The sequence below is a fragment of the Oryctolagus cuniculus genome, chromosome 19, assembly GCF_964237555.1.
Source record: "Oryctolagus cuniculus chromosome 19, mOryCun1.1, whole genome shotgun sequence".
NCBI classification, from domain to species: Eukaryota; Metazoa; Chordata; class Mammalia; order Lagomorpha; family Leporidae; genus Oryctolagus; species Oryctolagus cuniculus.
In genome coordinates this window covers 59427485-59715842 of record NC_091450.1, presented here as the reverse complement: position 1 = coordinate 59715842, position 288358 = coordinate 59427485, and the positions used below count along the sequence as shown (strand labels likewise).

The window sequence follows — 288358 nt, the reverse complement described above, 5'->3', positions numbered from 1 at the left end:
CCTCTGGGTGTATGGGAAGTGAGGTGGCTGGTGGGCCTCAATTTCTCTGTGTGTTAGAAGCAGGTACTCTTGGGCCAGTGCCGTGGCTCACTTGGTTAATCCTCTGCCTGGGGCACCAGCATCCTATATGGGCACTGGTTCTAGCACAGGTTGCTCTTCTTCCAGTCCAGCTCTCTGCAGTGGCCTGAGAGTGCAGTGGAGGATGGCCCAAGTGCTTGGGCCCCTGCACCTGTATGGGAGACCAGGAGGAAGCACCTGGCTCCTGGCTTCAGATCGGTGTAGCTCCAGCCATAGTGACCATTTGGGGAGTGAACCAATGGAAGGAAGAGCTTTTTCTCTGTCTGTCTCTCTCACTGTCTAACTCTATCTGTCACATAAAAAATTTTTAAAAAAGAAGCAGGTACTCTTACCTCTGGGTCACCAAGCTGGTGTCCCAGCCTGGCTTGGAGCCCCTGACAGTTCCCCACTTTTGTGACCATAGAACCAGTGCTGTGAGACACACGGCACTGAAGACTGGGACCTCAATGTCTACTTCAACTGCAGCAGCACCAGCTATAGCCAGATGTGTGGGGTGCCCTTCTCCTGCTGTGTGCCAGACCCAGTGGTGAGTTGCCTGTGCCATGTGCAGCGAGGGATGTCCCTCCTGCCGAAAGTCCTGGGCTGCAAGGCTGCCCCCTCCCCTGTGTGGATTCTCTCCATACCCTGCCCCTGGGGTCCTGAGCTCCAGGACAGGTCCTGCTTGACCCATGCATGCCCTAATGTTCTGGGCAAGGCAGAGAAGACCATATTGTCCCTTCCTCGGGGGCTGTCACTAGGGCTGCTGGATGAGATGTGGTGAATGTAGTGAGTCCCGCTGTGCCTTCTTCACAGCCTTGCTCTGGAGGAAGTACCCTCTGCTCAGCGGCACCTGGGGCCATGGGAGTGCACCTCATTCTCCAGGGGGCACAGCCTCAGCAGTAGGGAGTTACTGTCTGTTCTTCACCTGCTTTCATTCCCAGTTCAAGGCCCAGGTTCCTGAGTTTCAGAAACTTCGCTTTGGGGGCTGACTTGTGAAGGGGACCTGAGTTCTGCCTGAGCAAGCTCTTGGTGCAGTTATGTCATGCACTCCTGCCTGTGACTGGGCAAGCCTGGAGCAGGCAGGGCTGCCACCCCCTAATGGCTAGCCTTGCTCACACTGCGCAGGTGGTGACTGGGACACAAACCAGCTTAGTATGTGTTGCTTTCAGCAAGTGTAGCTGTCACCTCCCAGTGCTGGGGCTGGTAGACCATACATGGCCTAGGGGACAAATGTGGTTTGCTGTGTCTGTGTGACCCGTGAGCCACGAATGCCTTCAGCTACTTTGAAGAGATGCAGAACAGATCAAAACAAGTATTATATTTTGTGACAGTGAAAGTTAAATGAAATTCAAATTTCCATGTCTACTAGGTTTTGCAATTCAGCCCTGCTCATTTGTTTACATGCTACCCAGTTGCTCTAGTGGTTGCCCCTGAGAACACATGTGAGATATTTCCCATCTAGCCCTTCCTGTCCTAGCCTGGGAGGGGGCCGGCAGTGTGGCTGAGGGACGAGAGCTGGTGTTGAGTTGTGAAATTCCTAGAGCTGCCTACCAAGGGAACCAAGGTGACTCATGTTTTGTGTTTTCCTTACAGCAAAAAGTTGTGAACACGCAGTGTGGATATGATGTCAGGATTCCGATGAGAGCCCCAATGCATACAACTTGAAGGGTTCTCAAGATTAACAGTCCTTTCTGTCCCATTCCCTATGATCTTTCAGCTTTAGAGCAAGTTCAAACTGGGCTGGTGGACTAGCGAGGAAATGAAGCCCCAGGTGCAGTCTGAGCTGGGGGCGAGCTGGGCAGGGCCAGGGCACCAGGCACACCTGCTTCCTGAGCTGGCTGTGAGGCCCCCAGGACCAGTGAGGGGGTGGGGATGTCAAGCCCTGTGAGCCGCAGTCACTGGGTGAAGAATCTCGGGTGGAAGTTTTAGGGAATAAAGACAGCATCTTTAAAAGTCTCCCTGGAGTGTCAGAAGGTGGTCTATGAGATAAGGGGGTTTGGGGTGAAGCTAACTGCAGGAGTGTGTAGCCTGTTCCAGCCTTAATGTGAAGATGGTGGTAACTGGAGAGAGATGGCCCGGGGAGAGGCAAACACGCAGGGAACACATGCTTCCACCTGAAGACAGGAAGACCTGAAGACACAGCCTCCATCATATCCATCCATGGCGGGTTCAGTTAGCCACGCCGACACGCCCTGCTAACCAGAAAGTGCAGGTAAGCCGATAGCCCGCCCAGGGCACCCCACACGCATCCTGCCCCTGCCCACGTCCCTAGCCACTGCAGGCAAAGCGATGGCCCCGCCCTGGGCACGCAAGACGAGTCTCCGCCCCTCCCGCCCAGGTCCCCAGCCCCAGCAGGCAAGCGAGAACCCCGCCCTGGGCACCCCAGAGGCTGCCCCACAACGCTCCCGGGTTCCAAGCCCCAGCATTCTTGGCAAGAGCCCCGCACTGGTCACCCCAGACGTAACCCCAACCCCTGCCGGGATCCGCACCACTAAAGGCACAACAAGGGCACCACAGGCACAGTGAGGGACAAGCCCTGGCACCACTGATGTGAACATGCCTCCACCCGGATCCCCAGACCCTGCAGGCATGGCGAGAGCCCCGCCCTGGGCACCACACACGTGGCGCTGCCCCTGCCCCTGCCCCTGCCAAGGATCCTAGCCCCCGCAGGCACAGCGAGAACATTTCCTTGGCAACACACACACGGCCCTGCCCCTGCGCACCACCTAGCCACAGCAGGCAAAGCAATGGCCCCGCCCTGGGCACCCCAGACGTGACTCTGCCCCTCACGCCCAGGTCCCCAGCCCCTGCAGCACAGCGGGGGCACCGCCCTGGACACCCCAGACGCATCCACGCCCTCCCGCCCGGATCCCCTGCCCCTGCAGGCATGGCGAGAACCCCGCCCTGGGACCCCACACGTGGCCCTGCCCCTGCCACTGCCCCTGCCGCTGCCCCTGCCCAGGAGCCTAGCCCCTGCAGGCACAGCGAGAACATTCCCTGGGCACCCCAGACCGGATCCCGCCCCTCACCCGGGTCCCAAGCCCCTGCAGGAATGGCGAGAGTCCCGCCCTGGCCACCCCAGAAAGGACCCCGCCTCCTGCCCTGGTCCCCACCCCTGCTGGTAGGCGAGGGCCCTCAGGCAGAGATAGGGACTCGCCCTAGGCATGGCAGATGCCATAAGGCCGCCCGCCTGGATGCCCAGCCCCTGCAGGCAAGGCGAGAACCACGCCCTGGGCACCCCACACACGGCCCTGCCCCTGCCCACCTACCCATCCACAGCAGGCAAAGCGATGGCCCCGCCCTGGGCACCCCAGACGTGACTCTGCCCCTCACGCCCAGGTCCCCAGCCCCTGCAGCACAGCGAGGGCACCGCCCTGGACACCCCAGACGCATCCACGCCCTCCTGCCTGGGTCCCCTGCCCCTGCAGGCATGGCGAGAGCCCCGCCCTGGGCACCCCAGACGTGGCCCCACACCTGCCCAGGTGCCTAGCCCCTGTAGGCACAGCAAGGGCCCCGCACTGGGCACCCAGGATGCGACCCCGCCCCCGCCCCGACCCCAGCCCCTGCAGGCACGGCGAGAGCCCACCCTGGGCACCCCAGTCGGGACCCCGCCCCACGCCCGGGTCCACAGCCCTGCAGGCATGGTGAGGGCCCTGTCCTGGGCACCCCAAATGCGACCCCGCCCCCGCCCGAATACCCAGCCCCGCCAGGCAAGAGGAGAGCCCTCCCTGGCCACCCTAGACGGGACCCCGCCCCTCGCCCCGGTCCAAAGCCCCTACAGGAACCGCGCGAGTCCAGTCCTGGCCACCCTAAACGGGACCCCGCCTCCTACCCGGGTCCCCACCCCTGCACGCGGGGAGAGGGCCCTCAGGCAGAGATAGGGACCCGCCCTAGGCATCGCAGATGGGGCCACGCCCACCGCCAGGTTCCCCAGCCCCTGCAGGCACAGCGAGAGCCCTCCCTGGCCACCCCAGACGGGACCCCGCCCCACGCCCGGGTCCCCAGCACTGCAGGCACGCTGAGGGCCCTGTCCTTGGCACCCCAAACACGACCCCGCCCCCGCCTGAATCTCCAGCCCCTGCAGGCAGGGCGAGGGCCCTGCCCTGGGCACCCCAGAGGCGACCCACCCTGCCCAGGTCCCAAGCCCCTGCATGCTCGGCGAGAGCCCCGCCCTGGGCACCCCACACGTGGCCCTGCCCCTGCCCCTGCCCCGGAGCCTAGCCCCTGCAGGCACAGCGAGAACATTCCCTGGGAACCCCAGACCGGATCCCGCCCCTCACCCAGGTCCCAAGCCCCTGCAGGAATGGCGAGAGTACCGCCCTGGCCACCCCAGAAAGGACCCCGCCTCCTGCCCTGGTCCCCACCCCTGCTGGTAGGCGAGGGCCCTCAGGCAGAGATAGGGACTCGCCCTAGGCATGGCAGATGCCACAAGGCCGCCTGCCTGGATGCCCAGCCCCTGCAGGCAAGGCGAGAACCAAGCCCTGGGCACCCCACACACGGCCCTGCCCCTGCCCACCTCCCCAGCCACAGCAGGCAAAGCGATGGCCCCGCCCTGGGCACCCCAAATGTGGCCCCACCCCTGCCCAGGTCCCCAGCCCCTGCAGGCACAGCAAGGGCCCCACACTGGACACCCAAGATGCACTCCGCCCCCGCCCCAACCCCAGCCCCTGCAGCTACGGCGAGAGCTCACCCTGGGCACCCCAGTTGGGTCCCTGCCCCACGCCCGGGTCCCCAGCACTGCAGGCATGGTGAGAGCCCTGTCCTGGGCACCCCAAATGCGACCCCGCCCCTGCCCGAATACCCAGCCCTGCCAGGCAAGGGGAGAGCCCTTCCCTGGTCACCCCGGACGCTGCCCCGCCCCTCTGCCTGGTCACAAGCCCCAGCCTGCTAGGCGAGAGCCCCGCCCTGGGACCCGAGACGTGACCCCACCCCCTGCCAGGGTCCGCACCACTAAAGGCACGGCAAGGGCGCCACAGGCACAGTGAGGGACCCGCCCTGGCACCCCCGACGTGACCACGCCCTCCGCCCGGATCCCCAGCCCCTGCAGGCACAGCGAGAACCCTCCCTGGCCACCCTAGACGGGACCCCGCCCCTCTCCCAGGTCCAAAGCCCCTACAGGAACCGCGCGAGTCCTGCCCTGGCCACCCTAAACGGGACCCCGCCTCCTACCCCGGTCCCCACCCCTGCAGGCAGGGCGAGGGCCCTACCCTGGGCACCCCAGAGGCGACCCACCCTGCCCAGGTCCCAAGGCCCTCATGCTCGGCGAGAGCCCCGCCCTGGGCACCCCAGACGTGACCCCACCCCCTGCCCGGGACCCCACCACTGCAGGCACGGCAAAGGCCCCGCAGGCACAGCGAGGGCAGCCCCAGAGGGTCCCCTACCTGGGCACCCAAGATGCGACCATGCCTCGCCTGCCTGGGTCCCCAGCCCCTGTGGCACAGTTTCGGCCCCGCCCTGGGCACCCAGGGCGCCACCACGCAGCCCGCCCGGAACCCCTGCCCCTGCAGCCAAGGTGAGAGCCCCGCCCTGGGCACCCCACACGCAGCCTGCCCCTGCCCACGTCCCTAGCCACTGCAGGCAAAGCGATGGCCCCGCCCTGGGCACGCAAGACGCGACTCTGCCCATCCTGCCCGGGTCCCCAGCCCCTGCAGGCAAGCGAGAACCCCGCCCTGGTCACCCCAGACGCTGCCCCACCCCGCTCCCGGGTTCCAAGCCCCAGCATTCTTGGCGAGAGCCCCGCACTGGGCACCCCAGACGTAACCCCACCCCTGCCAGGGTCCGCACCACTAAAGGCACGGCAAGGGCGCCGCAGGCACAGTGAGGGACCCGCCCTGGCACCCCCGACGTGACCACGCCCTCCGCCCGGATCCCCAGCCCCTGCAGGCACAGCGAGAGCCCTCCCTGGCCACCCTAGACGGGACCCCGCCCCTCGCCCCAGTCAAAAGCCCCTACGGGAACCGCGCGAGTCCAGTCCTGGCCACCCCAAACGGGACCCCGCTTCCTACCCGGGTCCCCACCCCTGCACGCGGGGAGAGGGCCCTCAGGCAGAGATAGGGACCCGCCCTAGGCATCGCAGATGGGGCCACGCCCACCGCCAGGTTCCCCAGCCCCTGCAGGCACAGCGAGAGCCCTCCCTGGCCACCCCAGACGGGACCCCGCCCCACGCCCGGGTCCCCAGCACTGCAGGCACGCTGAGGGCCCTGTCCTTGGCACCCCAAACACGACCCCGCCCCCGCCCGAATCTCCAGCCCCTGCAGGCAGGGCGAGGGCCCTGCCCTGGGCACCCCAGAGGCGACCCACCCTGCCCAGGTCCCAAGCCCCTGCATGCTCGGCGAGAGCCCCGCCCTGGGCACCCCAGACGTGACCCCGCCCCCTGCCATTGTCCCCACCACTGTAGGCAGGGCGAGGGGCCCGCAGGCACAGCAAGGCGGGTGCAGCGGTGTCCCCGCCCTGGGCACCCGAGACGCGACCCCATCCCGCCCGCACCGGTCCCAAGCCCTAGCGGCACAGCGAGGGCCCCACAGGCACAGCGAGGGCCCCGCCCTGGGCACCCCAGACGCGACCCCGCCCACAGCCCTGGTTCCCAGCCGCTGCAGGCACAGCGAGGGACCCGCAGGCACAAGGAGAGCCCTCCCTGGGTACCCATGACGCGACCACGCCCCCACCCGCGTCCGCAGCCCCTTTAGCACAGCGAGGGCATCACCCTGAGCAACCCACATGCGTCCACGCCCTCCCGCCCGGATCCCCTGCCCCTGCAGGCAAGGCGAGAGCCCCGCCCTGGGCACCCCACACGTGGCCCTGCCCCTGCCCCTGCCCCTGCCCCTGCCCCTGCCCCGGAGCCTAGCCCCTGCAGGCACAGCGAGAACATTCCCTGGGCACCCCAGACCGGATCCCGCCCCTCACCCGGGTCCCAAGCCCCTGCAGGAATGGCGAGAGTCCCGCCCTGGCCACCCCAGAAAGGACCCCGCCTCCTGCCCTGGTCCCCACCCCTGCTGGTAGGCGAGGGCCCTCAGGCAGAGGATAGGGACTCGCCCTAGGCATGGCAGATGCCACAAGGCCGCCCGCCTGGATGCCCAGCCTCTGCAGGCAGGGCGAGGGCCCTGCCCTGGGCACCCCAGAGGCGACCCACCCTGCCCAGGTCCCAAGCCCCTGCATGCTCGGCGAGAGCCCCGCCCTGGGCACCGCACACGTGGCCCTGCCCCTGCCCCTGCCCCTGCCCCAGAGCCTAGCCCCTGCAGGCACAGCGAGAACATTCCCTGGGCACCCCAGACCGGATCCCGCCCCTCACCCGGGTCCCAAGCCCCTGCAGGAATGGCGAGAGTCCCGCCCTGGCCACCCCAGAAAGGACCCCGCCTCCTGCCCTGGTCCCCACCCCTGCTGGTAGGCGAGGGCCCTCAGGCAGAGATAGGGACTCGCCTTGGCATGGCAGATGCCACAAGGCCGCCCGCCTGGATGCCCAGCCCCTGCAGGCAAGGCGAGAACCAAGCCCTGGGCACCCCACACACGGCCCTGCCCCTGCCCACCTCCCCAGCCACAGCAGGCAAAGCGATGGCCCCGCCCTGGGCACCCCAAACGTGGCCCCACCCCTGCCCAGGTCCCCAGCCCCTGCAGGCACAGCAAGGGCCCCACACTGGACACCCAAGATGCACTCCGCCCCCGCCCCAACCCCAGCCCCTGCAGCTACGGCGAGAGCTCACCCTGGGCACCCCAGTTGGGTCCCTGCCCCACGCCCGGGTCCCCAGCACTGCAGGCATGGTGAGAGCCCTGTCCTGGGCACCCCAAATGCGACCCCGCCCCTGCCCGAATACCCAGCCCCGCCAGGCAAGGGGAGAGCCCTTCCCTGGTCACCCCGGACGCTGCCCCGCCCCTCTGCCTGGTCACAAGCCCCAGCCTGCTAGGCGAGAGCCCCGCCCTGGGACCCGAGACCTGACCCCACCCCCTGCCAGGGTCCGCACCACTAAAGGCACGGCAAGGGCGCCACAGGCACAGTGAGGGACCCGCCCTGGCACCCCCGACGTGACCACGCCCTCCACCCGGATCCCCAGCCCCTGCAGGCACAGCGAGAACCCTCCCTGGCCACCCTAGACGGGACCCCGCCCCTCTCCCAGGTCCAAAGCCCCTACAGGAACCGCGCGAGTCCTGCCCTGGCCACCCTAAACGGGACCCCGCCTCCTACCCCGGTCCCCACCCCTGCAGGCAGGGCGAGGGCCCTGCCCTGGGCACCCCAGAGGCGACCCACCCTGCCCAGGTCCCAAGGCCCTCATGCTCGGCGAGAGCCCCGCCCTGGGCACCCCAGACATGACCCCACCCCCTGCCCGGGACCCCACCACTGCAGGCACGGCAAAGGCCCCGCAGGCACAGCGAGGGCAGCCCCAGAGGGTCCCCTACCTGGGCACCCAAGATGCGACCATGCCTCGCCTGCCTGGGTCCCCAGCCCCTGTGGCACAGTTTCGGCCCCGCCCTGGGCACCCCAGGCGCCACGACGCAGCCCGCCCGGAACCCCTGCCCCTGCAGCCAAGGTGAGAGCCCCGCCCTGGGCACCCCACACGCAGCCTGCCCCTGCCCACGTCCCTAGCCACTGCAGGCAAAGCGATGGCCCCGCCCTGGGCACGCAAGACGCGACTCTGCCCATCCCGCCCGGGTCCCCAGCCCCTGCAGGCAAGCGAGAACCCCGCCCTGGTCACCCCAGACGCTGCCCCACCCCGCTCCCGGGTTCCAAGCCCCAGCATTCTTGGCGAGAGCCCCGCACTGGGCACCCCAGACGTAACCCCACCCCCTGCCAGGGTCCGCACCACTAAAGGCACGGCAAGGGCGCCGCAGGCACAGTGAGGGACCCGCCCTGGCACCCCCGACGTGACCACGCCCTCCGCCCAGATCCCCAGCCCCTGCAGGCACAGCGAGAGCCCTCCCTGGCCACCCTAGACGGGACCCCGCCCCTCGCCCCGGTCCAAAGCCCCTACAGGAACCGCGCGAGTCCCGCCCTGGCCACCCTCAAACGGGACCCCGCCTCCTACCCGGGTCCCCACACCTGCACGCGGGGAGAGGGCCCTCAGGCAGAGATAGGGACCCGCCCTAGGCATCGCAGATGGGGCCACGCCCACCGCCAGGTTCCCCAGCCCCTGCAGGCACAGCGAGAGCCCTCCCTGGCCACCCCAGACGGGACCCCGCCCCACGCCCGGGTCCCCAGCACTGCAGGCACGCTGAGGGCCCTGTCCTTGGCACCCCAAACACGACCCCGCCCCCGCCTGAATCTCCAGCCCCTGCAGGCAGGGCGAGGGCCCTGCCCTGGGCACCCCAGAGGCGACCCACCCTGCCCAGGTCCCAAGCCCCTGCATGCTCGGCGAGAGCCCCGCCCTGGGCACCCCACACGTGGCCCTGCCCCTGCCCCTGCCCCGGAGCCTAGCCCCTGCAGGCACAGCGAGAACATTCCCTGGGAACCCCAGACCGGATCCCGCCCCTCACCCAGGTCCCAAGCCCCTGCAGGAATGGCGAGAGTACCGCCCTGGCCACCCCAGAAAGGACCCCGCCTCCTGCCCTGGTCCCCACCCCTGCTGGTAGGCGAGGGCCCTCAGGCAGAGATAGGGACTCGCCCTAGGCATGGCAGATGCCACAAGGCCGCCCGCCTGGATGCCCAGCCCCTGCAGGCAAGGCGAGAACCAAGCCCTGGGCACCCCACACACGGCCCTGCCCCTGCCCACCTCCCCAGCCACAGCAGGCAAAGCGATGGCCCCGCCCTGGGCACCCCAAATGTGGCCCCACCCCTGCCCAGGTCCCCAGCCCCTGCAGGCACAGCAAGGGCCCCACACTGGACACCCAAGATGCACTCCGCCCCCGCCCCAACCCCAGCCCCTGCAGCTACGGCGAGAGCTCACCCTGGGCACCCCAGTTGGGTCCCTGCCCCACGCCCGGGTCCCCAGCACTGCAGGCATGGTGAGAGCCCTGTCCTGGGCACCCCAAATGCGACCCCGCCCCTGCCCGAATACCCAGCCCCGCCAGGCAAGGGGAGAGCCCTTCCCTGGTCACCCCGGACGCTGCCCCGCCCCTCTGCCTGGTCACAAGCCCCAGCCTGCTAGGCGAGAGCCCCGCCCTGGGACCCGAGACCTGACCCCACCCCCTGCCAGGGTCCGCACCACTAAAGGCACGGCAAGGGCGCCACAGGCACAGTGAGGGACCCGCCCTGGCACCCCCGACGTGACCACGCCCTCCACCCGGATCCCCAGCCCATGCAGGCACAGCGAGAACCCTCCCTGGCCACCCTAGACGGGACCCCGCCCCTCTCCCAGGTCCAAAGCCCCTACAGGAACCGCGCGAGTCCTGCCCTGGCCACCCTAAACGGGACCCCGCCTCCTACCCCGGTCCCCACCCCTGCAGGCAGGGCGAGGGCCCTGCCCTGGGCACCCCAGAGGCGACCCACCCTGCCCAGGTCCCAAGGCCCTCATGCTCGGCGAGAGCCCCGCCCTGGGCACCCCAGACGTGACCCCACCCCCTGCCCGGGACCCCACCACTGCAGGCACGGCAAAGGCCCCGCAGGCACAGCGAGGGCAGCCCCAGAGGGTCCCCTACCAGGGCACCCAAGATGCGACCATGCCTCGCCTGCCTGGGTCCCCAGCCCCTGTGGCACAGTTTCGGCCCCGCCCTGGGCACCCAGGGCGCCACCACGCAGCCCGCCCGGAACCCCTGCCCCTGCAGCCAAGGTGAGAGCCCCGCCCTGGGCACCCCACACGCAGCCTGCCCCTGCCCACGTCCCTAGCCACTGCAGGCAAAGCAATGGCCCCGCCCTGGGCACGCAAGACGCGACTCTGCCCATCCCGCCCGGGTCCCCAGCCCCTGCAGGCAAGCGAGAACCCCGCCCTGGTCACCCCAGACGCTGCCCCACCCCGCTCCCGGGTTCCAAGCCCCAGCATTCTTGGCGAGAGCCCCGCACTGGGCACCCCAGACGTAACCCCACCCCCTGCCAGGGTCCGCACCACTAAAGGCACGGCAAGGGCGCCGCAGGCACAGTGAGGGACCCGCCCTGGCACCCCCGACGTGACCACGCCCTCCGCCCAGATCCCCAGCCCCTGCAGGCACAGCGAGAGCCCTCCCTGGCCACCCTAGACGGGACCCCGCCCCTCGCCCCGGTCCAAAGCCCCTACAGGAACCGCGCGAGTCCAGTCCTGGCCACCCTAAACGGGACCCCGCCTCCTACCCGGGTCCCCACCCCTGCACGCGGGGAGAGGGCCCTCAGGCAGAGATAGGGACCCGCCCTAGGCATCGCAGATGGGGCCACGCCCACCGCCAGGTTCCCCAGCCCCTGCAGGCACAGCGAGAGCCCTCCCTGGCCACCCCAGACGGGACCCCGCCCCACGCCCGGGTCCCCAGCACTGCAGGCACGCTGAGGGCCCTGTCCTTGGCACCCCAAACACGACCCCGCCCCCGCCTGAATCTCCAGCCCCTGCAGGCAGGGCGAGGGCCCTGCCCTGGGCACCCCAGAGGCGACCCACCCTGCCCAGGTCCCAAGCCCCTGCATGCTCGGCGAGAGCCCCGCCCTGGGCACCCCACACGTGGCCCTGCCCCTGCCCCTGCCCCGGAGCCTAGCCCCTGCAGGCACAGCGAGAACATTCCCTGGGAACCCCAGACCGGATCCCGCCCCTCACCCAGGTCCCAAGCCCCTGCAGGAATGGCGAGAGTACCGCCCTGGCCACCCCAGAAAGGACCCCGCCTCCTGCCCTGGTCCCCACCCCTGCTGGTAGGCGAGGGCCCTCAGGCAGAGATAGGGACTCGCCCTAGGCATGGCAGATGCCACAAGGCCGCCTGCCTGGATGCCCAGCCCCTGCAGGCAAGGCGAGAACCAAGCCCTGGGCACCCCACACACGGCCCTGCCCCTGCCCACCTCCCCAGCCACAGCAGGCAAAGCGATGGCCCCGCCCTGGGCACCCCAAATGTGGCCCCACCCCTGCCCAGGTCCCCAGCCCCTGCAGGCACAGCAAGGGCCCCACACTGGACACCCAAGATGCACTCCGCCCCCGCCCCAACCCCAGCCCCTGCAGCTACGGCGAGAGCTCACCCTGGGCACCCCAGTTGGGTCCCTGCCCCACGCCCGGGTCCCCAGCACTGCAGGCATGGTGAGAGCCCTGTCCTGGGCACCCCAAATGCGACCCCGCCCCTGCCCGAATACCCAGCCCTGCCAGGCAAGGGGAGAGCCCTTCCCTGGTCACCCCGGACGCTGCCCCGCCCCTCTGCCTGGTCACAAGCCCCAGCCTGCTAGGCGAGAGCCCCGCCCTGGGACCCGAGACGTGACCCCACCCCCTGCCAGGGTCCGCACCACTAAAGGCACGGCAAGGGCGCCACAGGCACAGTGAGGGACCCGCCCTGGCACCCCCGACGTGACCACGCCCTCCGCCCGGATCCCCAGCCCCTGCAGGCACAGCGAGAACCCTCCCTGGCCACCCTAGACGGGACCCCGCCCCTCTCCCAGGTCCAAAGCCCCTACAGGAACCGCGCGAGTCCTGCCCTGGCCACCCTAAACGGGACCCCGCCTCCTACCCCGGTCCCCACCCCTGCAGGCAGGGCGAGGGCCCTACCCTGGGCACCCCAGAGGCGACCCACCCTGCCCAGGTCCCAAGGCCCTCATGCTCGGCGAGAGCCCCGCCCTGGGCACCCCAGACGTGACCCCACCCCCTGCCCGGGACCCCACCACTGCAGGCACGGCAAAGGCCCCGCAGGCACAGCGAGGGCAGCCCCAGAGGGTCCCCTACCTGGGCACCCAAGATGCGACCATGCCTCGCCTGCCTGGGTCCCCAGCCCCTGTGGCACAGTTTCGGCCCCGCCCTGGGCACCCAGGGCGCCACCACGCAGCCCGCCCGGAACCCCTGCCCCTGCAGCCAAGGTGAGAGCCCCGCCCTGGGCACCCCACACGCAGCCTGCCCCTGCCCACGTCCCTAGCCACTGCAGGCAAAGCGATGGCCCCGCCCTGGGCACGCAAGACGCGACTCTGCCCATCCTGCCCGGGTCCCCAGCCCCTGCAGGCAAGCGAGAACCCCGCCCTGGTCACCCCAGACGCTGCCCCACCCCGCTCCCGGGTTCCAAGCCCCAGCATTCTTGGCGAGAGCCCCGCACTGGGCACCCCAGACGTAACCCCACCCCTGCCAGGGTCCGCACCACTAAAGGCACGGCAAGGGCGCCGCAGGCACAGTGAGGGACCCGCCCTGGCACCCCCGACGTGACCACGCCCTCCGCCCGGATCCCCAGCCCCTGCAGGCACAGCGAGAGCCCTCCCTGGCCACCCTAGACGGGACCCCGCCCCTCGCCCCAGTCAAAAGCCCCTACGGGAACCGCGCGAGTCCAGTCCTGGCCACCCCAAACGGGACCCCGCTTCCTACCCGGGTCCCCACCCCTGCACGCGGGGAGAGGGCCCTCAGGCAGAGATAGGGACCCGCCCTAGGCATCGCAGATGGGGCCACGCCCACCGCCAGGTTCCCCAGCCCCTGCAGGCACAGCGAGAGCCCTCCCTGGCCACCCCAGACGGGACCCCGCCCCACGCCCGGGTCCCCAGCACTGCAGGCACGCTGAGGGCCCTGTCCTTGGCACCCCAAACACGACCCCGCCCCCGCCCGAATCTCCAGCCCCTGCAGGCAGGGCGAGGGCCCTGCCCTGGGCACCCCAGAGGCGACCCACCCTGCCCAGGTCCCAAGCCCCTGCATGCTCGGCGAGAGCCCCGCCCTGGGCACCCCAGACGTGACCCCGCCCCCTGCCATTGTCCCCACCACTGTAGGCAGGGCGAGGGGCCCGCAGGCACAGCAAGGCGGGTGCAGCGGTGTCCCCGCCCTGGGCACCCGAGACGCGACCCCATCCCGCCCGCACCGGTCCCAAGCCCTAGCGGCACAGCGAGGGCCCCACAGGCACAGCGAGGGCCCCGCCCTGGGCACCCCAGACGCGACCCCGCCCACAGCCCTGGTTCCCAGCCGCTGCAGGCACAGCGAGGGACCCGCAGGCACAAGGAGAGCCCTCCCTGGGTACCCATGACGCGACCACGCCCCCACCCGCGTCCGCAGCCCCTTTAGCACAGCGAGGGCATCACCCTGAGCAACCCACATGCGTCCACGCCCTCCCGCCCGGATCCCCTGCCCCTGCAGGCAAGGCGAGAGCCCCGCCCTGGGCACCCCACACGTGGCCCTGCCCCTGCCCCTGCCCCTGCCCCTGCCCCGGAGCCTAGCCCCTGCAGGCACAGCGAGAACATTCCCTGGGCACCCCAGACCGGATCCCGCCCCTCACCCGGGTCCCAAGCCCCTGCAGGAATGGCGAGAGTCCCGCCCTGGCCACCCCAGAAAGGACCCCGCCTCCTGCCCTGGTCCCCACCCCTGCTGGTAGGCGAGGGCCCTCAGGCAGAGGATAGGGACTCGCCCTAGGCATGGCAGATGCCACAAGGCCGCCCGCCTGGATGCCCAGCCCCTGCAGGCAGGGCGAGGGCCCTGCCCTGGGCACCCCAGAGGCGACCCACCCTGCCCAGGTCCCAAGCCCCTGCATGCTCGGCGAGAGCCCCGCCCTGGGCACCGCACACGTGGCCCTGCCCCTGCCCCTGCCCCTGCCCCAGAGCCTAGCCCCTGCAGGCACAGCGAGAACATTCCCTGGGCACCCCAGACCGGATCCCGCCCCTCACCCGGGTCCCAAGCCCCTGCAGGAATGGCGAGAGTCCCGCCCTGGCCACCCCAGAAAGGACCCCGCCTCCTGCCCTGGTCCCCACCCCTGCTGGTAGGCGAGGGCCCTCAGGCAGAGATAGGGACTCGCCTTGGCATGGCAGATGCCACAAGGCCGCCTGCCTGGATGCCCAGCCCCTGCAGGCAAGGCGAGAACCAAGCCCTGGGCACCCGACACACGGCCCTGCCCCTGCCCACCTCCCCAGCCACAGCAGGCAAAGCGATGGCCCCGCCCTGGGCACCCCAAACGTGGCCCCACCCCTGCCCAGGTCCCCAGCCCCTGCAGGCACAGCAAGGGCCCCACACTGGACACCCAAGATGCACTCCGCCCCCGCCCCAACCCCAGCCCCTGCAGCTACGGCGAGAGCTCACCCTGGGCACCCCAGTTGGGTCCCTGCCCCACGCCCGGGTCCCCAGCACTGCAGGCATGGTGAGAGCCCTGTCCTGGGCACCCCAAATGCGACCCCGCCCCTGCCCGAATACCCAGCCCCGCCAGGCAAGGGGAGAGCCCTTCCCTGGTCACCCCGGACGCTGCCCCGCCCCTCTGCCTGGTCACAAGCCCCAGCCTGCTAGGCGAGAGCCCCACCCTGGGACCCGAGACCTGACCCCACCCCCTGCCAGGGTCCGCACCACTAAAGGCACGGCAAGGGCGCCACAGGCACAGTGAGGGACCCGCCCTGGCACCCCCGACGTGACCACGCCCTCCGCCCGGATCCCCAGCCCCTGCAGGCACAGCGAGAACCCTCCCTGGCCACCCTAGACGGGACCCCGCCCCTCTCCCAGGTCCAAAGCCCCTACAGGAACCGCGCGAGTCCTGCCCTGGCCACCCTAAACGGGACCCCGCCTCCTACCCCGGTCCCCACCCCTGCAGGCAGGGCGAGGGCCCTGCCCTGGGCACCCCAGAGGCGACCCACCCTGCCCAGGTCCCAAGGCCCTCATGCTCGGCGAGAGCCCCGCCCTGGGCACCCCAGACGTGACCCCACCCCCTGCCCGGGACCCCACCACTGCAGGCACGGCAAAGGCCCCGCAGGCACAGCGAGGGCAGCCCCAGAGGGTCCCCTACCAGGGCACCCAAGATGCGACCATGCCTCGCCTGCCTGGGTCCCCAGCCCCTGTGGCACAGTTTCGGCCCCGCCCTGGGCACCCAGGGCGCCACCACGCAGCCCGCCCGGAACCCCTGCCCCTGCAGCCAAGGTGAGAGCCCCGCCCTGGGCACCCCACACGCAGCCTGCCCCTGCCCACGTCCCTAGCCACTGCAGGCAAAGCGATGGCCCCGCCCTGGGCACGCAAGACGCGACTCTGCCCATCCCGCCCGGGTCCCCAGCCCCTGCAGGCAAGCGAGAACCCCGCCCTGGTCACCCCAGACGCTGCCCCACCCCGCTCCCGGGTTCCAAGCCCCAGCATTCTTGGCGAGAGCCCCGCACTCGGCACCCCAGACGTAACCCCACCCCCTGCCAGGGTCCGCACCACTAAAGGCACGGCAAGGGCGCCGCAGGCACAGTGAGGGACCCGCCCTGGCACCCCCGACGTGACCACGCCCTCCGCCCAGATCCCCAGCCCCTGCAGGCACAGCGAGAGCCCTCCCTGGCCACCCTAGACGGGACCCCGCCCCTCGCCCCGGTCCAAAGCCCCTACAGGAACCGCGCGAGTCCAGTCCTGGCCACCCTAAACGGGACCCCGCCTCCTACCCGGGTCCCCACCCCTGCACGCGGGGAGAGGGCCCTCAGGCAGAGATAGGGACCCGCCCTAGGCATCGCAGATGGGGCCACGCCCACCGCCAGGTTCCCCAGCCCCTGCAGGCACAGCGAGAGCCCTCCCTGGCCACCCCAGACGGGACCCCGCCCCACGCCCGGGTCCCCAGCACTGCAGGCACGCTGAGGGCCCTGTCCTTGGCACCCCAAACACGACCCCGCCCCCGCCTGAATCTCCAGCCCCTGCAGGCAGGGCGAGGGCCCTGCCCTGGGCACCCCAGAGGCGACCCACCCTGCCCAGGTCCCAAGCCCCTGCATGCTCGGCGAGAGCCCCGCCCTGGGCACCCCACACGTGGCCCTGCCCCTGCCCCTGCCCCGGAGCCTAGCCCCTGCAGGCACAGCGAGAACATTCCCTGGGAACCCCAGACCGGATCCCGCCCCTCACCCAGGTCCCAAGCCCCTGCAGGAATGGCGAGAGTACCGCCCTGGCCACCCCAGAAAGGACCCCGCCTCCTGCCCTGGTCCCCACCCCTGCTGGTAGGCGAGGGCCCTCAGGCAGAGATAGGGACTCGCCCTAGGCATGGCAGATGCCACAAGGCCGCCTGCCTGGATGCCCAGCCCCTGCAGGCAAGGCGAGAACCAAGCCCTGGGCACCCCACACACGGCCCTGCCCCTGCCCACCTCCCCAGCCACAGCAGGCAAAGCGATGGCCCCGCCCTGGGCACCCCAAATGTGGCCCCACCCCTGCCCAGGTCCCCAGCCCCTGCAGGCACAGCAAGGGCCCCACACTGGACACCCAAGATGCACTCCGCCCCCGCCCCAACCCCAGCCCCTGCAGCTACGGCGAGAGCTCACCCTGGGCACCCCAGTTGGGTCCCTGCCCCACGCCCGGGTCCCCAGCACTGCAGGCATGGTGAGAGCCCTGTCCTGGGCACCCCAAATGCGACCCCGCCCCTGCCCGAATACCCAGCCCTGCCAGGCAAGGGGAGAGCCCTTCCCTGGTCACCCCGGACGCTGCCCCGCCCCTCTGCCTGGTCACAAGCCCCAGCCTGCTAGGCGAGAGCCCCGCCCTGGGACCCGAGACGTGACCCCACCCCCTGCCAGGGTCCGCACCACTAAAGGCACGGCAAGGGCGCCACAGGCACAGTGAGGGACCCGCCCTGGCACCCCCGACGTGACCACGCCCTCCGCCCGGATCCCCAGCCCCTGCAGGCACAGCGAGAACCCTCCCTGGCCACCCTAGACGGGACCCCGCCCCTCTCCCAGGTCCAAAGCCCCTACAGGAACCGCGCGAGTCCTGCCCTGGCCACCCTAAACGGGACCCCGCCTCCTACCCCGGTCCCCACCCCTGCAGGCAGGGCGAGGGCCCTACCCTGGGCACCCCAGAGGCGACCCACCCTGCCCAGGTCCCAAGGCCCTCATGCTCGGCGAGAGCCCCGCCCTGGGCACCCCAGACGTGACCCCACCCCCTGCCCGGGACCCCACCACTGCAGGCACGGCAAAGGCCCCGCAGGCACAGCGAGGGCAGCCCCAGAGGGTCCCCTACCAGGGCACCCAAGATGCGACCATGCCTCGCCTGCCTGGGTCCCCAGCCCCTGTGGCACAGTTTCGGCCCCGCCCTGGGCACCCAGGGCGCCACCACGCAGCCCGCCCGGAACCCCTGCCCCTGCAGCCAAGGTGAGAGCCCCGCCCTGGGCACCCCACACGCAGCCTGCCCCTGCCCACGTCCCTAGCCACTGCAGGCAAAGCGATGGCCCCGCCCTGGGCACGCAAGACGCGACTCTGCCCATCCTGCCCGGGTCCCCAGCCCCTGCAGGCAAGCGAGAACCCCGCCCTGGTCACCCCAGACGCTGCCCCACCCCGCTCCCGGGTTCCAAGCCCCAGCATTCTTGGCGAGAGCCCCGCACTGGGCACCCCAGACGTAACCCCACCCCTGCCAGGGTCCGCACCACTAAAGGCACGGCAAGGGCGCCGCAGGCACAGTGAGGGACCCGCCCTGGCACCCCCGACGTGACCACGCCCTCCGCCCGGATCCCCAGCCCCTGCAGGCACAGCGAGAGCCCTCCCTGGCCACCCTAGACGGGACCCCGCCCCTCGCCCCAGTCAAAAGCCCCTACGGGAACCGCGCGAGTCCAGTCCTGGCCACCCCAAACGGGACCCCGCTTCCTACCCGGGTCCCCACCCCTGCACGCGGGGAGAGGGCCCTCAGGCAGAGATAGGGACCCGCCCTAGGCATCGCAGATGGGGCCACGCCCACCGCCAGGTTCCCCAGCCCCTGCAGGCACAGCGAGAGCCCTCCCTGGCCACCCCAGACGGGACCCCGCCCCACGCCCGGGTCCCCAGCACTGCAGGCACGCTGAGGGCCCTGTCCTTGGCACCCCAAACACGACCCCGCCCCCGCCCGAATCTCCAGCCCCTGCAGGCAGGGCGAGGGCCCTGCCCTGGGCACCCCAGATGCCACCCACCCTGCCCAGGTCCCAAGCCCCTGCATGCTCGGCGAGAGCCCCGCCCTGGGCACCCCAGACGTGACCCCGCCCCCTGCCATTGTCCCCACCACTGTAGGCAGGGCGAGGGGCCCGCAGGCACAGCAAGGCGGGTGCAGCGGTGTCCCCGCCCTGGGCACCCGAGACGCGACCCCATCCCGCCCGCACCGGTCCCAAGCCCTAGCGGCACAGCGAGGGCCCCACAGGCACAGCGAGGGCCCCGCCCTGGGCACCCCAGACGCGACCCCGCCCACAGCCCTGGTTCCCAGCCGCTGCAGGCACAGCGAGGGACCCGCAGGCACAAGGAGAGCCCTCCCTGGGTACCCATGACGCGACCACGCCCCCACCCGCGTCCGCAGCCCCTTTAGCACAGCGAGGGCATCACCCTGAGCAACCCACATGCGTCCACGCCCTCCCGCCCGGATCCCCTGCCCCTGCAGGCAAGGCGAGAGCCCCGCCCTGGGCACCCCACACGTGGCCCTGCCCCTGCCCCTGCCCCTGCCCCTGCCCCTGCCCCGGAGCCTAGCCCCTGCAGGCACAGCGAGAACATTCCCTGGGCACCCCAGACCGGATCCCGCCCCTCACCCGGGTCCCAAGCCCCTGCAGGAATGGCGAGAGTCCCGCCCTGGCCACCCCAGAAAGGACCCCGCCTCCTGCCCTGGTCCCCACCCCTGCTGGTAGGCGAGGGCCCTCAGGCAGAGGATAGGGACTCGCCCTAGGCATGGCAGATGCCACAAGGCCGCCCGCCTGGATGCCCAGCCCCTGCAGGCAGGGCGAGGGCCCTGCCCTGGGCACCCCAGAGGCGACCCACCCTGCCCAGGTCCCAAGCCCCTGCATGCTCGGCGAGAGCCCCGCCCTGGGCACCGCACACGTGGCCCTGCCCCTGCCCCTGCCCCTGCCCCAGAGCCTAGCCCCTGCAGGCACAGCGAGAACATTCCCTGGGCACCCCAGACCGGATCCCGCCCCTCACCCGGGTCCCAAGCCCCTGCAGGAATGGCGAGTCCCGCCCTGGCCACCCCAGAAAGGACCCCGCCTCCTGCCCTGGTCCCCACCCCTGCTGGTAGGCGAGGGCCCTCAGGCAGAGATAGGGACTCGCCTTGGCATGGCAGATGCCACAAGGCCGCCCGCCTGGATGCCCAGCCCCTGCAGGCAAGGCGAGAACCAAGCCCTGGGCACCCGACACACGGCCCTGCCCCTGCCCACCTACCCAGCCACAGCAGGCAAAGCGATGGCCCCGCCCTGGGCACCCCAAACGTGGCCCCACCCCTGCCCAGGTCCCCAGCCCCTGCAGGCACAGCAAGGGCCCCACACTGGACACCCAAGATGCACTCCGCCCCCGCCCCAACCCCAGCCCCTGCAGCTACGGCGAGAGCTCACCCTGGGCACCCCAGTTGGGTCCCTGCCCCACGCCCGGGTCCCCAGCACTGCAGGCATGGTGAGAGCCCTGTCCTGGGCACCCCAAATGCGACCCCGCCCCTGCCCGAATACCCAGCCCCGCCAGGCAAGGGGAGAGCCCTTCCCTGGTCACCCCGGACGCTGCCCCGCCCCTCTGCCTGGTCACAAGCCCCAGCCTGCTAGGCGAGAGCCCCACCCTGGGACCCGAGACCTGACCCCACCCCCTGCCAGGGTCCGCACCACTAAAGGCACGGCAAGGGCGCCACAGGCACAGTGAGGGACCCGCCCTGGCACCCCCGACGTGACCACGCCCTCCGCCCGGATCCCCAGCCCATGCAGGCACAGCGAGAACCCTCCCTGGCCACCCTAGACGGGACCCCGCCCCTCTCCCAGGTCCAAAGCCCCTACAGGAACCGCGCGAGTCCTGCCCTGGCCACCCTAAACGGGACCCCGCCTCCTACCCCGGTCCCCACCCCTGCAGGCAGGGCGAGGGCCCTGCCCTGGGCACCCCAGAGGCGACCCACCCTGCCCAGGTCCCAAGGCCCTCATGCTCGGCGAGAGCCCCGCCCTGGGCACCCCAGACGTGACCCCACCCCCTGCCCGGGACCCCACCACTGCAGGCACGGCAAAGGCCCCGCAGGCACAGCGAGGGCAGCCCCAGAGGGTCCCCTACCAGGGCACCCAAGATGCGACCATGCCTCGCCTGCCTGGGTCCCCAGCCCCTGTGGCACAGTTTCGGCCCCGCCCTGGGCACCCCAGGCGCCACGACGCAGCCCGCCCGGAACCCCTGCCCCTGCAGCCAAGGTGAGAGCCCCGCCCTGGGCACCCCACACGCAGCCTGCCCCTGCCCACGTCCCTAGCCACTGCAGGCAAAGCGATGGCCCCGCCCTGGGCACGCAAGACGCGACTCTGCCCATCCCGCCCGGGTCCCCAGCCCCTGCAGGCAAGCGAGAACCCCGCCCTGGTCACCCCAGACGCTGCCCCACCCCGCTCCCGGGTTCCAAGCCCCAGCATTCTTGGCGAGAGCCCCGCACTGGGCACCCCAGACGTAACCCCACCCCCTGCCAGGGTCCGCACCACTAAAGGCACGGCAAGGGCGCCGCAGGCACAGTGAGGGACCCGCCCTGGCACCCCCGACGTGACCACGCCCTCCGCCCAGATCCCCAGCCCCTGCAGGCACAGCGAGAGCCCTCCCTGGCCACCCTAGACGGGACCCCGCCCCTCGCCCCGGTCCAAAGCCCCTACAGGAACCGCGCGAGTCCCGCCCTGGCCACCCTCAAACGGGACCCCGCCTCCTACCCGGGTCCCCACACCTGCACGCGGGGAGAGGGCCCTCAGGCAGAGATAGGGACCCGCCCTAGGCATCGCAGATGGGGCCACGCCCACCGCCAGGTTCCCCAGCCCCTGCAGGCACAGCGAGAGCCCTCCCTGGCCACCCCAGACGGGACCCCGCCCCACGCCCGGGTCCCCAGCACTGCAGGCACGCTGAGGGCCCTGTCCTTGGCACCCCAAACACGACCCCGCCCCCGCCTGAATCTCCAGCCCCTGCAGGCAGGGCGAGGGCCCTGCCCTGGGCACCCCAGAGGCGACCCACCCTGCCCAGGTCCCAAGCCCCTGCATGCTCGGCGAGAGCCCCGCCCTGGGCACCCCACACGTGGCCCTGCCCCTGCCCCTGCCCCGGAGCCTAGCCCCTGCAGGCACAGCGAGAACATTCCCTGGGAACCCCAGACCGGATCCCGCCCCTCACCCAGGTCCCAAGCCCCTGCAGGAATGGCGAGAGTACCGCCCTGGCCACCCCAGAAAGGACCCCGCCTCCTGCCCTGGTCCCCACCCCTGCTGGTAGGCGAGGGCCCTCAGGCAGAGATAGGGACTCGCCCTAGGCATGGCAGATGCCACAAGGCCGCCCGCCTGGATGCCCAGCCCCTGCAGGCAAGGCGAGAACCAAGCCCTGGGCACCCCACACACGGCCCTGCCCCTGCCCACCTCCCCAGCCACAGCAGGCAAAGCGATGGCCCCGCCCTGGGCACCCCAAATGTGGCCCCACCCCTGCCCAGGTCCCCAGCCCCTGCAGGCACAGCAAGGGCCCCACACTGGACACCCAAGATGCACTCCGCCCCCGCCCCAACCCCAGCCCCTGCAGCTACGGCGAGAGCTCACCCTGGGCACCCCAGTTGGGTCCCTGCCCCACGCCCGGGTCCCCAGCACTGCAGGCATGGTGAGAGCCCTGTCCTGGGCACCCCAAATGCGACCCCGCCCCTGCCCGAATACCCAGCCCCGCCAGGCAAGGGGAGAGCCCTTCCCTGGTCACCCCGGACGCTGCCCCGCCCCTCTGCCTGGTCACAAGCCCCAGCCTGCTAGGCGAGAGCCCCGCCCTGGGACCCGAGACCTGACCCCACCCCCTGCCAGGGTCCGCACCACTAAAGGCACGGCAAGGGCGCCACAGGCACAGTGAGGGACCCGCCCTGGCACCCCCGACGTGACCACGCCCTCCACCCGGATCCCCAGCCCATGCAGGCACAGCGAGAACCCTCCCTGGCCACCCTAGACGGGACCCCGCCCCTCTCCCAGGTCCAAAGCCCCTACAGGAACCGCGCGAGTCCTGCCCTGGCCACCCTAAACGGGACCCCGCCTCCTACCCCGGTCCCCACCCCTGCAGGCAGGGCGAGGGCCCTGCCCTGGGCACCCCAGAGGCGACCCACCCTGCCCAGGTCCCAAGGCCCTCATGCTCGGCGAGAGCCCCGCCCTGGGCACCCCAGACGTGACCCCACCCCCTGCCCGGGACCCCACCACTGCAGGCACGGCAAAGGCCCCGCAGGCACAGCGAGGGCAGCCCCAGAGGGTCCCCTACCAGGGCACCCAAGATGCGACCATGCCTCGCCTGCCTGGGTCCCCAGCCCCTGTGGCACAGTTTCGGCCCCGCCCTGGGCACCCAGGGCGCCACCACGCAGCCCGCCCGGAACCCCTGCCCCTGCAGCCAAGGTGAGAGCCCCGCCCTGGGCACCCCACACGCAGCCTGCCCCTGCCCACGTCCCTAGCCACTGCAGGCAAAGCAATGGCCCCGCCCTGGGCACGCAAGACGCGACTCTGCCCATCCCGCCCGGGTCCCCAGCCCCTGCAGGCAAGCGAGAACCCCGCCCTGGTCACCCCAGACGCTGCCCCACCCCGCTCCCGGGTTCCAAGCCCCAGCATTCTTGGCGAGAGCCCCGCACTCGGCACCCCAGACGTAACCCCACCCCCTGCCAGGGTCCGCACCACTAAAGGCACGGCAAGGGCGCCGCAGGCACAGTGAGGGACCCGCCCTGGCACCCCCGACGTGACCACGCCCTCCGCCCAGATCCCCAGCCCCTGCAGGCACAGCGAGAGCCCTCCCTGGCCACCCTAGACGGGACCCCGCCCCTCGCCCCGGTCCAAAGCCCCTACAGGAACCGCGCGAGTCCAGTCCTGGCCACCCTAAACGGGACCCCGCCTCCTACCCGGGTCCCCACCCCTGCACGCGGGGAGAGGGCCCTCAGGCAGAGATAGGGACCCGCCCTAGGCATCGCAGATGGGGCCACGCCCACCGCCAGGTTCCCCAGCCCCTGCAGGCACAGCGAGAGCCCTCCCTGGCCACCCCAGACGGGACCCCGCCCCACGCCCGGGTCCCCAGCACTGCAGGCACGCTGAGGGCCCTGTCCTTGGCACCCCAAACACGACCCCGCCCCCGCCTGAATCTCCAGCCCCTGCAGGCAGGGCGAGGGCCCTGCCCTGGGCACCCCAGAGGCGACCCACCCTGCCCAGGTCCCAAGCCCCTGCATGCTCGGCGAGAGCCCCGCCTTGGGCACCCCAGACGTGACTCTGCACCTCACGCCCAGGTCCCCAGCCCCTGAAGCACAGCGAGGGCACCGCCCTGGACACCCCAGACGCATCCACGCCCTCCCTCCTGGGTCCCCTGCCCCTGCAGGCATGGCGAGAGCCCCGCCCTGGGCACCGGAGACGTGGCCACACCCCTGCCCAGGTGCCTAGCCCCTGCAGGCACAGCGAGGGACCCGCAGGCACAAGGAGAGCCCTCCCTGGGTACCCGTGAGGCGACCACGCCCCCGCCCGGGTCCGCAGCCCCTGCAGCACAGCGAGGGCACCAACCTGAGCAACCCACATGCGTCCACAACTTCCCACCGGGATCCCCTGCCTGCAGGCAAGGCGAGAGCCCCGCCCTGGGCACCCCACACGTGGCCCTGCCCCTGCCCCTGCCCCTGCCCCTGCCCCTGCCCCGGAGCCTAGCCCCTGCAGGCACAGCGAGAACATTCCCTGGGCACCCCAGACCGGATCCCGCCCCTCACCCGGGTCCCAAGCTCCTGCAGGAATGGCGAGAGTCCCGCCCTGGCCACCCCAGAAAGGACCCCGCCTCCTGCCCTGGTCCCCACCCCTGCTGGTAGGCGAGGGCCCTCAGGCAGAGGATAGGGACTCGCCCTAGGCATGGCAGATGCCACAAGGCCGCCCGCCTGGATGCCCAGCCCCAGCAGGCAAGGCGAGAACCACGCCCCGGGCACCCCACACACGGCCCTGCCCCTGCCCACCTCCCCAGCCACAGCAGGCAAAGCGATGGCCCCGCCCTGGGCACCCCAGACGAGACTCTGCCCCTCACGCCCAGGTCCCCAGCCCCTGCAGCACAGCGAGGGCACCGCCCTGGACACCCCAGACGCATCCACGCCCTCCCGCCTGGGTCCCCTGCCCCTGCAGGCATGGCGAGAGCCCCGCCCTGGGCACCCCAGACGTGGCCCCACCCCTGCCCAGGTGCCTAGCCCCCGCAAGCACAGCAAGGGCTCCGCACTGGGCACCCAGGATGCGACCCCGCCCCCGCCCCGACCCAGCCCCTGCAGGCACGGCGAGAGCACACCCTGGGCACCCCAGTCGGTACCCCGCCCCACGCCCGGGTCCGCAGCCCTGCAGGCATGGTGAGGGCCCTATCCTGGGCACCCTAAATGCGACCCCACCCCCGCCCGAATACCCAGCCCCGCCAGGCAAGGGGAGAGCCCTTCCCTGGTCACCCCGGACGCTGCCCCGCCCCTCTGCCGGGTCACAAGCCTCAGCCTGCTCAGCGAGAGCCCCGCCCTGGGACCTGAGACGTGACCCCACCCCCTGCCAGGGACCCCACCACTGCAGGCACGGCAAAGGCCCCGCAGGCACAGCGAGGGCAGCCCCAGAGGGTCCCCTACCTGGGCACCCAAGATGCGACCATGCCTCGCCTGCCTGGGTCCCCAGCCCCTGTGGCACAGTTTCGGCCCCGCCCTGGGCACCCCAGGCGCCACGACGCAGCCCGCCCGGAACCCCTGCCCCTGCAGCCAAGGTGAGAGCCCCGCCCTGGGCACCCCACATGCAGCCTGCCCCTGCCCACGTCCCTAGCCACTGCAGGCAAAGCGATGGCCCCGCCCTGGGCACGCAAGACGAGTCTCCGCCCCTCCCGCCCTTGTCTGCAGTCCCTGCAGCACAGCGAGGGCACCACCCTGGATACCACAGACGCTGCCCCACCCCGCTCCCGGGTTCTAAGTCCCAGCATTCTTGGCGAGAGCCCCGCACTGGGCACCCCAGACGTAACCCCACCCCCTGCCAGGGTCCGCACCACTAAAGGCACAGTAAGGGCACCGCAGGCACAGTAAGGGACCCGCCCTGGCACCCCCGATGTGACCACGCCCTCCGCCCGGATCCCCAGCCCCTGCAGGCACAGCGAGAGCCCTCCCTGGCCACCCCAGACGGGACCCCGCCTCACGCCCGGGTCCCCAGCACTGCAGGCACGCTGAGGGCCCTGTCCTTGGCACCCCAAACACGACCCCGCCCCCGCCCGAATCTCCAGCCCCTGCAGGCAGGGCGAGGGCCCTGCCCTGGGCACCCCAGAGGCGACCCACCCTGCCCAGGTCCCAAGGCCCTCATGCTCGGCGAGAGCCCCGCCCTGGGCACCCCAGACGTGACCCCACCCCCTGCCCGGGACCCCACCACTGCAGGCACGGCAAAGGCCCCGCAGGCACAGCGAGGGCAGCCCCAGAGGGTCCCCTACCAGGGCACCCAAGATGCGACCATGCCTCGCCTGCCTGGGTCCCCAGCCCCTGTGGCACAGTTTCGGCCCCGCCCTGGGCACCCCAGGCGCCACGACGCAGCCCGCCCGGAACCCCTGCCCCTGCAGCCAAGGTGAGAGCCCCGCCCTGGGCACCCCACACGCAGCCTGCCCCTGCCCACGTCCCTAGCCACTGCAGGCAAAGCGATGGCCCCGCCCTGGGCACGCAAGACGCGACTCTGCCCATCCCGCCCGGGTCCCCAGCCCCTGCAGGCAAGCGAGAACCCCGCCCTGGTCACCCCAGACGCTGCCCCACCCCGCTCCCGGGTTCCAAGCCCCAGCATTCTTGGCGAGAGCCCCGCACTGGGCACCCCAGACGTAACCCCACCCCCTGCCAGGGTCCGCACCACTAAAGGCACGGCAAGGGCGCCGCAGGCACAGTGAGGGACCCGCCCTGGCACCCCCGACGTGACCACGCCCTCCGCCCAGATCCCCAGCCCCTGCAGGCACAGCGAGAGCCCTCCCTGGCCACCCTAGACGGGACCCCGCCCCTCGCCCCGGTCCAAAGCCCCTACAGGAACCGCGCGAGTCCCGCCCTGGCCACCCTCAAACGGGACCCCGCCTCCTACCCGGGTCCCCACACCTGCACGCGGGGAGAGGGCCCTCAGGCAGAGATAGGGACCCGCCCTAGGCATCGCAGATGGGGCCACGCCCACCGCCAGGTTCCCCAGCCCCTGCAGGCACAGCGAGAGCCCTCCCTGGCCACCCCAGACGGGACCCCGCCCCACGCCCGGGTCCCCAGCACTGCAGGCACGCTGAGGGCCCTGTCCTTGGCACCCCAAACACGACCCCGCCCCCGCCTGAATCTCCAGCCCCTGCAGGCAGGGCGAGGGCCCTGCCCTGGGCACCCCAGAGGCGACCCACCCTGCCCAGGTCCCAAGCCCCTGCATGCTCGGCGAGAGCCCCGCCCTGGGCACCCCACACGTGGCCCTGCCCCTGCCCCTGCCCCGGAGCCTAGCCCCTGCAGGCACAGCGAGAACATTCCCTGGGAACCCCAGACCGGATCCCGCCCCTCACCCAGGTCCCAAGCCCCTGCAGGAATGGCGAGAGTACCGCCCTGGCCACCCCAGAAAGGACCCCGCCTCCTGCCCTGGTCCCCACCCCTGCTGGTAGGCGAGGGCCCTCAGGCAGAGATAGGGACTCGCCCTAGGCATGGCAGATGCCACAAGGCCGCCCGCCTGGATGCCCAGCCCCTGCAGGCAAGGCGAGAACCAAGCCCTGGGCACCCCACACACGGCCCTGCCCCTGCCCACCTCCCCAGCCACAGCAGGCAAAGCGATGGCCCCGCCCTGGGCACCCCAAATGTGGCCCCACCCCTGCCCAGGTCCCCAGCCCCTGCAGGCACAGCAAGGGCCCCACACTGGACACCCAAGATGCACTCCGCCCCCGCCCCAACCCCAGCCCCTGCAGCTACGGCGAGAGCTCACCCTGGGCACCCCAGTTGGGTCCCTGCCCCACGCCCGGGTCCCCAGCACTGCAGGCATGGTGAGAGCCCTGTCCTGGGCACCCCAAATGCGACCCCGCCCCTGCCCGAATACCCAGCCCCGCCAGGCAAGGGGAGAGCCCTTCCCTGGTCACCCCGGACGCTGCCCCGCCCCTCTGCCTGGTCACAAGCCCCAGCCTGCTAGGCGAGAGCCCCGCCCTGGGACCCGAGACCTGACCCCACCCCCTGCCAGGGTCCGCACCACTAAAGGCACGGCAAGGGCGCCACAGGCACAGTGAGGGACCCGCCCTGGCACCCCCGACGTGACCACGCCCTCCACCCGGATCCCCAGCCCATGCAGGCACAGCGAGAACCCTCCCTGGCCACCCTAGACGGGACCCCGCCCCTCTCCCAGGTCCAAAGCCCCTACAGGAACCGCGCGAGTCCTGCCCTGGCCACCCTAAACGGGACCCCGCCTCCTACCCCGGTCCCCACCCCTGCAGGCAGGGCGAGGGCCCTGCCCTGGGCACCCCAGAGGCGACCCACCCTGCCCAGGTCCCAAGGCCCTCATGCTCGGCGAGAGCCCCGCCCTGGGCACCCCAGACGTGACCCCACCCCCTGCCCGGGACCCCACCACTGCAGGCACGGCAAAGGCCCCGCAGGCACAGCGAGGGCAGCCCCAGAGGGTCCCCTACCAGGGCACCCAAGATGCGACCATGCCTCGCCTGCCTGGGTCCCCAGCCCCTGTGGCACAGTTTCGGCCCCGCCCTGGGCACCCAGGGCGCCACCACGCAGCCCGCCCGGAACCCCTGCCCCTGCAGCCAAGGTGAGAGCCCCGCCCTGGGCACCCCACACGCAGCCTGCCCCTGCCCACGTCCCTAGCCACTGCAGGCAAAGCAATGGCCCCGCCCTGGGCACGCAAGACGCGACTCTGCCCATCCCGCCCGGGTCCCCAGCCCCTGCAGGCAAGCGAGAACCCCGCCCTGGTCACCCCAGACGCTGCCCCACCCCGCTCCCGGGTTCCAAGCCCCAGCATTCTTGGCGAGAGCCCCGCACTCGGCACCCCAGACGTAACCCCACCCCCTGCCAGGGTCCGCACCACTAAAGGCACGGCAAGGGCGCCGCAGGCACAGTGAGGGACCCGCCCTGGCACCCCCGACGTGACCACGCCCTCCGCCCAGATCCCCAGCCCCTGCAGGCACAGCGAGAGCCCTCCCTGGCCACCCTAGACGGGACCCCGCCCCTCGCCCCGGTCCAAAGCCCCTACAGGAACCGCGCGAGTCCAGTCCTGGCCACCCTAAACGGGACCCCGCCTCCTACCCGGGTCCCCACCCCTGCACGCGGGGAGAGGGCCCTCAGGCAGAGATAGGGACCCGCCCTAGGCATCGCAGATGGGGCCACGCCCACCGCCAGGTTCCCCAGCCCCTGCAGGCACAGCGAGAGCCCTCCCTGGCCACCCCAGACGGGACCCCGCCCCACGCCCGGGTCCCCAGCACTGCAGGCACGCTGAGGGCCCTGTCCTTGGCACCCCAAACACGACCCCGCCCCCGCCTGAATCTCCAGCCCCTGCAGGCAGGGCGAGGGCCCTGCCCTGGGCACCCCAGAGGCGACCCACCCTGCCCAGGTCCCAAGCCCCTGCATGCTCGGCGAGAGCCCCGCCTTGGGCACCCCAGACGTGACTCTGCACCTCACGCCCAGGTCCCCAGCCCCTGAAGCACAGCGAGGGCACCGCCCTGGACACCCCAGACGCATCCACGCCCTCCCTCCTGGGTCCCCTGCCCCTGCAGGCATGGCGAGAGCCCCGCCCTGGGCACCGGAGACGTGGCCACACCCCTGCCCAGGTGCCTAGCCCCTGCAGGCACAGCGAGGGACCCGCAGGCACAAGGAGAGCCCTCCCTGGGTACCCGTGAGGCGACCACGCCCCCGCCCGGGTCCGCAGCCCCTGCAGCACAGCGAGGGCACCAACCTGAGCAACCCACATGCGTCCACAACTTCCCACCGGGATCCCCTGCCTGCAGGCAAGGCGAGAGCCCCGCCCTGGGCACCCCACACGTGGCCCTGCCCCTGCCCCTGCCCCTGCCCCTGCCCCTGCCCCGGAGCCTAGCCCCTGCAGGCACAGCGAGAACATTCCCTGGGCACCCCAGACCGGATCCCGCCCCTCACCCGGGTCCCAAGCTCCTGCAGGAATGGCGAGAGTCCCGCCCTGGCCACCCCAGAAAGGACCCCGCCTCCTGCCCTGGTCCCCACCCCTGCTGGTAGGCGAGGGCCCTCAGGCAGAGGATAGGGACTCGCCCTAGGCATGGCAGATGCCACAAGGCCGCCCGCCTGGATGCCCAGCCCCAGCAGGCAAGGCGAGAACCACGCCCCGGGCACCCCACACACGGCCCTGCCCCTGCCCACCTCCCCAGCCACAGCAGGCAAAGCGATGGCCCCGCCCTGGGCACCCCAGACGAGACTCTGCCCCTCACGCCCAGGTCCCCAGCCCCTGCAGCACAGCGAGGGCACCGCCCTGGACACCCCAGACGCATCCACGCCCTCCCGCCTGGGTCCCCTGCCCCTGCAGGCATGGCGAGAGCCCCGCCCTGGGCACCCCAGACGTGGCCCCACCCCTGCCCAGGTGCCTAGCCCCCGCAAGCACAGCAAGGGCTCCGCACTGGGCACCCAGGATGCGACCCCGCCCCCGCCCCGACCCAGCCCCTGCAGGCACGGCGAGAGCACACCCTGGGCACCCCAGTCGGTACCCCGCCCCACGCCCGGGTCCGCAGCCCTGCAGGCATGGTGAGGGCCCTATCCTGGGCACCCTAAATGCGACCCCACCCCCGCCCGAATACCCAGCCCCGCCAGGCAAGGGGAGAGCCCTTCCCTGGTCACCCCGGACGCTGCCCCGCCCCTCTGCCGGGTCACAAGCCTCAGCCTGCTCAGCGAGAGCCCCGCCCTGGGACCTGAGACGTGACCCCACCCCCTGCCAGGGACCCCACCACTGCAGGCACGGCAAAGGCCCCGCAGGCACAGCGAGGGCAGCCCCAGAGGGTCCCCTACCTGGGCACCCAAGATGCGACCATGCCTCGCCTGCCTGGGTCCCCAGCCCCTGTGGCACAGTTTCGGCCCCGCCCTGGGCACCCAGGGCGCCACCACGCAGCCCGCCCGGAACCCCTGCCCCTGCAGCCAAGGTGAGAGCCCCGCCCTGGGCACCCCACATGCAGCCTGCCCCTGCCCACGTCCCTAGCCACTGCAGGCAAAGCGATGGCCCCGCCCTGGGCACGCAAGACGAGTCTCCGCCCCTCCCGCCCTTGTCTGCAGTCCCTGCAGCACAGCGAGGGCACCACCCTGGATACCACAGACGCTGCCCCACCCCGCTCCCGGGTTCTAAGTCCCAGCATTCTTGGCGAGAGCCCCGCACTGGGCACCCCAGACGTAACCCCACCCCCTGCCAGGGTCCGCACCACTAAAGGCACAGTAAGGGCACCGCAGGCACAGTAAGGGACCCGCCCTGGCACCCCCGATGTGACCACGCCCTCCGCCCGGATCCCCAGCCCCTGCAGGCACAGCGAGAGCCCTCCCTGGCCACCCCAGACGGGACCCCGCCTCACGCCCGGGTCCCCAGCACTGCAGGCACGCTGAGGGCCCTGTCCTTGGCACCCCAAACACGACCCCGCCCCCGCCCGAATCTCCAGCCCCTGCAGGCAGGGCGAGGGCCCTGCCCTGGGCACCCCAGAGGCGACCCACCCTGCCCAGGTCCCAAGGCCCTCATGCTCGGCGAGAGCCCCGCCCTGGGCACCCCAGACGTGACCCCACCCCCTGCCCGGGACCCCACCACTGCAGGCACGGCAAAGGCCCCGCAGGCACAGCGAGGGCAGCCCCAGAGGGTCCCCTACCAGGGCACCCAAGATGCGACCATGCCTCGCCTGCCTGGGTCCCCAGCCCCTGTGGCACAGTTTCGGCCCCGCCCTGGGCACCCCAGGCGCCACGACGCAGCCCGCCCGGAACCCCTGCCCCTGCAGCCAAGGTGAGAGCCCCGCCCTGGGCACCCCACACGCAGCCTGCCCCTGCCCACGTCCCTAGCCACTGCAGGCAAAGCGATGGCCCCGCCCTGGGCACGCAAGACGCGACTCTGCCCATCCCGCCCGGGTCCCCAGCCCCTGCAGGCAAGCGAGAACCCCGCCCTGGTCACCCCAGACGCTGCCCCACCCCGCTCCCGGGTTCCAAGCCCCAGCATTCTTGGCGAGAGCCCCGCACTGGGCACCCCAGACGTAACCCCACCCCCTGCCAGGGTCCGCACCACTAAAGGCACGGCAAGGGCGCCGCAGGCACAGTGAGGGACCCGCCCTGGCACCCCCGACGTGACCACGCCCTCCGCCCAGATCCCCAGCCCCTGCAGGCACAGCGAGAGCCCTCCCTGGCCACCCTAGACGGGACCCCGCCCCTCGCCCCGGTCCAAAGCCCCTACAGGAACCGCGCGAGTCCCGCCCTGGCCACCCTCAAACGGGACCCCGCCTCCTACCCGGGTCCCCACACCTGCACGCGGGGAGAGGGCCCTCAGGCAGAGATAGGGACCCGCCCTAGGCATCGCAGATGGGGCCACGCCCACCGCCAGGTTCCCCAGCCCCTGCAGGCACAGCGAGAGCCCTCCCTGGCCACCCCAGACGGGACCCCGCCCCACGCCCGGGTCCCCAGCACTGCAGGCACGCTGAGGGCCCTGTCCTTGGCACCCCAAACACGACCCCGCCCCCGCCTGAATCTCCAGCCCCTGCAGGCAGGGCGAGGGCCCTGCCCTGGGCACCCCAGAGGCGACCCACCCTGCCCAGGTCCCAAGCCCCTGCATGCTCGGCGAGAGCCCCGCCCTGGGCACCCCACACGTGGCCCTGCCCCTGCCCCTGCCCCGGAGCCTAGCCCCTGCAGGCACAGCGAGAACATTCCCTGGGAACCCCAGACCGGATCCCGCCCCTCACCCAGGTCCCAAGCCCCTGCAGGAATGGCGAGAGTACCGCCCTGGCCACCCCAGAAAGGACCCCGCCTCCTGCCCTGGTCCCCACCCCTGCTGGTAGGCGAGGGCCCTCAGGCAGAGATAGGGACTCGCCCTAGGCATGGCAGATGCCACAAGGCCGCCCGCCTGGATGCCCAGCCCCTGCAGGCAAGGCGAGAACCAAGCCCTGGGCACCCCACACACGGCCCTGCCCCTGCCCACCTCCCCAGCCACAGCAGGCAAAGCGATGGCCCCGCCCTGGGCACCCCAAATGTGGCCCCACCCCTGCCCAGGTCCCCAGCCCCTGCAGGCACAGCAAGGGCCCCACACTGGACACCCAAGATGCACTCCGCCCCCGCCCCAACCCCAGCCCCTGCAGCTACGGCGAGAGCTCACCCTGGGCACCCCAGTTGGGTCCCTGCCCCACGCCCGGGTCCCCAGCACTGCAGGCATGGTGAGAGCCCTGTCCTGGGCACCCCAAATGCGACCCCGCCCCTGCCCGAATACCCAGCCCCGCCAGGCAAGGGGAGAGCCCTTCCCTGGTCACCCCGGACGCTGCCCCGCCCCTCTGCCTGGTCACAAGCCCCAGCCTGCTAGGCGAGAGCCCCGCCCTGGGACCCGAGACCTGACCCCACCCCCTGCCAGGGTCCGCACCACTAAAGGCACGGCAAGGGCGCCACAGGCACAGTGAGGGACCCGCCCTGGCACCCCCGACGTGACCACGCCCTCCACCCGGATCCCCAGCCCATGCAGGCACAGCGAGAACCCTCCCTGGCCACCCTAGACGGGACCCCGCCCCTCTCCCAGGTCCAAAGCCCCTACAGGAACCGCGCGAGTCCTGCCCTGGCCACCCTAAACGGGACCCCGCCTCCTACCCCGGTCCCCACCCCTGCAGGCAGGGCGAGGGCCCTGCCCTGGGCACCCCAGAGGCGACCCACCCTGCCCAGGTCCCAAGGCCCTCATGCTCGGCGAGAGCCCCGCCCTGGGCACCCCAGACGTGACCCCACCCCCTGCCCGGGACCCCACCACTGCAGGCACGGCAAAGGCCCCGCAGGCACAGCGAGGGCAGCCCCAGAGGGTCCCCTACCAGGGCACCCAAGATGCGACCATGCCTCGCCTGCCTGGGTCCCCAGCCCCTGTGGCACAGTTTCGGCCCCGCCCTGGGCACCCAGGGCGCCACCACGCAGCCCGCCCGGAACCCCTGCCCCTGCAGGCAAGGTGAGAGCCCCGCCCTGGGCACCCCACACGCAGCCTGCCCCTGCCCACGTCCCTAGCCACTGCAGGCAAAGCAATGGCCCCGCCCTGGGCACGCAAGACGCGACTCTGCCCATCCCGCCCGGGTCCCCAGCCCCTGCAGGCAAGCGAGAACCCCGCCCTGGTCACCCCAGACGCTGCCCCACCCCGCTCCCGGGTTCCAAGCCCCAGCATTCTTGGCGAGAGCCCCGCACTCGGCACCCCAGACGTAACCCCACCCCCTGCCAGGGTCCGCACCACTAAAGGCACGGCAAGGGCGCCGCAGGCACAGTGAGGGACCCGCCCTGGCACCCCCGACGTGACCACGCCCTCCGCCCAGATCCCCAGCCCCTGCAGGCACAGCGAGAGCCCTCCCTGGCCACCCTAGACGGGACCCCGCCCCTCGCCCCGGTCCAAAGCCCCTACAGGAACCGCGCGAGTCCAGTCCTGGCCACCCTAAACGGGACCCCGCCTCCTACCCGGGTCCCCACCCCTGCACGCGGGGAGAGGGCCCTCAGGCAGAGATAGGGACCCGCCCTAGGCATCGCAGATGGGGCCACGCCCACCGCCAGGTTCCCCAGCCCCTGCAGGCACAGCGAGAGCCCTCCCTGGCCACCCCAGACGGGACCCCGCCCCACGCCCGGGTCCCCAGCACTGCAGGCACGCTGAGGGCCCTGTCCTTGGCACCCCAAACACGACCCCGCCCCCGCCTGAATCTCCAGCCCCTGCAGGCAGGGCGAGGGCCCTGCCCTGGGCACCCCAGAGGCGACCCACCCTGCCCAGGTCCCAAGCCCCTGCATGCTCGGCGAGAGCCCCGCCTTGGGCACCCCAGACGTGACTCTGCACCTCACGCCCAGGTCCCCAGCCCCTGAAGCACAGCGAGGGCACCGCCCTGGACACCCCAGACGCATCCACGCCCTCCCTCCTGGGTCCCCTGCCCCTGCAGGCATGGCGAGAGCCCCGCCCTGGGCACCGGAGACGTGGCCACACCCCTGCCCAGGTGCCTAGCCCCTGCAGGCACAGCGAGGGACCCGCAGGCACAAGGAGAGCCCTCCCTGGGTACCCGTGAGGCGACCACGCCCCCGCCCGGGTCCGCAGCCCCTGCAGCACAGCGAGGGCACCAACCTGAGCAACCCACATGCGTCCACAACCTCCCACCGGGATCCCCTGCCTGCAGGCAAGGCGAGAGCCCCGCCCTGGGCACCCCACACGTGGCCCTGCCCCTGCCCCTGCCCCTGCCCCTGCCCCTGCCCCTGCCCCTGCCCCTGCCCCTGCCCCGGAGCCTAGCCCCTGCAGGCACAGCGAGAACATTCCCTGGGCACCCCAGACCGGATCCCGCCCCTCACCCGGGTCCCAAGCTCCTGCAGGAATGGCGAGAGTCCCGCCCTGGCCACCCCAGAAAGGACCCCGCCTCCTGCCCTGGTCCCCACCCCTGCTGGTAGGCGAGGGCCCTCAGGCAGAGGATAGGGACTCGCCCTAGGCATGGCAGATGCCACAAGGCCGCCCGCCTGGATGCCCAGCCCCAGCAGGCAAGGCGAGAACCACGCCCCGGGCACCCCACACACGGCCCTGCCCCTGCCCACCTCCCCAGCCACAGCAGGCAAAGCGATGGCCCCGCCCTGGGCACCCCAGACGAGACTCTGCCCCTCACGCCCAGGTCCCCAGCCCCTGCAGCACAGCGAGGGCACCGCCCTGGACACCCCAGACGCATCCACGCCCTCCCGCCTGGGTCCCCTGCCCCTGCAGGCATGGCGAGAGCCCCGCCCTGGGCACCCCAGACGTGGCCCCACCCCTGCCCAGGTGCCTAGCCCCCGCAAGCACAGCAAGGGCCCCGCACTGGGCACCCAGGATGCGACCCCGCCCCCGCCCCGACCCAGCCCCTGCAGGCACGGCGAGAGCCCACCCTGGGCACCCCAGTCGGTACCCCGCCCCACGCCCGGGTCCGCAGCCCTGCAGGCATGGTGAGGGCCCTATCCTGGGCACCCTAAATGCGACCCCACCCCCGCCCGAATACCCAGCCCCGCCAGGCAAGGGGAGAGCCCTTCCCTGGTCACCCCGGACGCTGCCCCGCCCCTCTGCCGGGTCACAAGCCTCAGCCTGCTCGGCGAGAGCCCCGCCCTGGGACCTGAGACGTGACCCCACCCCCTGCCAGGGACCCCACCACTGCAGGCAAGGCAAAGGCCCCGCAGGCACAGCGAGGGCAGCCCCAGAGGGTCCCCTACCTGGGCACCCAAGATGCGACCATGCCTCGCCTGCCTGGGTCCCCAGCCCCTGTGGCACAGTTTCGGCCCCGCCCTGGGCACCCCAGGCGCCACGACGCAGCCCGCCCGGAACCCCTGCCCCTGCAGCCAAGGTGAGAGCCCCGCCCTGGGCACCCCACATGCAGCCTGCCCCTGCCCACGTCCCTAGCCACTGCAGGCAAAGCGATGGCCCCGCCCTGGGCACGCAAGACGAGTCTCCGCCCCTCCCGCCCTTGTCTGCAGTCCCTGCAGCACAGCGAGGGCACCACCCTGGATACCACAGACGCTGCCCCACCCCGCTCCCGGGTTCTAAGTCCCAGCATTCTTGGCGAGAGCCCCGCACTGGGCACCCCAGACGTAACCCCACCCCCTGCCAGGGTCCGCACCACTAAAGGCACAGTAAGGGCACCGCAGGCACAGTAAGGGACCCGCCCTGGCACCCCCGATGTGACCACGCCCTCCGCCCGGATCCCCAGCCCCTGCAGGCACAGCGAGAGCCCTCCCTGGCCACCCCAGACGGGACCCCGCCTCACGCCCGGGTCCCCAGCACTGCAGGCACGCTGAGGGCCCTGTCCTTGGCACCCCAAACACGACCCCGCCCCCGCCCGAATCTCCAGCCCCTGCAGGCAGGGCGAGGGCCCTGCCCTGGGCACCCCAGAGGCGACCCACCCTGCCCAGGTCCCAAGGCCCTGCATGCTCGGCGAGAGCCCCGCCCTGGGCACCCAAGATGTGACCCCACCCCCTGCTCGGGACTCCACCACTGCAGGCACGGCAAAGGCCCCGCAGGCACAGCGAGGGCAGCCCCAGAGTGTCCCCTACCTGGGCACCCAAGATGCGACCATGCCTCGCCTGCCTGGGTCCCCAGCCCCTGTTGCACAGTTTCGGCCCCGCCCTGGGCACCCAGGGCGCCACGACGCAGCCCGCCCGGAACCCCTGCCCCTGCAGGCAAGGTGAGAGCCCCGCCCTGGGCACCCCACACGCAGCCTGCCCCTGCCCACGTCCCTAGCCACTGCAGGCAAAGCGATGGCCCCGCCCTGGGCACGCAAGACGAGTCTCCGCCCCTCCCGCCCTTGTCCCCAGCCCCTGCAGGCAAGCGAGAACCCCGCCCTGGACACCCCAGTCGCTGCCCCACCCCGCTCCCGGGTTCCAAGTCCCAGCATTCTTGGCGAGAGCCCTGCACTGGGCACCCCAGACGTAACCCCACCCCCTGCCAGGGTCCGCACCACTAAAGGCACGGCAAGGGCGCCACAGGCACAGTGAGGGACCCGCCCTGGCATCCCCGACGTGACCACGCTCTCCGCCCGGATCCCCAGCCCCTGCAGGCACAGCGAGAGCCCTCCCTGGCCACCCTAGACGGGACCCCGCCCCTCGCCCTGGTCCAAAGCCCCTACAGGAAACGCGCGAGTCCCGCCCTGGCCACCCCCAAACGGAACCCCGCCTCCTACCCGGGTCCCCACCCCTGCACGCGGGAGAGGGCCCTCAGGCAGAGATAGGGACCCGCCCTAGGCATGGCAGATTGGGCCACGCCCACCGCCAGGTTCCCCAGCCCCTGCAGGCACAGCAAGCGCCCTCCCTGGCCACCGCAGACGTGACCCTGCCCCCTGCCATCATCACCACCACTGTAGGCAGGGCGAGGGGCCCGCAGGCACAGCAAGGGCGGGTATAGCGGTGTCCCCGCCCTGGGCACCCCAGACGCGATCCTGCCCCCCGCCCGGGTTCCCAGCCGCTGCAGGCACAGCGAGGGACCCGCAGGCACAAGGAGAGCCCTCCCTAGGTACCCGTGACGAGATGACGCCCCCGCCCGGGTCCGCAGCCCCTGCAGCACAGCGAGGGCACCACCCTGAGCAACCCACATGCGTCCACGCCCTCCCGCCCAGATCCCCTGCCCCTGCAGGCAAGGCGAGAGCCCCGCCCTGGGCACCCCACACGTGGCCGAGGCCCTGCCCCTGTCCCTGCCCCTGCCCCTGCCCCTGCCCCTGCCCCGGAGCCTAGCCCCTGCAGGCACAGCGAGAACATTCCCTGGGCTCCCCAGACCGGATCCCGCCCCTCACCCGGGTCCCAAGCCCCTGCAGGAATGGCGAGAGTCCCGCCCTGGCCACCCCAGAAAGGACCCTGCCTCCTGCCCTGGTCCCCACCCCTGCTGGTAGGCGAGGGCCCTCAGGCAGAGATAGGGACTCGCCCTAGGCATGGCAGATGCCACAAGGCCGCCAGCCTGGATGCCCAGCTCCTGCAGGCAAGGCGAGAACCACGCCCTGGGCACCCCACACACGGCCCTGCCCCTGCCCACCTCCCCAGCCACAGCAGGCAAAGCGATGGCCCCGCCCTGGGCACCCCAAACGTGGTCCACCCCTGCCCAGGTCCCCAGCCCCTGCAGGCACAGCATGGGCCCCACACTGGGCACCCAAGGTGCACCCCTCCCCCGCCCCGACCCCAGCCCCTGCAGGCACGGCGAGAGCCCACCCTGGGCACCCCAGTCGGGACCCCGCCCCACGCCCGGGTCCACAGCCCTGCAGGCATGGTGAGAGCCCAGTCCTGGGCACCCCAAATGCGACCCCGCCCCCGCCCGAATACCCAGCCCCGCCAGGCAAGGGGAGAGCCCTTCCCTGGTCACCCTGGACGCTGCCCCGCCCCTCTGCCGGGTCACAAGCCCCAGCCTTCTTGGCGAGAGCCCCGCCCTGGGACCCGAGACGTGACCCCATCCCGTGCCTGGGTCCCCACCACTGCAGGCACGGCAAAGGCCCCGCAGGCACAGCGAGGGCAGCCCCAGAGGGTCCCCTACCTGGGCACCCAAGATGCGACCATGCCTCGCCTGCCTGGGTCCCCAGCCCCTGTGGCACAGTTTCGGCCCCGCCCTGGGCACCCCAGGAGCCACCACGCAGCGCGCCTGGAACCCCAGCCCCTGCAGGCAAGGCGAGAGCCCCGCCCTGGGCACCCCACACGCAGCCTGCGCCTGCCCACGTCCCTAGCCACTGCAGGCAAAGCGATGGCCCCGCCCTGGGCACGCAAGACGAGTCTCCGCCCCTCCCGCCCTTGTCCCCAGCCCCTGCAGGCAAGCGAGAACCCCGCCCTGGACACCCCAGACGCTGCCCCACCCCGCTCCCGGGTTCCAAGCCCCAGCATTCTTGGCGAGAGCCCCGCACTGGGCACCCCAGACGTAACCCCACCCCCTGCCAGGGTCCGCACAACTAAAGGCACGGCAAGGGCGCCACAGGCACAGTGAGGGACCCGCCCTGGCACCCCCGACGTGACCACGCCCTCCGCCCGGATCCCCAGCCCCTGCAGGCACAGCGAGAGCCCTCCCTGGCCACCCTAGACGGGACCCCGCCCCTAGCCCTGGTCCAAAGCCCCTACAGGAACCGCGTGAGTCCCGCCCTGGCCACCCCAAACGGGACCCTGCCTCCTACCCCGGCCCCACCCCTGCAGGCAGGGGATGGCCCTGCCCTGGGCACCCCAGAGACGACCCATCCTGCCCAGGTCCCAAGCCCCTGCATGCTCGGCGAGAGCCCCGCCCTGGGCACCCCAGACGTGGCCCCACACCTGCCCAGGTGCCTAGCCCCTGTAGGCACAGCAAGGGCCCCGCACTGGGCACCCAGGTTGCGACCCCGCCCCCGCCCCGACCCCAGCCCCTGCAGGCACGGCGAGAGCCCACCCTGGGCACCCCAGTCGGACCCCGCCCCACGCCCGGGTCCGCAGCCCTGCAGGCATGGTGAGGGCCCTGTCCTGGGCACCCCAAATGCGACCCCGCCCCCGCCCGAATACCCAGCCCCGCCAGGCAAGGGGAGAGCCCTTCCCTGGTCACCCCGGACGCTGCCCCGGCCCTCTGCCGGGTCACAAGCCCCAGCCTGCTTGGCGAGAGCCCCGCCCTGGGACCTGAGACGTGACCCCACCCCCTGCCCGGGTCCCCACCACTGCAGGCACGGCAAAGGCCCCGCAGGCACAGCGAGGGCAGCCCCAGAGGGTCCCCTACCTGGGCACCCAAGATGCGACCATGCCTCGCCTGCCTGGGTCCCCAGCCCCTGTGGCACAGTTTCGGCCCCGCCCTGGGCACCCAGGGCGCCACCACGCAGCCTGCCCGGAACCCCTGCCCCTGTAGGCAAGGTGAGAGCCCCGCCCTGGGCACCCCACACGCAGCCTGCCCCTGCCCACGTCCCTAGCCACTGCAGGCAAAGCGATGGCCCCGCCCTGGGCACGCAAGAAGAGTCTCTGCCCCTCCCGCCCTTGTCCCTAGCCCCTGCAGGCAAGCGAGAACCCCGCCCTGGTCACCCCAGATGCTGCCCCACCCCGCTCCCGGGTTCCAAGTCCCAGCATTCTTGGCGAGAGCCCCGCACTGGGCACCCCAGACGTAACCCCACCCCCTGCCAGGGTCTGCACCACTAAAGGCACGGCAAGGGCGCCGCAGGCACAGTGAGGGACCCGCCCTGGCACCCCCGACGTGACCACGCCCTACGCCCAGATCCCCAGCCCCTGCAGGCACAGCGAGAGCCCTCCCTGGCCACCCTAGACGGGACCCCGCCCCTCGCCCCAGTCAAAAGCCCCTACGGGAACCGCGCGAGTCCAGTCCTGGCCACCCCAAACGGGACCCCGCTTCCTACCCGGGTCCCCACCCCTGCACGCGGGGAGAGGGCCCTCAGGCAGAGATAGGGACCCGCCCTAGGCATCGCAGATGGGGCCACGCCCACCGCCAGGTTCCCCAGCCCCTGCAGGCACAGCGAGAGCCCTCCCTGGCCACCCCAGACGGGACCCCGCCCCACGCCCGGGTCCCCAGCACTGCAGGCACGCTGAGGGCCCTGTCCTTGGCACCCCAAACACGACCCCGCCCCCGCCCGAATCTCCAGCCCCTGCAGGCAGGGCGAGGGCCCTGCCCTGGGCACCCCAGAGGCGACCCACCCTGCCCAGGTCCCAAGCCCCTGCATGCTCGGCGAGAGCCCCGCCCTGGGCACCCCAGACGTGACCCCCCCCCTGCCATTGTCCCCACCACTGTAGGCAGGGCGAGGGGCCCGCAGGCACAGCAAGGGCGGGTGCAGTGGTGTCCCCGCCCTGGGCACCCCAGACGCGACCCCGCCCCCCGCCCGGGTTCCCAGCTGCTGCAGGCACAGCGAGGGACCCGCAGGCACAAGGAGAGCCCTCCCTGGGTACCCGTGACGCGACCACGCCCCCGCCCGGGTCCGCAGCCCCTGCAGCACAGCGAGGGCACCACCCTGAGCAACCCACATGCGTCCACGCCCTCCCACCCGGATCCCCTGCCCCAGCAGGCAAGGCGAGAGCCCTGTCCTAGGCACCCCACACGTGGCCCTGCCCCTGCCCCTGCCCCTGCCCAGGAGCTTAGCTGCCCCTGCCTCTTTGGGCCCCAGCACTGCTGGCTCCTTCCTCAAGTACCCTGGCTGCCACGCCTCATTGGGTCCCCATGGGGACCCCAGCAGAGGATACCTCCTTCTTTTGACACCCCTTCTGCCCCCTCATCTTTGGGACTCCACGCAGACCCCAGCACCTGCCTCATTCTTCCTTGGCCACCTCCGCAGCTGCCGCATTTTAGCACCCCCCGCCATGTGTCCCCAGCAGCTACTAAGTCATTGGTGTTCCCGTGCGGTCCCTAGTAGCCACAGCCTCTGTCTCCAAGCACCCCTGCTGTCACTGCATCATTGGGCTTGCCGGGCGATCCCTAGCAGCAGCCACCTCATGGCCCCCCTTGGCTGCTTTCTTCTCCTTCCTTGGTCACTCCCCACGCAGCCATGTCTTTGTGCCCCAGTGCAGCCACCAGGAGCCACCTGTCATTGGGCCTCCTGCCCAGTCCCCTGCAGCTGCCGCCTCCTTACTCTGGCACTCCCACTGCCGCCTCATCATTAGGCCCCCACGCAGACCCAAGCAGCCGCCATCTCCTTCCTAGAGCACCCCCGCTGCCACTGCACCATTGGGCCCCCTCTCAGTCCTCAGTGGTTGCCATCTCCTTGGTCAACCTCCACTGCTGCCTCTTTTTTGGGGCCCCTGCATGGCCCCCAGCAGGCGCTGGCCCCTTCCTCAGATGCCCCCATTGCTGCCGTGACATCGAATCCCCAGGCGCACCGCAGAGGCTGCCACCTCCTTCCTCAGCCACCCCGGCAGCTGCTGCGTCTTAGGGACCCCCACCCCTTGTGGACTCCAGCAGCCACCTCATTGGCATCCCCACAAGGTCCCTAGCAGCCACCACCACTGTCCTCAGGCACCCCTGCTGCCTTTGCATCATTGGGCACCCCGAGCAGTCCCTATGATTGCCCGAGGATGCTTCCTACTTCTTGGGCTCCACTGCTGCCACTGGTTATTTGGGCCCTTTGTGCAGCCCCCAGGACCCACCAGCTCCTTTCTCGGGCACTCCCGCTGTCACCACATCATTAGGTGACCACGGGGAACCCAGCAGATGCCACCTCTTGCCTTGGGCACCTCTGGTGCCTTTGCATTATTAGGCCATCACATAGTCCCCAGTGGCCTCTTAACTCGGGCAGCCCCACTACCACAGCATCATTGGGCCCCCAATGGACATGAGCGGCTTCCACCTCTTCCTTCCAGCATGCCTACTGCCTACCCATCTTTAAGTCCTTGCTCTGCTCTCAAAGCCGCCGGCCCCTTCCTCAGGCACCTCCGCTGCCACTGAGTCTTTGGGCCCCCATGTGGACCCCAGCAGCTGTCAAGTCATTGGGCCCCTGGCGTGGTCCTTAGCAGCCGCTGTGTCACTGCCCACAGTTGCTGCATCCTTCTCCTTCCTAGGGCACAGCCAGTCTGGCCAAGTCCTTGTGCCCCAGTGCAATCCCCCACAGCAACCTGTCATTGGGCCCCCCCAGCATGGTCCCCAGCACCCCCGCCTCATTGCTCGGGCACCTCTGCTGCTCCCGCATCATTGGGCCACCACATGGACTCCAGCAGCCGCCACCTCTTTCCTCGGGAACCCCTACTGCCGAAGCTTCTTTGGGGCCCCTGCACGGCCCCCAACAGCCGCTGGCAGAGATTTGTTCCTATGCCGCAGGTCTTCAAACAACCCTCGGGGTACCAGGGCTCCCCAAAGAGTCACCCTCCCTATCAGGCTTCTCATCTACCACCCACAAAATCCAGGCCATTCTATTTTCAGTCTGTCAGCATGTTTCCAGAGATACCCTATGCGGACACTGTGGCTAGGCTCCTCTCCACAACCCTATCTCACAGAGTCAGAAGTTGGCTGTCTACTCCAAAATTGCCGCCAGTTCTCATATCCCCCACTCATCTACAACTGTGTCTCCTCCAAATTATCCACTGGGCTCTGGAAGGCTTGCTCTTCCCCTCATCAAGCTGTGATCCCCACAGAGGACTCCACTCACAACTGAGGATTAAGACTGGAAGCCGAGCCGGCGCCGTGGCTCAATAGGCTAATCCTCCACCTTGCGGCGCCGGCACACCGGGTTCTAGTCCCGGTCGGGGCGCCGGATTCTGTCCCGGTTGCCCCTCTTCCAGGCCAGCTCTCTGCTATGGCCAGGGAGTGCAGTGGAGGATGGCCCAGGTGCTTGGGCCCTGCACCCCATGGGAGACCAGGAAAAGCACCTGGCTCCTGGCTCCTGCCATCGGATCAGCGCGGTGCGCCGGCTGCAGCGGCGGCCATTGGAGGGTGAACCAACGGCAAAGGAAGACCTTTCTCTCTCTGTCTCTCTCTCTCACTGTCCACTCTGCCTGTCAAAAAAAAAAAAAAAAAAAAGACTGGAAGCTGAGTTCTGTTAGGTAGCGCCAGGGCTCCAGCCATCATGGGGTGCCCTGGAGTTTCAATATGAGCATAGAACCCAAGCCTGTGTGATGCCCCACATATGCAGGTCTGGAACCAAGGGTCAGAGATCAGACTTACACTGAACACCATAAACCACTCTGGGTACTTGAGTTTGCTCTTAAGCAAGCCAAATGCCCATTCACTGCCTGGCACTGTCCATACCAGCTCTGTCATCAGAACATGGGAGGTCCATCCATAGTATTGCCCCTGATCCCAGCATGAATATTCCAATTCTGAGCTCTGGGCTGCTCTATAAGACCCTGGACCATCCACTCACATGCTTAAACCTTCCAGTACCCATTTTGTCCTGTAGAATTTCAGAGCTGAGTCCCATTAAGCTGCAATTCCCTAAGGCAGAACCAGGCCCAGATTCAGTTCTCCCAGCTTGTGTTTTTTTTTTCTTTTTTAAAGCTTTATTGATTTATTTATTTGAAAGAGTAACACAGAGAAAAGTAGAGGAGGGGGTCTTCCATCCACTGGTTCACTCCCCAATTGGAACAGCTAGAGCTGACCCAAAGCCAGGAGCCAGGAGCTTCTTCCAGGTCTCCCACAGTGGTGCAGGGGCCCAAGGACTTAGGCAACCTTCTACTGCCTTCCCAGGCCATAGCAGAGAGCTGGATTGGAAGTGGAGTAGCCGGGACTTGAACTGGCACCATATGGGATGCCAGCACTGCAGGCCGCAACTTTACCCACTACACCACAGAGCCGGCCCCCCAGCTTGTGTTTTTTCAACATTGTGCTTGTCCATGGACATGCCCATGCTGCATGAATGCCAGTTGAAAACATGGCTTAAAATCATCTCCTAATTGGTTCTAAAGCACTTAGCAAAAACAATGCATTACATCAAATGTCTATATACATAAACTCCATAATTTTACTTGGGAAACAACTCAACAATTAAAACACAAAAAAGTAGATAGGAAAAACTGAAAAACATAAAATAAAATTTTAATAGGGTAGAACCAAGAAAATATTAGAATCATAAATAAATCCAAAAGTCAGTTCTTAAAAAATTAATATAGATAACCTAATTTTAAAAGAAGGGGAGGACAAATTGTTAATACACAGTATTACAAATTCTAGGGGCTGGCACTGTTGCGCAGCAAGTAAAGCAGTGGCTTGCAGTGCTGACATCCCATATGGACACCAGTTTGAGTCCCAGCTGCTCCACTTCCGATCCATCTCTCTGCTATGGCCTGAGAAAGCAGTAGAAGATGGCTCAAGACTATGGGCCCCTGCACCCACATAGGAGACCCAGAAGAAGCTCCTGGCTCCTGGCTTCAGATCAGCACAGCTCCAGCCATTGTGACCATTTGGTGAGTGAACCAGCAGATGGAAAACATCTCTCTCTCTCTCTCTCTCTCTCTCTCTCTCTCTGCCTCTCTCTAACTCTGCCTTTCAAATAAATATTTACAAAAAAGAAATTGTAAGGAAAAAATAACCATACAAAACAGAAAATTGAATGATAAGTTCAAATGAAACTATTTTACTGATCTTTACAAAGATTCTTGAAAATCCAATAAATGGATCATTTAATAGAAAAACTAACTGTAGTGAAAACTGAAAGCCAATGAATAGATAAGAAATAGTGAATATGGCCGGCGCCGCAGCTCAATAGGCTAATCCTCCGCCTTGCGGCACCAGCACACCGGGTTCTAGTCCCGGTCGGGGTGCCGGATTCTGTCCCGGTTGCCCCTCTTCCAGGCTCTCTCTCTGCTGTGGCCCGGGAGTGCAGTGGAGGATGGCCCAAGCGCTTGGGCCCTGCACCTGCATGGGAGACCAGGATAAGCACCTGGCTCCTGCCATTGGATCAGCGCGGTGCGTGGGCCGCAGCGCACCGGCTGCGGTGGCCATTGGAGGGTGAACCAATGGCAAAGGAAGACCTTTCTCTCCATCTCTCTCTCTCACTGTCCACTCTATCTGTCAAAAAAAAAAAAGAGTGAATATAACTGAAGATTTCTTCTATATTAAAACTCTGGGTACTTACATTTTCCAAGGAGAAATAAACCAAATCCATCAAGAGTAGAGGATATCAAACTATCTACATCAGAGAAAAGGAAGAACATACATTTTGATTATTTTTATAAAGCAAGTATGACTTTAATCTAAAGATATCAGATAGATTTTACCAAAAAAGATTTATTAAACTCAGTCTAATTTGTAATTATTATAAAATATTACAATGACTGTTGTAAACTATTAAGTAACTAACCATTTTAAACTGGGGAAAATAAACTATTTATGAATGATAATCAAGCATAAAAAGGTTTGAGACACTCACAAATCCATTCAATTATACTAGAATGATTAAGTGGAAAATTATATATTGTTATTTCCATAGTGATTATCTGTCACAGTACAACAATGACAAACTTGGATGCTAAAACATTATCCATTTTTGTCTCTCACAATTATGTTTGTTAGAAATGGTGGTTGGGCTTTGTTGGGAAATGTGTCTGTATTTCCTGACATTGGCTGGGACTACTCAAAGATATTCACCTTGGACATGGGCTGCTCTAGAGAAGATTCATCATAATTTCACATAAACGGCTGATGTTTTGCCACAGAGAAAATGGGAACACTGTGAATCAGCTCAGTATCCTTGACTCCCTAGACTTGTGAAGGCTTTCTGTCAAGGAGAGTAATTCTGCTTCCTTCATTGTCACCTATACTTGTGACTCCGCATGAAGTCTAAGCCTAAAAGGCGGCAAAGAATGCTTTCTGTTGTGATCCTAGGTCGAAGAATTCACATAGTATCTAAGCCTCAAACAGAGCGAATTCAGATAAATATCAGATAATCTAGAGCCAAATTTAATTTCTTATATAGGCATATTAGGCATTTAAAATTTACATAAATTTAGTAAGAGTTTTGAAACATAACTAATAAAAGTTAAGAAGCAAATATACAAGCCTCTGCCTTCCCTATTGTTGGATTATGTGCCAGTTCAAAGAAATAGTGAAGAGAAAGCAAGTAGAGACATAATAATTAGGTAATAAAAAGTGATATTTACTTCAAAATTATGTGACAAAAGGTGAGAATTTTAAAGAATCTTGGTAACACTAATGTTAGCAAGATAAATTCATGGATTAGAATTTATAAAATGAATATATGAAGATCAATTTTAAAAAACCCATTGGTAAATATAATGGAAGAGATGATGCCATGTAAAATGTAAAATGTGAAGCATATACATAAATTCTAAAGCTCGGCGGAGCCAAGATGGCGGAATAGTGAGGGCGCGCACCGATAGTCCAGGAAAATTTAGTTTAATAAAAGGGGAGTTACGGTAGCCGCAGAGAATAGAACCAAAAAAAATTGCAGGGGAAACCCTTCTGGATGGAGCAGCCGTGAATCGGAGGACCTACTGGGAGAACAAGGTCACCCACCGCACAGAAGCCAAGTCGCAGGACCAAGCCACAGAAGCCCCAGGGTCTGCGCGCCAGTGCTCCAAGGGGAGTGCATGCCACACAGACAACAGCGGGAAGACTTGGGACGCTCAGGGCTCCGAGTCCACACATCGGCGCTGGAAGGGGAGGTGAGCTCAATAACCCGAGACATTGGTGGGGAAACGGGGGTCAGAATCTAGAGGGGGGCCGGAAAGTGCAGCAAACTCAATACCGGAAAGAAGGAAAAAAAAAAAAAAAGCTTTGGGGTTTCTCTTCCCCCTAACCTTGCAAAGGTTACAAGGCTGCAAGGCTTGAAGAATTCCCAAGAGACAAAGAGCAGGCCTCCTCTCTGGATTTACATATCAATGAATGAGAGCTAAGGAACTGAGTCACTACAATTCAGTAGCCTAGGCAACCCAGTGGGAGTCCAGAGGAGCCAAAGACTGGAAGCTAAATACCATCAATTCTGCACAGCCTTGTCCTGCAGTGTTACTTACCCCCTGAATAAATAAATAAAATAAATAAATAAATAAAAAGAGAGAGATTTACCACGCATAACCTGAGGGTGTCACCTTTGCACACCCTTAACCAGGAAGAACCAGGCAGAGCTCTCAGGCCGCACCCATCTCAAGCCTCCAAGGCTCCTCCAACAGCAGGCAGTCCACTTAACACAGACACAGTATAAAAAAAAAAAGAAAAAAAAAACACACAGTGACGCAAGAAGAATTAACTATGCCGAGTAACAAACACAGAAATAGAGGGAGCAAGATCAACGATGACACTATGATGCCTCCAAATAAGCAAAACACCCCAAGCCAAGAGTATGAAGATGATGAGATAGAAGAAATGCAAGATACGGATTTCAAAAAATTTATGATAAGAACATTTAGAAGTTTTCAAAAGCAAATCCTTGAACTACAGAAATCCTTAATGGACAAGATTGAAAATCTCTCTCATGAAAATGAAATTTTAAGGAAGAGTCAAAATGAAACTCAGAAACTAGTAGAACAGGAAAGTGTGATAGTGAAGAGAAATCAAAATGAAATGAAGAGCTCAATAGATCAAATGACAAACACATTAGAAAGCCTTAAAAACAGAATGGGTGAAGCAGAAGAGAGAATATCGAACTCAGAAGATAGAGCACAGGAAAACATACAGTCAAACCAAAGAAAAGAAGAGGAAATTAGAAACCTAAAAAATATTGTTGGGAATCTACAGGATACTATTAAAAAAACCAACATTCGAGTTCTAGGAGTTCCTGAAGGCATGGAGAGAGAGAAAGGATTGGAAGGCCTTTTTAGTGAGATACTAGCAGAGAACTTTCCAGGTTTGGAGAAGGACAGAGATATCCTAGTACAGGAAGCTCATAGAACCCCCAATAAACATGACCAAAAGAGATCCTCACCACGACACGTGGTAATTAAACTTACCACAGTGAAACATAAAGAAAAGATCCTAAAATGTGCAAGAGAGAAACGTCAGATTACTCTCAGAGGATCTCCAATCAGCCTCACAGCTGACTTCTCATCAGAAACCCTACAAGCTAGGAGGGAATGGCGAGACATAGCACAGGTGCTAAGAGAGAAAAATTGCCAGCCCAGAATATTATATCCTGCCAAGCTCTCATTTGTGAATGAAGGTGAAATAAAGACCTTTCATAGCAAACAGAAATTGAAAGACTTTGTGGCCACTCGTCCGGCCCTGCAAAAGATACTTAAAGATGTGCTACACTCAGAAACACAGAAACACGGCCATCAATATGAAAGAAGGGAAAGGAAGAACACCTACCAGTAAAAGAGCATGGGAAGCTCAAAGCATATACTAGAAAATATCTCCGGGAAAATGGCAGGGCAAAGTCACTACGTATCAATAGTCACATTGAACATTAATGGTCTGAATTCTTCAGTTAAAAGACACCGTTTGGCTGACTGGCTCACAGAACACAACCCAACTATTTGTTGCCTACAAGAAACACATCTCTCTAACAAAGAGGCATGCAGACTGAAAGTGAAAGGCTGGAAAAAGATATTCCATGCCAACAGAAACCAAAAAAAAGCAAGTGTAGCCATATTAATATCAGACAAAATAAACTTTAATACAAAAACTGTTAAGAGAGACAAAGAGGGACACTATATAATGATTAAGGGTTCAATTCAACAGGAAGATGTAACTATTATAAATGTATATGCACCTAATTACAGGGCACCGGTCTATTTAAAAGATATGTTAACAGACTTAAAGGGAGATTTAGATTCCAATACAATAGTACTGGGGGACTTCAATACTCCACTCTCAGAAATAGACAGATCATCCGGACAGAAGATCAACAAGGAAACAGCAGATTTAATTGACACTATTGCCCAAATGGATCTAACAGATATCTACAGAACTTTCAACCCTACATCTACAGACTTCACATTCTTCTCAGCAGCGCATGGAACCTTCTCTAGGATTGATCACATACTAGGCCATAAAGCAAGTCTCAGCAAATTTAAAAGAATTAGAATCATACCATGCAGCTTCTCAGACCACAGCGGGATGAAGCTGGAAATTAGCAACTCAGGAAACCCCAGAAAGTATGCAAACACATGGAGACTGAACAACATGCTCCTGAATGAACACTGGGTCATTCAAGAAATCAAAAGAGAAATCAAAAACTTTCTGGAAGTAAATGAAGACAACAACACAACATATCAAAACTTATGGGATACAGCAAAAGCAGTATTGAGAGGCAAATTTATAGCAATAGGTGCCTATATCAAGAAATTGGAAAGGTACCAAATAAATGAGCTTTCAGCGCACCTCAAGGACCTAGAAAAACTGCAGCAAACCAAACCCAAATCTAGTAGGAGAAGAGAAATAATTAAAACCAGAGAAGAAATTAACAGGATTGAATCCAAAAAAACATTACAAAAAATCAGCCAAGCGAGAAACTGGTTTTTTGAAAAAATAAACAAAATTGACACCCCATTGGCCCAACTAACTAAAAAAAGAAGAGAAAAGACCCAAATCAATAAAATCAGAGATGAAAAAGGAAACGTAACAACAGACACCACAGAAATAAAAAGAATCATCAGAAATTACTACAAGGACCTGTATGCCAGCAAACAGGAAAACCTATCAGAAATGGATAGATTCCTGGACACATGCAATCTACCAAAATTGAACCATGAAGACATCGAAAACCTAAATAGACCCATAACTGAAACAGAAATTGAAACAGTAATAAAGGCCCTCCCAACAAAGAAAAGCCCAGGACCAGATGGATTCACTGCTGAATTCTACCAGACATTTAAAGAAGAACTAATCCCATTTCTTCTCAAACTATTCAGAACAATTGAAAAATAGGGAATGCTCCCAAATTCTTTCTATGAAGCCAGCATCACCTTAATCCCTAAGCCAGAGAAAGATGCAGCACTGAAAGAAAATTACAGACCAATATCCCTGATGAACACAGACGCAAAAATCCTCAATAAAATTCTGGCCAATAGAATACAACAACACATCAGGAAAATCATCCACCCAGACCAAGTGGGATTCATCCCTGGTATGCAGGGATGGTTCAACATTCGCAAATCAATGTGATTCACCACATTAACAGACTGCAGAAGAAAAACCATATGATTATCTCAATTGATGCAGAGAAAGCATTTGATAAAATTCAACACCCTTTCATGATGAAAACTCTAAGCAAATTGGGTATAGAAGGAACATTCCTCAATATAATCAAAGCAATTTATAAAAAACCCACAGCCAGCATCCTATTGAATGGGGAAAAGTTGGAAGCATTTCCACTGAAATCTGGCACCAGGCAGGGATGCCCACTCTCACCACTGCTATTTAACATAGTTCTGGAAGTTTTAGCCAGAGCCATCAGACAAGAAAAAGAAATCAAAGGAATACAAATCAAGAAGGAAGAAGTCAAACTATCCCTCTTTGCAGACGATATGATTCTGTACTTAGAGGATCCAAAGAACTCTACTAAGAGACTATTGGAACTCATAGAGGAGTTTGGCAAAGTGGCAGGATATAAAATCAATGCACAAAAATCAACAGCCTTTGTATATACAAGCAATGCCATGACTGAGAAAGAACTGCTAAGATCAATCCCATTCACAATAGCTACAAAAACAATCAAATACCTTGGAATAAACTTAACCAAGGACGTTAAAGATCTCTACGATGAAAATTACAAAACCTTAAAGAAAGAAATAGAAGAGGATACCAAAAAATGGAAAAATCTTCCATGCTCATGGATTGGAAGAATCAACATCATCAAAATGTCCATTCTCCCAAAAGCAATTTATAGATTCAATGCAATCCCAATCAAGATACCAAAGACATTCTTCGCACATCTAGAAAAAATGATGCTGAAATTTATATGGAGGCACAAGAGACCTCGAATAGCTAAAGCAATCTTGTACAACAAAAACAAAGCCGGAGGCATCACAATACCAGATTTCAGGACATACTACAGGGCAGTTGTAATCAAAGCAGCATGGTACTGGTACAGAAACAGATGGATAGACCAATGGAACAGAACTGAAACACCAGAAATCAATCCAAACATCTACAGCCAACTTATATTTGATCAAGGATCTAAAATTAATTCCTGGAGCAAGGACAGTCTATTCAATAAATGGTGCTGGGAAAACTGGATTTCCACGTGCAGAATCATGAAGCAAGACCCCTACCTTACACCTTACACAAAAATCCACTCAACGTGGATTAACGACCTAAATCTATGTCCTGACACCATTAAGTTATTAGAGAACATTGGAGAAACCCTTCAAGATATTGGCACAGGCAAAGAATTTCTGGAAAAGACCCGGGAGGCACAGGCAGTCAAAGCCAAAATCAACTATTGGGATTGCATCAAATTGAGAAGTTTCTGTACTGCAAAAGAAACAGTCAGGAGAGTGAAGAGACAACCAACAGAATGGGAAAAAATATTTGCAAACTATACAACAGATAAAGGGTTAATAACCAGAATCTACAAAGAGATCAAGAAACTCCACAAAAACAAAACCAACAACCCACTTAAGAGATGGGCCAAGGACTTCAATAGACATTTTTCAAAAGAGGAAATCCAAATGGCCAACAGGCACATGAAAAAATGTTCAAGGTCACTAGCAATCAGGGAAATGCAAATCAAAAGCACAATGAGGTTTCACCTCACCCCGGTTAGAATGGCTCACATACACAAATCTACCAACAACAGATGCTGGCGAGGATGTGGGGAAAAAGGGACACTAACCCACTGTTGGTGGGAATGCAAACTGGTCAAGCCACTATGGAAGTCAGTCTGGAGATTCCTCCGAAACCTGAAGATAACCCTACCGTTCGACGCAGCCATCCCACTCCTTGGAATTTACCCAAAGGAGTTTAAATTGATAAACAAAAAAGCGGTCTGCACCCTAATGTTTATTGCAGCACAATTCACAATAGCCAAGACCTGGAACCAACCTAAATGCCCATCAATGGTAGACTGGATAAAGAAATTATGGGATATGTATTCTTTAGAATACTATACCGCAGTAAGAAACAACGAAATCCAGTCATTTGCAACAAAATGGAGGAATCTGGAACACATCATGCTGAGTGAAGTAAGCCAGTCCCAAAGGGACAAATACCATATGTTCTCCCTGATCGGTGACAACTGACTGAACACCAAAAAGGAAACCTCCTGACGTGAAATGGACACTATGCGAAATGGTGTCTTGATCAGCATAGCCCTGACTGCTAATGGACAACTTTATACATTATCCCTCATAGTATTTTTTTTGTCTGTTCTACTTAGTATGACTGGTTTAATTCTATAATTATCACACAGTTATTCTTAAGTGTTGAAAATTAACTGAAATGTGATCCCTGTTAAACATAAGAGTGGGAATAAGAGAGGGAAGAGATGTATAATTTGGGGCATGCTCGGGCTGACTTGCCCCAATTGGTAGAGTTGGAAACATACCAGGGGATTCCAATTCAATCCCATCAAGGTGGCATGTGCCAATGCCATCTCACTATTCCAAGTGATCAATTTCAGTTCACAATTGATCATAATGAAAGGACTAAGAGTCAAAGGGAGCACATAAACAAGTCTAGTATCTGCTAACACTAACCAATAGAATAAATAAAGGGGAGAGTGATCCAACATGGGAAGTGAGATACTCAGCAGACTCATAGAATGGCGGATGTCCTAAATAGCACTCTGGCCTCAGAATCAGCCCTAAAGGCACTCGGATCTGGCTGAAAAGCCCATGAGAGTATTTCAGGCATGGAAAGCCAAGACACTCTGGCAAAAAGATCTCTGTGAGTGAGATCCCAGTGGAAAGAACAGGTCTTCAAAGAGGGAGGTGCCTTTCTCTGAAGGGAGGAGAGAACCTCCACTTTGACTATGACCGTGTCTAAAGAAGAGAAGAGTCGGAGAACTCAAGGGGCTTCCATAGCCTTGGAAACTCATGACTAGAGCATAGGGAGATTACTGATGCCATAGACAGGAGTGTCAATTGGTAAAGTCAACAACAGGAGTCACTGTGCACTTACTCCTCATGTAGGATCTCTGTCTTTAATGTGCTGTACACTGAGGCTTAATGCTATAACGAGTACTCAAACAATATATTTCACTTTGTGTTTCTATGGGGGTGCAAACTGTTGAAATCTTTACTTAATGCATACTAAACTGATCCTCTGTAAAAAAAAAAAAAAGAAAAAGAAATTATCAATTCCCAACTTGACTCTCACTGGGATTAAACATGACAATAGGTCTGATCTGATTTCATCATCATTTAAAAAAATCATCTACTATTTTTCACTTTATGTTTCTGTGTGGGAGCAAACTGTTGAAATCCTTATTTAAGGTATATTAAGCTGATCTTCTGTATATTAAGATAATCGAAAATGAATCTTGATGTGAATGGAAGGGGAGAGGGAGTGGGAAAGGGGAGGGTTGTGGGTGGGAGGGACGGTATGGGGGGGGGAAGCCATTGTAACCCATGAGTCGTACTTTGGAAATTTATATTCATTAAATAAAAGATAAAAAAAAAATTCTAAAGCTCATGTGAAACAACATAAAAACTGCTGAATCACCAAAAACTATATTTTATAAAATATAAAAGTAAACTGAAGCATTATAAATGAAGAATATAATATGCCAAACAAAAATACAGTGGAAAGGCTTAACAATAGACTTAGTGAGGCAGAAGAAAGAATATCTGAGCTAGAACATAGATCTGTGGAAATTTTTCAATCAAGCCACAAAAGAGAAGAATAAATGGGAAAAACTAAAAAACAGTGTTGGAAATTTATGGGATAGAATCAAAGGATGCAACATATGGGTCTAGGGAGTTCCTGAAGGTATGAAAAGAGACAATGGATTAGAAGACATATTCAACGAAATAATTACAGAAAACTTCCCTAATTTGGAGAAAGAAAGGGGAGTCTAAGTGAAAAAGGCACATAGAACTCTCTCTCTCTCTCTCTCTATCAGAGATTAAAAAGAAAATGCAACAACAGATACCACAGAAATAAAAAGAATCATCAGGAATTACTACAAAGAGCTATCTGCCAACAAATCTAGAAGAAATGAGTAGATTCTCTGACAAACACAATTTACCAAAATTGAGTCATGAAGACATAGAAAACTGAAAGAGACCAATAACCAATCTGTAATACTCTCCCAACAAAGAGGAGCTGAGGAAAGCAGGACAGGATGGTTTCACTGCTGAATTCTACCAGTCATTTAAAGAAGAACTAATTCCACTTCTTCCCAAGCTATTCTAAACTATTGAAAGGGAAGGGAGATTTCCAAGATTATTCTATGAAGCAAGAATCACTCTAATTCCTAAATCAGAAAAAGAAATAAAAGATAAAGAGAACGATAGACCAATACCCTTGATGAACATAAATGCAAAAGTCCTCAACAAAATACTAGCTAATCGGATGCAACATCTCATCAAGAAGTTCAGTCAGATCAAGTGGGATTTATCCCTGGTATGCACTGATGGTGCAATATTCACAAATTAGTAAATGTGGTACATCACATTAACAAAATGAACAACAAAACCTTATGATTATTTCATTAGATGCAGAGAAAACATTTGATATAACTAAACATCCTTTCATGTGGAACACCTTAAACAAATTGCATGTGGAAATAATATTCCTCAACTCAATCAAGGCAATTTATGACAAACCCACAGTTATCATCTTATTCAATGGGGAAAAGTTGGAAGCATTCCCACCAAAATCTGGAACCAGACAAGAATGCCTGGTTCCATTGCTGTCACCACTGCTATTCAATAATCCTGGATGTTTTAGCCAGAACCATTATGCAAGAAAAAGAAACCAAAGTATACTAATTGGAAAGGAGAAGACAAATTATCCATATTTGAAGATGACATAATTCTACATAAAGGAGAAACAAATACTCCAGTAAGAGACTATTGGAAATCATAAATATGTTGGATAAAGTGACAGGTATAAAACTAAAACACAAGAAATCAGTAGCCTTTGAATACACAGAAAAATATCCTGGCACAAAAAGAACTTTTAAGAACAATCCCACTCACTATAGATACCAAAAAAATAAATACCATGGAATAAAATTAACCAATGAAGTCAAAGGCCAAAGATCTTTGAGATGAAAATTACAAAACATTAAAAAAGACACAAAAAATGGAAAAATCTTCCATGTTCGTGGATTGGATGAATTAATATCATCAAAATGTCCATATTACCCATGTGCACCCAATCAAAATACCAGTGGCATTCTTCTGAGATCTTTAAAAAATGATGGTAATGGGGCTGGCACTGTGGCATAGCAGGTAAAGCCACCACTTGCAGTGCTGGCATCCCATATGGGTGCCAGTTTGAGTCCTGGCTGCTCCACTTCCGATCCAGCTCTCTGCTATGGCCTGGGAAAGCAGTCGAAGATGGCCCAAGTCCTTGGGCCTCTACACCTATGTGGGAAACCTGGAAGAAGCCCCCAGTTTCTGGCTTCAGATCGGCACAGCTCCAGCCATTATGGTCATTAGGGGGAGTGAACCAGTGGATGGAAGACCTTCATATTTCTCTCTCTTTCTATCTCTCCCTCTGCCTCTCCTCTCTAACTCTGATTTTCAAATAAATAAATTTTTTAAACAATAAAAAATAAAGATAAAAAGTGTGAATGGAAAGGTCTGCCTTTGAATGTTTGACAACAGAAACTGAATAGAGCACCTTTTTCTAGGCACTGAAAAATGACAACAGAAGCCAACAAAAAAGCATAACAAACAAGTGCTAGGTAGCCACAGGCCAAGTTCTTTTAAGTTTCATTTAATTATCTGCTGAATTATATGAAAAAATTCAGGTTAGTTTTACCATTAATAGAGTGCTGATAAGCAAGCTTGGCAAAGAACATGGAGAGGAGCCAGTACTGTAGCATATATGGGTCCCGGTACAAGTCCCAACTGATCCAATTCTATTCCAGCTCCACGCTAATGTGCCTGGGAAAGCAGTGGAGGATGGCCCAAGTAACCATGACCCCTGCACCCACATGGGAACCTGGACTAAGGTCCTGGCTCGTGGCTTTGGATAGGCTCATCTCTAGACATTTGGGTAGTGAACCAGAGGATGACTGACCTCTCTACCTCTCTCTGTAACTCTGTCTTTAAAATAGCAAAACAGGGGCTGGTGCCATGGTGCGCTTGGTTAATCTTCTGCCTCCAGTGCCAGCATCCCATATGGGCACCGGGTTCTAGCCCCAGTTGCTCCTCTTCCAGTCCAGCTCTCTGCTGTGGCCCGGGAGGGCAGTGGAGGATGGCCCAAGTGCTTGGGCCCCTTCACCCACCCGTGTGAGAGACCAGGAATAAGCACCTGGCTCCTGGCTTCAGATCGGCGCAGCGCCGGCCATAGCAGCCATTTGGGGAGTGAACCAATGGAAGGAAGACCTTTCTCTCTGTCTGTCTCTCTCTCACTGTCTTTAACTCTACCTGTCAAATAAATTAAAAAAAAATAAAATAGTAAAGTAAATCTTTAAAAGATAAAAAAAGAATGTGGAAAGAATTAAACTCAGGTGAATAATCATGCCATCACTAGCTTAGTGTTTTTTAAAAAAGAAATGTCTATGTGTAGTAATTATTCTCTGCACTGAGTGCTATCATTTCAAAGATATGAGCAAATATCAAATGAAATTCAACTAATAATAAATAAGCACTTTCTATAAATTAATTTAAAATATAGATTATTAGGGTGTTTCAAATGAAGAAATATTTTTTACAAAAATTCTCATGCATGTGCCAAAAATACCATGTAACATATTTTATTCACATGTGCAGTGCTGATATTTGTGCTTTTTGGGCAAATATTATCTTTAAAAAATTTAATATACAAAGGATTAATGCAGGAAAATAACAAAAATTCTTAAAATGGCAAATCAGCTTGGAAGGAACAAGTTACAACTTCTAAGATATGAGAGTGAATCCAGAGAATGAGCCAGAGAAGCAGTCAACCAAGAAGCCAATGCCCCATCCAGATAGGGGTGACAAAAAGATATCAAACCCATGTGCCTTGTACAACATTGCCACAGGTAAGTGAAATAAACAATAGAAATGAAGTGACTGAAAATCGCAGTTTTGACATACCGATGCATCAGATGTATATATACACACACACACACACACACATACAGTTTAGTTTTCACTCAGGAAATAAGGTTCCAGAATTTGGGCCTTTAAAAGTTTCCACTCACATAACTCTACATATAGGAGTTATCCTTAAAATATTTAAGTCCATACAGTGAGAAAATAGGAAACCAAAATAATGTGGAAAGAACAAGTTGCAAGATTGTAAACTATGTATAGAAAAGTACTGACGAGAAAGTGAAGAAGTGAAAATATTATGACTAAAGTAAATATATAACATGGGTGAGAACTGCACAGGGATGTTAAGAGGGCTGGTGAGCAAGCATATTGCGAACATTGAATCCAGTTAAATACAGTGCTCAGATACAAAGCCATAGCAAATAAGTGCACAGTTACAAAAGCATGAAGGTTAGCAAGAAGAGGATTGAAATATCCAATTGTTTCCCTAGATTATTAGAAAAACACACAAAGGCAATTATCAAACCTGGATGATTTAAAAGACTCTATTTAAAAGACTCTTACAAACTCTTGAATTACAAAATGCAGTGTGTCAAAAAGACACAAAAGTATACATAATCACACTTCATAACATCATGGGAGAAAAAAATTAGAAACAGTAAGAGGAAAACAGAGATCATTCACAGAGGTGACTAAATTAATCCTTTTAACAACTGGTATGGTGCTGTAAAACAGACATAAAATTAATCATGCCGAAAGCAACTATTTGAGCTAAAGTTGGATCCTTAGGTAAAATCTAGTTAATGGACCAAGATGAATAACACATAATCAAAAATAAACACAGAGATTTGATTACCAATAGGAGCTTTCTAAACCTACATGTCAAGAAGAAATGTTTTTCTACAAAAGAGAAAATGAAATAAGATGATACATGATACGCATCAAACTATGATTTACATTCAAGTAAAGAATTGATAATCCTTGAGGCATCAAATTTAAAAACTATTAAGATATTATCAAATAATTGCACTTCATTTTAATCTGATAAAGTGTCATTTTGCTCTTAAAACTGTACATATGAAATAAGGAATGTTCCTCTTACAGAAACAAAAAAATAATCTTATGCTACTGAACAATTTAATTGCATTAGAACATATTTTTCAAGAAAAATATCCCATCACAATATTAGTAAACATTAATGGCTCTTGCATTGTGTGCTTTTCAGAATATTGATTATTCTTTTATGAGAACTGAGCAGCACCACAGGACTAACTGTAGCACAAGCATTAAATACTAACTTCCAGATACTCAGACTTTGTTGTATGTCCACCACACATGGACTGAGATGGACAGGATGATGAGGTTAAGGTGGTAGGTGACCACAAAGGCACTCACCAGCAGCAGGATGGTCTGGGTGGCCTTTTACTCTGGGAAGGCTGCTGCGCAGAAGCGGCTCATGCTGCCCAGGTGCTGGGACCTCCTCTGAAGTCTAGACAAAAGAATCACCATGTGCATACTTGAAAACAGCATGACTCCTACAAGTAAGACATCCTTGGACGTGGATACTGTCATATTGGAATATAACCTCCTAATCATTTAATATATAATATTAAAGTACAGCTTAATTTCTCTCTATAAGAACAAGCATGTTATATCCAGGGACAAAGAACTGGTTTTCAGGCTTGAGCTATGAATACAAGATAGCATGCATTGCTTACACAAATTTGTGGTACATGTACATAATGCAAGTCATCCTACCCTCTTGGCACTGCTCATCAAGTTAATAGCAATTCTGACCTTCGGGCTCATACTATCTACCACACAAAAAGTTAAAAGTCTTCACTCTCCTTGTGGGAGCCAGTTAAGACCTAAAACACCTCCAGTGGCACCTTTCTCATGAATTCGACCTTAAGAATCATATGAAAGTACGTACCCATTTAACAATTTTTTTTCTTTTAATATCTAAATATTGCTCAATTACTCAGAAAGGTTTTCTCCTTTGAGACAAACTTTTGGTTTGCATAAGTGAAACCTTATAGAAAGTATATTTTAGAATTTCTGAGTGGGAAACATATTGAGAATGAAGTTTAAACTGCCATGCTGATCTTCAAGCAAGCCTCTAAAATCTCCACCCACTGTTTCGGCATCAGCTATACTTTTTTTAGTGTAAGTACCACCATTCAAGATTAATGTAATAAAACAAAGTAGGTATCATTGTTTTCTACTGAAAACTGCATGATATATTAATTCAAATAATACTTCATGAAAAGTTTACATATAAACATATATCCTCAGTCATAAACTAACCAGTTTTTCTTTATCCACTACCATTTCCACCTGTGAGATGGGCAATTCCTCCTCAGAGATGTAGAAATATTAAATTGTTGCTCTAAATTTTGTGGAGGAAGGATCAAATAGGAAGTTAAAAATGCAGTAACACAAAAGCATCTCATGGTCACACACAGAACAGTCACACACAAAAAGTCAAGACTAGTATAAAGGGGGAAAGCCAAATTATTATTACTTTAAAATTTATTTATAACCGATTTTGTTGGCATTAAAATTAGAGGCATCTTAAATTTGAATAATGCATATGTACCAAAAACAAGAAACTAAATTTGGTAGAAATAGGGAGAGGAGTTTTTCCAGTAATTATAGATTGGAAGGTAGAAATCAATTTAAATAAAGACAGACTCCATTGTTTACAATGATTGTGCCACAGATTTAATCTTCAGTAGTGCATTAGTAAACTAGTCACGTTTAGATCTCCACCTTGAGATTTGACAGCTGTTTACTGGCAAACTCTCAGTACCTTGAGCAAATAAACTGGTCTTCCATGTGCTTTAGCACCCTTAAAATTTTTCCATTATCTATAGAAAATATATAACATATAATATTATATATATGTATATATATACACAAATCACCTGCCATGTGGTCAGGGCAAAATACATACTTTCGTAACAAAACTATAATGTACCTCTCAAGTATGAACAATATACACATAATACATGGTACACAGTATTTACAAAATACAAAATATAATGCAAGCTGTTTATATATAGCTTTTTAAACTCATCTTTTGTACTCTTACACAGCAACAAGGCAGCTTTCCAAATCTGTACCAACTTCCAAGAGTCCAGGGAGTTGGGAAAAAACTATGTTTTACATATGTATTGAAATCTGAAATCTTAAGTTTGAATTTCAGCAGTGTTTTTTTTTTTTTTTTTTTTTTTTGGACAGGCAGAGTGGACAGTGAGAGAGAGACAGAGAGAAAGGTCTTCCTTTGCCGTTGGTTCACCCTCCAATGGCTGTCGCAGCCGGCGCGCTGCGGCCGGTGCACCACGCTGATCCGATGGCAGGAGCCAGGAGCCAGGAGCCAGGTGCTTTTCCTGGTCTCCCATGGGGTGCAGGGCCCAAGCACTTGGGCCATCCTCCACTGCACTCCCTGGCCACAGCAGAGAGCTGGCCTGGAAGAGGGGCAACCGGGACAGAATCCGGCGCCCCAACCGGGACTAGAACCTGGTGTGCCGGCGCCGCTAGGTGGACGATTAGCCTAGTGAGCCGCGGTGCCGGCCTCAGCAGTGTTTTCAAGTGCACAGCCATTAGCTCCCCATTTTGGTTGGAATTTTCAACAGGGCTTCCCATCCAGTGACTAGGAGGCTCTGGAAGAACAGCAGGAGATGGTGGGTTACTAAATTTCATGCCAGCATAATTTTACTTTTGGCTCACGTCAGTTAGAAATGCTGATTTCTTCAAATGCATGTTTTTAATATTCGCTGTATTTTTAAAAGGCTTTTTTTTTTCCTGCTTCTGAATTCTATCAGATGAAACAGAGTCCTGCCATAAGTTACTTTCATTTCTTTTTTTGTAGGAGTCATCTTGGTTACTGGCAACTTAGGTTTGCTTTTCTGTTTATTTTTGGTTGTTCACTCACGTGTATACCATTAACAAGCTAGCCGTGGGAAAGGGTAACTTTCTCTGATTTTCCTATCTTTGATTTTAAAACCTCTTATCTGAGCGGGAGTTGGCCAGGTGCTGCGGGTCACAGCAGCCCAGGGACCAGGTTCACTCCCTCAGTTGGCTTGCCATCCCAGGAGCCAGGCATGAGACAGCGGCCTGGCCTGGGGCCTCCTGCGCCCTGCTCTGTCGTGCCACCCAGCTGGGTTGCCCTCCAGCCTCTGTTGGTGCTGTGATACTGGTGGAAGCGGCCAGACAGCTGACCAGCAGGCTGACCCATACCTTGTTTCACCACTTCTTCTGTACGGCCTGAAGGGTGCCTCCCCCATCACGGGGTGAAGGTGCCTTCCCCATCGCAGGGCTGCAGTTAGGCAGAGCTACTGGAGCGCGAGGTTGGGAGAATCACACAGGAGCTGTCTCCCCCTAGGAAGTGAGGGAGGAAGAGGGTCGGGGTCAGCACCCGGGAGTCCAGGATCCAGGGTAAAGGCGGCGGAGCTGTGGTCACCATCAGGAGGGTCCTGGAGTAACCGCTAGCAGAAAAGCCAAGCGGCGCAACCAGGCCATCCAGGATGAAGGGCTCCCGCTGCTGGACAGAGACAAAGGTCTGAGTGCTAGGAAGCAAGTGGCTCAGCAAGAAGAGGAAGAAGAGGGGGAGGAAGTGAAGCCAGTGTGATTCCAGGGCGGCGGTGGTGGCTTCTGCTGCGAGAGCCAGAAAGAAGTGCAGACCACGGGGACGGTGGCAGAGCAGCAACAGTGATTCATGTCTGACCACAAATGAATAAGATTCTTCTGTTTGGATAATTCCACAAAAACATGGCCCGTAACCAACACACTGTGAAATGAACAACAGATCATTGAAGAAACCAGAAGTTAAGTCTAAAACTATCTTGAAATAAACAAACAATATTGGAGACACAAAATCTCAAATCTTGGGAACACAGCAAAAGCAATAATAACAAATTTATAGTAAGAAGCAACTAGATTTTTAAAAGCAAAATTTTCAAATAAACAACCTAACAAAGCATCTCAAAAACCCTGAAAAGAACAAAACAAAAATTAGTAAAATAATAGAAATATCCATGATAGAAAAATAACACATGAAATAGAGTCTAAAAAATACAAATTTCCAGTGAAATGAAGAATTGTTTTCTTGAAAATATCAAGAAACACAACAAACTTGTGGCTGGAATGACCAAGATAAGAAAAGAAGAATGCAGGCCAGTGCGGGTCTGGGGTGTCTGGGACTGTGGGCCTGGTGGAGATGAACCCTGCAGCATGGGGTGGGGTCTGGGCCTGCTCGGTGCCAGGCTGCGCCCCCGCCTTCCTGACCCACTCTGACACCTTCTCTGAGCCTCATCCAACCCACGAATGGGGCCTGCCAGCGGGAGAGAGAGGACAAGACCCAGGCGAGGGCTCCCCAGCAGGACGAGGAGGAAGCGGCTGGGTATGGGTCCCTTCATTCCTTCATTTGATCATTCATCCGTCCTTTCCTGGAGCTCCCTGGGGTCAGTCACCAAGGCCATCACAGCCCCTGCCTTCATGGGTCAGACGCCAAGCGCTGAGGGGGAGGCTGGGATGGGGGAGGGGGAGGGGGGACATGACTCCCAGCAGACTGAGGTGGGTACGGAGGAGCTGGGCTGGGAGGGCCGTTCCTGGGGTCTGGTGACCAGGTGAGGGGGCGGCTGCTGAGAGCTGGGAGTCGGGGTGGGGGCGGCTGTTGAGAGCTGCTAGTTGAGGTGGCGGTGGTGTCCGACGCCTACTTTAGGGAGCTCTTTCTGGACACTAGAAGTCGAGGTGGAGGTGGGAAGCCACGTCAGTCACGGCACGGTGGCTCATGGCTTGTGCTGCGGCCAGGCTGGTGGCCGGCGTGGCCAGGGTCCAGGGATGACTCTGTGTAGCTGAGGCTGGGGTGTGTTGAGGGGGGAGCAGCTGCCTCTGCTATGGGCCCCACTCTTTCCAGGCCCTGCCCTGGAGGGGGCACCCATCACCTGGCCACATGTGGTGCAGATACTCGGCTGCCCAGAGGCCCTTGGTCTCAAACCAGGAGAGCAGACAGCTGGCCGGGTGTGGCCTCACCCTGTGCCCTGCTGGAGGAAATCAGAGACGAGTGCAGCCCCCACCCCAGCTCCTCTTGGCCAGAGCCCAGGGACAGCAAGGGCAGGGGGCAGGGGAATGACTGTGGCTCTGAGGCCTCGGGACTTCTCCCATGGGGCCTGGATGGGGTGAGGGTTTACAGGTCTGGATGAACCCTGAGGAAGCTGTGAAATCAGTGGCCTTGGCAGAGATGGAGGCAGGGAGACCAGGACTGAGGATGTGCCTGGCTGGGCCCAGCCAATCCCTCCTGGAAAGGCCCAGGAACTCAGCCACAGTGAGGGAGCAGAGACCTGGCCGTTGGGGGACTGAGGAATGTTCTTGGCTTCCTCTGGGCCTGTTGCACTGTGTCTTGTTTTCTGGGAAACAAATGCAGGGTTCCAAGCCCCTTCCCGCATGCACGGAGGCTGGTGTGTGTCAGCAGGCCCTCAAGGCCACAGAGCCCCCTGTGGCAACCCCAGCCCCTGGTGCCCCCACAAGTGCCCTTGACCGTGACCTAGGCCTGGTGCTGCCCTGCCCTGTGGCTCCTCCTGCTGCTGGCTCGGGCCCGGTGGGAGGTGGAGGTGGTAGCTGCCACTCCCGGGTCCTGGACTGATGGAGCCCCCGGTCCTGCCCCCTGAGTGGCCTCTCAGGAGTTCTTCATGCCCATGGCCCAAGGGTCCTACCCAGGATCCTCTGGGCTTCCTGGTCTGCCACTGTCTCTGCCTTACTTTCCCTGGACTTCTGACCCCTACCCAGCCTTGGGTCTCCCAGCTGGGCTTGAAGCCCCTCGTGACCCCTTCACCCCAGCCCCACCCTGCACCAGCTCGGCTCCAAGCTGGAAGCCCTTCCCTCCATGAGCATGCCTGCCTCTGCCCCGTGGCCATGCCTGCCTCTCCTCGGACATGGTCTCTCCTGCCCCGTGGTCTTTGCCCTCCCTAGCACCACCTGCCCAGGCCGCTTGGAGCTTCTTTCTAGCCGGGGGCTGCCTCTGTGCCTGCCTAGGGGACAGAGGGCCCAAGTGTTGACGCCACCTCCAGGAACTCCTGGGCCCTCAATGGGGTGGCTGAGCACAGGAGAGCCTGGGGTGAGGGAGAAACAGCACAGCACAGCCCGAGACCACCGCTCACTCATGGCTGACCAGTGGCCAGTTGCTCCTATGGCCACCACGGTGGGAGGGCCTGATCAAGGGTGGCCCTGGAAACCCAGAGCAGGTGAGGCTCCCCTGGCCCTCTCCTGGTGACCTGCTCTGCACTGGAGACCCCAGCTGGGAGTGGGCTGTTGGTGCCCAGTCTTCCCAAAGCCTGGGGGTCTCCTGGCCTCCATGAGTGTTAACAGCTCAGCCCCATGAATGCCTATGGCTCCAGGGGCTCCCGGCTGCCTGGCATCCTTGGAAGGCAGCGACTCTGAGGCTGATGGGGTGGGGCGGTGGGCCGAGGGCAGAGGGCTACTGCAGCGTGTGATGCCACAGGGTGACCACACATGGTTTTCGTCCGGGCCCACAGAACACCCAGCGCCAGGGCGACCTGTGTGCCCCCAGGACTGCCCCACTGCCCGATGCTGGCACAGAGGAGGAAGAGACACAAGGAGCGCTCTTTCTGTTCGGTTTTTCCATAGACCCCCAGGCTGTGCTAAAATAAATCCCTTCTCTGAAAAAAAAAGAAGAATGCAAAAAAATAATGTCAGAGATACAAAAGAATCTTGCAAAACTGATACCATAGAAAAACAAAGGACTATTAGGAACTATCATAAATAACTATAGAACATGGAAAACCTAAGATAAATAAATATATTTATTGACACATATAATATATCAAAATTGTACCATGAACAAATGGAATACTGGAGTGCACCAATGACTAGTAATAAAATTGAATCAGTAAATCAAACTTCCCAATGAATAAAAACCTAGGACTAGATGGTTTTGCTGCTGAATTCCACTAAAATTTTAGTGAATCGTCTTCTCAAACTTTTCCAAAAAGCAAGAATCCCCCTAAATCTATCTGAAGAGGTAATGTTACCCTAATACCAAAACCAGATAGGGAAACAACAACCAAAAAGGAAACTATAAACCAATGTGCAGAAATCTAAACAAGATATTAGCACATAGAGTATAACAGCACATTAAATTCTCATCCACCATGATCATGGAAATTTTTTCCAAGAAATGCAAGGATTACTCAACATATAAAATTCAGTAAGTGTAATGCATCAGAATAAAAGAATGAAAGATGAAAATCTTTTATAATCATTTCAATGGATGCAGAAAAAGCATCTGATAGTATTCTACCCCATTCATTATCCAAATCTCAAAGAAATTAAGTATGAGAGGATCATAGATCAATATAATAAATGCTAAACAAGTCTTGACATACCACAATAATATCATGCTAAATTGGAAAACACTGAAAATATTTTTTAACTATCTAGCACAAAAGAAGAATATATACTCTCATTGTTCTTAAAAATGTAGTGGAAATCTTAGCCAGAGAAATTAGGAAAAAATAAAAAAAGAGTTAAAAGACTGTATAAGTAGCAAAGAAATAACTCAAAATTTCCCTGTTTGCAGAAGATATGTTTCTGTCTATAGAAAGACCTACAAACTCCACCAAGAGACTATAAGACTTGACAAGAAATACAATAAAGTTACATGACACAAATTCAAGATACAAAAAGTAGTAGCATTTTATATACCAATAACAAACTTGTTGATAAAGAAATCATAGAAGTAGTATCATCCATAATAGCTGCTACAAAACAAAATGTTTAGTAATCAATTTAACCAAAGTTATGAATAAACTCTACAGGGAAAATTTCAAAATGTTGATGAAAAAAATCAAAGAAAAAAGAGATATGTCTCCCATGTTCAAGAATTGGAGAGTTTATATTATTAAAATGTTAACACCACCTAGAGTTGACATACACATTCAATCCCATCTCTGTCAAAATAACAATAGACTTCTTTACATAATGAGAAGAAGCACTTCCTAAAATTCATATGTAAACTCACAGGAACCTTAATAGACAAAACAATCTTGAGGAAAAAGAAAACCTCTGGCTGCATCCCTAATTTCCTAATGCATAACTTCAAAAAATACACACAAACACTTGCATATGTTTCTGCAGAACTACGTTTTTTATTACATGTACTCATTATTTAGTAGAGCATTAAGCCTTTGATTATAATGTAAATTTAAAATGTGAACTCAAAAATGCACATAGCTATCATGATGAAAACAGCATGTTTCTGGCATAAAAAGCAAACACATATAACAATGGAATGGGATAGAGATCTGAGAAATAAATACCCAAGTCTATAGCCAAGTAATAAATAGCAGGACTCCCATTAGCAAACACATACTTAGCATTTATTTGGCACCTACTACAGTCCTATTGTCTGCATTTTACAGGGCAGAAAACGGAGGCCCATAGAGGGGAGGAAACACTCTCAGAATTGTTTGCCACTCAGCCTGATGACAAAGCTGTCAATCAGGCTCTCTGCCTAGGCCGGCAATGGGGAAAGGAGATAACTAATTGGAAGGAACTCTTGTCCCAGCATTGCCACCTGTGACTTCAGGCACTCTCCCCTGCTCTATCTGAGCATCTGGTTTCTGTTTTTTCAAAAAGATATATTTAGTTTATTAAGGCAGAATAACAGAGGGGGCGGGGGCACAGACAGAGAGATCCTCCATTGGCTGCTTTATTCCCCAGTTGCCTGCAGCAGCTGGGGCTTGGGCAGGCTGAAGCCAGGAGCCTAGAACTCCACTGGATCTTCCATTGGATGCAAACACTTGGGCCATCATCCACTGCTTTCTGAGGTGCATTAGCAGGGAGCTGGACCAGAAGTGAAGACACCAGGACCAGAACCAGATGATCATGTGCTGTCTATACAAGGGGAGCACAGCACTGCTTACCCCTGAGGTCATGGTGAGACTCTGAAGACAATTTAACAGCACAGAGTTCAGTACAAGCAACCACTGCTATCTACTCCACCTGCTATATGCATGCAAAGCCTAACATGACTGGAGCTGTTCCCTCCAAAGGTCTTGTAAGTACTTAGAGCCCTGGAGAAGGAGGACATTGCCAGGGGAGAGGGATGGGGAAGCCGCTTTCACTTGGTGGGAGGTGCCACGGATAGACCAGCAGGGTGAAGAGGGGCCCTGGGGCTTCCTGGGAGGCCTCTGACTTCCAGCAGAGAGCAGAGTGAGGGGGTGGCAGCCCTTCTTACCAAACACTGGAGAGAGAAATTCTGTTCAGTTCCAGAGATGCCCTGAAAGGGGTCTGAGATGCCCTGAAAGGGTTCATGGGCAAACAGGCATCACTAGAATCATCCACACATTCACCCACCCACACATCTATTCATCACCCATCCAACTAACACCTATGCATCCATTCATCCATCCACCCATCCTTTCATCCACACACCCAGCCTTCTTTTCACCCATCCCTCCATCTATCCATCCATTCACACACATATCCATCTATCCTTCCATCCACATGCTCAACACAGACACTTGTTTGTCCATCTCGTAGATTCATTTCCTAGGCCTGTATGTCCCAGAAGTAGGTTGTGAAATCTAGTTAGGGGGTTGATCAGTATTTTTTAACAATATATACTTAAGCCTCAGGCACAGTGACAGAGAAAGGCAGAGAGAGAGAAATCTTCCATCCTTTGTTTACCCCTCCAAACGCTCCCAACAGCCTGGGCCAGGTTGAAAACAATCCAGCTGGGTCTCCCATAGGCATCCAGGGCTCTCCTATGGGTGCAGGAGCCCAAGCACTTAGGGTCATCTTACATTGCTTCCCAGGCACTTCAGCAGTAAGCGGGAGAGGAAGTGGAACTGGCCCTCACATAGGAGATGCTAAAGATGCAAAAAGCAGCTTAAACCCACGCTGTGCCACAAATGCCAGCCCCAGCAATTTTATTTAAAAATCAAACATACCAGAAGAGAAAACACCAGAAGCCAGCAGACACAGCAGATATGTATTTCTCCAACTTTTGATTCTGTTTTAGAAATAAGCAGTGTGAACAGTACTGTGACACAAACATGCTTCTTCCTAGAGGCCATGGACAGGACCACGGCCAAGGCTGCTGGATCTAAAGGCCAGTGGGAGAACAAGCATTGTGGAGCAAGGAGGGGGACAGTGGAGGATGGTCACAGTGTGAGACCTCCCTGGACACACTCGTGAGAATTCTGGGTTCAGGGCTGCACAGTCCCCAGAATGGCCCAGCCCATGTCTGTGCGTCACTGAAAGGCCACTTCCCCTTGTTCCCAGGGCCCACAAACACGCTCTCAGCGGTGGACGGGAGAGCAGTCAGACATTAGAGACCTCCTTTCCAGCTTCCAGACCTGAGCCCAGGAGATGACTTGAAACACAGCTGCAGGGTTTGTTAAGAAGGGCCCCACTCAGTCTGTGGTGAGCACTGACCCCCACCCACCCATCCAAGGTGAGCTTGACCCTGAGGTGCACTGGATAACAGAGTTGGTGGTGGCAGGACAAGGAGCAGAGCAGCCCCTCCTTCCCTGGCATGGATGCCTCCACATCAGAGCCCTTAACCCATCCTGGCCTCCTCTCCCTCCCTTGGCAGCAAACAAAAACAACTGAGACAATAAAAATGAAGGAAGAATGTTTCTCTAGCCTCTGTGCACCCATGCCACCATTGTTCCCAGCCCTCAGCATAAGGCCTCAGGCAGCCTTGGGTCCTATGCTGACATGGCAGCCGCCATGCCTGGTCATTGATGGGGATCAGGCATGGTGACTCACGCCAGAAAGAGGTGTGCCGCAGTGCCCCCCTCTCCCGCCAGCACTCCACCACAGCCTGCTCAGCTCACTTCTCACCCTCGCTGCTCAACTCACCTCTCATAGCCCATCTGCAGGAGGGGGCAAGGCGGGGACCGGACACTGGACTTGTACCTACAGGAACTGTCTGGTGTCTGCAGGTGCCAAGAGGAAATGCAAGAGAACAAGTTGCTGAGCAGGCCTCCTGGCTTTGCTGGCTAGAAGCCCTGAACACTGGGCAGACTATGTGTTCCCCGACAGCACCCCTCCCTGGCAGTCTGCATGCTACCACGCACCCCTTGCAAGCAGGTTGGCCCAAGGAGGAGGCCAGGGCCATGGAATCCCAAGGCCATCTTGGAGGACTCTCCCATTCCATCTTAGTCCCTGAGGCATAAGTTAGAGATGAGGGTTGGCTCCTTGGGCAGAGGACTTATAAGTTCTGGTGGCCTGCTCTGGGGCCTGGTGCATAAAGCTACAGCCTACCATCTAGCATCCATATGGGCGACAGTTCAAGTCCCAGCTGCTACATTTTGGATTCAGCTTTCTGCTGTAGTCTGGGAAAGCAAGAGTGATGGCCCAAATCCTTGGACCCCTGCACTCCTGTGGAAGATCTGAAAAAATCTCCTGGCTCTGAGCTTCAGATTGACCCAGCTGTGGCCACTGAGGCCATTTGCGGAGTGAACCAATGGATGGAAGACCCCTCTCTCTCTCTCTCTCTCTTTCTCTCTCTCTCACTGTCTACAACTCTACCTGTCAACATAAAAAAAAATAAATTAAAAAAAAAAATGTAAGTATCATTGTTACAGAGATCACCTGATAGCAAAACACTTTTAATTAATAAAATCAACCCACTGGTCTCAAACTGTTTTTCTTGTGTGAGAAAAACAAAGATCATCTGTTTTGCCACAAGTTGTAAAAAAATAAAAAACACCACTAGACAATGAATAAAAAACACTTTTAAATTACTTAAAAACGGCATGCAATCATTTTCATTCAATGGATGTTTTTCAAAACTTCATTCCTTTTAATATTTAAGGGAAAAAATTTCCCCTTAATTTCAAGTTCGTTCATACAGGTAATGAGAATTCACACCACATAAACATCTGCCATGTACAGATGGACACATAGATGAGAAATAGATTTTTAAAAATTCAGGTTATAACCTTTCCTAATTTGATAAGTCAAGTGTACTCCATGGAACCCTGCTGTGCATTGTAGGAGTAAAGATCACAAAACTTCCCTCACTGTATGCAGACACAGGTCCCTACCCCCACTAGTCAGATGCGACCTCCAGTAGTAACTCCCTATCCTAAGTGACAATAAAACCCTAAAGATTTATGAGTAAGTGTTCCTATTAAGACATGACTTTGATGCTACAAGCACATTATTAAGTCCATCTAATCCAAATTGCCACAGAGGTCTTTTAAAGCAATCACAATAATCTGGAAATATTCAACAACAAGAGTTATTCTTTTTCTCCAAGAAAAGGTTAAAGCATTAGTCATCTCTACTTTTCAAGCTACCTGAAATGGAATAATAAACATTTAAAAAATCATAATAAAAAGGAAAACTCCCTCCAATATGGATCTGCAAGAGGTAGAAATTTAAAGCAGTATACACTGTTTAAGTTCCATCAACCAGGGAACAAAATGGTGTTAATCCGAAATTACATTAATGTCTGCTGCTTACAATATTGAAGACACAGACCATGGGTAGTAACTTAGCCCTAAATTTCATATTCAAAATTTCCATATATTAATATCATTATGATAGTTTTCACTACTATATAATTGTTTTAACAAAAAAGTACTTGTTTTCATAATCCCAATAATCTAAAGACATTATTGGAAAAACCACACTGACAAACTCTATATCCACTTAGCTTATAATTATACATTTTAAATGGGCAGATTTTATTCTTATTTCCTCAGGTTCATAATATTACCTTTAAAAAAGCTTCTGTGCCTCACTTACAATATTGAGATCTCATACATTCCAAAGTGTTCCATTATGAGTATGTGTTCATCAAGTGTTCAGTTTAGTGTGTCTCAAAGTCTTAATTTCTCAGTTACCTGAATGCATCTTACTGAACTGTAATGCTATTAAATTTAGCATCATCTCATGTTACTTAGAGGTTAAGGAGTGAGAGTGACTGCAAATGGACACAAGTCTTCTTTATAGGGAATGAAAAAGTTCAAATAAGACTGTAATGAGAACTGTACAACCACAGATTTACAAAAAGGTCATTGAATTATACACTTAAAAACGATGAATTTTATGATATACAAATTACATCTCAAAAAGTTTCTCCTCAAAAGCATAATTCAATTATCTAACAGGGAGAATTCTTGGCATAAAATAATATTCTGATTAGTGTATATAAATAAAGTTTGGAATTCTCTAGAACAAAAAATAACAATCATTATCTGGCAATTATATATATGTATATTATAGAATATTTTACTTGTTGTTTAAATGTTTTATATACTTTCTGCACTGAATGTGTGACATTCGTAAAACAAAAACGGTATTTTAATTAAAATAATGAGTGATTCATTAAATAACCCTGCAGTATGTGATGTGGGAAAAGTCAGGTAGACAGTTCATGAGCTGGAGGCCACACCTCCCCCACACCCATGCAGCACTGTCAACACACCTGTCAATCCAATGACCCCACCCCAGGATGTACCTTCTCTTACCTAGGATCTGGGGGTAGTACTATGTAACCACTCCTCTTTTCAAAACTCATAAAAAAACCTTATAAATGGAGGGGGCTCTCTCTCCCTCTCTCTCTCTGTCCCTTCATGGCCCATGGCAAGCAGGGTATGGAAGTCCCTCTTTACGATTCCTGGCCCACTCTCCCTAAACAAAGCCCTCATACCCTTGTGTATTCATCTCACTCCACAGATAAACCTTATCACACTGCACACAGTGTCTGTGCCTGTACTTAAAATTCTTCTCTAAGTAAAAGGCAAGATGCTGGAAGAGGAAATTTAGCCCTATCCTAGTCCACAAAACATGGAAGGCCTTTTAAAATAAGACAGACAAAATGCAAGTCTAAAGCACCCTGCTAAGTTTTCCATATAAAATATGTTGTGTCCTTTTCCAATTAGGATTGGTGATAACCCAGGCTGTTGACCTAAGCCAGGACTGGCCCTCACATTTTCACTTTCACCTGAATATTATTTAGAAACAGGTTTGAGCCAAATTTGAGAAATCAAGGTAAGTACTATTTTAATAGCTTAACTTTTATTTCCTTTAGCACACAGCCACAAACAATATCAGACCCCCATGAGAACCACGAACAAGAACTGAGAGAGGCTGCCTGTCATGGATAGAGTCTGTCCCATTCCCTTTGGGGCTATTCTGACTTCAAGCCCTGCTGTATCTTCTGATACTTCAATTTCATACCTAGGAGAGTCCAGTTCTGGGGTGCTTCTTCCATACAAAAACACTTAACTAGAATCCAACACCACTGTGTTGTCAACACTGTTGTGTTTTGTTGCTTACTATTTATGCTGAAGTATTCTTTTGTGGAAATATTATTTTCCTTTTGTAATAGTGATAAAATGCATCCTAATTAGAAAAAAAGCCCTGTGTGATTTCACTGGTTTCAAACTTGCTTTCAGTCTTGTTTCATACATAGAAATGCTAAATTTTTATGATTGTACTGTACGTGCTTAAAAGTCACCTTTCTTACTACTACAAACTATGGAATATGTAGTTAAAATGGTCTGCTATACAAATCATCTGTGTCCTTACTGACACTTCATCTGAACATTATATTCACTCTTGAGCAGAATGTAAAAATTTCCCATTCTGCTTGTGTACTGTTTTCCTCACCAACTTTTGTCATTTTTTCTTTGTATATTTTGCAGCCAATAATATGAGATACATACATTTTACATTTTTAGGTACATTGTTACATCAAGGATTTAGCTTCTCCAAAACTGATTTTATTTTTCTGAATTGAGCTGAGATAAAATGGAGTCCTATGGTGATGTAATCATGCCACAGGGAAGGCATGAGCTTCTGTTTGGCAGATGATTGAGGATATACGAATTCTGTGAACTCGAAATCCAGTATACATTTGAGATTACCTACCAAAATCTCAATCTCAAGGAAAGCCAGGATATTTCTTGTCCAGCACTGTTTTATGGGTACCTCTTAGAATTCCAATCAGATCCTACAGGTTTTACTAGGAATCAACCCTACTGGGAGATACTGCACTCACTTGGTTTTTTTGCAATGCCAAATACTTCTCTTATTTTAAACATTTATTAATTATTTTTAGTTGAAAGTCAGATTTACATAGAGAGAGAAGGAGAGAGGTCTTCCATCCGCAGGTTCACTTCCCAATTGGCTGCAACAGCCAGAGTTGTGCCAAATAAAGCCAGGAGCCAAGCACAAACTCTGGGTTTCCCACGCAGGTGCAGGGACCCAAGGACTTGGACCATCTTCTACTGCTTTCCCAGGCCATATCAGAGAGCTGGACAGGAAAGTGGAGCAGCTCGGTCTTGAACTGGCACCCATGTGTGATGCCAGCACTGCAGGTGGTGGTGGCTTAACCCACTACACCACAGCACCAGCCCGCAAATATTTCTCAATCTACTTACTGAGTTTATGTTTTCAAGGCAAAGGCAAAAATGGAAAAACAAGCTTCACGTCTTTCTCCAAAGTGAGGTACTTTACAATTTGTGTGGGTGAGTATGTGACACCGTGGTTAAGCTGCTACTATGAATGTCTATCTCCTATATCGCAGTGCTGGTTCATATCCCAGATACTCTGTTTCTGACCCAGCTTCACACTAACTGCAAGCCCTGGAAGGTTGTGGTCCTGACACAAGACTCACATACTTGTGTTCTGCCATCTCCGTGGGAAACTCCAGGCTCCTGGCCTTGTCCTCTATCAGCCCAGTTATTGCAGGCATCTTGGCAGTGAACCATCAGATGGAGGAGCTCTCTCTTTCTCTCTCTTTTCTTTAAAGTATGCACATGTGCTCTGCAGATCACATAAGTAAAAATAAGCACTAAAATGTTTTCATAATCATAATAAAGATCTCACAAATGTATGGATATCAAAATTTTCTGAACCAAATTAAAGCTATTTCTTAATTACATCTTTCACATACTACTGAAATACATTCAAGCAACAGGCACAACCTTAGATTCTCAGGATCTTATATTCAATCGCTCTTTAATATTTTGATTTACATGTCGCATATTTTAATAAAAAATTATGGCTGGAATCAGTCATTCCACATCCCTATGCCCATTTTAATGGAAAGAAGATGTCAAGCATCTTTTGACCAATTTTGATATTTTTCAAGATTGATTTCCTTATTTGAAAGGCAGAGAAACAGAGAGAAAGAGGCAGAGAGAAAAAGCGAGAGAGAGAGAGAAAGCGAGCGAGTGAGAGAGAGAGAGAAAAAAAAAGTTTTCCATCTGCTGGTTCACTCCCAGACAGCCGCCATGAGCCAGGAGCCAGGAGCTTCTTCCAGGTATCCCACATGGGTTCAGGTGCCAAAGTACTCTGTCCATCTTCTACTGCTTTCCTGGGCCACAGCAGAGAACTGGATTGGGTGTGCAGCAGCCAGGACTCGGACTGGTATCTATATGGTATGCCAGCACTGCAGGCAGCAGCTTTACCTGCTAAGCCACAGTGCTGGCCCCCAATTTTGATATTTTGATTTATATAAACCTGAAGATAGTTTGCACTACAAGAACCAGACTGGGTGACTAGGGCATAATATGCAGTATCACTCTTGCATTCTCTGTGGGAAATGCAGGTGTCCCTTCTGTGTCCTGCACCTCTAGGACTGTGCCTTTTGGTGCTAGAATTCCTGGAGAAACTCATACGCACTGGTGGGATCTGAAGGCCCCAGTGTGAATTCCTCCAATTCAGGCCAGCACCTGCCAGTCCACAATCTCTAACATAACTCATAATCTCTTGTGAGACCTACATAAAAACTCTTGGGCATTCTGTAGCACTCTGACTGGGACTTTTGGTTTCTTAAGTTCCAGCAATACCTGTTATCCCCCATAATGCCTAGAGAAGGACCTAACAGCATGACACTAATCCAGGCCTGGATCTTCTAGGGCACAAAACCTAGTATAACTTGAAACCACAATGTGGGAGCTGCATAAGTAGCCCTCTGATTCCTGTAGTTCTGGTACTGTGCGGTGTTAGTTATAGTCCCAGACTGACATGAGTCCCACCTCAAGGAATCTGGTGAGAATCTTGCAACTCAGAGTCTGTGACTGTCCCATAAGTCTCAGGGACAAGTGTACTTGTCTCCCATGGCCTGGGAAAGGTTCTATCTGCTAATCCATGCTGCTAATTCTGGCTCGTACCTGCTAGTACATATTGAGACTTGAGTAGGGTAACATTGAATCTTACAGTCTTACATTGAGCCATATTCCAGAGTCACCTGTGTCCATCTGGTGAAAACTGGAGAAGATACCACCTGCATTCAAGTGTTCTACATCCATACTTGCCAGTGCTCATAATCCAGCATAACCTGTGCATGAAAGATGAGACCTGGGGAAGAACAGTACTGCATCCTGAAAGATTGGGACTGAAACTCTTGGTTCTAAAGGTCTCAGAACACAAGTGTCTTCCCTATGGGATTGGGGAAGATCCTTTGTGCCTTCCGGTAGTTCAGGTTCATGGGTGCCCATGCAGAAATCTCAGCACTATGTTGTGGGACCTAGTAAAATAAACAACTCTTGCTTCCCTTCAGGTCCAGAACTGTGATAATTTGTACTCTATCCCCCAGAGTTAGTTACCTGAAACTGTCATCTGAGACCAAGAAAAGACCCTACTACTTGCCTTCTAATGTTCCAGACACCTACCTCTCAGAGCACAATCACCAATAGAACTGTATTTACTCTGTGAGGATTGGGAAATTTCTCCTTCATATTCCCTAGTGCTGGCACTAGGATTTTTGTGCTACGAACATGAGCATCAACAATGCCCATACAAAAGAAACTGTGGATGGTCATAGGGACATACACAGAATGAGGTAACAAGTACTGGTGCCAAAAGCCCCAGCAGCACTCAGGCCTGCCCAAAAGGAAAAAAAGGACAACCTCCTCTCCGCCCACAGTACCAGGAATGTGGCTACTTCCATCCCATACCCCAAAGTGACTGACATCAACTCCCCACGATCTGCAGAAATTCACCATTGGAAACACACATACACTTCAAAGTTATATTACTACCTCCATGAACTTCTGCAGGCTAGACAATTATGGCATTCATAGACACTGCTGATATTCAAAACAACGTAAGAAATCATTCAGAGGTTTCATTTCTGAGCTCACTAGAAACAAGGCCAAAGCAACAACCAAATTACACCTGCATTCAATCTAAACAAAATTATTTTCCAATGAGAGTTACTCCACAAAGATCAAGTGTTATATAAGATGCACAGATAGCAACATGAGGACAGAGGAAATACTGAATGGACAAGGAAGCATGAAACCTCCAATGGAGCACACAATAGTTTTCCAGAAAGAGATCATGATTTTAAGAGAATCTATGAAATACCTGAAAAACAATTCAAAACAGTGATCCTAAGGAAACTCAATGAGATGCAAGAGCACATTGACAGTTAAAATAAATGAGAAAAACAATGCACACCGTCAATAAGAAAAACAACACAAATCAAGAAATCACTGGGGGCTGGCACTGTGGCAGAGTGAGTAAGTTGTTGCCTGTAATGCTGGAATCACATGTGGGTGCAAGTTTGATTCCCAGCAGCCCTACTTCCTATCCAGAAAACTAGTAATTAAGCAAATACTCATGTTACAGTAATACCCGAAGGAAAAGTAGGAAAGGGGCACCCATCTGGGTGCCAGCTCGAGTTCTGGCTGCTCCACTTCCAATCCAGCTCTCTGCTATGGCCTGGGAAAGCACTAGAAGATGGACCCCTGCATCCACGGAGGAAGCTCCTGGCTTCTGGGTTGGAGGGGCCCAGCCTTGGCTGTTTTTGGAGAGTGAACCAAGAGATTAAAGGTGACACACACCTCTCCCCCCTCCCTTTGCCTCTGCCTCTCTGTAACTCTGCCATTCAAATACATACATAAAGGGCTGATGCCATGGCTCACTTGGTTAATCCTCCACCTGTGGTGCTAGTATCCCATATGGGCACCAGGTTCTAGTCCCAGTTTCTCCTCTTCCAGTCCAGCTCTCTGCCGTGGCCTGGGAAGGCAGTGGAGGATGGCTCAGGTGCTTGGGCCCCTGAACCCACATGTGAGACCAGGAGGACGCACCTGGCTCCTAGCTTTAGATTGGCGTACCACCATCCATGGTGGCCATTTGGGGGGTGAACCAACGGAAGGAAGACTTTCTTTCTGTCTCTCTCTCTCACTTGTCTAACTCTATCTGTCAAATAACTAACTTAACTAACTAAAAACAAATACATACATAAATCTTTAAAAAAAACTGTTGAGAAATATATTATGATAAAATTGTCAACTTAAGGATAAGGAGAATATCCATAAGACAGAGAAAAGTCTCAAGTTACACACACAAGAAAACAACTGGACACACAGCAGATGTCTCAGCAGATGTCATAGAGACCAGAAGAGAAAAAGATGAAAAAAAATCAAATACTTGAAAGAAAATATTTCCAACCAGGTCTATTACATCCAGTGAAACAATGCTTTGGAAGTGAAAGAGAAAGTTTTTCCCAGAGGAGAAAACCCTTAAAAAATTCACCACTGGACCAGTACTACAAGAAATCCTAAATGGACTCCTACATTAGAAATAACCATCATGAAAACATACAAGAGAACTAAATTCACTAATAGATATACAAAATAAGAAAAAGAGGATTCAACCTTATAAAACAAGACTACCAATATACTAAATAATAAAAATAATAGAGGCAGAAATTGAGAAATAAAGCAATCACTAATCAATTGAAAAAATGGCAGGACTTTCTTTTTTAAACTTTTTTTTTGGACAGGCAGAGTGGACAGTGAGAGAGAGAGATAGAGAGAAAGGTCTTCCTTTGCCATTGGTTTACCCCCCAGTGGCCGCTGCGGCCGGCGCGCTGTGGCCAGTGCACCGCGCTGATCCAAAGCCAGGAGCCAGGTGCCTCTCCTGGTCTCCCATGCGGGTACAGGGCCCAAGCACCTAGACCATCCTCCACTGCACTCCCGGGCCACAGCAGAGAGCTGTCCTGGAAGAGGGGCAAACGGGACAGAATCCAGTGCCCCGACCGGGACTAGAACCCGGTATGACGGCGTCGCAGGCGGAGGATTAGCCTATTGAGCTGCTGCGCTGGCCAGGACTTACTTTTTATCTATCAATATTTAGCTTGAATATTAATGATTTAAATTCTACAGTAAAAAGAAAAAGTTTGGTCAAGTAACTTTTTAAAAAGTATGACCCAACTTTATATTCCTACAAGAAACTTACTTCACAGGTAAAGTTACACAAAGACAGAAACTGACTAATGAGAAAAAGATTTACGATACAAGTAGAAAACACAAACTGTAACAGTATACTCATATCATAGTATACTCATATCAGACAAAGGACTTTACATCAATATCTGTAAAACAGATACAAAGGACATTATATATTGACAAGAGACCCAATTCAGCAAGAAGACACAACAGTCTTAAAAATGCATACACCTAACACAGTAACATCCAAATATATCAAGCAAATATTATTTTAACAAAAGAAACAGACTCCACTACAGCACAGTGGGGGACTTTAATTGTTAACAATGGACAGAATATCTCGGCAGAACATCAATGAAGATCCAAAAGAGTTAAAACATACCATACAGCCAAGATCCTAATGATCCTATTAAATTGTTGCACATTCTTCTCACCAAATCATGGAACACTTTCCAGGACAGACCATATATTAGACAAATCTAGTATCAATAAAGTTTAAAAACTGAAATCATACCATGACTGTTCTCTAACAAGGCAGGAAAAAAACTGGAAATCAACAAAAATGAAAGAAAATATACAAATATATGGAAATTGAACAACATACTCCTAAATGTCCCACGGGTCACTGAAGAAATTCAAAAGCAAATCCAAAGGACAAGAGCAGAAGTAAATCAAATTGAAACTTTTTTTTTTGACAGGCAGAGTGGACAGTGAGAGAGAGAGACAGAGAGAAAGGTCTGCCTTTGCCGTTGGTTCACCCTCCAATGGCCGCCGCGGCCAGCGCACTGCGGCCGGCGCACCGCGCTGATCCAAAGCCAGGAGCCAGGAGCCAGGTGCTTTTCCTGGTCTCCCATGGGGTGCAGGGCCCAAGCACCTGGGCCATCCTCCACTGCACTCCCTGGCCACAGCAGAGAGCTGGCCTGGAAGAGGGGCAACCGGGACAGAATCCGGCGCCCCGACCAGGACTAGAACCCGGTGTGCCGGCGCCGCAAGGCGGAGGATTAGCCTAGTGAGCCGCGGCACCGGCCCAAATTGAAACTTTTTAAAAATATAAAATAAACAAGAAAATAAAAAATTGTTTTAAAAATTAAATAAGAAAACTTTAAAATTGACAACGCAAAAGGGAGAAAAAATACAATGGATGCCACAGGAATACAAATGTTGGCAAGGAAGTGAACTGTCCAAGTATATTGTAACAAATTAGAAATCTTGAAGAAATGCATAAACTGGATTCACACTCCCTATCAAGAATAAATCAAGCCGGCGCCGCGGCTCACTAGGCTAATCCTCTGCCTTGCGGCACTGGTACACTGGGTTCTAATCCCATTTGGGGTGCCGGATTCTGTCCCGGTTGCCCCTCTTCCAGGTCAGCTCTCTGCTGTGGCCAGGGAGTGCAGTGGAGGATGGCCCAAATGCTTGGGCCCTGCACCCCAGTGGAGACCAGGAGTACCTGGCTCCTGCCATCAGATCAGCGCGGTGCGCCGGCCGCAGTGCGCCGGTCGCAGTGGCCACTGGAGGGTGAACCAACGGCAAAGGAAGACCTTTCTCTCTGTCTCTCTCTCTCTCACTCTCCACTCTGCCTACTAAAAAAAATAAATAAATCAAATACACAGTATACCTAAACAGACCAACAACAAGTAATGATTTTCAAGCAGTAATTAAAATCCTCCCATCAAATAAAAGTCTAGGACTTGATGGCTTTACAAATGAATTACACAAAACATTTAATGAGGAACCAATTCCATCAAACACAGAATCTTCTGTACAGCAAAGAAAACCTAATAGAGTGCAGAGACAACCAATAGAGAGGGAAAAAACATTTGCAAGCTACTAACCCAACAAAGGATTAAAATTCAGATTATATCAGGAACTCAACAAACTCAACAGCAAGCATCCAATCCAGTTAAAAAATGGGCAAGGAACCATAAAAGACGGGTCTCAAAAGAAAAAAAATGCAAAATGACATATATATGACCCTATTAGTAGTCATCAGAGAAATGCAATCTGAGAGAACTGGATAGAGTTCTTGTCTTCCAACTTTGGCCTAGCCCTTCCATAATGTTTGCAGGCTCTGGGGGTGAGGCCAACAGATGAAAACATCTTTCTCTATCTCACACTGCCATTCTAATAAATTAGAATTTAAAGGCATCAATACATTGTATTTGGCATGGCAATTAAAGACATCATTTTGGTGCCAGCATCCAGTTACAGAGTATCTAGGATCAATACCTGGGCATGAATTCAAATCCAGGTTCCTGCTTATGCATACCCTGGGAAACAACAGAGGATGGCTCAGATATTTGGGCCTTTGCCACTCAAGTGGAGTGATCCAGCCAATGGGAAATTTGTTTTCTTGTCATTCAAAGAAACATAATGAACAATGCTCAAGTAAGTGAATAAATAATTCCACTGGGGCCAAGGTAGCTTGTTTGGGACTGTGCTGGGGCAGCTTTGACATTCGGGGTGCTGGCTGCACATACTCAGGGAGGAATGCCTCTCAGCCTCAGTAGCTCTTTTTATTCTTAATTGTACACCATCCATTGAAATAAAGAGGCTCCTGCTGCAGTGTGGTGTTTGACATGCTCTGGACGCCCACTGCAGTAGAAAAAGGGACAGTTTATATTCACCCTCTGTGCAAACATGGAGCCATCTGTTTGTACTTTCCAGACAAATTTGACAGGATCTTGAAGCAGTTCGGTGACAGCTGCCAGCTGCCAACTCTGTTGCCCAGTGATTTGTAGACTACTTCCTGTCAGGAACACAGCAAGGTTGCCCTTCTCAATGTGTCCCTGTCCAGGCTTTGAGCAGGCTCTGTGACTCCATCCTCAGCAAGGTGTGTACCTCTGTGTGGACTTCCCCGGTGTCTGAGATACGGCACTTCACCATCTGAGACAGGTGCAGAGGAGCAGGTACTTTCTTAACCATGTCCTGGTGGTGCCTGGCAGCAAGTGAGGGGCAGCCAGCATCATCTGGTGCATCCAGACTCACCATCCCACAACACACAAGACTCTGCATCACCCAGGTGGAGGTACAAATGTCTGAAATGATCCCATGAGACCATGTTACTTTTATGCTGCTGCCAGCAACACTCAGCACACAACCTTGAGTACAGGCCTTCCCTTAAGAAGCCTCACGGTCTCACTGGGAGTCTGTTGGGGGACACAGAAAGCAGTGATAAACCAATGGGTGAACCCACGCACTCCATTAGCAATGGCAGTCCACAAGTCTACCAGGGACTACTCTAATTCCCATACAGCAAACAACAGAGAAATTTTCCACAGGTAAACTTTAAGCCTTTTTGACATGCTCGTACATTTATAACATGAAATATACCTCAACACGTCTACTAACAGTAACTGAATTCAACAACATTGTAGAATACATGATATTGTGCATGGAAAAATCTACACACGCCACCAAAAAATGGTTCAAGATGAAAAACCAATTCAGTAAAGTTACAGGTTATGAAATTGATATACAAAAACAGTAGCTTTTTTATATTCTAATAACCAATTTGCCAAAAATGAAATCTAAAAATGAATCCCATACACAATAGGGACAAAAATAAAACATTTAGGAATAAATGTAACCAATTAAGTGAAAGATATCTACAATGAAAATTCTAAAATGTTAAGAAATAAATCATCAAGGAAGCCCAAAATGGAAAAATGTAACTTGCTCACGGATTGGAAGAATTAGTATAATTAAAATACCTGTAAAGCAACCTACAAATTGCATGAAATTACTATCAAACACCAATGACATGTTTTACAGAATGAGAAGATAATCCTAAATTCCATAAGAAATCACAAAATATCAAGAATAGCCAAAATGATCCTGAGCAAAATAAAAAAATCAACTTGGAGGCGTCAGAATACCTGACTTCAAAGCTTACTACAAAGCTATAGCAATCAAAGCAGCATGATAGTGGAAATTAATTAATTAATTAATTAATCCAAACAGGTAAAGCCAATTGATTTTTCATGAAACTGCTTAGACTATACACTGAAAAAAAGTATAATCTATTCAATCAGTGGTGCTGCCAAAATTGGATTCACATATGCAGAACTGAGTATTACAGAACTATAAAAAATGAAATCCTGTTATTATCATCAATATCATTGCAACTGGAGGATTTCATGCTCAGTGAAATTACCCTGACACTGAAAGACGAATATTAGATGTTCTCCTTTATACATGGGAGCTAAAATTTTCTTTTAAAAAAATCAGACAACAACAAAAGAAAAACAGAAAAGAAATTAATGCCTGGGTGTATCAGTATTGCTGCAAATATACTTTTGTCAAACTTTCTTTTATATCATTGTCAAATTGTTAAGAATTATATGCTACTATAATTTTAATAATTCATGATCATTTTAAAATTTACTGTATTATGACTGTAGTAGACATTTTTATAGAAACCTGTGATTTACTAAATATAAATCTCGTGTGTACAACTTTTGGATTATAGCAGTTCTTCCCCCCATACCTGCCCTCAAACCCACAAACCATCCCAACTCCTATTCCTTCTTCCAACCCATTCTTCATTAAGATTCAGTTTTAATTATCTTTATATACAGAATATCAACTCTCTACTAAGTAAAGATTTCAACAGACTGCACCCACACAGACACACAAAGTTTACAGTACTGTTTGAAGACTAGTTTTACCGTTAATTCTCATAGTACAACACATTAAGCACAGAGGTCCTACATGGGGAGCAAGTGCACAGTGATACCTGTTGTTGATTTAACAACTGACGCTCTTATATTTGATGTCAGTGATCACCCTAGGCTCTGGGTCATGAGCTGCCAAGCTATGGAAGCCTCTGGAGTCCACAAATTCCAACATTATTTAGACAAGGCCATAATCAAAGTGGAAGTTATCTCCTCCTTTCAGAGAAAAGGTACTGACCTCTTTGATGGCCCTTTCTTTCCCCCTGGGATCTCATTCTCAGAGATCTTTTATGTGAGAGATTTTTTTGCCATAGTTTCTTGGCTTTTCATGCCTAAAATGCTCTCATTGGCTTTTTAGCCAGATCCGAATGCCTTAAGGGCTGGTTTCGAGGCTAGAGTGCTGTTTAGGGTATTTGTCATTCTATGAGTCTGCTGTGTGGCCTGCTTCCCATGTTGGATCATTCTCTCCTTTTTAATTCTATCTATTGTTTTTAGCAGACACTTGGTCTTATTTATGTGATCCCTTTGACACTTAATGCCATCTAACTAAAGTGATCAGTTTAAGTTCATAACTGATCATAAAGATAGGACTTTTTTTGTTTGATTATTCTTATTGCCCTTGCCTATATTCTTCCTTACTAGCCGAACTCTTTATTGAGTGGACTATAAAGCTCTTATGAGGTAAATTAAAAAATACACTATTTCAAAAATAATAAAAGATTTAAAAAGAATGACAAACCCTCAATTTTTAAATTTTTCATTTGTTAAAAATAGTGTACAAATTGAAATGTCTCTGTAGTGATTCTCAAAAACCAATAAAATCTCAAATATGAAAAAATCTTATCTTGTATTCATTGTATTGCTCTGATGCAAAACAACTGCATTCAACTGCAATACAATTACTATTCAATTTCACATACACATGAGAACATACTACCATTTTTCTTAATTAAAGGAAACAATCTAAAATAAATATCTGTCACCAACTTAAAACACAACATAGTAGCCTTTCGACTGAACATGACAAGAAAGAACAGTTCAGGTTATGTTTTTGCTTGTATTAATTAACCATTTTCAAATACCATAATATTAGTTGTGACATTAATCATTTAAAACACCTTAACTTTATACACCAAGTAACATGTTGGTATTTTTACTTAAATGCTATCAACAAGAGTTGTACATATTTATGGGCTAGTGTGACATTTCAAAACTCATATAAAATTTGTACTGAGCAAGTCTACATTTATCTTTTGCATTATTTTATGGACAGAGCCTTGAGCTCCTTTATTTCATTTTCTTTTTTTTTTACATTTTTTTAACTTTTATTTAATGAATATAAATTTCCAAAGTACGACTTATGGATTACAATGGCTTCCCCCACATACCGTCCCTCCCACCCACAACCCTCCCCTTTCCCACTCCCTCTCCCCTACCATTCACATCAAGATTCATTTTCGATTATCTTAATATACAGAAGATCAGCTTAGTATACATTAAGTAAGGATTTCAACAGTTTGCTCCCACACAGAAACATAAAGTGAAAAATAATAGATGATTTTTTTTAAATGATGATGAAGTCATATCAGACCTATTGTCATGTTTAATCCCAGTGAGAGTCAAGTTGGGAATTGATAATTTCTTTTTTTTTTTTTACAGAAGATCAGTTTAGTATGCATTAAGTAAAGATTTCAACAGTTTGCACCCCCATAGAAACACAAAGTGAAATATATTGTTTGAGTACTCGTTATAGCATTAAATCTCAATGCACAGCACATTAAGAACAGAGATCCTACATGAGAAGTGCACAGTGACTCCTGTTGTTGACTTTACCAATTGACACTCCTGTCTATGGCATCAGTAATCTCCCTATGCTCCAGTCATGAGTTTCCAAGGCTATGGAAGCCCTCTGAGTTCTCTGACTCTTATCTTGTTTAGACAAGGTCATAGTCAAAGTGGAGGTTCTCTCCTCCCTTCAGAGAAAGGTACCTCCTTCTTTGAAGACCTGTTCTTTCCACTGGGATCTCACTCACAGAGATCTTTTGCCAGAGTGTCTTGGCTTTCCATGCCTGAAATACTCTCATGGGCTTTTCAGCCAGATCCGAATGCCTTTAGGGCTGATTCTGAGGCCAGAGTGCTATTTAGGACATCCGCCATTCTATGAGTCTGCTGAGTATCTCACTTCCCATGTTGGATCACTCTCCCCTTTATTTATTCTATCGGTTAGTGTTAGCAGGTACTAGACTTGTTTATGTGCTCCCTTTGACTCTTAGTCCTTTCATTATAATCAATTGTGAACTGAAATTGATCACTTGGACTAGTGAGATGGCATTGGTACATGCCACCTTGATGGGATTGAATTGGAATCCCCTGGTATGTTTCTAACTCCACCATTTGGGGCAAGTCAGCTTGAGCATGTCCCAAATTATACATCTCTTCCCTCTCTTATTCCCACTCTTATGTTTAACAGGGATCACATTTCAGTTAATTTTCAACACTTAAGAATAACTGTGTACTAATTACAGAATTAAACCAGTCATATTAAGTAGAACAGACAAAAAAACTACTAAGAGGGATAATGTATTAAGTTGTTCATTAACAGTCAGGGCTATGCTGATCAAGGCACCATTTCCCATAGTGTCCATTTCACTTCAGGAGGTTTCCTTTTTGGTGTTGAGTCAGTTGTCACCGATTAGGGAGAACATATGGTATTTGTCCCTTTGGGACTGGCTTATTTCACTCAGCATGATGTGTTCCAGATTCCTCCATTTTGTTGCAAATGACTGGATTTCGTTGTTTCTTACTGCGGTATAGTATTCTAAAGAGTACATATCCCATAATTTCTTTATCCAGTCTACCGTTGATGGGCATTTAGGTCGGTTCCAGGTCCTAGCTATTGTGAATTGTGCTGCAATAAACATTAGGGTACAGACCGCTTTTTTGTTTGCCAATTTAAATTCCTTTGGGTAAATTCCAAGGAGTGGAATGGCTGGGTCGAACGGTAGGGTTATCTTCAGGTTTCGGAGGAATCTCCAGACTGACTTCCATAGTGGCTTGACCAGTTTACATTCCCACCAACAGTGGGTTAGTGTCCCTTTTTCCCCACATCCTCGCCAGCATCTGTTGTTGGTAGTTACGGAATTGTAGCGTCTCTGGAGAGTACTCACGTGAATTCCGTGAGTTCTCTCCCCCACCGTCTCTTTTTTCACAGTCTCAGTTCAGTAGCACCACAAATTTACTAGGTCCTAATCTCCTGTTAATTCACCCTGCCCAGAGTCAGGTTTTTCTGCTAGGCTCAGGGCCGGTGCAGACCTGAGGTCGCTCTGCTTATGACGTATGTCCAAGATGGCGCCTGCTCTTTGTCTTGCTCGCCCTTGAGAGGTGAGCGGAGAGAGAGAAACCCATGTCCGTACCAGTCACCTTTTTTTTTTCTCTCTCTCTCTCTCTCTTCCAGTTAGCCTGGTGAACTTTCCCCCCCTGGGGGTCGTTCCCTCTAGTCTCCTCTCTCCGCTTGCCTGCCAGTGTCTCGGGCTATTGAGGTTCGGCTCACCTCGCGTTCCAGCACTGGTGTGTTGAGTCTGCCGCTGGTGTCCCAAACTGTGGGCTCCCACGCTCTCCACGCAGGTCCGCTGTGAATCACGCGTTCCAGAAGAGTTTCTTCTGCTGTTTCCTCCCCTACTCTTCCTTGAACCTGCAGTATCTCCACTTTTATTAAACTATCTCTCCCCGGACTATCAGTGTGCTCCCTTCCTATTCCGCCATCTTGCCTCCTCTCCCCCTTTATTTCATTTTCTAATAACAGATATAACAGATCATTGTAAGCTACACACATCCCATTGTGTGATTCTAGGAAATTACTCAGTAATCTACTGCTCCTGGGATAATCATCCGTATCCATTTTTTTTTTTTTGACAGGCAGAGTGGAGAGTGAGAGAAAGAAACAGAGAGAAAGGTCTTCCTTTGCCGTTGGTTCACCCTCCAATGGCCGCCATGGCCAGTGCGCTGTGGCCGGCGCACCGTGCTGATCCGATGGCAGGAGCCAGGTAGTTATCCTGGTCTCCCATGGGGTACAGGGCCCAAGCACCTGGGCCATCCTCCACTGCACTCCCGGGCCACAGCAGAGAGCTGGCCTGGAAGAGGGGCAACCGGGACAGAATCCGGCACCCTGACTGGGACTAGAACCCTGTGTGCCGGCGCCGCAAGGCAGAGGATTAGCCTAGTGAGCCGCGGCGCCGGCCCGTATCCACTTTTACACCTAGTTTTAATATTGCAGTTGGTTTCAAAAGCAAAACACAGAGAATCAAAAAGGGGGAGGGAGGAAGAGAGAGAGAGCGAGCAAGAGAGAGAGAACGACACCACCCATCTAGTAGTTCATTACCCAAATGCCCACAATACTCAGGGCTGATCTGATCCAGGCTGAAGCTGGGAGTTGGTCTCCAATGTGATAGCAAGAATCCAACTACTTAAGCCATCACTGGCTGCCACTGGTATCCTGAGCATTGTCTTTCCCACTATGCCAAATGTCTACCCTTCAAAAAACTTTCTGACATACCCTCATATAGCCCTGGCTTCCAGAGGAGGAGGACAGTCCCCTGTCTTGACTCCATCACTACATGGTTTCCTACTCCCAAATCACCACACATGCCAAGCTCCTGCTCAACTCCAGCCACAGCATCTGGTTTAATGAATCTAACTGAAGATACTGGGAACCCTGGCCCACCAGGGTTACCAAACATGCAGTCACTGGACATAAAGGCCCACATCTGAGGCAGAAGCAACCTGGATAACCACATGTCCAAAACTGAAACTGCATCATTGTTACACCACATATTAAAATCAACTCAAAATGAATAAAAGTACACACAGAAGATCTGAACACTTACAACTTATAAAATAGAAAATTCCTTGACATTAGCCTCAAGAGTGGTTGCTTATGCATTAACAACTAAAGCACAGAGAGCAAAAGCAAATATAAGGAAATGAAACTACAACAAAAAGCAGTAAAGCAAAGATCAATGAAATGAAAAGGCAAACCAAAGAATAGGAGAAATTATTAGCAAACCAGATGTGTGATCAAGGGAGTAATACAAGAATACCACTAAGAAACAAAGAATACAATTAAAAAACGACAAAGGACTGAATCAATATTTTCCAACAAAGACATACACTGTACCCAGTGCGTATGTGAAAAAGTTATGAACATTGCTATCATCAGCAAAATGAAAATCAGGATGACAATGGTTATTATCTCACATCTGTTAAATGGCTACTATTAAAAAGTTAAAAGATAACAAGCATTGGGCAAAATGTAGATAAAACAGAACACACAGTATTGGAGGGAATGTAAATTGCACCATTCACTATGAAAAGCAATATGGAAGTTCCTCAAATGAAATTAAAAAAGGAATAACCTTTATTGGCCATGAATCCAAAAGAAAATCACCATCTCAAAGAACTGTCTCTACCCCCCCCCATTCACTTCAGCATCATTCACAATTCCACGATATGGAAATAACCCAAATGTTTGCTGATGGATGCATAAGGAAAAATGGGATACACACACAGTGGCATCCTCACCAAACCTTCAAAAGAAAGAAAACACTACTACTTGTCACAAGATGGATCCAAAAGTATGGAACTATAGGACATTACAGTGAGTGAAACAAGACACAGAAATAAGAAATACTACATGAGCACACTTACATGTGGAATATACAAAAGTCAAACTAACACAGTCAGAGAGCAGGATGGTGTTTGTGATGCACTGGGAGCATGAAAATGAAGAGATGTTAGGCAAATGATACAAATATATGGTTATGGTGCTGGAGCTGGGGTGTAAAAGCTTGGGCCTCCACCTGGACTGCCAGCATCCCATATGGGAAACCGACTGAGTCCCAGCTGCTGCAGTTCCCATTCACCTCCCTGCTAATGTGCCTGGGAAAGCACTAGAAGATGACCCCACAACTTGGGCCCCTGTGCCAAAGTGGGAGACCTGGGGCCCAGGCCTGCCACTGAGGACATTTGAGGAGTGAAATAATGCATGAGATGAGATATCCCTCATCCTCTCTCTCACTTTCTCTGTCTCTGTCTTACTCTCCTTCTCTCTTTCTTGCCTTTCTATTTTGTTATTTGACAGGTAGAGTTATAGACAGTGAGAAAGAGAGACAGAGAGAAAGGTCTTCCTTCCATTGGTTCACTCCCCAAATGGCCCCTACAGCAGGCGACACACCGATCCAAAGCCAGGAGCCAGGTGCTTCCTCCTGGTCTCCCATGCAGGTGTAGGGGCCCAAGCACTTGGGCCATCCTCCACTGCCCTCCCAGGCCACAGCAGAGAGCTGGAACCAAAGAGGATCAACCGGGACTAGAACCCTGCACTTATATGGGATGCCGGCATCCCGGGCAGAGGATTAACCAAGTGAGCCATGGTGCCAGCCCCTGCCTTTCAAATAAATCATAAAAAAATCAAATTTACAATTATGAGGTGAGGTTCTGAAAATCTAATATATACCCCGGGTAACCAGTTCACCCTATATTCTGTACTTGTAATTTCCTAGGTCAGTATTCTTAAAAAACACTATAAAATGATAGGAGTATAAGTGAGAGGGCAAGTGCAGTAGGAAGGATTATTATGCTGCTAAAGATGTATTTATGGAATGCATAAAATATGTGCACCTTAAATAAAAGCTTTCTGGGAAAATACATAAATAAAATGAGATAAGTTTAAAAAACACTATAAGAGTGATAAATTTGTTAAGTAGCTTCATTGTACTAATCCTTTCTTAGTATACTGTAAGTAGCAGGAGAGTCCAAAGGTTTGTGTGAAAATGCAATATAAAGATCAGACTCATATAGAAACACATATTGCATGCCTTGAATATATACAATTTTTGTTTCTTAGTTGTACTGTAATAAGGCTGGAAAAATAAAACATGCAAAAAAGGTTCCTATACTTAAATGCAAATAAAAATTAAGGAACTTAGGTTAATATTGTGGGGTTTTGGTAGGCTTCATGGGACAGAAATGATTTTTAAAACATTCATGGTTGGGGCTGGCACTGTGGCATAGCAGGCAAAGCCACCAAATGCAGTGCTGGCATCCCATATGGGCACCGGTTCAAGTCTCAGCTGTTCCACTTATGATCCAGCTCTCTTCTATGGCTTGAGAAAGCAGTAAAGGTTGGCCCAAGTCCTTGGGCCCCTGCACCTGTGTGGGAGACCTGGAAGAAGCTCCTGGATCCTGGCTTCGGATCACCACAGTTCTGGTCATTGTGGCCAACTGGGGAGTGACCCAGCAGATGAAAGACCTCTTTCTCTCTCTGCCTCTCCTTCTCTCTCTGTGTAACTTGACTTTCAAATAAATAAATCTTAAGAAAAACATTCATGAACTTTACCAAACTAAATTTCCAGCAGTTTATATCTTGAAAATAAAGATTTGGGAATTCTGTCAAGAGAATATTCAAGACAACATCCAAGTAACACATTACACTGTCATCTCACCTCCCTCAAACTGAAAATTCAGAAATAGAAAATGAAGGGAAGTGTATCTGAAGGAGACCAGGAAAGTGAAAAGAGAAATGAGAATTATAAATTCCTACATGCTATTCTCCTACTGATGGGTGTACATCCCTATGTGCATATAACATAGTCACATATTACAGGCAGGTTGAGAATTTGCCCAATTACGCTATGGAACTGAAAATGCAGGGCCTGCTTCATCAGTATGTGACCAGTGACACTGCAACCGGACCCAACTCAAGAGAGTACACTCCCTGCTGTCCAAATTCCTACTGGATTTCACTTGAATGTGTGCTTCGTAAATGAAGTCTGATAGGAAGATGGGGCAAGTGCTGGGGCTTGGAGCCAGAGGGCACACGCACAGTGTGATCTTTCACTGACTCACTGGGACAGGTCTTGGTCACAGTCCTCAGGTTCACTGCCCTAAAAAGCCTTGCATTTCCCATCATTGGTGACCACTATGGCCCTTGGTTCAAAGCAATAGTTGGATATGGGCACATTATGTTTAGAGAGCACACATTTGGGGAGGCACCATGGTGGATTCTCACCTAAACTCAATCTAAATTCCTAGGCTTTCCATATTTAAATGCATGACAATTTTTAAACAACAAAATCTGCATTTTCAGTTCCTACTAGGAGCTACATATTGTTTAGTTAGTTCTGTCAAGGTTAGAATTACACTTTCTTACAATTTTCACAATGACATTCTTTCAGTCTATTTTATAATCACAAGAAAGGAAGGAGGAAGGAGGGCAGGATGCTGGGGGGAGGGGGAGAAAGGTTAGAAGTATCACTACACTCCTCAATCTGTGTATATGAAACACATGATATCTGTTCACCTTTACATAAATAAAAATTATTTTAAAAAGGAATTTAGCTGTGAAAACTGCAAGATGAAATATACAAACCAAATGGAGATACCATGTGTTTAAGTTGAAGAATAAATCAAAACATGACAATACTAAAATATTAAACCAGGATGCTCACAGCAGTATGGTAGGGCCTTCCCTGTGGAATGAGCTGCAGCACAGGTCTACAGCATCTTAGTCACCAGGGGTGGAGCCTCTGCCAGGGTCAGAGGTGCTCCCTCTGGACTCGCTTCACTGGATCAATAGGTGGTGATGTCTTCATTAATCAGGTTGCTTTAGAACCCATTTTCATAAATGGCAGGACCCCAGTAGATAGATATCATGAAGTGTTTCTCTGGAAAACTGTGGGTCCCAAAACATTTATCATGGTATCCCTATGTACCTCGAAAATTTAGGGGTCTGCCAAGATTTACTCAAATTCTACCTACACAGAGCAGAGGGCTATACCCATGAACATTAGTCTACCACAAGAATATTCCTTGGGGACAGCACTGTGGCATAGCAGGAAAAGCTTCTGCTTGCAGTGCTGGCATCTCATAACAGTGTGGTTTGAGTCCCCACTGCTCCACTTCTGATCCAGCTCTGTGATGTGGCCTAGGAAAGTGGAAGATGGCCCAAGTGCTTGGGTCCCTGCACCCATGTGAGAGACCCAGAAGAAGCTCTGGGCTCCTGGCTACATATCAGCTCAGCTCCGGCCATCGTGGCCCTATGGGGAGTGAACCAGCAGATAGAAGACCTCTCTCTTTCTCTCTCTCTGCCCCTGCCTCTCTGTATCTCTGCCTTTCAAATAGTTAAATAAATCTTTAAAAAAATCTTTCTTTCCCCATTTGACACTCACATGTCATCTTCCAAAGTAATCAGGTTGGAAAATCAAGCAAGGTATTCATTAGTATAGGAGGGGTTACCAATCACATAGAGCTCAGTGTTTGTTGAAGCAGCAATTTTAAATTTAACATCATATGTAAGAAAATGTTTACAAAGTTTAAATGTCTTTGAAAGCAGCACTCTGGAAACTACACATATACCAGTTCACTGAAGGATTTCCTGGACTCCATGCCTGTTCTCTCACCACAGCACTTCAGTAGAAAACTTTACAATATTTGCAATATGGAATTGCAAGTCACAGTTTTAGTTTTCCCATTCATAATTACTGAGGCCTACATAACTCACAAACAAAATTTTATAAAGGTGAAACAAAGACATTGTTTGTAGCAAACTCTCCATCTAGTTTTCCCCCATAGATCTGACTTTAGTTAAACAGAGGGAAAGCATCTTACGATGTTTGGCATAAACCACTCTAATTTTGGAATCTCCCCAGAAAGTTTCTATATTTGAACTTCTTATTAGTAGTACACTAGAAATTGCTAGCCTAGGATTTTTGTGGGAGATGCTCAAGTTTTATGGTGGTCACAGGAGCAGAGGTGTGGAAAATGTGACAGAATTCAGACATAAAAGCAAAAAGCAAATAATCACATGTTCATGTGGCTTTGAGAAGGGTGTAGGGACCAGCCAGCCTTTGAGATGCCTGGTGATTGTTATCAGAGAACATCTGTGGATTGGGAGCATGAGAAAACAACAGAACAGGCCGGCGCCGTGGCTCAATAGGCTAATCCTCCACCTTGCGGCGCCGGCACACCGGGTTCTAGTCCCAGTCAGGGCGCCGGATTCTGTCCCGGTTGCCCCTCTTCCAGGCCAGCTCTCTGCTATGGCCAGGGAGTGCAGTGGAGGATGGCCCAGGTGCTTGGGCCCTGCACCCCATGGGAGACCAGGAAAAGCACCTGGCTCCTGGCTCCTGCCATCGGATCAGCGCGGTGCGCCGGCTGCAGCGGCGGCCATTGGAGGGTGAACCAACGGCAAAGGAAGACCTTTCTCTCTCTGTCTCTCTCTCTCACTGTCCACTCTGCCTGTCAAAAAAATAAAAAAAAATAAAAAAAATAAAAATAAAAAAAATAAAAAAAAAAGAAAGAAAACAACAGAACAGATTTTTCTTGGCTTGTTGTGTGTGAGGGAAAAGAATTATGGAATCACCGAACCAAGCTCTAAAATAGCCAAAACGAGAAAACCATGGGCAATATAAACAGGTCTAGCTAATGAGGCGAGAAAAATCCAAGACCTTCCTGAAACACGGTATAGAGATAAGGCTGTCTAGGATGGGAAAACCAGTGAGAACAAACACCTGGACTTAATATGGGTTCATTTCAACTTCTGGATTTGAACAATCAGCACTAACAGGAACAGCAAGAGTGGATGACGAGGAAACTGGAACATCCTTGAGGACGTGCACCAAAGGGCTGTTTCTGAGTAGTCACTGGTCAGCATCTCATAAGATGAGGATCAAGGAACGATCCTTGGGTGTCAACACTAGGAACTGCTAACCAGAAGGAAGGGAGACTCGATTCACCACATACTGTAAGAACTAAACCATAAAACACAATACCTACGGATTTTGAAATTTTGTGTTGTTTGAAACACAGGGACAAATAGAGATTTCAATTCATCAACCGATGTTTTAGAACCAATTATATGGCAACCATTGTGGATACTGTGCAGAAACAATGCCCCTGCCCTCTCAGACCTAAATATGGTCTAAAAATATCATAATCCAAATGATTTCAATATTTCAAAATCTAATTTAGAAGTAAAAAGAACCTGTATTGAGTTATTCAGAACATTATAGTTTTATAACTGAAACAAATATACTTAGGAAGTAATGCTTCCCTCTCAAAATTTCGGTGCCATCCTCGGATCTAGGTGCCTCTGATGATAAACAGAGTCCCCATATGCTTAGTTAATGCAATAATATGACTGGACTATGTACATTTTACATGATATGTTTCCTCTTATAACTGCATTCATTACAATATAACAATATATTCCTCAGGAACTTTTTCATAAAATTAGGGAAACACTGGATATCACAGAGACAGGATTAGAATTCAGTGGGGAACTGTTGGTGGGAAGGCAAACTGGTCAAGCCACTATGGAAGTCAGTCTGGAGATCCCTCAGAAACCTGAAGATAACCCTACCGTTCGACCCAGCCATCCCACTCCTTGGAATTTACCCAAAGGAATTTAAATTGGCAAACAAAAAAGCGGTCTGTACCCTAATGTTTATTGCAGCTCAATTCACAATAGCTAAGACCTGGAACCAACCTAAATGCCCATCAACGGTAGACTGGATAAAGAAATTATGGGATATGTACTCTTTAGAATACTATACCGCAGTAAGAAACAACGAAATCCAGTCATTTGCAACAAAATGGAGGAATCTGGAACACATCATGCTGAGTGAAATAAGCCAGTCCCAAAGGGACAAATACCATATGTTCTCCCTGATCGGTGACAACTGACTGAACACCAAAAAGGAAACCTGTTGAAGTGAAATGGACACTATGGGAAACGGTGACTTGATCAGCATAGCCCTGACTGTTAATGAACAACTTAATACATTATCCCTCTTAGTAGTTTTTTTTTGTCTGTTCTACTTAATATGACTGGTTTAATTCTGTAATTAATACACAGTTATTCTTAAGTGTTGAAATTTAACTGAAATGTGATCCCTGTTAAACATAAGAGTAGGAATAAGAGAGGGAAGAGATATATAATTTGGGACATGCTCAAGCTGACTTGCCCCAAATGGTAGAGTTAGAAACATACCAGGGGACTCCAATTTAATCCCATCAAGGTGGCATGTACCAATGCCATCTCACTAGTCCAAGTGATCAATTTCAGTTCACAATTGATCATAATGAAAGGACTAAGAGTCAAAGGGAGCACATAAGCAAGTCTAGTACCTGCTAACACTAACCAATAGAATAAATAAAGGGGAGAGTGATCCAACATGGGAAGTGAGATACTCAGCAGACTCATAGAATGGCGGATGTCCTAAATAGCACTCTGGCCTCAGAATCAGCCCTAAAGGCATTCGGATCTGGCTGAAAAGCCCATGAGAGTATTTCAGGCATGGAAAGCCAAGACACTCTGGCAAAAGATCTCTGTGAGTGAGATCCCAGTGGAAAGAACAGGTCTTCAAAGAAGGAGGTACCTTTCTCTGAAGGGAGGAGAGAACCTCCACTTTGACTATGACCTTGTCTAAACAAGATAAGAATCGGAGAACTCAGAGGGCTTCCATAGCCTTGGAAACTCATGACTGGAGCATAGGGAGATTACTGATGCCATAGACAGGAGTGTCAATTGGTAAAGTCAACAACAGGAGTCACTGTGCACTTACTCCTCATGTAGGATCTCTGTCCTTAATGTGCTGTGCATTGAGATTTAATGCTATAATGAGTACTCAAACAATATATTTCACTTTGTGTTTCTATGGGGGTGCAAACTGTTGAAATCTTTACTTAATGCATACTAAACTGATCCTCTGTAAAAAAAAAAAAAAAAGAAAGAAAGAAAAGAAAGTATCAACTCCCAACTTGACTCTCACTGGGATTAAACATGACAATAGGTCTGATCTGATTTCATCATCATTAAAAAAAATCATCTATTATTTTTCACTTTATGTTTCTGTGTGGGAGAAAACTGTTGAAATCCTTACTTAATGTATACTAAGCTGATCTTCTGTATATTAAGATAATCGAAAATGAATCTTGATGTGAATGGAAGGGGAGAGGGAGTGGGAAAGGGGAGGGTTGTGGGTGGGAGGGACGGTATGGGGGGAAGCCATAGTAATCCATCATTCGTACTTTGGAAACTTATATTCATTAAATAAAAGTTAAAAAAAAAAAGAAAAAAAAAAGAAAAAAAAAGAATTCAGTGGGGGAAGGACACCTATTAAGCCATTGTTTTGGGTTTACCAATCAATGCTATCACTGCTGTGTTGGAGAACCCTCAATGCAAACTGAGATAAACAATCTTAGTAAATTAGGAAAAACAGGAAGCAAAGCCTGTGAGCAGGAACCTCCTTGCTGGATGACCAGATCCATTTTCTCAGCTCCTATCCACTAAGTAAAACTATAAATCCAGAAAATGAAACAAGAGACCTGGAAATTAACACAGTCGCTGGGCATCTAAATCACCCACCCAAAAGAAGGTGACTCACCTGCTGCTGGTTCACCCACCCTGGCATCAGAATTCAGCCAGGTAGGCTCACACCTCCTGGAACTGTATATGATATCCCGAGCACATATACGTTTTACAATATACAATTTGCAATCTATTTAGAACATGTGATATTAAATTTATAATATATAAATATATGAATGATACACACAAGCATTTCAAGACTCACCAGGCAAGGATGGACAAACCTGAGGGTCCTGTTGAATCCACTGCCACTCCTCCGACACCAGCATCCCGGCCCTCCCTGCAGGTATTGCTCCTGGCTGCTCACCTCCTTGTTCTTAGGGCCTGGGCTTAGCACATGTTCCAATGAAGAACTCCACGATGCTGGACACCAAGAAGAGAAAAGGGAAACAGCAGCACTGAGTACCCTTTTTATAAACTCAGTATTCAATGGCATACATCAAGTCTGATTGGATTACCTCCAGGCTCCAACCAATCAGAAAACAAAGACCAAGCCTGTGTAGGCTTGCACAGGGGGTGTGGCTCCAGGCTTCTGAGCTCCTGCTGTCTGTCCCAAGTAGGCAGGGAGGCCAGGGTCCAGTGCAGTGGGGCCACAAGTCGATTGTTTGTTTCACTTTTGTCATGGAATTTATTCCACCGTTTGATCTAAAATTTGACAGTACATACTCATCTGCTTTTTCTCCTTAGAGTGTTTAAATAAAGTGAAATTGCTTTTATACAACTCATGTATTGGGAGTGGTGGCTGTTTTTCAACTACTGGATTACAGAAAGAAAACAAGTATGGGATGTTGGCATTACAGGTGGTGGCTTAACCCACTGCACCACAACACTAGCCCCTAACCACAGAATTTTAGAAGCCCAATGAGTCAGAAAATAGATTGTCTCATATGTGGAAGGAATGAAAATGTATAGTTTCAGTAATCTGAATTATTTTTATTGCAGCAAACACATAGATATTTCAACTAGGTGATGAGGTGTCAGATATCACACAAATGACTCATTCAGTGTCATCGTTACCATGGCTGTGTCTTTTCCTCTAACAACTTGTTTAGATGCTTGCTTTAAATGTGTGGCCAGCCTTGGAAAGCTGGAAATCTTGATGTCAAGCAGCTGTGAGATGAAATTTAAAACAGAGCTATGCCAGCTAGAACCACAGCCTAGACCTAATTCTAGTGTTTACCTCTTGGAGATAGTTGGAAATCAGAAACTATAGAAGTAAGAAAACACCATCTCCACCTCCAGACTCCACATTAAGCACCATGTGCACTGACCAACAATGCTTTACTCCCTCCTCCTTAACAAAAAAAAGAAGAATAAAAATAAGTCTATGATTGCTGCACTATGCTTATAAGATACCTCTGCTTAAAGATCCACCATTAAATACAAAATGTCAAGGTTGTATAATAACTCTAAGAGGTTTATAACTCAGAGAAAGTTCCAGGAGGCAGGTTTAGGCCTGTCCTTGTCTCTGGAAAAGTGGGCAACCCCTCAGGGCCGCAATTGTTAGTGAGCAATACTGAAAAGTCACAAGTTGAGGGACTGTGTACTAATGGAACCCTACCAACCATCTAAATGAAGAGAGAACCATCATGCACACATTGTGCGCATACCACACCACCTGTGGGTAAGACTTCCCAGGTGTGCACAGCACTAGCCCTGGAAGTGCCAGTCACAGAGTGTAATGGTGCCCACGGGAGCTGTGCAGTGTGACCACTTTGCAGTAATAACATCTCTACCCAACAGCTCTTGAGTAGCTCAGGGGTATAACAGGTACATCATGTAAAAACTAGCAGATTGATTTTTACACAGTTTCAAGAATATCAATCAGCTCATTTCACACAAGTCAGTATGTGTCACTTCTGAAGAACACTATCAGCAAACTTCAACAAAAATTTCAGTCAAGGTTTTAGGTCAGTTTATACTGTGGTTCTGCAAGATTCTTTTTCTTTCTACTTGAGGCTTTCTTTGAATGGATAAAGGTTCTTTTAAACATTGCATTTATTTTAAAGGCAGAGTTACATAAAGAGAGGGAGAGACAGAGAAAGAGAAAGAGAGAGGTCTTCCATACACTAGTTCATTCCCCAAATGGCCACAACAGCCAGGACTGTGCCAGAACAAAGCCAGGAGACAGGAGCGTGGGTGCAGGAGCCCAAGCACTTGGGTATCTTGTGCTGCCCTCCCAAGTGCATTAGCAGACAGCTGGATTGGAAGTGTAGCTAAGACTCTGAATCAGTGTCCATGTGGGATGCTGGTACCACAGGCGGCGGCTTTACCAGCTAAGCCACAACGGTGGCAACAAATGTTCTTATTTTTTACTTTAAAGATTTACAAAACCCCTTAGAAAGCTAAAATTTTATAACATAGCCAATAACTCTGAAAGGCCTAGAGTTAATAATGGGTGGAGTAGGGCATTTGGCACAGTGGTTAAGGAGAAACTACCTGGCCTGGTGACTGGACAGTGCTGTCTGTGACTGTCCACCAACCTACTTTGCTTTCAGCTGTGAGCACCAGAGCTTTGAAAGCACATTTAATAATGTACAACACAAAAAGGCAGAATGAAGGGCAGTTAGGCACAAGAGTGTACTGCTCTAGTCTTTTCCACACTGAAGGTGCGGAGGTCTGTTCAACTCCTGTGTATATTTCAACAAAGTCATCCTTCTGGTAGTGAAAGAGCTGGCATGGAATGCCACTTCATTATGCAGAATGCTGACAGAGACTTGCTGTCTAGTGGTTAAGATGCTGCATTCTAGTGGTTCAAGGGCTATGGTACATGAACAGCTTCACTCCTTCAAAGATACACACATGTGGTTCAAGGTTTCATTCGTCTGAACACAGCATTCAACAAAGAAAGTAAGTAGCTCAATTATCTTCCTCTAGCAAACCAAAAGTCAGTGCATCTCTGGGGTTTCTTCTGGAACCTGCCTGACTGGCTCTTTTCTCAGGCCTTCTGTGCTTGCTATTGCCAGCTCCAGCAGGATGGGGCCTTCTGCAGGTAATCAGTGGGGCTCAGACTTCACTGCACGTGGGTCTCTATTCACGAGTCCCATCAGCAGAGAACCTTCCAAGACCATCCTAATGGCATCCTCTCCTGCACCTGGTCTCCCCATACACACCTCCTCCCTTGTCCTTTTCTCTGCTTTATTTTTCATTTGAAGTCTTCACCACACTTGACATTATATTCTACTGGAAGTGCTCAAGGCTGACCCAGTCTAAAATGCAAGCTCGTGAAGGCAGAGCATGGTCTTGTTTATCATGCTATTCCCAGGGTCCCTGGCCAGTAACAGCCTTCCATAACCATTATCTAAATTAATAAAAAGGAATGGAAGCCAAACACCTCTGTTTCTAGCTTAACAGATGCTCACCTCCCTGTTAGCTTTAATGGACTCCTCTACACCGCCTGCCCTTGGTGTGCCAACAGGGAATGATGGAAGGGCAGCTCTTCCCTTCCAAATGTCTTGTGTTGAAGCAGAGATGCTTCACTGAAAGGAATGTGAATTATAAAAACCTGGTGTTGATGGAAAGCACAGGAGATTTACCTCACTGTTTGTGGAAGTCTAGACGGATGCAATCCTGGAGGATAATTCAGAAGGACCTAGCAACATTTTAAACAGGAATGTACTTGACCTAGTGATTCTCAAATAATGCAGGTCATCAAAACAGTTCCAGGGATGCTCAGGTATGGATATTCCAGGTTTCTCACTCCAGCATTATTTTAATGGTAAAAAGTCAGAATTATCACACAAAATAGCAACCACTTGTGTTGGAATAAAATGTAATCTTATACAGTCACTGAAGAGAATCAGATCTGTATGTTTATAATGATACAAAAATTACTCTACTGTCAAGTATAAAAAGGAAGATGGAAAACCATCCTATTAAGAACACAGTTCTGCACAAAGTCATTTCTATGTGCATGTGAGCACAGTACACACACAAATACACCCCCACACCCCCCCCCCCCCCACTTTTATTAAGTTGGGGAAAGCACCTGTAAGAGGATACACCAAATTGTCACAAGTGCTTCGGACATCTCCAAACAGAACTGAGGGCTAACTTCCATTTTCTTTTTTTCTACTTCCACTTTCTAAATCATAAATTGTGTAATGTGCACACTTTAGGGACAAGTAAATCACATTCAGAATAACAAAAAGTAAAGATGCTGAACTTTTAAACTCTGGAGCCAAAAATCTTCAATATTTATGAAACTAAAATTCTGGGCTCTGGTATCAAGTTCCAGATGAACAAATGCAACCACTACTTGAGGCTTTATTTATTCCTGACCCATAGAATGAGGCTGGGAACACTTGTCCTATCCTCTGCTCAGGGTTCCCAGGTAGCTAAATTAAAGTCATAGGAAGAATTAAAAGTGAAACTTACGGCCTGGGAAAGCAGCAGAAGATAGCCTAATTCTTGGGCCCCTGAAACCATGCAGGGGACCTCGAAGAAGCTCCTGACTCCAGCTTTTGAATCGGTTCAGCTCTGGCCATTGCAACCATTTACGGAGTGAACCAGTGGATGGAAGACCTCTCTCTCTCTCTCTGTAACTCTACCTCACAAATAAATAAATAAATCTAAAAAATTTGCTCTATCTCCCACTGCTTTTCAGAGAGAAGGTGGATAAAAAGGTGCTGTGGTCTCTAAATCCATTTGACAAAAAGGACTAAGATTATGATCAGGAGCAGTAGTAAGCAGGTTTTCAACCATAAAATGGAATAAAAACTATGTTTCTTATCACACCAAGTGTTGGTCCATTGCTATTCAAAAGCAAAGCATTTCACCCTTGTAATTATGCTCACACAACATGCTTTTATATACCCTAGTGGTTTGGAAAATTTCTTCAGAATACTCAAGGTTTATTTTTAAAGAAGAGAAAATGCCAGCTTTGATAAAACGAACATGCCTGCACTTGAAGGGAAAATTAAACCTTCAGAAAAAAAAGCAGTGAAACCACCAGATTGTGAAAAGGATACTTTATCCACCAGGAAGTTTCTGAAAGCTGTTTTTCTGTCATATACAAACAAGGTGTCCAAACTCAGGACTGAACAACACTTTCTACCATCGACACACAGCCGTAATCCTAAATTATGGTTCTTGCCAAGGCTTCAAGTAGAGGGTACATTTCTAATTATGCTGGGTAAGCTCCGACTCCCTCGGTTTTGAGCAAGCAGCAAATTGTAGTCTAATGCTGCAAAGTTCTATCAAGTTCCTAGTACCACAGGTTCAGTAAGTTATAACACACTTAAGATGGTGAATTTACTGATAACAAAAGATGGCCAAAAAGACTTTCCAGATACATTTCCTCAGGTTTTTAAACAAAAGGCATTTTAAAGTTGCTACAGCAATATAAAAGGAAAGTAAAGACCGCCACTGTTAAGGTCAGAGATGCTGTCTCATCTGCATTCCTTGTAGGTTGAGTCCTATTAGTGAGTCTCAAACACCATTCTGCAGAACTTCATAGTGTTTTTCATTTCACAAGGCTGTAGTGATTGTTTCTGGTGCCCAATACAGACAACTTAGTGCTGTACTGCTCAAAAAATCCAAGCAAACCTTGTGGTTCGTTCAATTCTAGAAGTCTCTTCTGCCTTCTAATTTATTGCTAATTATATTTCTCTGCTTTTTTACGACTTTTCCACATGGAGAATTCTCTAAAATACCTTCAGGCCAGACTTTAGTCCCTGGATCCTCAAGAGTGCAATAATGTACAGTCTGCAGGGTACTGTAAGAGGTCAGCGAGAAGTCCCCTGGTGTTAACAGCTTGAGTAATACTGTTTTCTCCTTTACACCACATCATTAAATTGCTTTCATTATCCATAAAGTAATTCTTTATTTCACAGCAAATGAGATCTGACACTAATTCAAATAGGCTAATTTCAACCTAACAAAATAATTTATTCCTAATAACTAAAGAAACAAGACAATGACAAAAAAATTTGCAAAGACTTGTTATGATAAATGAGGGATCTGCAAACATTATATAGAAAATATGTGTTACAAGAAATATGCGTGAGTTTAAAAAATTTTACACCAAAATAAAGTTATCTTTTGATTCCATTTTCCATTAACTTTCTGAAGTATTCTCATGAAGAAGAGAAAAAACACGGCTTTAAAGACGGATCCTGGGGCCAGCGCTGTGGCTTACTTGGCTGATTCTCCGCCTGTGGCACCGGCATCCTGTATGGGTGCCGAGCTCTAGTCCCGGCTGCTCCTCTTTGGTTCCAGCTCTCTGCCGTGGCCCGGGAAGGCAGTGGAGGATGGCCCAAGTAATTGGGCGCCTGCACCCGCATGGGAGACCTGGAGGAAGCACCTGGCTTCTGGCTTTGGACTGGCATAGCTCCAGCCATGGTGGCCATTTGGGGGGTGAACCAACAGAAGGAAGACCTTTCTCTTTCTCTCCCCCTGTCTAACTCTATCTGTCAAATAAATTTTAAAAATATGGATCCTACCAGAGCAAAGAATGATGCTACCTGATAATTTACAAGGGAGAGGCCAGCAGAGAAGAAGCAAGAAGCCTAAAGATTCTCCAAATGCACCAAAATGCTGCCCTTCCTGAATTGCAAGCTGACTTGAAGCAGAGGAATGAAATTTCCTTTCCAAGTTAGAAGAAATGCACCCATTAGCATTAAGTTATTTTTTAAAGATTTATTTTATTTGAAAAAGTTAGAGGTAGAGCCAGAAAGAGATAGAGAGCCAGAGATAGAGAGCCAGAGAGAGAGAGAAAGAGAGATCTTCCAACAGCTGGTTCACTCCCCCATGACTGCAATGGCCAGTGCTGAGATGATCCAAAGCCAGGAGCCAGAATCTTCTTCTGGGTCTCCCAAATGGGTACAGTGCCCCAAGGACTCGGGCCATCTTCTACTGCTTTCCCAGGACTTAGCAGAGAGCTGGCTCAGAAGTCGAGCAGCTGGGACATGAAGCGGCACCCATATGGGATGCCAGTACTGTAGGCCAAGACTTTAACCTGCTGTGCCACAGCGCCAGCCCCAGCATCAATTTCTTATAGGACCATCCCCTTGTCCTTCTGAGACTCTGCTCCATACTAGTGAAAAGACACATTTTTACCTTCTAAGTTACACACAGATTCAGCGAGAGCCTCCAGAGCACCATGGGTTGCTGTGCCACCCTGGCATCCCAGGAAGATCACACAGTCCCAGCAGGAAGCACTCAGCTCCACCCTGAGGCAGCACTCATAAATCCACCATGCATGTCTGCGATCACAGTTGGATATCCAAGTGGTCACACAGATCCAAGGAACTCTGTTACATATTTTCTGGCCTCTGGACACTCAGAAGTCAACTCAGCACAACATTTCCAGAGGCCAGAGCCTCTACACCTAGGAACAAGCAGCTCAGAACATGTCCTGGGGGTTGGGGCAGTAAACTTCCCAAGGCAGGAAAGGTTCAAGTTGCACATAAAGTCCTGACCTCATGTCCAAGATCCATTTGTGGAGCTCTTAAGGTGACCTTAATTATAAGGGGGCTGTTTTGGATGCAACCTTTTTTTTTTTTTTGGCAGGCAGAGTTAGACAGAGAGAGAGAGAGACAGACAGACAGACAGGTCTTCCTTTTCTGTTGGTTCATCCCCCAAATGGCCGCTATGGCAGGTGCACTGTGCTGATCTGAAGCCAGGAGCCAGGTGCTTCCTCCTGATCTCCCATGTGGGTACAGGGCCCAAGCACCTGGGCCATCCTCCACTGCCTTCCCGGGCCACAGCAGAGAGCTAGACTGGAAGAGCAGCAACCAGGACAGAATCCAGTGCCCCAACCAGGACTAGAACCCGGGGTGCCAGCACCACAGGTGGAGGATTAGCCAAGTGAGCCACAGCACTGGCCTGGATGCAACATTTCTATCATCGGCCTTGTGTGAAACTTGATTGCCAGGCTCAGAGCAGGAATACAGCAGGAACAGACTGTCCCCTGACTCATTTGTGAACACAGTTCTGACAGTGTGGTACCATAGAAGCACTAAGCGGAGTCGTGGGGACTCAGAATGCTGAGAGAACCTGCAGGAGGTCTCTGCCACACAGCAGCATTCCAGTTCCTCTCAGTGCTCAAGGCCAGGAATGAGGAGCCTTACACCAGAAAAAGATACCAGCCCTAGCTGGAAAAGGAAAATCAAGGAGTTTGATCACAAGACAGTATGACTAACTAGTCCACACAACCCTCAGGGAGCTGACTTAGTAAGACATTAAGTCTGCCCAGGTGCCCTGGAGTGTCATACAATTAGACCTGGATGGGTTAAAGCCAATGGGTTATACTCAGTAGCCAGGGATAACCTCATGGGCATGCAGCCTACATAGTCACATAGGAACAGTCACACAGGGCTGGCACTCAGAAGGGCCTGCACTGGGTTTAAACCTCTGCTGGTGGTGTCTTAAAAAGCCTCAAAATTTTATCTCTGAACTTGTGTTTTGTAAGCAAGTCAAAAGAACATGAGTCTGAGCCAAGGAGATACATGGAAGAAAGGAAAGAGCTTTATGTTTTAGTATCTTTAGTGGCACTTTACCACTGCCTTTGGAACAAGGTGCTCACAAAATTGTGCAGCAGGCCCAGTTAGCAGTGGTGAGGTAAACCCCTCACAAGTAGCCAGCCACACTTTGAAGGAAGAACTAATCAGGGATGGGCTTTTGGTATAGCAGCTAAGCCACTACTGGAATCCCCACAGCCCATGAGAGTGCCCAGGATCAAGTCCTGGCTGAAGTCCTGATTCCAGCTTCCTACTACTCCAACCTGGGAGGCAGCAGGTGACGGCTCAAGTTTTTACATTCCTGCTATTCACATAGGAGACTTGGATTGAGTTCCCAGACCCTGGCTTTACATACCTTTCCAGCTTTTGTGGGCATTAGGGAAGTAAACTAACGCATGAAATATTTCTTTCTTCTTTTGAAATAAATAATAAAAGAATAATAAAAAAAAGTCTAATCACCAGGGACCTTGAGGATTCCTCAAACCCTCTGGTCCTAACCCTACCAGCAAATCTCCTTTCATACCTCAGGGTCCCTCTTAAAATTCAGTTCCAGTCCCAGGGTGGCAAGCTGCCCTCCTCAGACTCTCCCAACAGCTCAAGACTCCCCACTGGTGTGTACCAGGACACAAGACCTATACTAACAAATCACGGCATGAGGCCATTGCATTAGGAAGAAGGGTCCTTAGTGACACAGCTCAAGTCCCTGTAGTTATGTTGCACACAAAGACAAGCCCAAAGACTAGGAGCACTGGTTTTCACCAGCTACCACCTCTCTGATACCCCAACTCTGGAACTGCTGGAAGCGGAGGTTCCAACCCCAGGAGGGACACAACTCTGGGGCAAGCACAGCATGATTTAAACTGGAACTTCATTGATCTCTATATATGGCCTAGGGCTGGTTCCCACTTCCTTTAACTCATATTTCTTTTTTTTGGCAGGCAGAGTGGACAGTGAGAGAAAGGTCTTCCTTTTGCCGTTGGTTCACCCTACAATGGCCGCCACGGCTGGCGCACCGCGCTGATTTGAAAGCAGGAGCCAGGTGCTTATCCTGGTCTCCCATGGGGTGCAGGGCCCAAGAACTTGGGCCATCCTCCACTGCACTCCCGGGCCACAGCAGAGAGCTGGCCTGGAAGAGGGGCAACAGGGACAGAATACGGTGCCTTGACCAGGACTAGAACCTGGTGTGCCAGCGCTGCAAGGCAGAGGATTAGCCTACTGAACCGCGGCACTGGCCCTTAACTCATATTTAAAAGGGTATCAGTGGTGCCTTTCTCACAGAGCTTTGAAGAGGATTAGACAGGACAATGTTGTATAATTAAATAAAGCTCTTGCTTCCCCTCCTTGTGTTGTTATTTAGAAATGAGACAATGGTACATTAAGAAGCCTGACCACTGAAAGTGCTTCATTAATGCTGATTCTCTTAAACATCCCTTCTTGGCCCTCCTACCTTTATTGCTGTAAACAGACCTTTCTATAACCAACAGTTCCTGTCCCAAGATCCAACAGTGAGTGCATTGTTAGTTCTGCATAAGCTGAATTCCAACTGTGTACCAGGGACTACAGGAATGAAAGCAGAGAGACAAAGTCCTGCCCTGGACAAGCTCACAGTTTTATACAGGATATAGGTATTTAGCAAATAAATGGTGATGAAATGGGTAAGCAATTTACATGTATGGGTAGTGTGTTACAGAAGCTCTGGATACTTAGTTTTGCTGGGGGGAATGAGAGAAAAGTATCATAGAGAAGGAAGACACCCATATGGGATGCTGGTACTACAGGCGGCAGCTTCATCCACTATGCCACTGTTCTGTCGGCCACCCCACCCCCACCCGCAGGCTGTTCCCACTTGTGATCCAGATGTATGCTGAAATGCCTAGGAAAGCAGAGGATACACCCCAAGAACTTGGGCCCCTGAACCCACTCTGGAGTACTGGATAAAGTACCTGGCTTCTGCTCCCGCCTGGCCCAGCCCTGGTAATGTAGTCACCTGGGGGGTGAACCCATACACGAAGATCTCTCCCACACCTCCTCATCTATAATTCTGCCTTTCAAACCAGTATTTAAATAGAAAAAAATATCTAGTACTTACTATGAGGTGTCAGAATCTTGGGACAGCCTGGAACACAGCACAGAGGGATTCTTGGCATTTCTCTAAGCTTCTGCTTTCTCCTTCGTGTGTGCAGCCTGTGAAAATTCACCAGATTATGTGCCAATTAATTAGAGCGTCCCCGTGCCCCCGTTTTCCTGCACACACACCTTATGCTTCCTAACAACCTGGAGAAGAGAGGCTGTGAGTCAAGTCCCCCTCTCAAGGACGTGGCAAAGGCTACTTCTGGCCAGGGATAGAAAAGCCCCAAGACAGAACCAGGCCTGTGGGAAAAGTTCTACCTCTCCCAATCCCCACCACCACACATGCCCACCAGCACTCCTGTCACTCTCCCCCTCCCTTTCCTCTCCCCCACATGGGTTTCTGCCCCTCCCTACCTTGCCTCCCCACCTTCATGCCACCTTTTCATTCTCCCCCCTTCCTCTCTCCTCCAGCCTCCTCTTGACACCCACTCTTCTCCACCTTCTATCTCAGCTACCCCTCACACACACCCTCCCCACTCACTGTCCCCCGGGCCCCTCCTACCCAGTGACAGGAAGGCCACCATGCCAAACTCTCCACAGAAAGAGCCTTTCTGTTCCTCTGACACAGGAATCCAGACCTGAGGTGTAGTCTTTCAGAGGGGCCAAAGAAGAGGACTGTGCCTAGAAAGTTCCAGAAGCACAAGATAACTGAGTGGCTGCCTCACCACAGTTTCACCTAATCCTGGCTTGACCCTGCGGGGGTGGGGAGAGGCACTGGATCTCCTCAGGCTCAGCCACCAGCATCGAAATCAGCAACTCAGGGCTTGCACAAGCTCTGAGCTGGGGCAGACATGATGCTGACTCCCACCGGAGCACCATGCAGAAGAAACAGATGCACCTGCGGGTGCACTTCTGGGTCACAGTGCTGGGCACAGGCACACTCCTCACCGGTGACCGACAGGGCACCAAGGGATGCAGCTATGCCCTGATGCCCCAGGACCACTTCCATTCCTGCCTCATCAGGCTGTGACCCAGGGAGGCAGCCACTGAAAGCCCAGGCACTCTGGACCCAGCCACCCTGTCTAGTGGGAGTCCTGAATGGAGCTCCTGCCTCCTGGCTTCTGCCTGGACCAGCGCTGCCCCTTGCTGCTGCTTGGGGAGAGCAGCAGTGCAAGCAGCATCATGAGCACTCTTTCTCACTCTGAGTGATCATCCATCTGGGGGGTTACCCCCCAGGTGGCTAAAAAGGCCAGGGCTTGGCCAGGCCAAAGCAGAAGCCAGGGACTTTATCCGGTGCCCAATTCTGGGTTCAGGGTCCTAAGACCTTGGGCCTTCTCCCTCTGCTTTCCCAGCAATGTTCGCAGACAGCAGCATTCCATGGGCAATGGCTTCCGGAGGACCTGGCATTGTGGGGTAGTGGCTATAGCCACCACCCACATCGCACATCCCATCTAGGCGCCAGTTCGAGTCCTGGATGCTGCACTTCTGATGTGGCTCTCTGCCGTGGTTTGGGAAGGCAGTAGAAGATGGCCCAACTCCTTGTGCCCTTGTACCCATGAAGGAGACCACGGGGAGGTTCCGGGCTCCTGCTTTTAGATCTCCTCTGCTCTGGCCATTGCAGCCGAATAGGAAGTGGAACAGCAGATGGAAAACCTATGTATCTGTCTCTCTCTTTCTCTCTCTCGCTCTCTCTGCCTCCCATCCTCTCTGTGTATATGTCTGAATTTCAAATAAATAAATATTTAAGAAAAAGTAAAAATTAAAAAAGGAAGACATAGCTGTAAATAAAATACAGGCCAACTACTAGAGTTTATTTACAAACTGATACTACAGGTATTGCATACCAAATAGACACAGAATTTGAAAAAGAATTTAAATCAGTCTTAGAAAAGATTCTAGTACCCATTCATTCTCTTCTTCCTTACAAACATTCTGTGTGGCATTATCTCTGACTTAAGCATGAGGAAATCTTTGTAATTTATTTATTCAGACACTTATGTACCCACTCACACAAGGACTTGAAACACCTGTGATCTACAGAGTTCTCCATGGAACACAGATCTACTTCCCAGACACCACCCTGTACAGTCTAGCCCTGCATTTAAAGTACGGATCATGTTGGAAACAGGCCAAATCACATGTCCCACAAAGCAAGAGAGAATACAGAAAGGTAGTATCTGAGGTCACTATTCACATTTTCTACATGCACACGATCATGTTGGTACTTCTTCTCTAATTTCTCATTGTAGATACAAATTGGGAGGGAGGAAGTCCAACTATCCGTATTCGCAGATGACACAATTCTATATATAGAAGATCCAAAAGACTCCACTAAGAGACTATTGAAATTCAGAGTAGAGTTAGGTAATGAGCCAGGAAAAAAAATCAAGTCTTTGTATACACAGACAATGTCATGGCTGAGAAAGGAATTCTAAGATCAATCCCGTTCACATAGCTACAAAGAAAATAAAAAGCTTGGAATAATTTAACCAAGGATGTTCAACATCTGGGAATCACAAAAGATTAAAGAGAGAGATACAAGAGGACACCAAAAAAAAAAATGGAGAAGCTTCTGCCCTGCAAAAGAAAACACTCAGCCAAGTAAAGAGGCAACTAACGGAATGGGAGAAATTATATGCAAAGTATGCAACTGATAAAGGATAAACTAAACCACAAGAAACTTTCAAAAAATTCAACTACAGCAAAACAAACCACCCACTCAGGAAATGGGCAAGGGGCTTCCACAGGCATATTTCAAGAAAGGAAATCTAGGAGAAACAGTGACTTGATCAGCTCTTGTCCTGACTGTTGACGTACAATGTAATACTTTATCCATTTTAGTATTTTTTTTGTTTTGTTCTAGTACTATTGGTTGAACTCTGTAATTAACACACAATTATTCTTAGGTGTTTAAATTTTAACTGAAAAGTGATCCCTGTTAAATATAAGAGTGGGAATAAGAGAGGGAGGAGATGTACAATTTGGGACATGCTCAAGCTGACTTGCCCCAAATGGTAGAGTTAGTAAAGTGCAAGGGGATTCCAATTCAATCCCAACAAGGTGGCATGTACCACTGCCATCTCACTAGTCCAAGTGATCAATTTCACTTCACAACTGATCACACTGATAGGTCGAAGAGTGAAAGGGATCACACAGACAAGACTAGTGTCTGCTAATACTAACTGACAGAATCAAAAAGGGAGAGAAGGATCCATCATGGGAAGCAGGATACACAGCAGACTCATAGAATGGCAGATGTTCTAAACAGCACTCTGGCCTCAGAATCAGCCCTTAAGACATTCGGATATGGCTGAAGAGCCCATGAGAATATTTTAGGCATGGAAAGCCAAGACACTCTGGAAAAAAAAAAAAAGAAGACCTAAATGAAAGATCTCTGCGAGTGACCCCAGTGGAAAAAACGGGTCATCAAAGAAGGACGTACCTTTCACTGAAGGGAGGAGAAAACTTCCACTTTGACTATGACCCTGTCGGAATAAGATCGAAGTCGGCAAACTCAAAAGGCTTCCAGAGCCTTGGCAACTCATGACTAGAGACTAGGGAGATAACTGACACCATAAACAAGAGCGTCAAACTGTTAAGTCAACAACAGGAGTCACTGTGTCCTTACTTCTCATGTGGGGTCTGTCCTTAATGTGTTGTCCAATGTGAAATAATGCTATAAGTAGTACTCAAACAGTATTTTACACTTGTGTTTCTGTGTGGGTGCAAACTGATGAAATCTTTATTTAATGTATACTGAATCAATCTTCTGTATATAAATATAATTGAAAATGAATCTTGATGTGAATGGAATGGGAGAGGGAGCGGGAGATGGGGGGGGTGTAAATGGAAGGGAAATTATGTGTGTGGGGGGAGCCATTGTAATCCATAAACTGTACTTTGGAAATTTATATTTACTAAATAAAAAAAAAGAAAAAGAAAAAAGAAAAAAAAGAAAGGAAATCTAAATGTCCAACAAACATATGTAGAAATGCTAAGTATCACTAGCCATCAGGGAAATGCAAATCGATATTACAATTACCTTGAATATGTGAGGGAAAAGGCACCCTAATCCACTGCTGGTGGGAATGTAAACTGGTATCACCACTATGGAAGACAGTATGGAGATAAGTCAGAAATCTGGATACAGACGTAGCATATGAGCCAGCCACTCCAGCTCTGGGAATGCACCCAAGGGGAATGAAATCAGCATACAAAAAAAGAGTTCTCTCTGCCCCCATATTTACCACAGCTCAATTCACAAGAGCAAACATATGCCATCAGCCAAAATGCCGATCACCTCAAGACTGAATAAAGACATTACGGGCTATGGACATCATATATGCGTCTGCAGACTGAATAGCCTGGCTATTGTGCATCCTACTGCAATAAGCATAGGCCTGCGAAAGCCTCTCTGTCTATACAATGATTTCGTTTCCTTCAATATGTTCCCAGTAGTGGGTACACCCATACAGTTTTCCATGTTGACAGGACCAATTTCACATGAGAAACTGTATTGCTCTACAGGTATATATTACAGAATACAGACATCAGATCCATAAACCCAATTTTACCTACAAACACTAGAACAGCAAAGTAAATCTTAAGAAACCGGAAGGAGGAAAACGATTCAAAGGGAAATCAATCCAACAGCATAGAAAAATCACTAAAGACATTCACTGAGACCAAAATACAGTTCTGGAAAACTCAGTGAAACTGACAAAAGAGGAAACAGGGGGGGAAAGGAGAACAGACTCAAGTGACTTGACAACAGAAATGACAGAGAGGACATCACTACCAACCTTGCCAAAATAATAAACCAAAAATACTAGGGAAAAACCAGGCACGGGGATTTGGTCAACCTAGATAGAGTGGCTTGATTCTCAGAAAGATGCCAACCACTAAACCTGAATACAGTAAAACAAGAAATTCTGAATACACTTATAATTTGAAAAGAGACTGTAGCTGCAGGGAAACAGAAACAAACGAAAAAGACAAGAAGGAAAGTCCAGTGAGAACTCCACTTGAAAGATAATTAAAATCCGTGATTCACACACCATCCCAAAAAGGGGATGAAGAGGAAAAGCCTTCCATTTCATTCCATCAGACCAGCATTATCCCAACATCCCAAACAAGCACACCACAAAGAAAATGGCACACAAATATCCGTCGTGAATGTGTCACAGGCCTCAACAAAATATGATCAGATGCCATCCAGAAGCACAACCAAAGCTTAGCACACTGGGCGCAACTGAGTTTCTCCAGAAATGCAAGGATGCATTTCTACCATACAAAATCAATCTATCACAGAACAGAACACACATGGGGAAAGCCCACAAAGTATCCCGACAGACACAGAAAACCTATTCCACAAAAACTCTCGTGACTTGTGCAATACTAAAAACCAAATCATCAAATTAGGAACAGAAGGTACACCTCGGCCTGACAAGGCTCTTTCATTAAAAACCCACAGAGCGCTAATATCACACCCAATGCCAGGAACCCGAAACTGTCCTCCTAGACCAGGACACAGACACGCACTTTCGCTCTCATTCCTCCTGACAATAGTCTCAGAGGTCTAGAGCAGGGAGGCTGGGCCCTCGAAAAGCAAACAGACAAGAACACAAGGCCGTTCCGGGAGGAGACCCAGCCACCTCTGCTCTTGCACAGCTGCACGCACCCTGGGGACCCTTCCAGACTATCCGCACTGCACGACAGCGACTCCACCCGCGCCTTCAGGACCCAAGAGCAACAGGCACGCCTGCAGCCAAGACCCCCAGTGGGACACCGCAACAGCCACGTGTCACTCACCTCCGGGGGGCAGTCTGCCGGCGGGACAGAGGTCCGCGAAGGCCGTTGCTTCCCAAAGGGGCCAAAGAATAGAAACGCGCCTGGGAAATGGCGCGGAAGCCTCCGACCCGCACCCTCTCCTGATCCTGGCCTGACCCTGGGGCCGCTGGGTCTCCCTCAGGCTCTGTCAGCAGCATCAAGTAGAGCTCCTCTCCCCACCTCTTGCATGGGCTCTCGGGCAGGAGCAGACGCGGCGCTGACTCCCAGCGGAGCAGCGCGGGGCAGTTGAGGCCAGGCGTGTGGGTGCACTTCCGGGTCACAGCGCCAGGCCCAGGCGCAGGCGCACTCCCAACAGGCCGTCACCATGGCACCCCAGGACACATCTGCACACTGCTGCATCCACGCGGTGACCCAGGGACGCAGACGCTGATAGCCCACGTTCTCTGGAGCCCACCCTCATTGTAATCCATAAGCTGTACTTTGGAAATTATATTCATTAAATAAAAGTTAAAAAAATTTTAAAGAATAACAATACTCACTTTTCACTTGCTTCCCAGGTAGGACCTCTGTCCCTATTGAATAGTAATATGAGAATTGACTGCAAATTCTCTCCCCAAACTGTACTCTATATGTTGTATGTTGGCATGGGTGCAAATTGCTGAAGTCTATGATTAGCATAGAATTGGTTTTCTATATATACAGTCATACTAAAAATGATCCATAATGAAGAATGAGATGGGAGAGAGAATGGGAGCTGGGATGGGGGTTGGAGGGATATGGGGAAAGAACCACTATAGTCCTAAAGTTGTATCTATGTAAAAATGTATTCATTAAATAAAAATTAAAATTAAAATAAAAAAAATGCTCAGGATCACTAGACATCAGGGAAATGGAAATCAATTCTACAATGGCCTTGAGCATGTGAGGGAAAAGGAACCCTAATCCACTGCTGGTGGGAATGTAAACTGGTATCACCACTATGGAAGACAGTATGGAGATAAGTCAGAAATCTGGATACAGACGTAGCATATGAGCCAGCCACTCCAGCTCTGGGAATGCACCCAAGGGGAATGAAATCAGCATACAAAAAAAAAGAGTTCTCTCTGCCCCCATATTTACCACAGCTCAATTCACAAGAGCAAACATATGCCATCAGCCAAAATGCCGATCACCTCAAGACTGAATAAAGACATTACGGGCTATGGACACCATACATGCGTCTGCAGACTGCATAGCCTGGCTATTGTGCATCCTACTGCAATAAGCATAGGCCTGCGAAAGCCTCTCTGTCTATACAATGATTTCGTTTCCTTCAATATGTTCCCAGTAGTGGGTACATCCATATAGTTTTCCATGTTGACAGGACCAATTTCACATGAGAAATTGTATTGCTCTACAGGTATATATTACAGAATACAGACATCGGATCCATAAACCCAATTTTACCTTCAAACACTAGAACAGCAAAGTAAATCTTATGAAACTGGAAGCAGGAAAATGATTCAAACGGAAATAAAGTCAACGGCATAGAAAATATCACAACAAAAATTCAGTGAGACCAAAATACAGTTCTTGAAAACTCAGTGAAACTGACACTACGTTTATACACATGAAACAAGCAAAAAAGAGAACAGACTAAAATGACTTAACAAGAGAAATGACAGAGAGGACATTACTAACAACCTTACTAAAATAATAATCAAAAACACTATGGGAAAACGAAGGCACAAGAATTTGGTCAATGTGGATACAGTGGATTGATTCTCAGAAAGAAATAAACCCCAAAACTGATTGTAGTCAAACTAGAAACTGTGAATATACTTTTAAATTGAAATGAGACTGTATTAGCAGGGAAACCAAAAACCAAACACAAAAAATGAATATAATTCCAGGACCACAAGGCTTCACCAGTGAGAACTCCCAGTTACAGGGTAATTAAAATCCATGATTCACAAATCCTTCCAAAAAGGAGATTAAGAGGGAAAACATCCAATTTTCTTCCATCACACCAGCATTATCCCAACATCGAAAACAAACACATAATAAAGAAAGTGGCATATAAATATCTGTCATGAATCTGTCATAATCCTGAACAAATTGCCAAATGTGATCCAGAAGCACAACTAAAGCTTAGCTCACAGTGCGCAACTGAGAGTTACTCCAGGAATTCAAGGATGGCTACCATACAAAATCAATATATCCCAGAACAGAATCAACAAGAGAAAAGGCCACACGTTATCCCTACAGACACAGAAAAACTATTTCACAAAAACTTCCATTACTTTCTCCGATATTAAAAAAAAAAATCATCAAATTAGGAACGGAAGGTACACCTCGGCCTGACAAGGCTCTTTCATGAAAAACCCACAGAGCGCTAATATCACACCCAATGTCAGGAACCCAAAACTGTCCTGACCAGGACACAGACATGCATTTTTGCTCTCGTTCCATCAACAGTCTCAGAGGTCTAGAGCAGGGAGGCTGGGTCCTCAAAAAGCGAACAGAAGGGAACACATGGCCCTTCAGGGAGGAGACCCAGACACCTCTGCTCTCACACAGCTGCTCGCACACTGGGGACCCTTCCAGACTGTCCACACAGCACAACCGACCGCGACTCCACCCGCGCCTTCGGGACGCACGAGCAACAGGCACGCCTGCAGCCAAGACCACCAGCGGGAAACCGCAACAGCCGCACGTCACTCACCTCCAAGGGGGCCTGGTCTGCTGGCGGGACAGCCATTGCTTCCAGAAGGGGCTGAAGAAGAAAAATACCACATTTCTGTTGGCTGCAGACCAGTGCAGGGAGCTGCCCCACGGGGCTGTGCCCTCTACATTCCCTCCTTCTCACCATTAAACAGCCCAGTGAAGCAGGCTGGGAAAATTGTAGGATACCTGGTGCCACTTAGTATAGCCACTAATGCCATCAGGTGACCTTGACAGACAACAAATTACAAGGACTTCTTGGCTCCATGTGGGGGGCCTCTGCATCCAGGCAGAGCCTTGTAGCAGAAGCACTTTGGGAACACATGTGCAATGCACACAGAGGAACACGGGAGGGTACGGTAGGAATGAATGAATAAGGGCCTCTGGCTTCTTGCTTCCATAAGTCAGTGTGGCCCTGTGGTGACAGATAAAGAAAGAACGGCTGTGGTTCCCTGGCAGTAAGATTCTCAGCAAGAGGACCACCCGTGTTCAAGGCCAGTATCTCCCTCCAGACCCTCCCCTTGCCCACCGCCTTAACACAGGTCAAGCTGCATGGCTGGAAGAAATCCCAAGCAAAGACGTGAGCCAACACTCTGGCCTGTCTGTCCTGGTGGATGCTCAGTCAGGGAAGAGTTATCCTTTCCCTAAATCCTTCCCTTCACAGCTCAAGCTGCAGATCCTCTCTGTTAAAGTCTGTCCCCCTAGAGAGAACCAAACCACACTCAGACCTGACCAGAGTAGCTACAGATCCCAGGGGAGCTCATGCTCAGGGCAGCTGAGGACATGAAGACCACCACACAGACCATGGATCCCACCAAAGGTGTCCTGCAAGTCTGAACCACAGGGGGTGTGAGCAGTGCGATGACAGTGCGAGCCACTGCTCAGAGGGAACCAATTTAAGACCCAGCCCTGGCACAGCCACCAGATGCCAGTGACACGGCTGTCATAACAGCTCATCTTCTCTCCTAGGCCAAGCAAGGATGCACCCCAGAGCTTCTCGCCGCTGCCACAGCAGGAGCCCTGCTCTTCCTGGTGTGAAACAGTACGCAGGGACTGCACTGGCCTGCAGCCAACAGAAATGTGGTATGCATCACTCCTCTCCTGGATGCCATTCCCAGCCTTGGGACCACAGTTCAACTGTGGCCAGACACGAGGTGGTAGTGGCAACAGGGAGCACACACTTTATCTGCACCTGTCACTGCATGGGCTGCCCTATCCTCCTCTGGCCAGGCAACTGCTTGGGAGCTGCAGCCAAGGGACTGCAGCAGGAGTGACAGCTGCTCTGAATAGGCCTTGTCATTCTCTCCCTAGCATGTCACCCACTAATAATATTTTTACTGTTAGGCCTCAGCTAAGGGATATTATCAGAACAAATAAGTGAAGGCATAGAAAGACAGTTGACAAGAAGGCCCTTTTACTGAAGTAATTACAGACAACTTGTTTAATTTGAGGAAAGGAACAGTGGAGCACAGGAAGCACATGGAAGTCCTAATACACACGACCTGAAAGATCTTCACTGTGACCCACCGCAGTCAAATTCTGCACACTCCAACATGCAGAAGGACTCTAAAATCATACAAGAGAAACACCAGACCCTTTTCAGAAGATCTCTGATTAGAATCACATCTGACTTCTCATCAGACACCCTATATGGGCTAGGAGAAAGTGGGGAGATGTATGCCAAGTCTTAAAAAAAATAGAGCTGTTAACCAAAAATAAAGTACTTTGCAAATCTCTCACTTATGAAACAAGATGAAATAAAAAATTAGAGCCTGGTGAGGACATTTCGTCTGGCCTCTTGACACACACCTCTTCTGCTCCACAATAAACTTTCCACTTCAGCTTCCTGTGACTTTCTGAAGTATCCACCTGTATCTACTCAAGACATTGAATCCAGTTATAAATCCTCCAACAACGAAAATGATAAGCCCTCCTATCTAATACCAATTCACTAGGCCATAAAGCAAGTCTCAGCAAATTCAAAAGAATTAGAATCATACCATGCAGCTTCTCAGACCACAGTGGAATGAAGGTGGAAATTAGCAACTCAGGAATCCCTGGAGCATATGCAAACACATGGAGATTGAACAACATGCTCCTGAATGAACACTGTGTCTTAGGAGAAATCAAAAACTTTCTGGAAGTAAATGAGGATAACAGCCCAACATATCAAAACTTATGGGATACAGCAAAAGCAGTGTTAAGAGGAAAGTTTATAGTAATAGGTGCCTACATAAAGAAATTGGAAAGGCACCAAATAAATGAGCTTTTGATTCATCTCAAGGATCTAGAAAAACTGCAGAAAACCAGACCCAAATCTAGTAAGAGAAGAGAAATAATTAAAATCAGAGAAGAAATCAATAGGATTGACTCCAAAAAAAATTTACAAAAAAATCAGCAAAACGAGGAGCTGGTTTTTGGAAAAAATAAACAAAATAGTCACCCCATTGACACAACTAAATAAAAAAAGAAAAGACTCAAATCAATAAAATCAGAGATGGAGGAGAGAACCTCCACTTTGACTATGACTTTGTCTAAACAAGATAAGAGTCGGAGAACTCAAGGGGCTTCCATAGCCTTGGAAACTCATGACTGGAGCATTGGGAGATTACTGAGGCCATAAACAAGAGTGTCAATTTGTAAAGTCAACAACAGGAGTCACTGTGCACTTACTCCTCATGTAGGATCTCTGTCCTTAATGTGCTGTACATTGAGACTTAATGCTATAACGAATACTCAAACAGTGTATTTCACTTTGTGTTTCTATGGGGGTGCACACTGTTGAAAGCTTTACTTAATGTATACTAAACTGATCTTCTGTAAAGAAAAAAAAGAAGAAATTATCAATTCCCAACTTGACTCTCACTGGGATTAAACATGACAATAGGTCTGATCTGATTTCATCATCATTTAAAAAATCATCTATTATTTTTCACTTTATGTTTCTGTGTGGGAGCAAACTGTTGAAATCTTTACTTAATGTATGCTAAACTGATCTTCTGTATATAAAGAGAATCGAAAATGAATCTTGATGTGAATGGAAGGGGAGAGGGAATGGGAGAGGGGAGGGTTGCGGGTGGGAGGGACGTTATGGGGGGGAAAGCCATTGTAACCCATGAGACGTACTTTGGAAATTTATATTCATTAAATAAAAGTTAAAAAAATAAAAAAAATAAAATCAGTGATGAAAAAGGAGGCATAACAACAGACACCACAGAAATAAAAAGAATCATCAGAAAGTACTACAAGGATGTGTATGCCAGCAAACAGGGAAATCTACCAGAAATAAACAGTAATAAAGGTCCTCCCAACAAAGAAAAGCCCAGGACCAGATGGATTCACTGCTGAATTCTACCAGACATTTAAAGAACTAACTCTAATTCTTCTCAAACTATTCAGAACAATCAAAAAAAAAAAAGGGGGAATCCTCCCAAATTCTTTCTATGAAGCCAGCATCACCTTAATTCCTAAGCCGGAAAAAGATGCAGCATTGAAAGAAAATTACAGACCAAAATCCCTGATGAACATAGATGCAAAAATCCTCAATAAAATTCTCACCAATACAATGCAACAACACATCAGAAAGATCATCCACCCAGACCAAGTGGGATTTATCCCTGGTATGCAGGGATGGTTAAATGTGCGCAAATCAGTGTGATACACCACATTAAAAAGCTGCAGAAGAAAAACCATATTATTATATCAATAGACGTAGAGAAAGCATTTGATAAAACACAACACCCATTCATGATGAAAACCCTAAGCAAACTGAGTATAGAAGAAACATTCCTCAATACAATCAAAGCAATCTATGAAAAACCCACGGCCAGCATCCTATTGAATGGGGAAAGTTGGAAGTATTTCCACTGAGATCTGGTACCAGACAGGGATACCCACTCTCACCACTGCTATTCAACATAGTTCTGGAGGTTTTAGCCAGAGCTGTTAGGGAAGAAAAAGAAATTAAAGGGATACAAATTGGGAAGGAAGAACTCAAATTATCCCTCTTTGCAGATGATATGATTCTTCATTTAGGGGACCCAAAGAACTCTACTAAGAGACTATTGGGACTCATAGAAGAGTTTGGCAAAGTAGCAGGGTATAAAATCAATGCACAAAAATCAACAGCCTTTGTATACACAGGCAATGCCATGGCTGAGGAAGAACTTCTAAGATCAATCCCATTCACAATAGCTACAAAAACAATCAAATACCTTGGAATCAACTTAACCAAGGATGTTAAAGATCTCTACGATGAAAATTACAAAACCTTAAAGAAAGAAATAGAAGAGGATACCGAGAAATGGAAAAATCTTCCATGCTCATGGATTGCAAGAATCAACATAATCAAAATGTCCATTCTCCCAAAAGCAATTTATAGATTCAATGCAAGACCAATCAAAATACCAAAGACATTCTTCTCAGATCTAGAAAAAATGATGCTGAAATTCATATGGAGGCACAAGAGACCTCAAATAGCTAAAGCAATCTTGTGCAACAAAAACAAAGCCGGAGGCATCACAATACCAGATTTCAGGACATAATACAGGGCAGCTGTAATCAAAACAGCATGGTACTGGTACAGAAATAGATGGATAGACCAATGGAACAGAATAGAAACACCAGAAATCAATCCAAATATCTACAGCCAACTTATTTTTGATCAAGGATCCAAAACCAATCCCTGGAGTAAGGACAGTCTATTCAATAAATGGTGCTGGGGAAATTGGATTTCCACGTGCAGAATCATGAAGCAAGATCCTTATCTTTCACCATACACAAAATCCACTCAACATGGATTAAAGACCTAAATCTATGACCCGACACCATCAAATTATTAGAGAACATTGGAGAAACCCTGCAAGATATAGGCACAGGCAAAGACTTCTTGGAAAAGATCCAAGAAGCACAGGCAACCAAAATCAAAGTTAACATTTGGGATTGCATCAAACTGAGAAGTTTCTGTACTGCAAGGCAAACAGTGAGGAAAGTTAAGAGGCAACCAACAGAATGGGAAAAATATTTGCAAACTATGCAACAGATAAAGGGTTAATAACCAGAATCTACAAAGAGATCAAGAAACTCCACAAAAACAAAACCAACAACCCACTTAAGAGATGGGCCAAGGACCTCAATAGACATTTTTCAAAAGAGGAAATCCAAATGGCCAACAGGCACATGAAAAAATGTTCATGATCACTAGCAATCAGGGTAATGCAAATCGAAACCACAATGAGGTTTCACCTCACCCTGGTGAGAATGGCTCACCTTCAGAAATCTACCAACAACAGATGCAGGCGAGGATGTGGGGAAAAAGGGACACTAACCCACTGTTGGTGGGAATGCAAACTGGTTAAGCCACTATGAAAGTAAGTCTGGAGATTTCTCAGAAACCTGAATAGAACCCTACCATTCAACCCAGCCATCCCACTCCTTGGAATTTACCCAAAGGAAATTACACTGGCAAACAAAAAGGCTGTCTGCACCTTAATGTTTATTGCAGCTCAATTCACAATAGCTAAGACCTGGAATCAACCTAAATGCCCATCAACAGTAGACTGGATAAAGAAATTATGGGACATGCACTCTATAGAATACTATACAGCAGTCAAAAACAATAAAATCCGGTCATTTGCAACAAAATGGTGGAATCTGGAACACATCATGCTGAGTGAATCAAGCAAATCCCAAAGGGAGAAATATCATATGTTCTCCCTGATAGGTGACAACTAACCGAGCACCAAAAAGGAAACCTGGTGAAGTGAAATGGAAACTACGAGAAACAGTTACGTGATCAGCCCTTGTCCGGACTGCTGATGTACAATTTCATACTTTACCCCTCTTAGTATTTTTTTGTTCTACTTAATACTATTGGTTGAACTCTGTAATTAACACACAATTATTCTTAGGGGTTTAAAGTTAACTGAAATGTGATCCCTGTTAAATATAAGAGTGGGAATAAGAGAGGGAGGAGATGTACAATTTGGGACATGCTCAAGCTGACTTGCCCCAAATGCTGGAGTTAGAAATGTGCCAGGGCATTCTAACACAATCCCATCAAGTTGGCATGTACCAATGCCATCTCACTAGTCCAAGTGAACAATTTCAGGTCACAATAGATCATAATGATAAGTCTAAGAGTCAAAGGGATCACACAAACAAGACTAGTGTCTGATAATACTAACTGATAGAATCAAAAAAGGAGAGAACAATCCAACATGGGAAGCGGGATACACAGCAGACTCATAGAATGGCAGATGTCCTATACAGCACTCTGGCCTCAGAATTAGCCCTTAAGGCATTTGGATCTGGCTGAAGAGCCCATGAGAGTATTTTAGGCATGGAAAGCCAAGACACTCAGGCAAAAAACAAAAACAAAAACAAAAACCTAAAGGAAAGATCTCTGTGAGTGAGATCCCAGTAGAAAGAACCGGCCATCAAAGAAGGAGGTCCCTTTCTCTGAAGAGAGGACAAAACTTGCACTTTGACTATGACCTTGTCGAAATAAGATCGAAGTCAGCGAACTCAAAAGGTTTCCATAGCCTTGGCAACTCATGACTAGAGTCTAGGGAGATTACTGACACCTTAAACTAGAGTGTCAATTTGTTAAGTCAACAACAGGAGTCACTGTGCACTTACTCCTCATGTAGGATCTCTGTCCTTAATGTGTTGTTCAATGTGAATTAATGCTATAAGTAGTACTCAAACAGTATTTTACACTTTATGTTCTGTGTGGGTGAAACTGATGAAATCCTTACTTAATATATACTAAATTGATCTTCTGTATATAAAGATAATTGAAAATGAATCTTCATGTGAATGGAATGGGAGAGGGAGCAGGAGATGGGAGGGTTGTGGGTGGGAGGGAAGTTCTGGGGGGAAGCCATTGTAATCCATAAACTGTACTTTGGAAATTTATATTTACTAAATAAAAGTTAAAAAAATCAATTGTATTGTACCATCATCAACAGGTAGACACTGATTTGAAATTTAAAATAGCCTACTGAAATGAAAACTCGTAAACTCTATCAATAAAATACACAGTATGTTGGCTGAAGATTAAAATGCTGATGAAGGAAACTAAAGAAGATCTAAGTAAATACGCTGTGTATTGGACTGGAAGACTGAATATTATTAATATAACATTTCTTCTAAAATGGTTCTAGGTTCAACACCATTTAAATAAAAAACAAAACAAAACAAAAAAACAACCAACCAAAAAAACCTCCAGCAACAGGTTTTTGAGAAAAAAAAAAAACAAACATGAATATAGTTAGGAAAACTCAAGACAATTGACTATCAACTTCACCATGAAAAACAAGGAACTGGGTGAAATGACAACTGTCTTTCCAGACTTTCAATAAACCTACAATAACCAAGACCTTGCTTTGGGATTCCTGAAACAACAGAAGAAACACGTTTCAACAGAGTAGGATAGTGAATCCAAAAGTAAACCTCATCCCAAAATACATAAGCAACCATAGTTAAAACTACAAAGAGAAATAAACAAAGGCACTATTACACTCACAGATGCCAAGACATCTCTTTCGTTACCAGATCAGCAGTCAGACCATCAGTAAGGATGTAGCTGAAAAGAACAGCACCTGAATCAACCAAGTGTTGAACGGATCCTTCGAGGATGCTCTGTCCACAGCAACACAACACGACACTCTTCTCAGACCCACACAGCACATCCACTCTGACCACGTTCGCTGCTGTACAACAGACCTCAACTCCTAAGGAAGAGTCACCACACAATGTAAGGTCTCAGATCACAATGCAACCTCTCTACTCAGAGGTCAGTACGAAAAGGCTGGAAAATCCGGCCGGCGCCGCGGGTCAATAGGCTAATCCTCCACCTAGTGGCACTGGCACACCGGGTTCTAGTCCCAGTCACGGTGCCGGATTCTGTCCTGGTTGCCCCTCTTCCAGGCCAGCTGTCTGCTATGGCCCAGGAGTGCAGTGGAGGATGGCCCAAGTCCTTGGGCCCTGCACCCTATGGGAGACCAGGATAAGTACCTGGCTCTTGCCTTTGGATCAGCGTGGTGCACTGGCTGCAGCGGCCACTGGAGGGTGAACCAACGGCAAAGGAAGACCTTCTCTATGTCTCTCTCTCTCTCACTGTCCACTCTGCCTGTCAAAAAAAAAAAAAAAAGAAAGAAAAAAAAGGCTGGAAAATCCCAAATACTTGCGAGAAGAACAATCAACCAACCTCAAAATAACACATTTATAAATCTCAAATAAAAAATCATTCAAACTAAATGGAAACTGTATCCTGCCCATTTATAGTAATGGATGCATATTTTAGAAAAGAACCACCAAGATCCATGAGCTACACTTTCACCCTAGGAGATCAGAGGAAGAACAGCAACTTAAACACTTAAAGCAAGGTGAGGAAAATGAAATCAATCATGGAGAGATACAAGTACAAGTCGATGGGACTGAAAAAAGCTCAATCACAGAAAAACGATGACAAAACTAACACTTGGTTCTTTGAACACAAAATTCGTGAACTTCTCAGCACCAACCAAAAAAAAAACTGGTGCAAGTTAATGAGTTGGTTAATGAAACGGTGCCACCATGACTGCATGGACAAGATAACTCTAAAGGAATAGTATGAACAACTCTGTGACCAAAAATTATATAAGATAAATGAACTGCGTGAATGCCTTTGAAACGCAGAATATGCCAAAATCCACCCAAAGGGAAAATGGGAATGCTTCCATAATTACTAAGGAAGTTATAATTTATAACTAGAGTAACACATAATTATAAAGTATCAGAAAATGTATTAGATATAGGTTACTGTATTCACATACCCTGTTTCTGCTCAGCTAAAAAGAAACCGTGGGCAGAAAAGTACTTAAGATACCTGCCTTGTGGCACAGCAGGTTACAACACAGCCTGGAACAATGTCATTCCATATAGACTCCAACTGGATTCCTGCTTGTTATGCTTTTTTTAAAAGCTTTATTTATTCATTTCAAAAGTAGAATTACAGAGAGTCAGAGGGAGAGAGAAAGAGAGAAGGTCTTCCATCCATGTGTTACTCCTCAGATGGACGCGACAGCTGGAGCTGAGTGGATTTGAAGCCAGGAGCCAGGAGCAGTTCCTCCAGGACTCCCACTCAGGTGCAGGGGCCCAAGGACTTGGGCCCTCTTCTATTGCTTTGCCAGGCCACAGCAGAGAGCTGGATCAGATGTGGAGCTGCTGGGACTCGAACCAACACCCATGTGGGATGCTGGTACATGCAGGGGCGGCTTCATCCACTATGCCACGGCTGCTCCCACCCCACCCCTCAACCCCCATCAACCCAGGCTATTCCAACTTGAGATCCAGCTGCCTGCTCAAATGCCTAGGAAAGCAGAGGAAGCACCCCCAAGGACTTGGGCCACCTTAACTTGCACTGCAGTACTGGATAAAGTACCTGGCCTCTGCTCCCACCTGGCCCAGCGCCGGCCATTGTAGCCACCTGGGGTGTGAATCCATACCCTGAAGATCTCTCCTGCACCGCCTCATCTAGAACTCTGCCTTGCAAACCAATTATTCCATAGGAAAAAAAAATACCTAGTACTTACTCTGAGGTGTCAGAATTTTGGACAGGCTGAGCACAGGGGGATTCTTAGCATTTCTCTAAGCTTCTGCTTTCTCCTCCATGTATGCAGTCTGAAAATTCACCGGATTACATTCCAATTAATTCGAGCACCCGTGCCCCCGTGTTCCTGCACACACAACCTTACACTGCTGAACAACCTGGAGCAGAGAGGCCGTGAGTCAAGGCCTCTTCTAAGGACGCCAAGGCTACATCTGGCCTGGCACAGAAAACCCCCCAAACCGACCTAGCTCCCAACCCCCCTCCCACACACCCCCCGGGGGCTCCCGTCACTCTCTCCCTCCTTTCCTCTCCCCCACACGCCTTTCTTCCCCTCCCTTCCTCGCTTCCCCACCTTCATTCTCTCCACTTCCTCTCTTCTCCCGCCTCACCTTTGTCCTCCCTCTCCTCCACCTTCTACCCAGTGACACCCCACACACACCCCCTCCCCGCACTCTGCACCTCGAGCCACGCCTACCCCGTGACGGGAAGTTCACCGTGCCGAATCCCCTCACAAAGAGCATTTCTGTTCCTCAGGAACAGGAACCAAGTCCTGAGGTGTAGTCTTCGGGAAGGGGCCGAAGCAGAGGACCGCGCCTGGAAGTTTCCAGAAGCCCGAGGAACTGATGCGGCCGCCTCGGGCCGCAGCCTCACCTGATCCTGGCCTGAGCCTGGGGGGCCCTGGGCTCCTCAGGTTTGGCCACCAGCGTTAAAGATGGCTCCTCAAGGCTCGCTCAAGCCGTGGGCAGGAGTGGGCACGGTGCTGACTCCCACCCCTGCACCGAGGGCAGAAGTGGCCACGCCAGTGGGTGCACTTCCGGGTCAAACCGCTGGGCGCAGGCGCACTCCTCACTGGCCATCGCCATGGCGCCACAGGACGCATCTGTGCGCTGCTGCATCCAGCGCCCGAAACTTCAGGCCCGCTTCAGTCAGCTGCTCTTGCTCCAGGTTGTGATCCAGGGAGGCAGCCGCTGAGGCCTGGGTACTCTTCCCTGGCTCGCTGCCTCCCTGCCTCCCTGCCTCCCTCGTGGGAGTCCTGAATGGAGCTCCTGCCTCCTGACTTCTGCCTGATCCAGTGCTGGCTGTCAAAGCCGTTTGGGGAAGAGAAGCACTGCAGGGGGCTTTGCCAGCACTCTTTCTCTCTCTCTCAGTGATCGTCCATCTGCGGGTTCACCCCTCAGGTGGCTACAGAGGCCAGGGCTGGGACAGGCCAAAGAAGAAGCCAAGGACTTTTTTCTGGTGCTCCATTCTGGGTTCAGGGGCTTAAGTCCTTGGGCCGTCTCCCTCTGCTTTCCCAGGCGTGTTAGCAGACAGCTGGATCCCACCGTGAACGGTTTCCGGGAGGGGCCGGCGCTGGGGGGTAGCGGGTCAAGCCACCACCTGCAGTGCCAGTATCTCATATGAAGCCGGTTTGAGTCCCAGCTGGTCCACTTCTGATGCAGTTCTCTGCTATGGTCTGGGAAGGCAGTCGAAGATGGTCCAAGTCCTGGGGACCTGTTCCCATGCAGGAGACCCCAGGGAGGCTCCTGGCTCCTCACCCTGGATCCTCTCAGCGCCAGCCATTGCAGCCAACTGTGAAGTGGACCAGCACATGGATAACCTCTCCCCCTCTCTCTCTCTGACACTCTGCCTCTGCCTCTCATCCTCTCTGTGTGTAACTCTGAATTTCAAATAAATAAATAAGACTTTTTAAAAAAGTAAAACCTAGCTCATTGTAAAGAAAATACTACATCAAGGCCAACTACTAGAGTTTATCTAGAATTTGATTCTATATGCATTACATACCCCATTAACACAGAATACAGAAAGGTAGCCTCTGAGGTCACTGTTGACATTTTCTATTCTCCTGTATATAGAAGATCCAAAAGACTCCACTAAAAGAATATCAAAACTCAGAGTAGAGTTTGGTACAGCGGCAGGATAGAAAATCAACAGCTTTTGTATACACAGACAAGGTCATGATTGAGAAAGGATTTCGAAGACTAATCCCGTTCACATATCTACAAAGAAAATAAAATAGGTTGGAATAAATTTAACCAAGGATGTCCAATATCTGAGAACTATAAAAGATTAATGAAGAGGACACCAAAAAAAAAAAAAAAAACTCCACAAAGTGAAGCGGCAACTAACAGAATGGTAGAACTTAATCTGCAATGTATGCAGCTGATAAAGGGTTTACTACCAGATATTTTCAAGAAACTCAGCAACAGAAAAACAAACCACCCACTCAAGAAATGGGAAAATGGCTTCAACAGGCATATTTCAATGAACCAAAATGCTGATCAACTGAAAAGTGAATTAAGAAGTTATGGTCTATGTATACCATACATACATATACACACTGCATAGCCTGGCTATTGTGCATCTTGCTGCAATAAGCGTAGGCTTGTGCATCCCTCTGTTACATAATGATTTAATTTCCTTCAGTATGTTCCCAGTAGTGGCGACATCCTTAGAGTTTTCCATGTTAACAGGCCTAATTTCACATGAGGAATTTTATTGCTATACAGGTATACATTAAGGAATACAGATATCAGATCAGTAAACCAAATTTTACCTTAAAACACTAGAACAGCAAAGTAAATCTTAAGATGACCATTAGTGTGAACCAGGACACAGGACCTATGTTAACAAATCACAGCACGAGGCCACAGAGTTACTATGAAGTGTCCTTAGTGACACAGGACAAGTCCTTGTGGTGATGCACCCAATGAAGGTAAGCCCAAAGAAAAGGACCACCGGTTTTCACCAGCTACCCCTCTCTCATACCCCACATCTCTAACTGCTAGAACCTAGGGTTCCAACCCCAGGAGGAACAAGGCTCTGGGGCAAACAGAGCAGGTTTTGAACTGGGGCTTTATTGTTCTTGATATATGGCCTAGTGCAGGTTCCCACCTCATACAGTTTCGTATTTAAAAGGGGATCAGCAGTGCCTTCCTCACAGAGCTTTGAAGAGGATTAGACAGTATGTGGTGTAATTAAATAAAACTCTTGCTTTCCCTCTTTGTGTTCTTATTTAGAAATGAGACATGGTACATTAAGAAGCCTGACTATTGAAAGGGCTAAAAGGAAACCTGTTGAAGTGAAACCGACACTATGAAAAACAATGACTTGATCAGCCCTTGCCTGACTTTCAAGGAACAACTTACTATTTCATTACTTTTAGTATTTTTTGTCCTACTTAATATCATTGGTTGAACTCTTTAATTAACACACAATTATTCTTAGGCATTTAAAATTAACTCAAAAGTGATCCCTGTTAAATATGAGAGTGGGAATAAGAGAAGGAGGAGATGTACAGTTCGGCACCTGCTCACTCAGACTTACCCCTAATGGTAGAGCTATAAACGTGCTGGGGGATTCCAATTCAATCCCATCAAGGTGTCATGAACCAATGCCATCTCACTAGTCAAAGTGATCAGTTTCAGTTCATAATTGATCATAATGATAGGATTAAATGTCAAAGGCATCACATAAACAAGACTAGTGTCTGCTAACAATAACTGATAGACTTAAAAAGGAGGAGAATGCTTCAACATGGGAAGCAGGATACACAGCAGACTCATAGAATGACAAATACCCTAAACAGCACTTTGGCCTCAGAATCAGTCCTTAAGGCATTCAGATCTGGCTAAAAAGCCCATGAGAATGATTTAGGCATGGAAAGCCAAGACATTCTAGAAAAAAAAGAGGAACTAAATAAAAGATCTCTGTGAAAGAGATCCCAGCAGAATGAACAGGCCATCAAAGAAGGATGTACCTTTCTCTGAAGGGAGGAGAGAACTTCCACTTTGACTATGGCCTTGTCTAAATAAGATTGGATCCGGTGAACTCAAGAGGCTTCCATAGCCTTGGCAGCTCAAGACAAGTGCCTCACGTGATTACTGACATTATAAATAAGAGTGCCAATTGTTAAATCAACAACGGGAGTTACTGTGCACCTACTCCCCATGTAGGATCTCTCTGTCCTTAATGTGTTGTACCATGTGAATTAACGGTAAAACTACTACTCAAACAATACTCTACACTTTGTGTGTCTGTGTGGGTGCAGTCTGTTGAAATCTTTACTTAGTATATACTGAGTTGATATTCTGTATATAAATATAATTGAAAATGAATCTTGATGAAGAATGGGATGGGAGAGGGATTGGGAGATGGGACGGTTGCGGGTGGGAGGGAGGTTACAGAGGGAAGAACTGCTATAATCCAAAAGTTGTACTTCGGAAATTTATTTATTTTTTATAGACTTTATTTATTTACTTATTTGAGAGGTAGAGTTACAGACAGTGAGAGAGAGAAACAGAGAGAAAAGTCTTCCTTCCATTGGTTCGCCCCCCAAATGGCCACTACAGCTGGTGCACTGCACCAGTCTGAAGCCAGGTTCCAGGTGCTTCCTCCTGGTGTCCCACGCGGGTGCGGGTGCCCAAGCACCTGGGTCTTCCTCCACTGCACTCCTGGGCCCAGCAGAGAGCCAGACTGGAAGAGGAGCAGCCAGGACTAGAACCTGGTGCCCATATGAGATGCTGGTGCCACAGATGGAGGATTAGCCAAGTGAGCCACAGCACCAGCCCCCGAAAATTTATAATTATTAAATAAAAGTTGGAAAAAAAGAAAGGGTTTCATGAATGCCACTCTGGTACAATCTCCTTCCTTGTCCCTCTTACCTTTGTTCTTGTGACCAGACCCTTCATTAACCATCACTTCCTGTCCCAAGGCCCACCAGTGAGTGTGTTGTTAGTTCTGCATATCTGAACACCAGCTGTGTACCAGGGACTACAGGAATGAAAGCAGAGAGACAAAGTCTTGTCCTGGACAAGCTCACAGTCTTATACGAGATATGGGTATTTAGCAAAAAAAGGTGATAAAATGGGTTAAGTATGTTATGTATATAGGTAGTGTGTTACAGAAGCTCTGGATACTTAGCTCTGCCTGGGGGAATGAGAGAAAAGTATTAAAGAGAAGGAAGACCCTTGAGTTGGATATCTTGAAACATGGCTAGGAGTTTCTCAAGCTGAAAACATTGAGGAACATCAAGTAGTGACTGCCTATATGCAGAACCATGACAAGTCTGGCATGACAGAAGCAGGGGCTGTTTGGGAGGAGGGCGGCTTGGAATGGGAAGTTGTGAACAGACCTGAGAATGAGGCCTTGGAATCCCCTCTAAGGGATTAGGGCTTTTGCAAGTATGCAAGAGATGAGAAAAGATCAGACAGAGTCACCTGTGCTTTCTAGGAAAATGCAGGTGGTGTGCAGGCCTGAAGCAGAAAAATCCTGGAAGAAAGAATCCAGACAGAAGTAATAGTTATCAGCAGATGTTCAGCTTTGGTCTGAGTGCTTGTGTAGGTCCTGAGACACCACTGGCATTGATTTGGTGACTACTAGGAGACAGATGGTTGGAAAGAGGGTGCTGCCAAGCTTTCCAACTTGGAAGGCAAGTCAGATGGAGCCACCAATGCAGAGATCCAGTGCAATGTGTGGAGCAGGTTTAAAGGGAAGAGGAAGTTTGTGGTACCCACAGGACACTCAAGCGTGTGTCTCTAACAGGCAGGTGGCAATGGAGATTTGGATCTCATGGTGAAGGCTGATGATGGAGACACTACTTTGGAAGGTAGTCTCATAGAAACATTGGTTGAAGCCACAAAAGTAAGATCACCTCAAGAGAAATGGGGCGCCCAAAAGGAGCAAAGCATTTCAGATGTGGTCTGAAATGATAGGTAATGCACAAGTAAGAGAGAAGGAAGAGAAGTACAAAGAATCCATCAAGGATAGCACAAAGTAGGCAGCCACACACAAGGAGTAAAGTCACAGGGTTATATTTGTAGAACAAACCAGTGGATGGAGAATCTCCCTCTCTACCTATCCCCTCTTCCCTCCTCCCTCCCCTTTTCCCTCTCCCTACTTCCCTCTCCCCTCCCCTCTGTCCTCTGTCCTCCATCCTCTCTCCTCTCTCCCTCCTATCCATTCCCAACCAGCTCCCTCCCTTTCAAACAATTTAAAAAATATATTTGTACAGAAAGATTTCTTTGGATGCTGAGTGGAAAACATATTACAGAGGAAAAGATTACTGATAGAAGAAATCAGCTCAGAGGTCACTGAATTCAGTCAAGAGAATTATGGTGGGCTGGGCTACAGTTGGGGTTATAACCAGGCATTTGGGGCATCCAGGGTACAGAATTTATGTAGGCACCTGCTCTATGAGCCATGCAAGAACAGAGTTCAGCTTTGCCTTGGCATAGAGTGGTGGCAGATATAGGCAGGTTGAAGATACATTTTGGTGGTGAAATCAAATTTATTGTGCAGATTCTTGGGTTCCTAAGTAACAGTTTTGAAAAACTATTAATGTTGGACGGCACCGCAGCTCACTTGGCTAATCCTCCACCTGCGGCACCGGCAATCTAGTCCTAGATGGGGCAGCGGATTCTGTCCCAGTTGCTCCTCTTCCAGAACAGCTCTCTGCTGTGGCCCGGGAGTGCAGTGGAGGATGGCCCAAGTGCTTGGGCCCTGCACCCGCATGGGAGACCAGGAGGAAGTACCTGGCTGCTGGTTTCACATCAGCGCAGTGCGCCAGCCATAGCAGCCATTTGCGGGGTGAACCAATGTAAAGGAAGACTTTTCTCTCTGTCTCTTTCTTTCACTGTCTAACTCTGCCTGTCAAAAAAAGACTATTAATGCAACATATTATGGAGGATCTTAAATATCAAAGGTCTGATGTTTCACTTCCTCCCATAGCCTATCTAAATCAATACTCAAATGATATAAATCATAAGAAATACTCTCTTGTACTACTCCCAGACCATTTTCAATGTTTTACAAAATGTTCACATAGCAAATATGAAAACCTTCAACACATTCTTCTTTTGTAATTTCTGCTGCAATAAATACATGAACAACATACAGATTTCTTCTGTACCCATCTTAAAAGTGGAGTCACTGAAGTATATACTAATTTATGTTACTCATACATATTTTACTCTTATTTTTAATGAGATCATTGCCAGTACACACATTGTTTGCTTAACTTTATTTTTACATTAAGCCAATGTCTGTCATGCAGCAATCAAAAAACTGACAGCAAATTATACGGGTTTGTAGTCCAATTTAGACTCTAGCTTCTTAGAATAACCCACTTTTTTTGACAGGCAGAGTGGACAGTGAGAGAGAGACAGAGAAAAAGGTCTTCCTTTTTCCTTTGGTTCACCCCCCAATGGCTGCTGCGGCCTCAAACACCACGTTGATCCAAAGGCAGGAGCCAGGTGCTTCTCCTGGTCTCCCATGCGGGTGCAGGGCCCAAGCACTTGGGCCATCTTCCACTGCACTCCCGGGCCACAGCAGAGAGCTGGACTGGAAAAGGAGCAACCGGGCCAGAATCCGGTGCCCCAACTGGGACTAGAACCTGGGGTGCCAGTGCCGCAGGCGGAGGATTAGCCTAATGAACCATGGTGCCAACCAGAATAACCCACTTTTCTGATGGCTTTCATGAAATCTTCCTGTACTACAAAATTATGATCAGCACGAATTGCAAACATACCAGCTTCAGTACAAACACTTCAGGTTTGCTCCAATAAAGCCATCTAAAAGGTTCATGCTTGCTTCATAATCTATTTCATAATGTTTTGTAATGGGAGCTGTGTGGATTTTCAATATATCTAACCTGGCTTGTTCATGTGGTAAATCAATATGTATTTTTCTGTCCAATCTTCCCAGACGTAGCAAAACAGGGTCCAGTGTATCTGGTCTGTTTGTAGCCATGGTCATTTTAACTCTATGCAGAGTATCAAACCCATCCATTTGATTTAGCAACTCTATTAAAGTTCTCTTAATCTGTCAGCTGATGTACCCTCAGGAAACCGATGACCACCAATCACATCTATTTCATCCATAAAAATGATGCATGTTTGATGGTCGGTCTCTGGCATAATAAAACATTTCTCTGATCAAACAGGCACTTTCACCAATCTATTTGTCTACAATAGAACTTGATACAACCTTTAAGAAGTTACAATCCAGCTGAGTAGCAACAGTTCTCACCAAAAGCATTCTTCCTGTGCCTGGAGTTCCATATAACAAACAGCCTTTTGGAGGTATTACTCCTACATGCTGGGATAATTCTAGGTTTTTAAGAGGTAATTCTATTCCCTGGGTTCCCATGAGGCATATTGTAAACCAGTGAATCCATCACTCCTGGCAAATCTCTCATGATACTTAGTGTAGTCATATCCAAAGAAGCTCTTGTTCCTGGATTCAGCTTACTTTTGTCAAGTTGTCTATGACAGCTGACGTAGCTTGGGGGGGTGAGGAGTGAGAAGAAAGTTCTGGAATCAGATGCCAGTGCTGGCTGCACAACTCTGCACATGTGCTGCTAGTGAATGTTCACCTTAAAATGGTATAAAGGAACCAAGGTATACACCAAAGAGAACTGCTAATGAGTAATATGAGTTAGCATTCATTCTGATCTAGTTCTCATGACTCCCCTTGCCCCAGCCCAAAGAAATAAGAGGTTGGGCTTAAGTTATGGGGATTACTGCTCCTCCGCAGGAAGCTGGAAAACCCAACGAGCACAGCCAGCCTTGCATGCGTGCACATGGGACTTTGAGACTGTGTCACTCTGTGGCTTCCTGGCTACAGTGCTGTGTGTGCATTTGTTCCTCTGTGCATGTGGTTTTTTGAAAACTGACAGTTAACATGCTGTCATGTTTCAAATAGGTTTTGATGGACATACATAAAAAACTGTCATGGGGCTGGTATTGTGTCCCAACAGGTTAAGCCTCTGCCTGTGGCATCCCATTTGGGTGCTGGTTTGAGACCCACTGGCTAATTCACTTTCAAATCCAGATCTCTGCTAATGCACCTGGGAAAGCAGCAGAGGATGGCCCCAGTGCTTGGGCCCCAGCATCCACATGGGAGACCCAGAGGAAGCTCCTGGCTTTATCATGGCCCAATCTCGGGGATTGGGGTCATTTGGGGAGTGAACCAGCAGTTGGATGATCTCTGTGTGTCTCTCCTCCTCTCTCTGTTAACTCTGCCATTCAAAGAAATAAGAAAACTTTTTAAAAAAGGATGGTCATATCTTTTAATATTTTCACCTTTCTTCATTCATTGAAGACACAAACAGACCTGTTCTATCAAACAGCTTATAAAACAGACCCTTAAACTGCATCTGATTTCAATGAGAGAGTCTGTATGCATTTTGTCAGACTTAGAAATAAGGTAAGCATCATTTTAAACTAAAACAAAGCTCCAAACTTTTGAGTTCTAAAGATAACAAATGAATAAATAAGAACAGTTTGCTAAAATGATCAATTTCATTAGTTGTTGAGATGGTTGGATGCCAGATGGTTGGATGCCAACGTCCTCAGATGACACGAGGTCCAAACATCTCAAAACACCAGAGCCAAGAGAACCTCATCTCACGTACACAACCCTCACTGGGAGGGTCTTCATGCTGGACTTTTTAGAAAGGCTAGTTTGTTTAAAAATGCTTGGTGTGAACAGAGCCAAGCCTGTATGCTTCTAACTGTATCACTCCTTGTTAAGAAAGAGGGAAACATCATTAATCAGGCACACACAACCACCCCAATCAGTTCCAAGGTCTCAGAGGAAGCAGGGTTCACAACCACTGATACACAGTATTCACTGGATAAACGCCAACAAGCCTCCTTCAGCAAGACAAAATGTTCATGCGCTCATGAAGTACCATGCATGGAACCGCCCAACTGGTAAAGAAGGGATTGCCTGTGACATTCACCAAAGTGGAACCCAGAGAGGTAGACCTGCTCTTCATTTCCAAAGTGAATTCCAAGATGACCATGTCATGGGGAGGTGGGGGGAGGCGATTCACAAAGAAGAGTAACAAACCAAAGGAAACAGTGAGCAAAAATTAGTGAAAAATTGACGTACAAATGCTTTTCAGGGACTTTTAATGATTACCTTAATAAGACCAAACTGTTTCCTAGATTCACAGCCACTCCTCTAATTACATGCTTGAGAAAATTCTAAGCCATTCGGGGTAGCTGTAACTCAGGGACAGAAAGCAATAAAGTAACACAGCGATGAACAAAGAGCACTTCTGCCTGAAGGTGCTGTGGGGGTTGGCCGGGGACTCCTCACTAACCCAGCACAGCCGCCAGCCTGAGGCTAGTTAGCAATCACTATGTTCTCCTATCTTTAGATGCCTGTGCATGGTTCCCACTGATCCCTCAGGGGCATGCCATCATACCACACGTGGAACTGGGAAGCTGAGAAATGCCACTTCCCTGGGGTCTGCAAAGAACCCACTTTACTAATCACTGCAACCGCCACAAGATCAAGTGTGGCAGAGGCACCTGTGCTAGCAAGCACAGCCCAGGCCCCCACTGCACCTGCCTGTGGGGCAGGGACTCACAGGGCCCTCAGCCTCATTTTAGCTACTTTTTTGCTCAGAGAAGTAAGGCGGGAACTGGCAAGACCCACCACACTCCTGCCCTCAGAATCTCAACTCCAGACAGCCCAAGCTGAAATCCAGGCAACCCTGAAAGGTCAAGGCTTTTGGCCCTGCAGAGACACTCCCAGCAGGCAAGTCGCACCACACCTCCAGGACCCTCCCTGCACTCCTCACACACTCACCTCTCACATTAGCCCACACCCTGCAGCCCAGGAGGGGCAAGCACAGCAGGATTTAAACTGGAACTTCACTGATCTCAATATATGGCCTAGGGCTGGTTCCCACTTCCTATAACTCATATTTAAAAGGGTATCAGTGGTGCCTTTCTCACAGAGTTTTGAAGAGGATTAGACAGGACAATGTGGTATAATTAAATAAAACTCTTGCTTCCCCTCCTTGTGTTGTTATTTAGAAATGAGACAATGGTACATTAAGAAGCCTGACCACTGAAAGTGCTTCATTAATGCTGATTCTCTTAAACATCCCTTCTTGTCCCTCCTACCTTTATTGCTGTAAACAGACCTTTCTATAACCAACAGTTCCTGTCCCAAGATCCAACAGTGAGTGCATTGTTAGTTCTGCATAAGCTGAATTCCAACTGTGTACCAGGGACTACAGGAATGAAAGCAGAGACAAAGCCCTGCCCTGGACAAACTCACAGTCTTATACGTGATATTGGTATTTAGCAAATAAATGGTGATAAAAGGGGTAAGCACTTTACATATACAGGTAGTGTGTTACACAAACTCAAGTTGCCCGAGGACGTCGGTTCCTGAACCCACACTGGAGTACTAGATAAAGTACATGGCTTTAGCTTCGGCATGGCCCACCACCAGCCATTGTAGCCACCTGCAGCATGAACCCATACCCTGAAGATCTCTCCCGCCCCGCCTCATCTAGAACTCTGCTTTGCAAACCATTCTTTAAATAGAATAAAATATCTAGTACTTACTGTGAGGTGTCAGAATCTTGGGGCAGGCTGGAACAGGGCACTGAGGGATTCTTGGCATTTCTCTAAGCTTCTGCTTTCTCCTCTGTGTGTGCAGTCTGTGAAAATTCACCAGATTACGTGCCAATTAATTGAGTGCCCCGTGTCCCCGTGTTCCTGCACACACACCTTATGCTGCTGAACAACCCGGAGCAGAGAGGCTGTCAGTCAAAGCCTCTTCGACAGATGCAGCTAGCCAAGGCTACTTCTGGCCAGGCACAGAAAACCCCTCAAATGGACCCAGAGCTCTGGGGAAAGTTCTTCCTCTCGCAATCCCCCTCCCACACACAAGCTCTGGGACTCCTGTCACTCTCCCCTTCCTTTCCTCTCCCCCACATGTGTTTCTCCCCCTCCCTCCCTCGCCTCTCCACTTTCATTCTCCCCACTTCCTCTCTCTTCCTGCCTCCCCTTTGACCCTCTCCTCTCCTCCACCTTTTATCCCAGCTACACCCTACACACACCCCTCCCCCCGCTCTGCACCCCAGGCCATGACTACCCCTTCACAGGAAGGCCACCGCGCCAAACTCCCCACACAAAGAGCATTTCTGTTCCTCAGGAACAGGAACTGAGTCCCAAAGTGTAGTCTTCAGGTAGGGGTCGAAGCAGAGGACCACGCCTGGAAGTTTCCAGAAGCCCAAGGAAACTGATGTGGCCGCCTCCGGCTGTAGCCTCACCTGATCCCAGCCTGAGTCTGCAGGGCCCTGGGTCTCCTCAGGTTCAGCCACCAGCGTTGAAGGCAGCTCCTCAAGGCTCTGGGCAGGAGCGGACACAGCGCTGACTCCCACCAGTGCATCGAGGGCAGAAGTGGCGGCGCCTGCGGGTGCACTTCTGGGTCAAAGCACCAGGCACAGGCGCACTCCTCACTGGCCACAGGACACACATTGGCATGGAGCTGGATGAGAGATGGAGTAGACAGGACTTGAACTGACTCCCCTGTGGGATACCACAGCACCGGCACACCTGTTCTTACTTCTTAAACTTCTTATTAGCCTTATTACTGTAATATAAATATAAAATATATTATCTGAAACTGGAAGGAAGGAAAAGGAAGGAAATGAGGAAAGAAAGAAGGAGGGAAGGATGGAAGGGGACTCTGGGAGAGTCAGTGTTAGAAGGAGAGCAGAGAAAAGGGAATGTGGTTTATTTTTAAATCAGTCTATAAATTATATTGAAGAATTTTTTGACCCTAAACATATACACGCATCCATTGGACACAATATCAATGTTTAATGGAAACTTATAGAAAAAAAAAGTACTCACACTACAGAGAAAACGAGACACACTGTGCACATTAGTAACATTGTGTATGTGGAAAATTCTAGGACTTTTATGAAAATATAAGTATGAAAATGTTTCTGTAGAAATACTCTAAAAGTAAGAGTAAGCTACAGAGGCCGGCGCAGTAGGTTAAAGTCATGGCCTAAAGCACTGGCATTCCATATGTGCACTGCTTCTAGTCCCAGCTGCTCCTCTTCCAATCCAGCTCTCTGCTATGGCCTGGGAAAGCAGTAGAAGATGGCCCAACTCCTTGGGCCCCTGCATGCATGTGGGAGATCTGGAAGAAGCTCCTGGCTCCTGGCTTCAGATTGGCCCAGCTCCGGCCGTTGCAGCCATCTGTGGAGTGAACTAGCAGATGCAAGACCTCTCTCTGTCTCTACCTCTCTCTGTAATTCTTTCAAATAAATAAAATAAATATTTAAAAAAAAGAGTAAGCTTATAATTCTGAACATATATTACTCAAAAGTACCAAATAACACTGCATTGTAAAGAATGACACATCATTTAAGTAACACTTAAGGAAGAATGCGCCTTCCTAATAAATGTCACAGTCTGACACAGAGACACAGTTTAGGGACTCTAAAAGCAACTGGAAATATCTGAGCTGGCAAAAAAAAAAAAGCAGTTGTAGAATAGGAAGTATCACTAAGTTTGAATTCCAACAAATTGGGAAGCTATTCCAAGAGCTCATACCGTATTCTTTCTGTTTAAATCCTTTAGGACTCAAGCCATCCCTAGCACCCCAAAATAATAAGAACAAAAACATCATGAAAGCAGGAGCTTTCACGCAGAGCTGCCTAGAAAGATATGAAAAACACCCATCACGACAAACATCCTCTTTCCACAAACTTTCTCAAGGATGTTCAAGAAGCATTCAGTATTAGATAAATAACAAGAATGAATGTGAGCGAATAACAGACACATTCAAAAGCCAAGAAGCACACGTTTATCAAGAGAGAGTCCTCTGCCCGAATTCTGACGTCTACAAGTGGACTACAAGCCACAAACTTCATTCCCAGCCTAAGACAAGGTCTTCATGTTCCCTAGTCCCTTAACAACCCAGTTTTCTTTCAGATAACATCTTCTCCATCTCTTGGTATTCTGCAGATGTTATCTGAATTTCCTGATTAATTCAGCATCCATTCCCCATCCCTTCTGAAAGTTCCCTCTACCAGTCCACCCATTTCCCTTCCCTCACTTTTCCTAAGGTTGCTCCCCAGACCCTCTCCCAGGTCTAACACTCTGATACTCCACTAGTTCTTATAAGTTGACCTAACACCTCCTTCATGTTACAATTCTGTTGAAAGTCACCTGACTTCCTCTATATAATCCTTCCATTTTCCCTATCTATCAAAAGATGATGACATAAAGAAATTACCTCATTTCAGCTCCCAACTCCCAAGTGCCTTGCATGTCCCAAGTTCTTCTGTGGCATTTACCCTTATCAGCCCCCCCCAGCAGAGATTCCTTGCAATCTTGTCATCCTTAACCATGAATTCTAAAACCCAAACTTTTATTTCCATATCCCTCAAAAACAGACTTTTTGTGTTTTGTACTCTGAGGCAACAGCACACACTTCTCCTCCCAGGTCTCCCTCTCATTGCCTGGATGCCCCAATATTCCCCCTCTTACCACATTCTTTGACACCTGATTCACTGCAAAACTTGGGGGAACGCATTCTCCAACATCCAAGTGCCCTCATCCTCATTGCACCTAACTCTCCTCTACCCCGTTGGCCCCCACATTTCTTTTACCCCAACCTCTGGGGCTACTCCATTTGACCCTCCCTGTCACGGGATGAAAGTCAACTTCACTGTCCACATGGCCCACCCAGCCGCAGGGAACCTGGTATCCCTTCCCTACTCTTTCCCTTGGGCTCCAAGGCTGCCACGTACATGAGGTGGTCACATCTGCTCACCAGTTGCTCCTCTCCAGGAAGAAGTCCCAGCTGTGTTTAGCAGGAAGTCGAGCAGTCCCCAGAAATGGAAGATTACCCAGCAGATGAACTTCAACTGCATCCAGTTTCATATCCATGAAAATGTCTACAATGAAAATTAATAAATATTAAAGAAATGGAAGAAGACACTCAAAACAGAAATATCTTCCATGGTCATTCATTGGCACAATCGACATAATGAAAATTTCCATTCTACTATAAGCAATTTACAGATACAATGGGATCGCAATCAAAGGTCAAATAACATTTTGCCCAGATGGAGAGAAAACCATGCTAAAATTCTTATGAAAACACAGAACATCTGAATAGTGAAAGCAATCTTATACAACATAAACAAAACTCGAAGCATCGCAAAAACAGATTGCAAAACACAGAACAGGGCAGTTACAATCAAAACAACTGGTTTAGTAAAAATATTGACATATAGAACAATGGAACAGAAAAAGAACTCCAGAAATCAATCCACACATCTACAATCAATTTATCTTGGAAGAAGGCGCTAAAGATTAATCTCAGGTGCAAAGGACAGTTTCTTCAAAAATGTTCCTGAGTAAACTGGACCTCCATATGCAGAACTATGAAAGAAGACCCATGCCTTACACCTTATAGAAAAACCAACTGAAAATAGTTCAAGGAACAAAATCTAAAACCCAATCTCATCAAATTACTAGAGAACACTGGGGAAACCTGAAAGACACTGGCATAGGCAAAGATTTCTGGGAAAAGACAGCAGAAGCACAAGCAAAAGCAGCAGAAGCAGAAACAGAGAAACGTGATTCCATCAAACTGAGAAGCTTCTGCGCTGCAAAAGAAACACTCAGCAAAGTGAGGAGACAACAGAATGAATGGGAGATAACTGTCTGCAAACAAGAAACTGATAAAAGATTAGTATCTACAATCGACAAAGAGCTCAACAATAAAAAATATATAGTTAAGAAATGGGCGTAGAACTTGAACAGGCATGTTTCAAGAAAGGAAATCCATATGGCCAACAGACACATGAAAAAATGCTCAGGATCACTAGCCATCAAGGAAATGCAAATCAAAATGGCAATGAGGTTTCACCGCACCACAGTCAGAATGGCTCTCATACAGAAATCAACAACGATAAATGCTGCTGAGGAAGTGGGGAATACAGTACTCTGATCCACTCACTTTTGGTGGGAATGTAGACTGGTAAAGCCATTGCAGAAGACAGTATGGAGATACCTCAGAAAGCTGAAAATAAATCTACCGTTTACTATGAAATTTATCGGCAATCCCTGTTCTGGTGATTTACCCCTAGGAAATTATATCAGTAGATTTGAAAGAGTTATCTGTACCTTCATGTTCACTGCAGCTCAGTGCATAATAGCTGGGTTGTGGAATTAAACCTGATGTCCATGAACTGATGACTGGATAAGGAAATTATGGCATATATACACTATGGAATACCACCCATTGGGGAACACGGAAATGTTGTCTTTAGCAACAAAATGGATGTAACTTTAACCCAGTATATTCAGTGAAATAAGCCAGTCCCAAAAGGACAAAATAACGTATTTTTTCCCTGATTTGTGGTAACTAATAAAGTACCTAAATGTAATGTGTGGGAGAGAAAATGAAATTCTGAGATAAAATTGTTTCTTATAGTTCTAGTCTCACTTTCAAGAACAGTGTTTTGTTCTTCATACTCCATGTTGAACACTGTTACTTAATCATATGAATATATAGTTAACTGAAAACAGATAATTCGAAGAATTAAGGGTGGGAACAAGAGAAGGAGGAAGAAAAAGGCTGGTGTGTAGGCTTGAGAGATGCTAGCATGGGAAGAAGTATCAGTATGTTTTGAATCTATATATAAGAAATACATGATATTTACATACCTGATATAAAATGTTAAAAAGTAGATAATTTTCTAACCAGACTAACAAAAAAGATAAAAACACCAGTCAATAAAATTACAGACAAAAAACAGACATTATAAACAACATCACTGAAACTCAAGGTTTCAAAGAAATTGCTATTCAGTACTGTATATTAATAAACTGGAAAACTAGGAGGAAATGGAGAAATCCCTGGATAACAAATACACATAACCTACTAAGATTAATTCCAGAAGACACAGACATCCTAAAAAGACTCATAAAAATCAATGAAAACTAAAACACCCACCAGAAATACTGCTAGAACTGATGAAATAACTAAGTTACAGGTTACAAATAAACATACCTTGTAACCCGCAGTCCTGTCCTCCAGCGCAAGCCCAGCCACCCGCTTCTCCGCTTCCCACAGCCGAGCCGCCGCCCGCCCCCACGGCCACTCAGCCTGTGGATCTGAGTGTCTACATTGCTCCGAGGCGCCACAACCCCCCCCACCTCCCGAGGTCCCAGGCCTCTCACTGTTTTTTAAGAAAAACTCACCTTCGCTCCCGCACTCTCCAGGCCAGTACCACTGCCGAAAACGCCGCCGGAAGCCGACAACTCTAGCAGCCGACAACATGCTGCCACCGTCGGCTCTATATCCACCAGACTGACTGCACAAGCGCTATCCATCTAGGACCCGCCTCTTCCTCCCAGCGGCACCGGAAGTGGCCAGGCAGTGTCAAAAAAGTGGGTGACAGCTGTCTTGGCTCCAGGCTTGGATACAGGGCCAGTGTTGATCTCCGGTATGCTGCAGGTAAGAAAGCTTTTCCTATACAAAAAAAAAAAAAAAAAAAAGACTGGATGCAACTGTAAAACGTTACATTTTGTGAAATAAGCCTTTCCAAAAAGATAAATATGTATATTCTCCCTGATCTGTGGTAACAGAGTACCTAAAATGTGATCCTTAGAAGTTATATTGACACTCTGACATACAATGATTTTAAACAACTCTTGCAGATATAATGATGATTTTAAACAAACCATGTCTTGCCTCTTCAGGAACGTTTTTATTTTTTTTTAATTCTTTCAAACTGTTGAATTCTTTACTTAGTGTAGTCTTTATATTGTGAGTATAAAATAATTGAAAATAGATTTTTGCATAAAGTAAGAATGGGAAGAGTGGATGGAGATTAAAGAGGGATGGGAGCTGTGGCGCAGTGGGATCACGCCCTGGCCTGGAACACCGGCATCCCATATGGGCGCCAGTTCGAGACCCAGCTTTTCCTCTTGTGATCCAGCTCTCTGCTATGGCCTGGGAAAGCAGTGGAAGATGTCCCATGTCCTTGTGCCCCTGCACCCGTGCGGGGGACGCAAATGAAGCTCCTGGCTCCTGGCTTCGGATCGGCACGGCTCTGATGTTGTGGCCAATTGGGGAGTGAACCATAAGATGGAAGACCTCTCTCACTCTCTCTGCCTCTTCTCTCTGTAACTCTGACTTTCAAATAAATAAATCTTTAAAAAAAATGAAGAGGGATGGGAGCATGTTTGGGTGGGTGAGTGTGAGGGAGGGAGGGAGGGTAGGGTGGGAATAATTAGTGTTTCTAAATTTGTATATATGAAATACATCAAGTTTGAATATTTTAAATCAAGTTTCCAGGTAAAAAGAGAGATAAAATTTTTAATAATTTATTATGAGTGAGATAGCAAGAGATAGTTCTCATCTACTAAGTCACTCCCCAAATGCCCACATATGGGACTAAAGCTGAGAAGTGGGATCTGGATCCATGTCTCCCACATGGTTGACAGGAACTAATGCCTTGAGCCACTCTCCAGGATATACAATATGGTAGGCCATAAGTCTCAGCAAATTCAACAAATATCGAAATCATACCATGCATATTCCATGACCACATGGAATGAAGGGGCAAATGACCACACCAAGAACCTCAAGAACATATACAACCACATGGAGACTGAACATGCTCCTGAATGAACCGTGAGTCATACAAAAAATAAAAAAAATTATGGAAACGAATAAAGATGACAGTATAACATATCAAAACTTATGGGAAACTGCGAAAGAGTATTAAATGGAAAGTTTAGAGAAATTGATCCCTAGACCAAGAAATTGGAAAGGCATCAAATAAGAGCCACCAATGTAGTGCCCTTGAAAAACAAATGAAACCAAACACAAAATTAGGAAGAGGAAAGAGATAATTAAAATTAGAGAATAAACAAAATTGAAAACAAAAAAGAATATAAAAATCAGTGAAATGAAGAACTTGCTTAAAATATTTATACACTCTTGGGCCAACTATCCTTAAAAAAAAAAAAAAAAGAAGAAGACCCCGATCAGTAAAGTCAGAGATCAAAAATGAAAGGTAACAATAGCTACCACAGATGATAAAAAGATTTATCTATCAAGAGTTAATACAAAGGACTGTATGCCAACCAATTAAAAGTCTGTCTCTCCTATTCTGTCTATAATTCTGCCGCTCAAATAATAAAACTTTCAAATAAACCATAGGTTTATTTCAATAGATGCAGGGAAAGCATCTGACAAAATACAACATCCTTTCATAATGAAAACCTTAAGCAAACTGAGTATAGTAAGAACATTCCTCACCACCGTCAAGGCAATTTATGACAAACCTATAGACAGCATCTTATGAATGGGGAAATGTTGGAAGCATTCCCATGAAGAGCTGGAATCAGACAAGGATGCCAACTTGTGCCCTTGCTATTCAATATAGACCTGGAAGTTTCAGTCAGAGCTATTAGGCAAGAAAAAGAAACCAAAGGATACAAACTGGTAAGGAGGAAGTCAAATTACCCCTACTTGCAGATGACAGGATTCTATACAGAGGGGAAATAAAAGTCTCCACTAAGAGACTACTGGAATTCATAAAAGAGTTTGGTGAAGTGGCAGGATATAAAATTAACAAAAGAAATCAACAGTCTATATATAAAAAGCCATGGCTGGGAAAGAGCTTCTAAGAGCAATCCAATTCACAATTGTTACAAAAAAATTAAATACCATGGAATAAATTTAACCAAGAATTCCAAAGATGTCTATAATGAAAATTATAAAATATTAGTGAAAGAAACAGAAGACACAGAAATTGGAAAAAATCTTTAATGTTCAAGGATTAAAATAATCAATATAATCAAAATGTCAGTAGTACCAAAAGCAATTTACTGATTCATGTGATCCCAATCAAAATGCCAGTTACATTCTTCTCAGATCTAGGGAAAAAAAGATGCTAAAATTCAAATGGAAACACAAGAGACCCAGAATAGCTAATGGAATCTTGTATGTGAAAAGCAAAGCCAGAAGCATCACAATACCAGAATTCAAGACATATTTCAGAACAGTTACAATCAAAACAGCCTGATACTGGCAAAAACTACACATGTAGACCAATGGAACACAACAGAAACTCCAAAACTCAATCCACACTTTTACTAATAATTTATCTTTGACAAAGGATCTAAAATCTAACCCTGTGACAAGGTGAATCTCTTCAAAAAATGGTGCACAAAAAGAAAATAGAAACCTACCTTATTCTAATACAAAAATAAACTCAAAAAGGATCAAGGACCTAAATGTACAACCTAAGACCTTCAAATTCTTAGAGAACATTGTGGAAATGATGCAAGACATTGCCATGTTCAGACTTCTTAGAACCCAGAAGCACAGGCAATAAAAGCAAAAACATACAAATGGGATTACATCAAGCTGAGAAGCATTTGCACTGTAAACAAAAACTCAGAAAAGTTCACTTTGCAACCGACAGAATGGGAGAAAATCTTTGCAAACTATGTAACTGATAAAGTATTAATATCCAGGATGTATAAAGTGCTCAAAAAACTCAACAACAACAAAACAAACAATGCAGTTAAGAATGGGCAACAGACTTGAACAGACATTCTTCAAGAAAGGAAATTCAAATGGACAACAGACACATGAAAAAATGCTCAGGATCACTAGCCATTAGGGAAATGCAAAGCGAAACCACAATGAAGTTTCACCTCACCACAGACAGAATGGTTTGCATACAGAAATCAACAAACAACAAATGCTGGAAAGGATGTGGCAAAACAGTACCTAGGGGCCAGTGCCATGGTGCACCAGGTGAATCCTCCTCCTGCGGTGCTGGCTTCCCATATGGGCACCAGGTTCTAGCCCTCGTTGCTCCTCTCCCAGTCCAGCTCTCTGCTGTGGCCCAGAAAAGCAGTGAAGGATGGCCCAAATGCTTGGGACCCTGCACCTGTATGGGAGACCAGGAAGATGCACCTGGCTCCTGGCTTTGGATCAGTGTAGCTCCAGCCATTGTGGCCATTTGGGGGTGAACCCCTGGATGGAACACTTTTCTCTGTCTGTAACACTTCCTGTCAACTATTAATATAATTATAATATATTAATAATATTAATAATAATATTATTATAAAACAGTACCCTAATCCACTGGGAATGTAATCTGGTGAAGTAATTGTGGAAGACAGTATGGAGACACCTCAAAGAGCTGAAAATAGATGAACCATAGGAACCAGCAGTGCCACTCATGGGAATTTACCTAAAAAAATTGAAATCAGCAGATGAAAGAGTTATCTGTGACCACATGTTTATGGCAGCCCAATTCACAACATCCTCGATATGGAATTCACCTAGATGTCTATCAAATGATAACTAGATAAAGAAATTATGGAGACCGGCACTGTGGCAAGGTGGAATAATCTCCTACCTGCTGCACCAGCATCCCATAGTGGAGCCAGTTCAAAGCCTGGCTGTTCCTGACGAAGGCCTAGGAAAACAGTGGAAGATGGCCCAGGTCCTTCAGCCCCTGCACAGTGTGGGAGACCCAGAAGAAGATCCTGGCTCCTGGCTTCACATCAACCCAGATATAGCCATTGCATCCATTTAGGGAGTGAACCAGAACGAAGACCTCTTATTCTCTGTCTCTCCTTCTCTCAACTCTGCCTCTCAAATAAATAATTCTGGAAAAAAAGTAATGGTGGTATATATACATTATGGAATACTATTCAGCAAGAAAAAATGGAATGCTGTCTTTTGCAATAAAATGGATACAACTGAAAACAACCATTATACTTAGTGAAATAAGCCAGTCGCAAAAAGACAAATATCATATGTTGTCCCTGATCTGTGGTAACTAATATAGTACTTAACATGTAATAATGTGTAGGAGTAAAATGAGTATTTTGAGATATGATGCTTTTTTTACAAGCCTTGTCTCATGTTGAGGAACAATTTATTTTCTTCATACTATTTGTTGAACTTTCTACTTAATGAACAGTGAATATTATGAGTATAAAGTTACCTGAAAATATTTTTCTATTAGAATTAACAGTGAAAACAGGAGAGGGAAGAGGAAGAAGTATGGGCTAGAGGAAGTGTTGGGTGCGAGGAATCAATATGTTCCTGAATATGTATATGGCAAGTACATGAAAATTGTTTACCTCACATAAAATTTTTAAAAAATAGATAAGTCTCTGGGCAAGTGCTGTGGCTCATTATTCTAATCCTCTGCCTGTGGTGCCAGCACACCGGGTTCTAGTCCCAGTCGGGGTGGCGGATTCTGTCCAAGTTGCTCCTCTTCCAGTCCAGCTCTCTGCTGTGGCCCGGGAAGGCAGTGGAGGATGGCCCAAGTACTTGGGCCCTGCACTGGCATGGGAGACCAGGAGAAGCACCTGGCTCCTGGCTTTGGATCAGCGTGGTGCGCTGGCCGCAGCGGCCATTGGGGGTTGAACCAATGGAAAAGGACGACCTTTCTCCCTCCTCTCTCTCTCTCTCTGTCCACTCTGCCTGTCAAAAAAATAGATAATCCTCTAACAAGACTGACAAAGAAAAAGAGAGAAAAAACTCAAAAAATAAGATTAGATGAAAAAGCAGACATTATAACCAACACTACTGAAACACAAGGCTTCAAAAGAAACTGCCATTCAATATTATATGCAAATAAACTGGAAAACCTCAGAAAAATGGAGAAGTTTGTCAATACAAATAAGTTACCAAATTTAATCCAGAAAATAAAGACAATCTAACAGACTCATAAAAATAGTGGGATTGTAGCAGTAAGCAAAATTCTTCCATCAATGTAACATCCAGGACTTGATGTCTTTATTATCCAATTCTACAAAACTTTAAAGACAAACTCCAACAATATTCAAACTATTTGAAAACACTGCCAAACACTTTTTAGGAGGCCAACGTCATTTTGATGCCAAAAACGAACAAAGAAACAAAATGGAAAGACTACAGGCCTATTTCCTTGAAGAACATAGATGCAAAGATTCTCAACAAAGTACTGTTGTGGAGTTTCTTGATCTCTTTGTAAATTCTGGGTATGAATCCTTTATCTGTAGCATAGCTTGCAAATATTTTTTCCCATTCTGTCAGTTGCCTCTTCACTCTCCTGACTGTTGCTTTTGCAGTACAGAAACTTCTCAATTTGATGCAATCCCAATTGTTAATTTTGGCTTCGACTGCCTGCACCTCCAGGGTCTTTTCAAGAAAGTCCTTGCCGGTGCCAAAATCTTGTGGGGTTTCTCCAATGTTCTCTAATAATTTGATGGTGTCGGGTCATAGATTTAGGTCTTTAATCCATGTTGAGTGGATATTGTGTAAGGTGTAAGGTAGGAGTCTTGCTTCATGATTCTGCATGTGGAAATCCAGTTTTCCTAGCACTATTTATTGAATAGACTGTCCTTGATCCAGGAATTGGTTTTAGATCCTTGATCAAATATAAGCTGGCTGTAGATGTTTGGTTTGATTTCTGGTGTTTCTATTCTGTTCCATTGGTCTATCCATCTATTTCTGTACCAGTACCATGCTGTTTTGATTACAGCTGCCCTGCAATATGTCCTGAAATCTGGTACTGTGATGCCTCCAGCTTTGTTTCTTATTTATTTATTTATTTATTTATATATTTTTTGACAGGCAGAGTGGAGAGTGAGAGAGGGAGACAGAGAGAAAGGTCTTCCTTTGCCATTGGATCACCCTCCAATGGCCGCCGCGGCGGACTCTCTGCAGCCGGTGCACCACGCTGATCCGATGGCAGTAGCCAGGTGCTTATCCTGGTCTCCCATGGGGTGCAGGGCCCAAGCACTTGGGCCATCCTCCACTGCACTCCCGGGCCACAGCAGAGAGCTATCCTGGAAGAGGGGCAACCAGGAAAGAATCCAGCACCCCGACCAGGACTAGAACCCGGTGTGCCGGCGCCACAAGGCGGAGGATTAGCCTGTTGAGCCACAGCGCCAGCCCCAGCTCTGTTTTCATTGTACAAAATTGCTTTAGCTATTCGAGTTCTCCTGCGTATCCATATGAATTTCAGCATAATTTTTCTAGATCTGAGAAGAATGTCCTTGGTATCTTGATACAAACAACCCACTTAAGAGATGGGCCAAGGACCTCAATAGACATTTTTCAAAAGAGGAAATCCAAATGGCCAACAGGCACATGAAAAAATGTTCACAATCACTAGCAATTAGGGAAATGCAAATCAAAACCACAATGAGGTTTCACTTCACCCTGGTGAGAATGGCTCAGCTTCAGAAATCTACCAACAACAGATGCTGGCGAGGATGTGGGGAAAAAGGGACACTAACCCACTGTTGGTGGGAATGCAAACTGGTCAGGCACTATGGAAGCCACTCTGGAGATTTCTCAGAAACCTGAATAGAACCCTACCATTCAACCCAGCCATCCCACTCCTTGGAATTTACCCAAAGGAAATTACACTGGCAAACAAAAAGGCTGTCTGCACCTTAATGTTTATTGCAGCTCAATTCACAATAGCTAAGACCTGGAATCAACCTAAATGCCCATCAACAGTAGACTGGATAAAGAAATTATAGGATATGTACTCTGTAGAACACTATGCAGCAGTAAAAAAAAAAAAAAAAAAAAAAAAAAAAAAAAAAAAAAAAAACAATGAAATCCGGTCATTTGCAACAAAATGGTGGAATCTGGAACACATCATGCTGAGTGAATCAAGCCAGTCCCAAAGGGAGAAATATCATATGTTCTCCCTGATCAGTGACAAGTAACCGAGCACCAAAAAGGAAACCTGTTGAAGTGAAATGGATACTATGAGAAACGGTGACTTGGTCAGCCCTTGCCCTGACTGTTGATGAACAACTTAATACTTTACCCCTCTTAGTATTTTTTTGTTCTACTTAATACTATTGGTTGAATTCTGTAATTAATACACAGTTTTTCTTAAGTGTTGAAACTTAACTGAAAAGTGATGGCTGTTAAATATAATAGTGGGAATAAGAGAGGGAAGAGATGTGCAATTCTGGACATGCTCAAGCTGACTTGCCCCAAATGGTAGAGTTAGAGACATACCAGGGGATTCCAATTCAATCCCATCAAGGTGGCATATACCAATGCATGTCACTAGTCCAAGTGATCAATTTCTGTTCACAGTTGATCATAAGGATAGGATTGAGAGTCAAAGGGATCACATAAACAGGACTAGTGTCTGAAAATACTAATCAATAGAATAAAAAAGGGAGAGAACAATCCAACATGGGAAGCGGGATACACAGCAGACTCATAGAATGGCGGATGTCCTAAACAGCATTCTGGCCTCAGAATCAGCCCTTAAGGCATTCAGATCCAGCTGAAAAGCACGTGAGAGTATTTCAGGCATGGAAATCCAAGACACTCTGTCAAAAAAAAAAAATGACCTAAAGGAAAGATCTCTGTGAGTGAGATCCCAGTGGAAAGAACAGGTCATCAAAGAAGGAGGTACCTTTCTCTGAAGGGAGGAGAGAATTTCTACTTTGACTATGAACTTGTCTCAATATGATCAGAGGCGGGAAACTCAAAAGGCTTCTATAGCCTTGGCAACTCATGATAAGAGCCTAGGGTGATTACTGATGCCATAAACGAGAGTGTCAATTTGTTAAGTCAGTAACGGGAGTCACTGTGCACTTACTTCTCATGTAGGATCTCTGTCCTTAATGTGCTGTACATAGTGATTTAATGCTATAACTAGTATTCGAACAGTATTTTTCAGTTGGGGTTTCTATGTGGGTGCAAACTGTTGCAATCTTTACTTAATATATACTATATATATATATATATATATATATATAAAGAGAAATGAAAATGAATATAGATGTGAATGGAAGGGGAAAGGGAGCAGGAAAGGGGAGGGTTGCAGGTGGGAGGGAAGTTATGGGGGGAAAGCCATTGTAATCCATAAACTGTACTTTGGAAATTTATATTCATTAAATAAAAGTTTAAAGAGTACTAAATAAACAATTCAAAGCCTCAAAAAGCTCATACATATGCCGGCGCCGCGGCTCACTAGGCTAATCCTCCACCTAGCGGCGACAGCACACCGGGTTCTAGTCCCGGTCGGGGTGCTGGATTCTGTCCTGGTTGCCCCTCTTCTAGGCCAGCTCTCTGCTGTGGCCAGGGAGTGCAGTGAAGGATGGCCCAGGTGCTTGGGCCCTGCACCCCATGGGAGACCAGGAAAAGCACCTGGCTCCTGGCTCCTGCCATCGGATCAGCGTGGTGCGCTGGCCGCAGCGCGCCGGCCGCAGCGGCCATTGGAGGGTGAACCAATGGCAAAGGAAGACCTTTCTCTCTGTGTCTCTCTCTCACTGTCCACTCTGCCTGTCAAAAAAAAAAAAAAAGCTCATACATAACTATCAATCGGAATTGATCCCAGAAATGCCATGCTGGTTCCATTTTGCAAAACAATCAACATCATAAATTAATCAACATAATGAAAGAATAGAAACCATACTCAAATTAGATGCAGAGAAAGCATTTGGTATGATTTATTACCCTTTTATGGTACAAAAAAAATCCCTCCACAAATTAGGCATAGCAGGAACATGCCTCAAAATCATAAAGGTGATATTTGACAAACCAACTGCCAATATTATGCTGAATGAGGAAAAGATGAAAGCATTTTGTCAAAATCTGTGACAACACAAGGATGTCCACTTTCACCACTCTGATCGAATAAAGTACTGTAAATTTTCACAAGAGCAATTAGAGAGGAGAACAAAATAAAAGGCACTAAAATTGGAAAAGAGCAAGTCAAATAATTAATGTTTGCAGGTGACATGATGTTGCTCCTGGAAGAACACAAACATTACATTAAAATGCTGCTTGAACTGATAAACCAATTCAGCAAAGTTTAAAGGTAGAAATAAACATACCAAAAAAGCTGCTTTTTTACATATTAATGATGGCCTCACTGACAGAGAAATCAACAAAAAATCCAATTTACAATAACCACAAAAATTAGTATATTGAGGAATAAATTTAATGAAATGAGTGAAAGATCTCTATAATGAAAATTCTCAAACACCGACCAAAGAAACCATCAAGGACACAAAAAATGGAAAGGTACTCCTGCTTGTGGATTGGAAGAATCTATATCTTTTAAAAAAACTATTTCACGTAAATAAATCTACAGAATACCAATGACATTCTTTACAGAATTAGAGAAACAACCCTCAAATTCATAAGGAACCACAGAAGATCCAGAATCTCTAAGGTGATCCTGAGGAAATAAAAATCAAGCTGGAGACATCACAATACCTGACTTCACAACATATTAAAAAGCTACACTAATTAAAACATCATGTGACTGGCAATAAAAAAACCGAGACACAGACCAGTGGAGCAAAACAGAGAATCCCAAAGTTAATCTAAATACTTACTGCCACCTGATTTTTGACAAAAGGGTTCAGACCATTCATTGGTGTAACGATAATCTCTTCAACAAATGGTGCTGGCAAAGCTTGATGTATTTACATAGAAGAACGGAATTGTATCCATATCTCTCATCATTATAAAAATCAAGTCAGATGCTTCAGCCATGCACTTCTCAGAAGACGGTTCTTACAAGTATGGTCAAAAACAGTGAGGTCAGGTGCCAGTGCTGTGGTGTAGTGTGTAGGGCAGCCAGCAGCACTGGAATCCATTGTGGGGACCAGTGCCTGCCCTGGATGCTCCACTTCTGATCCAGCTCCCTTTTAGAGGCCTGGGGAACGGCTGTTGAGGATGGGTTGATTGTTTGGGCCTCTGTCACCCTGTGGGGAGACAAGGTGGGGCCACTGGCTCTTGGCTTCTTATAACCAGTATAGATAAAAGATTTCTTTCTCTCCCTCCCTCTCTGTAACTCTGACTTTCAAATAAACAAATAAATCCCCCAAACAAACCAAAAAATCTGTAGTGGTTTCTCATTAAGGGCAGTCCACCTGGGGTAGATTAACCATTCAATCAGATGTGTGTGAGATTCCCCATTCCCCAGTTTGCAATGAACATTTTCTCTTGGACTGCTGCTGAGCTGTCCTAGGTTTTCCAGGGCATGGCAGGCAAATTATTTCCTTGAGAACCCCCCAATGTTGTTACCCTGTTATCTTTCCTCCTAGCTTGGACATTTTCTCCAGGGAATTCTCATCTGATTTTTTTGCCTGGAGAGTCGAAGTCTGACTATTCAAATTCTTAAAATCTGAGAGAAAATAACGTCCCAGTATTCAGTGAATAATTTTCACTGGATCTCTTTTCAGCACAGGATCTTTTTCTCAACTCTACCTATAGGACCCTCTGAAGGGAATGAAACCTGGGCTACAGCCTGGATGGGCAGGGCAGAGGCTACCCAGTGCACTGTGAGGACGCTCATTAAACACTCTTTTACCCTCAACTTCATGCCCACCTCAGCAGCCTGAGGCTTGGGGGGTTTGCATTGCGTTACTGAGGCCATTTCTCAACTTTCCCCACTGCAGGCTCACAGCTTATGTCTATGTTTTCACCTGCTCATCTGCTTTCTTCTTTCCAGAGTTTTGCTGCTGTTGTTTTCTCTCTCATTCTTTGTGCTCCTGAGTGTTCAAGCCTTCTTCAAAATGATTATAACTGATAAACAGCATTTAGGATGGAGCAGAGATGTTTGTGCATTTGTTCAGAATTTAAGATTTTAACTGAAATTCTGTTTTATCCTTTATATTTCAACCTTTAGTCCATTTGGAAATATGAATTCATACTATGAAGAAAACTGTCTTAATTTTCAAAGGTTAGATATTCTCCCCCAGTGCCTTCTATCGGATAACTTACTTTTACCTACAGATTATTAATATATTTATATAATCTTTAATATTATAGACTATGTTTTCTTTGGCCCCTAATTCTCTGCAGAGCCCCAGGAAACTCATCCCCCAACATCCTATCCATCCCTGTCTCCACTGTCTCCAACTCTACTGAAGCCCACCAGGACCCTACATTTCTCCGCATGCCTGTGGGGCTACCCACATGACCCTCTCTGCCATGGTTATGAAGTTCACATCTCTGCCTGGGCTGCCCAACCCTAGGGAATGGGGTGTCCCTTCCCCTCCCCTTGGGCACCCAGGCCATGGCCACCACTGGGGCAGCCACAACTGCTCACCAGTTTCTCCTCTCCAGGAAGAAGGCCCAGCTGGGGTTGAGCAGGAAGCCGTGCAGTCTCCAGAAATAAATAACCTGTAGTCTATGCAGATGATGGAATATTGCTCTGTGTTAAGAGATGAGTGATCATACCATGAAAAGCTTGCATAGGAGAACCAGGAATGTATATTCCTAAGTAAAAGAAACCTATTTTTGTGATTTCAACTATAGGACAGTCTAGAACAGACTTAACTATGGAGACAGTAAAAGGATCAGTGGTTGCCTAGGACAAGAATTTTAAGGCAGAGAAAATAACTCTGCATTAAATTATGATTGATATGTGTTGTTGTACATTTTTCAAAGCCTGTAGGATATATCACACCAAGAGTGAATCTGAGTAAACTGTGGACTACGGGTCATAGTGATGTGTCAATGTAGGCTAATTAATGAGAATAAACATACCGTCCAGTGGGGGATGTTGATATAGGTGAAATGGGGGGGGCAGAAGAGGAAAATCTCTGTATCTCCACTTAATATTTTTCTGTAAACCTAAAACTGTTCCAAAAATAAAGTTTATTTTTTAAAATGAAACATTCACAGAAGCATAAAAAATCAAACACCTAGAAATAAATCTGATAAAAGTCCAAGATCCCTTTGTGAAAATCATGAAGCATTACTGAGAGAAATAAAACATGAATTATTTAAGTAGAAAGATATAACATGATTATTGATTGTATACTTTATGTTATAATGATCTCAATTCTCTTTCAGCTACTGTTCTATAGCAAAGATGTGATTCTAAATTTTATATGGAAACCCAAAAGCTTAAGAATGGCCAAAGTAAACTTTTGAAGAAGAAGATGAGAGGACTTGCTCCCCAGGACATACAGACACATTAGTTCTGGTAATTAGGACAATCTGATAATGGGCAAGTTAAACAGTGGAAGGGAACTGATGATTCCAAAGCTAACTCACACAGAATGGGTTTGATGTATTGTAAGGATGGTACTTTAAAATAAGAGAAAGAGGACTGTCTTTCCCATAAGCAGAAGTGGGGCAAGTGGGACTCATGTGCAAAAAAATATTAAAACTTGACTGCTACGTTTAGTTTCACAAGATTCAGAACTAAATGCAAAAGGCAAAACACTAAAAAAGGGAAGGCAACATAAGGTGATATCTTCTTGTTCTCAGGGTAAGGAAATATCCTTAAATTATGACACACAAAATACAAATCATGTCCTAAACAGCACTCTGGCCTCAGAATCAGCCCTTAAGGCATTCGGATCTGGCTAAAAAGCCCATGAGAGTATTTTTGGTATGGAAAGGCAAGACAGTCTTGCAAAAAAAAATGACCAAATGAAAGATCTCTGTGAGTGAGATCCCAGTGGAAAGAATGGGCCATCAAAGAAGGAGGTACCTTTCTCTGAAGGGAGACTAGAACTTCCACTTTGACTGTGGCCTTGTGTAAATCAGATTGGAGTTGGCGAACTCAAGAGGCTTCCATAGCCTTGGCAACTCATGACTAGAGCCTCAGGTGATAACGGATGCCATAAATAAGAGTGTCAATTGTTAGATCAACAACAGGAGTCACTGTGCACTTACTCCCCATGTAGGATCTATGTCCTTAATGTGTTGTACTCTGTGTGTGAATTAATGGTATAACTAGTACTCAAACAGTACTTTATACTTTGTGTTTCTGTGTGGGTGCAAACTGTTGAAATCTTTACTTAGTATATACTAGATTGATCTTCTGTATATAAAGATAATTCAATGAATCTTGATGCGAATGGGATGGGAGAAGGAGCAGGAGATGGGATGGTTGCGGGTGGGAGGGAGGTTATGTGGGGGAAAAGCCGCTATAATCCAAAAGTTGTACTTTGGAAATTTATATTAATTACATAAAAGTTAAAAAAATACAAATCATAAAAGAAAACATTTAAAAGTTGGGCCCTATCAAAAGTAAGAGCCTCTGCTCATCTGGAGACAGCATGAAGAGAATGAAAAGGCAGTCTCTTCATTAGTATATAGAAAGAACCAGTATAAATGAGAAAAAGGCAGAGCTTCACCAAGTGGCCAATAGTTTTGATGAAGCAGGTAATTCACAAAGGAGAATATCCAAATAGCCATGAGTACATGGAAATATACTGACTTCATTAATAACTAGGAAAATGCAAGTTGAAGCACCAGGAGCTATCATTACTATAGCCATCAGGATGACAAAAATGAAACTGACTGACAATATCAAGCTTGGCAGGTGATCAGGAGCTAAGGGACTTCTCAGGGATTGTTGAAGGCACACTGGGGTGCCCTCGTTGGAAAAGAGTTTGTCCTGATGCACAGAAGTTCAAAGACACATGAGCTCTATGAGCCACCACTTACAAACAGAGGCACAAATGCCCTCAAAGTCACAGGACCTGGTTGGTGTGCTTCCCCGGATTCCTCTGGAGATCACCAAGGCCCTAGACCTTGATTTAATAGTAATGAATGAGGACGTACGGAGTGCTGGGGTCTGCTCTCCTAAGAGGAGACATTTGGGCTCAGTCTGGGAGGAACAAGACCTGAAGATGACTCCATCTTCCTTCTGTCCTCTGGTCTGTCAGCCCATGGTGAGGTCCGCCCTGCACTTTGTGCTAAAATCCCACCGCTCTGGCTTTTTCAGACATTCTTCCTTGATGCAAAACAAAGTGTACTAGTCTGAGACCTGCCCTTCAGAAGGGAGTTAGTGGTTCAGGAGGCCTTCGGTCTGGTTTTGTTAGAATGTTAAATGGAGCTCCTTCTTTTTCCCTTCCTGCACTCCCGCCAGCAGCATGGCAGTGTGGGCTCAGTGGTTTCTGAGTGCCCTTAGCTGGTGTCCTTGCACTGCCAGCAGGACAAGGATGTCATCGTCCACCAACCACGAATTAAATCGAGGTGTCTCTCCTTGGGGCAGGGCAGAATGCATATCTCCCCAAGGACAGTGAGGGGGCTTCTGGAGGCCTCCCATTAGCATTATTCCTGGCCTCTAGGCAGTGATATAGAATGATTTCAAACCACGGTTCACTGCTTTTACCTTAGCAACCAGACTGAAGCAGAATCCATGAATGCCCTCCGCAGTGACAAGCTTGATTTATCCTCCTGGGTAGCAACTATTTCCCCATACAAAGAAGGGCTCCATATACATTTATTATCCATTGACATATACTGTGACATCACTGTGGGCCCAAGACAGAGGATTTGTGGAGGAAATAATAAATAAGTAAATGAGGACACGATCAGTCTGCAGCCCAGCTGTACTGAGGCCCCTCTGAGACAGTGGAGTGGACCTCCACTCACCGCAGGAGGTTGTAAATTCCTGGCAGAAGGAAGTCTTGGCTTCCGTGTTCTGCGTTTGTTTCCAGGCAAAGAAATGGCCCATATTTCACTTTGTTTTCTCATTTATTTATGTGCTCAGTTATTTACTGTCTGCCATTCCACTAGACTGAGTTTCCAGGCATCATGTGTATTGCATACAGGTATTGTCCCCATGCCCTAGTATAGCCATGGACACGTGGAGGGCCAGGGGATTTTTGTTGAGTGGATCTACAATTTTAAGCTCTGTCTGGAGCAGGATCACTACATGCTACTCCTATTCTACTCTCATGGAACTCCATCCCATCCTTGGGTGGCCCTGCAAAACTTCCCACAAGAAGGTGTCTTGAGTGTGCAAATCTCCATGGAAAATTTGGGACAAAACAGAAGAATGCCATGCAAGTTGATCGGATAGTTTAGGCAGCCAGAGAGTTAGTGTTTCATGGATACAACAGTCTCCTTGCCTCCCCCTCATCCCAGAGATTATCCCTAACACCCCCACCCCATTAGAACCTCTGGCAACTCCAGATCTTGCTGTCACTTTTCCCTTTCCATCTCTCCTCCTTTTCTCAACTCTTCTTTATGCTTTTAGGAAGAATAACTCAACTCTTTTAAGTTCAAGTTCCTACCTGAACTCAAAAGCTCACCCTTGCCCACTCAAACACCATCAGTGCATCAGCCAAATTAAAGAACTCTGTCTCTTAGCAAACCCAGAAGGTCAGAGACAGATCAGTGTTCTCTTCTGGCAGTACTCCCCTTATTCACAACCAAGAATTTCACCTGCTTCTCAGTCTGTTATTTTACCTCTCTGCTTTTCCACGAAGTTAAAACAAACACCAAGTATCCCTCCTGTTCTCCAACATGTTCCTTTCCTTTCTTCCATTCTTTTCTTCCTTTCTGTCTTGTCTTCTTCTCCTTCCTTCCTTCTTTTCTTCCACCTTTCTTAATTAATTCCTCCCTTCCCTCCTTCCTTCCTTTTTACCTGAGAGGGGGAGGGGAGGCAGTAGGGGAGGAAGTGAGGGAAGGAGGAAGGGAGGGAGGGAGAGTGAGAGAAAGAGGGAGGGAGGGAGGGAGGGAGGTAGGGAGGGAGGGAGAGAAACTTGCTCATCTGCTGAATCACTCCCTAAATGCCAGCAATGGCCAGATTTGATCAGAGGCCAATGCTGGGAACATGGAATACATTCCACATCTCCTATGCAAGTGGCAGCAACCCAATTACTTGAGCCATCCTTTATTACCTCTCAGGGTCTCCAACAGCAGGAAGCTGGAGTCAGCTGGAGCCAGGAACCAAACCCAGGAACTCCAGCACGGGATGCAGACATCTTAACTGGCTTCTTTTTTTTTTATATTTAGTAAGCCTACTTTATTTACATAATACATATTTTTGCCATGCAGCTTAATAAATTACACTCAATGTAATGACAGACAAACACTACCTGGCTATTTGAAAATGGCTTTATATAGAAAGATAACTGTACTTAAATGAGTTAATTACAACCCTATAAATTACTGTAGACAATATAAAACAGGCATAGTAATTTTAAAACATAAAGTCTGTAGGTAAAGAACTTTTACAGTTTACACATAGGTAAAATTAACACCAGTTGTTTTTGAGCACTGAAGCTGGATAGCATACTTTTAATCTTATTTTGATAACTATAAAAACAAAATAAATATACAAGGCTCAGATTTGTATGCAAGTTTTAAATGTTCTTTAATGTTAACAATATCGTAAAAATTTTAACAGTAGTGCTGTGCACACAGTAGGTGGTCAATAAAGGTGGATATACAGAAGTGCTTATAGTTTGACAGCAATCGACTCCTTCATTCCCTACTTTATAATAAATATAACATAGAAAAGATAAAAATGAGAGAAGGCCCTCTTCCAAATTCTAGCCTTTTCATAAACAGTTGAAATGTTTACATGGCATAATTCTCTCTACGGTGAGACAGTATATCTTTTAATCAAAGAAAGGTGTTAAAAATACAGTATATGCATTAATTCATATGGCAAGCATTAAATCAATACACTAAAACAAAAATATGAATTTAAAATTGAAAAAATTAATTTCTTTTTAATTTGGAGAAGATTTTATAATAAAAAATGGTTCCATACATAAAATAACTGGACTTCCACTTTATTTTTAACTTGATTGTTAACTACTCAGTGTATTCTGTTTGACCAAAATGACAAAAATATTAATTTAAAAGTAGGCCAACAAAGCATGCTTTAAAGGAAATATCGCCTACTCTTGTACCACTTAACATATACATCGAATTTGTGGCCTTATGAGGTAAGAGAGCCATTTTCAGAGTAGCATTCTGTCATAAAAAATGGGTATGACAGAAAATGCCCTGACTGAACCTAGCTAGGAAATGCTCCTTGCTGAGCATTGCGGGTGGGGTGGAGGTGAGGGTATGGAATTTGTATTTCAAAAGCACTACACTGGAAAGAAACACAACATTTTACAGATGCATAAACTGAGGTACATTAAAGCAGCTTTCCTAGTATCCGATGTACACAAGGCATTTTGGGAATGAACTTCACCAGGATCAACTTTTTTTTCTGATATTCAATAATTGTGTTCTGAAAGCAGTTCATGCTCATGAAGAAACTTGGATAATATTTTATATTCCAAAAAAAGATGTACATTTTTGTGAATCTGCTTTAAGGGATTTAATTAACGCAGATGAAAATACTACAATACAAGGGGGCAGGGAGCCCTAGTGAGTACATACAAAACAGAGTACGTTTAACACTTCAGGTCCAAGTATCAGTGTTTCTCGGCACTTTGTCAGGGCAATGCATAAAACATGCAGAAGCAGGACCAGAGCACAGGTGAATAGCCACATCACCCAACTGGGCATCGGCATGACTTGTTCTAAGGCCTAAAAGTGCACTTCCAGGTCAAGACGGCCATCTGGGTCCTATGGCCTTGAAATTATTCGCGGCCATATAGCTGGGAACCCCCATCATCAGGAAATTTAGGAATACAAATTCAGAAAAGCAAAAGTTTTTCTGGAATTTCGGAGTCAAATTTTCTGTCTTGCAATTAAATTATTACTGGGAATTAAATAGTATCTGGAATTAAAACTTTTGGTGGCTAAAGACTTCTGTGGTTTTACACCATAGAATCTGTTGCCTAATCACATAGTTACTATCTAATGTGATTCTTATCTGATAGAAAATAACAATGCAAGTTTCTTTTCCTTTTCTCAATACCCCTCTCAACTTGAGAAGAAGTTGCAAGTTTTTGTTCTGGCAAAGTAAAAAAATCCAGTGTTGCTAGAGAGTAGAGAATGTATAACTAAAGGAAATACTATCTTAAGTGCCAGTATCAAACAAAATATGTATTTAATGGCTAGTGATTATGCAAAATCACTGTCCTAACTTACATGAATACTAAGCACAGGCCGTATCAATCTTGCCTTGATTAGGCACTTAAATTTGACAATTTACTGAAAGTATCTTCTATTAAAGTAATCACACAGGATGACTCCATTTTCTAATGGAGATGAGCCCTTCCTAAGGAAACGAAGCTGGTGGTAAGTAAAATAAAATCCTATTTCTGCACTAGTGCCACATTCATTGTTCAGATGTTTCTTATGATTGCCAGCGAAACTTCACTTTCTGTATAAGCAGAAGATTAGTAGTTTTAAGGGTCCATAAAGCAGTTGTTACTACACAGATACCCAAGTTTATTTTTCCAATTTTAAAAAGCATTACTCATGATATATTAAACAAGAGGAAAAAGAAAAACTAATGAGAACCTTAAAAACAGTGGGGTATACAACTCCCCATTATATATTGCTTAACAACTGAATTCACCAGGTGGCCATACCTGAATTCACAAATGTGAAATATAGTCAGGACAAGGCTTGCTATGTCTATACTGCATGACATACACTGTTGACTGATGCCACCAATATAACATCACTACTGCAAGGATATGCCATATTTGGTGGCTTGATCCGAGGTAGTTTAGTTGTCCTGGAAAGTACCGTTCTGGCACTTTGGAAATGTAGAAGAGGAAAGCAAGAAGAGCAATCATATACATCACAAGTACACGGGGTGCAAAGTCCTGTACAATAGGAGCACCGATTCCACCATTGAGCCAAACCCATTGAAGAGTGGGGATCACTCCATATCCCGAAACAGAACAGAAGATGATAGAACGGAGCCTCTGCCATTGCTGTTTGAGGTAATTGGGATGAATCTGCGCAAAGAACACTGCCAGGATCATGGCCAGCACTGTGATCAAGTACACTTGGCGCCAATAATTATTACAATAAAATGCATAAAATACTCCTGAGACATAGCAGCCCAGTACTCCAATAGAAATTCCTGCATAATCTAATGCCATCCATCTTCGACATGTTTTTTCTGATTAATGGCAAGAAAAAGGGTGATAGCCCACAGAGCAAAGCATACAGACCTGGAAGCAGAAAAGACAAATAGAACAAATTACAAAATCTTCTCTGGATGCACTTGCCGAGGGTAACACAGATGTCATATCATAAATTCCCAGGGTGAAGAAGAGAAAGAAACCCAGCAAATGACTCCAGATGTTAACCGTCTCATTAGATAAAATAAACAAACTTTTGATACACAGCCTGGAGGGCAGGTAGGCCCGGTAGCCGTCGGTGATGTAAGGGTTGTCCTTGAGGGACACGGGGATCTGCTCGTAGGTGTAAAGGCGGATGCCGCGGGGCACCAGGACCGGCCAGTACTGGTAGCTGCCCAGCTCGATGTAGTGCGCGCTCTTCAGCAGCTTCTGATGCATCGTCCCGGCTGCCGCCGCTCCAGGCTCCGGAGCTCGCCCAGGCCCCGCCTCCCCAGGGAGGGGGCTTCGCCGCTGGAGCCCCACCCCGGAGCCCGCGGACTCTGCGCCTTAACTGGCTTCTTTACCACTAGGTTTAATGCCTGCTTCCTTTCCAATACTTTTATCTAGAGTAAAAGTGGTTTAAAAGATGACAGATGGAGACCTTGACAAAGATAAATAAAATCCTCTAAAAGTCTGGATCCTGAAGCCTAGGTACATGTAGATGTGGGGAAGGGAAATTCCCCTTTTCTTTGCCTTGGTGGTTAGAGAGGTATGTGAGTTGCCTGTATTTATCACACAAGGGTTTTTATTCTTAGGGAAGAAGAGTTAAAGGAGTCATCATTTTGATTCTTGAATTTTCTACGCCCTTTTATCTGTTAAAGTAAAGCTGACTGCTCAAATATAAACCTTGGAATCTTTGAGACTCAAAACATCATGCTTACTTCCATTCACATTACAGGTTGCAGGGCCTTCCACATGATCATACAGAGGCCCAGGCCCCTTCTAATTTGTGGCTCCTTTGACCTCTTCTTCCTCTCAGCAGCTTACAGATGCAGACAGACTATGAGGGTAGACATCGCTTCCTAACCACCTGGCACTTCACCAAGCCTGTCTGCTTACATTCCATCGGTGAGAAGCAGTCCCACGTCCCATCTACATATAAGGTGGGGGGGATTGAGAAATGCAGCCCTTGGCTGGACCAGGAAAAACAAACCTTTGGTGGTCACCAGGCCATGCTGGTCAAACCTCAGAACCAAATTTCCATCTGGAGATTAGTCCCAGGTAGTTGGCCTCTTTCCCTCCTCCTGGCCTCAAATCTCAAATATTAGGCTGAGGCTTCTACTCTCAATCCCAGAAGGATTCCTCTTCTCCCAAACTTCATCCCTGATGGACACTTTTCTCCCATCTGAAAAGGTCAAATCATACATGAAGGAGGGGATTCTATACTTTGAATTGTTTCTTGGCTTTAGCATTTCTCTTTCTGGGCCAAGCCTGTGTCTCTCTGCTTCTCACTCCTCTTTGTGAGTGCATTGTCAAGTTCTCAGGAGTCCTGAGCACTCAAATAATCTTGATTGTACCTTGATTTAATAGCATAAAGATTCTTATGCTATTAAAAGCATAAAGATTCAGCCAGGGACTACCTTTCCAAGCCGTCTCCACCTATCCACCCACTTGTGACTTGAGGGGCCAAGTGACTGATTCTCATCAGTGGAAGCGTTTTGTGAAGACCTGAATGGTTAAGGAACAGGGGTACCTACTCTATGGTCTCTTTCCCCAGTACCTGGAGGGAGCCTGGGCCACACTGACCTCATCTGCAGGAGGGTGGATCTGCAGCAGTGGTGTCTAGCTTCTCACATTGCCTCCCCTCCTTTCTGACTTCTGCTCTTCTCAGGTCATCACTGCCCCTGTTGTTATTCTTTCTTATCAAAGATAAACTATTTTTTGACAGGCAGAGTTAGACAGTGAGAGAGAGAGACAGAGAAAAAGGTCTTCCTTCCAATGATTCACCCCACAAATGGCCACTACAGCAGGCGCTCTGCACCAATCTGAAGCCAGCAGCCAGGTGCTTCCTCCTGGTCTCCCATGCGGGTGCAGGACCCAAGCACTGGGCCATCATCCGTTGCCTTCCTGAGCCACAGCAGAGAGCTAGACCGGAAGAGGAGCAACTGGGACAGAACCGGTGCCCCAACCAGGACTAGAACCCAGAGTACCAGCACCACAGGCAGAGGATTAGCCTACTGAGCCATGGCGCCAGCCAAAGATTAACTATTAAAAACTTTAGATGTGAGCTTTTCAAAATAGTTTTTAAATAAAATTCTTGAAATTGGAAAACTCCTCAAAGTCCAAGAAGGAAATTTATCATACAGAATTATAGGCTCTATAACTGATAGGGAGGGAGAGAGAAGTATTTTGGAACAAGTTGGCTCCTCGTAGCCCCATAAAGATGCAATGATTAATATCTATCATTTTTTGACATTCATTACACACTGTGTTAAATGCTACATGTAAGCGTTCACTGGATTTTTTCTACAAACACATGAGGCTGATTTAATATTGGCCTTCTTCAAGCTTTGGTCATCTCAACTAGCGACCATTCCTGGAGAGATCTGCCACACTGTCTCCCATTCTTTCCCTACTTGTTTTAAAGTGGTTTTCTTATTTTCCTCAGGTTCACAATCCCATTCTTTTTTCTCTGTCCCACTGAAATGTAAACTGCTGTCTGAGAGCATTTCTCTCTGTCTGCCTTCTAAATGCCTACCTTGCTAGACCTCCGGTCATGGTCAAAGAGATTTGAGACACCCTATGTCTAATACATATTTATAAGCCCCACAGAACTCAACCAGGCAACTTTTCTGTAGACAGTGTTTAAGAACCATATATTTGAGTAATAAATGAATTCTAGTCTTCCAAGTCTTACATTTTAACTACTCTTGCAGTTCTTAAACTTATCTGGATATAATAAAATCAAGCAAGAGAATTTGTTACTATCTCAAAATTTCTAAGGATGAGTTTTCTAAATCCCTATTTTTTTTTGACAGGCAGAGTGGACAGTGAGAGAGAGAGAGACAGAGAGAGAAAGGTCTTCCTTTGCCGTTGGTCCACCCTCCAATGGCCACCACAGCTGGCACACTGCAGCTGGCGCACCATGCTGATCTGAAGCCAGGAGGAGCCAGGTGCTTATCTTGGTTTCCCATGGGGTGCAGGACCCAAGCACTTGGGCCATCTTCCACTGCACTCCCGGGCCACAGCAGAGAGCTGGCCTGGAAGAGGGGCAACCGGGACAGAATCCGGCATCCCAATTGGGACTAGAACCTGGTGTGCTGGCACTGCAGGCAGAGGATTAGCCTATTGAGCTGCAGCACTGGCCCTAAATCCCTATTTTTACAAGCTGCCTAAGCAATTTTGAAACACCAACTTTTCGCATCCTCCAGACTGGCAGTTGGAAACCTGTAAACTACTCCATCTTCCTTCATCTCAGAATCCTATATGTCTTCCTTCTACATCCATGCTTCCCTAATCATTTTCTCTTAGCTCCCAAAACCAGGAACCAAGTTGGTCCATCCTGAGACTCTCAACATGAGACAAAGATATGCTCCCAAAGTCTTTAGCAAATGGTATATTCTAATGGACATTAAAACCTGCCCCTATGATTTGGCCTCTACCTGCACATGGGTGACCACTTCTACAACCCAAATGAAAAAGAAGAAATGTGTTCCTGGATGTATTTCACCAAGTTGCACATTTTATTCAATGATACATGACTGAAATGCTCCACAAATGAGCTTTGCCTTTGAACTGTATTAATATAGAGTTGGTATTCAGGCATCTTATACTCTCAGATAATCTGATTCTGCTGTTTTCTCATGCTGACTCTAACTGCAGCAGGTTCTTCAGGGGAACTCTTTGTAAAGATGCTTAAAAAGTAGAATAAGCAGATTCAAGAAATCGGCCAGCTGGTTTCCATGCTGCAGATGCCCACACGAGCCTTGAAAAAAATCTAGCAGCAGAGGATGTAGAAGATCCTGTGGGTTGGTTGATAAAGGGAGAAATGAGAAGGGGATTTTTTCTTCTCCTGCTAGGTTTCTATAATTGGATCTAACTGCTATCAATTGAAAAAGAGAATTATCACTTCTAGGTGGAGGGTCTGGAACATTAAAAGACTTCAGAAAATAGCATTATTTTATATTATATATTCTAGAGACATGCACATTCATGTGTAGTCATTTTAATTGTATCTATCATCTACCTATCTGAAAGGGAGAGAGAGAAAAAGAGGAGAGGAGAGGGGAGGGGAGGGGAGGGGGAAGGGGAGACAGACAAGACATTTTCACTGGTTCATTCCTCCCCCAAATGCTGGGAGTCAGGAAGTCAGTCCAAGTCTCCCACTTGGGTGGCAGGAACCTAACTACTTGAGCCATCATCTGCTGCCTCAAGCATATGCATTAGCAGGAAGCTGAAATTAGCAGAGTTGGGACTTGAAGTCAGGTTCTCTGATATGGGATGTGGGTATACCAGGTAACATCTTAACTGCATATAAACTGTGTGTGTGTGCATGTGCACACACGTGTGCACATGTGCACACATGCATTATTTTGGTAGATGTCAGACTCTGAAAATTAATTTTATTTTTAAAGTCTATATTTTTAATTTTTTGAAGATAGAGTGGGGAGAGGAAGGAACAGAGATAGATATCTTCTTCTGGTTCACTCCCCAAATAACTGCAACTTTCTGGGGTTGGACTAGGCTGAAACCTGGAGCCAGGAATTCAATGCAGATCTCCTAAACAATCCAAGTACTAATGTCATCACCTGCTGCCTCCCAGGATATGCATCAGTAAGAAGTTAAAATTGGGAGCAGAGTCAGGACTCAAACTCAGTTTACCTAATTCACCAGCCCTCTCATAGGGGATAAAGTGAAAATCCAGAGAGGTAAAGTGACCTGTCCAAATACATACAGTTGGTTAGGAGTAGATCTGTGGTGGTTTCAGAGATAGGCCCAGACCTTTGTTAAAAGCTGAACTGTTACCCCTGCTGCCAGGAGGGCAGTTGACAGGCAGCCTTCTGTTTTTGACCTCCTTAGAGCTACAGATAGCTTTGCTCAGATACAGGTTCATTCAGTGACTGCTTGAGGTTAAGAGTAGAAAGGTCCAGCCCTTTGACCTTGTGTGGGACACCTTGACGGGCCATTTTATCTCCAGAGCTCTGAGCAGGGTTGGACAAGGCTGCCAGGTGGTCAGCAAAACTAGTTTGTGAGTTGGTTTCCTCTTATGTTTTCCTTCCCCCAAGAGAGCTGTTGAGTAAACTTCTTGCACATCAATCTTAAGCTCAGAATGTTTCCCAGAGAACTCAATTTGGAATAAGAACTAAAATAAAAATCATTTCTCCCAGTTCTAACTAAGGTGTCCAGGCAGGAAGTAAATGTGTGTCTGTGTGTGTACATGTGTCTCTGTATGTACATGTGTATATGTGTGTGTGTATGTGTGTGCATATGTAGGTGTCTGCTTGCATTTCTTATTGCTTTGTTCCCTAGAAACCTTCCCATTTGAGGGATGGAAAAATGACTTCTAATTTTTTTTTCCTCATGCACAAACAAGTTTTTGTTTCCCTAGCAAGATGGTGGTTATCTGGTCTAAATGAATAATGCATCTTCCTTTGGCACAGATTAGCTCAACTTGTTCAAGATTAATGTTGACTTCACATCCTAGGAGGCAATGAGTGATTCAGTGAGAAAGCAAGGATCACATGAAGAGAATTATAAGATCCTTGCATTCTTCTACTTTGGACACTGACAGGAAGCCCAGAAAATCGGTAAATTTCTCTTTGCCTGTCAATAGCAGCAAATTTTTTTTGGATTTTTCAATTATTTTTGTTCCTTTACTGAACAGCTATTAAAGCAAGGATATACCTACCAAGTGAGTGCCTTCAGAGAATGTACACTCTGGGGAAGATGCCTGTGTAATTCTAGGTGGGCAACCACTCTGCAAATGCTTACTGCAGAGGGACTGACCCTGTCTGAGGAAGATATGGACGCTGCCTCTGCAGCATGTCTGGAAGGAATGGGGAAGGGGTTGTGCAGGTCAGTGCTGTGACCAACCTTGGCCAAGGGCAGGAGGTTGGTGAGCTTGCCAGATGTGGGTGTGTAGGGAGAGAGCCTGGGGGAATGGTCATCTTGAGGGTGACCTAACATGCACACAACATAGCAGCTGCCAGTGTCTGCGGTAAGCACTAGGAAACAGAAAGCTTTTGAGACAAGGCAGCGTATGGCAGGGCTAGGTTTTCAATGCCAATGACTCCATTGGTCCACCCTGAAGGAGTGGCCACTGGATTGTCCAGGTGGAAAGGAAGATTCTGGCTATTTAGGAGGTTTTTTGTTGTTGTTATTCTTGTTTGTTTGTTTTTTTAACAAAGCAAGACACATAAGCCCAAAGGATCTTGTTGCTCCAGATGTAGAAGAAAAGACAGAGGCCTGCTGGGTCAGCACAAGTACATCCAGGACAGGGCCTTGTTATAAGCTGCACTTCTCACAGCTCTCCTCCTCATGGGTACAGCTCCTCAGGAAGACTCCTCGAGTCCCACAAACCACATTCTCTTCTCCCAGATTCTATGGAGTACAGGTGATCTCCTAGTCCCTCTGCCAGCAAGTCACCCAGGAAACTGCCATACCTGCCATTCCCTACCCATCACGAGTTGGTGGACTGACAATGGCCACAGGGGCTGCTGTGCCTGTGGAAGTTGGAAAGCACATCACATCTGCCTAAGAAACTAGGAGACCATCCCTCTTCCTGGGCCCCCAGAGAGCCTAGATCCATGACAGGCAAGGGAGTAAGTGTTGCTTGCCCATGACAGAGTGCCGGTACAAGACAAGGGATGCTTGCCAATGGGTGAAGGCAAACCAGCAGTCCTAGGGATTCAGCAAAAGCCTCTGATAAATTTTAACTTTGAATCATCATGAAAAGAAAAGAAAAGAAAAACCCTTTATCCTAGAGTTACTGTTGCATATGGGTATAAAGTCTGAGCCATGGAACTGCTGGGTCAAAAATTATGTTCATTTCACATTTTAACAGATATTGCTAAACAGTATTTTTCACCTATACAAGCAATATGAGAACCTACTTTTCTATTTAAGGCTCTTACCAATAAACTACACTATTACATTTTCATTCTTTTTTAAAGATTTATTTATTCATTTAAAAGGCAGAGTTTACAAAGAGAGGGAGAGACAAAGAGAGATCTATCTGCTGGTTCATTCCCCAAATGGCTGCAATGGCTGGAGCTGGGCTGATCTGAAGCCAGAGGCCTCTTCTAGATCTCCCACATAAGCGCAGGTGCAGGGGCCCAGGGACTTGGGCCACCTTCCACTGCTTTTCCAGGCCACAGCAGGCAGCTGGATCAAAAGCAGAGCAGCCAGCAGCCAGGACTCAAACAGGCTCCCTACACGGGATACCAGTGTCAAAGGCAGCAGCTTTACCTGCTATGCCACAATGCCACCCTAAACTGTCATTCTAATGTATAGTTTTTCCACAAATCTTTCCCAAAAAGCCTCAAACTCCACAAGAACACTAGTCTAACTCTGTAACTCCAGGGTTCAGCACATCCTATGTATTCAAATGTTGCTAGAAGAATGAATGACCAAGAAAAAGGTAAGATTTACTTTGACTATCATAAACAAATATGCCTAAAACATTGGCCATTTTTCCCCTTTCAGAAGGGGAAGAAGAAAGCAAAGATGAATAGATTGATTCTTCCATAAAATTATGTCTCCTATAGGTATTAAAAGCACAGAAAGGGCAGGTTGTGATGTAGCAGGTTAAGCCACCACTTGGAACATCCACATCCGATCAGAGCAGCAGCTCAAGACCCAGTGATTCCACTTCCTATCCAGCTCCCCACCAATGCACCTGGGAAATAGCATGTGAAGATTCAAGTACTTGAGTTCTCACCCCCAAGAGGGAAACCAAGATGGAATTCCAGGCTCTTGGCTTGAGCCTGGCCCAGCCCTAAGTTGTAGGCATTGGGGGAGTGAACCAGTGCATGGGTAATATCTGTATCTATTTCTATTTCTCTCTCTCCCTCTCTCACTGTGCCTTTCAAATTAATAAATATGTATGTATTTTAAAAAGGAAGAAAAGAAAACATCATCTGTATTCCTCAGGTCTGTACTTCTCATTCCCTGCACTGATATTCTTCCACTCCCACATGGCACTATTTCCCAAGGCCCATCTCTTCTAAGGTAAGAGCTACATCTCAAATGTGGGCTGCTTCCCTGGAGATGCTGACCAGATCTCCCCAACTGCCTTTGAAACACTCTGGGAGCCCTGAAGCACTGCAGAAACCTGCACCATTCCTGCTGTGAAGAACTCCAGCAGTACAGCTCCTACACATGCACACACACACGAACACACACTACTAGTACAAAAAGTGCCCTACTAGTGCAAAAAGACCAAAAGCAGCCAACTGGATAACTATCTTTAACTCAGAGATCTTTAAAAAGTACCAGCAGCCAAGGATTTACAGGGTATTCATGTAAACAACACAGATGCAGATTCCATGATTCCATAAAAATGCAGAATCATACCACATGAGTCCTGTACCAATCAGACATCGTAACCACAGATTTTCAGACAAAATTATCTCAGTAGGACCAGAACAGCAACAGAGTCTGGACACATGACGGAGCTGCTGCAGGTCTTGCTCAGGCCCCTGCATTTCTGCTGCACATGCTCAATGCTGCTTGGTCCCTGGCTTCTTGCTCCCACCTCCAACTATGTGCTAAAAAGTTCACCAAGCAGCTTCTCACTCATGAACATCTCATCGACCCTCACAGGCTGTGACTGAAACAGGCTGGGAGAACTGCTGGAAGAGGACACAGGGCTGCCAGGCCCCCACAGAAGCAGACCTATGGCCACTGGATGGGCGGGAGGGACAAGGGCACAACTGTGCTTTCCCAACTCCAGGGCAGCCATGGGGCCTGGGGACTATGTAAATGGATTAGTCCAACATGGGCGCACTCAACACCTGTGTATTGAACGCCTACTGAGCATCAGCCCTCCTGGAATCCGTTCCAATGACCCTGTGAGGTAGAATCTATCATTGCCCCATTGTAACAGAAGAGGAACATGAGGCTTGGAAACTCATCTTTCCACGACATCTCCCGCAGATACCAAACTCTTAACCACCTGGAAATGTGGTGTGTTCCTCAGTTTCATGGCACAAGTTCAAGGACAGAAACAATCAAGAAAGAAAAGCAATGTAAGTGCCCCGAAGTGAAAGAGAACTTGGCACCATCACGGACCTGAGAGGCCAGCATGGATGGGGCAGAGGAGGAAGCTGCATAAGGTCAGATTCAGAGAGGTCCCATGAGGACACTCCTGCTGGTGCCTTGGGACTCATTCTGCCCCACCAGCCTCACTTCTCTGCTCACAAGGACTCACTCCCCAATTACGCAACACAGGCAGCATCATGCTGTGTCACCAGGGGCAAGTCACTCAGCCTCTCTGAGCCCCAACTTCTGCATGTGAAAATGAGAATAACGTGTATGGAGCAAAAGCCCCACTGTGAAAAAGTGATTGCCTGTGGCATTCACCAAAGTAGAACCCAGAGAGGTTGACCCGCCTTTCATTTCCAAAATGAATTCCAAGATTATCAGGTCACAGGGAGGTGGGGGGGGGGTTCACAAAGACAAATAACAAATCATAGGAAACAGTGAGCAAAAATTAGTCAGTGAAAAACTGACCTATAAATGCTTTTCAGGGCCCCCAACCCCTGGGTCCTGCCTCAGGATACATTAAGCTCTGTCCCTTGCAGCCAACTGCAGCATGGACCAGCAGATGGCAGACCTCTCTCTCTCCCTCTCTCTCTCTCTCCTCTCTCTCTCTCTCTCTCTGTGTGTGTGTGTGTGTAAATCCTAATTTCAAATAAATAAAAAATATCTTTTAAAAAAGGCATTTTTTTATTCAAAAAGGAAAACATACCAATAAATAAAATAATACATCAAGGGCATTACAAGAGTTTATTTAGAATTTGATTTTATATGCATTACCTAACCTATTAACACAGAATTTGAAAAAAAGTTTAACTTGGTCTTAGAAGAAAAAATTTTGGTGCCCATTCATTCTCTTTTTCCTTACAAACATTCTGTGTGGTATCATCTCTGACTTGCGCATGAGGTAATCTTAGTAATATATTTTTTTCAGACACTTATGTACCCACTCACACAAGGACTTGAAACACCTGTGATCTACGGAGTTCTCCACAGAACACAGGTCTACTTCCTAGTCACCACCTTGCACAGCCTAGCCCTGCATTTAAAGCATGGATCATGTTGGAAACAGCCCAAATCAAGTCTTCCACAAAGAAAGATCGAATACAGAGAGGTAGCATCTGAGGTCACTGTTGCCATTTTCTATGTGCATGTTATCATGCTGGTATATTTTCTCTCATTTCTCAATATTAGATAAAATTGAGAGAGTAAGTCCAACTATCCCCAATTGCAGATCACATGACTCTATATATAGGTGATCCAAAAGACTACTCTAAGAGACTATTGAAACTCAGAGTAGAGTTTGGTAAAGTGCCAGGATAGAAACTCAACATCCTATTTGTATACATAGACAATGTCATGGCTGAGAAAGGACTTCTAAGACCAGTACCGTCACATAGCTACAAAGAAAATAAAGGACTTTGGGATAACTTTAACGAAGGAGGTTCAATACCTGAGAATCACAAAGACTAAACAAAGAAATAGATGAGAACACCAAAACATACAAACAAACAAACAAACTGAGAAGCTTCTGCTCTGCAAAAGAAACACTCAGCAAAGTAAAGAGGAAACTATCGGAATGGGAGAAATTATATGCAAAGTATGCAACTGATAAAAGATAAACTACCAGAAACTTTCAAGAAACTCAATAACAGCAAAACAAACCACCCACTCAAGAAATGGGCAAGGAGCTTCAACAGGCATATTTCTAGAAAGGAAATCTAAATGGCCAACAAACACATGCAGAAATGCTCAGGATCACTAGGCGTCAGGGAAATGCAAATCGATACGACAACGGCCTTGAGGATGTGGGGAAAAAGGCACCCTAATCCACTGCTGGTGGGAATATAAACTGAAATCACCACTGTGGAAGATACAATGGAGATACATGAGAAATCTGAATATAGACGTACCATAGGAGCAAGCCATTCCAGCCCAGGGTATATACCCAAGGGAAATGAAATCGGCATACAAAAAAAGAGTTCTCTCTGCCCCCATATTTACCACAGCTCAATTCACAAGAGCAAAGATAAGCCATCAGCCAAAATGCCGATCACCTCAAGACTGAATAAAGACATTATGGGCTATGGACACCATACATGCGTCTGCAGACTGTATAGCCTGGCTTTTGTGCATCCTACTGCAATAAGCATAAGCCTGTGAAAACCTCTCTGTCTACACAATGATTTCATTTCCTTCAATATGTTCCCAGTAGTGGGTACACCCATACAGTTTTCAATGTTGACAGGACTCATTGCACACGAGAAACTGTATTGCTCTACAGGTATATAATACAGAATACAGACATCGGATCCATAAACCCAATTTTACCTTCAAACTGTCCTCCTAAACCAGGACACAGACACGCACTTTTGCTCTCCTTCCTCCTGACAACACTCTCAGTGGTCTAGAGCAGGGTAGCTGGGTCCTCAAAGAGCAAACAGACGGGAATGCAGGGCCATTCCGGGAGGACACCGAGCCAACTCTGCTCTTGTACAGCTGCTCGCACCCTGGGGACCCTTCCAGTCCATCCACACAGCACAACCGCGACTCCACCAGCACCTTTGGGACCCAAGAACAACAGGCACACCTGCAGCCAAGATCCCCAGAAGGAAACCGCAAAAGCCGCGCGTCACTCACCTCCAAGGGCACCTGGTCTGCTTGGCGGCACTGAGGTCCGTGAAGGCCGTTGCTTCCGGAAGGGGACGAAGAAGAGAACCGCGCCTGGGAAATGGCGCGATAGCCTCGAACCCGCACCCTCGCCTGACCCTGGGGCCACTGGTTCTCCCTCAGGCTCAGGCTTGGCCAGCAGCGTCGAGGACAGCTCCTCTCCTCCTGGCTTTCATAGGTTCTCGGGCAGGAGAGGATGCGGCGCTGACTCTCACCTGAGCACCGCGGAGTTGGGGTCAGGCGTGCGGGTGCACTTCCGGGTCACAGCGCCAGGCGCAGGCGCACTCGCCAATGGCCGTCGCCATGGTGCCCAGGGACGCATCTGCACACTGCTGCATCCAGCGTCCGGAGCCCCAGGGTCGCTTCCAGTCTTCCTCATCTACATAGTGAGTATTTGGCTTACTGGGCATTTTTGGTTCTTGGAGCAGGTCATGTAGTTGGTGCTGTTCCTGCCTGAGCAGAAGCTCTGGGCTGCTCCTTTCCCCAGCTCCCCTGCTATTAAGAAGTCAGGGGATTCTTCCTCCTCTCCTTTTGATTACCTGGCTGAGATCTCAATGAGATCATTTAGTTAGGCTCCTAGTGTCCCTTAGCTAGCTGATCTCTCCCTGTGTTGTTCACTCCTGGGGACAGGGATCCTGCTGTCTTTCTTTCCCTGTAAGTTGGGCAGTCTGTGTGGAGCTGAACGACTTCACATTGTCTTTTCTGAAGGTTTAATAACCCAGGCAGAGTGGCAGCCAGGAGTTAGAGGACTGATGTTTCTCTTCAAGAGATGGAATCTCGCTGAGTGGTGTCAGGGAGGGTCTTCCTCACAGGATGATGGCTGCTTAGGCAGTGTCTGCGTGCTGGGGGGAGTGCAGTGAAATCTGGGCACGTGGGGGAGGAGTGGCAGACCCCTGACGTGGGGTGAGTCTCTGAGCCTTGGCTTCCTAATCTGTGGAGAAGGGATGGCAGTGACTGTGTGTGTCCCGAGTTTGCACTGTCCAGGATACCTGTCGCTGCTGCCACGGTCATCTCAGGTCTAGGAATGCCCGGCATTCAAACCAAGGCACCTTGCAGCTTCTGTCCACCTCTGACTTTTTATGGTGCTGGATTCTGTACCTGGATGGAGGGTTGTAGCAGACCCCAAGTTTTCTTTGTAAAAGCTTTTTGGCTTTTTGTAAATTCAAGTTGAAGCATTTAAAAAAATGTTTGTTTATTTATGTAAGAGGCTGAGTGACAGAAAAAAGAGAGAGCAATCTTCCATCCAGTGGTTCACAAATACAAATTATGTATTTTCCTTTTAGAAATCTTGAAAAATAAAAATGGATAGGAAAAAATAATTCCTCATCCTGCATCTTAACTGTGCATAGACAGGCACACTTAACATTTTATGTGTCTAGTATTGTTTATTCGTTTTAAAAATTGGATTGAGTTTAAAAATTTATTCTATAAATCTGTATTCTGATTTTCAAAGTAGCATAAGCCTTTTCCATATTATGAAGATTTTTTATAAATGCCACTTTTATTATTTTTTAAAGCTTATTTATTTGAGAGGCATATTTAGAGTGGAAGAGACAGAGAGAGAGGTCTTTCATCCACTGGTTCATTCCCCAAATGGCTGCAACAGCTGGAGCTAGGTTAATCCAAAGCCAGGAGCCAGGAGCTTCCTCCAGATTTCCCACATGGATGCAGGGGCCCAAGCACTAGGGCTATCCTCCATTGCTTTCCTAGGCTATTAGCAGGTAACTGGATTGGAAGTGGAATAGCCAGGACTTGAACTGGTGCCCGTATGGGATTACAGCACTGTAAGTGGAGACTTAACCTGCCCCTCAATGTCACTTTTAATCACTGCATCTGTTTGGAATGTTTGTGTGCCATAGGTTTTATAACAACTAGTTCATAGTCAATAGATTCTAATTATTTATCACTATTCTAAAATTATTTTTATTAAAGATTTATTTATTGGGGCCTGCACTGTGACACAGTGGCATATCTGCAATGCCACCATCCCATATGGGCATCCATTGGAGTCCCAGCTGCTCCACTTCCAATCTAGTTCCCTGCTAATGTGCCTGGGAAGATGGCCCGAGGTGCTTGGGCCCATGGATCCACATGGAAGACCTCTAAGAAGCTCCTGTCTTCTGGCTTCATACCAGCCCAGCCCTGGCTTTTGTGGCCATATGGGGAGTGAACAAGCAGGTGGAAGCTATCTATTTCTCCCTCTCTCTCTCTCTCTCTAATTCTGATTTTCAAGTAAGTAAATGAACAAACCTTAAAAAAAGAGATTTCTTTATTTATTTGAAAGGCAGAGTTAGAGAGAGAGGAAGAAAGAGAGAAAGAGCTCTTCCATCTGCTTATTCACTCTCTGAATGGCTGCAATGTCCAGAGCCAGGCCAGGCAGAAATCAAGAGCCTGAAGCATCTGGGTCTCCCTTGTGTGTGGCAGGGATCCAAGTACTTGGGCCATCTTTCACTGTTTTTCTGGTGCATTAGCAGAGAGCTGGATCAGAAGTGGAGCAGCCAGGACTACAACCATGCTCCTGTGGGATGTTGGCATTGCAGGCAGTGGTTTAATTCACTGTGCCACACTGCCAGCCCCAAGTCTTTGTTACTAAGGTAATTTCTTCATCTGGATATTATGTTAAGATCCAGAGAAATACTTAAAATTTTTCTAGGTAGTGCTTCACACAGATGATTACATAATAAGCTGACAACTTCACATAATTGCCTTGCCTTTGGTGGACCATGTTTACGCACTTGAAAGGAACAAGGAAAATATTTAGTCTCTTGATCTACTTGAATGATTGCTTATCAGGGCCTCCAGCCTGTCGTAGGTAAATGAAGTGACAAGCAGACAGGAGCTGCTGTTGCTGGGAGGGAGGAAGGCAGGGTTCATCTCTGTTTGTCAGTGTTCTGTGAGGATGCAGGTGTGTCGTGGCCTGTCTTCATGGTAGTGACACGCATCTTCCTCACTTTGTGTAGTGGAACCATCATGTCACAAGGACGTATGTGCAGAGTCCAGGAAAGCCTAGTTGATTTTTCTTGCCCATGTAAGGTGCTGAACTCGCTGGCCATGGTGATTGGCTATTTTGGGATATCTGTGTTTTCTTCCACACTTTACAAATTGGGGCACCATGGGTGGGCAGTGTGACAAAATGAACAATGGAGCTCATGGCTCTGAGTCTGAAGAACCTCAAGAACCCTGTGAAAGCCATGTCACTTTTCCAGGTCTGTGAAATGGGCGCTGTGATTCCCCAGGGATGCACTCTGCGCTAGGACTGGAACGGGCTTGATGGGCTGGGTTAGAACCTCAACTCTGCTCATTTGCAGTGTGACCTTGGGAAAGGGACGGGGTGTCTCAGGGCCTAGTTGGATGGTCCCTTGTGTGGGGCTGAGCATGATTTTGTAGTAATTGGGTGAGTGCCAATTCTGTGTGAGGCAGTGCTGGGGAAGCCCCTGGTAGTATACTCATCCTATGGGGTCCTGTCTAGGTACCCATTAAGCAGCGCTCAGGACCAAGGAGCCTTGCTGTTGCTCATCCTGCTTCCACCCAACTCTTCTTGTTGCATGGAGTCCTTCCCCTGCTGTTTGCTTTGGAGATCACAAATGACCAGTACACCTTTGTCACATTCATGCCCATTTCTCTTCTTGCCAGAGAACAACCCCCCGACTGTTGCCTTTTTTAAAGACTTATTTATTTAAAAGACAGAGTTAGAGAGAGAGAGAGAGAGAGAGAGAGAGAGTGGGAGAGAGAGAGAGGTCTTCCATTACCTTGATCATTCCCCCAAATGGCTGCAATGGGCAGGGCCGAGCTTAAGCCAGGAGCCAGGAATTTCTTCTGGGTCTCCCACATGGGTGCAGGGGCCCATGCACTCAGGCTGTCTTCCACTGCTTTTCCAGGTACATTAGCAGGGATCTGGATTAGAAGTGGAGAAGCCGGGACTTGAACTGATGCCCATGTGGGATGCTGGCACTGTGTGCAGTGGCTTTGCCCGCTTTGCCACAATGCTGCCGCCCCCCATTACCTTCTTGAGTCCTGATCCCGTAGGGTTCTTCTCACCCTCATTTCCCCACTGCCCTTGACCTCTGTGTTTCCCAGGTGTTGTCCTTGGGCCCTGCATTTTCCTTCTGTCACCTTCTTTAGGAAATGCTCTCTCTGCTGGTCTTCCTGGTGCTTGGAAGTCCTCCCTGTGCCCAGCGCACTTTCCTGGTGGCTGTGCCACAGCTTTTGGGTGCTCTTCATCTCCGGGTGGTCCCCCAGGGCCCTGTCTGCAGATGGGGTCACCTTGACCTTCATCTTCTGTACTCCTGCCTTGCTCAGGACTTCTCCTACCAGTCCAGAGCTGTTTCCTTTAGTGTCAGCCCTGTCTCCATCTTTGTCTTCAGCTCCTGTGTCCATTTGAACATTGAATCCTTTTTGCTGTAACTCCCTAGTAATAAGGAAGTTACTTAGATCTGTGCATCTCAGATCTCCAGAGCCTTGTACTGTGCTTGGCACCCACTGTCTCACAACCATTTTAAGATTTATTTATTTATTATGAAGGTCTGAGTTATATATAGAGAGGGAGAGACAAAGACAGAGAGAGATATTCCATCTGCTGGTTCATTCCCCATATGCCCACAATAGCCAGTGCTGGGCCAGGCCAAGCCAGGAGCCAGGAGCTTCAACAGGTCTCCCACGGTTTTAGCAGGGGCCTGAGCACTTGAACCATCTCTCCACTGCTTTTCCCAGACCCATTAGTAAGGAACTTGATCCAAAGTGGAACAGCTAGGACTTGAATCGGTGCCAATATGGGATGTTGGTGTCATAGGTGGCAGCTTTACCTGCTACACCACAGCACCGGCCCCACTGTGTGACAACAGTTGATGGTGTAGATATTTGGCTGGACTCACACCTAGGTATTTCCCATGTCCCCCATTACCTCCTGCTTCTTAGACACTCCCTTGATTTCTGTCTGAGCATCGATGTGTTGCCCTGTGTGGAGGCTTGGGTTACTCTCACTGTGTAGTGCTCTGGGGGTTTGCCCAGGGTCCCCATGATGGTCCTACGATGGGTCCCTGTGAGAGCTGGGCGTTTGTCTCTTCAGCTGTGTGAGACTGCTAAAAACGCCAAGCTGCTTTTGCTGAGTGAATTTGTGTTCTTTCAGTTCTTGCCTGGGCTTTGGTGTCAGTGGTTTGCATGGAGGGGAGTACTCCCTCCTTCTCTGTCTTCTGGAGCACTCGTGTAAGCAGTGAGCTTGGTAACACTCCCTCCTGGAATGTGTGAGAGGACTTCGGAGTGAAGCCATCTGGGGCAGGACGCTCTTTTTGGGGAGTTTTGATTACAGGTTCAGATTCTTTAATAAATGCAGGGCTATTCAGACTGTCAGTTTGTCTTCTGTCATTTTTCCTTGAGGAATTTTTCTGTTTCACCAAAGTTGTCAAAATTGTTGGCATATGGCTATTAATATTTCCTTAATATCCTTTTTTCAAAAAATATTTATTTATTTGAAAGTCAAAGTTACACAGAGAGGAAAGGCAGAGAGAGAGAGAGAGAGTGAGAGAGAGGTCTTCCATCCAATGGTTCACTCCCCAGTTGGCTGCAACATCTGGAGCTGCGCTGATCCAAAGCCAGGAGTCAGTAGGTTCTTCCAGGTTTCCCATGTGGGTGCAGAGGCCCAAGGACTTGGGCCATCTTCTACTGCTTTCCCAGGCCATAGCAGAGAGCTGGATTGGAAGTGGAGCAGCCGGGTCTCAAACCAGGCACCCATGTGGAATGGCGGTGCTTCAGGCCAGGGCATTACCCCACTGTGCCACAGTGCCGGCCCCCTTAATATCCCTTTCTTCTTCTTCTTTTTTTTTTAACAGGCAGAGTGGACAGTGAGAAAGAGAGAGAGAGAGAAAGGTCTTCCTTTGCCATTGGTTCATCCTCCAATGGCCGCCGCGGCCGGTGCACGGCGCTCATCCAATGGCAGGAGACAGGTACTTATCCTGGTCTCCCATGGGGCGCAGGGCCCAAGCACTTGGGCCATCCTCCACTGCCCTCCCTGGCCACAGCAGAGAGCTGGCCTGGAAGAGGGGCAACTGGGACAGAATCCAGCGCCCTGACCGAGACTAGAACCCGGTGTGCCAGCACCGCAAGGCGGAGGATTAGCCTAGTGAGCCGCGGCGCCGACTCCCTTAATATCCTTTTAATGAGCATAGGATCTGTGCCCCTTTATCCCAATATAGATGATTTGTGTTTTTCTCCTAGGGGAATTATCAATTTTATTAATTTTTCTTCTAAGAACCAATTTTTGACTTTGTTGATTTTAAAAATTAATTTGTGTTGTCTGTTACATGGATTTTTGCACTTTGGGTTTAATTATGCGATTTTACTAGCGTTTACAATGAAGACACAGATCCTTGGTTTTCAGTCTTCCTTCTTGCCTAGGATAAATACCCAAAACTGCAAATTTCCCTTCAGTACTGCCTTAGGTACAAGTCACAAGTACCAGCACATTGTGTTTTTGTTAACAGAAATGTATTTAAAATAAAGTTCATTGTGTTTGTTTGAGGCTTACAACATGGTTTCATGACTCACATATGAGGGGACTCCAGAAAGTTCATGGAAAAATAGAATTAAGAGGTAAGCTTGTGTTAATGTGGACATGTTTGAAATCTATACATATGTAATGCATATATATATACATATATGTAAAAATGTGAATTTATCCATAAGCTTTCTGAGTACTCTTTGTATAGGTAGTAAAATGGTTAGTAGAGTGGAGTGGATTAACGTGTCATCTTGATGTAAGCAGTGAATATCTTTGGGCATTTGATTTTTTTTTTTTTATCTTTTATTTAATGAATATAAATTTCCAAAGTACGTCTCATGGGTTACAATGGCTTTCCCCCCCATACCGTCCCTCCCACCCACCACCCTCCCCTTTCCCACTCCCTCTCCCCTTCCATTCACATCAAGATTCATTTTCGATTATCTTAGTATACAGAAGATCAGCTTATTATACCTTAAGTAAGGATTTCAACAGTTTGTTCCCACACAGAAACATAAAGTGAAAAATAATAGATGATTTTTTTTTAAATGATGATGAAATCAGATCAGACCTATTGTCATGTTTAATCCCAGTGAGAGTCAAGTTGGGAATTGATAGTTTCTTTTTTTTTTTTTTTTAACAGAAGATCAGTTTAGTGTACATTAAGTAAAGATTTCAACAGTTTGCACCCCCATAGAAACACAAAGTGAAATATACTGTTTGAGTACTCGTTATAGCATTAAGCCTCAGTGTACAGCACATTAAGGACAGAGATCCTACATGAGGAGTAAGTGCACAGTGACTCCTGTTGTTGACTTTACAAATTGACACTCCTGTTTATGGCATCAGTAATCTCCCTATGCACCAGTCATGAGTTTCCAAGGCTATGGAAGCCCCTTGAGTTCTCCGACTCTTATCTTGTTTAGACAAGGTCATAGTCAAAGTGGAGGTTCTCTCCTCCCTTCAGAGAAAGGCACCTCCCTCTTTGAAGACCTGTTCTTTCCACTGGGATCTCACTCACAGAGATCTTTTTGCCAGAGTGTCTTGGCTTTCCATGCCTGAAATACTCTCATGGGCTTTTCAGCCAGATCCGAGTGCCTTTAGGGCTGATTCTGAGGCCAGAGTGCTATTTAGGACATCCGCCATTCTATGAGTCTGCTGAGTATCTCACTTCCCATGTTGGATCACTCTCCCCTTTATTTATTCTATCGGTTAGTGTTAGCAGATACTAGACTTGTTTATGTGCTCCCTTTGACTCTTAGTCCTTTCATTATGATCAATTGTGAACTGAAATTGATCACTTGGAATAGTGAGATGGCATTGGCACATGCCACCTTGATGGGATTGAATTGGAATCCCCTAGTATGTTTCCAACTCTACCAATTGGGGCAAGTCAGCCCGAGCATGCCCCAAATTATACATCTCTTCCCTCTCTTATACCCACTTTTATGTTTAACAGGGATCACATTTCAGTTAATTTTCAACACTTAAGAATAACTGTGTGATAATTACAGAATTAAACCAGTCATATTAAGTAGAACAGACAAAAAAAAATACTATGAGGGATAATGTATTAAGTTGTCCATTAGCAGTCAGGGCTATGCTGATCAAGTCACCATTTCTCATAGTGTCCATTTCACTTCAGGAGGTTTCCTTTTTGGTGTTCAGTCAGTTGTCACCGATCAGGGAGAACATATGGTATTTGTCCCTTTGGGACTGGCTTACTTCACTCAGCATGATGTGTTCCAGATTCCTCCATTTTGTTGCAAATGACTGGATTTCGTTGTTTCTTACTGCGGTATAGTATTCTAAAGAATACATATCCCATAATTTCTTTATCCAGTCTACCATTGATGGGCATTTAGGTTGGTTCCAGGTCTTGGCTATTGTGAATTGTGCTGCAATAAACATTAGGGTGCAGACCGCTTTTTTGTTTATCAATTTAAACTCCTTTGGGTAAATTCCAAGGAGTGGGATGGCTGGGTCGAACGGTATGGTTATATTCAGGTTTCTGAGGAATCTCCAGACTGATTTCCATAGTGGCTTGACCAGTTTGCATTCCCACCAACAGTGGGTTAGTGTCCCTTTTTCCCCACATCCTCGCCAGCATCTGTTGTTGGTAGATTTCTGTATGTGAGCCATTCTAACCGGGGTGAGGTGAAACCTCATTGTGGTTTTGATTTGCATTTCCCTGATTGCTAGTGACCTTGAACATTTTTTCATGTGCCTGTTGGCCATTTGGATTTCCTCTTTTGAAAAATGTCTATTGAAGTCCTTGGCCCATCTCTTAAGTGGGTTGTTGGTTTTGTTTTTGTGGAGTTTCTTGATCTCTTTGTAGATTCTGGTTATTAACCCTTTATCTGTTGCATAGTTTGCAAATATTTTTTCCCATTCTGTCGGTTGTCTCTTCACTCTCCTGACTGTTTCTTTTGCAGTACAGAAACTTCTCAATTTGATGCAATCCCAATAGTTGATTTTGGCTTTGACTGTCTGTGCCTCCCGGGTCTTTTCCAGAAATTCTTTGCCTGTGCCAATATCTTGAAGGGTTTCTCCAATGTTCTCTAATAACTTAATGGTGTCAGGACGTAGATTTAGGTCTTTAATCCACGTTGAGTGGATTTTTGTGTAAGGTGTAAGGTAGGGGTCTTGCTTCATGCTTCTGCACGTGGAAATCCAGTTTTCCCAGCACCATTTATTGAATAGACTGTCCTTGCTCCAGGAATTAGTTTTAGATCCTTGATCAAATATAAGTTGGCTGTAGATGTTTGGATTGATTTCTGGTGTTTCAATTCTGTTCCATTGGTCTATCCATCTGTTTCTGTACCAGTACCATGCTGTTTTGATTACAACTGCCCTGTAGTATGTCCTGAAATCTGGTATTGTGATGCCTCCGGCTTTGTTTTTGTTGTACAAGATTGCTTTAGCTATTCGAGGTCTCTTGTGCCTCCATATGAATTTCAGCATCATTTTTTCTAGATCTGCGAAGAATGTCTTTGGTATCTTGATTGGGATTGCATTGAATCTATAAATTGCTTTTGGGAGAATGGACATTTTGATGATGTTGATTCTTCCAATCCATGAGCATGGAAGATTTTTCCATTTTTTGGTATCCTCTTCTATTTCTTTCTTTAAGGTTTTGTAATTTTCATCGTAGAGATCTTTAACGTCCTTGGTTAAGTTTATTCCAAGGTATTTGATTGTTTTTGTAGCTATTGTGAATGGGATTGATCTTAGCAGTTCTTTCTCAGTCAAGGCATTACTTGTGTATACAAAGGCTGTTGATTTTTGTGCATTGATTTTATATCCTGCCACTTTGCCAAACTCCTCTATGAGTTCCAATAGTCTCTTAGTAGAGTTCTTTGGATCCTCTAAGTACAGAATCATATCGTCTGCAAAGAGGGATAGTTTGACTTCTTCCTTCTTGATTTGTATTCCTTTGATTTCTTTTTCTTGTCTGATGGCTCTGGCTAAAACTTCCAGAACTATGTTAAATAGCAGTGGTGAGAGTGGGCATCCCTGCCTGGTGCCAGATTTCAGTGGAAATGCTTCCAACTTTTCCCCATTCAATAGGATGCTGGCTGTGGGTTTTTTATAAATTGCTTTGATTATATTGAGGAATGTTCCTTCTATACCCAATTTGCTTAGAGTTTTCATCATGAAAGGGTGTTGAATTTTATCAAATGCTTTCTCTGCATCAATTGAGATAATCATATGGTTTTTCTTCTGCAGTCTGTTAATGTGGTGAATCACATTGATTGATTTGCGAATGTTGAACCATCCCTGCATACCAGGGATGAATCCCACTTGGTCTGGGTGGATGATTTTCCTGATGTGTTGTTGTATTCTATTGGCCAGAATTTTATTGAGGATTTTTGCATCTATGTTCATCAGGGATATTGGTCTGTAATTTTCTTTCAGTGCTGCATCTTTCTCTGGCTTAGGGATTAAGGTGATGCTGGCTTCATAGAAAGAATTTGGGAGGATTCCCTCTTCTTCGATTGTTCTGAATAGTTTGAGAAGAAATGGGATTAGTTCTTCTTTAAATGTCTGGTAGAATTCAGCAGTGAATCCATCTGGTCCTGGGCTTTTCTTTGTTGGGAGGGCCTTTATTACTGTTTCAATTTCTGTTTCAGTTATGGGTCTATTTAGGTTTTCGATGTCTTCATGGTTCAATTTTGGTAGATTGCATGTGTCCAGGAATCTATCCATTTCTGATAGGTTTTCCTGTTTGCTGGCATACAGGTCCTTGTAGTAATTTCTGATGATTCTTTTTATTTCTGTGGTGTCTGTTGTTACGTTTCCTTTTTCATCTCTGATTTTATTGATTTGGGTCTTTTCTCTTCTTTTTTTAGTTAGTTGGGCCAATGGGGTGTCAATTTTGTTTATTTTTTCAAAAAACCAGCTTCTCGCTTGGCTGATTTTTTGTAATGTTTTTTTGGATTCAATCCTGTTAATTTCTTCTCTGGTTTTAATTATTTCTCTTCTCCTACTAGATTTGGGTTTGGTTTGCTGCAGTTTTTCTAGGTCCTTGAGGTGCGCTGAAAGCTCATTTATTTGGTACCTTTCCAATTTCTTGATATAGGCACCTATTGCTATAAATTTGCCTCTCAATACTGCTTTTGCTGTATCCCATAAGTTTTGATATGTTGTGTTGTTGTCTTCATTTACTTCCAGAAAGTTTTTGATTTCTCTTTTGATTTCTTGAATGACCCAGTGTTCATTCAGGAGCATGTTGTTCAGTCTCCATGTGTTTGCATACTTTCTGGGGTTTCCTGAGTTGCTAATTTCCAGCTTCATCCCGCTGTGGTCTGAGAAGCTGCATGGTATGATTCTAATTCTTTTAAATTTGCTGAGATTTGCTTTATGTCCTAGTATGTGATCAATCCTAGAGAAGGTTCCATGCGCTGCTGAGAAGAATGTGAAGTCTGTAGATGTAGGGTTGAAAGTTCTGTAGATATCTGTTAGATCCATTTGGGCAATAGTGTCAATTAAATCTGCTGTTTCCTTGTTGATCTTCTGTCCGGATGATCTGTCTATTTCTGAGAGTGGAGTATTGAAGTCCCCCAGTACTATTGTATTGGAATCTAAATCTCCCTTTAAGTCCCTTAACATATCTTTTAAATAGACCGGTGCCCTGTAATTAGGTGCATATACATTTATAATAGTTACATCTTCCTGTTGAATTGAACCCTTAATCATTATATAGTGTCCCTCTTTGTCTCTCTTAACAGTTTTTGTATTAAAGTTTATTTTGTCTGATATTAATATGGCTACACCTGCTTTTTTTTGGTTTCTGTTGGCATGGAATATCTTTTTCCAACCTTTCACTTTCAGTCTGCATGCCTCTTTGTTAGAGAGATGTGTTTCTTGTAGGCAACAAATAGTTGGGTTGTGTTCTGTGAGCCAGTCAGCTAAACGGTGTCTTTTAACTGAAGAATTCAGACCATTAATGTTCAATGTGACAATTGATACGTAGTGACTTTGCCCTGCCATTTTCCCGGAAATATTTTCTAGTATATGCTTTGAGCTTCCCATGCTCTTTTACTGGTAGGTGTTCTTCCTTTCCCTTCTTTCATATTGATGGCCGTGTTTCTGTGTTTCTGAGTGTAGCACATCTTTAAGTATCTTTTGCAGGGCCGGACGAGTGGCCACAAAGTCTTTCAATTTCTGTTTGCTATGAAAGGTCTTTATTTCACCTTCATTCACAAATGAGAGCTTGGCAGGATATAATATTCTGGGCTGGCAATTTTTCTCTCTTAGCACCTGTGCTATGTCTCGCCATTCCCTCCTAGCTTGTAGGGTTTCTGATGAGAAGTCAGCTGTGAGTCTGATTGGAGATCCTCTGAGAGTAATCTGACGTTTCTCTCTTGCACATTTTAGGATCTTTTCTTTATGTTTCACTGTGGTAAGTTTAATTACCACGTGTCGTGGTGAGGATCTCTTTTGGTCATGTTTATTGGGGGTTCTATGAGCTTCCTGTACTAGGATATCTCTGTCCTTCTCCAAACCTGGAAAGTTCTCTGCTAGTATCTCACTAAAAAGGCCTTCCAATCCTTTCTCTCTCTCCATGCCTTCAGGAACTCCTAGAACTCGAATGTTGGTTTTTTTAATAGTATCCTGTAGATTCCCAACAATATTTTTCAGGTTTCTAATTTCCTCTTCTTTTCTTTGGTTTGACTGTATGTTTTCCTGTGCTCTATCTTCTAAGTCCGATATTCTCTCTTCTGCTTCACCCATTCTGTTTTTAAGGCTTTCTAATGTGTTTGTCATTTGATCTATTGAGCTCTTCATTTCATTTTGATTTCTCTTGACTATTACACTTTCCTGTTCTACTAGTTTCTGAGTTTCATTTTGACTCTTCCTTAAAATTTCATTTTCACGAGAAAGATTTTCAATCTTGTCCATTAAGGATTTCTGTAGTTCAAGGATTTGCTTTTGAAAACTTCTAAATGTTCTTATCATAAATTTTTTGAAATCCGTATCTTGCATTTCTTCTATCTCATCATCTTCATACTCTTGGCTTGGGGTGTTTTGCTTATTTGGAGGCATCATAGTGTCATCGTTGATCTTGCTCCCTCTATTTCTGTGTTTGTTACTCGGCATAGTTAATTCTTCTTGCATCACTGTGCGCTTTTTTTTTTCTTTTTTTTTTTTTTTATACTGTGTCCGTGTTAAGTGGACTGCCTGCTGTTGGAGGAGCCTTGGAGGCTTGAGATGGGTGCGGCCTGAGAGCTCTGCCTGGTTCTTCCAGGTTAAGGGTGTGTAAAGGTGACACCCTCAGGTTATGTGTGGTAAATCTCTCTCTTTTTATTTATTTATTTATTTTATTTATTCAGGGGGTAAGTAACACTGCAGGGCAGGGCTGTGCAGAATTGATGGTATTTAGCTTCCAGTCTTTGGCTCCTCTGGACTCCCACTGGGTTGCCTAGGCTACTGAATTGTAGTGACTCAGTTCCTTAACTCTCCCCCACTGATATGTAAATCCAAAGAGGAGGCCTGCTCTTTGTCTCTTGGGAATTCTTCAAGTCTGGCAGCCTTGTAACCTTTGCAAGGTTAGGGGGAAGAGAAACCCCGAAGCTTTTTTTTTTCCTTCTTTCCGGTAGTGAGTTTGCTGCACTTTCCGGCCCCCCTCTAGATTCTGACCCCCGTTTCCCCACCAATGTCTCGGGTTATTGAGCTCACCTCCCCTTCCAGCGCCGATGTGTGGACTCGGAGCCCTGAGCGTCTCAAGTCTCCCCGCTGTTTTCTGTGTGGCGTGCACTCTCCTTGGAGCACTGTCGCGCAGACCCTGGGGCTTCTGTGGCTGGGTCCCGCGACTTTGCTTCCGTGCGGTGGGCGACCTTGTTCTCCCAGTAGGTCGTCCGATTCACGCCTGCTCCATTCAGAAGGGTTTCCCCTGCAATTTTTGTTTGGTTCTATTTTCTGCGGCTACCGTAACTCCCCTTTTATTAAACTAAATTTTCCCGGACTATCGGTGAGCGCCCTCACTATTCCGCCATCTTGGCTCCGCCCCGGGCATTTGATATTTTTTAAAGATTTATTTATTTATTTGAATGGCAGTGTTAGAGATAGAGATAGAGATAGAGAGAGAGAGAGAGATTCCATCTGCTGGGTCACTCCCTAAATGGCTGCAGTGGTTGGGGCTGGGCCAAGCCAAAGTTGGGAACCAGGAGCTTCTTTTGGGTCTCCCACCTGGGTGAGGGGCCCAAGCACTTGGGCCATCTTCTGCTGCTTTCCCATGTGCACTGTCAGGGAACTGGACTGGAAGCACAAAAGCTTGTACCCGAACCAGTGCTCCGTTGTAGGATGCTGGCATCACAAGAAGTGGCTTAACCCACTGTGCCAGAACTCCAGCCCCTTGAGCTCTTTTTAAACATTCCACATGTAAATGAGATCATGCAGTGTTTTTCTTCCTGTGTCTGTATTTCACACAGCAAGTCTTCCAGGTCTCTCTGTGCTGTGGCAAATGGCAGGATCTCCTACTTCTTTAAGGCTGACTAGTATCCCATTTCTCTCTCTGTCTCTTTCTCTCTCTGTCTCTCTCTGTCTCTGTCTCTCTCTCTCTCTCTCTCACACACACACACACACACACACACACACACACACAAAGTTCTTTATTCACCCCCTCACCAGTGAGCATGTTGGTTGTTTCTGTGCCTTGGCTGCAGTGAACATGAGGGTGCACGTATCTGCACAAGGCAATTCTCCCTCTTTGGGTCAGTAGCTAAGGGAAGGACTGGAAAGTCTACTTTTAAATTTCTTTGGGAGCCTCCATGGAGTTTTCCCATCCACATTCCCACCAGCCGTGTGCTGGGATTCTCTCTTCCCCACACAGATCAACAATACCATTTATGAGAATTGAAGCCTTAGTGTGGTCCCTGTTTGTGTAGCTGACAGTCCAGGGCTAGATTCTGAAAACATTGTTTCAGCTGGGGTCCGACCTCAGCTGTACTTTCACCTCTGCCATCTTCACTTTCCTCCAGGAAAAGGGGGTGCATTTGCTTGTCCTCATCCTGTCGTCCGCCTGTTCAGAAAGCCACACCTAACTGGGTGCTTGTGCGGCTGTCTCGTGTTGTTGCTGGGGAGAAGCAGGAGTGAACTGTGAAATCCTGACGTGCTGGTTTTCTTGCCGGTGTCAGCTCATGGATGGCAAATGGCCTGGAAGCCGTTCATGGTCTGAAGCTCTGGTTGCCGGATTTTCTGCTTCTGTAGTGAGGTGACAGCTCGTTTTCATTAAGAATGCTCTGGTTTTTCTGTGTGAATTCTTTAATTTCTTGGGGTGGAAAATTTGAGTTTCAAAGGCGTTAGATGCTCTGTCTACAGTTAGCGGTAGGTACTCTGGTCAACATGGACAGGATGTATTGGATTTTAGTGAAATAATGAGTGCCCTCCTCCCGCTGACCGGAGTGTCTGGGGTGAGAGTCTGGGTGTGTGGAGCAGATGTCAGTGGCCGCTGCGTGGGGCCTTGTGCTTGCTCCCCTTTGTTACATGGGTGCCTGGGCAGGTTGGAACAGGAGGATGCAAGCTGACCTCGTTTCTATGTACTACCTGGAAGAAATCATGTCCTGTCCCCAAGCCCCTTAAGCTTCCAGGATGCTTCAAAATGTTCAAGGAAAATGGAATTAAAAGAAAATTTTTTTTCAGTAAAAGACATTTTTGAGATTCATTAATAGATTTTCCATAATACACGTTTTTCATGAACTTTTTTAAGATTTATTTTATGTATTTGAAAGGTGAAGTTACAGACAGAGATAGAGTTCCATCTGCTGGTCCTCTGCCCAAATGGCCACAATGGCCAGGGCTGGGCCAGACTGAAGTCAGGAGCCAGGAGCTTCTTCCAGGTCTCCCATGGAGATTCAGGGACCCAAGCACTTGGCCAGCTTCTGTTGCTTTCCCATTAGCAGGGAGCTGGAACAGAAGTGGAATAGCTGGGATCTGAACCAGCAGCCATATGGGGTGTTGGTGTCGCAGGCACCAGCTTCACCCATGATGCCACAATGCTGGCCCCTTCATGAACTTTTTAAAGCCTCCTCAGTTGAAAAAAATCTTTAAAAAAAGGTACAAAGCATAGTAATGTGAATCTCCAAATATTAGCCACCAAAATTTAATACTTACCAAGATTTTTGTGCATTTACTTCATCTGTTGCTTTTTTTGTTTGAGTTATTTAAAAGAAAATCCTGGCCACATTGTGTCATTTCACATCTTCATACTTTAGTAAGCCTCTAAAAAATGGGCATGCTCATATATTACCACAATGTTAATATCATAGTTAAAAATTAATGTTTAGGGACTGGCACTGTGGTGCAATGGGTTAAGCCAAAGCCTCTGGCATTGGCATTCCAAATGGGTGCTGAACATAAGTCTTTTAAAAAATTAGATTTTGGTAGCATTTATAACCAGTGCATAATGAAATTTTCCAGATTATCCTTGAGTTAGTCTATCATGTTTCAAAGGGGATAATAATGCCTCTCCCCCACCTCTTTTTGTTTCAATAATAATTGAAGATTTTTTTAAAAGATTGATTTATTTTTTTGAAAGACAGAATTCCCAAGAGAGAGAGGTGGAGACAGAGAGATCTTCCATCCACTGGTAAACTCCCCAAATGGTTGCAGTGGCCAGGGGTAGAGCAGGCTGAAGCCAGGAGTCAGGAGCTTCATCCAGTCCCCCATGTGGATGCAGGGGCCAAGCACTTGGGCCATCTTCCAGTGTGCTCCCAGGCTATTAGCAGGGAGCTGGATCAGAAGTGGAGCAGCCAGGACTTGAACCAGCACCCATATGAGATGCCGGCACTGCCAGTGGAGGCTTCACCTTCTGTGCCACGGCACTGGACCCCCTCTTCACCCCTTCTTTTATAGAAATTTTGAGGGAAAGTATCATGTACCTATTTTGAATAAAAAGTATTGAAGTTCTTTAAATATACCAAGATCTCTTGCCTTCAAGGTTTTTTTTTTTTTTTAAAGATTTGTTTTTATTTATTTGAAAGGCAGAATAACAGGCTGGCACCACAGCTCACTAGGCTAATCCTCCACCTTGCGGCGCCGGCACACCGCGTTCTAGCCCCGGTCAGGGCACCGGATTCTGTCCCGGTTGCCCCTCTTCCAGGCCAGCTCTGTGCTATGGCCTGGGAGTGCAGTGGAGGATGGCCCAAGTCCTTGGGCCCTGCACCCCATGGGAGACCAGGATAAGTACCTGGCTCCTGCCATCAGATCAGCGTGGTGCGCCGGCACCAGCGCGCTAGCCGTGCCGGCCAATGGAGGGTGAACCAATGGCAAAGGAAGACCTTTCTCTCTGTTTCTCTCACTGTCCACTCTGCCTGTCAAAAAAAAAAAAAAGGCAGAATAACAGAGAAAGAAAGAGGGAGAGACAGAGAGCAATCTCCTATCCACTGGTTTACTCCCCAAATACCTTTAATGACCAGTGCTAGGCCAGGCTGCAGCCTGGAGCTCCATCTGGGTCTTTCATGTTGCTACAGAGGCCCACAAACTTGGGCTAGCCTCTGCTGCATTCTCAGGCACATTGGCAGGGAGCTGAATTGGAAATGGAGCAGCTGGGACTCCAACCGGTACCCAAATGGGATACTGGCATTGCTAGTGATGGCTTTACCCACTATGCCACAATGCCGGCCCCTCCTTCCAGATTTTGTAGTCTGAGGAACACAGCATGGTACTTGGCCTGCATGAGTGCTCAGAAAAATGCAAGTATGGGTAAAGGCAAGGTCTTCTTCCCTTTAAGGAGTTTGTGTCCCAAAAGCTGTATCTTTACTTCTCAACCTTTAAAAAAACAAACAGCTGGGAAAGTGCTGTTTGGTCGCAGGCACACTCCTCCCCCCGTCTTGCCTGCTGGCTGCCTTGGAACTTGGTGCAGACACGTTTCCTGGGCCAATGGAAACCTCGTCGAGGAGAGTGCCTTGATGTTGCCTCCATCCTTAGGCCCTCACATGGAGCAGCTACTGCTGAATGTCTGGATCCACTGAGGGACGCCCTGCACAGCCCTCGCCTCCATGGTCCATACCTGTCTACCTCGGAGTGCTCAGGAAATACCGCAGCTGCCCGTTCTGTTTAATGAGCCTTTATCTTGTGTTTGTGTTCTCTTCAGAGAAGAAGGATGTGACTCAGAGCCTGGAGAACTACACCTCCAAGTGTCCTGGGACCATGGAGCTCATCACTCTCCCAGATGGCCTCACCCTGACCCTGTGCCCTTCACCAAGCTCCCCATTGTCAGGTAAGGTGGGCGGGGCTTCTCCCACCCCACGTGTAGAGATCTTGAGAAGAACTCCATGTTTTCCTGGATGACCGCCATCCTGGGATATGTGGACGCGAGAGATTGGACCTGTGATGTCCCACAGTGGCCCCAGGCACTTGCCTGTTCAATGGCAGAGCCACGTCCAGATCCAGGTCTGCCTGGGCTGTGACTGAGACTAGTCTGACCTTGTCACTCTCCTACTTACAAGGTTCCAGTCAGCTCCTTTTCCTTGGGCCACGTGGCCCAGCAGCACAGGAATGGGAGAAACTTCTGGAACATGCCAGGAGCTTTCCGGCCTCAGTGCCTTTGCACGTGCTCTGCCTATTGCTGGCATTCATTGTCCTCTCCCTGACTTTGTCTGGTGTTAACCCGTTCCTTTATTCATTTATTTTAGAGAGATTTTTTCTTTCTTTCCTTTTTTAATTAGGCAGGTAGCGTTACAGACAGTGAGAGAGAGAGAAAGAGAGAAAGGTCTTCCTTGTGTTGGTTCACCCCCCCACCAAATGGCCGCCACGGCCAGTGCTGCACCGATCTGAAGCCGGGAGCCAGGTGCTCCTTCCTGGTCTCCCATGCAGGTGCAGGCGCCCAAGCACTTGAGCCATCCTCCACTGCCTTCCTGGGCCAAAACAGAGAGCTGGACGGGAAGAGGAGCAACCTGGTCTAGAAACCAGTGCCCATTTGGGATGCCGGTGCTGCAGGTGGAGGATTAGCCAAGTGAGCCATGGTGCTGGCTGAGATTTTTCTTTCTATAATTAATTTGAGGGACATAGAAATAGACAGAGATAGATAGATAGATAGATAGATAGATAGATAGATATGGATTCTGTCCTCTAGTTCACTTTCCAAATGACTGCAATGGTCTAGCTCAGTCCTGAAGCACAGAGCCAGGAACTCAGTACAGGTCTCCAACAGGGGTGTCAGGAACCCCTTCACCTGAGCTATCACCACTGCTTCCTGGGGTCTGCGTTAGCAGGAAGCCAGAGTCAGCTCGGTATTGAACCTAGGCACTCAAATGTGGGAACCAGATATCTTAGGTGGGGGTTAGGGTTAGTGTCTTGACCACTAGGCCAAATGCCTACCTCCCTTCCCCCACACTGTTTCTGTAGACTCACAGCCAGCTCAGTTGCCTTCTGGGTGCAAAGCCAGTCCTCTGGTTTCCATGGTACATTGGTCACCTCCGTCATGACATTCACCACCATGTGTGGTCCAGGAATTGCCTTCCTGGACAGGTGACCATCTCTCCTGCTGGGTCTAGACTTGAGATGGTGGAGGCCTGTGACTCCTACAGAGTAGGCACCTGTAGAAATGGATGAACTGACCTCAAGTGATTTCCGTGTCCCTGACCCATCTGAAGACTGAAAAGAAGCTTGAGACGTGGCTTTGCCGCTGATGGGGGTGCTGTGACCCCAGGTGTCTGTGGAACCAGTCCCCACGGGGTTGGGCTGCTGGTCCCTGCCCTGCCCCCCACATTGAGAACAGCCCCAGGGCATGAGGTTTCCATGAGCATCTTGTGCAGCAGGAGTGCGTGGCATGGGGCTGCTCAGTGTCTCTCTCCTCATAGCTCATTGAAGGCAGGTGTGGTATAGCCAGAGCTGTGTGACCCCCCAGAGCTGGGTGGGCAGGGCCACCTGGCACACATATTCCTGGCAGGTGTCTGAAGGGCACTCTTGAGGCAGCTGCTCAGCTGGAGGTGGCCAGGGCAGTGCCCACAGCCTGGGCTGCAGCCTGAGGGCTTGCTCTGGCTGCCAAGGGCTCTGTCTCGGGAGGGATGTGCAGCAGTGAGGCACGGGTGGGCCTGAGGAGGCCACAGCTGCTCTGCTGTGCCCCCTGCCTGCTGGGAAGGGAGGGCTTCCTTGTGGGCTTCGCTCTAACTAAGGCTTCGAGTGGAATCTGTTTGATTTGGGATTAAGGGCACGATTCATTTTTTTAAAATAAAAGACTAGAAAAGCCTTTCTTAATAATTTTTATCTGCATCGTGGCTTGGATCATTTTTAAATTTAGAAAACCTTGTATAATAGGGCACTCCGCAGTTCATGGAACGTTCTGGGCCGTGTGCGGATCTCTGAGCAAGCAGGACTCTCATCAGTGAAGCTGGAAAGGGTTGTTCCTCACAGGGCATGGCCACCAAGAAGGGACTTGATCTCCCAGAGACGCTGGAGGGGAGGGAGGCTGAGCCATCCAGGCAGCCCTGGAACTGAGATTTCAGGCCTTGGGTTTGTTCTCCACTAACCTGGGGCCTTGGACAAGGACATAGCCTCTCTGAGCTTTGTTCTCAGGTTTCCCACAGGCTTAGAAATGCCCCTTCATGGGCTGTTTGGTTTTATTTCACCATGACTCCTACGTACAGCAACACCAGCATAGTTCCTGGTCCATAGGAAACACAAAATGAATCTCCGTTGTCTTTTTTCCTTTTTTTTTTTTTAAGGTTTTTGAATTTGTTTATTTGAGAGCTAGAGTTACTGACAGAGAGAAAGGTATTCCATTCACTGGTTCATTCTCCACATGGCTGCAGCGGCCAGAGCTAGGCTCATCTGAAGCTGGGAGCCTCCTCAGGGTCTCCCACGCAAATGCTGGGGCACACACATTTGGGCTTCTTCCACTGCCTTCCCAGGCCATTAACAGAGACCTGGATCGAAAGAGGGGCAGCCAGGACTTGAACTGACGCCCATGTTGGATGCTGGCCCTGTAGGCAGAGCTTAGCTCACTATGCCACAGCACCAGCCCTTTGTTTTTCTTTCTAAAAGATTTATTTGTTTGAAAGGCAGACTTAGAGAAAGAGAGGTCTTCCATCTGCTGGTTCATTACCCGAATGGCCACAACAGGCTGGGCCAAGCTGAAGCCAGGAGCTGGGAACTGCATTCAGGTCTCTCACATGGGTGACAGCTGCCCAAATACCTGGGCCATCTTCCACTGGTTTCCCAGGTGCTCCCAGCAGGGAGCTGGATCAGAGGTGAAGCAGTCGGGACTTGAACCAGCGCCCAAATAGGATGCAGGCCTTGAAGGCTGCTGCTTAACCCACTGAGCTACAACACTGGCCAAGTTTCCTTCTTGGAGACATTTTTATACCCACACTTCCCAACAGTACATGGATCACATAGGCCTGGTGTTGTATCAGAGTGACAGCAGCAGCTCCTTGCCTCGCATTCTCGTCACTCCATGTTCAGGACAAGAGAGAAGGAAAGGTAGGGTCCATCCTCTCAGGGGCCTTTACAAGTGTCCCTATGCTTTCCACCGTCCCAGGTCCACACCCTTGAACTATATGACGGAGGTGAAGCCTCAGGACTGTTGGCCAATGGGGCGGAGTGGGGGAGTGGACGTTAGGAGTCAGCCCTCAGTCCAGGACCCATGTCGTGCATTGTAACCCACTCAGCCTGCCATGCTGCCCCAGGCACAGAGGCCAGTTTTCGTGTCCAGACTGCCATGCTGTGGGGCAAGACAGCACACTGGTGGGAGCTGCCCTTCCCTCCTCTGAGAGGGAGGCCTTGGACAGGAAGCTCCGCCACAGAGTGGGGGTGTGCTCTGTTTTGTGAGCTGTGTTGCCTCTTCCTGAACTCGTGACATGTTCTGCCTAGGAGGGCTGGGTCTGGGGGCCTGTGTTTTTATCCAAGACTAATTTTCATGCACAGACACACATTCGCTTACTTTAATGTGCTTGCCAGCTTTTGCTTTTGTGCTGTTCTCCTAAGTTTTCCCTGCTTGGAAAGATAAGGAATTAGGACAAACGTGATGTCCTTGCTCTGTAATTCTTCAGCCTCTAATCTTTTTCTTCTCCTTGTCCAAGTAAGATCTTTCTTCTCCAGAGATATGCCCCGGGTCATGCTTCTGGAACAGGCTGTGTGGGCTTCCTCCTCTGAATCCCTCTCTGTCACAGGCCTCTGATGCGTAAGCACTTCCCTGGGCTTCAGGAAGGAGGAACTGTAGCTAACAGTTATTGATGTAACTTCTTAAGGCCAAACATTAATAACTTCCCTTAATGTAAAATTGGAAAAACCATAGGATTCTGCCCAGTAGACTTGTATCCAAACTCTGTTTTCTGTAATTAATCGTGTGGTTGCGAAAGAACCATTTAGCTTTTCCGTGCCTTCATCTCCTCCTCCCAAAGTGAGGCCGCTGGTGCTGAGCTCCTGTGAGGACTGAGTGAGACGCTGGGGAAGTGCAGTGTAAGCAGCAGAGGTCTCTGCAGGTCTGTGTTCTCCTGGAAGCTCCAGGGAGCTCTTGCACTGATTAAAGTGACTTTACCGTTTCCTGCCAGTTAATGCTTTTGCCTATACATACAAGTATTAAGTTATGTCAGCTGAATTAAATCCATTGTTCCCTATGAAATGAAATGTGACTTTATTTACTCTTGAAAATTCATGTTACTTAGAGCTAGAGCTAGGAAATGAGGAGTGGTTGTGTTGGTCCACGTGTCTCTCATCTGATTGTCTATCCTCTCTCTCTGTCTCTGTCACTCTCACCCTCTCATCTGTCCATCCATCCATTTATCCATCTTCCTGTCTTTCTCTCCCCATCTGTCTTTATCTAATCTATCTATACACCCACCTACCTTTCTGTTTGCCCATCTGTCTATATATCTGTCGATTACCAATCTATCTGACCATCTTTCTATCTATCCATCTTTCTATCTACCCACTGTCTGTCCATCCACCCATCTATCCATCTGCCTACTTTGCTATATGTATACTTATGATGTCCTGTAATATATTATTATATGATAAACTCCATCCTATTGTTATTGTAATGCTTCCATCATTCCTGATTTGGCCAGTGGGGGCCCCTTCAAGAAGTCTGCTGTGTCCTTTGTCACATGCGTAGGGTTCATCTTATCTAACACTTCCCCTGCTCCAGCCCTGCAGTCAGTTGCAGCCCAGCCCAGTGGGCTGTGTTCCAGGTGTCTCACATCTACAGCCCCTTCTCTGGTCGTGAGGACCCTGCCCTCCACTCTCGTGAACAGCTACTTCTCTGTTTTCTTGTCTGTCACCTGTTGTTGTCCTATGTGTCTCCCTGTGTAGCTCTGCCTGCCTCTGCTGGGGTGCTGCTGGACCCAGCCCATGGGCCCTTCCTGCTCTGCCTGAGCCTCGTCACCCGTGCTGGGCCAGTGCAGGCACCCACCTGGCTCTGTCCTGTCTGGTGGCATCAGGACTGACTTGTTAGGGGCGGGAAGGGAAGGGGGTGGGTGCTGCTGGATGCATTTGGATCAATGAAGACACTCGGCCTTAGACTCTTAATCTAGCATGCTTGGCTCGCCTAGAAATGGTTCAAGTGGTTATTGTGTGGGTACTATTCTGCCTTATTTCCTAGAGTGTTTGCAGCAGCACACATAAATATACATTAAAAATAGTCCTGCCAGAGTGATGGGAAAGCAAGGGCGCGATGGGAAAATAAAAGGACAAGTTCTGTTAGTACCTAGAAGTCTTAAGGTACCATGTGAGGGCTGGAAAGGGCAAAGCATGACCTGGCTGTGGCCAACAAGAAGTCAGCCTGCTGGATGCTGAGGTCCTCTGTCTCATGAGCAGACAGCTCCAGTCCCACTGGGGAGACACGTCTTCGTGGTGACAAGGCTCATGGGGTCTCAGTGAGATGACCTTGGGCTTTACAGTTGTGGGAGGAGAAAGTAGGAGGCCCAGGCTTCCTCTGGGAGGGAGCTGCATGGTTCCCACCCCTCACCTGGTGGCCAGAGCTGCTCCCATGGCCTTATCTCTGGGAGGTGGGGGTGGAGGGACATGCAGGTGCATTGCCAGCAGTGTTGCTATCATACCTGTTCTCCCCCATCCAAAGAGGTTTCCTTAGCAATATTCCTGAGCTGATCCACCACCTTGCCAAGACTATCTCCCAGGAGAGACACCCCCCAACCCCCGCCATGGTTTCAGAGCCAGCATCTCTTGCTGTCATCCATGTCCAGCCATGGGATTTGGGGCTGTGCACTTAATCTCTTGTTTGATAGCTGGTTATGTGGAGATCATACTAACAGCACCCAAGCTGACGGTGGATGTGATGCATCAGTGAGACCACACAGATGAAGTGTGGGGTTGGTTCTGAGGGTCTGTGAGCCAACCACTCCAGGGAGGCAGGGTAAGGGTCAGGTGGCACTGACAGGAAAGCAGGGCTGCTGTTGGCCTCTGACCTCCTGAGCCCAGGGCAGCCCAGCCTGCTGGTTGCAGTAGCAGTGGGGGCTCATCCTGGGCCTTGTCTGTGGGGCCAGGGGAAAGCGGCTGTGCCCCCATCCTGGGGTGGGGGTGTTCCTGGGCCTTCCTGGGCTCACTGTGTGTGGCATTCGGCTGCCTTGCCCTGCTGCTGACTTTGAGTGCTTTCCCTTCCTTTGGTTCATCTCCTCTGACCTATCCACTTTTGTTCCCACACCTCCTGTCTCCCTGAGGCCAGGCCAGCATGGCTGCTGACATCTTTGAGCCATTTGTCACAGGCGTGTGAAGCTGTTGAACCTCCCCGCCAGCCTCCAGCCACAGACAATGAAAGAGCTTGCTGGGTCAGAACGTGTCGGCCAAGAGCCCCTTCATCTACTCGTCGGTCATCACACACGACAGCAAGGAAGAGTGCAACAAAAAGATAGGTAGGCCCCGTGGCCCCAGCTCTGTCCCCCCGCCCTGCCTCCCACTGCCCCTGGCGCCTCTGGATGTCAGCGCAAAGCTCCAGGCTGGCCACCTGTGTGCCTTTCCTCCCACGGAAGCTTGTCTGGTTTGCTGCCTTTGGCAGGCAGCTGCCCGTGGAGCTGAGTTTTAAAGCTCTATTTCATTGACGGCATTTTCAGGAAAGTCCCAGGAACTGGAAAGAGCTGTGTTTATTGAGACTTAACACAGATGATGTCAGAGTGGCAGTGGAGACAAGCGTGATCTCACACGGTCCGTGCTGACTTCCCACCCAGCAGAGAAAGCTCTGCTCTGGGGTTGGGCCGTGTCCCTGGTGCCGTTTCCCCGTGAACGTGGGGAGAGGGGGAGCAGAACCCTGGTTCTCTTGAAGACCTCGCCTCTGCCCTTCTGGCTCCAAGCTCCCCGCCCCTTCCCAGGCTGCAACCACTCATGTCTCTCCTGTCACTGACCCAGGGCACAGTGTGCCCCAGGCCCTCCCTGTCCTCTGTCCAGGTGTCCTTTGCAAGGCCTGGCCGTGGCTTGAGCTGTCTCCCTCACTGCCCTGGAGACAGACACCAGGGTCCCCTTGCATGTGGGGCGGGGATTGCCTGTCATGCTGGTTGGCCTGTGCGTCCCCATGACAGATCTACAGGGGCAGGGGCCTGCATTTCCTAGACAAGGAGCCCAAGCTTAGGGAAGGCCGGGCCCTGCCCAGAGGCCGACTGCCCTGGGTCCCCTCCTGGTGTGGAGGCCCAAGGCTGCTGGCAGCTCTCTCGCTCTCGGTTTTTGATCCTCAGCACTTTCTGTGCTGCCTCTTTATTTCTGGTTTTGATTGCTGTGCCTCCTTTTAGGGAAAAGGCACCTTCATTCCTTAGGGGCCCTGCCTCGCATACCACCCCTGCTGCCTGCCTGTCCTGACCCCCCCACCTCTCTCACCTCTGCTTCTCAGATCCAGCCACATGACTCCTTTCTCGTCCTTGAACACATGACTTGTCCCAGTCCCACGGCTTTGGTCTCTGCATGGACCTCGTCCCACTGCTGTCACTGCCTCACTCACAGTCACGCTGCTTGGGTCTCTGTTTAAATATCGTCTTCTCAGAGGGGGAATCTGCTGCTCCCAGCACTCTGGAGGCCACCCTGCCCTCAGCATCCCTAGCTTGCCCCTCGGTAGTGCCTTTCCTTAACTCAATTAGACATTTGCCTCTTTATGGCTTCCCTCCCACAATGTAGCAAGAGGCCGGGAGCTCTGTGCTGCTCCCTGTCCTGTCCCCAATGCCCATAGCACAATGAAAGAGTGAATGGAGTGGACAGGGCTTGTCCAGGACCTCACTGCCAGGAGAAGTGGCCTCGCTGCTCAGTCTGTGCTGTCCGCAGTGCCACGTTGTTCCCTGCAGAAGGGACACCGGAGTGCTGTGTGGAGATCATCATCGTAGTGTTCCTCCTGTAACTCCAGCACCAGCTGGCCTCAGCTCCTAGTAGGGCCTCACCGTAAACATCACCAACAAGTTGCATGTTGTCAGAACTCCCTGAAAACAGTGCGTCTTTGGAAGTAAAGTTGTTTGCTCAGCTACAGGGCAAGACCAAGTTGGGAGTCCTAGACAGACCTGTGCTTTCTGTCCCTGGAGATCACTTCTTCATTCAGATGCTGCTTGAGAAGAGGCTGGCTCGTATTTTTGTGCCTTTAGTTGTCGCATTAATTTTGGAGGAGTTGATTTTTATCTCCTCTTATAGACAGAAAAACACAGACTCAGAGAGATGGTTTCCTACAGGTTACTTAGCTGCTTAGTGGCAAAGCCAAGAGCTGGGCTCACACATCCCTAGACCAAGTGTCCCGCTCCCAGGGGTGCTCTCTGGTTTGCTCTAATGTGCATGCACACCTGGTGTGGGCCCCAGTTAGCTGCAGATTATGCCTGGCTCCTAAGGGCTCAGGTACAGCGTCATGGCTTCATGGTGGTGTGGTAGCCACCTATACACCATTCTGTCCTTTGCTGTCAGTGTTCAGTAAATCATGTGAGCCCAGCTCCTGGCTAGTGTAGTTGTTCCAAGCATGCTGACATTGGGCTGCACTGAGCTAAGCCAGAGGGGTGCAGCCTGCCCCTACCCACCCAGTTCGTGCAGGCTGGACAAGTGCGTAGGAAGTTGAACAGGGAGACGGGATGTCGGTGGCAGAGGTGCTCCTGGGTACCTCCCCTTTGAGTCTGAGCAAAGACTGTGCACTGGGGAGGCGGGGCCAGAGAGGCTCTAGAGCAGACTTGTATAGAGGGCTTAGGGGCTGGAGGCCAGGCTCCTCTTCTTGAGGCCACCTGTGTGATCCACAGGGCCCAGCACAGCAGGGGATCGGGGAGCCCCTGGTTACAACATTATTAAGGATTCAAAGACAGCGACATCAGAGCCTTAAACTCAAGGCCTTCGAGCTTGGCTTGGAGTCTCTGCCCTTGTGGCTCGTGCCCAGCATCCAGCCTCATTACTGTTCTTTGTTCTTCAGCAATTGATGAGGCTTCCTTTTGTGAATGAGGCCCAAAGCCGACACCAGGTAGGAGTTCTCATCGTGGTGGGATGCTGATGCTGCAGGTGCCTGTTCACGGAGAGGGTGGAGACTGAGGGGTGCACATCACCTGCCCTGAGCCAGCCAGCCAGGTCATGGCCGGGCCCTGTCTCCTTCCCTCGGCTTAGAACTCGGCACTCAGGGACTGCAGTTTGTTTGTTTGCTTTTCATTTTATTTGAAAGGGAGAGACAGAGAGAGAGCAAGGGAGGGAGGGAGACATGGAGAGAGATCTTCCATCCACAAGTTCACTCTTCAAATGCTTACAACAGCCAGGGCTGGGCCAGTTCAAAGATGGGAGCCCAGAACTCAATGATCCAGGTGGCAAGGACCTGAGTACCCAAGCTGTCACCTCCTGCCTCCCAGGGTACGTGTTAGCAGGAAGCTGGAACTGCACCTCCTGCCTCCCGGGGTGCACGTTAGCAGGAAGCTGGAATTGAGGTGGAGCAGGGACTGAAACCCAGGCATTCTGATACGGGATGCAGGCATCCCAAGTGGTGTCTGAACCGCCATGCCTCACGCCCTCCACCCTTGTCCTCTGTGATACAGTTTTGCATCATAGTAAGAAGTGCCTGCTCATCTATTCAGTGGATAATGTCAAGCGTTGTGTTTTTTCTGAAATATCTATAACAGAAGGTTCAGCTGAGATGCATATTATTTGTTGAATACTCATGAGTAGGAGAATGTACTTTGTGTTCCACGACTTCTGATATCTTTTGGACAATTTTCTGCCTATAGTGTGAAGACTCGTGTGCCTTTTGCCTGAGATTCTAGTCTCTGTAAGTCCATCTTTAACTGGGCACTGGAGGTGAGGCAGACCCTGAGGGCCAGTGCTGACACCACCTGCCCTCCGGCTGCACTGAATCCTGGCCTGAGTGCCTGTGTGCAGGCTTCATCTGGGCCCTGCTCTGAGCAGAGATGATGGCAACCAAGGTCCCAGGCAAGGCCTGGAGGGGTGAAGAGATTCCTCCCTCTTGTGAAAGGACCTTGTGGTATCCCAGATTCAGTCTGAGGTCACCGCTGCCAGGCAGGGTGGCCTGGACAGAACGTGGCAGCCTGGGTTGCAGCCTAGCCCTGCAACCCCCACTCCCCACCATGTGACCTTGGACAGCCGACAGGGCCACCTGGGCTGCACGTGTGCCCTCCATGCTGTGGGCACACTGGGAGCTCATGGGAGCATTGTGCTGAGGGTCAGATTAGAGAGTTCCTGATGTCCCTGTAGATGATGTTTGCACTGGCACTCGTGTGCCTGGGGCTCGGTACTGGGTTGCAGCAGGCAATCAGGAGCGCTTCCTCCCACAGGCAGAGGCAAACGTGGCCACAGAAGCACCTGTCTGCACAGATGATAATGGGCGCAGGGGATGGGCCGAACCTGAGACAGCGGGTTTCACCGCCGCTGACTCCTGCTCCCTTGCTGTTTCAGGGAGGGACTGTTGAGGCAGGGGCACGGGCAGGGGATTGTCTGTTTCTGACAAAAATCACTTCTCACAGACTCAGTGATTGACTTTAGACTTACCTGTAGTGGACAAAAGCCGTCAAAGTACAAATTACTCTTTTCGGCACCCTGGAAAGCACAATGATCATTTTTTGACCACGAGAGAGAACGAATCTGTGATACCAGGCATAAGGACCTGTTTAAGAGACAATGAGTTCCTCATCTTTGGTTGGGGGTGGGCTGGGGTGCCAATCCCTTGCAGGCCAAGGGAGGCTGCTAAGGGTGGAGGGTGCAGGTGGGATGAGCACAGCTGCCCTGGCTCCTTTGTGGAGAAGCCCCTGCAGCTTATCAGAGGCTGACGTCAGACCCCTGCAGAGAGAGGGCAGCCTGAGTCCCATGAGCTACCAAGGGGCAGCTTGGTGGAGGGAGAAAGAGCATGGGTTCCAGAGCTGACAGCCTTGTGTTTTGAGTCTGAGCAATGATTTATCAGGGCCTAAGATGGGCAGGCTGTCCCACCTGTCAGGAAAAGTTTTCCTTCTTCGTAAAATAAGACAAGTGCTGGTTCTGACCAGGTGGCAGTCGGTCCTGCACTGTGTTACTCTGTGCCATCATCTTGTGAATGGATCCAAGATGCCAGCTCCCGGTCATCATCACAGGTGTGGTGGAGCTGGTCCTGGATCCTGTGCAGGCTGCCTTGGCACAAGGTGTTTGCAGAAGCTGAAGGCTCCATGAAGCCAAGGAATTCCGGTCAGCAAATGCTGGAAAAGCCTCTGCTTCCCCTTCTGCCACCACATCTCTGCTAGGCCCCACCTGGAGTTCCCACTGCCAGAGTCCCTGTGGCACAAGATGCTGGCGGTGGTATTCCCAGGCAGGTTTGCTCATCTGCTAAGACCCCAAGTGCCTGCCTTGTGACCCTGGGGTCACTGCTGTTCCCCCGAGGTGATTACAAACAGCAGTGGGGCAGCCGTGTGGAAGGGCTTTACGCCTCACGTGGGGTCTGATTTTCCTTCACTGCCTTCCAGTTTCATAACAGGTGTTCCGGTGAGAGCCAGGCTCTGCCTGCTGGCATATCTTGGACACCCATCATGGGTACTCTGCTGGTGTCTCATTGCTTTGTAAGAAATCACCAACTTCCCAGTTTAGAGCAATACAGATTGATTTCCTCACTGTCTGTGAAATCAGGGCGTCCAGTGCAGTCCTATGCCCAGGCTGTGTCCACATCTCAGGCTTGTCCAGGGGAGGTCTGTGTCCATACCCCTCATGGTATCCTCAGCCATTTCCCTGAGGTGGCCCCCCTCAGGTCCCCTTACCCTGCTGGCCCCCAGCCCCTCCCTCAGGTCCCCGTACCCTGCTGGCCCCCAGCCCCTCCCTCAGGTCCCCTTACCCTGCTGGCCCCCAGCCCCTCCCTCAGGTCCCCGTACCCTGCTGGCCCCCAGCCCCTCCCTCAGGTCCCCATACCCTGCTGGCCCCCAGCCCCTCCCTCAGGTCCCCGTACCCTCCTGGCCCCCAGCCCCTCCCTCAGGTCCCCGTACCCTCCTGGCCCCCAGCCCCTCCCTCAGGTCCCCGTACCCTCCTGGCCCCCAGCCCCTCCCTCAGGTCCCCGTACCCTCCTGGCCCCCAGCCCCTCCCTCAGGTCCCCGTACCCTGCTGGCCCCCAGCCCCTCCCTCAGGTCCCCGTACCCTCCTGGCCCCCAGGCCCTCCCTCAGGTCCCCGTACCCTGCTGGCCCCCAGCGCCTCCCTCAGGTCCCTGTTCCCCTGCTGACCCCCAGCCCCTCCCTCAGATCCCCGTACCCTCCTGGCCCCCAGCCCCTCCCTCAGGTCCCCGTACCCTGCTGGCCCCCAGCCCCTCCCTCAGGTCCCTGTTACCCTCCTGGCCCCCAGCCCCTCTCTCAGGTCCCTGTTCACCCCTCCTGGCCCCCAGCCCCTCCCTCAGGTCCCTGTTCACCCCTCCTGGCCCTCAGTCCCTCCCTCAGGTCCCTGTTCACACCTGCTGGCCCCCAGCCCCTCCCTCAGGTCCCTGTTCACCCCTCCTGGCCCCAGCCCCTCCCTCAGGTCCCTGTTCACCCCTCCTGGCCCCCAGTCCCTCCCTCAGGTCCCTGTTCACCCCTCCTGGCCCCCAGTCCCTCCCTCAGGTCTCTGTTCACCCCTCCTGGCCCCCAGCCCCTCCCTCAGGTCCCTGTTCACACCTGCTGGCCCCCAGCCCCTCCCTCAGGTCCCCATTCCCCTGCTGGCCTCCAGCCCCTCCCTCAGGTCCCTGTGCTGCTGGCTTGAGTTCCTAGGGGTCACCCCTCCAGGAGGGGTCTCACCCCCTTTATGGGCTCACTTGACCATGTCTATCCCATCTAGAGCAATCTCCCTTTTGACGAGCTTGGTCAGCTGGTTGGGGACCTCTATTAAGTCTACAGGAACCATTCACCTGTGCTCTGTCATGTGGCTTGGTCATCATGTTCACACTCAGGTCATCTTGGGGTTGTTTTGGGGTTGCTTGGAGTCTTGGGGTTATTTCAGAGTTCGGTCTCCCCCAGCAGCTGCTGAGTTACAACTGACAAGGAGGTGGGCTGGGTGGAAAAGTCGTGGTCTTGGGGGGCACAGGTGACCCACACTCTGGGCCTCTTGCCAATGACCCCGGCCTTCTTCCTGCATTGACAGCCTGTGGGCCCTTGGGGTGCTGTGTGCTGTAAGGGGCCACACCAGGTCCAGCTGTAGCTTTGTGAGGTGGCCTTGGGGTGCCAGCAGGAGTGCAGCCTGCAGAGGGCGGGGGAGGCACCCTGTGTGTAGTGTCAGGACAGTGGCAATACCTTGCTTTGTGTGGTTTCAGAGAAAGCAGGGCACACCAAGCTGTGAACTTCCCACCTCACAATGGGCATGGCGGCCACCACCTTTGTGGGAAGAAAATCGTCAGTGGGCTGATCTGAAACCCCATGAGAAGTTCAAAACTACCTGCTAACCCCAGGGTTCTTTTGTGTGTGTGTCTAGATTTCCAGTGGGTTCAAGGGGACGTATGTGAAGTCCAGCTGATGGTGTACAACCCCATGCTGTTTGAGCTTCGAGTGCAGAACATGGTATGTACCACCGCAGGGGCCTCTGTGACCGAGAACCCCAGCATGTCACTAAAATGCGTCTTTGCTTACTGTTAGAGGCACTAATTCTGGCACACATGTCTGCTTTGCCCAAGATAGTAAGCATTTGGTGAGTGAAGTCCATGTTTTGTCATTACCGTGTCTCATGCTTGCTGCCGAGTAGACAGCACAGAACAACCTTGGGCTTGTACATGCACTGAGCTTTGCCCATTGGCTGTGAGATTGGAAGTCAGCACTTTGGAGTTCACAGGGGCTTACTGGAGATTGTTGTGCTGCTGTGAGGTGACACAGGGATTGAGGCGCAGGGGGAGCTGTAGAGAGAGGTGCTGTTTTACTGTACCATGTAGGGTGTGGAAGATTCACGCCCTGGTCCATGCTTGTTTGGGGGACTTGTGCTGCCTTCAGACTACCATGGGATCTGTTACCAAGGTTCTCTGTACTGCAACCAGTTTCATAACTGGTGTTCCAGGTGAGAACCAGGCTCTTCCTGCTGGTGTCTCATTGAGGGCCATGCCCTGTGCCAGGTACAGGGTGCGTGGGACCCGGGGGATACAAAGGCCTATAGGCCTTATCCCTGGTGTGAACACAATGAGCTGTGTTGGGGATGCATGGCGCCTGCCTGAGAGAGACGCCCCTGCTGGCTGGGCCAGACTGCCTGGTGGAGCCACAGTTTTCCGCAAGCCAGGACTGTTGGGCAGCCCTGCTGCATGTGACTGCTCCCCAAGCCTGTGTTAAGCCAGCAGTCCTGAGACTGACTGAGCACCGGTGTTCCCCCAACTGTTGCACAAGGGTTCACTGGCCTCAGGACATGGCCATGGTCAGCCTCTGCTGTGGCTGTCTGGCTCTTGGAATCCAAGGGGGGAATTTACCACAAAGTAGTTAAAGTGTCAGATGATTGCTGCTGTTTCTTATACATTTTTTTTTTCATTTTAAAAGTAGCATTTTTACCTGGTTTAAAAGTAATAAATTACATATTTTAACAAATCAGGAAGTTTAGAGACTTAGACAAGAGAAAACCACCACTTGGATATAGCCAGCATACCATGGTGCTGTGTTGAAAGCTGACTCATGGAACACTTCAGATGTGCACACACCACCGGCATTTCAGGCAGGCAGCGGTGTTCACACCGCCCTGGCTGTTCTATGAAGACAGAGAGGCCAGTGTGTCTGTTAGAGATGAAAGGCATGCGATCAGCTTCACTGAGTGCATCCTGCCCACTGCACCCCCTCCACACTCACACACGCAGATCACTTCATGCCTTTGCCTCACATGTGGGCGGCAGGCGTGCTCACTGCCCCCAGAGTGTCTCTGCTGCCAGCGTCTCCTGTGCACAGAGTTAGACACAGTGTATGTGCATTCCACACACCCAGCTGTCTACACCACGCACACATCTGTGCATGCAGGTTTCATACACCCTGAACTCACACCGAGGCCCGGCATCTTGCCTTCCTGCGTTCCATGTTTGCACCCTTCCTCTCAGCACACCCACTTACATGCCTTGTCCTGCCACAGATAAAAGAGGTGTTTTTTTTTAAAGATTATTTATTTATTTATTTATTTGAAAGTTGAGTCACAGAGTCCATTTGCTGGTTCACTCCCCAAGTGTCCGCCCAAGCCAGGGCTGAGCCAGGCTTGAAGACAGGAGTTATGTCTGGATCTCCCACATGGGTGGCAGAGGCCCAAACACTTGGGCCATCTTCTGCTGTATTCTCAGGCACATGGGCAGGCAGCTGGATCGGAAGTGGAGCAGCCAGGATGCAAACCAGCAGCTATATGGGATGCTGGTGTTGTAGGCAGCGGCTTTACCTGCTACGCCCCAATGCCGGCCCTGGATCTGAGAGTTTGAGGGTTGCCTTGACTGCAAACTGTGGAAAGCGTAACCCCACAAACAGGGCAGGACTCTCTGTATCTTGAGTTCTTTAATTTATCTCAGCAGGTTTCTGTAACTGTGACGAAATCTTGCACGTTATTCGTTAGATTTACTCCAAGATAGTTGGAATTTTTGGTGTCTTGTTAATTTTTTTAAACATTTTATTTTCTAATAGTTGACTGGTGATTGTTGACATCTTTTAGATTGTGGGAGACCAGGAGGAAGCTTCTGGATCCTGGCTTTGGCCTGGCCCAGCCCCGGCCATTACAGCCATTAGTGGAGTAAAACAGTAGATCTCTCTGTCTCTGTTTCCCTCTTGTTTTCAAATAAATATAAGTGTTTCAAAAAAAGATAAATAAAAAGTTTCCTTTGTGTTCATATTCCCATTTGGTGCAAGAAGAAAGCAAAGCAAACATCAGAAACATGGCAGAGAGGACCAAAATCAAGGGCAGCGGCTGTTGATCTGACTGCCCCGGGCATCACGTGTGCATGGTCTCTGCAGTTCTCTGTGGGTTCTAAGAAGCCGCAGCCTTCCACTGCCTTGTTCTGGGCTGCCAGGTGTGTGGTGCAGGCTGGTCCTGCTCACATTGCTCTGTGCCTTGCTGCAGGGGCTGCTGACCAGCGGAGTGGAATTTGAGTCGCGCCCCACAGCGCTCTCCCTTCCAGCCGAGTCTGGTCTATACCTGGTGACGCTCGTAGGGGTCCCACAGATGACTGGAACGATCACCGTGAACGGTAAGGGCTTTTCTGATTGCTGCTGTTGAGGGGCTGCCACACTGCTGTTCCGTACACCAGGGTCCAGAGCCTCTCACCCATCTCGTTAGTCCTCGTCCATCAAGGGATGGGGAAAGACTGCCTTTCCTTGGGATGTGGTGCAAGTTGTTGGAGTGTGATTGGCACCTGCCAGGCTCCTGCTGCGCTGGGCGGGGCCTCTTCCTGTGCTCTGTATGCCTCCTCCTCCAGACAGTCTTCCAACAGCTTAGTTCCTAGCTCTGCATCCTGACATTTCCTGATGCCACGATGTCCCATGTACTCTCAGGAAGCCCCTGTCTTCTGCTGGATCTCTTGGGAGAGTTGGCTGTGCACACTGAGTCGCTTCTGCCACCAGTGCCACGTTCCTGCACCCCTCCGCGTCCTGAGTTTAACCCTTATCCCTTCACCAGAACACCTGTCTGTGGCATCACTAGTGGCGTTTTTCTGCCTAAACCTGGGACCAGTGGTTTGGTTTGCTTGGAGCTTTAGTGCTCATTTGCCACCCTGCATGTGTGGCGAGCTGTGTCCTCCAGCCTCGGTGACACCACACCCTCCAGATTTTCCGCAGTCTCTTTGGCCCTTCTTCCTCAGTCTTGCTGGTCTCGTGCAGGTGTCCCCTTGCAGCCCAGCCCTCTGACAGGTGCTCCTCGCTCTGTGTTTCCTGTCCTCCTCTCTGTCCTCCGTACGTCACCAGTGGTGAGGGTGTCCCCAGCCCCACAGTGTTTTTCTGCCTCACAGCCCTGTAGACTGCTGACCACTCCTGGGGTCAGGTACCCTTCCATGGCTTGTGCCCCAGCACTTCCCAGCTATCCCCCTGGTGTCCAGCGGGTGGGACATGCGTGTTCTACACGTCCAACCCAAATGTACTGCCTCCCCTCCCCAAAGCGGTCTCTCCTCTGAGACCCTTCTCTCTCCTCTGAAGGCATCGTGGTCAACCAGTGGGAGTCACTTTCCCTCTTCATCAGGCCGAGTTCCCCAGCCCTGTGTGGTCCATCTCTGTGCTCCTCTGCTGAGCCTTCCTGCTGGGTTACACATTGTTCCTCTACCTTTGCTGTCTTGCAAGTGCCCTATCCTTTTCCACTTCCTCCACTACCTGTGTGGACTTAGTGGTCCCTGAGCTGTGCATCTCTGTGCAGAGCAGTTGGCATTGTTCTTTGGTGTGTCTTGTGCACAAAGATAGACGGGCTGACCCTGTACTGCTGTGCACAGTAATTGTGGACCCCAAGTCTTTGTCATCAGACTATTAAGTGACAGCCATTTTCAGCAATGGTAAGGAAAGGCCTGATTCTAATTAGGGATTATAAAATAGTGGTTGCTCAGCAGGCAAAACATATATCAGGTTCCTGTTGAAAGGGAAATGCGAGAAACCCTGGTTCCAGGTATGGATTTGTGGGGAGAATAGTGTTTTGCCCATTGCAGGGGTGTTTTGACAAGCCCACCCTCTGAGGGAGGGTGAGCTGGAGTGGTGTTGAGAGCGCAGCTCCCAGCCAGCAGGAACCTCACGAGGACCGAGGAGGCTGCTGGGGCCCCAGGAGCCCTTGAAAGCCTTGCTGGCTTCTCCACTGAGCACACCCCAGGCTTTTTGTGTGAGCCTGTGTAGGCAGGTTGTCACCTGAGCCTCGAGCCACTAGGTATGGTTTCATTTTGTTGCACAGTAAATGCTGTTGACAATAATTAGCTAAATTTCAAAAGCCGTTCTACAGCTTTGCTTAGTTTCAAGTGCTTATCTCACCAGTGGGAAATTTGCTCATCTTAAACGGCAGTGCTCACACACACACACACACACACACAGCCAGTTCGCCCCATCACAAAGCTGCTGCAATAATAATAATTGGCTCTTGAACTTTCACCTCTGAACAGAAGGTTCTGAAGCATTTTTCAAATACTCATTAAATTACATTATGTCCCGGGAAGGAATATTAACTGCCATCCTCACTGTGGAGATGGATAAATCTGAAAAGCAAGTGAGTCCTGGGCTGAGATGCTGACTACGGGTTGTGCAGAGATTGATGGCTTACAGGAGCTTTCCCAATTGGGCCCAGTCAGCCTGGTGGGATGGGAGTATAGGTGCTGTTGTAATCCCCACCACAAAGGAGGAGCCCGAGGGATGTTGAGGCTGTGGGCAGGGACTGGCAGGTAACGGAGCCAGCACCAGGACCCAGGTCTTCTGCAGGGTTGCCCTTGCTGGTTGGGGACTTCAGCAGTGGACAGAAAGGTGGACATGGGGCATGGAACTTTGCTGGGAGTTGTGAGGTCTCTACTTTCCTGTGTCCCAGGTTACTACACCACCGTCTTTAGTGTTGTCAGTGACTGCCTGCTGGACCACCTCCCGGGAATAAAGACCAGCGGCTCTACTGTGGAAGTCTGGCACCCATATGGGATTGTTTTATTTTTGTTTTAGATTTTCAGCATCACAGGGAAGCATAAAGGAGAAAGGGAAGTGGCTGTCGGGAGGCCTGGAGCCAGTCACTGTGAATGCTTGGAGGTGCTTCCTGCCACTTTAGAAAACACTTGTCTGAACACGGTGTCATAGATGAGTTTTTGTGAAATCACATTAATAAGTTCTCCTCACACTTTCACAGAGTCTTAAAAAACCTGGTTCTAGTTGCGTTTAAAAAGGACAGCCTGAGGATATCTCAGGACTGCATAACCGCCCTTTCCTTGCTGTTGGATTTGGGCTGTTCTCAGTTGTTGCCCTCAGGGGTGACACTTCTTGGACATCCTTTGGCTATTTTTAGGATGTCTGAGATTTTCTAAAAGGTTTTAACTGGTTTGTGTGTCTGATACATGCTTGTTGCTTGCTAGGCAGTGGGCCAGGCACCAGAGCTGAAACCGTGGGCCCAGCATTCTGGGGCCTGGTGCTCAAGGAGGCTTTGTTCAGCGGGAGAGAGGGAGAAGGCAGAACCAGCATGGCCACTGCCCTCCGGTCCCCACTGGTGGCCGTGAGGGGCTGGGAGCAGGAGTTAGCCATGCACGGTGGGCAGCTGGGAGCATTTGTCAGAGGTGGCGAAAGCATCCGGTGATTGGGGAATGCAATGAAATGCAGGAAACATGAATTCTAAAGCAGATCCCAGACCTGACTGTGAGAGCTCAGAGCACCAGCCTTTGAAAAGAAAGCTGGTGAGAGTTTTCACGACCTTGTATTAGCCAAAGAGTTCTTTGACATGTCACCAAAAGCAAGATCCACAAAGAAAAAAACACTGATAAATTGGGCTTCATCAAAATTAAAAACTGCTGTGCTTCCAGAAATACCACTAAGAAAATGAACAGACAACTCACAGGCTGGAAGGAAATATTTGTACATCATGTCTCTGGTAAGGATCTGCTACTTAACACCCAAACTAAGAAGGCAAACAACTAAATTAGAAAGGTTGACAGAAGTATGGGCTAGCTCTCTCCCCATGAAAGACTCCCAGGAGCTAACGAGCAACCTGGAAAGGTGTGTGGCATCATCAATCTTTCTGGAGCTGGTACCGTGTGGGGTTCCTGCTCACACCTGCCAGGGTGGCTGTCGTCAGAAGACAGGCGGTAGCCATGTGTGGTGCTGGAGAAGCCTGCACGCTTGCCATGTTTCTAGAAATGTTGAACGTAAATTGACCATATGACTCAGAAATTCGGTGTCTACCCAAGGCCGAGGAAAGCAGACAGTGACTCAGAAACTTGTATATGAATGTTCACAGCTGCATTTTTTGTAATAGTCCATAAAGCAGGCAGAACTTGGATGCCCATTGCCTGGCAAGTGGCTGAACAAAATGTGGCACATTTGTACCTGGGCTGCCACTGAGCAAGACAGGCAAGCAGGGCCCTGACACAGGAACCAAATATGGCCCATTTACACCCGGGGTGCAGCTGAGCAGTAGAGACGCACTGACGCATGCTCCCGACACATGCTTCAGCATGGGCACCGAAGGCCAGGATGGCTGCCTTTTATCTCTTACTGAAAAACGGTATAAGACATATATTTCAAAAGGCCCCCTATTTCTCTGGGCTGGCCATTGTGGTGTAGTGGGTAAAGCTGCTGCCTGCAACACTGGCATCCCATATGGGTGTTGGTTTGTGTCCCAGCGGCTTTTCTTCTAATCCAGCTCCCTGCTATGGCCTGGGAAAGCAGCAGCAGATGACCCAAGTGCTTGGGCCCCTGCACCTGCGTGGGAGACCCAGAAGAAGCTCCTGGCTCCGGCTTTGGTCTGGCCCAGCCCTGGCCTTTGCAACCATTTGGGAAGTGAGCCAGTGGATGGAAGTGCGCTTTCTCTCTCTCTGTAATTCTGCCTTTTAAATAAATAAATAAATAAATAAGTATTTTTTTTCAAGTGACTCTTGATTAATTAAGTGTTGATTGTAACTAATCTGCTATAAAGGCCCCTGTGACTGGTGAAATGCACTCACCAGCATCTGCGAACACCACCTTGTGCTCCAGGACCCTGACCTAGGCCATGACCCTTTAGAAGAGCTCCCTGTCGGGGGTATGTGGGCTTAGGGGGTTGGTGTGATCATTGGGATTTGCTGACTGCTCCTGTAATGTGAACCAGAGGAGGGGACGCTGACCCTGTCTTGTGGGGTTCAGGAAGGCTCCATAGAAAGTGTGGGATTTACAAAGCATGGTCAAACACAGACCGTAAAGAAGGGAGTGAAATACGACTGAGAACAGCAGGATGGGACAGAGGCAGAGCCCTGGAGAGGCAGCTCCCCAGAGACAGAAGTGAGCTCAGCGCATGGCAGTGGACACAGGCCTCCCTGTCGGTCAGTAACGCAAAAGAGAAGAACCCTGTGGGCAAATGGGGGCAACAGAGCCTGGCAGGAGGAATGATGCTAGGCCCGTGGCCTGATGGCTTGTGTGTGGGCACAATGGGGCTGTGCCTTCCTTCCAGTCTCTTTTTTTTTAAGATTTATTTATTTTTATTTGAAAGGCAGAGTTACAGAGAAACACACACACACACACACAGACACACACACCTGGAGAAAGAGAGAGAGAGAGAGAGAGAGGTCTCATCTGTGGGTTCACTCCCCAAATGGCCACAAAGGCCAGGTTGAAGCCAGGAACCAGGAGCTTCATTTTGGTCTCCTATGTGGGTGGCAGGAGTTCAGATACTTGGACCATCTCCCACTGTTTTTCCAGGTGTATTAGCAGGGAGCTGGATTGGAAGTGGAGCAGCTGGGACTTGAACCGGCACCCATTAAGAGATACTAGTGCTGCATGCAGAGACTTCACCTGCTACACCACACCACCAGCCCCTGCATTCCGCACCTTGAGAGATGCTGCACCAGGCCAGGCACCAAGCAAGCAGCCGCTGAACACACAGTGGTCACTCTGTCCTGGGCTTGGGCACACACTGACGAGATGCTCTTGTATGCCACACAGGAGGTTCAGAGTTGAGGTGCTTATCAGTCTGTTCAGTGCATTCTTAGTGAGTACCTGTTAGACACTAGGTGTATGGCAAGGAGCTGATAGCAAACAGACAGAAACATCGTTCCTGCCTTGGGAAGGCTCTGGGGCCAGCGCAGGGCTGAGGAGGACAGTGCTGCTGGTGGGAGCTGGGTCCCAGTGCCATGTCCCGAGTGTGCCTTTGCAACAGTGCCAGCTGCAGTCTCACTCTGACGCCATTCCTCATGGCTCCTGGGCTCCTGCACTGTGGGTGCCTCCTTCTGCCCCTGTCCCCTGCAGCACAGAGGGCCTGGACACCCTGCTGTGTGAGATGGCCAGTGATTAGTCCTGGCTGAGTTTTGTTACCTCTCGAAACCTTCCCACAGGAACAACTGATGTGCAAGCTGCACAGGGTTCATGCAGGGAGGTTGTGCATCGGCTTTTCTTCCCTGACCTAGGAGTGAGGAACGCTGTTACAGATGGCACATAGGAAATCGCCTCAACCTGTTGTGCTGTTTTTTTCTCAGGATTTGGTTTGGGAAAAAACATTGCCTCTGATCGGAGCCTGGAGCCGAGGCGCGTCATATGCCTGGCTTACAGAACCTGACTTGTTCTCAGCATGGTTGGCTCCCAAATTTCTCATTCAAAGCCAAGATTCTCTAGCTCCTATTTCTGAAATGCCAAAATGTGGTCGTCCTTTTACCTGATGTGAATCAGTTTTTTTTTTTTTTAATTTAGTATTTGAAAGGCAGGGAGAGATAGAGAGAGAGAGAGCAAGCAAATTGATCTTCCATTTGCTGGTTCACTCCCCAAATGACTGGAGCTGGGACCAAGACAAAGCCAGGAACCAGGAGCTTCTTCTGGGTCTCCCACATGGGTGCAGGGGCCCAAGCACTTGGGTCGTTTTCCCCTGCTTTCCCAGGCACATTAGCAGAGAGCTGGATTGGAAGTGGAGCAGCTGGGATTTGAATTGGCACTCATGGGATGCTGGTGCTACAGGCAGCGGCTTTACCCACTACACCACAGCACCGGCCCCTGATGTGAATCATTCCTGCACAGCGTTGGTTTCTTCCTTCAGTTTATTCTCCTTGCTTTTGGTTTAGATCGGCACACTCAATGCAGCCTTCCTCTGGTGACGAGATATCTACCAACATGTCTATGCAGCTATTCAACGGGGAGACTCATCAACTTGCCGTCACCTTAGAAAACATTGGCCTGGAACCCCTGGAGACACTGCAGGTCACCTCCAAACTGCTCCCCACCAAGGGTAGGTGTGGTCAGTGCGTCAGACCTGGGAAGTTTGCGTTGTTGCCTTGCACAAGTGATATTTTACATAGCTACTGTTCAGAAAACCTCAAAGCTTCCTTTAGTTTGGTGCAGTCCTGATGGGGGTGGAGATCAAACACCACATGCTACAGGCATGAGGCTGACCTCTTCGTGCCCTTGGTTCCCATTACTGGATCTGAACAGGGGTCAGATCCTCAGCAGACTGGTTACTGAGTGGAAGACTGGGAGACAGGAACAGGCCCATCCTGTGGTTCCTGCAGCCCAGGGCCGCCTCCTGATTCAGCACTTGAGGGCTGGGCCAGGCTGAAGCCAGGAGCCAGGAACTCCATCCAGGATTCCCATGTGGATAGCTGGGGCCCAAGCACTTGGGCAAACCTCCAAAGGATGCCAGCATTGCAGGAGGCTGCTTAACCCTCGGCACCACAGTGCCAAGCCCAAGGTGTAGCTTTTCCACCTTTCTGGGCTGCTGTTTCCTTTGCTGTTGCTGTGCCTTTGAACTTTTCTGGAACTCAGTCCCGTGTCAGCCATCCCTTTCTTTCCTGCCTTTTATCAGGACACTATTCATTGCAGACTTGCAGGAATCCTATCTAAACAATTGTGTGCCTGTTGTGTAGCTTCCATACTTAGCATTTTGCTGCATTTGCCTTGTAACACATCTCTCTGGCCTCCTACCTACACCCCCCACCCCGCCCAGTATCTTGTCTAAAGTTCCAGATTTCAGAAGCACCTGTGAGTGCTTCTGAGCTCGATGTTTTTGATAAAATGCACATGCACTGAAATGTGCAGGTCTAACATGTTTCATCCGATGAGTTTCAACAGATGCTGGCCCATGTCATTGTGTAATCTAAGCCCTCATCAAGATATAATACAGAACATTTCCATCACCCCAGAAAGTTCCCCAGATTTCTTCCCAGCAAGTCCCAGTGCAACCCCGGGAGCAAACACTCTTGTCTGTCGTCTGTGTGCTGGGCAGCCCCACTGGGTGTTTACTGCTGGTGATGCAGGGTGTGGGTGACATGCATAGCAACTGGCAGGTGGCAATTGGCAGACATGCAGCCCAGTCACCTTGTGTTCCCTACCCTGAGTTTAATTTTCCACTGGGTCTTGCCCACACCTGGTCGGTCTTAAAAATCTTTAAAGACATTTATTTTCGGGCTGGCACTGTGGTGTAGCTGGTTGAGCCACCGCCTGTGGCACTGATATCCCATGTGGGTGTTGGTTTGTGTCCCAGCTGCTCCACTTCTGATCTAGCTCCCTGCTAGTATGCCTGGGAAAGCAATGGAAGGTGGTCCAAGTGCTTGGGTCCCTGTAGGAGACTTGGAGGAAGCTCCTGGCTTTTGGCTTCTGGCTCCGGCCTGGTCCAGCTCTGACAGTTGGAGCCATTTGGGGAGTGAACCAGCAGATGGAAGAGTTCTCTCTGTGTGTCTTTCTCTCTGTAACTCTGCTTTTCAAATAAAATAAATCTTAAATAAATTTACTTTCTTTTCTTTTTTTTTTTTTGACATGCAGAGTGGACAGTGAGAGAGAGACAGAGAGAAAGGTCTTGCTTTGCCCTTGGTTCACCCTCCAATGGCTGCTGCGGCTGGTGCGCTGGGGCCAGTGCACTGCGCCGATCCGAAGCCAGGAGCCGGGTGCTTCTCCTGGTCTCCCATGTGGTGCAGGGCCCAAGCACTTGGGCCATCCTCCACTGCACTCCCGGGCCACAGCAGAGAGCTGGACTGGAAGAGGAGCAACTGGGACAGAATCCGGTGCCCCGACCGGAACTAGAACCCGGTGTGCTGGCGCCGCTAGGTGGAGGATTAGCCTAGTGAGCCGTTTCACCGGTAAAATTTTTTATTATTTTTTTAACAGGCAGAATTAGACAGTGAGAGAGGGAGAGATAGAGAGAAAGGTCTTGCTTCCATTGGTTCACCCCCTAAATAGCTGTTACGGCTGCTCTGGCAGGAGCCAGATGCTTCCTCCTGGTCTCCCATGCAGGTGCAGGGCCCAAGCACTTGGGCCATCCTCCATTGCCCTCCTGGGCCACAGCAGAGAGCTGGACTGGAAGAGGTGCAACCAGGACAGAATCCGGCACCCCAAACATGACTAGAACCTGGGGTGCCGGTGCTGCAGGCAGGCAGATTATCCAAGTGAGCTGTGGTGCCGGCCAATAAATTCCATTTTTAAAATCAATCCAATTTTTAAAAAGAATAAACAGTACTAAATAAACACATAGAATGTTAAGTGTGCCTGTCTATGCACAGTTAGGATGCAGGATGAGGAATTATTTTTTTACTATCCATTTATATTTTTCAAGATTTCTAAAAGGAACATACATAATTTGTAAGCTAAAATTTATCACTGAAATGCTTTCAACTGTGGCAGGCACTGAGGTGCAGCAGGTTAGTCTGCAGCTTGGGACACCCACATCCCACACTGGAGAGTCTGGTTCAAGTCTTGGTTGCTCCATGCTACAGATCTAGTTTCCTGCTCATGAGCACCATGGGAGGCAGCAGGTGATGGCTCAAGTGCTTGTGTCCCTGCCACCCACATGGGACACCTGCAAGGAACTCTGGGCTCCTAACTTTGGCCTGGCCCAGCCCTGGCTGTTGCAGGCATTTGGGGAGTAAACCACTGGATGGAAGATTTCTCTCTCTTTTTTGTCACTCAGCCTCTTATATAAATAAACAAAATTTTTTAAATGCTTCAACTTGAATTTTCAAAAAGCTTTAACAAAGAAAACTCGGGGCCTGCTACAACCCTCCCTCCGGGTACAGAACCCAGCACCATAAAAGGTCAGAGGTGGACAGAAGCTGCAAGGTGCCTTGGTTTGAATGCAGGGCATTCCTAGACCTGAGATGACCGTGGCAGCAGCGACAAGGTATCCTGGGCAGTGCAAACTCAGGACACACACAGTCACTGCCATCCCTTCTCCACAGATTAGGAAGCCAGGGCTCAGAGACTCACCCCACGTCAGGGGTCTGCCACTCCTCCCCCACGTGCCCAGATTTCACTGCACTCCCCCCAGCACGCAGACACTGCCTAAGCAGCCATCATCCTGTGAGGAAGACCCTCCCTGACACGACTCAGCCAGATTCCATATCTTGAAGAGAAACATCAGTCCTCTAACTCCTGGCTGTCACTCTGCCTGGGTTACTAAACCTTCAGAAAAGACAATGTGAAATCGTTCAGCTCCACACAGACTGCCCAACTTACATGGAAAGAAAGACAGCAGGATCCCTGTCCCCAGGAGTGCACAACACAGGGAGAGATCAGCTAGCTAAGGGACACTAGGAGCCTAACTAAATGACCTCATTGAGATCTCAGCCAGGTAATCAAAAGGAGAGGAGGAAGAATCCCCTGACTTCTTAACAACAGGGGAGCTGGGGAAAGGAGTAGCACAGAGCTTCTGCTCCGGCAGGAACAGCACCAAACTGCATGATGGGCTCCAAGAACCAAAAATGCCCAGTAAACCAAATATATATTATGTAGATGGGGAAAGTGTGAAACCAGGCTAAAAAGATGGCTTGAAGCAAACCGTGAGTTTCCTTGAGATAAAGCCAAGACTTCACAGGGTACACAAGGCCAGCCAACAGGTTCCCGAGCTAAGCAGAAGGCGCAAACTCTCCCTACCCTGTGACAAGTAGGCTGGAAAGAGCCAAGCCAGGGGACGGGGCATGACATTGAGAGGGTGCTGCAGCTTGCAGAGCAGGAGGTACCTGAGATCTGCACCAGGGCCATGACAGCGCGAAGGGGAAGAACTGGCCCAGGTGAGATCAGCTCATATGGACATAGGACATGCCAGGCAGCTGGGGCCCAGGTGAGATCAACTCACCTGTGGACAAAGGACATGCCAGGCAGGAGGGGCCAAGGTGAGATCAACTCACATGGACACAGGACACAGCAGGCACATAGAGTTTGCAGAGACTTCCAAGACTAAGAAGATGGTAGCACCCTTGACTCAAAACAGGAAATTCAGGAGGAAATGACAGAGAATTGAACAGAGGAGATAGTGAATTAGGCTCCCATTAAAAGCCAGGGGGCGGGCGGGTGCCATGGCTCACTAGGCTAATCCTCGGCCTACATCGCCGGCACCCTGGGTCCTACTCCCAGTCTGGGCGCCAGATTTTCACAAAAAGTGAAAAGTTACATCAATTTAATATAAGAGAAAAATGCAACAAAAATATTTAATTTTGTCAGTGTTTATTTGAAATACACTTAATTCATCATGTGTTAAATTGATTACAAATGAATTAGGAAGTTATTTTTGACAGAATAGAGGTTTACTAACTTAAAAACATTTTACATTACTATACCTTCAGTAATGATCCCGTACAGTGCATTTGCATGTATTTTAGAAGGTTACTAACTGAGACCCGCGCCGCAACTCGCTTGGTTAATCCTAGCCTGTAGTGCTGGCACCCTGGGTTCTAGTCCCAGTTGGGGTGCCGGATTCAGTCCCGGTTGCTGCTCTTCCAGTCCAGCTCTCTGCTGTGGCCCAGGAATGCAGTGGAAGGTGGCCCAAGTCTTTGGGCCCTGCACCTGCATGGGAGACCAGGAGAAGCACCGGGCTCCTGGCTTCAGATCAGCACAGTGAACCAACGGAAAAGGAAGACTTTTCTCTCTATCTCTCTCTCTCTCACTGTCCACTCTGCCTGTCAAAAAAAAAAAAAAAGCCAGGGGACCTCAAACGCTATCTTTCGGTATTCTATTTTTCTTTGTGAAAGACACGATTTGGTCTATTTCCAACATGATCCATACTTTAAAGGCAGGGCTAGACTGTGGAGGGCGGTGAGTGGAAGCAGACCTGTGTCCCGTGGAGAACTCTGTAGATCCCAGGTGTTTCAAGTCCTTGTGTGCGTGGGTACGTAAGTGTCTGAATAAGTACATTCCAAAGATTTCCTCATGCGCAAGTCAGAGAGAATGCCACGCGGAATGTTTGTAAGGAAGAAGAGAATGACTGGGTACCAAAATCCTTTCTAAGACCCAGTTAAACTCTTTCAAATTCTAGGTTAATAGGGTAGGTAATGCATATAATACCAATTCTAAAAAAAACTCTAGTAGTTGGCGTTGATGAGGTATTTTATTTATAGCTATGTCTTCCTTTTTTAATTGCTTTACTTTTCTTGAAGATCATATTTATTTCTTTGACATTGAGAGTAACACACAGAGGAGATGAGAGGGAGGGAGGGAGGCAGAGAAAGAGAGAGCGAGAGTGAGTGAGAGAGAGAGAGAGAGAGAGAGAGAGAGAGAAAGTCTTTCGTCGGCTAGTCCATTAGCTAATTAGCTGCAATGGGCGTAGCTGAGAGTATCTGAAGCCAGGAGCCAGGAGCCTCGCCGGGATCTCCTCATGGGTGCAGAGGCACAAGGACTTGGGGCATCTTCTGCTGCCTTCCCAGACCCCAGCAGAGAGCTGCATCGGAAGTGGAGCAGCCGTACTCGAACCGGCGCCCTTATGGGGTGGCGGCACTGTGGCAGTGCTTTACCTGCTCCCTCACAGTGCCGACCCTCCCGGAAGCCGTTTGCCGTGGGATTCAGCTGTCTGCTAACAGGCCTGGGAAAGCAGAGGGAGACGGCCCAAGGACTTAGGCCCCTAAACCCAGAATGGAGCGCCGGGTAAATTCCCTGGCTTCTGCTTCAGCCCCTGGCTTCTGTCCCAGTCCTGGCCTTTGTAGCCACCTCAGGGGTGAACCCCCAGATGGACGATCACTCAGAGAGAGAGAGAGCGCGCGAGCTGGCGATGCCCCCTGCACTGCTTCTCTCCCCAAGCGGCTACAATGAATGGCCAGCGCTGGGCCAGGCAGGAGGCAGGAGACAGGAGGCAGTTGGCAGGAGGCAGGAGGCAGGAGGTCCATTGAGGACTCCCACGAGGCAGGGAGGTGGGGTCCAGAGAACCTGGGCCATCAGCATCTGTGTCCCTGGTAGCAGCCTGGAGAGGCTGGAGTGGAAGCGGCCCTGGGGCTTAGGACGCTGGATGCAGCAGTGTGCAGATGCGTCCTGGGGTGCCATGGTGACAGCCCATGTGGAGTGCGCCTGCGCTTGGTGCTATGACCCGGAAGTGCACCCACACGCTTGGCGCCAACTGCCCCGCGGTGCTCCGCTGGGAGTCAGCGCCGCATCTGCTTCTGCCCGAAGCCTGCACAAGCCACACGGAGAGGAGCCGTCCTCGACGCAGCTGGCTGAGCTTGAGGGAGACCCAGCAACCCCAGGGTCAGGCCAGCATCAGAGAGGCTGTATGTGCGAGGCTGCCGCACCGTTTCCCAGGTGCATTGCTTTGCTTTGGCCCCTTCGGGAAGCAACGGCCCTCACGGACCTCTGTGCCCCGAGCAGACTGGGCCCCCTTGGAGGTGAGTGATGCGCAGCTGTTGCGGTTTCCTGCTGGGCGTCCTGGCTGCTGGCGTGCCTGTTGCTCTTGGGTCCCAAAGGCGCGGGTGGAGTCGCGGTCGTGCAGTGCGGACGGTCTGGAAGGGTCCCCAGGGTGCGAGCAGCTGTGCGAGAGCAGAGGTGGCTGGGTCTCCTCCCGGAACGGCCTTGTGTTCTTGTCTGTTTGCTTTTCGAGGGCCCAGCCTCCCTGCTCTAGACCTGTGAGTGTTGTCGGGAGGAAGGAGAGCGAAAGTGCGTGTCTGTGTCCTGGTCTAGGAGGACAGTTTCGGGTTCCTGGCATTGGGTGTGATGTTAGCGCTTTGTAGGTTTTTCATGAAAGAGCCTTGTCAGGCCGAGGTGTACCTTTTGTTCGTAATTTCATGATTCGTTTTTTAGTTCGCAAAAGTCGTGGACCTTTTTGTGAAATAGGTTTTCTGTGTCTATTGGCATACTTTGTGGGCTTTCCCCATGTGTATTCTGTTCTGGGATTGATTGATTTTGTATGGTAGTGGTCCTTGCATTCCCGGAGTAACTCTCAGTTATGCACAGTGTGCTAAGCTTTGGTTGTGCTTCTAGGTGGCTTCTGGTCATATTTTGTTGAGGCATGTGACACATTCACGACGGATATGTGTGTGCCATTTTCTTGATGATGTGTGCTTGTTTGGGATGTTGGGAAAATGCTGCTCTGATGGAATGAAATGGAAGGCTTTTCCTCTTCATCTCCTATTTGGAAGGGTTTGTGAATCACGGATTTTAATTATCTTTTCCTTGGGAGTTCTCACCAATGGAGCCATCTATCTGGTCCTGGACTTTGTTCATGTCTGTTTGGTTTGTTTGTTTCAGCTTCCCTGCTACTACAGTGTCTTTGGAAATTATAAGTGTATTCAGGGTTTCTTGTTTTACTGTATTTAGTTTTAGTGACTTGGGTCTTTCTGAGAATCAATCCACTCTATCTAGGTTGACCAAATCCTTGTGCCTTGGTTTTTCCCTAGTGGTTTTGGATTATTATTTTTGCAAGGTTGGTAGCGATGTCCTCTCTGTCATTTCTGTTGTCAAGTCACTTGAGTCTGTTCTCCTTTTACCTCTGTTTCCTGTGGATAAACGTTTTGTCAAGTTGACTAAGTTTTCAAGCACTCTAGTTTGGTCCCAGTGAATGTCTTTTGTGATATTTTCTATGCTGTTGGGTTGATTTCCATTTGAATCTTTTTCCTCCTTCCAGTTTCCTAAGATGTACTTTGATGTTCTATTGTTTTAAGGTAGGTAAAATTGGGTTTATGGATCCAATGTCTGTATTCTGTAATATATACCTGTATAGCAATACAATTTCTCACGTGAGATTATTCCTGTCAACATGGAAAACTGTATGGGTGTACCCACTACTGGGAACATATTGAAGGAAAGAAGTCATTGTGTAGACAGAGAGGCTTTCACAGGCCTATGCTTATTGCAGTAGGATGCACAATAGGCAGGCTATGCAGTCTGTGTATTCGTGGATGGTGTCCATTCCAATAATGGCTTTATTCAGTCTTCAGGTGATGGCGTGTTGACTGATTGCATATCTTTGCTCTTGTGAATTGAGCTGTAGTAAATATGGGGGCAGAGAGAACTTTTTTGTATGCTGATTTCATTTCCCTTGGGTTTATACCTTAGGTGGAATGGCTGGCTCATATGGTACGTCTGTATTCAAATTTCTGACTTATCTCCATACTGTCTTCCACAGTGGCGATACCAGTTTATAATCTGACCTGCAGTGGATTAGGGTGCCTCTTCCCCCACATTCTCAAGGCTGTTGTAGTATCGATTTCCATTTCCCTGATGGCTAGTGATCCTGAGCATTTCTGTATGCGTTTATTGGCTGTTGAGATTTCCTTCCTTGAAATATTTACCTGTTGAAGTCCCTTGCCCATTTCTTGATGTTTTGTTTTCCTGGTGTTGAGTTTCTTGAAAGTGTCTGGTAGTTTATTCTTTATCAGTTGTGCTTTGCAACTATTAGTTTGCTTCTTCACTTTGATGAGTGTATCTTTGGCAGTGCAGAAGCTTCTCATTTTTTTTTTTTGGTGTCCTCTTCTATTTCATTCTTTAATCTTTTGTGATTCCCAGATATTGAACATCCTTGGTTAAGTTGATTCCAAGCTCTTTTGTTTTCTTTGTAGCTATGTGAACGGGATTGGTCTTTGAAGTCCTTTCTCAGCCATGACATTGTCTGTGTATACAAATAGGCTGCTGATGTTCTCTGCTGCCACTTTACCACACTCTACTCTGAGTTTCAATACTGTCTTAGTGGAGTCTTTTGTCTCCGCGTGTACACATTCCTTCCAGGGAGATGAGCTGTTACACTCCACTGCGTTTCAGGACCAGGATTGTCTAGTGATTTAACCCTTTACTTATAATTCACCAGCAACAAGTCATCCTTTGTAGACTTGGGAAGATGTCAATACTCACTCTTGCTTAAATAATCCCAGATTCAGAAAAGTCTACTGTTTGTTTAAGCTTTCCAACAAATGACCTGTCATCCACGTGTGCAAGGGTGTGCACACAGGCAGACACATACACATATGTAGCCACACCCCCACACAACCCTGTATGTCTTTTTTCTTCAACAAGAAGTGCTGACTCCATGCCAGCGTGATTGAAGATTCATGCAGGTTTTGACTGGGCCGAGCTTCTTGGGCTGCGTCTTTTCCCATGGATGCTGGAGCTCAGCCTGGGCGCAGGGAGAAGCCGGCAACCACAGGCAGAGCTGAGCGGTCCCTGCCTCATCATCCAGTGCTACTCGGTGTTAAGATGCTGACACCACTGTTTTCAGGGGGAGAATGAGTGACGTGTGCCCCACAGTTGACTTCTGTTTCTCCTTTTTCCTCTGGCCGCACGTCCCTCTGTGGGATTTTGAGAGGCTGCATTCTTCATTCTGTCTGATAGCACAGAAATACAGAGAAGAAACAAACAGGAAGGGCCACCTGCGAGGCAGGGCCTGGTCTTGAATCTGGTGCCTGAGCTGTGTAGCTTTCTGTGATACTGCAGCCACAGAGACGGCTCACTGGCCCTGCCCACTGCTGCATGCTGTTTCTTAGCCATAAAGACTTTGGTTGTTTGGCATTAGATGGTCCCTGAGTGTGGCACTGTCTGTGACTTGCACACATCACTTAAGGCACAGTTTCCTACAACATAAGCAGAGTGTTTGGTGTCTGTCTGAGTTTCCTCATGCTGGCCTCCAGGTGTGAGCCCTGGAGCGTCACTGACATTCTGGCCTTGTGCCAGCAGTTTTCACACCTCTTCTCATGCTCTGCTCCTGCCGCACGTGTATGGGGGACGGCCCGGCCCCTTACACTCCTCAGATTCCTCAGGGTTTGCTTTCCCTCTCCTGGATGTTGCTGTTGCTGGGTTATCTGCTAGTGACCAGCTGCCTGACTTGGCTTGAGCGATTTGACTGCTGGGGGCTTAATGTGCCTCCTGGATACTCACCGGGATCTAGTCTTCCCCTCGTGCAGTAATTCCAGAATGAGTAATTCCCCAGAGTGTCTGAAGAGTGACTGCTTGTCACCACCCCTGTGAGTGGGGACAAGAGCTGAGGTTTGCTGCCCTGGTCTGCTGGTGCCTGGGAGACATCAGAGATATTCAGGTCAGATTGATCTGTCTTTCTTTCTATCTATCTATCTATCTATCTGTCTGTCTATCATCTTTCTATCTTGCAAAGAATTTCATTTATTTACTTTAAAGGCCGAGTTACAAAGAGAGGGGAAAGACAAAGAAAGAGATCATATGCTGGTTCACTCCCCAAATGGCTGTAATGGCCAAGGCTTGGCCAGGTTGAAGCCAGGAACCTGGAACTCCATGCAGGTTTCCAATGTTGTGCAGGGGCCCAAGCATGTAGGCCATCCTCTGCTGCTTTCCCAGGTGCATTAGCAGGGAGCTGGATTGGCAGAGGAGCAGCCAGGACTTGAACTGGTAGCCATATGGGATGCCTGCACTACAGGCAACAACTTTACCCACTATGCCACAGGACCGGCCCCTTGAACTCTTTTTTTTTAACTTTTATTTAATGAATATAAATTTCCAAAGTACGATTTATGGATTACAATGGCTTCCCCCACATACCGTCCCTCCCACCCACTACCCTCCCCTTTCCCACTCCCTCTCCCCTTCCATTCACATCAAGATTCATTTTCGATTATCTTAATATACAGAAGATCACCTTAGTATACATTAAGTAAGGATTTCAACAGTTTGCTCCCACACAGAAACATAAAGTGAAAAATAATAGATGATTTTTTTTTAATGATGATGAAATCAGATCAGACCTATTGTCATGTTTAATCCCAGTGAGAGTCAAGTTGGGAGTTGATAATTTCTTTTTTTTTTTTTTTACAGAGGATCAGTTTAGTATGCATTAAGTAAAGATTTCAACAGTTTGCACCCCCATAGAAACACAAAGTGAAATATATTGTTTGAGTACTCGTTATAGCATTAAATCTCAATACACAGCACATTAAGGACAGAGATCCTACATGAGGAGTAAGTGCACAGTGACTCCTGTTGTTGACTTTACCAATTGACACTCCTGTCTATGGCATCAGTAGTCTCCCTATGCTCCAGTCATGAGTTTCCAAGGCTATGGAAGCCCTCTGAGTTCTCCGACTCTTATCTTGTTTAGACATGGTCATAGTCAAAGTGGAGGTTCTCTCCTCCCTTCAGAGAAAGGTACCTCCTTCTTTGAAGACCTGTTCTTTCCACTGGGATCTCACTCGCAGAGATCTTTTGCCAGAGTGTCTTGGCTTTCCATGCCTGAAATACTCTCATGGGCTTTTCAGCCAGATCCTAGTGCCTTTAGGGCTGATTCTGAGGCCAGAGTGCTATTTAGGACATCTGCCATTCTATGAGTCTGCTGAGTATCTCACTTCCCATGTTGGATCACTCTCCCCTTTATTTATTCCATCGGTTAGTGTTAGCAGGTACTAGACTTGTTTATGTGCTCCCTTTGACTCTTAGTCCTTTCATTATGATCAATTGTGAACTGAAATTGATCACTTGGAATAGTGAGATGGCATTAGTACATGCCACCTTGATGGGGTTGAATTGGAATCCCCTGGTATGTTTTTAACTCTACCATTTGGGGCAAGTCAGCTTGAGCATGTCCCAAATTGTACATCTCTTCCCTCTCTTATTCCCACTCTCATGTTTAACAGGGATCACATTTCAGTTAATTTTTAACACTTAAGAATAACTGTGTGTTAATTACAGAATTAAACCAGTCATATTAAGTAGAACAGACAAAAAAACTACTAAGAGGGATAATGTATTAAGTTGTTCCTTAACAGTCAGGGCTATGCTGATCAAGTCACCGTTTCCCATAGTGTCCATTTCACTTCAGGAGGTTTCCTTTTTGGTGTTCAGTCAGTTGTCACCGATCAGGGAGAACATATGGTATTTGTCCCTTTGGGACTGACTTATTTCACACAGCATGATGTGTTCCAGATTCCTCCATTTTGTTGCAAATGACTGGATTTCGTTGTTTCTTACTGCGGTATAGTATTCTAAAGAGTACATATCCCATAATTTCTTTATCCAGTCTACCATTGATGGGCATTTAGGTTGGTTCCAGGTCTTGGCTATTGTGAATTGAGCTGCAATAAACATTAGGCTGCAGACCGCTTTTTTGTTTGCCAATTTAAATTCCTTTGGGTAAATTCCAAGGAGTGGGATGGCTGGGTCGAACGGTAGGGTTATATTCAGGTTTCTGAGGAATCTCCAGACTGACTTCCATAGTGGCTTGACCAGTTTGCATTCCCACCAACAGTGGGTTAGTGTCCCTTTTTCCCCACATCCTCGCCAGCATCTGTTGTTGGTAGATTTCTGAATGTGAGCCATTCTAACCGGGGTGAGGTGAAACCTCATTGTGGTTTTGATTTGCATTTCCCTGATTGCTAATGACCTTGAACATTTTTTCATGTGTCTGTTGGCCATTTGGATTTCCTCTTTTGAAAACTGTCTATTGAGGTCCTTGCCCCATCTCTTAAGTGGGTTGTTGGTTTTGTTTTTGTGGAGTTTCTTGATCTCTTTGTAGATTCTGGTTATTAACCCTTTATCTGTTGCATAGTTTGCAAATATTTTTTTCCCATTCTGTCGGTTGTCTCTTCCCTCTCCTGACTGTTTCTTTTGCAGTACAGAAACTTCTCAATTTGATGCAATCCCAATAATTAATTTTGGCTTTGACTGCCTGTGCCTCCCGGGTCTTTTCCAGAAACTCTTTGCCTGTGCCAATACCTTGAAGGGTTTATCCAATGTTCTCTAGTAACTTGATGGTGTCAGGTCGTAGATTTAGGTCTTTAATCCATGTTGAGTGGATTTTTGTGTAAGGTGTAAGGTAGGGGTCTTGCTTCATGCTTCTGCACGTGGAAATCCAGTTTTCCCAGCACCATTTATTGAATAGACTGTCCTTGCTCCAGGAATTGGTTTTAGATCCTTGATCAAATATAAGTTGGCGGTAGATGTTTGGGTTGATTTCTGGTGTTTCAATTCTGTTCCATTGGTCTATCCATCTGTTTCTGTACCAGTACCATGCTGTTTTGATTACAACTGCCCTGAAGTATGTCCTGAAATCTGGTATTGTGATGCCTCCGGCTTTGTTTTTGTTGTACAAGATTGCTTTAGCTATTCGAGGTCTCTTGTGCCTCCATATAAATTTCAGCACCAATTTTTCCAGATCTGAGAAGAAGGTCTTCAGTATCTTGATTGGTATTGGATTGAATTTATAAATTGCTTTTGGGAGAATGGACATTTTGATGATATTGATTCTTCCAATCCATGAGCATGGAAGATTTTTCCATTTCTTGGTATCCTCTTCTACTTCTTTCTTTAAGGTTTTGTAATTTTCATCATAGAGATCTTTAACGTCCTTGGTTAAGTTTATTCCAAGGTATTTGATTGTTTTTGTAGCTATTGTGAATGGGATTGATCTTAGAAGTTCTTCCTCAGCCATGGCATTGTCTGTGTATACAAAGGCTGTTGATTTTTGTGCATTGATTTTATACCCTGCTACTTTGCCAAACTCTTCTATGAGTTCCAATAGTCTCTTAGTAGAGTTCTTTGGGTCCCCTAAATAAAGAATCATGTCATCTGCAAAGAGGGATAGTTTGAGTTCTTCCTTCCCAATTTGTATCCCTTTAATTTCTTTTTCTTGCCTAATAGCTCTGGCTAGAACCTCCAGAACTATATTGAATAGCAGTGGTGAGAGTGGACATCCCTGTCTGGTACCAGATCTCAGTGGAAATGCTTCCAACTTTTCCCCATTCAATAGGATGTTGGCTGTGGGTTTTTCATAGATTGCTTTGATTGTATTGAGGCATGTTCCTTCCAAACCCAGTTTGCTTAGAGTTTTCATCATGAATGGGTGTTGTATTTTATCAAATGCTTTCTCGGCATCTATTGAGATAATCATATGGTTTTTCTTCTGCAGTCTGTTAATGTGGTGTATCACATTGATTGTCTTGCGCACATTAAACCATCCCTGCATACCAGGGATAAATCCCACTTGGTCTGGGTGGATGATCTTTCTGATGTGTTGTTGCATTCTATTGGCGAGAATTTTATTGAGGATTTTTGCATCTATGTTCATCAGGGATATTGGTCTGTAATTCTCTTTCAGTGCTGCATCTTTTTCCGGCTTAGGAATTAAGGTGATGCTGGCTTCGTAGAAAGAATTTGGGAAGATTCCCTCTTCTTCGATTGTTCTGAATAGTTTGAGAAGAATTGGAGTTAGTTCTTCTTTAAATGTCTGGTAGAATTCAGCAGTGAATCCATCTGGTCCTGGGCTTTTCTTTGTTGGGAGGGCCTTAATTACTGTTTCAATTTCTGTCTCAGTTATGGGTCTGTTTAGGTTTTCGATGTCTTCCTGGTTCAATTTAGGTAGGTTGCATGTGTCCAGGAATCTATCCATTTCTGATAGGTTTCCCTGATAGGTTTGCTGGCATACAAGTCCTTGTAGTAATTTCTGATGATTCTTTTTTATTTCTGTGGTGTCTGTTGTTATGTTTCCTTTTTCATCTCTGATTTTATTGATTTGGGTCTTTTCTCTTCTTTTTTTAGTTAGTTGGGCCAATGGGGTGTCAATTTTGTTTATTTTTTCAAAAAACCAGCTCCTCGTTTGGTTGATTTTTTGTAGTGTTTTTTTGGATTCAATCCTGTTGATTTCTTCTCTGATTTTAATTATTTCTCTTCTCCTACTAGATTTGGGTCTGGTTTGCTGTAGGTTTTCTAGATCCTTGAGGTGAATTGAAAGCGCATGTATTTGGTGCCTTTCCAATTTCTTGATGTAGGCACCTATTGATATAAACTTCCCTCTTAACACTGCTTTTGCTGCGTCCCATAAGTTTTGGTATGTTGTGCTGTTATCCTCATTTACTTCCAGAAAGTTTTTGATTTCTCTTTTGATTTCTTCTATGACCCAGTGTTCATTCAGGAGCATGTTGTTCAATCTCCATGTGTTTGCGTATGCTCTAGGGATTCCTGAGTTGCTAATTTCCAACTTCATTCCTTTATGGTCTGAGAAGCTGCATGGTATGATTCTAATTCTTTTGAATTTGCTGAGACTTGCTTTATGGCCTAGTATGTGGTCAGTTCTAGAGAAGGTTCCATGTACTGCTGAGAAGAATGTAAAATCTTTAGCTGTAGGATTGAAAGTTCTGTATATATCTGTTAGATCCATTTGGGCTATAGTGTCGTTTAAATCTACTGTATCCTTGTTGATCTTCTGTCCTATTGATCTGTCTATTTCTGAGAGTGGAGTATTGAAGTCCCCCAGTACTATTGTATTGGGGTCTAAGTCTCCCTTTAAGTCCGTTAACAAATCTTTTAGATAAACCGGTGCCCTGTAGTTAGGTGCATATACATTGATAATTGTTATATCTTCCTGTTGAATTGATCCCTTAATCATTATGTAGTGTCCCTCTTTGTCTCTCTTAACGGTTTTTGTGGTAAAGTTTATGGTGTCTGATATTAAGATGGCTACGCCCGCTCTTTTTTCATTTCTGTTGGCATGGTATATCTTTTTCCAGCCTTTCACTTTCAGTCTGTATGGATCTTTGTTGGAAAGATGTGTTTCTTGTAAGCAGCAAATAGATGGGTTTTGTTCCTTAACCCAATCAGCCAATCGGTGTCTTTTAACTGGACAGTTCAGGCCATTCACGTTCAATGTGACTAATGATAGGTGGTAACTTTGCCCTGCCATTTGCCAAAGATAAGTTCTAATATATGTTTTGAATTCCCTGTGATCTTTTGCTGTGAGCTTTCCTTCCTTGGTTTCCTTCCTTTACCTTCTTTCATATTGATGACCGTGTTTCTGTGTTTCTGTGTGTAACACATCTTTAAGCATCTTTTGCAGGGCTGGACGAGTGGCAACAAATTCTTTCAATTTCTGTTTGTTATGAAAAGTCTTTATTTCACCTTCATTCACAAATGATAGCTTTGCAGGATATAATATTCTGGGCTGGCAGTTGTTCTCTCTTAGTACCTGGGCTATATCTCACCATTCCCTCCTAGCTTGTAGAGTTTCTGATGAGAAGTCAGCTGTGAGTCTGATTGGAGATCCTCTGAGAGTAATCTGACGTTTCTCTCTTGCACATTTTAGGATCTTTTCTTTATGTTTCACTGTGGAGAGTTTAATTACAACGTGTCGTGGTGAGGATCTCTTTTGGTCGTGTTTATTAGGGGTTCTGTGAGCTTCCTGTACTAGGATTTCTCTGTCCTTCTCCAAACCTGGGAAATTTTCTGCTAATATCTCACTAAAAAGGCCTTCTAATCCTTTCTCCCTCTCCATGCCTTCAGGAACTCCTAGAACCCGAATGTTGGGTTTTTTAATAGTATCCTGAAGATTCCCGACAATATGTTTTAGATTTTTAATTTCCTCTTCTTTTCTTTGGTCTGACTGTATCCTTTCCTGTTCTCTGTCTTCTAAGTCCGATATTCTCTCTTCTGCTTCACCCATTCTGTTTGTAAGGCTCTCTAATGTGTTTTTCATTTGATCTATTGAATTCTTCACTTCAGTTACTATCCCAGTTTCCTGTTGTACTAGTTGTTTCGTTTCATTTTGATTCCTCCTTAATATTTCATTTTCACGAGAGAGATTTTCTATCTTGTCCATTAAGGATTTCTGTAGTTCAAGAATTTGTTTTTGAGAACTTCTTAATGTTCTTATCAATTTTTTGAGATCTGCTTCTTGCATTTCTTCTATGTCATCATCCTCATAATCTTGAATTGGCGTGTCTTTTTCATTTGAGGGCTTCATGGTGACTTCCTTGTTTTTATTACCTTGGTTTTTGTGTTTGTTATTTGGCATATTGGAGATATTTGGTTTCTTCACTGTGGTGCTTTTTCTTGTTATACTATGACTCTAGATTAAGTGGACTATCTGTTTTTGATGGAGCCTTAGGGCTTGAGATGGGTGTGGCCTGAGAGCTCTGGTGTGCCAAAGGTGACACTCCCAGGTTAGGCGTGGTAAACCTCTCTCTCTCTCTCTCTCTCTTTCTTTTTTTTGATTCAAAAGGGAAGTTATTCTGCACAGCTGAACGAAGTTGGAGGTAGTTAGCAGGCAAATGATATACCCACAGGAGCCAGAGATCAGAAGCTCTTTCCCAAGGACCACACAGGGAATCTGTTCAGCCCTCAGAGTGGGCTCAAATTCTCCTTCAGTCTCCCACTGGGTTGCCAAAGTTACGGAATTGTAGCGTCTCTGGAGAGTGCTCACGTGAATTCCATGAGTTCTCTCCCCCACCGTCTCTTTTTTCGCAGTCTCAGTTCAGTAGCACCACAAATTTACTAGGTCCTAATCTCCTGTTAATTTGCCCCACCCAGAGTCAGGTTTTTCTGCTAGGCTCAGGGCCGGTGCAGACCTGAGGTCGCTCTGCTTATGACATATGTCCAAGATGGCGCCTGCTCTTTGTCTTGCTCGCCCTTGAGAGGTGAGCGGAGAGAGAGAAACCCGTGTCCATACCAGTCACCTTTTTTTTTTCCCTCTCTCTCTCTTCCAGTTAGCCTGGTGAAGTCCCCCCCCCCGGGGTCGTTCTCTCTAGTCTCCTCTCTCCACTTGCCTGCCGGAGTCTCGGGCTATTGAGGTTCGGCTCACCTCGCGTTCCAGCGCTGGTGTGTTGAGTCTGCCGCTGGTGTCCCGAACTGTGGGCTCCCGCGTTCTCCACGCAGGTCCGCTCCCCTTCCAGCGCCGATGTGTGGACTTGGAGCCCTGGACGTCCCAAGTCTCCCCGCTGTTGTCTGTGTGGCACGCACTCCCCTTCGAGCACTGGCGCGCAGAGCCTGCGGCTTGCGCAGCTCGGTCCTGCGGCTCTGCTTCCGCGGTTCGGTCCCGCGGCTCGGCTTCCGCGCGGTGGGCGACCTTGTTCTCCCAGTAGGTCCTCCGATTCACGGCCACTCAATCCAGAAGAGTTTCCTCTGCAATATTTTCCTGGTTCTTTTTTCTGAGGCTACCGTAACTCCCCTTTTATTAAACTAAATTTTCCCGGACTATCGGTGTGTGCCCTCACTATTCCGCCATCTTGGCTCCGCCCCCCCTTGAACTCTTTTAAAAAATATTTATTTAATTTTATTTATTTGAAAGGCAGAGTGAGAGAGACTGAGAGAGAGAGAGAGAGAGAGAGAAATATTTCATCTGCTGGTTCACTCTCCAGAGGGTCACGATGGCCAGAACTGAACCAAACTGAAGCCAGGAGCCAGCTGCTTCTTCTGGGTCTCCTACATGGGTGGCAGGGACCCAAGCACTTGGGCCATCCTTTGCTGCTTTGGCAGGCAATCAGCAGGGAGTTGAATCAGAAGTGGAACAGCTGGGGCTCGAACGGGTGCCTATATGAGAAACTGACGTCACTGGTGTAGCTTAGCCTGCCATGCCACAGTGTCGGCCCCCACCTTTCTTGAACATTTTAAAATCGTTTTCCTCTACTCAGTTTCTTAGCCTACATTCAGAGGCTCCCTGCCCACATTTCTCCCTCTGTTCTCCCCTGGTGCCCACTGTGCTTCAGGGACTGTGATCTGTGTCCTCATGGGGCTGAGAATGTGGTACCAAAGCTGGACAGGGGCAGGTGCAGCATGTCCTGTGCAAGCAGAGGGATAGGATGGGGCTGTCCAGGGAGGGGTTAGGTGCTCCACTCCCCTTCCCCACCATTGCTGCCTCTGCCTGTCCAGGTGTCTGTCCTTTGCCATCAGCTGTTCGTCTTTTGCTGGGTGAGCCCACAGTGAGTGCCTCCCACTGCTGGTGATGCCTGTGCCCTGGAGACTGCAGGATGAGTTGGACCCACCTCTGTGCCACTAGGCTCCATGGCCTCTGCACTCACACTTGCTGGGCTCCACTCATTCCTGGCTGTCCTCTGTGCATGCCCAGTTCTGTCCTCTCTGCAGCCCAGGCCACGTGTCCCCTCCCGAATGCTTAGCTTCCCCATCCAGTGGAATGAATTCCACCTCTGCAGCCTCACGTGTTCTGCTTGTCCTCTGTTGCAGAGATGCTCACCTCACTTGGCAACAGTTGAACGTGTGTGCACCACGTTTACATGCCAGTCGCCACACTAGGCATGTGCTTAGCACATAAACACTGCTGGGTCTTGCGGTGGGGTGTAGGAGTCAGACCGCTCTCTAAGTCTAGGCCCCTAATGGAATGGAGCTCTTGTTATACATCCCGTGTTTTCCTGCTCTGCACCACTTGCCACAGTGAGTGGATTTCTGGGTGTGCCTCCCAGAAGGACCTGGAAACTCCTGAGTGACTAAGAGCCCTCCAGCCTGCTGGCCCACTGTGTGCCAGATGGCAGTGGCTTTCTTCCCAGGGTCATGATGGAGAAGTTTGATCTCAAAAGAAAGTGGAAGGCCTTTAGGCGCACACTGTGAGGCTTGCTAAGTTCCGCTGGTTGGGAGTACAGATGGGACCTAAGTGAGCAGGGCAGAAGGGCAGGAGAAGGCAGGATGCCTGGCCCTGCAGCTTGGAGACCACTGGCTGCCAGATTCCCAGGCGGTTATCCCGGGATCTCGGTGTACCACACTCGTGTAAAGAATAACACTTCAGGCCGGCGCTGCAGCTCAATAGGCTAATCCTCCACCTGTGGCGCTGGCACACCGGGTTCTAGTCCTGGTTAGGGCACTATATTCTGTCCCGGTTGCTCCTCTTCCAGGACAGCTCTCTGCTGTGGCCCAGGAGTGCAGTGGAGGATGGCCCAAGCCCTTGGGCCCTGCACCTGCATGGGAGATCAGGAGAAGCACCTGGCTCCTGGCTTCGGATCAGTGCAGTGCACCTGCTGCAGCGGCCATTGGAGGGTGAACCAACGGTTAAAGGAAGACCTTTCTCTCTGTCTCTCTCTCTCTCACTGTCCACTCTGCCTGTCAAGAAAAAATTACACTTGAAAGAATGGTATCGTTTCACGGGGTTGTGGTCAGGGTTGGACAGCAGAGTACCAGATGCCATGTGGACTTGGTGCCCTTCTTAAGATGGGATGGGGAGCAGAGCCCATGCAGAAGTCAGGGAGAAAATATATACACCGATCTTAGCAGGTACCTGCTCAGGGGAACACGCACAGACACCAGCTGCCTGGCTCTTGGTGTTTTGGTGACAGCACTTCGCACTGAGCCCACATTTGCCCCCTGCTCCTGCACTTCCTTTGGGGTTGTGGTTGGCAGGTGCCTCCTGCAGGTCAGCAACAGTCAGGGTTTATGTTCCTCGCACCTCCCTTCTCCGCCATACACCACCGCCTCTCAGTCCCCCTGCCCCTAGGGCTCTGTGGCCTCAGTCCCAGAGTTCATCTCTCCAGTGAAGCACTTTTGAGGAAGGAAAAGCCCTCTGGACAGGCGAGGAGAGTGCTGTAGCTGGTTGTAACATGTAGCCCTCCGCCCCACTAGTTATGGAGTTCTGATAGGCTAGATGGGCAGCTGCCAAGTCTGGGACCCAGCAGTTCAAGCCACTGGGCAATGAGTCTTCCTTTAGTTCTGGGCCCCCAGATGTGGGCACTGAATTCAGCAGGCAGTTACTGTCCCCGTTCTCTATGATGCAGTGGTGGTGATATTTACACATTACTCAGATTCATGGGAGCCTCATCTCCATCTGGTGTATGTTGGCAGCTTCCGCTGTGCAGTCAGAGACCTCTCCCCTGACCACTCTCGAGGGCAGGGGTCACATCTTCCTGGTCTCTTTGTCCTCAGAACCTTGCCTCATGCCTGCCATGATGCTCCTCAGTGGTTGTGCAATGAATGCTCCTTGCACGAGTGAAATGGGCAGTGTGGAATGTGAGAAGCAAACCTCACTGGGGCTCGGGCTCTCTCATCCATCTTCCCAGCAGTTTCAGGGTGCCGCGTTGCTATGCTAAGTCTTCGCATTGCTTCATGTTACCATCATGCTGACTCTGTTACCACCTCCTATGAGGACAGGTCATCTTGGCTGACAGAGAACTTGCAGCCCTACCTGTCCCGAGAGCTGCTGAAGGGCAAAGCTGGGCTTCACACTCAGGTGGGCAGATGCCAGAGCTCCCATGCTTGAGTGTTCCGTGTTGTTTTCTGCATGCCCTCCATGAAGTTCCCTTGTACAAAGCCTCCACTTTGGAGTTCACTCCGGCTCTGGTCAGGGCCTCAGATAGGTGGGAGGAGGCCATTGCCATGCAAGCGCTGACTCCTGGTTCCATGACTTACCAGCTGCTTGGCTTTGGGCAAATTGCTGTAAATCTCTGTGCTGTAATTGGTTCTTTTATGACTTGGAATGGAGTGTCTCTGTTGGGAAGCTGCTAACTAGGCAGTTGCTCCAATTCCTGCCCTGCTTGCCTGGGGCTGTTCCTGCTGGATGGTCCCTCTGGATGGTCCCTGCCTTGCCAAGTGAGCACAGTAGTGGCATGGAGAGGCAGAGCTCACCTAATTAGTGTGGGCGGGCTAGTTTTTCCTTAGCCTGGCCAAATTCTTTGTAGGCATCTGATTGCCTGCCAATGCACATGGCTGCCACAGAGTTAATCTGCTGCCCCAGGGAAGTTTATTCAGCTGGCTGAGATGAGCCTGGGACTTGGGGACACACAGTCCCTGTGATTTGCTGCCCCTGTCATCAGGAAACATTACTGCCACAGCGTGGGGCACCATGAAGGCATGTGCATTGGCTCAGAACCCACCTCTCTGTCAGGTGGGCCACAGGCCTTGGTGTGGTTGGTCTTGCATGTGGATGTTCAGCCAGGACCCACAGGCTTCTCCCTGCATGAAACCAGGTTAAGGGGGCAGGGGCCTAGACTTAGAGAGCTATTAGCGCAGATTTATACAAGTGTGTGTGTGTGTGTGTGTGTGTGTGTGTGTGTGTGCAGGCTCAAGGGGACTTCCCAAAGCTCATGGAAGAACAGAACTAAAAGTAATTTATTTGGTGCCAAACGTTTTTGAAATCCATGCATGCTTTATTCATAATGTACATTTCTCATGAATGATTTGAAGGTCCCTCATATGCAAGCATTTTAATCTTTTTTGGCATCAAAATAAACTTACCCTTTAATTCTATTTTCTGTGAACTTCTTGAAGTATCCTTGTGTGTATTTCTTTATAAAAGCATGATAAAAGCTCATTGCAGAAAATTCAAAAAATACAAAACCATTTGAAATTATCCATGATCCCATGACTCCAAGCAAACTAATATTAGTGTATAGATATGTTTTCATTTTTTCTACTTGAGTGCTTTTATGCATTTGAAATTACATTGTACGTTCAGTCTGGCATCCTGGTTTTTTTTTTTTTTCCGTGTAACTTGTTTCCATCTGTTCTAATTATAAACTGAATTATAAACCAAACACTGTGACTTGGCCCACGCTATTGTCACTTGTGTCTGCTTCCCCGTGACAGGTCCTGTTCATGGCTGGAGGGGCAGAAATCTGGTGGCAGCTAGTGCTAGAGTGCGCATGCTGACTGCTGGGCCGGGGTCCCACACTCTGCAGGGCTAGCTCATCCTCACACGGCCATGGGGAGGGACTACTCACTTAGGACAAGGAGAGAGGGGTTTTTGAGGCGTGGGAGGAATCATTAACACTGCCCAAGTGCTGTTCTAGTCCATGCTGTGTTCTAAGCACTTGGCTTCTATTACCTTGTTGACCTGGCATGACAGCCCATCTTACAGATGGCTAAACTGACAGACACGGATGTTTGGTAGCTCACTTAGGACACGCAGCGAGGGCTGGCAGGTGAGGAGAGATGCCCTGTCCTGAAGCTGGTGCTCCTAACCCTCATGGTGCCTGCCTCTCCAGGCAGGTGCTGGGTCTCAGTGTTTGGGGGCTGGTGCCATCCATTGATTGATTTGTTGGTAGGAGAATGAGTCCCTTGGATATAGTGTCCTACTTGTCAGGGCATGGAAGGGTTGTGTGTATGTGTGTGGGGGACAAGGCCCACAGGAACACAGCCCATGAGTGGGGCTGTGGAGGACAAGTGGGACCCCTCTGTGGCGACAGTGGGCCTGGCCCTCTCCACAGAGGCACAGGCTGTGCTGGTGGAGGAGAGTTGGCGACATGTGGGCCAGAGTGCCCTCCTGAGGCCCCTCAGTGTGTGCGCTCCTCCTGCTGCAGGAGCACTCGCTCAGAGCCTGCCCGTGCTTCCTGCCCATCCCCGGCTGTGTGAACCGGGCAGCTGACATAGTGGCTGCCATTTACACAGACTGTGCTCTAGAAACAGCTTGGAGAGGATGTTGGGAGGTGAGGTTTTGCAAGGCCTTGGTGTCTTGTCTGACATGGGCTGTGCTTAGGAAGGGGGTGGCTGCTGGTGTGGCTCATGCACAGGCCACGGGGGCAGTCAGCTTGCATTTCCCGTGTTCTTGGGGCCTTGGAACTGGCCCTAGTAAGCAGGGTCCACTTGGCTCTCTGTCACCTGGCATCTCTTATCCATTCCATTCCTGAATGGATTGACCGGGCTAAAAAGCAAAAAAGTAGAGTTCCTTAAAATCCATGTAATATCTTTATAGACTTCCTGGGTTGCTGGAGGGTCTCGGTCCCATCCGTGGTGCGGGAGGAATGGCATAACTTCTGCCTGGAGCTGCTACAGCACCCAGAGCAGGTGTCCCGGGGTAGTTTGGACCTCAGGGCTGCGGTGCAGACTGGAGAGTAGGAACACACACAGGCTTCAACGATCTTTGTGGGCTAGGGCAGTGCCTTGCCCACTAAGGATGGCTGCTGTGAATGTCTGAAGTCCCCACGTGCTGCGGCTACACAGGAGACAGACCACAAAGCCAGTGTGTGAAGGCGGTTTTGAGCGTGACATCTATTAAGCTGTGCCACATACCAAGATCGTGCTGGACACAGCACAGGACCAGAATCCTCCTCCTCCTAACCATCGTTGGCTTGTCTTCCTCCCCTCAAGTCTCTCTGGGAGGGTTTCCTAGTGCTGCGTACCTGGACCCTAGGCTCTGCAGTGCACTGCCCAGGAGCCATGACTGACCCACCCTGCATGTGCTCGGTGTGTCTGTGTCATTCTGCTGGCTGGCCGAACACTGGACCTCACTGCTCAGGGCTGTGCGGCATCTGTGCTTGCCCCTGTGAGCAGGAGGGCAGTGGGGCTGGGAGCTTCTCAGTGGAGCAGAGTTGGAAGCGGACCTTGTGGCACAGCCATTGGAGGTTGTCAGTTTTCCCAGGTGTGCTGGCTGCAGAGAATACTGGGCCCTGGTTGGATGTCTCACATCTCACTCCCAGTTACTAATGAAGGAGGGATGGCCGCTTCCCAGGCCACACTGGGTGTCCCCTGTGTCTCTTCCTGTCCTTCCATAGGGTGCCTCGCTGTGAGTGATGATGACTCCGCTCCATTCTCTGCAGAGGTCACCGTGTGCAACCTCTGCACCAGCCCCCGATGCAATGATGATGCCCCCTGCCCTGTTCTCTGCAGAGGTCACCGTGCACAGCTTCTTTTTTTTTATTTTTTGACAGGCAGAGTGGACAGTGAGAGAGACAGAGAGAAAGGTCTTCCTTTGCCATTGGTTCACCCTCCAGTGGCCGCCATGGCCAGCATACCGCGCTGATCCGATGGCAGGAGCCAGGTGCTTCTGGTCTCCCATGGGGTGCAGGGTCCAAGCACTTGGGCCATCCTCCACTGCACTCCCTGGCCACAGCAGACAGCTGGCCTGGAAGAGGGGCAACCGGGACAGAATCCGGCGCCCCGACCGGGACTAGAACCCGGCGTGCCGGCACTGCAAGGCGGAGGATTAGCCTAGTGAGCCGCGGTGCTGGCCACCATGCACAGCTTCTGCACCAGCCCCCGATGCAGTGTCTGTCGCCCCCATGCTGTCTGCAGACAAACCGCAGCTCAGGATTTACCATTCTGCACAGTGCTCCAGGCCCAAGGCCGCTTCCTCGCTGGCCCTGCCTGAGGCTCTGCTCTTAGCTGTGTGTTTCTAATTCTGGATACCTTTCTCTGAAGCAGTGTCCCTGCTTAACATGGGTCTGTTTCCCTCACAGCAGTACAATACAGAAAATGTTCATGGTGGAGAAACTTAGCTTCACTTGCCAGAGCCACAGGCCTTCATTTCGTTTGCAGATCCCGCGGCTCCCCAGGAGGGACGGTGGCCTGGCCTTGGGCCTGTGCCTGGGTGTGATGCATTCTCCCTCCTCTTTGTGCCTCACGGCCTCTTCTGATTCAGGGCTTTTCCTAGGACTTTGCTGTCTGACATCTTGAATGGTTCTCACCTTTGTTTTTGAGCGTGTGCCAGAATTTCCCAGCCGGGTTGGTGTCAGTCTCATTGTGCCTCTGCTCTGCCATCACCATCAACATCACTATTGTTGTTATCATTGCAGAGAAACTGTACAGCAACTTCCTGAGCTGGAAGCTGGAAGAAACCCTTGCCCAGTTCCCCCTGCAGCCTGGGCAAGCAGCCACCTTCACTGTCACCATCAAAGCGAGCCTGGACTTCTCCTGCCAGGAGGGTCTCCTGCAGGACCTGAGTGATGGTAAGCGGCTCCCTCGTTTCTCAGAGCTCACCTGCTCCCAGGTGTGTGTTGTAGTCAGCTCTCTGTGGCACCCACCACTGGTCATGTGACTCGCTCAACCGAGACCTTGCCCCTGCACTTGGTTAACAGCGTGGCTTACTGCAGGCACATTATAGAGACAGTTTCTCAATTCCCACTCTTGACCATCTTGTCCTGATGTGCTAGGTGGTTGTCCTAAGGGAGTGGAATGCTGTGATTTTTCCCCCAAGTGTACCTGCTGTGTTGGTGGAACACACAGTGGTGATGATGGAGTTCTCCCATCTGGTGATGCCAGTAAGGAGACAGAGCTGGGGGCAATGGGAATTGTATCTGCTGCAGCACCAGGCCTGGCCGCGTGGGGATGTGAGTTCACGGGTTAGCTGTGTCAGGTTGTCACATGCTCTTATGGAGGCCTTGGGGGTGTGTTAGTCAGCTCAAGCTACTGTAACAAACCCCACACCTGGCCTGGCATGACCACAGACATTGATTTTCTGACGGTTCTCAGCATTGCAAGTCTGACCCAGGTGCTAGCATGGTTGGGTCCTGGTAAGGGCGGCCATCTTCTTGCTGTGTTCTAATGGGGTGGAGACAGATCAGCTCTCTGGTATTTCTTCCCCTTTCTTTTATTTTTTTAAGATTTATTTATTTACTTGAAGGGCAGTTCTGGGTGTGGGATGAGGGAGACACACAGGGACACATGTGCATGCCCACACACACACAAACACACAGAGAGGGAGAGAAGAAAGATTTTCCACCTGCTGGTTCACTCCCCAAGTAGCCACAATGGCTGGGACTGTGCCTGGCAGAAGTCAGGAACCTGGAAAACCATCTAGGTTTCCAGTGTGTGTGTCAGGGGCCCAAGCTTGGGCCATCTCCTGCTCCTTTTCCAGGCATGTTAGCAGAGAACTGGATCAGAAGTGGAGTAGCCAAGACATGAGCTGGTGTTCACATGGGGTTCTGGGGACACAGGCGGTGACTTAACCACCTGTGCTGTAACACCAGCCCCAGTAAGAACATTTCAATCCTGTGTTTTAAGGACTTTAGAGTCCTCGTATACAGTGCGTGACTTTCATCTCCATGAACATGCTGTAAATGACAGACCCTCCTGTGGGTATTTTGGGTCTGGGTATTCCTGGGTGTGTTGCAGCTGCTGTTCCTTGTCCGTTCACCTGCCAAGAGGCATTCATGCATTTCCATTGTCTTGGCTGTGGTGAGCAGTGCTGCAGTGGACATGTAAGTGAAGACATGGCTCTGCCATATACATATATGTATTCTTGTATATATCACATACACACATATTCACATGTACATATCACATACATATACACATGCATATTACACACACATGTCACACACAGATATCACACACATGTACATACACACATGACATACATGTACATATACACCTTACATGCACATGTACATGAATTCGGATGTGGGCTGGTGCGGTCGTGGGAGAGCTTGAGTTGTTTTTAGCCTTTAGGGACCCTCTGTGCTTGTTTTCAAAATGCTGTACTGACTGACGTTCCCCTGAGAAGTGTGCTAGATCCCTCTTTCTGCACCTGTGGCCTGGGTCTTTTGGTAATAGCCAGTCTGGTGGAGTGACATGATGTCTTATATGGTTTTATTTTTATTTATCTATTTTAAAGATTTATATGTTTATTTGAAAGTTAGAGTTGGAAGAGAGAGGGAGGGACAGAGAGAGGGCTCTTTCATCTGGTGGTTTGCTCCCCAGATGGCCGCAATGGCCAAGCTATGCCAGGCCAAAGCCAGGAGCCAGGAGCTCCTGGATGCAGGGGCCCAAACACGTGGGCTGTCCTCCACTGCTTTTCCCAGCTCATTAGCAGAGAGCTGGATTGGAAGGGAAGTGAGTGGGACAAAAACCAGTGCCCAGGTGGGATGTAGCATCTCAGGTGGCAGCTTACCCACAGTGTCACAACACTGGCCTCTCTGCTGTGATTTAAATTAAATTAAATTTATTTAAATAATTAATCAAATTAAAATTTAATTTAATTTAATTTCTCTGATAATTGGAGATGGTTACTTGTATGTCTTCTTTCGAGAAGTATCCATTCAGGGGATGTTTTCTTGTTACTGATTCATTTGAGTTCTTTGTATTAAGATAGTAGCCCCTCACCTGATAAATGATTTCAAATATTCTCTCAGTGTGTGCGTCAGTTCTCTACTCTGTTGCTTGTTTCCTTTGCTTGGAGAAGGATTTTCTTGTATGCAATCTCATATGTCTATTTTTTGCTTTTGCCGCCCATGCCTTTGGGGTCACATCCAAGAAATTACTGCTCAGATCAATGCCATGGACCTTTCCCTCTGCATTCCTCTAGTTGTTTTAGAGTTTTGGGTCTTATGGTTAAGAATTTATTTACTTACTGGGATATGTGTTTATGTATGTATGAATGTGTACATATATAGATATCAAGTCTCTAGCACAAACCACTATCACAGGCATTTAATTTTAATTTATTTTCATCTTATTTGAAAAGCAAAGGAGGTTGAGAGAGAGAGAAAGAGAGAGAGAGAGAGAGAGAGAGAGAGAGAGGAGAGGGATCTCCCATTTTCTAGCTCACTCCTACAATGCCCAAAATGGCCCCAGGGCTGAAACTAGGAATTAGGAACTAAATCCAGGTATCTGACATTGGTGGCAAGAACCCAGTTATTCGAGCCATTGCCACTGCTTCCCAGGGTCTGCCCTGGCAGGAAGCTGGAGTCAGGAGCCTGAGCCCTGATGTGTGACATGGGTGTCCTAAGCACTAGGCCAGATGCCATCCTTTAGAAGGTGTGTGGCATAAGGACCCTGTCTCGTTCTGTCATGTGTTCCCAGCGTTTTGGCTATGACAGGCAAAGGGCTTTGTGTCTTGTGGTGTGGATCATGAATGGGTCCTCTTTCTCCTGCTTCTCCCCTGAGTGTGTGGGTTCTGAAGTTGTGTTCCTGTTCTTTCTTGTGGGCATGTCCCCCTCAGAATTGCCCCCAGCTTCTCTGGGGAGTTGTTGAAGATCTCAGAGTTCTCATCCATCGTCTGTGGCTCAGCTCCCTGCACGGCCATTCCATTTGCTTTCCTGTAACAGGGAGCTTGTTGGGGTCTCTCCTGCTACTCTGTGTTGGGCAGCTGGGGCTGCTGGAGCAAAGCACCACAGGACGAGTGGCTCAGGCAGAAGAAATTGCTTTCTCACGTCTGGAGACTGGGAAGGCCGAGACCACGGTGCTAGCAGAGTGTGTTTCCCGCTCGCTGTGTCCTCACTTGGAGGAGGCCGAGGGGAACTCTGGTGTTTCTACCTCTTCTTATCAGGGGGAGACCCCACCCTCCTGAGCTTAGCCACCCCGGCCACCTCCCAAAGGCCTCGCCTCCTCATGCCCTCGCCTTGGGGTCCAGGGCCTCAGCACCTGGATTTTAGAGGGACAGACAGTTCAGTCCACGGCAGCCTGCATAGAATTTGCTGTCTCTCTGCAGTGTTTGATGAACCATCAGGAAGTTCCTTCGGCTTGTGCTGGTGCTTAAGAAAACAATTTCTTTATGTTGTTCACAAGCAGGCTTAGCACTGGGTGCGTTAGCAATGGAGAAAGTCAAGGGGATGTCTTACCAGGCTTCAAGCATCAGATGCGGTGGATTTTCTCGGTTTGTGCGGTGCTCTGTGCCTGTGCACTGCATGTTCCTCTCAGTGGGCAGTGGGTAAACAGATCCCGAGTTCTCCCCCAGAAGGGAGTTGGGCATAATGAGTGGTGCCCAGTGCCGGGGTCCTAGGCAGGCTCAGCAGTCAGACTCCCAGTGGGGATTATTTGTGAGCAGCAGGGGGCAGTACCACGTGTAATGTCATTGCCTAGGAACAGCATACAAGCTTCCAGTGGACATCTGAGCTCTGTGGGTTTTGGTGGCACCTTCAGTGTTCGATACTGACCTGCTTGGTGGTGTCTTTGCCTTGGCGTCTGTCATGGGAAAGGCTCAGGCATTCCCTCTGCCATCCTAAGTGGAGAACGAAGTGGCAGTTTGTGGCTCACATGTGGGAACACCTTCCTCTGGCTTTTGAAATAAAAGCAAATTAGAACTAGCATTTTGGATACCCTGTGGTTTGTAAATGCAATGAGGGAGCCACACACCTATGTGGGACAGGACATGTGTGTGTGTGTGTGTGTGTGTGTGTGTGATGCCCCCCCTTGCTGATCATGGTTAACAGAAGTGCAATGCTGATTGTTTGCACAGAAAAAGGCAGAACAGGCCAGGGTCATGGGAGAGCAAGGTGGAAACCCAAGGACCATGGGGATTTTGGTCCAGGCTGTGAATTATCACTTGCAGTTCCACCTGTGCAGTCATGAGGCCACTGTGAAGCCCTCGTCTAGGGAAAGCTTCAGGCTCGGGGGCAGAGGCTCATCTGTGGCCTCCTGCAAGCAGGAGCTGACCCTGCGGTGGCTCTCAGTCTGCCCCTCTCAGAAGCATTTAACTGGGGAGTTAACTCCATTTAACTGTGGGCCCCGTTTGCTCCTTGGCAAGGACTCACACGAACTCAGGCTTCTGGAATGAGGTGTTGCTGTTTGTTTTGCAGTAGGAGGTTGTGCTGGGCTCTTTCTTCCTGTGATTCCTGTTCACTGTCCCACCAACAAGTACAGCAGAGAGCAGGCTGCTGGATGCCGTGGAGGCATGGGGGAAGTCCCTGGTGCTGGATGTTGTTAGGTGCCCTCTCCCACCAACTCTTTAAGGTAGATACTGGTTTTCAGTCACTGCTTGATAGAAACAGTTAGAAAGACTGCTCTTGCTTAAAGATAGAAGAGAAAGAACAATCCAGTGCCATGCACTATCCTTTTTTTAAAAAAGATTTATTTATTTATTTATTTATTTGAAAGTCAGAGTTACAGAGAGAGGTAGAGACAGAGAGAGAGAGATCATCCATTCACTGGTTCACTCCCCAGATGGCCGCACGGCCAAAGATGCATGCTTTGCAACTGTTAGTTGACCTCTACATTTTGATGAGTGTCTCTTTGGCAGTGCAGAAGATTCTCAATTTGTTGTTGTTGTTGTTGCTGTTGTTGTTTGGTGTCCTCTGATAGGAAACCAGGAGCTTCATCCTGGTATCACAGGTGGGTACAGGGGCCCAAGGACTTCGGCCATGCTGCACTTCTGTTCTGGGACAGATTGATTTTGTATGGTAGACATCCTTGCATTTCCAGAGTAACTCTCAGTTGCACACAATGTGCTAAGCTTTGGTTGTGCTTCTGGATGGCGTCTAGTCATATTTTGTTGAGGCTTATGACACATTCACGATGGATATATATATATATATATATATATATATGCCATTTTCTTTATAATGTGCTTGTTTGGGATATTGGGATAATGCTGGTCTGAGGGAATGAAATGGAAGGCTTTTCCTCTTCATCTCCTATTTGGAAGGGTTTGTGAATCACGGATTTTAATTATCTTCTAAATGAGAGTTCTCACCTGTGGAGCCATCTGGTCCTGGACTTTCCTTCAGTTCTTCATGTTTTTTTGTTTGTTTGTTTTGGTTTCCTTGCTACTACAGTCTCTTTTCAAATTATAAGTGTATTCAGAGTTTCTTGTTTTACTGTATTCAGTTTTAGCGGTTTGCATCTTTCTGAGAGTCAATCCACTCTATCTAGGTTGACCAAATCCCCGTGCCTGGTTTTTCCCTAGTATTTTTGGTTTATTATTTTGGCAAGGTTGGTAGTGATGTCCTCTCTGCCATTTCTGTTGTCAAGTCATTTGAGTCTGTTCTCCTTTTTTCCCCTGCTTCCTCTTTTGTCAGTTTCACTGAGTTTTCAAGAACTGTATTTTGGTCCCAGTGAATGTCTTTTGTGATATTTTCTATGCTGTTGGGTTGATTTCCATTTGAATCATTTTCCTCCTTCCGGTTTCTTCAGATTTACTTTGCTGTTCTAGTGTTTGAAGGCAAAATTGGGTTTATGGATCCGATGTCTGTATTCTGTAATATATACCTGTATAGCAATACAATTTCTCATGTGAAATTGGTCCTGTCAACATGGAAAACTGTATGGGTGTACCCACTACTGGGAACATATTGAAGGAAATGAAATCATTGTGTAGACAGAGAGGCTTTCACAGGTCTATGCGTATTGCAGTAGGATGCACAATAGCCAGGCTATGCAGTCTGCAGACGCATGTATGGTGTCTATAGCCCAGAATGTCTTTATTCAGTCTTGAGGGGATCGGCATTTTGGCTGATGGCATATCTTTGCTCTTGTGAGTTGAGCTGTAGTAAATATGGGGGCAGAGAGAACTCTTTTTTTGTATGCTGATTTCATTTCCCTTGGGTACATTCCCAGAGCTGGAGTGGCTGGCTCATATGCTACGTCTGTATTCAGATTTCTGACTTATCTCCATACTGTCTTCCACAGTGGTGATACCAGTTCACATTCCCACCAGCAGTGGATTAGGGTGCCTTTTCCCTCACATCCTCAAGGCCATTGTAATATCGGTTTGCATTTCGCTGATGGCTAGTGATCCTGAGCATTTTGCATGTGTGTGTTGGCCATGAAGATTCCCTTTCTTGAAATAGTTTGCTTGTTGAAGTCCCTTGCCCATTTCTTGAGTGGGTGGATTGTTTTGCTGGTGTTGAGCTTCTTGAAAGTTTCTGGTAGTTGATTCTTTATCAGCTGCATGCTTTGCAGCTGTTAGTTTGCCTCTTCACTTTGCTGAGTGTCTCTTTGGCAGTGCAGAAGCTTCTCAATATGTTGTTGTTGTTGTTGCTGTTGTTTGGTGTCCTCTTCCATTTCCTTGTTTAATCTTTTGTGTTTCTCAGATATTGAGCATCCTTGGTTCAATTTAGTCCAAGCTCTTTTATTTTCTTTGTAGCTATGTGAACAGGATTGGTCTTTGAAGTCCTTTCTCAGCCATGACATTGTCTGTGTATACAAATAGGCTGCTGATTTTCTCTCCTGCCACTTTACCACACTCTACTCTGGGTTTTGATAGTCTCTTAGTGGAGTCTTTAGGATCTCCTATATAGAGAATCATGTCATCTGCAAATAGGGATAGTTGGACTTCCTCCCTCCCAATTTGTATCCAGCATTGAGGAATGAGAGAAAAAGTAGCATCATGATAATGTGCACAGAGCAAATGTCAGCAGTGACCTCCGATGCTACCTTTCTGTATTCTCTCTTGCTTTGTGGAAGACACGATATGGCCTGTGTCCGAAATGATCCATACTTTAAAGGCAGGGCTAGACTGTGGAGGGCGGTGAGTGGAAGCAGACCTGTGTTCCGTGGAGAACTCTGTAGATCCCAGGTGTTTCAAGTCCTTGTGTGCGTGGGTACGTAAGTGTCTGAATAAGTACATTCCAAAGATTTCCTCATGCGCAAGTCAGAGAGAATGCCACATGGAATGTTTGTAAGGAAGAGAATGACTGGGTACCAAAATCTTTTCTGAGACCCAGTTAAACTCTTTTTTAAATTCTGGGTTAATAGGGTAGGTAATGTAAATAATACCGATTTCTAAAAACAAAAAGAAACTCTAGGAGATGGCCTTGATGTGGTTTTTTATTTATAGCTATGGGTTCCTTTTTTAATTTTTTTTTACTTTTCTTGAAGATCATATTTATTTATTTGACATAAGAGTTACACACAGAGGGGACTTGAGGAAGGGAGGAAGGGAGGGAGGGAGGGAGGGAAGGAGGGAGGGTGTTTGGAGAGAAGACTTCCAGCTGCTGGTCCACTACCCAATTGGCTGCAATGGGCAGAGCTGAGAGTATCTGAAGCCAGGAGCCAGGAGCCTCGCTGGGATCTCCTCATGGGTTTAGAGGCACAATGACTTGGGTGTCTTCTGCCTTCCCAGACCCCAACAGAGAGCTGCATCGGAAGTGGAGCAGCCGTACTCGAACCGGCGCCCCTATGGGGCGGCGTCACTGTGGGCCGTGGCTTTACCCGGTACATCACAGTGCTGACTATTGTGTTTTGGTATTTTTTTTGTTGTTGCCTGGCAATTTCCAAATACTAAAAAAAAAATACAACATGTATATAAATATAATGTGTTTTCCTTTTATTTATTAGAGAGGTCCCTAATGAAAAATACTCTGTGCAATGTTAAAATGAATGGCACTGTCCGCACCACAGCTCACTAGTCTAATACTTCGCCTGAGGCACCGGAGCACTTGGTTCTATTCCCAGTCACTCCCCCAAGGCCTGGAACTTAGGGCTGGGCCAGGCTCAAGGCAAGAGCCTGGAATTCCATCTTGGTTTCCCTCTTGGGGGTGAGAACTCAAGTATTTGAATCTTCACGTGCTATTTCCCAGGTGCATTGTTGGGGAGGTGGATAGGAAGTGGAATCGCTGGGTCTCGAGCTGGTGCTCTGATTGGATATGGACTTTCCAAGTGGTGGCTTAACCTGCTGCATCACAACCTGTCCTTTCTGTTCTTTTAATACCTGTAGGAGACATAATTTTATAGAAGAATCAATCCATTCATCTTTGCTTTCTTCCTCCCCTTCTGAAAGTAGAAAAATGGCCAATGTTTTAGGCATATTTGTTTATGATAGTCAAAGTAATAAACCTTACCTTTTTACTTGGTCATTCATTCTTCTAACAACATTTGAATACACAGTATTGCTGAACCCTGCAGTTACAGAGTTAGTATTCTTGTGGAGTTTGAGGCTTTTTGGGAAAGCTTTGTGGAAAAACTATTCATTAGAATGACAAATTAGGGCGGCATTGTGGCATAGCAGGTAGAGCTGCTGCCTGTAACACTGGCATCCTGTGTAGGGAGCCTGTTTGAGTCCTGGCTGCTGGCTGCTCTGCTTTTGATCCAGCTGCCTGTTATGGCCTGGAAAAGCAGTAGAAGGTGGCCCAAGTCCCTGGGCTCCTGTGCCTATGTGGGAGATCTAGAAGAGGCTCCTGGCTTCAGATCAGCCCAGCTCCAGCCATTGCAGCCATTTGGGGAATGAACCAACAGATAGATGTCTCTCTTTGTCTCTCCTTCTCTTTGTAAACTCTGCCTTTTAAATGAATAAATAAATCTTTAAAAAGAATGAACATTTAATAGTGTAGTTTATTGGTAAGAGCCTTAAATATAAAAGTAAGTTCTCATATTTCTTGTATAAGTGAAAAAATACTGTTTAGCAATATCTGTTAAAATGTGAAATGAACATATTTTTTGACCCAGCAGTTACATGGCTCAGACTTTATCCTAGAGTTACTGTTGCATATGGGTATAAGAATATGCATTGCATCATCATTTGAACTAATAGAAGGTTGGACAAAGCCAAAATGCTTTCCAGTAGGAAATCACATCAGTAAAATGAAGTACCTACACAAGCTGGGTGTTGCATAGCCATTGAAGTACCTACACACACTGGGTGTCGCGTAGCCATTGAAGTACCTACACACACTGGGTGTCGCGTAGCCATTGAAGTACCTACACACACTGGGTGTCGTGTAGCCATTAAAGAGGAGTGGGGCTGCTCTGGTCTGTATGAGCCGATCAGAGTATTCTCCAAATGTAGTCAGTGTAAATATCTGTATGCAGAAAAGTGTTTGATTTGCTACGAGTTATGCAATGAAGAGAGAGGCCAGTTTAGTCGTACAGTAGGTAAAGGTACCGCCTGCAATGCCTGGCATCCCATATGGGTGCCCATTCACTTCTTGGCTGCTTCACTTCCATCTCTGCTAATGCTCCTGGGATAGCAGGGGAAGATGGCCCAAGTGCTGGGCCCCTGAACCCCCGTGGGAGATGCTGGATGAAGCTCTGGGCTCCTGGATCTGGCCTGGCCTAGCCCTGGCTGTTGTGACCATCTGGGGAGTGAACCAGCTTATGGAAGACCTCTCTCTGTCCCTCTCTCTCTGTAACTCTGATTTTCAAATAAATAAACAAATCTTAAAGAAAAAAGGGTATATGTCTGTACGCTAGGCTGTCTGTCGAGAAACTCCCAACTCTAGTAACTCTGATTGCTCTGGCGAGGGGCACTGAGTGGTGGAAGAATAGGTGCGTAGACTTCATTTTGATTGTATACCTTTTGAATTTTGTATTACATGTTTATTTTACAAATAAAATAATTAGAATTAGGTAAGGGAGTAGGTGTGTGGTATGCTGGTTAAGATGCTGCTTGGGATGCTTGCATCCCATATTGGAGTGTCTGGGATTGATTCCTGGTTCAGCTCCTGATTCCAGCTTCCTCAAGTAGTTGGGTCCCTGCCACCCATGTGGGAGAGCTACACTGAGTTCTAGCTCTGCCTGTTGAAGGCATCTGGGTAGTGAACCAGCCATAGAGAGATTTGTGTGTTTGTCTTTTCAATAAGTAAAATAAGTTTTAAAAATAATTACATAGGAATAACTTCAGGGCTTATGATCCTTGAACTTCCTTATTTTCATAGGAATGTATGAATTTCTGTGTTGGACCAAAGGTGTGCCAATTCTGCTTATCAGAGACAAAATATAGTGCTAGTGGTGGCACATGGTCATTTTAATTTTGTCTGTCACATTGTTTATTAGTGTAGAGAGGGTTTCTAGGGCTTGCAGTTATTTATAACTCATGTATTTATGTATCTATATAATATGTATTTGTATACTTATAAACTATGTAATTATATTTATTGTTAACTGAAAATGCTGATAAGGAGTGGATAAATGAAGGGATTGAAAATGGAAAGTAATATTAGAAATGATGAATGTTGAGTTTGTATACAGGATGAATCATTCAGAACAAACACTTTTAAAGGGTGAAGTTCAGATCTTGAAGTGGGTTCAGAAGAAACAAAAGTCAGAGCCATTACCATAAGCCTCTATGGATTTCTTAAGCAAGGTCCCCTATGGGGTTGCTTCGGTTTTTTCACATTGGAATTTCTTATTTTGATTGTGTTTAAAATTTTCATTTTTAGTTGAAAGGCAGAGAGGCATAGAGAGAGAGTCAGAGATCTTCCACCTGCTAGTTCAGTCCCCAAATACCCATAACAGCTAGGGCTGGGCTGATGGAAACCAGGAGCCTGGAACACAGTCCAGGTCTCCCATGTAGGTGGTAGGATCCCAGGTGATTGAGCCATCATCTGCTGCCTCTCAGGCATTAGCAGGAAGTTGAATCAGAAACAGAATAGTCTGGACTCAAACCAGGATATGGGATGGATATGGGATGTCAGTGTCCCAAGCAACTTAACTGCTGTGCCAGAGACCTTCCCTGAATTTTATAAGCAAATGGGCTGAGGAGCAACCTTTCATTCCAGGAGCTACCCTGATGGTAAACAGAGGCACTGCTGTACCCTGATGGGGTGAGCCCAGTGTTTCTGTGGGTTACAGTGGATGGACGGAGGGATTCTTGGGCAGCATAGATAGGGGGCGTGAGGAAGACATGCTGCAGGAGCTGTGTTGAGGATGAGGGCGTGAACTGGGCTTAGATGACAATACTGTATACAGTTGCAAAGCTGGAGAGGAACTGTGAGTGGACCAGTGTGGCTGAGGTAGAAGGCGTGAGGGCAGGGGATTCTCCCAGAGTGCCCATGGTGCGTAGTTCCCATAGGCAGCTAGGCCCTGGCAGTCATGTGCCATGGTTCACCACGCTGCCCTGTGATGGTGAATGGTTACCCCACTGCTCCAAGGACATTCTCCTGCTGAGGGGTGAGGCAGTGCACTGGAAGGAGGAGAGAACAGGGACTCCTGCACTAGGGAGGCTGTTCTGTTTGTGTTGTGTGCACCTGTGCACCCCACTGGAGTCACATTTCTTCCTTTTCTCAGCTGTTTTCATCCTAGAAGAGCCCCTCTCCCTATTTGCACTCATGGTGTGAGGCTGAATGGAAACTCTTATGACATATGTTCTCTCTTATTGTATTTGGATTTGTGTGAAACTCCTTTCCTTCCTTCCTTCCTTCCTTCCTTCCTGCCTTCCTGCCTTCCTGCCTTCCTGCCTTCCTGCCTTCCTGCCTTCCTGCCTTCCTGCCTTCCTTCCTTTATTCATTTGAAAGTCAGTTACAGAGAGATGGGGGGGGAGAAAGAGAGAGACAGAGAGAGAGAGAGACAGAGAGAGATATATCTTCCATCTGCTGGTTCATTCCCCCAGATGTCTACATTGGCTGGGGCTGGGCCAGGAGCTTCTTCCAGGTCTCCTTCCATGTGTGTGAGTGCCCAAGTACTTGTGCCATCGTCCACTGCTTTTCCCAGGTGCATTAGATGGGAATTAAATTGGAAGTGGAGCAGCCAGGACTCCAGCTGGTGCCCATATAGGATGCTGGCGTCACAGGCAGTAGCTTTTACCACTACACCATAATGCCGACCTCTGTGTGAAACACTTTCTACTGTGCGGGCACATACCCGGTCCTTCATAGCATGGAATGCTCTCAACAATGTTTTGTTTGTCAGTGGTTTTCAAAAAATGCTGTGTGCACTCAGTGCTTTATTTCCATAGAGTGGTGGGGAAGGCGGTGTGCAGGCCAGCACCAGCCCTTGCACCTCCCGTGTAGTAGCGTGCTGGGTCGTTCATACCCCTTAAGGACAAAGCTTCTCCTTTGCAGCTGAGATCTTCTAATGTTCAGAAACTATCCAGAGGCACGTTACTCTGGAAAGCTTGAACTAAATAAACCTGGTCAGATGCTACTTCTGAGTTAGGAGAGAGGGATGGAAATAAACTTTTTTGGCTAAAGTAATCTTGCTCACAATTTACCACAAATGGCTGACTAGAAATGCTTTTAAGATACTTGTCTAAGCTACCATAAGCTAAAGGTCAAGAAAAAATTTTAGAACACATTTTGAGAAATGATTGGCTCTGTTTTGCGAAAGCTTTTGCCAAGCTGCTTATTCCATAATTACCCTGTGAGACAAAAGCTGGTGGAAATTGTTGTGTTTGGATTCATTAGGAACTTAGTCTTGAAGTGGAACATAGTACTGTTTCCCTTTCCTTTCTTCCTTCCTTTCTTTCTTTTAGATTTATTCATTTATTTGCAAAGCAGAGTTATAGAGAGGCACAGGCAGAGAGAGTGGGAGAGGTCATCTACTGGTTCACTCCCCAAAGGGCTGCAACAGCCGGAGCTGTGCTGATCCAGAGCCAGGAGCCTCCTCCTGGTCTCCCATGCGGATGCAGGGGCCCGAGGACTTGAGCCATCTTCTACTGTTTCCCAGCCCACAGCAGAGAGTTGGATGGGAAGTGGAACAGCCAGGACTGGAATTGGTGTCCATATGGGATGCTGGCACTGCAGGTGATGGCGTCACCCACTACACCACAGCGCAGGCCCCTGCCTCTCTCTTCTGACCAGAAACTGGAACCCAGGGAAGGCACTAGGGTTAGGTGGAAAGGGGGCACGTGATTCCGAAGCTATTGTACAGCTGCCTTTACTGGTTAAGTTATTTAAGGTCTGCTTCTCCTGCTGCAGAGCAGTTCGGACCCTCAGGGGATGCCGGTGCCGCTAGGCGGAGGATTAGCCTAGTGAGCCACGCTGCCGGCGGTGTTTAAAAATCTTTACCTCTTGTTTCTGAGTAAGATCTTCCCCACTTGGGATTTAAAAATAACTTTCTGTGCGTTCCTTAGGTGCTTTAATGGGGATCCTTGGATTTTTATTTTGATTGTGTCATTTGTTAGTTTTGCAACTTTGGGCAAATTATGTATGCAACCTTTCAGAATGTCAATCTTCCATATAGAAAAGGTTAGATAAGAGATATGTAACATTGTGAAGAACTTTGAGTTCTAGCATTTCTTGTTGGCGCCTTTTGTGTTGTGAGGAGTTGTGGAGCAGAGGCAGGTTGAGGGAAGAAGGAGAAGCAGGAAGAAGGCATGGAAGCAAGGTGGACAAAAAGCTCAAAAGGGGGCTGGAGAGAGAAGCCAGCACTGTGAACCCATACTCGCACAAACCGCACACACTCTCACTCACAGGCATACTCATGGTGTACACAGGCATGCACACTCACAGGGACACACATGACCACACAGGTATGCACACAGTGTGTACTCACATAGCCACATATGTGGACACACATGACACAGGCACACACATGCACATGGCACATAGAGAGACACACACTCACATACACTCACACTCACAGGCATATTCATGACACAAACAGGCATGCACACTTGCAGGCTCAAATAGGCATGCACACAGTGCATGCTCACACAGACACATATGTGGACACACAGGCACACATATGCACATGGCATTTACAGAGGAAGACACTGCACACACACACTGGCATACATACAGGCACTGACACTTGCATACACATGCATGGTACACAGAGGCACACATATGTTCACACATAGGCACACACTGGCACATAGGCTCACACACATACACACTCTCTCATGTGTAAGACCCTAGAGGACAGAAGGAAAACTAAGGGAAATGGTGGGCACAGGAAGCTAATTCTGAGGACCCGAGAAGGATGCCTTCATATCAAGGAGATAAAAGCATTTTGGGTACTTTGTTCATTTCCTTCCGTTTTCTCTTTTTTTTCCTTTTCTTCCTTCCATCTACCCCAGTTTCCTTCTTTCTTATGTTTAAAATAAAATTAACTATAGTAGAGTAGGTTGTGAATTAGCACAAATGGCAAAATGCAAAAGTTAAGTTTCCAAAGTTTTACTTCTTTTACTGTTAAATTGATTTATTGTGTAGCAGTCCCTTCGAGCTCTAACATTCTTTGTGTAAGGTGTGTGTATTTTAGCATTATTATAACAACTGTAAATTTTTGGGTGGGCATTTTGACAAAGCAGATAAAGCTGCTGCCTTCTATGCCAGCATCTCATGTTGGTGCCAGTTTGTGCCACAGCTGCTCCATTTCTGATCCAGCTACCTGTTGATGACCTGGGGAAAGCAGCAGAAGATGGCCCAAGTGTTTGGGCCCCCGCACCCATGTAGGAAACTCAGAGGAGGCTCCTGGCTCCTGGGTTTGGCGTGGATCAGCCCTGGAGGCTGCAGCCATCTGAGGAATGAACCAATGAATGGAAGATCTCTCTCTCCTTGTCTCTCTCCCTCTCTCTGTCACTCTGGCTTTGAAATAAATGAAATAAACCTTAAGAAAAACAGGACTAATTTTTGCATTTCCTGCTTTTGGAATTTAGGTATATAAAATTAACTATGTATTTCTCTATATTTTATCTCTAACACAAAAGTTCTTTTTGTTTTTGACAGGCAGAGTTGGACAGTGAGAGAGAGACAGAGAGAAAGGTCTTCCTTCCATTGGTTCATCCCCCAAATGGCCCTTACGGCTGGCGCGCTGCGCCGATTCGAAGCCAGGAGCCAGGTGCTTCCTCCTGGTCTTCCATGTGAGTGCAGGGCCCAAGCACTTGGGCCATCCTCCACTGCCTTTCCGGGCTACAGCAGAGAGCTTGACTGGAAGAGGAGCAACTGGGCAGAACCGGCACCCCAACCAGGACTAGAACCCGGAGTACTGGCGCCGCAGGCGGAGGATTAGCTTAGTGAGCCATGGCGCCAGCCAAGAGTTCTTGTAAGTTGTGCCTTCACGAAACCTAGTTTCTGTCTTTGGCTACCTGTCTTTTGTGTGACCTTGAGTTGGGATATTTGACTTCTAGCAGAAATACCTCCCCAACAATGTGTAGTTAGCCAAATTCTCCTGAGGCAAGTCCTTCTAAAGTATAATTGTCAATTATGTTCATAGCTTTTTTAAAAGATTTATTTATTTATTCAAAAGGCCGAGTTACAAAAAGGCAGAGAAAGAGAAAGAGAGGGCTTCCATCTGCTGGTTCACTACCTCAATGGCTGCAACAGCTGGAACTGGGCCCATCTGAAGTCAGGAACCAGTAGCTTCTTCTGGGTCTCCCACATGGGTGCAGGGGCCCAACCACTTGGGCCATCTTCTATTGCTCTTCCAGTCCATCACAGAGAGCTGGATCAGAAATAGAGCAACCAGGACTCGAACTGGCACCCTTATGGGATGCAGATGGTGGCTTTACCTGCTAAGCCACAGTGCTGACCACTTCATAACTTATTTTTATAAAGCTATTTGTACTTTGCTCTTAGACCCTAATTATGATTTTTGGTTTTGTATTGATTAAAACGAAAGAAACATTTAAAAATCAATCATGTGGGGGCTGGTGCTGTGGCATAGCTGGTAAAGTTGCCGTAGTGCTGGCATCCCATATGGGTGCCAGTTCAAGCAAGTCTCAGATGTTCCACTTCCAATCCAGCTCTCTGCTATGGCCTGGGAAAGCAGCAGCAGTTTGTCCAAGTGCTTGGGCCCCTGCACCTGTGTGGAGACCAAATGAAGCTCCTGGCTCCTGGCTTCCGACTGGCCCAGCTCCAGCTGTTGTGACCATTTGGGGAGTGAACCAGGGATGGAAGTCCTCTCTCTCTCTCTCTCCCATTTTCTGTCTGTAACTCTATCTCAAAAAGAAAAAAAAAAAATTGGTGTCGTAGTTACTATCATGAGGGCATTGAAGTTGAATACACTTTGACCTTTTAGCCGATAATAATTCCCTGCCACAAACCCCTTCTCACTCAAAAATATTTATTTATTTTATTTGTTTGAAAGAGAGATAGCCACAGACAGAGAAAAAGATACACAGACACCAACACTCCTATCCATTGATTTACTCCCCAAGTCCTACAATGATTGGGGAGGATGAGTTGGGCCATAGTCAGAAACCAGGAAGTCAGTCCTGTGTCCCTGTGAGTGGAAGGGCACAGCTACATGGGCCACCACCTGCTTCCTCTCACAGGACACGGTAGCAGGAAACTGGAATCAGTAGTGGAGCTGGGACTTGAACCCAGGCACTGAGATTTGGATGTAGTTGTTCCAACCAGAGGCTTGACCTCCGTGCCAAGTGCCTGCCCCTAATATTAGTTTTTCAACCTCAGGTTTACCCTGAGATGACCTGGGACAATCTCATCTGTTGGATTCCTCAAGTTGCTCTTGAAAACAAATGACTAGGGCCAGCTCTGTGGTGTAGCAGGTAAAGTTGCTACCTGCAGTGTCGGCATCCCATATAGGCTCCAGTTCTAGTCCCAGCTGCTCCACTTCTGATCCGGCTCTCTGCTATGGCCTGGGAAAGCTGTAGAAGATGGCCCAAGTGCTTGGGCCCCTGCACCTGCACTGGAAGAAGAAGCTCCTGGCTTCTGGCTTCAGAACAGCCCAGCTCTGACTGTTGTGGCCAACCGGGGAGTGAACCAGAGGATGGAAGACCTCTCCCTCTCTGTCTCTCCTTCTCTTTCTGTGTAACTCTGACTTTTAAATAAGTAAATAGATCTTTTTTTTAAAGAAGTACATACCACAGGAGAAGGGGACAGAGGACTCATGGCTTTGGCTGCTTAGGGGGAGGTGCTGACTGTCCAGCTTTGATGAAAAGCCCCTTCCCTCCCCCCATTTCTGGAGGGTGGCTCACTTTTACTGCTTTCTCATTTTATGTATATTTCTCCCAGTCTCTCCAGCTCATCCCTGCACTTGCAGTGGAATCTGATCGAGATGTGTTGTTGGAGGTTCTGCCCTGTGTGGGGTGGGCAGGAGGTGTAAATTCCAGGGACACTCTGTCAGGGCATTTGACTTAGTTGGGCAGCTGGTAAAGCAATTGAACCCAACTAACTGAAAGTTGATGGTGTAAAATATGGTATAAGGTGGCTGGCGCTGTGGCTCAATAGGCTAATCCTCCACCTTGCGGCGCTGGCACACCGGGTTCTAGTCCCAGTTGGGGCGCCGGATTCTGTCCCGGTTGCCCCTCTTCCAGGCCAGCTGTCTGCTATGGCCCGGGAGTGCAGTGGAGGATGGCCCAAGTGCTTGGGCCCTGCACCCCATGGGAGACCAGTATAAGTACCTGGCTCCTGCCATCGGATCAGCGCGGTGCGCCGGCCGCAGCACGCCGGCCATGTTGGCCATTGGAGGGTGAACCAACGGCAAAGGAAGACCTTTCTCTCTGTCTCTCTCTCTCACGGTCCACTCTGCCTGTCAAAAAAAGAAAAAGAAAAAGAAATGGATACATGAGTGAGTGTTGAGGGAGACATTGGTTAACAGATGGACATTGCAGCCATCCGGCGCAGTGGGATGCCTGCATCCCTCACTGGAGTTTCTGGTTTGAGTTCAGGCTCCTCTTCTTCTGATCCAGCTTCCTGTGAATGAGCTCCATGGGTCCCTGCCACTCATGCGGAGACCGGGTTTGAGCTTTGGGCTTCTAGCTTTGGCCGAGCACCGCCTTGGCTGAGTCACACCCGGAGCAGAAGAAGCTGACTGAAGCGGGCCTGGGGCATCAGAATGACGCTGGATGCGGCAGGGTGCACATGTGTCCCGTGGCGCCATGGCGACGGCCAGTGGGGACTGCGCCTGCGTCCTGCACTTTGACCCGGAAGTGCACACACACGCATGCATACCCCGACTGCCCCGCCAGCGCTCTTATAGGAGTCAGCACCGCGTCCGCTGCTGCCCGAGAGACTGCACAAGCTGTGAGGAGCCGTGCTCGACGCTGATGGCCAAGCCTGAGAGAGACCCTGCAGCCCCAGGGTCAGGCCAGGATCAGGAGAGGCTTCGTGTCCGAGGCTGCCGCACCGTTTCCCAGGCGCGTTTCTCTTCTTCGGCCCCTTCCGGAAGCAACAGCCTTTGCGGACCTCTGTCCCGCCGGCAGACCGCCCCCCCCCCCCCCCACCGAGGTGAGTGACGTGCGGCTGTTGCGGTTTCCCGTTGGGGTTGTGCCTGTTGCTTTTGGGTGCCGAAGTCGCGGTCGTGCTGTGCGGACGGTCTGGAAGGGTCCCCAGGGTGCAAGTAGCTGTGCGAGAGCAGAAGTGGCTCCGTCTCCTCCCGGAACTGCCCCATGTTCCGGTCTGTTTGCTTTTTGAGGGCCCAGCCACCCTGCTCTAGATCTCTGAGACTGTTGTCGGGAGGAACGAGAGCGAAAGTGCGTGTCTGTGTCCTGGTCTAGGAGGACAGTTTCCGGTTACTCGCGTTTGGTGTGCTGTTAGTGCTCTGTGGCTTTTTAATGAAAGACCATTGTCAGGCCCAGGTGTACCATCTGTTCTTAATTTGATGATTGATGATTTTATTTTTTTAATACTGCGAAAGTAAGGAAGGTTTTGTGAAATAGGTTTTCTGTGTCTATCGGGATACTTTGTGGGCTTTTCCCATGTGGATACTGTTCTGGGATATATTGCTTTGGTATGGTAGCCGTCCTTGCATTCCCGGAGTAACTCTCAGTTGCGCACAGTGTGCTAAGCTTTGTTTGTGCTCCCGGATGGCATTTGGTAATATTTTATTGAGGCATGTGACACATTCATGATGGATATTTGTGTGCCATTTTCTTTATGATGTGTGCTTGTTTTGGATGTTGGGATAACGCTGGTCTGATGGAATAAAATGGAAAGTTTTTCCTCTTCCTCTCCCTTTTGGAAGGGAAAGAACGGATTTTAATTATCTTTTAAATGGGAGTTCTCACCGGTGGAGCCATCTGGTCCTGGACTTTTCTTCATGTGTATTTGTTTCCCGCTACTGCAGTCTCTTTTCAAAGTATAAGTGTATTTAGGGTTTCTTGTTTTACTGTATTCAGTTCTAGTGGTTTGTGTCTTTCTGACAATCAGCCCACACTGTAGCAACATTGACCAAATCCTTGTGCCTTGCTTTTCCATAGTGTTTTCTGATTATTATTTTGGTAAGGTAGGTAATCGTGTCCTCTCTGTCGTTTCTGTTGTGAAGTCACTTGAGTCTGTTCCCTTTTTTCCCTGGTTTCCTGTGGATAAACGTTTTGTCCATGTCACTGAGTGTTCAAGAATAGTATTTTGGTCTCACTGAATTTCTGTTGTGATATCTTCTATTCCGTTGGATTTATTTTAGTTCGTATCTTTTTCCTCCTTCCACTTTCTTAAGATTTACTTTGCTGTTCTAGTGTTTTAAGGTAAAATCCCCACTTTGGGAGACCCAGAAAAATTACTGGCTCCTGGCTTTGGATTGCCCCAGCTCCAGCCATTGTGTCAATTTTGGGAGGTGTACTAGTGGATGGAAGACCCCCCTCCCTGCTTCTGTATCTGTGCAACTCTGCCTTTCAAATAAATGCATAAATTTTGTAAAAGAAAATATTGACAGTAGTTTCATCATTAGAAACAACATATGCTACAAGAGAACGGAGAAACTCTTTGAAGTACTGAAAGATAAAGAGTGTCAGCATAGAATTCTTTGCACAGTGAATGTATCTTTCCAGTGTGAGAGTGAAATAAAGACTCCAGACATAGAATCACAGAAATAATTCATCACCAGCAGATCCACACTACCAGAAATATAGAAAAAGTCCTTTAGGGATAAAGACAATGTTACTAAGTGGGTATTTGAATCAACACAAAAGATGAAAACATGAGAATCGAAAGCTACATGGTTAAATGTATACAGATTTTTAAACTGTTTAGTCACTTTAAAAGATAAATGACTTTTTTACAGCAAAAATACTAAACATGTAGCATACAGTTTATAGCTTTTTAAAGTTAAATGTGTGGCAACTGTAGTACAACTGTAGGGAGAGTGAAATGGAAATACACCATTTGACATGGTACAATATCACTTGAAGAGAAATGTGATAAATTTAAAATATATACCATGAAACCTAAAGAAGTCACTAAAGGTAAATAAGTAGGGGTATAATTAACCCATAAAAGAAATAAAATGAATCATGGAAAGGAAACTGATCCAAAAGTAGGCAGATAAAGAGGAAAAACAGAACATAGAACAGATAGAAAACACCTAACTAGGAGATTAATTTAAACTCAGCTATTTCATTAATTACATTAAATGTAAATGGTATAAGGAACTCAGTTACAAGGCAGAGAGATTATAACATTGAATCAAAAAGCAAGACCCAAGTATAGGCTCCCTAAATGAAATTCAGTTTGAATATAATAGCTTGAAAATTGAAATATGGAGAAAGAGATACACATTAGTCATCTACAAAACTGGACTAGCTACATTAGCAACACAGATCATGGAATATTTTTAGGATCATGGGATATTTTCAATGATAAAGAAAGTCAATCCATGATGATAAATGATTTGATCCATCAGTAAGACATCAATCTAAGTATTTATAGACCTAGTAACACAGCTTCAAGATGCTGAAGCAAAAGTTGATAGAACTGCAAGGTTTATCTGAAAATCCATAACTAGAATGGGAGATTTCAATATTCTTTTTTTTTTTTTTTGACAGGCAGAGTGGACAGTGAGAGAGAGAGACAGAGAGAAAGGTCTTCCTTTTGCCGTTGGTTCACCCTCCAATGGCCGCCGCTGCAGCCGGCGCACCGCGCTGATCCGATGGCAGGAGCCAGGATCCAGGTGCTTTTCCTGGTCTCCCATGGGGTGCAGGGCCCAAGCACCTGGGCCATCCTCCACTGCACTCCCTGGCCATAGCAGAGAGCTGGCCTGGAAGAGGGGCAACCGGGACAGAATCCGGCGCCCTGTCCGGGACTAGAACCCGGTGTGCCGGCGCCGCAAGGTGGAGGATTAGCCTATTGAGCCACGGCGCCGGCCCAGATTTCAATATTCTTATCTCAGTAATCAGTAGAGCAAGCAGATAAAAGTTGGTATGGAAACAGTCTTAAAGATATCACAAACAAGTTGACTTAATACACATATGTAGAACACTGAAATCAATAACAGAACACACATGTTTTGAAAGCACTCAGAAAATATATATGGATGTAATTCTTTAGGTCATAAAGGAAGTTTTAATAAATTTAAAAGGATTTACTTAGTGCTTCAAGGAATACATGAGATCTATAATTGAATGACAAAGATTTCTGGAAAATTTTCCATTGTTAACACAATAAACAACACTTTTAAATAACCTGTGAGTCAAAGAATAATGACTAAAAGACAACTTTTTATGTTATCTCCTACCAGCAACCCCAGGCTCTTGGGGAAGCTGTTTTTCCCTCAGGCGTGGGATGACATCCTCAGTTAGCTAAGAGATAGGGCGTATGGCTGCCTGTGTCATTGTTTCTCAGGCTAGTCAGGAGATGGCCCCACAGTGATCACGTGTGTGAGGGCAAAGAGGAAGTGTTTGTTGACACAAAGAATGGAACACTGTATCCACATGGGTGTGGGTATACCTCCCAGGCAAGCTACATTTCTTGTTTTTATCTGATGGTCAAAGTAGTACCCAAAGCAAGATTTGGGGAATTAAGATCCATAATCTTGTTAAATTCTGAAATGTTCCATGTGTCATCTTTCTCATCTAACAGACTGGTGTTGTCATTTGGATTTAAATTTCATGATGGCAGAGAAGAAAAAGATGCTAGAGACCAGTTAGGACAATAATTTTTCAAAGATTTTTCTTTTTTGTACAGAAGAGGACTAGGAGTGTTTATGTGTCATCATCATAGTCCCTAGGGTATTAAACAGTGATTATAACTTTTTTTCCTATTCAGGTAAATATTAGAATACAAGTGACTGATGACAGTAACTCTGGTCTGAAATATTTTTAAGTAGCTAATTCAGAAAATTCAACTCAAATTTATAAAAATAACGTGAATTTTAATACATTATTTTAAGTAGTCTTACAACATCAAAAGTGCAATTTTCTTTTCTGTGCTGTATTATAGATGGTGAATTTGAGCCCAAACACACAGGGTTAGTTTTTCACCAATTAATAGCAAAGACAGGATAAGAGAAAACATTTTCTTTCTTCTAGAATTATATGTGTTGGGTCCACTACACCAGTCCTCTTTCTTTCTATGTTCTGTATCGATAATAATGATCATGATAATAATAAGATGATGTTGATGAGGATGAGGATGAACTCCAGGGACCTCACCCATTATATCTTTGTAGGCCAGTACTTGTTATACTGTGGACACTTAATAATGTTTACTGAATGAATATACAATGATAACTCCTCATAGAGCTATGATTTTGACCTAGGTGAATACAGGATCTGGGACCTCGATCCAGGTCTCCCACATGGGTATCAGGTTCCAGGTACTTGAGCCATCACCTGCTGCCTCCAAAGGTCTGCATTGACAGAAAGCTAGAATTGGGATCTTGGGCTGGAAATTGAACCCAAGCATTCTGATATGGGATGTGGGTGTCCCAAGCCATATCGCAACCAATTCACCAAATAGCCACCCTCCATATTAGCTTTTTTTAAAAATTTATTTATTTATTTATTTTTTGAAAGTCAGAGGTACGCAAAGAGAAAAGGACAGGCAGAGAGAGAGAAAGAGAAAGAGAAATAGAGAGGGGGGGTGGCTCCTATCTGCTGGGTCAATCCCCAGTTGGCTACAATGGCTGGAGCTGCACTGATCTGACCCAGACCAGCTTTGGCTGGAATTTTGCTGTGAAGTCCTCTGTGTAATGTGGTCAGTGACATCACCAAAGGTTGTGCAGCCAGCAGCACAACCTTAGTTTATGTTTGCCTTAGTTTATGTTGCCTTGGGGATTTAGGAGCCTAGTGTGCCAGGCAGGTCGGGTTTTGTGGCTATGACACAGTTACTGTAGCTCAGTTAACAGAAGCACCCTGCAGAATCGGAAAGCACCTTCAGATTCAGACTCCTGGTGCCCTGCTTGTCCACCATTCATTTCATGTGATGCTGATGTTACTGGAGGGGTGGAGAGGGGTCACAGCCACCCAGCTGAACATGGACTTGGCACTTAGCTTTTCAGGCGAGGTGCTTCCCCGGAGGTTACTGTCACAAACACAGCACTGACCTGCGGTGTCAAGTGATCACGTGTGGGAGCAGGAGCAGGAGGAGGAAGGAGCCAGTGCTGGTCAGGGCAGCTTATTCTCGGTGTGTGTGAGCAGTGCCAATAAGCTGTCAAAAAAAAAATTATGGTTTAAAACATACAGCCGCTGGCACCATGGCTCACTAGGCTAATCCTCTGCCTGCAGTGCTGGCACACAGGGTTCTAGTCCTGATTGGGGCGCTTGTTCTGTCCCGGTTGCTCCTCTTCCAGTCCAGCTCCCTGTTGTGTCCCGGTAACATAGTGAAGGATGGCCCAAGTCCTTGGGCCCTGCACCCATATGGGAGACCAGGAGGAAACACCTGGCTCCTGGCTTCAGATTGGCGCAGTGCACCAGCCGCAGCATGCCAGCTGTAGTGGCCACTTGGGGGGTGAACCAATGGAAAAGGATGGCCTCTCTCTCTGTCTCTCTCTCTCTCACTGTCTAAATCTGCCTGTGAAAATAAAAATACAGCCCACAGCCTTCAATTCACTTTCACCAAGACGCACAAGCAGCTCAGAGGGAGCACAATTGATTCTGTTTTGACAGGTCCTGATGTACGCTAAGCACTGCCTTATTTATTTGTCATGATGTTCTTAGGAAGAAGTTGGTATTGTATACATTTTACAGCTGGGAAAATGAAGCTGTCAGTGATGAAGCGTGTGCCTAGAGTATTTCAGTTAGAATGAAGGTACTTCAATGAATTCCTAGAAAATGGAATTCAAAGATAACTTGATTTTGTTGCAAAAATGTTTGAATTCCACAATGTAGGTTTTTTTTTTAATAATAGACATTTTCATGAAGTTTTTTCAAGACCTCTCACGTAGGTATCCATGTCAAAATTTTTTATACCAAAACCAATTTTTTCAGAGCAGGCATTTGGTGCAACAGTTAGGTCACTTCCTGGGACACCCGCATCCTTTTTGGAGGGCTGGACATAGACCTTGCTGATTTTTTCAGAAGTCTACGCTTTTTCCGTCACATCCATGACAATGAGCTCTGGCAGGACATCATGCTTTGGTGCCACTCCCAGACATGCATGTTCAGTTCCTCTGTGGAGGAGCTGTGGGGAACTGCGACCCAATACTCTGTTTTCTCATTAGCCCCAGTTTGTCTTAACCTGTGAGCAAGAGCACATGTTTAGGAAAGTAAGAGGACAGCTCTTACGGCAGATGGATTTCTGCTCCCACGCCTTCCGTGGGAAGGACTTGCCCTGCCGGAAGTCAGAGGCACAAGGCAGCACTGGTGTATCTCTGTGTTTGTGGTGCAGGTGGGCAAGTGGGAGAACCAGACCCTGAGCCCAAGGCCCACGGTGTGGCCCTGGTACAAGTCCTTCTCTGACTGTGAGCTGGATCACAACCACCTGAGCATCGTCACCCTGGAGGAGGCCCCCTTCGTCATCGTGGAAGACATCAACCCGCTGACTGAGGCGTGTGTGAGGAACACGGTGCCGTGTCGGAAGTTCATCAAAATCAAGTGAGTGCCAGGGAGGCTGTGGTCTGGACATGCCCACGCCTGTCACATAGTGCAAGTCACTGATCACAACAGCATCTGTACTACAAAACATAACACAGAACACACTGTTGTGATAGCTGTAGTGTTAGCAATGGGCTTATGTTTATGATTGCCTGGAGATGCACTAAGTTTACATCCGTTAAATTCTCACAGCCATATGAGGTGAGGGCGTTTGCCATTTACAGTTGATACAGTTGAGTTATGGGCAGGTTGGAGAACATGGCTGAAGCCATCCAGAGGTATGGCTGACTCCAGCTGTGTTCTTACCCATGGTGCTCAGTCATCCCCCAGGATCCTAAAAAGTCTCTCCTTAAAGGATTTCTTTCTTTCTTTCTTTCTTTCTTTCTTTCTTTCTTTCTTTCTTTCTTTCTTTCTTTCTTTCTTTCTTTTGACAGGCATAGTGGACAGTGAGAGAGAGACAGAGAGAAAGGTCTTCCTTTGCCGTTGGTTCACCCTCCAATGGCTGCCACGGCCGGCACACTGCGGCCAGCACACTGCACTGATCCGAAGCCAGGATCCAGGTGCTTCTCCTGGTCTCCCATGTGGGTGCAGGGCCCAAGTACTTGGGCCATCCTCCACTGCACTCCTGGGCCACAGCAGAGAGCTGGCCTGGAAGAGGGGCAACTGGGACAGAATCCGGCACCCCGACTGGGACTAGAACCCAGTGTGCCAGCACCGCAAGGCGGAGGATTAGCCTATTGAGCCACAGCGCCGGCCTTGTTACCACTCTTAATTATTAATAATTATCTATTTTCAGTTAACTATATGCTCATATGTTTAACCATATAATAAGTAGAGAACAGTATGGAGAAAGAAAAACACTGTAGAAAATCATCTATCACAGAATGTCAGTTTCCCTCCTACCCATTACCCTTTAGGTCTGTATTAGTTACCACAAATCAGGGTAACATATGGTATTTGTCCTTTCAGAATGGCTTATTTCACTAAATATACTGGTTTCCAATTATATCCATTTTGTTGCTAAAGACAGCATCTCTGTAATCCCCAATGGGTTGTGTTACCTAGTGTATATAGGCCATGATTTCTTTATCCAGTCATCAGTTCATGGACATCAGGGTTGATTCCATGTCTTAGCTATTTTGAACTGAGCTGTACTAAACTTGGAGGTGCAAATAATCCTTTCAAATCTGCTGATTTCATTTCCTAGGGGTAAATCACCTTGAGATGGATTGCTGAGTCATATAGTAGATTTATTTCCAGCTTTCTGAGGTATCTCTACTTGCTTCCACAATGGCTTCACCAGTTTATGTTCCCACCAACAGTGGATTACGTCCCCATAGTTGTCACATCCTCAGTAGCATTCATTGTTTGTTGATTTCTGTATGTGAGCCATTCTAACTGTTGTGCAGTGAAACCTCATTGTCATTTGGATTTGCAATTCTGTGATGGTTTGTGATCTTGAGCATTTTTTCAAGTGTCTGTTGGCCATATGAATGTCCTCACTTGAAAAAATGCATGTTCAAGTCCTTTTCCCATTTCTAAACTGGATTTTTGGTTTTGTGGTTGTTGAGTTCCTTGAACTCTTTATAGATTCTGGATATTAATCTTTTATCAGTTTCATAGTTTGCAAGTATTTTCTCCCATACTTTCAGTTGCCCTTTCACTTTGCTGAGTGTTTCTTTTGTAGCGCAGAAGCTCCTCGGCTTGATGGAATCATATTTGTCTCTGCTTTTATTGCTTGTGCTTCTGGGATCTTTTTCCCTAGAAATCTTTGCCTATGCCAATACCTTTCGGTTTTCTCCAATGTTCTCTAGTAGTTTGATGAGATTGGGTCTTAGATTTTGTTCCTTGAAGTATTTTTAATTGTTTTTTGTATAAGGTGTAAGGCATGGGTCTTCTTTCATAGTTCTGCATGTGGAGGTCCAGTTTTCCCAGGACCATTTTTTGAAGAGACTGTCCTTTGCACCTGGGATTGATCTTTAGCTCATTTGTCCAATAGAATTTGTTTGTAGATGTGTGCACAGATTTCTGGAGTTTCTTTTCTGTTCCATTGGTCTGTATGTCAATTTTTTTGCTTATACCATGCTGTTTTGATTGTAACTGCCCTGTTCTGTGTCTTGCAGTCTGTCGTTGCGATGCTTTGAGCTTTGTTTATGTATATGTTTTAAATTTGTATTTAACAAATATAAATTTCAAAAGTGCAACTTTTGGATTATAGAGGCTTTTCCCCCCATAACCTCCCTCCCACCCACAGCCATCCCATCTCCCACCCCCTCTCCCATCCCATTCTTCATCAAGATTCATTTCCAATTAGTTTTATATACAGAAGATCAACTTAATATATACTAAGTAAAGATATCAACAGTTTGCACCCACACAGATACACAAAGTATAAAGTACTGTTTGAGTACTAGTTTTACCATTAATTCGCATAGTACAACACATGAAGTATAGTGCTCATTAAGAAATGCCACTCATTTACTTTTTTTCCCCCATTTTCTTTTTAATAGGTACAGTAGCATCTTAGGAACATCAGATTACTTGTTAGAACAAGGAAACTGTGTCTTCCAAAACCTGCCTTACAGACTGTCAGCCAGGATATCTCCTGCACGAGGCCTTTAGGAGAAGGAGACAGGCAAAAAATGCAGCGTTCAGAACACAGTTGCATAGGGAAGCAATGCCTCTCTACATGTTTTCCTCAAACTTCTATTTCAGATCGTTGGGCAGAGAGAGTGCATATTCAGGGAGTTCTAAACCCTTGCCCGAGCCCCCATCACAGACAGAGAGATGCAGTGGTAAAATGGACCTGTATATTACATCCTCAATACCCACTTCTGGGTGAGACAAGGGTTACTTAGAGGACTTTTCTCATCACTCTGGTTAACGTGTTTATGGTTTGGATCAGAAGTGAGCAGAGGGCCTGTGGCATTATGGAAAGGACCTGAGTTGATGTAAGTCTGAATTGAGGTCAGTCCGTGGCTTGACCTGTTTCTAGGGGAGTTATATGGCATCTTTCATCCTTCTCTGCCTCTTCCTCAAAATGGAGATAATCGTGGTTTCTTCATCCGTTTGTTGTGAAGATAAATAAGTTCAGGTACTTGCGGTAGTACCTGGTACACCAAACGTTCTCTTTAAGTAGTCTTTGTCCTTATTAAAAATGTGGATGTGTGTGCAGGAAAGGGTGTGATAGTGGGGAGGAGCTGGGGGGAACTGTGGCCCGATACTCTGTTTTCTCTTTAGCGCCAGTTTGTCTTAACCTGTGGGCAAGTGCATGTGTTGAGGAAAGTAACAGGACAGCCCTTATGGCAGATGGATTTCTGCTCCTGTACCTTCCATGGGGAAGACTCACCCTGCTGGAAGTCAGAGGCACAAAGCAGCAAAAAGCCTAAAATTGGGATTCCAGATGAAATAATCTTACTTTAATTTAAAAATATTTAAATGAACACTGACCACAAACAATGCGTAGTCTGGTGCTTTGGGGACCTGACTCTGTTCTGTCATCCAAGGCACTCTTTCTCCAGGTTGTCATTTTAATTTGTCATTCCTTGGGTATTAGATCACTGGATGGTTGAGTATATTTATTTAGTTATTGTGAAAGTTGAAGGTGGAGGGAGGAAAGAGAGAGAGAGGGAAGGAGTCTTCCATCTGCTGGTCTACTACCAAATTGGCTGCAATGGGCAGAGCTGAGAGTTTCTGAAGCCGGGAGCCAGGAGCCTCCCCCGGGGTCTCTTCATGGGTGCAGAGGCACTAGGACTTGGGGCATTTTTTACTGCCTTCCCAGACCACAGCAGAGAACTGCATTGGAAGTGGAACAGCCAGGACTCGAACTGGCGTCATGGGATGCCGGCACTGCTGGTGGTGGCTTGACCCACTACCCCACAGTGCCGGCCCTTCCCGGAAGCCATTCCCCCTGGGATCCAGCTGTCTGCTAACACGCCTGGGAAAGCGGAGGGAGACGGCCCAAAGACTTAGGCCCCTGAACCCAGAATGGAGCACCAGATAAAAAGTCCCTGGCTTCTGCTTCGGCCTGTCCCAGTGCTGGCCTTTGTAGACACCTGAGGGGTGAACCCCCATATGAACTATCACTCAGAGAGAGAACAGTGCTTGCGATGGCCCCTGCACTGCTTCTCTCCCCACGTGGCTTTGATGGCCAGCGCTGGGCCAGGCAGAAGCCAGGAGGCAGGGGCTCCATTCAGGACTCCGAGCGGCAGGGAGGCAGGATCCAGAGAACCTGGGCAATCAGCAGTTGCCTCTCTGGGTCAAAGTCTGGAGCAGCGGGACTGAAGTGGCCCTGGGGCTTCTGTCCCTGTATGCTGCAGTGCGAAGATGCGTCCTGTGGCGACATGGCAACGGCCAGTGGGGACTGCGCCTGCGTCCTGCACTTTGACGCGGAAGTGCACCCTCTGACATGGCCGCCTCTGACCTTGGCGCATGGGTAGGAGTCAGCACCTGCGTCTGCTGCTGCCCGAGAGTCTGCACAGGCCATGAGGTAAGGAGCTTTCCTCGACGCTGGTGGCCAAACCTAAGCCTGACCCATCAGCCCCAGGGTCATGCCGGCATCAGGAGAGGCTGCATGTCCGAGGCTGCCAAGCCATTTCCCAGGCACGTTTCTCTTCTTCAGCCCCTTCTGGAAGCAATGGCTTTGGCAGGCCTCTATCCCGCCAGCAGACCGGGCCCCCTTGGAGGTGAGTGATGCGTGGCTGTTGCGGCTTCCCGCTGGGGTCTTGGGTGCCGGCGTGCCTGTTGTTCTTGGTCCCGAAGGCTCGGGTGGAGTCGCAGTTGTGCTGTGCGGACAGTCTGGAAGGGTCCCCAGGGTACGAGCAGCTGTGCGAGAGCAGAGGTGACTCGATCTCCTCCCAGAACTGTCCTACGTTCCCGTCTGTTTGCTTTTTGAGGGCCCAGCCACCCTGCTCTAGACCTCTGAGACTGTTGTCGGGAGGAACGAGAGCGAAAGTGCGTGTCTGTGTCCTGGTCTAGGAGGACAGTTTTGGGTTCCTGGCATTGGGTGTGATGTTAGCGCTCTGTGGGTTTTTCATGAAAGACCCTTGTCAGGCCGAGGTGTACCTTCTGTCCTAATTTGATGATTTGTTTTTAATACCGCAAAAGTAATGAAGGTTTTGTGGAATAGGTTTTCTGTGTCTGTCGGGATACTTTGTGGCTTTTCCCATGTTTGTTCTGCTCTGGGATAAATTGCTTATGTATGCTAGCCGTCCTTGCATTCCCGGAGTAACTCTCAGTTGCGCACAGTGTGCTAAGCTTTGTTTGTGCTCCCGGATGGCATTTGGTAATATTTTGTTGAGGTATGTGACACATTCATGATGGATATTTGTGTGCCATTTTCTTTATGATGTGTGCTTGTTTTGGATGTTGGGATAATGCTGGTCTGATGGAATAAAATGGAAGGATTTTCCTCTTCATCTCCTTTTTGGAAGGGTGTGCAAAGAACATATTATAATTATCTTTTAAATGGGAGTTCTCACCAGTAGAGCCATCTGGTCCTGGACTTTTCTTCATGTTTTTTGTTTGTTTATTTTTGTTTCCCTGCTACTGCAGTCTCTTTTCAAATTATGAGTATATTTAGGGTTTCTTGTTTTACTGTATTCAGTTTTAGTGGTTTGTGTCTTTCTAACAATCAGTCCATACACTGTATCAACATTGACCAAATCCTTGTGCCTTGGCTTTTCCATAGTGTTTTCTGATTATTATTTTGGTAAGGTAGGTAATCATGTCCTCTCTGTTGTTTCTGTTGTGAAGTCACTTGAGTCTGTTCCCTTTTTTCCCTTGTTTCCTGTGGATAAACGTTTTGTCCATGTCACTGAGTGTTCAAGAATAGTATTCTGGTCTCACTGCATTTCTGTTGTGATATTTTCTATTCCGTTGGATTTATATCAGTTTGTATATTTTTCCTCCTTCCACTTTCTTAAGATTTACTTTGTTGTTCTAGTGTTTGAAGGTAAAATTGGGTTTATTGATCTGGTATCTGTATTCCTTAATATATATATATGGCAATACAATTTCTCATGTGAAACAAGTCCTGTCAACATGGAAAACTGTATGGATGTACACAGTACTGGTAACATATTGAAGGAAACGAATCATTATGTAGGCAGAGGTTTTCACAGGCCTATGCTCATTGCAGCAGGATGCACAATAGCCAGGCTGTGCATTCTGTGTATGTATGTATGGTGTCCATAGCCCATAATGTCTTTATTCAGTCTTCAGGTGATGTGCATTTTGGTTGCTTACATATCTTTGCTCTTGTAATCAGCTGTAGTAAATATGAGGGCAGAGATAACTGTTTGTATGTTGATTTCATTTCCCTTTTGTATATTCCCAGGGCTGGAGTGGCTGGCTCATATGGTGCATCTATATTCAGATTTCTGAGGTATCTCCATACTGTCTTACACAGTGGCTATACCAGTTTACATTCCTACCAGCAGTGGATTACGGTGTCTTTCCCCCACATCCTGAAGGCCAATGTAGTATTGATTTGCATTTCCCTGATGGCTAGTGATCCTGAGCATGTTTACATGTGTTTGTTGGCCATTTAGATTTCCTTTCTTGAAATATGCCTGTTGAAGTCCCTTGCATATTTCTTGATGGGTGGATTGTTTTGCTGTTGTTGAGTTTCTTGAAAGTTTTTGGGACTTAATCCCTTATCAGTTGCATACTTTGAAGATAATTCTGCCCATTCTGTTATTTGCTTTTTCATTTTGCTGAGTGTTTCTTTTGTAGTGCAGAAGCATCTCAATTTTTTTGTTTTCTTCTATTCTTTTGTTTAATCTTTTGTGATTCTCAGATATTGGACCTCCTTGGTTAAATTTATTCCAAGGTCCTTTATTTTCTTTGTAGCTACTTGAACAGGTTTGGTCATGGAGGTTCTTTCTCAGCCATGACATTGTTGGTGTATACAAAGGCTGTTGATTTTCTATCCTGCCACGTTACCAAACTTTACTATGAGTTTTGAGAGTCTCTTAGTGGAATCTTTTGGATCTCCTATATATAGAATCATGTCATCTGCACATAGGGGTAGCTGAACTTTCTCCATCCCCATTTGTATCTAACATTGAGAAATGAGAGAAAAAGTACCAACAGGATAACATGCACGTAGAAAATGTCAACAGTGACCTCAGATGCTACCTTTATATTCTATCTTGCTTTGTGGAACACAGGATTTGTCCTATTTCAAACATGATCCATACTTTAAATGCAAGGCTAGTTATGGAGATTGGAGATTGGGAAGCATACCTGTGTTCGGTGGAGAACCGTGTAGATCACGGGTGTTTCAAGTCCTTGTGCAAATGGGTATATAAGTGTCTGAATAAATAAATTCCAAAGATTTCCTCATGTATAATTCAGAAATAATACCACACAGAATGTTTGTAAGGAAGAAGAGAATGAATGGGTACCAAAACCTTTTCTAAGACTGAGTTAAGGCCGGCGCCGCGGCTCACTAGGCTAATCCTCTGCCTTGCGGCGCCGGCACACCAGGTTCTAGTCCCGGTCAGGGTGCCGGATTCTGTCCCGGTTGCCCCTCTTCCAGGCCAGCTCTCTGCTGTGGCCAGGGAGTGCAGTGGAGGATGGCCCAAGTGCTTGGGCCCTGCACCCCATGGGAGACCAGGAGAAGCACCTGGCTCCTGCCATCGGATCAGCGCGGTGCGTGGGCCGCAGCGCACCGGCTGCGGTGGCCATTGGAGGGTGAACCAACAGCAAAGAAGACCTTTCTCTCTACCTCTTTCTCACTGTCCAATCTGCCTGTCAAAAAAAAAAAAAGACTGAGTTAAACTCTTTTTCAAATTCTTTGTTAGTAGGGCATGTAGTGCATATAGTATCAAATTCTAGATAAACTCTAGTAGTTGGCCTTGACGTAGTATTTTATTTAGAGCTATGTTTTCCTTTTTTAAAAGAATTTTGCCTTTTTAAAGATATTTTTTACTTGAAATTAGGAGTTACACACACACACACAGAGAGAGAGAGAGAGAGAGAGAGAGAGAGTAGGTGTCTTCCATATGCTGGTCCACTCCCTAATTGGCTACAATGGACAGAGCTGAGGGGATCCAGAGCCAGGAGCCAGGGGCCAGGAGAATCGCTGGGGTCTCCTGCATGGGTGCAGAGGTACAAGGACTTCTACTGCATTCCCAGACCACAGCAGAGAGCTGCATTGGAACTGGAGCAGCTGGGACTCAAACCAGTGCCCATATGGGATGCCGGCACTGTGGTCAGTGGCTTCACCTGACCCCACAGTGCCTGCCTCTCCTACAGGTCATTCCCCGTGGGATCCAGCTGTCTGCTAAGTAGCTTGGGAAAGCAGAGGGAAAAGGCGCAAGGACTTAGGCCCCTGAACCCAGAATGGAGCACCAGATAAAATGTCCCTGGCTTCTGCTTTGGCCTGTCCCAGTGTCAGCCTTTATGGCCATCTGTGGAGTGAACCCCCATATGGATGATCACTAAGAGAGAGAAATATTGTTCGCGATGCCTCCTGCACTGCTTCTCTCCCCACATGGCTTTGATGGCCAGGGCTGGGCCAGGCAGAATCCAGGAGGCAGGAGCTCCATTCAGGACTCCCACAAGGCCTGGAGGTAGGGTCCAGAGTACCTGGGTCATCAGCCACAGCCCCCCTGGGTCACAGTCTGGAGCAGAGGGACTGGAAGTGGCCCTGCTGTGTCAGACCCTGGATGCGGCAGCGTGCCAGTGCGTCCCCTGGTGCCATGGCAGCTGCCCATGGGGATTGCGCCTGTGTCCAGCACTGTTCCTTGGAAGTGCGTGCACATGTGTAGCCCCTTTTGACCCGATGTGCTCAGGTGGGAGTCCACAGTGCGTTGGCTCAACCCGAGAGCCTTTTCAAGCAATGAAGAGCCATCCTTGAACCTGCTGGCAGAGCATGAGGGTGACCCAGCAGCCCCAGGGTCAGGCCTGGATCTGGAGAGGCTGGACCCAAGGTGGCCACATCAGTTATCTTGGGCTTCTGGAAATTACTAGGCTCGGTGTTCTTCTTTGGCTCCTTCCAGAAGAGAATGCCTCTTACTGAGTTCCTGTTCCAGAAGAACAGAAATGCTCTTTCTGTGTTGAGTTTGGTGTGTTGGCCTTTCTGTCACGGTGTTGGTGGGGGCTGGGGTGTGCATGCAAGGGGGTTAAGGGGATAGTAGGAGGAGGAAGAGTGTCAAGGGAGAGGCGGGAGCAGAGAGGAATGGGAGAGAATGAAAAGGTGGCATGAATGTGGGGAGGTGTGAAACGAAGCTAAGAAAGGCGTGTTGCAGAAAGGAAAGGGAGGGGGAGTGTGACAGGAGTCCTGGAGGGTGTGGTGGGTGGTTGGGAGAGGAAGAATTTTTCCCATGGTCCTGGTACTGTTTTGGGGGTTTCCTGTGCCTTGCCAGATGTAGCCTTGGCCACATCCATGAGAAGAGGCCTTGACTCACGACCTCTCTGCTCTGGGTTGTGCAGCAGTGTAAGGTATGTGTGCAGGGGCACGGGGGCACGGGGCACTCGAATTAACTGGCATGTAATCCAGTGAATTTTCACAGACTGCACGCACGGAGGAGAAGGCAGAAGCTTAGAGAAACACCAAGAATCCCTCTGTGTTCTGTTCCAGCCTGTCCAAGGTTCTGACACCTCATAGTAAGTACTAGATATTTTTTACTTTTTTTAAACTTTTATTTAATGAATATAGATTTCCAAAGTACGATTTATGGATTACAATGGCTTCCCCCACATACCGTCCCTCCCACCCACTACCCTCCCCTTTCCCACTCCCTCTCCCCTTCCATTCACATCAAGATTCATTTTCGGTTATCTTAAAATACAGAAGATCAGCTTAGTATACATTAAGTAAGGATTTCAACAGTTTGCTCCCACACAGAAACATAAAGTGAAAAATAATAGATGATTTTTTTTAAATGATGATGAAATCAGATCAGACCTATTGTCATGTTTAATCCCAGTGAGAGTCAAGTTGGGAATTGATAATTTCTTCTTCTTTTTTTTTTTTTTACAGAAGATCAGTTTAGTATGCATTAAGTAAAGCTTTCAACAGTTTGCACCCCCATAGAAACACAAAGTGAAATATATTGTTTGAGTACTCGTTATAGCATTAAATCTCAATACACAGCACATTAAGGACAGAGATCCTACATGAGGAGTAAGTGCACAGTGACTCCTGTTGTTGACTTTACCAATTGACACTCCTGTCTATGGCATCAGTAGTCTCCCTATGCTCCAGTCATGAGTTTCCAAGGCTATGGAAGCCCTCTGAGTTCTCCGATTCTTATCTTGTTTAGACAAGGTCATAGTCAAAGTGGAGGTTCTCTCCTCCCTTCAGAGAAAGGTACCTCCTTCTTTGAAGACCTGTTCTTTCCACTGGGATCTCACTCGCAGAGATCTTTTGCCAGAGTGTCTTGGCTTTCCATGCCTGAAATACTCTCATGGGCTTTTCAGCCAGATCCGAATGCCTTTAGGGTATTTTTTACTTTTTAAAGATTGGTTTGCAAGGCAGAGTTATAGATGAGGCAGTGTAGGAGAGATCTTCAATGTATGGGTCCCTACCCCAGGTGGCTACAGTGTCCCGAGGGTGGGCCATGACAGACCAGAAGCCAGGTACTTTATCCAGTACTCCAGTGTGGGTTTGGATGCCTAAGCCTTTGGGCTGCTTCCTCTGCTTTCCTTAGGGATATGAGCAGAAATCTGGATTACAAGTGGGAACAGCCTAGGTATTTGGGGCAGCGGGTTGGCTGAGCCATGGCATAGTGGATGAAGCGCCGCCTGCAGTACCAACATCCCATATGGGTGTTGGTTCGAGTCTCAGGAGTTTCACTTCCGTTCCAGCTCTGCTGTGGCCTGGCCAAGTAGTAGAAGAGGGCTCAAGTCCCTGGGCCACTGCACCTGTGTGGGAGTTCTGGAGGAAGCTCCTGGCTCTTGGCTTCAAATCTGCTTAGCTCCGGCTGTTGCATCCATCTTCTATTTTTATCCTTGTATCTCAAGAGCAGTATCTTTCGTGTGTTTCACAATATATACTAAGCTTAATAAAATGAAAAGGTTTGAAGATTTTCCTGCAGTGGCCTTTGCTGCAGCCTCTCCAGTGGGCAGAGCACCAAACATGCCTCTGTATTTCCGAGTTTCAACTTGGCAAGAAACAAGTTGTGAGCTTTAGGACTGAAGAAAAGAATTGTGCAGTGAACACTCTTTACTTTGTACTGTGAAGTTTATGGGTCAGTTTCTCTGGGATTGTGCTAATAAAGTAACTCCCATGAAAGCCAAGGGTGTTGATCCTAAAGACTGAAGTTAGGGGATTACTCAGACTTTGAATTTCAGCTTCTTATTGTGTATCAAGTGATCCAGTGCTTGTCATTGAAGAAGAATGCGTGAATCTCTTTGACGCTGAGGTTGGCTCTACCTCATAGCAGTGACTCTTACCATTTAGTGCACTTAAGAGTCAACTGGGGAGCTTGTTAAAGCACCGACTCTGGGCCCCACTCCAGAGTCTGTGAAAGGGACAGGAATAAGCATAGCCACTGGGCTCCACACCATACAGGTACAGCTATGGCTTTAAAGCTGTTTCACTGACCTCATATGTGAGATTGTTAAATTAACAACAGGAGTCACTGTGTTCTAACTCCCTATGCAGGATCTCTGTCCTCAATGAGTTGCATTATGAGAGTTAACTGTAAAACTAGTTCTCTTTTTTATTTTTTTTATTTTTTGACAGAGTGGACAGTGAGAGAGACAGAGAGAAAGGTCTTCCTTTGCCATTGGTTATCCCTCCAATGGCCGCCGTGGCCAGTGCGCTGTGGCCGGCGCACCGTGCTGACCCAATGGCAGGAGCCAGGTACTTATCCTGGTCTCCCATGGGGTGCAGGGCCCACGCACTTGGGCCATCCTCCACTGCTCTCCCAGGCCATAGCAGAGAGCTGGCCTGGAAGAGGGGCAACTGGGACAGAATCCGGCGCCCCAACCGGGACTAGAACCCGGTGTGCCGGCGCCGCAAGGCAGAGGATTAGCCTAGTGAGCCACGGCGGTGGCCGAAAACTAGTTCTCAAACTGTGTGTGTGTGTATGTGTGTGTAAGTGCGTGTGTGTGCAACTTGCTGAAATCTTTACTGAATATAGAATTTGTCTTCTGTGTATAATATTAATTGAAAATGAATTTTAATGGAGAATGGGACTGGGAAGGGGAGAGGGAGGAAGAAGTGGTGTGGGAGTGTAGGTGGGAGGATGGGTATGGTGGGAAAATTCACTGTATTCCTAAGGTTTTATTTATAAAATTTATATTAAAAATAAATAAATAGAAAGGAAGAAAAAAAAGCTGATTTTCAGCAATGGGTCTCTTGACCTTTGGGTATTCGTAGCCGTGGGGAGTAGTTTTATTCATTAAAGACTTTAGCATCCTCTCTGGTGTTTATACACTAAGTGTTGGTTGTACCTCACCCCCAAGTTGTGACAGGTAAATTCTCCAGCCTCTGCTTGGTGGGACCCATTCCTGTAGATTCTGGCTGGCTGGTAGACAAGTATCATGCACTGAGTTTTGAGTTGGTAAATGGTAAGGTCAGTTTTAGAGTTTGTTGAGTTGAATTGGTTGGTGGGGTACAATGAATGTCCAGTTATTTTGATATGGGAATTATTAGGGCTAGATATAGGATTTGGGAGCCATCATCATCTCTAGTTTAACTCTAAAAATGGCTAAAATATCCAAGAAAATGATAAACTGAGAGAGGAACAGTGGCTGTAACACAGAACCTGGGAAGAGTGCTGATGGTGTGGGAGGTGAGTGAAGGAAGAGGCTTCCATAAGAAGTCATCAGGGATGTAAGAGAAGGGCAAGAAGCAGAGATGTTTTGGAAAGTGATGGAAGCGAGTATGGCCAGAATAAGGAAGGTGACACTCAGCAGGAGAAATGCTTCAGAACTACAAATCCCAAAAAGACTGATGGAACCTAGCTGCTGAGAGATCATCTTGACTGTAGAGACCTGTACTGTATAAGATGTGGCCGCTGAGCACTAGAGGTGTGGCTGGACCATGCTGTAATTTGCTATAAGCACAAAGTTCACACCTCCAAAGAGTTTCCCTCATGACTCATTTCAGTCTCCTACAGTGATTCAGACTACAGCCTGGAGGTGAGAGTGACGGGCGGTCTCAGCATCCTAACCACTGCCGTGTCTTCCGTGTTGGAGAAGTTCTCCTACATCCTCGAGGACAAGGTTAGCTGCTATGGGCAGACCGAGAAGCCAGAGGCCCCACTGCATACTCTTTGCCAGTAAGAGAGAGCTCTTTGCTTATCTTCTAAAGTGAAATCGCAGTTTAGTGGTCGCTTGTTTAGATGTTTGTTGATGAAAATATGCACTGAAAATAGATAATGCGATGTGTGTGCATTTGGGATTTTTGTTGTGTTTAATTTCACTCTGCTTTCCTCTCCCTTTATCTCAAATCCTTTTGCTTTTAAGATAATTAATTTTATACTTTATTCCTAACAGTGTATTCAAGAAACTTACAAATGGTATAGAGAGTCTCTCTCTCTCCCTCTCTCTCTCTCTCTCTCTCTGTCTCTCTCTCTCTTTCTCTCTCTGTATCTCAGGGATATCTAGGTTCCTTATAATGTACAGATCACATTCTTCAATATAGAAGAAACCTGATTTATTTATCCAATCCACATAATGATTGCAGTTTCGTTTTGTGAGATTTTCCCCCTTAGAAGTGTTGATCTGCAGTGATAATCATCCAGCTTGACTATGCACATGTGATTCCTTCTAAGAAGTGGGGGTTTGGGGTCATAAGTCATGCATATTTTTAAATTTAAATATCTATGACCCAGTTTTGGTGCAGAATAACTGCCAATTTCCATTCACACCCACAGGTTGTTAAATCCCCCAGTTTCCCAAGTCGTCAGCCACTTGTGACTGTTGGGGAAAAACTGCCCATACTGGTGCTTCTGGTCTCAGACTTAGTATTTCCTGCCTCCTTATACACTAAGTATTTTTATGGGCCATTGGATGTCTTGGCAACCATCACATTTAGAGCTGAATTGATTCCATCAAATGGACAGCTCCTAATTTATTTGACTGTTACCAACTTGGTAGATGTAGAGTCAATTTGCTGTTTCTGAGAAGTCTCATTGTTCTGTGGCCCATCACTGGCTCAGCTGTTGAGATTTGGAGTTATCACTGCAGACTCATTTGGCATATTTTTGTCTGATGCTCACTGATTCAATCCGTACTTCATTCCTCGGATAATGAGCATTGTAGCACTGTGATTGAGGGACTGGGCTCTGGAGTTAGCCTGTCTGGTTTCAAATATGGTGTCTTCTGCTTTCTCTGTGCCTTGAATGATCAATTTACCTTTCTGGGCCTGAGGTGTTCATTGTGAAATTATAACAGCCCCCACTCTCTCAGTGATCATTCCCCAACTTTGGCACACATCAGATTTTTGGGGAGAGCTTGTTACATCAGAGACTGGGCTCTGCATGTTGGCATGTCTCAAGTAGCAGCAGTACAAGCATTTGTGATTCTAGCATTTTCCTGGGTGATGCTGACCTTGCTTCCTGGGGATTTTGTTTTGAGAAGCTATTGTGAGTATTAATTGAGGTGACGCATGAACAATGCTGCTTAGCACCATGCTTGTGTTGCCCTCGGTAATTAGGTAATAACTTTTGAGCAATCCATGAAGTTTCTGGCCATCGTTAATGACAGTCAGCAGATCATGTGAGTTTATGGCAGGAGAGTACAGGGTCGCTCTAAAATATCAACCTCTAGCATAGAGGTCAAGTTCCTCTCTGTCCTGGGGCTTGAGCGGTGTGTGTGTGTGTGTGTGTGTGTGTGTGTGTGGTAGGCAGTATACTTCTTTACAATTAACACAGACCTGAGAAAGGAACTATTCAATTGGGAAGTCATGGTCCTGTGACAACTTCCCTTCCTCTCCTCTTCACCTCAATAATCCTGTTTCTACATCACCCTTTTTAGCATTTTAAATAATTGTCCAAATGCCAGGAAAAACCTCAGGTAAATCCATGTGAGACACGCGATCCTCTTAGAGAGTGTGATTGCTGCCAGCGCAGAGACAAGAGCTGGGCTAATGAATTCGTTCTTCCTTTTATGAGGGGTGCCCTGCAGGTGGAATACTCAGAAATGTGAAATCTTGATCGAAATGTGACTCAATTGTAGGGCAGTTGAAATATATACAGGAGAAGAAATTTGGGTGGGAGAGTTGGCAAAAAATTCTGTTCCCTTTCCAGTGGCCACCCTGGATCCCATTCTTGAAAATCCTGCCGTTGTAAAATTCTGTTGTGCCATTTCCAGAAGTTAAGCCTTTACATGCAGCAAGTTTGTAACGGTGATTTCAGTCCCCAGAGAAACACACATCAAGGGCAGTTTAAGTTGTCATCCACTGCCTGGAGTTTAGCCAGGCATCTGTGCACCCACGGAGGATCCAGGGTACTCACACAGGGTGTAAGGTTGGGAAAGGGCACAGGAATCTTTGTTAAACCCCTCAACCCCAACAAGCCCAATGTTCCCACACTCACCCAAGGAGGGTGTGGGCCACGTGCCCTTGGCCATAGCTAGAGCAAGCCTAAAGAAGCCCATCGAGAACAAAGCTTGTAGAGGTCTCTGGGTTTCCACCCTCCACCCTCCCTCCTTGCATGCGCAGTCCTGATGCATGCCCCTGGCATGTTCAGAGGCGTTAGGGAATAACTTCAGTCCTTGGAGACCATACACTGACATGAAGATGGGGGAAGCATGTCTAGGGACACAGTCAAGTAACAAGAATTCTTCTGCTCAATATTGAGCAAAAAAAAAAAAAAACACCAAACCAAGAGTGCAGAATCTGATAAAATGCCCACCCCAGCACTCACCTTGGAGAAAGAAGACTGACATGCCACATTGGTTTCAACATTTTAAAGGCAGTAAAACATTAATGATAATGTAGAAGTCCTGCTCAGACCCCAGTCCCAACTTCCTCCCCTGGTCCCTGGAGGGAACACACTGGGAGGCATTTGCTGTTCATGCAGATTAATGGACATGGTTTTGTACTTAAAGTTTCAGCATGTGCAGATCTCTAACAAGTTTGTGGAGATTGTGCAGGATCTTGAAGCATTTTTAAATATTTTGTTTATTTGAGAGAGAGGGAGATATAAAACCCACTGCACCAGTGTGCACAATAGCAGGAAGCTGGATTGAGAAGATGGAACTGGGAGCTGAACCCAGACACTTTGGTATGGGACATGTGCTTCCCAACTGTCATCTTAGCTGCCAAACCAAATGCCTGCTCCTGCAAGCTATTTTAATTCCATTTCTCATGAACCTTTTGAAGTACCCTCATGTGCAGCCACATACCCAATACATAGTATTTTTTTTAATTCGAAAGGCAGAGTTACTGAGAGGGAGGCAGGGACATACACACGTCTCCCATGCTCTGGTTGGGTCATCTCGTAGAATATGCCATACTTGTACTTGTGTACTGGCCAGGTGTCTAGCAGAGGGCACTTATGCACCTTGAGCCCCAGTGCTCTGTTACAGAGTAAGGTGCTGCAGGTTGCTCCACAGCTTCCTGAAGGAGGGTGGTCTCGGCCTCTCAACCATACTTTCCCCAGCACTTTGTATTCTCATTTGCGGGCTTCTCCTGATGTTTAATTTCATCTGATTTTTTAAATATCAACTGGAGACTCTTTCTCCTTAAGGGTTTGGGGATGGATAGAGTAAAATAGAGTACAACAGACAGAGAACTTGGCAAATTTGTGTCTTGGTCACCATTGTGTTTTGGTATCTCATGTGGTTCCTGGCAATTTCCAAATGTTAAAAAAACCATATACTATATGTACATAAATATAATGTTATTTCTTTTTATTTATTAGAGAGGTGCCTAATGAAAAATACTCTGTCAAATTTTACAATGAATCGCAGTATAATTTCAAAGAACAAAGTGAAACAAATGAAAGACCTGTGGCCCCACTACCCTGAGCTCGCCTCACCTTGCTGCCTACTTTTGACAGCTCCAGATCAGGAGCTGCCTGAAGCGATGCTCCCTGTACCAGCCTACAGAGTCTGGGTCTTTGTTTTCTGATTGGTTGGCACCAGAAAGTATTTCCATCAGAACTGAAGTTTGCCATTGAATACCAATTTTATAAAAGTGTTGCTCAGTCCTACTATTTCCCTTTAGCTTCTTGGTGTCCAGCATTGCAGCATTCTTCCTCGGATGCTGTGTAGAGCCCCGGCGCTGGACTTGGAACAAGGAGGTGAGCTCCATGATGAGCAACACCTGCAGGAAGGCTGGGCTGCTGGTGTCTGAGGAGTGGTAGTGGATTCACTGGGCCTCTGACTCAGGTTCATCCATCCTCGCCTGGTGAGTCTTTTTGAACTCTTTGTGCATATCGTGTGATGGCCCTGAACATGGGTCAGGGACACTCAGGCCTTCAGGAGCCAGATGGAAGGAAGAATAAATTGTGTATTACATTGTATGCTACAAATTAAATAGTGTATTTTATATTATAAATTATTTTTGTTACATATCATAAATTGTATGTTGTTATAACTGTACTTTAAAATGTATATGTGCTCAGAGGTATCACATATAGTTCCAGAAGGAATGAACCTGCCTGGCTGAATGCTGATGCCAGGATGGGTGAACCACCAGGTGGGCGATGAAGACATCCAGCCACTGTATTAATTTCCAGGTTTTTTTGGTATTATTTTCTGGATTTATAGTTGTACTTAGTGGATAGGAACTGAGAAATGGATCTGGTCATCCAGAAAGGAAGTTTCTGCTCGCAGGCTTTGACTTCTGTTTTTCCTGATTTGCTAAGATAGTTTATCTCAGTGTGCCTTGAAGGTTCTCCAGCACAGCAGTGATAGCATTGACTGGGAAACCCAAGTAGACAGTTGTGTGTGTGTCATTGCCCACTGAACTCTGATTCTCCTCTGTGATACTCAGTGTTTCCCTAATTTTGTGAAAATTCCTGAGGAATGTATTCTGTTATATTATCTTTATGAATGTAGTTATATGAGGAAACACATAATGTAAAAATGTATGTATCCCAGTCATATTATTAGATTAATTGGGACTGTGGGACTCAACAGAGGCAACTAGATCAGAGAATGGCTCTAGAATTTTAAGAAGTAAGCATCAATTGCTGAGGATATTTGTTGCACTTAGGAAACTAAGGTCCTGGATACCTCAGTACAGGTTATTTTTACTTCCAGATTAGATGTTGAAATGCTGGAATTATTTTAACTATGATATTCGTAGAGCATGTTTAGTTCTGAGTGGGCAGGGACTGTTGTTTCTGCACAGTATGCAGAAAGGTGGCCATATAATTGGTTCTAAAACTTGGGTTGACAAAATGCAATCCCTCTTTGTCCCTCTGTTTTACAAAACAAAAACTTTCAAAATATTTAGGTATTGTGCTTTGTGCTTTGGTTCTTACAGAATGTGGTGAATTAAGACTTTGTTCCTACTGGTCAGCAGTAACTAGTGTTGTCCTTGAAGAGTCATCCCTCTGGCTTCATTTCCCCTGGGATTGCTATTGTGGTGACTCCTCCTCATCACTCCTCCTCATCCTCCAGGTCTCAGCTCAAGGGCTGGCTCTGAGGAGGCCACCTGTGACCCCCCAGTAAGTTTATTCTGCACACCTTTGCCCTTCAAATTCCTACTGGCTTTATAGGAGTTATGATCAGTGTGTGTGGTTTCTATGTTTTGCAACATTTATTTGAAATGAGGAGTGGGGATGAAAAAGAGATATTTTCAGATCCTCCATCTGCTGATTCACTCCCCAAAGGCCAGCAACAGCTGAGGATGGGCCAGGCTGAAGCCAGAAGCCTGGAGCTAGGAACCTTGGTCCTCAAGTACTGGAGCCATCATATATCATCTCTCGGGTGCATTAGCACAAAAACTGAATCAGAAGTAGAGTGGCCAGGACTCAACTAGGCACTCCACTATGGGATATGCACATCCCAAGCAGCTGCTGAACCTGCTGAGCCAAAATACTCACCCCTATGTGTGTATTTGAAAAACTGCATTAAATGTATTTTATTTGAAAGGCATCATGCACAGACGCGCACGCACGCGCGCACACACATACACACACACACACAGAGAGAGAGAGAGAGAGAGAACTCTTATCTGTATTTTCACTGCCAAAATGTCCACAACAGCAGGAGCAGGGCCAGGCCCAGCAGGCCAGAACTCAGAGTTTCCCATGTGATGGCAGGAACCCAAGCACTGCTGCCTCCCAGGGTGCACATTAGCAAGCTGCTGGAATCCACAAGGGAGCTGGGACTGGAACCAAAGCACCCCCCATTAGGTGGGGAGCATCCCCAGACAAATCTTACTTCTGGGCCAAACGACCCTCCCATATCAATGTTGAATACGCAACAAAAGGATGAATGAATGAATGAATGAATGAGTGGCAAAGGGTTAGGAAGACAGGCACATGGAATTTGCTGTTTCCCAGGGCTCTGCAGCATGAGTGAGAAGGGCTTTTTGCCTCTCGTTGTTTCCTGCTTGGGAGCTCACCGGGAAACTCAACTCTGAGTGCTTCTGCAGCCTTGCTTTTGCTTTGCAGAGTCTTGTAGAACAAAGCCCTCATGGCCCTTGCTTTACTTGTTTCTTTACCAAAGTGGATTTTGTAAGACTTGTATTTCAGCTTTGCAAAACAGTGATGCCAAGAATGTTCACATGGGGAGGCCAAGCATCCTCTTTCAAGAAACTGACATGTTTTGTCTCCTATTGCTCTAGAAAGGATAGGGCCGGGCCCCAGGCGGGATCTATGCAGACATCCTGGGGAAGCTCAGGAGGGTTCCAGTCATTGAGCATGGGGGCTGGGCCTGTGAAGGAGCCGGCCTCCCACAGGTGGTGAGCTAAGGGTGCAAGTCCCAGTGGCCCCCAGGTGAGGAGGGAGGGACCAAGGGACTGCAGCTCCTGGCTGTCCAGCCTGTAAGTACCCACGGTCCTTGGTTGGCCACTTTTTTGGAGACAAACCCACACAGGAGTGTGTCTGTTAGAGAGCTGCAGCTTGGCTGGGGCTGGGGGTGTGCTCCCATGGGAACCTTTGCATGTGCGGGGCCAGGCTGGGACACAGCTCCTCTACCCCATTCCTGACACTTACAAACTTTCTTCAAGCTCCAGGCACATTGCTGTGGCTGCTGGAGAGGAGGTGTCCACTGGCCTGAGCTCGGCATGAGGTCCCCCCGTAGCACTTGACCCCCAGGCCACGTGGCAGCTGCAGAGACTCCCACTCCTGGGGTACACAGTGTGGGTGAACATGAGTGGTGAGTGAGTGGTGAGTGCGTGCTGGGCACGGGGAGGGTCCTGGAGCACCTGGGCAGGTGTGGCTCTGTCAGGCCCAAGCCTCACCTTTCAGGGTTGCCCGGTTTTCTGCTTGGGCACCAACAGCACTGGGCCATCTGGAGTTGGGACTCTGAGGGCAGGAATGTGGCAACTCTTGCCAGTTCCTGCAGTTCCTTCTCTGAGCAAAAAGTAGCAGAGATACAGGCTGAGTGCCCCATGTGTCGGTGCAGCACGCGGGCAGGTGCAATAGGCACCTGGGCTGTGCTGGCTGGCACAGGTGCTCCTCTGCTGCACTTGATCTTGTGGCAGTTATGGTGATTAGGAAAGTGGGTTCTTTACAGACCCCAGGGAGGTGACATTTCTCATGATGGCATGCCCCTGCGGGAACAGTTGGAACCATGCACAGGAGAAAATAGTGATTGCTAACTAACCAGCCACGGGGTCATGGCTGTGCTGGGTGAGTGAGGAGTCCTCGGCCAACCCACACAGCACCTGGAGGCAGAAGTGCTTTGTTCATCACCATGTTACTTCACTGCTTTCTCTCACTGAGTTACAGCCACTGTTTTCTCTGATTTGTCATTTGTCTTTGTGAACCCTCCCACCTCTCCATGATATGGTGGTCTTGGAATTCATTTTGGAAATGAAGGGCAGGTCGAAGACCTTTCTCTCTGTCTCTCTCTCTCTCACTATCCACTCTGCCTGTCAAAAAATTAAAAAAAAATGGCCATTGGAGGGTGAACCAATGGCAAAAGGAAGACCTTTCTCTCTGTCTCTCTCTCTCTCACTATCCACTCTGCCTGTCAAAAAATAAAAAAAAAAAAAAAAAAAAAAAAAAGAAATGAAGGGCAGGTCTACCTCTCTGGGTTCCACCTTGGTGAATGTCACAGGAAGTCACTTTTTTACAGTGGGGCTTTTGCTCCGTACACGTTATTCTCATTTTCACATGCAGAAGTTGGGGCTCAGAGAGGCTGAGTGACTTGATCATGGTGACACAGCATGATGCTGCCTGTGTTGCATAATCAGGGAGTGAGTCCTTGTGAGCAGAGAAGTGAGGCTGATGGGGCAGAATGAGTCCCAAGGCACCAGCAGGAGTGTCCTCATGGGACCTCTCTGAATCTGACCTTATGCAGCTTCCTCCTCTGCCCCATCCATGCTGGCCTCTCAGGTCCGTGATGGTGCCAAGTTCTCTTCCACCTCGGGGCACTTAGATTGCTTTTCTTTGTTGATTGTTTCTGTCCTTGAACTTCTGGCATGAAACTGAGGAACACACCACATTTCCAGGTGGTTAAGTGTTTGGTAGCTGGGGGAGATGTTCATGGAAGGATGAGTTTCCAAGCCTCATGTTCCTCTTCTGTTAAAATGGAATCCTCTCTGAAGATTATCCATTTTATCATCTTAAAAAGGTAAGTTTTGGTTTGCTGATCTAGTATATTTTTTATTTCATTGATTTATGTTCTGATCCATTTTATTTCTCATCTCATGCTTGTTTGGGGTTTTATTTTTTCTTGTTTATCTAAATTTTTGAGATGTATCACTTGATTTTGAATTTTAGGCATTTCTCATTTTAAATATGACTGCTGTATGCTATAAACTTCCCTCTTAATGTTTTTGCTGTAATCAACAGTGTTTCACATGTTTTGTTTTACTTTTCATTTATTTCAAGATAGGTTTTATTTGCTTTTTAATTTCTTCAGTGATCACTCATCATTCAGTAGCATCTAGTTAAATTTCCAAATATTTATGAGTGTTCAATTTTTATTCTTATAGTTTATTCCTAGTTACCTAATAGGATTTCAGTCTTTTCAGATTTGCTGAGAATTGATTTGTGGACCCATATATGATATATCCAAAAAAAAAATTGAGTGTGCTGATGAGAAGAATGTAGCTTTTAGGTTAAATGTCCTATAAATTTCTGTGAAGTCATTTACTTGATGTAATATTTTAGCTTTGGCATGTGTCATTATTTATATTGTATTTGGATGATCTGTCCATTGATGAGAGTGCATTGTTCAACTTACTCCCTATTGTTGTATAGGAATGTCTCTGCCTTTCGGTCTAATGGTATTTTCTGTGTATATCTGGGTGGTCTTGTGTTGGTTGCTTATATATTAATGATTGCTATGTCTTCTGCTAATCAAATTTAATCAATGCAATGTCCTTTTTATCTCTTTGTATAATTTTTGATTTCAAGTTTTTCATTTGTTATCAAGATAGCCAGTTCTCCTCGTTT

The 288358-nt window shown here is 48.9% G+C and overlaps 3 protein-coding genes, 1 long non-coding RNA gene and 4 pseudogenes across 5 annotated transcripts; 4 read left to right on the top strand and 4 right to left on the bottom strand.

The window, feature by feature from the left end:
* The window catches only part of LOC138846869 (tetraspanin-14-like), a 3858-nt pseudogene extending 1686 nt beyond the window's left edge, over window positions 1-2172 (top strand).
* A 23342-nt stretch (window positions 2173-25514) lies between these two features.
* On the top strand, window positions 25515-28418 carry LOC138846898 (uncharacterized). Its single transcript, XM_070063917.1, has 4 exons — window positions 25515-25624; window positions 26390-26460; window positions 26816-26959; window positions 28225-28418. Exons 1-4 carry the CDS (start codon window positions 25515-25517, stop codon window positions 28416-28418), a joined length of 519 nt encoding a protein of 172 aa, XP_069920018.1.
* Window positions 28419-30869: 2451 nt separating this feature from the next.
* On the top strand, window positions 30870-33773 carry LOC138846897 (uncharacterized). The gene is made up of 4 exons (XM_070063916.1): window positions 30870-30979; window positions 31745-31815; window positions 32171-32314; window positions 33580-33773. Exons 1-4 carry the CDS (start codon window positions 30870-30872, stop codon window positions 33771-33773), a joined length of 519 nt encoding a protein of 172 aa, XP_069920017.1.
* A 25596-nt stretch (window positions 33774-59369) lies between these two features.
* Window positions 59370-174737, bottom strand: LOC103346706 (uncharacterized). Of its 2 annotated transcripts, XR_011384383.1 has the most exons (8): window positions 174358-174737; window positions 142957-143227; window positions 140516-140639; window positions 137994-138211; window positions 137284-137378; window positions 108389-108507; window positions 107846-107940; window positions 106329-106388 (listed from the first exon to the last, which is right to left on the bottom strand). It is a non-coding gene; the product is annotated as an uncharacterized lncRNA (long non-coding RNA). The 2 variants fall into 2 exon arrangements; XR_011384382.1 differs by lacking the exons at window positions 106329-106388; window positions 108389-108507; window positions 137284-137378; ... (2 more) ...; window positions 142957-143227; window positions 174358-174737 and adding exons at window positions 59370-59457; window positions 97519-97657; window positions 113638-116275.
* Window positions 59452-74709, bottom strand: LOC138847068 (proline-rich nuclear receptor coactivator 1 pseudogene; annotated as a pseudogene).
* LOC100348533 (26S proteasome regulatory subunit 10B pseudogene) lies at window positions 133333-137236 on the bottom strand (annotated as a pseudogene).
* LOC100349044 (progestin and adipoQ receptor family member 3 pseudogene) lies at window positions 160212-162974 on the bottom strand (annotated as a pseudogene).
* On the top strand, window positions 174690-273872 carry LOC127489808 (trafficking protein particle complex subunit 9). The gene is made up of 8 exons (XM_070063800.1): window positions 174690-174773; window positions 192477-192602; window positions 206163-206248; window positions 208746-208872; window positions 215356-215519; window positions 240643-240795; window positions 265663-265868; window positions 270188-273872. The coding sequence occupies exons 2-5, from the start codon at window positions 192533-192535 to the stop codon at window positions 215454-215456; spliced, it is 384 nt and encodes a 127-aa protein (XP_069919901.1). The 5' UTR covers window positions 174690-174773; window positions 192477-192532; the 3' UTR covers window positions 215457-215519; window positions 240643-240795; window positions 265663-265868; window positions 270188-273872.
* The last annotated feature ends 14486 nt before the right edge of the window (window positions 273873-288358 follow it).

What these genes read in the sequence shown, in the direction of transcription:
- LOC127489808 (XM_070063800.1), top strand. Translation starts at nt 192,533, where the DNA reads ATGGAGCTCATCACTCTCCCAGATGGCCTCACCCTGACCCTGTGCCCT. An exon ending in ACCAAGCTCCCCATTGTCAG is followed by an intron (nt 192,603 to 206,162) that starts GTAAGGTGGGCG and finishes GTGTGTGTCTAG; the next exon opens with ATTTCCAGTGGGTTCAAGGG. An exon ending in AGCTTCGAGTGCAGAACATG is followed by an intron (nt 206,249 to 208,745) that starts GTATGTACCACC and finishes GCCTTGCTGCAG; the next exon opens with GGGCTGCTGACCAGCGGAGT.
- LOC138846898 (XM_070063917.1), top strand. Translation starts at nt 25,515, where the DNA reads ATGCCTCGCCTGCCTGGGTCCCCAGCCCCTGTGGCACAGTTTCGGCCC. An exon ending in CCCCTGCCCCTGCAGCCAAG is followed by an intron (nt 26,461 to 26,815) that starts GTGAGAGCCCCG and finishes CCCTCCGCCCAG; the next exon opens with ATCCCCAGCCCCTGCAGGCA. An exon ending in GGACCCCGCCTCCTACCCGG is followed by an intron (nt 26,960 to 28,224) that starts GTCCCCACACCT and finishes CCCCTCTCCCAG; the next exon opens with GTCCAAAGCCCCTACAGGAA.
- LOC138846897 (XM_070063916.1), top strand. Translation starts at nt 30,870, where the DNA reads ATGCCTCGCCTGCCTGGGTCCCCAGCCCCTGTGGCACAGTTTCGGCCC. An exon ending in CCCCTGCCCCTGCAGCCAAG is followed by an intron (nt 30,980 to 31,744) that starts GTGAGAGCCCCG and finishes CCTGTGGCACAG; the next exon opens with TTTCGGCCCCGCCCTGGGCA. An exon ending in GGACCCCGCCTCCTACCCGG is followed by an intron (nt 32,315 to 33,579) that starts GTCCCCACACCT and finishes CCCCTCTCCCAG; the next exon opens with GTCCAAAGCCCCTACAGGAA.